Source organism: Pristis pectinata, chromosome 1 (assembly GCF_009764475.1).
Source record: "Pristis pectinata isolate sPriPec2 chromosome 1, sPriPec2.1.pri, whole genome shotgun sequence".
NCBI lineage: Eukaryota > Metazoa > Chordata > Chondrichthyes > Rhinopristiformes > Pristidae > Pristis > Pristis pectinata.
In genome coordinates, this window is record NC_067405.1 from 43043521 (window position 1) to 43301725 (window position 258205).

Consider the following 258205-nt stretch of genomic DNA (forward strand, 5'->3'; position numbering starts at 1 on the left):
ACAAAACATTCTTCTGGTCTACAGCCATATTGTAAATCGAGGAATACCCATATATTGAATTTCATCTGCCATTGTTCTACCCACTTGCAAACTTTGCACGTTTTTTTTGCTGTTCCTTAGCTGCTACATTAGAAGTAGCTACCTCCTTCAATGTGATATTGTATGGCACTGTTTACAAATCTGGATCACTTGAAAACATGAAACTTAAGGTGCATGAGTAGTGGGAGGATAGGATGTTAAAACATGTGAAATTGACAATGCATTGGAAAGCTGTCTCCAATCCATTGAGTTTACCATTTCACTTAGCACAGTGGGGTATCTATCATCTCAGGAGAGGCAGATTGCCTCCTAACTTTAACCACTCGTTTAAAGCTATCTTGACATGGCCTTTTACCTTTAACTTTGGGCCCACAGTTCTTTTGGTCTTCCTGGAATTTTCCAGTGAAAGCAATTGAGTGCACAGCATTAACGTGAAGTCATGTTAGGAAGAACTGCCAATAGGGATTCAGTAATGACAGCTGCTTTATTGCCAGCTTGTGAGAAAGGGTTTGTTCACAGTACTTCTGCCAAGAGATCATTTTACACATTTAAAGTGTCATCTACACCTTGGAGATTTCAAGGTCTGATTTCACATTGTAGCTCTGATCTGTTAGACAAATAACATGACACTTGGCTGTCTTAGGTTGGAGATAATGCTAAACCTGCATTGATAGGCCACAATTAGGTCACTGTGTCCAGTTTGGGCTCTCCTCTTTAAGGCAAATGTTATTGCCTGGAGAGGGGAGAAAAAAGAGATGCATTAAGGTAACATCAGGATAAAAAGGCTTTATTAGTGTAAAGGGACTAGAGTGTCACTTTATTATTATTTTCCATACGTCATGTAACAGGATAGGTACTGGATGGTAATTAGAAAAAATACTTCTGCTGAAAAGAATATTGTAGAGTTGTTAGGATGTGAATTCTCTAGCTGAAACAATGGTGGAAGCAAAATCGACAAGAAGTTTTAAAGGGAGTGGATAAATATTTGGAAAAAGAAAAATATGAGATACTCTAAGGAAATAACTGGGTAGCCTCAGAGAAAAGTGGCAGATATGATGATGAATAGTCTTCTGAACTGTAAAATGTTGTGTTAATTTTTACTTTGTATCTAGCTTTACCAAAATGTATAATAGACTGGCAATGCAGATTATTCTGTATGTTTGGAAACAAGAGCATTCATTTCTACCCAATATTTATCCATCCAATGAATTATGAGATTACATAGGATATTTGGCACAGAAAGAGACTGTACAGCCCAACCAGTGTATGCTGGCAATTGATTTATGCTTAAGCTTCATCCCATCTTTCTTCAGCTAAATTTATCAGTGTAACCTTCTATTTCCTTCTCCCTTATATGCCCTTAAATTGGTCAGTACCTTCACTTCAACTACTGTCTGTGATAGTGAGTTGCACGATCTTATCATTCTTTGGGTAAAAAAAGGTTCTCTTAAATTCCCTATTGGATCTTTTGGAGACTATCATATTGATGGCCTTTGATTATGTCCATCCCCACAGGTGAAAACATTCATTCTGTATCAAGTCTGTCAAAACCTTACACAATTTCATATATTCCTCTATTCTCACCCCTCAGCCTTCTTTTCTCAACCTTTCTATTCTTACTGTCCTGATTGTGCACATTCAGACTTTGGGTATCATACATGTAAATCCTTATTATTATAATATGGAGACAACTGTATGCAGTATTCTGTGTGATCTTCCTGTGATTCAATTTGGGTTTAAGATCCATACTTTTCAATTCTGTCCCTCTTAATTTGACTTTTGTATGGTCTTCCCAACCTGTGTTGCAACTTTGAGTGTAGGCACTCTTAGATCTTTGCATCAAGTCGTAAGGCACCTCCCTACTCCTCCTACCAAAATATATTACCTTGGTCAGTAAATGTGATAGTAAAAAATGTCAATGATCAAACACTATGAGCTTTGCAGTATATCAATAGTTGTCTTTCTAATTACTTAACCAGCTAAAAATAAGAGGCATAACAATTATAATGATGAAGTGTTATGCCTCAACCTTTTTATTAGATCCAATATTTAAGATGTTGTTGCAAATTAATTCATATTTTTCTGCACGATGGAATACATTCATAGGGATAAAACACTAATATTGTTGGTTTGCATTTGAACTATGCATAAGTTTCAGCTGCTCTTCCATATTTTAAATTCATTCCAACTTTATTATAACATTCATACTTTGTGATTATGAACCTTGAAAATTTCAACTAGCAAGAAGAGAACATATATTTTGTAATTTAAAATTGTTATTTGGAAACTCTCCAGTTTAGTACTCTTTTGATCTGTAGTAACTCTTGGCCGTTAAACCACGTTTAGTGCAGTGTCTCAGTATATAGTTCTGAAGTGTTATCGCTTTAGGTTGAATAGCTTCCCATTAGGTCTCCAGATTAGCTCCACTTCTGCTGGAAGATTGTTGGAAGTAAGGTGCAACATTCTAGCAAGAAAGATTCGGAAATGTATTGGGGCAATTATGCAGCTTTATTTGACACCATTCTTTACTGAGAATGGTTCTATTATAGATCCATTGGTTAATAGTAGATACTTGCATACGATCATGGAGCAAGCATAAGATGGAGATAAATTTGAGGACAGTACAAGTCCACAAAATACAGGAGCAGAATTAGGCCATTCAGCCCATTGAATCTGCTCTGCCATTGTCTGATTTTTTTCATCCCCATTCTTACACCTTCTCCCTGTAACCATTAACTCCCTTACCAATCAAGAATCTATCAATCTCTGCCTTAAATACACCCAGTGACTTGGCCTCCACAGCCTTCTGTGGCAACAAATTCCACAGATTCACCACCCTCTGGCTGAAGAAATTCCTTCTCATCTCAGTTTTAAAGGGTCGTCCCTTTATTCTGAGACTGTGCCCTCAGATCCTAGACTCTCCTACAAATGGAAACATACTCTCCACACCCACTCTATCCAGGCCTTTCAGTATCCTGTAGGTTTCAATGAGATCCCCTCTCATCTTTCTGAACTCCATCGAGTCCACAACCAGAGACATCAAATGTTCCTCATGTGTTAAGCCTTTCATTCCTGGGATCATTCTTGTGAGCCTCCTCTGGACCCTCTCCAGGGCTAGCACATCCTTCCTTAGATACAGGGCTCAAAGTTGTTCATGATATCCCAAATGTGGTCTGACCAATACCTTATAAAGCCTCAGCAGTACATCCTTACATTTATATTCTAGCCCTCTCTAAATGAATGCTAACATTGCATTTCTTTACTACTGACTCAGCCTGCACGCTACCCTTGAGGGAATCCTGAATTAGGACCCAAGTCCCTTTGCACCTCTGATTTCTGAATTTTCTCCCCATTTAGAAAATAGTCACCTTTATTCTTCCTACCTAAGTGCATAACCCCACACTTCCCTACACCATATTCCATCTGCCACTTCTTTGCCCACTCTCCCAACCTGTCCAAGTTCTTCTGCAGACTCCCTGCCTCTGTGACACTACTTGTTCCTCCACCTGTCTTGGTATCATCTGCAAACTTGGCGACAATGACATCAGTTCCTTCATCCAGATCATTAATTTATAAAGTGAAAAGTTGCAGTCCCAACACCGACCCCTGCAGAACTCCACTGGTCACCGGCAGCCATCCTGAACAGGACCCCTTTATCCCCAATGTCTGACTTCTGCCAGTCAGCCAATCTTCTATCCATGCTAGTTCCTTGCCTCTAACGTCATGGGCTCTTATCGTGTTTAGCAGCCTGGTGTGTGGCACAATGTCAAAGGCCTTCTGAAAATTCGAGTAAGTAACATCCACCAACTTTATTTTGTCTAACCTGCTTGTTGACTTCTCAAAGATTTCTAACAGATTTGACAGGCGAGATTTCCCCTTAACAAAACTGTGCTGACTGTCCTATTTTATCTTCCAAGTATTCCGAAGTTTCATCCTTAATAATGGACTCTAAAATATTATCAACCTCAGAGGTCAGGCTAACTGGCCAATAATTTCCTGTCTTTTGTCTCCCTCCCTTCTTAAACAGCGGTGTCATATTTGTGATTTTCCAGTCCTCTGAGACCCTCCCTGATTCCAGTGATTCTTGAAAGATCACTACTAATGCCTCCATAATCTCTTCAGCTACCTCTTTCAGAACTCTGGGTGTAGTCCATCTCGTCTGGGTGATTTATCCACCCTTAGACCTTTCAGCTTCCCCTAGCATCTTCTCCTTAGTAATGGCCACAACAGTCACCTCTGCCGCCTGACTCTCTTGAATTTCTGGCATGTTACTGGTGTCTTCCACTGTGAAGACTGATGCAAAGTATTTATTTAGATCCTCCGTCATTTGCCCGTTCACCATTACTACTTCTCCAGCATCATTTTGAAGCAGTCCAATGTCCACTCTTGCCTCTCCCTTACCCTTTATGTATCAAAAAACGTTGGGAATCTTCTTTTACATTATTGGATAGTTTACCCTCGTATTTCATCTTCTTCCCCCCCCCCCCCCCAACCCATAGATTTTTTAGTTGTCCTCTGTTGGCTTTTAAAGGCTTCCCAATCCTCTGGCTTCCCACTAATTTTTGTATGCCTTCTCTTTTGCTTTTATGCTGTTCTGGACTTCCCTTGTCAGCCGTGGTTGCCTCGTCTACCCCTTAGTGTGCTTCTTCCTCCTTGGGATGAAATTCTGCTGTGACTCCCAAATTACTCCCAGAAACTCCTGCCATTGCCGCTCTTCCCTGCTAGGGTCCCCTTCCAATCAACTCTGGCCATCTCCTCCCTCATGCCTCTTTCCACGGTATTCTACAGTCCCTCTTGATTGATGGAGTTAAAGTCTTTGGTTAAGTTGAGAAAAGCCATATACAGTATAGTCTCAGGTCCTGTTCTCTGCACTTTTTCTTGGATTTGGTCATGCAATGAAGATAATTACTCACTGTGCCTGTGCATAGAACAGAATTTACATCGTGATTAGGGTATGGCTCTTCAACCACTGGGAGCAAGTGGTTGAGGAGGACCCTTCTATGGTTGCCACAGTTAGACTTGTTTCCTTTCTTGAAGGTAGTCATGATTACAGCATCTCTGAGGTGCCCTGGAATATCCTCCTCTTCCCAGACACAGGCTGTGGATTTTTTACTGAAGCTCTTCACTGCTGAGTTTTAGGATATCTGTGAAGATACCCATGGTCTTGTTATTTTTCACATTTTTTTTTAAACACTACCTCAGTGGTCAAGCTGTAGTATGCAGACATCACTTCCATTATTGCAAGTTTAGATGCCAAGCTCTAAGCAAATATTCATGCTTTCCACTGAAGCATATGAGAGAAGGGACTGTATGCTCAACATCCACAAGACAAAGGTCCTCTCCCAACCTGCCCCTAGTGCCCTCTGATGACAAAGGTTCATGTTGAGACCCTGGAAACCTTGGACCACTTCCCATATCTTAGGATCCTCAGGAAAGGCAGATATCAGTGATGAAATTTGCCTCTACCTTCAATGTGCCAGCATGGCCTTTAGTCAATTGAGGAACAGATATTTAAGGATTAAGACCTTGGATCTGGGCAGCAGTATTCCTTGCCTTCCTATATGCTTCTGAGACCTGAACAACCTGCAGCAGGCATCTCAAGGCATTGGAAAAATAGCATTAATTTGCCTCTGTCGTATCCTCAGAAATCAATGTCAGTGTCCTTTCCCAGGCCAATGCCCAAAATATTGTGGCACAAGTTATTCTCAGTTGGCAACTTTGGGTAGGCTAAATTATTCACCTGCCTAACACCAGACTCCCGAAACAGACACTCTATTCTGAGCTCTATGATGGGAAGAGATTACCTGGTGGCAGAGGAAAAGAGTCAAGACGTGCTCAAAGCCTTCTTAAAAAAATCCAACATCTCCACTGACTCACAGAACATTAAACAACACAGCACAAGCTCACAATGTCTGTGCCAACCATGATGCCAATTTAAACTAATCCTATCTGCCTGCATGTGGTTCATGCCCCTCCATTCCCTGAGTGTTCATGTGCCTGTCTAGATGCCTCTTAAATGTTGCTATCATATCTGCTTCCATCACCTCGCCTGGCAGTGCATTCCAGGCACCTACCACCTTCTCTCTCAAATCTTCTTTAAACTTTCCCCCTCTCACCTTAAAGCTTTGCCCTCCAGTATTTGATATTTATCTGATGGGAAAAAGACTGGCTATCTATCTATCCCTCTCATAATTATATACACTTTCAGGTCACCCTCAGCCTCCAACGTACCAGAGAAAGCAATCCAAGTTTGTTCAACCTCTCCCTTTAGCTAATATCTCCAATGCAGGCAACATCTTGGTGAACCTCTTCTGCAACCTCTTCAGATCCTCCACATCCTTCCTGTAATGCGGCAAGCAGAATAGCAGGCAATATTCCAGATGTGGCCTAACCAAAGTTTTATGCAGCTGCAATATGACTTTGTGACTTTTATACTCGATACCCCCTCTTTACCACTCTACCTACTTGTGTTGCTATTTTTTGGGAGTTATGGACTTGCACCCCAAAATCACTCTGTACATCAATGCTCCTAAGGCAGTGGTTTTCGACCTTTTTCATGCTGCGGACCGCCAGAATGTGTCCTTGTTAGATGGCGGATCCCCAAAGCCTACAAAATCAAACAATCGATAATTCATGCACACAACACTTAAATTACTGCATGTAGCCCTATTGAAATAGTGACTATTTCAATCACCGATAATTACCAGCGGTGTCTTTCGGTGTTCAGTTCAATGTGAACGTTGTGCCTGTTTTGCACTGCAGAGTTTGTCCAAACGTGGTGCAACAAACATACACGTATGTCATCCTCAATATTCAGTCTTGATCTGTATTTGGTTTTCATGGCAGTGACTGCAGAAAATGCTATTCTGCATGAGTAAGTGGTTGCAAATGGTAACAGAACATTAACGGCTTTGCCAGACAGCAGTGGATACTCCTGGGAACCTGCTATCCAGAATGACAACAGTGACATTCGGTTGAACTGCAAGCACAAATGACAGTTCAGCCAATTCTTCTTGTTCACGTCCAGTTAAATCAGTAAGCATGCATTCAAACGGATTTCAAATCTAATCAAATATGCTTGTGTCATCGTCGCCGAAATACTCATGGAAATAATGTGACAGCTGTTGAATATGGTTCAAAACAGTGCTCGCAATGGCCTCTGTCTTAGTCTCGTTCACTGTCAGAACGTCAGCCAGCAACGGAAACATATCATAGACGCCTTGCTCGCATCTTCCCTTCCAGATACAGAGTTTTTTCTGGAAGGCATTGATTTTGTCATGTGTTTTCAGAACATTTGAGCCAGGTCCTTGCAATGATAGATTTAAGCTGTTCAAAATGTTGCAAATATCTGCAAGATGAACTAATCTGGCAACCCACGTCACATCTGTTAAGAACTGTGCCAATGATCCATTATGCTCATTTAGAAAAATGAGCAGTTCACCTCGCAATTCATATACACACTGCACAACGCGGCCTCGTGGCAGCCATCTGACTTCTGTATGTAGCAACAAATGCTTATGCTCGGCTTCCATTTCACGGCATATGTTTTCAAACAAACGATGATTGAGCGGCCTGGCTTTGATAAAGTTAATGATTTTAATGCACGTGGAAAACACATCTGCAAGATTTTCATCCATATCCTTTGCAGCCAAAGCCTCAAGGTGAATCATGCAGTGAGTTGCTGCTACATGTGGAGCTACTTCTTTCACTCGTGCGACTAGACCCAACTTCCTGTCCCGTCATTGCGGCAGCACCATCCGTGCATACTCCAATACACTGTGTCCACGCCAATGCCGATTGTACAAAAAAAAGTGTCAAGCACACAGAAAAGTTCTTCACTGGTTGTACACTCTGGGAGCGCCTTGCAAAACAAAAAGTCTTCCAAAGCCTCTCCTTCCCAGCAATATCGAACATAAACCAACAACTGCGCAGCACTGACAACACCAGTATTTTCATTGAGCTGAATCGCAAATTGACTTGCTGAAGACGTGCTATCAGCTGGCTCTGTATATCTTCCACCATATCACCAATTCTTCTGCTTACTGTGTTATCAGACAGTGGAATGGCTTTTAGTTTTTGACTGGATTCTTTTCCCAGTACAACTTCGCACATATCTACTGCTGCAGGCAGTATAAGCTCTTCTCCAATTGTGTGAGGCTTTCTGGAACATGCTATTCGTAATGCTACCAAATATGATGCGCGAAGAGCCTTCTCATTTACAGTGGCGCAGGCTGTCATTTTGCCTTTCTGCTTGAGGTACAGCTCCTTTTGCCGCTCAAAATATTCCTTCGGCTTACTGGCAATATCTGGATGCACTGTTGTTAAATGACGCTTCAATTTCGCTGGCTTCATTGCATCGTTGGACAGTGTTTGCAAACACACAACACAGAGAGGTTGGTCCGCATTTGTCCCCACTGCGATGAAGCCATATGAAATGTATTCTGGATCGTACTTGCGTTGTTTTCTCTTTCGGTCACCCTTATCCCCTTCGTCGTCAGAATCTTCTGGTTTCTGGTCAGCTTTTCTCTTCAGAAATGTCTCCATCCTCAGCAATACACGCTGGACAGTTTAATTACTATTACTGATAAACAAAGTTATCAAAACTAATCTAAAATTTACACGCTTGTGCATTTTTTGTTTAACAGTGACGTCACTGTGGTGTAAATGCACAGTAAGTAAGCAATATTATTAAGGCACACCAACAACGTCACTCAGTCTCGCTAACACTACAGTGCACAACAGAATAGTAGTGAGTAGTGAACACTACTGACTACTCTGACTACACAAATTGAATATTAAGCGGCAGCTTACCAGAAGGGAACACCGTCTAAGTCTCTAAGATTGTCGCCTATAATAGATAAAATAGATATGGCCGATTTTCTGAACAGTGGAAAACTGGAGCAAGCAAGTAAGCTACGTCTTTGTAACAGGTCGCTTTTCCATTTTTTTCTTGGCTTGCTCATGGACCCCCTGGCAACCCGCCGGTCCATGGACCACAGGTTGAAAACATCTGTCCTAAGGGTTCTGCTATTTACTGTTTATTTTCCTCTTTTATTCATTTAATTTTTCTTCATTCCTCATTTAACTTCCCAAAATGCAACCCTTCACATTTGTCCAGATCAAACACCATCTGCAGTTTCTCCCCCCACTGATCTATATCCTGCTGTATCCTTAAATAACCTTCCTCACTAAACACAACTCCACCAATTTTTGTGTTGACCACAGACTTATTAATTAGCTCACCTATATATTTGTCTAAATCATTTATGTTTATCACAAACAATAGAAGACCCAGCACTAATTCCTGGGGGAATTTCTGGCCCATGAACACTCAAAGTGGGGAAGGAGATTGCAGGATTGTATTGAAAACCTTGAGTCCATGCATGGGGAGTAAATGGAAGCCCTGGGTAAACAGTGCACCACCTCACAACTACTGACCTGAACGCCCCATTGGCCACCACCTGTCCCAGCTTTGGAAATGTCTGCAGTTCCCACATTGGACCCTTTTGCTACTTCAGACTCCACAAAACTGGAGTAGTTGTAGGTCGTCCTTGATCCCAATGGCCTGCCTAAGAAGGAGGAATCCCAGTATTTGTACAATTTCATATGTAAATGTATCGGGCAAGTTTTGAGCTCATTTTAATGCACAGACTTAGTTTATTCACATTAATACTCAGTTACATCTAAAATCCAGGCACAAACAAAATAATTCCCCTAAAATATAGTATTATGGGGATAAATGATGTATCCACATGGGCACTAAACATCCAAACTCTATCTTTATCTTGGTTCACCAAACCCTTCATACAAAGGAATATCCACCACCAAAACTTGCCACTTCATCAAAACCATCAAAGGTGCCTTCCGAGCCACCCCTCGCCCTCACTTTAGTAAATCAGACCACCAGACTGTGCTCCTTCTCTCTTCATACAAACAGAAACTGAAACAGGAGGATCCAGTATGGGAAGTTGTGTAATGCTGGTCTAAGGAAATAGATGAGTTTCTACGCGACTGCTTTGAGTCAGTGGACTGGTCCATGTTCAAAGACTCAGCTGCCAGGCTAGATGAGTATGTCACCACCATCAAGGACTTTATCAGCGAGTGTGTTGAGGGCTGTGTACCAAAGAAGACAATACAGGTGTTCCCAAACCGGAAACGATAGATGAACCAGGAGATCCACTCCCTACTGAAGTCGAGGACAGCAACATTCCAATCAGGTGACCCTGACCTTTACAAGAAATTGAGATAAGACCTCTGTAAAGCTATCAGAGATGCCAAGAGACAATACCAGTTCAAAATAGAGTCCCAGACCAGCTGTCAGTTGTGGCAGGGCTTACACACTATAACGAGCTACAAAACGAAGTTGGGCAACATAGTCAACAATAGCGCATCCCTTCCTGATGAGCTTAACACATTCTATGCATGTTTTGAACAGAAGGGGATTGGTTTGTCACCATCCACCTCGACAGCCTCCAATGCAACTGAACCCATGGTCACTGTTGAGGACATAAGATCAGTCTTCCAGAGAGTGAACCCAAGGAAAGCATCTGGCCCGGATGGTGTCCCTGGCCATGTGCTTAGATGTTGTGTTGATCAGCTGGCAGTGGTATTTGCAGACATATGTAACCTCTCCCTGCTTCAACCTGAGGTTCCCACCTGTTTTAAGAAGACCACTATCATCCTGGTACCAAAGAAAAACAAGATAACATGCCTTAATGACGACCGACCAGTGGCTCTGACATCCGCCACCATGAAGTGCTTTGAGAGGCTGGTCATGGCATGCATCAACTCCAGCCTACCAGAAAATCTCGACCCACTTCAATTCATCTGCTGCCAAAACAGGTCTACAGTGGACGCCATCTCCCTGCACTACACTCATCTCTGAAGCATCTGGACAATAAAGACACCTACGTTAGACTATGTTTATTGACTACCGCCCTGCCTTCAATACTATAATTCCAAGCAAACTCATCACCAAACTCCAAGAGTTGGGACTCAACACCTCCCTCTGTAACTGGATCCTTGACTTCCTGACCAACAGACCGCAATCAGTGGGGATAGGCAGCAACATCTCCAGCACAATTATTCTCAACACGTGCCCCACAAGGCTGTGTCCTCAGCCCTCTACTCCCTATACACTCATGACTGTGTGGCCAGATTCTGCTCTAACTTCATCTACAAGTTTGCAGATGGTACCACTGTTGTAGGCCATATCTCAAACAGCGATGAGTCAGAGTACAGGAAGGAGATAGAGAGCTTAGTGACATGGTGTCATGACAACAATCTTGCCCTCAATGTCTGCAAAACAAAAGAGCTGGTCATTGACATCAGGAAAGAGGGCAGTGTAATGCACCTGTCTACATCAATGGTGCTGAGGTCGAGAGGATTGAGAGCTTCAAGTTCCTAGGAGTGAACATCACCAACAGCCTGTCCAGGTCCAACCACGTAGATGCCATGACCAAGAAAGCTCACCAGCGCCTCTACTTCCTCAGGATGCTAAAGAAATTTGACATGCCCCTTTTGACACTCACCAACTTTTAAAGATGCACCATATCTGGATGCATCACGGCTTGGTATAGCAACTGCACTGCCTAGGACAGTAATAAAACTACAGACAGATGTGGACACAGCCCAGCACATCACGGAAACTAGCCTCCCCTCCATGGACTCTGTCTTTACCTCTCACTGCCTTGCTGAAGCAGCCAGCATAAAGTCACCACCCACCCGGGTCATTCTCTCTTCTCCCCTCTCCCATCAGGTAGAAGATACAGGAGCCTGAGGCTACATACCACCAGGCTCAAGGACAGCTTCTATCCCACTGTGATATTGAACGGTTCCCTTATATGATGAGATGGACTCTTGACCTCACAAACTACCTTATTATGACCTTACACCTTATTGTCTACTTGCACTGCTCTTCCTCTGTAGCTGTGACACTTTGTATGATGCATTTCAGTGTATGTTTCGATGTACATGTGACTAATAAAGTTATCTTACTAGCTCAATGCACTGTAATGAATTGATCTGTACGGACGGTATGCAAGACAAGTTTTTCACTGTACCTTGGTACAAGTGACAATAATAAACCAATGCCAATACCAATACCACTTTTCTTACATGGAAGTGATATTTGGATAGGTCTCTAAAATTATCACCATACGGCTTTTGACAGTGACATGGTGTTGAAGATGTTTTTAGGTCTACTTTTGGGATCATGCAGAGAAAACTCCAGGTAATTGTGGTTCAAAGAGGTTTTCAGCACAGTCAGAAGTTCATTTGTGTACTCGGTCTTGACCAGAGCAACTCAAAATATTGCCTTTCATTCTGAGTTTTCCTCCATTTCCTCCATTCAGTGTTCTCTTAAAATAAAATCTAATCATCGGCACTTATTTTTCATGTGACACTCCCTGAGGGCACCAAAATAGGAGAGTGGGCAATAGGGGTTTAGCATGTACATAGTGGATGTATGCAGAATAGGTAAAACATTATCTCTCAGCTTTTAGGGCACTTAATTTGTGGCTAGGTTACAAGCGTAACTATCTGCAATGAGCCTCCACAGTGAACTAAAAGGGCAATCCACATGATGTGGTTCATGGCTTCAAGTGGGCAATATCCATATGTCCCAAGAAGTCCCCAGGTTACAAAAGGGTTCTGTTCCTGAGAACTGTTCATAATCTGAACTGTTCATAAGTCAGAAATGAACACAGTGTGTGGGAGTGGTTCACAGAAACAGCTGTGATGGGAGAGCGAGCAGGCGCAGGAAGAGCAGCCACCAGCTGGCCTCACTGACTCAGTGAGTGAGCGAGTGAGTCTGATCAGTGCTCCAAATCGACCCAGCTGCCGATTGTTGCGTCTCAGGGGTTGGGGGGGGGTGGTGGTGTGGGGAGAGAAGGCACGCGGACGTGCCCCATTCCCACTTGGCAGAAGATGCCTGCAGCCCTGCAGCAACCAGCAAATGCATCCTGCCAGTCTCCCAAACACTCATTCATATATAGAGTGTGCAGGTGTTAATAACCTGGGGAGGACCTTAAGTCTGGCATTCATAACCTGAGGAGGATCTGTACCAAGAACTAAGTTGCCACATTAAATACGCTAGAGTTAGTTATAAAAACAAAGCTTCCAGTGCCCAGAATACTCTGGAAAAGCCCTGCTGAACTCAGCAGAACTCATGTTGGTCTGTGTGCTGATATTTCCATTTGGAGCTCATTGCTCCATCACCCTCTTTTAAGCACAGATGGCTGAACATACATTCAGCAGCAGTTGCCAGTCACCAAATGTCATCACATTAGCTCTATCCTATACCAGAACCAAAAAAGGTTCCACTCCCACACACACCCAGCTGGTGTATGACCAAAGATGATGAATCCTAACAGAATGGTGCTTTCATTCTGCACCAGCTCACTGTAACATTGGAATGCCCAAGAAGGACAAGGGTAGTAAATGCTAGGGAACACCATCACATCCAGCTTCTGCAAATTTCTCACCATCTTAATTTGGAGAACTTGCTGTTCATCATCATCCTGGAAACCCTTCCCCAACAGCATTAAAGGAGTACCTTCAATGGAAGGATGAAAACAATTTGAAAACATGTCTATTATACACCTTCCAAGATTAAATGAGGATGAATAATAATGCTAACCTTGCTAGTGATGCCAATTTCCAATAAAATGTTTTGTTCTGTTAACTGATAGAATATCTGGGTCCAAGTGTTTATTGCAGTTATAGATTTTGATTCTGTTGATGTCTGCAAGATGATGTGCTCATTTCAAGCATCCTTAAAACAAGTTGGTTCAAAAGCATAATTTCAAATAACCATTCTTATTAATATTTTGGCCATGAATCTGGCTAGGAGATTGATTATTGATTACATATTTAATCAAAAAATGCACACTTATTATGATCAGAGAAATCCCTCATGCAGATAGAAGGCATCTATTTTATTCAGAATGCAAGTATCAGCCTTCTTTAATTGATCAAGCTTTAACAAAATACCACTCCACCATACTTGAGCTGACTACACATTTACTTAAACTTTCACAATTGCTGCTTAAGATGAATATCTAAGAAAACATTCTATTGGAATACTATAGATGCGCTTGATGGTCGGCCTATTACTGATCAGGAAACAAAACTGAGCTGAGATAATATTAGGACCCAACTTCAACAACAAAAATATAAGATATAAACTAATTACAAAATTCTTAACTTTGATTAGATTTCATGACATTTGATGAAAAATTTGGTATGGTTTTTGCCTTGTTTGATGTCAACAGCATCTTCATATTTTTAGATCATGTGTTGATATTGAAATTGTTGCAGTTAAAGTAAATACTTCCTTCAAACATTCAAATTGAATGAAAAAATATTTTCTTGCAAAGCACTTGTGACTGAAATTAAACCTTAAGCAGAAACCAATTTCTAAACAGAAATTTGGGATCAAATTTAAGTGTTTAGTGCACTGCCACAGTTAATATTTGGAATTAAGAGATTTGTTGAGGAGACTATTACTGCAGACAATGCAACAATAAGATCATACCATAATACAGAAGTGCTAATAATTCATTGAGTGACATTTGCCCAGAAATGTATTTGTTAAATGAATGTAATTAAACAAGAGTATCTCTACTTGTCTGCTAAGACATAACTGTTTTATTACCTCAGAATATGTATACTATGGCAAAATAAACTTGAAGAAATTTTTCTACATTTTAGTGAATTCTGTCGTATGGACATTCTCTTTCGACATAGTTCCCATTGCCGATTGCTGTTGGTTATCAAAGATCCTTGGCATCCAGCAGTTTTTAAGTGGCTGAGCAGCAATCACATTTAAGGAGGAAGCACAATTTTTAATTAGTAAGTATTTTACAAAGTATTAAATGAACATTCACAATGATTATTAGGTTGAAAGTCATGTGTTTGAAACTTCTTATATTTTGAAAGAAATATATATGTGTGATGCGTTTGACTGTTGAATGAAATTTGTCTGTTGAATGAACTTCTTTCACTTGTGTGAATTCCTTGCTGACCAATTACAGAGGCTAAGTACATTTTTGCTGCATTAACAAGTTATTTTACAGTAAGACCAGTTCTTCAATACCTTAAATTCACATCAATTCAACTAATTTGCATTGATTCATTTGGAGAAAGCTGCAAACACAACTGACTGTGGAGGAGGGTTGAATCACTGACAGCAACTTCAGGATTTCCACCTTAAACTATGTCTGCATGGAAATTCCAAAGTTGCTGTCAGCTACGTGGTATAATAATAGTTATTTGCAGAATCCAGGCCATAATTATAGAAAACAAATTCAAACAAAGAAATTCCGTGGTTGTTAAGCGAACCTTCTAGTTTGCAGTCAGCTGAGTCAACCATTCTTATCAAATTCTATGTTGGCACATGACTAGGATATTTTGCTGAATCTGAAGTATTTCTTCAGCGGCAAGAGATATTAACACATCCTTTGTACTTCCTATATTTTCTTCCTCATGCTAATATTTCTGTGTCAAACTATAAGAGGAGTTAACCATATAGCCTAACACTGTCTAAATGCTCCTCTGTAATTGGTCAGCAAGGAATCTACGCAAGTGACAGATATTCATTCAACAGTCAAATTTCCCATCCATCAGCAAGGAGAATCTCAGAAAGCACTAAATGAATGTGTAATATTCAAGAAAATTTTAAGAAAAAAAGAGAACAGAAATAAAAATGCATTTTGGAATTAATTTTCAAACAATAAAATGACATGAAATTGTTGGATGTTGCTAAAAATATAGACTGGGAAATAATGGTGTTAATAGCAGAAAGGGGAAGCACTCGTGGTTTTGTATAAGGGAATTTAATCAGATGTTTCCAGCCCAACAAGAAAATGGACTTGATCTAGATTTGGTGAATGAAATGGGGAAAATAGTCAATGTTTCATGGAGAATTTCGGAAATAGCAATCACAATATCAATAGGTTTAAAATGGTTACAGAAAACTAATAGACTTAACTATTCAACTAGAGAAGTGTCCATTCCTGGGTTGAAAGGGAATCTCACCTAGGTGAATTTGAATCAAAAGATTAGTAGATGAAACGTTTAATGTGTAATGAGAAACCTTCTATTAGGTCCATAAAAGGGGAAAGGAAGAGTATCTAAAGATAGAGCTACCAGAATTATTAGAAGAAACAGAACTTCGTGAATTGTGCACATGATGGGTAGAATGGCTGCCTTTTGTAAATTTCAGTGATAAAGGAGTCAAGATCTGTTCCTTGCAGAACAATCTGTTCAGTCTCTGTTCCCCACCCTACCCTTTCCCTATTGCCTTCAAAATTACTTTTCTTTAGGGCCAATTCCCTTTTAAAGGCTGATTGAATCTGCTTCAATCATAAAACCTTCAAATCTCCTCTGTCTTCTTTTTCTCCGGGAAGAACAACCCCTGTTTCTACAAGTACAGATCAAAGGCTTTCCACCATCTACACAGCACAGGAGAGTGATGGAATACTCTATGCATGCTTGGACGAGTGCATCTTCAATATAAGAAACTCAACGTCTCCCAGGAAGAAGCAGTTCACTTGATTGAAACCCCATCAATCTCTCATAGTTATTCATTCCATCCACCAGAATTACAAGATTGCATTTACTTGCCAAGGCTACTCAGACGGCAGATTTGTGGCATCTACCATCAAGAAGGGCTAGGTCTAGGGGAGTACAACAGACGTGTCCATCTCCCCCGCTCCAAGTTATACACCGTCATAAATTGGAAATGTATCACCTTGCTTTCATTGTCACTATGTCTAATTCCTGGAATTCCTTATCTAACAACATTGTGCAAGCACTATTATCAGAAGGACTGTAGCATTTCAAGGTCGGAGCTTCTGTACTGCAGCATTCATTTGAACTATCTTGCATTTCGTCTGCAGATTGTGTCTGTAGAGACATGATGTATAGATCTCCAGAGAAAGGTGGGGAGAAGTGTGTCCAATCTGGCACTCATCCTGATGGATACCTTTATGTATGGCTGCACTAAGCTGTGCATAGACTCTCAGTACACAAATATCCAGTGTTACAATGTGTTGAACTTCTACCTGGCCCTGGTGTTGTGAAGGATGGTCTGGCCATGTTTCCACAGAATGTTCTGTTCAGATAGACAGTGCTGCACCTTGTTTATACAGAAGAACACCTTTCATCATATTCCATCAGGCATGGCATGTTTTGAGATTTTGCAAGAAAAGAAGATGGTTGGATGATTGCCTGAACAAATTGGTATTGGTATTATTGTCACTTGTACCAAGGTACAGTGAAAAACTTGTCATGCATACTGTTCATACAGAACTATTCACTACACAGTGCATTGAGGTAGTACAGGGTAAAAGCAATAACAGAATACAGAATAAAGTGTCACAGCTACAGAGGAAGTGCATTGTAGGTAGGCAATAAGATACAAGGTCATAACAAGGTAGATTGTGAGGTCAAGGGTCCATGGCATCGTATAAGGGAACTGTTCAATAGTCTTATCACAGTGGGATAGAAGCTGTCCTTGAGCCTGGTGGTATGTGCCCTCAGGATCCTGTATCTTCTGCCTGATTGGAGAGGGGAGAATGACCTGGGTGGGTAGGGTCCTTGAATTTGCTGGCTGCTTCACCAAGGCAGCGAGAGGTGTAGACACAGTCTGTGGAGGGGAGGCCGGTGTCCATGATGTGCTGAGCTGTGTCCACAACTCTCTTCAGTTTCTTGCGGTCCTGGGCAGAGCAGTTGCCATACCAAGCCATGATGCATCCAGATAGGATGCTTTCTATGGTGCATCGATAAAAGTTGGTGAGTGTCAAAGAGGACATGCCAAATTTCTTTAGCCTCCTGAGGAAGTAGAGGCACTGGTGAGCCCTCTTGGCTGTGGCGTCTACGTGGTTGGACCAGGACAGGCTACTGGTGATGTTCACTCCTAGGAACTTGAAGCTCTCAACCCTCTTGACCTCAGCATCATTGATGTAGACAGGTGCATGTACACCGCCCCCTTTCCTGAAGTCAATGACCATCTCTTTTGTTTTGGCTAAAGTCAATGACCAGGTCTTTTCTTTTATTGTAAAGCTGATTTGGTAAAACTGTAAATTGTAAAACTGATGTAAATTGTAAAATTGTAAAACTGATTTGGTAAAATGCCTTACAAATACAACTTTCAATCAAGCACCAAGACCTTGAGAAGAGGCCTCTTCATGCACAGCTAGAGCCCCATAGCCACCAAACTCTGATATTGGTGTGTTAGCAGTGGGAATGAACTAATAGTTTAGGACCCTGTTTCTACTGCCGGAGGGACTGGAATACATGTATAAACCTTTCAGACATAATGCTCATAGAATGCATATGAAAGAAAAATTGATGTAATGCTGATAATCTTGTAGGCAAGTGTAATGAAATATTATGCTATTAATAGCCCATTCGAATCTCCTCTATTATATATTTGCTAATTTTATGAATACCATTTATTTTGGGAGGAAACAGCATTTTTTTTATTAAATTCCATCACGTAGCACATAAAAGAAATTCTAGGCTGATGCTTTCTGCTCCTTTAAGGCACCAAGTGAACTGTCAAAAAAAAAGTTTTATTTTGAGTTGACAAATTCCCAGATGCCTCAAACATTAGCTGGATGTGGTCATACTTCATTTTGTGCAGTAAAATATACATTGAGGAGACACCATGGGGAGTTTGCATAGCTGGGAAATTTTAAATTTTCACACTTCACTTGGATTATTTTCTAATATATCTAGTAAATCAAGAGCCAAAAATGCATGTTTTTTTTGGGCCAGCAATCCACAGTTATACAATACATTAAAATTCTGTAATTACAATAAAATCACTATTGCATCAATACATGAGAATGTAAAATAAAGAAAATTATTTGATTGCATTCATCTATTCATCTGTTTACAATGATTTATTATTTTATTGAAATATGTTAATTTGAGCACTGGAATCAACATGTAAGCTCTTCAATGTGAGTGTGAAAATTGCTAATTCCAATCCTAAAATATTATTATTTCAAATATGCTAGACATCCCGAAAATATCTGCTGAAGGAGAATGGAGAAGGATAGTGGAAATTTAAAAATGTAAGTTATTTTGAGGTCTTTGTCACGAACCAGCAACAAAAGAAACACACTGAGCATGATTCAGTGTTAAAAACTATTTTATTAATCACTACTTATGATAATACGTAAAATAAAAGTAAAAATGTTAGTATGTTAGAATTCAAAAATGTTAAACCTTGAACGTTAACCCCAAAACTAAACTCTTCGTGTGTGTGTGTGACAAAGTCCAAAACTCCCAGTTCCTGAATGGTTCTTAAAGTTCAGTTCCGCAAGCCATAAGGTGAAACATGAGCAAGGGCTTCTTCAACAACCACCGTTGTCTGAAGATAAGATGTAGATGTAGAAAAACATAGAGAGAGTACATACGAAATCCAAATGTTCCACGATGGAACCCAAACGACACTTCAGTGTTTACTCGGTAGTGACTTCCTCACCCCGAAAAGCATCCGAACCGTGGTCGTCCACACACAAATACCTGTTTCCTTCTACAGGTCAGCAACAAAGTGAACTCCACCGGATTACTTCCAACTTCCATACATGGATTTCAGTGGCAAACACAGTTATTGTTTCTCATCCATCGATAGAGAAAACAAGCAGGCTGGTGTCTCTCTCCCTTCTCTCTCTCTCCTTCTTCTTCTTCTTCTTCAACAACGTCATTACGTCCTTTATCTTCTATTGACGTAAGCACGCCCCACACACACATACACACACACTCTCTATCTTAAAGGGACTTTCACTGAGTCCGTAACATCTTTAACTTTTAAGAATAAACATGATGTCATAACATTAAGCATGTTTATAAGTTTTCCCATCTCTGTTAATCATAGATTTTCACATTTTCTGGTTTAGCAGCATTGTTTCAGATTTACCAGCAGTAACATTTCTTTCAGCCATATTTTTATGCTTTGCATTGGACATTTATCTTAAATACTGTTCATTAGCTATTGGTTTTAGGGTAGCAATGCAGCAATAATAATTACTGTTTCAAATCCACATCTATTTTGTTCAACAAATTCATCTTTATCTTTTCTGTTTTGTGTATCTCCAAAATTACACCAGACTGGAACATATACACACACCATTTCTTTTATGCCAGCTTTTTACATTCATCATAAAATGGCTGCCCATATCCACATGACTGTGTCATTTGTTATCATGTGGCCTTTGGGACCAGGATTTAATGTATTTCCTTGGGTTGCATAAAGGGAATAAAAAGTCCTGAAGAAGGGTCTTGACCCGAAACATTGACCACCTGTTTTTCTCCACGGATGCTGCCTGGCCTGCTGAGTTCCTCCAGCATCACAGTGTTTTAATTTGAATAAAAAGCTCATTCAAATTAATAAATGTGTTTTCAAGTTTCTTAAAATATTATTTGTTATTCTGAAGCCTCTTTCACTTTCAGCTATATGCAAGATTTGGCATATGAGAATAAGTTTTATTTCTCTGGATTGTGTTCTCCACAATGTTCCTTTAACAATTGATGCCTGTAATACATCTAACCAGAAGCATTAACAAAGATTCTTTCTCAGCACAGAAGATTACTTATTGTGGTCCATTACATTTTGATCTGCTAGATTTGCATGATCAATACTAGAGACAGACTTTTGTTACCCTGTTATGTAAGACTTTTCACAAACAGTCCAGTTTGCATACTTTAATATTTAAATTGGTCTCAGAAAAACATTATTGAATTTACTGAATCTTTGGTGATGAAATGTCTTGAAATTTCGCCCCTGCTCTATCTTTGAAGCAGGCCAAAAATGTTAAGGTTATAAAAACAATTTGAAGTTTCTGCAACAGTTTCAATATGTGAAAGAAGCCAAGATCATTTGGGATATGTCAACTTGAAACAACTACTAATAGGTTATAATTCTCTTTCACAAGAACCCTACAGCTCATCATGGACAGAAATCTCAAAAGAGCATAAGTGGCTACCAGAGGATTCACAGACAGTTTATATATTCTGAAAATACCAGATGTCCAACACATGCTCAAGGTGCAGTCAATGAGGAGTTGCAACTCCAGCTCTACATCTGATCTGCTTGTTTATGATAGCCCTTACTGGAATGACTACAAATCCATTGATGCTTTCCATAAAGTACATGAAATGGTTAAAGATAGTAACTGAAATATTACAACACAACCTCAATATGTTGTAGACTGTAAATAAGTGGGGAGAGTTTCCAAAGCCAAAGTACCACACTCACTTTCCCTTGACATGACATTTGCTCCGGCATAGATGAATAATATTTATTTTTCCCTAGGACGGCTGACCCCAGAAAGATTGTGTCAGTATAAAAGAGCAGCTTTGTGCCTCAAATTCATTGAGGTCAAGGAATAGAAAGATGGAACCCTATTTTTCATGTAGCCTTAAAATGCACATTTAGCTTTGCCTTCTTATCAGTGGAAGTTCTGATGAAAATTCACAAAATTGTGAAAAAAAGATATTCCTTGTTTTGTTGCAATGCAGTTTATAATAAATATTACAGTATGTTGTGTATACAGAGTGATTTCCAAGTGATTATCACTCAACTGCTTTGATTGCTGAGATTTGTCAGGAAATATTTGAATGCATTGTACAAATTGGTAAGTATCTACCAAAAATTACCATTCTGACTGTACCTGTAGCTCCCTTGATTCACTATTCCTACAAAAAAAATCTTCCTTTACATCTTAATTTCATAATTTGGAATGCATTCTCTGGGTTAGAAGTGACCTGTTTCACTTTTCTGCTTGTTTCTAAACACCTTCTAGATGGTTAAGAAAGCAATGGTGCTCATTGTCCGGAAATTTCTCTTTCTCTTTCTCTTTCTCTTGTTCAATTTCTCTTGTTCAATTTCAAGGTGGCATTGGCTTGGATAATTACAGGGATGACTTACATAGGTCAATGGGTTGGAGGGACTAGGTTTGAACAGGACTCCATTAACTATGCAGCATGTTGTTATGTTCTATTATTGTATGTTATATTTCCCTCTAAGAACACAATGACAATTTCTTCTTTGTTTATAGTTCTGGACATATTTTAGTAACACACCAAGATACTGGGTAAGCAGTCATGTTTCCATCAAGCTCATCAATATGTCTATACAATCAGTCACAAATATATGGGCCAAAACCATTGGCATTTACACCAGCAGCAAAGATGAATGAACTGGAAATTAAAATACAATCAATCTGACAATTTTGTGCACATGAGTACCACCCAAAATAAACTTTGCTCTCAATTTATTTTTGATCTATTATTTGGGACCAATACAGAGGTCACTTTTCAACACTGAGTCAGTCAGCTGTTTAACCCTGAAGCTTCCGAGGAGCCAATAAATGTTCACATCTTAAATATTAAACTTAATCTGTGTCAAGCAATACTTAAGTAGAACTCTGCACATTCAATAGACCTATCCAAGATGAGCTTATGGTGGTGATGCTAATGGTCATGCCTATTCAACACATTTTATTCAACTGCATTCTTATCCATATATAAGGGTGAAGTGTTGTTCAATTCTGTTATTTTTATACTATGTTATTGCTTTTGCCTTTAAAGAATATTTTGTGCATTTCCTCTTTAACACTGGGTATAATTCTGAGCAGGTGCAGTATTTTGGGTGTGCAGGAAAATACATCAGTGTCTTAATCACAAATGTACGTATACATGCTAATGGTATCAGAGTTCACACATCTTTAAGCTCTATGCAGTTGTTATCTGATTGATAGGTTTGATTTCAAATTGAACAGGGAACACATTGGAGGTTGCCATTATCAGTGGGGGTGGGGGGGGGGGTCTAATTCTAGGGGGCAGATCTGATCTAACATCCAACATCCCAGCTGATCTGATCTCCAAATAGGGATGGGAAGGGTGCTGATGGGGAATCTTATGGTCTTTGAGAAAGCATTTCTTATCCTCATCCACAAATTTAAAGACTCTTACATTCTCCCTGAAGCTGTCATCACCTTGCTTCAGTGATCAGGCTCCATGAGACCTGGGAACAGCCCACTGTAAGGCCAGAAAATTAGGATAAATCAAATGCTTAGTCTCATTAAACTATTTTCAATGTCAACCACCAGTAGGGAACAGATTTCCTGCCTGCCCATTATCCCACCTCTTACTACCCTGCAGTCAGTGGATTGAAGCCATTTTCTTGATAGGTCTTGGAATTTTTCCCAATTTAATGGCCACCTGCATCCAATTGAATGTGCTCACTCATGTTAAAATTCCCTCTAATGTTTCAAGGCCTAGACGTGTGATTTTCAGCTTTTCACTTCTCAGCTTCGCATGCTTAATTTAGTATCAATTCCAGAAATCATTTGCAATAATGATTATTTCAGCTTTGTATTTAACGGCAACGATATTTCTGAAGGTCCAGTGCTTGTATGCTAAGATCTTTCAGCGAATGTTAGCAAAACATACTGACCAAATTATCAATGAGGTCTACAGTTGGGCCTCCCAGTCAGAAATGCTTTATGTTAAAAAGACATCTTGATGGTTAGTTTTTGGAACAAAACACAATTATAATGGCAATTGTACTTATAGAATCTTATGTATGTTCTAGATCATGTGGGCTTTACTCTTTGTCATGAGGCTTCTGGCAGGATACTTCCCATGTCTCAGGTAATATTTAAAATGCTTAATCCCTTGGGAGCAGATTTCCTGCTGCCCACTGTCTTGGCTCAGAAAAAAGAACAAAGGTGTGTTGCCAGTTCCCTGGTGTGCGGTCAGATGGGTGGTCAGTGTCAGCATTTATAAAATTGGACACAGGTGTTTGAGAAAATGTCATGGGAGTTCAGCTCATGATTAAATCATACTATCCCCACAATTCATTCATGGAATCATCACAGTTTGAAAGGGCGCTCATCAAATGTTGATAGTTTAGTGAAGACAATTTACCTCTAGTTTTGTTTTACAGAATCACAGATACTCAACTTGGATAGGTGTCCATTTTATGTTGGCCTGAACTACTGTTCAAAACATGAAAGGTTAAAATTATTTGCACACTTACTCGTCATTCAGAGAGTGTGACTAGGGCATTAATTGGTTGTAACGCAGCTCAAAGAAGCATACTTACATGTGATGATTCAACTCTGCCTTCAGGGGTGTCATCAATTCAATCTCATAGGTCAGAGCCAATCATTTGTCCTGGTAATAGTACTGTCGGCATTCAAATATGCCAATTAATTGTTCTAGCATATCTCAGGTACCATCAGCTTCACGTACACCTGCAGCTGATGGTCTGATGTAGGAAAGTGCCCTGCAGGATGTTCATTCATTTACTACAGCATTGTGCTTTATGATTACCACAACAACTTAATTCACTCACAACCTGAAGGTTTTATGGGCACTTCTATAAACTTCTCTTCAGAATGATTTTCATCCAATGAATTGGTTTACAGACTATGTACTCTTCCAAACACAAAGTTTCCATTATATCACAAATTAAATTTTGAAGGCTTTTCACATATACACAATTTGTGATTATCATCTCTTGTATTTTATAAAGATAGATAGAAAGAAAGAAAGAAAGAAAGAAAGAAAGACATTGCTTTAGGAGCACCATTTCAAGAAGTCAGAATAGGCCAACGAACTGTACACCCAATGAATTGCTTTTGAACTGTAATCATGGATATAATATTGAAACACAGCAGTCAATTTGCAGATAGGAAGATCCAGCAAACAATGATTAAACCTAATTTTAATGATTTTGATTGTGGGTTAAATATTGGCCAGAACATTAAAGAGAACCCCCCTGCTCCTAATTTGAAATAATGCTCTTTTATATCCATCTGAGGAATGGAGGGGGGCCTAGATCTAGTATATCATCCAGCCCTGACATTGTAACAGTCCCTCATCTGGAGCATCAGCCTAGTCAATAGTCAATGGAACTTAAAGCAAAATCTTCTAAGACAAGCAAAAGTGCTGCCAATTGAGCCACAGTTTATGTCCTAAAGAGTGAAGTAGGATATGTGTTGGTCCTCTGTTGCTTATGTCAAATGTGTATGTATAGAGGCAGCTGTTCATTGTACTCCATTTCAGAAATGTGCTTCCTTTTCCTAATTTGAGTTTCAGTTTTCCAAAACAAAATAGTAAATTAAATTTAATAGCGTATATGAATAAGTATAAAATTGTGATTACTATCAACTACATTTTATTGATTGTCAGAATTTGTAAATTAACTAATGACAATAATACATGAGAAAAAAGACAGATGAATTTTAACAGTATTCTTGTCTTGTTAAGCATAAGCACAAATAGACAGAACAGTCTTAAAGGGAAGCATATTTTAAATTTCACTTCAGACCAGAACCTGGGATATTGGCATGAACTTAATGGGGTGAGAGTTGTGGGGGAAGACTAAGGTAGAGGCCTGATAGTTAAGAATGGCAGAACAGAGTTATCAGATCACAATCTCACAGATAAGTCAACTTTACTGCTGCTGCAATATAATTTAGGAGATCTTTTTGTTTCTGAGTCACTGTCTTCCCAATACCCAGCAATGTGACCAGGCCAGTTTTTGGATCTATTCAGTGCTCCATCCTTTAGCATTCACCCTAGCGGTGCTACATTCTGCATCATCCTCATACTGACAGATTTCAGTGCTTTTCCCTTTGCTCCCATAACCCAAAATACTCTTCCTTCCAAAGTACTCTCACTTCCTGTGACACTCATGCTACCAAATCTTGAGGAGCCCCATGTGTAAGATGCCCAGGAGTTCCTGACAACCTGAAATACAACTAACATCCTGCTATGCTGCCAAAGTCTGTGCTCCCTCAATATAATGCAGCTACATAGAATGACCACTCCCTAATGTTAAAGAAGCCCAGCAACAAATGCACCTAATTGTGGTTAAGCAATCCAATCTCATCTTCACCACTGTTAATTACTCCACAGTTATACACAATCTGCTGATTATTTCCCTATCTATTGTAATGTTATAAATTCAGGTCTGCCAAGAGTATCTTTTGCAGTTTAGTAACTCTGTTAGGCAGATTGTTTTACTTTTTTTGGCAGTTGACGTCCACTACTCTATATTGACTTACATGATAACATGACCTGGGGATATAAAGTGGTATCCTTGTTTGGTTTGCACCAGATAATCATGTACTTTGCTCATGCATCTCAATGTCCTCAAAGGCAGACCTAGTACTAGATGAGGCAACACTGTTTTGTTCGACATTAAGATGAAATTTTCTGATGACATCCATGAACCTGAAACATTCTCTCTGCACTAATGCTGGCTGACTTACTGAGTGTTTCCAGCCTTTTGTGTTTTTGCCTTCAGATTTCCAGCATTTGTATTACTTTTCGAAATGCAAAGAATGGGTTCAATCAGTATCTTAGTTCAATAAATGAGACTTGTTTAGTGGCTATTAAAAAAAACCTGATACCCTACCTCAACGGGTTGTCTAATTTAATGTTCTTTCTTACCAATTGTTTCAGGGAAGAATCCACTCTCTTTACAGCCATTTACTGCCTAACCACCTGTGCAGAATTCTGAGTCCTAAAGTCAAACAAACTGTTTTCAATATCTGTTTTATTTTTTTAAGGTCATGACTGTAGGGTCAGGTTTTAGTCAAAACCAACCCCCCTCCTGTCAGAAGCAAAGTCCACCAACCTTATTTGGTAATGATATCTGCTGAGTTCAAGTTAATGGCATTATTACACCATCAGTGAGGGTGAATGGTCTCTAGAATCTTAAATCATTATTCATTGTCTTTGGGATTTTGGAAATCCAATACCAGAATTGTTGCCCCATGAAATTACTTCTGTCAAAACACATATTACTTGCAATGCATCTTTTTTAAAATAATTCTTTCTAAATCCCTAAAAAAAAAATTGAGAGCCTGAGGAAAAATTTAACTGATGGTCTGGGCAAGTCAGCTAGAGCTCCTGGCTATTTCAGGTGGACACAAACTTTAATGTGTATTTCAGGTTCTTGTGACATACTGTTCAGCTTAAAAGCTGATTCTTAAAGTCCACAGGAGTGTCAAAAAAGGCTCATAGAAATTGTTAACTCTTGTATTGAGGTAAGGGGGAACAGGTCAGATGTTTTTATGTAGGGACTTCTGATGAAAACATCAGCTCCAGAGTTCAGCACATATTCTAGGCTCACATTATCAGTGTTGTACTGAGGAAGTACAACACTGTCAAATATGGCACATTTTGGATGTGACATTGGAAAAAGGTCGTGTCTGCTCTCTCAGGTGAATTTAAAAGATCCTAAGGCACTATTTTGGAGCAAAGCAGGGTAATTATGTCTGATGTCTTGATCAATATTTACTTCTTACCAATGTTACCGAAACAGATTTCCTTTTTTTTCCCCAAGATTTGTTTTTTCAAAAAAAGAGAGACATAGAGGTTAGGAAATTGTGGGCATGCTATGTTGGCTCCAGAAGTGTGGCGACACTTGCGGGCTGCCACCAGAACATTCTCTGCAAAAAATGCATTTCACTGTGTGTTTCAATGTACATGTGACTAATAAAGATCATTTCTTATCTATCTTATCTACTGCTGGTTGTGGGACCTTGCAGTGGAAAAATTAGCTGCTGTGATTCCTATATCAAAAAAGTATCAACAATTCCAGAATACTTCAATATCTGGACACTGTCAGTTAGTGGAAACAAATCATTTTAAGGGATCCCTGGCGAAGGCAGTGTTTATGGTTTACATTAACTGAGCTGGTGACAGTGACCCACCTATTGAACTGCAATAATCTGTCTAGTGAAAGTGCTCCCACAATGATGTTGGGTTGGGAGATAGTATTTAGGCCTACTGTTGATGAATGAACAGCGACATATTCCAAGTCAAACTGGTATTTGACTTGGAGGGAAACCTGCAAGTGGCAGCATTCCTATACACCAGTTGCATTGATCTTTCTAGATGGCAGAAAGGGCAGGTTTGGTAGGTTCAAACAAAGAAGCCTTGGCAAGTTTGCTGAAGGTATCATCCTGCAATGTACAAATTTATTGATCGCTATCTACCAATTTTTGTATTATCTGCAGACATATTAATTAGGTCAACAAACAATTTGCTGGAGGATCTCAGCAGGTCAAGCAGCATCTGTAGGGGAAAGGAAATGCCGACATTTTGGGTCAAAACCCTGTATAGGACTTGAGAGTGGATAAGGGAGATGGAGAAATTGGGAAAAGGGGATGGCATCCTTACAAGAAACAGGGTGGGAAGAAGTGTAGTCTAGGTAGCTGTGACCTGTCTAGTGCAACTGTGCCCTCAGGATCATGGCCTCGATGCTGACCAGACAAGCCCTGTCCAGAAATTCCAACTCTGTCACCTTGTCCAGACCTATGATGCCCATGAGTGACTGCAGAGACCTCACGTGGAAACACTCGAGCTGTTTGATGTGTTTTCCATAAAGCATCCAGGTCTCACAGCCATACAAAAGGCTAGTAAGTACAACTGATTTGTACACATTGATCTTGGTTGACAGCTTGATGTTTCTGTTGGTCATCACACGGAAGGGCAGGGGACAATGCAACTGACTGGCCTTGCTGATTCAAGTAACTATTTCCATGTCGAGACAGGCGTCAGAAGGAATGATGCTTCCCAGGTACGTGAAGTGATCGACTGTCTTCAGCTCAGTGCCATCGATGCTTGTGCTGAAAGGATACACCACACAACCTGGAGCAGATTGGTGCAGGACCTCAGTCTTGTTGAAACTGATTGTAAGACCAAAGAATCGTGAAGCTTTGGCAAACTTGTCAACGATGACTTAAGGTGCCTCTGAGGTTAGTCTCTCAAGCGTCTTGGCCTTTGCCTTCAGTCTCTGGAGATCGAAGAATGAACTGTTCAGTCTGTATCTGAAGTATGCTCCTCTTTGAAGGTCGCGCAGGTCATGGTTCAGGGCACACATGAAAAACAGGTTGAATAGGACTGAAGCGAGTATACAGCCCTGTTTCACAGCATTGGAAATGTCAAATGGTGTTGAAGTGTCACTGCTGGAGAGGACAAGATCATGTCATTATGGAAGATGCAAATGATCTGGATGCATTTCCTGCAACAGCTGAACTTTAAGAGGATGAGCCAGAGTGCTTTGCTATTGACTGTGTTGAAGGCCTTCATCAGGTTGATGAAAATAGCGTAGAGGTCCGTGTGCTACTCAATTCATTTATCCTGGACTTGTCTCACTGCTGAGACCATGTCCACAGTGCTGTGGCCTGGTCTGAAGCCACACTGAGCCTCTGGCAGTGTTTCTTCTGAGGCAGAGCTAATCAGGAGGTTGAGGATGGCCCGTGCAAGAATCGTGCCAGCAACGGATGAGACAGAGAGACCTCGATAGTTGCCACAGTCTGCACTGCTGCCTTTATTTTTGAAGAGGGAGACAACTGTAGCATCTCGGAAGTCTTGTGGCATAGTGTCTTCCTCCCAAGTGCTGATTAGCATGTCTTGGAATACATCCAGAGTGTTGGGGCCAGCTGCTTTGAAGAGTTCAGCAGGAAGACCGTCTGTGCCTGATGCCTTGTTGGAGCTGGTCTAATTAATTTCTTTATTGACTTCATTCAGAGTTGGGTGTAAGTCAGGGTCATCCATATTCAGCTTCTGTGGGATCATGTTCAGAGCAGCAGGATCAACAGTAGATACCCTGCAGAGAAGATTGGAGAAATGCTCCCTCCAATGCTTGATGATGCTTCCTTTGTCTTTGAGCAAGGTGGTGTCATCAGAGGAGTGGAGTATTGCTGGGATTTGGGGGTCCGTAAACAGCTTTTAATGAACTGAAAAACTCCTTTGAGTTGTTCGAGACACCAAAGTGCTGGGACTCGTCCAACTTCTGGACACACCAATTGTCCTGCATTTTGCAGAGTTCTCTCTGGGCTTTGCTCTGCAGGTGTTTGAAGTGATTAAGATCCCCTATATTTAAGTCCAAATTGCAGCAATTGCAAGGAGGACACATTGAATTTGTGGTACCATACTAAAAGAGGCATCCTGTTGTGAAAACACCCAGTGACCATGACCTTTTGTTTTGTACCACAAAGCTGTGTTCACTTAATTCAACGTGCTTTTATTTTTCTGACAGTCCACCTAGTGGATCTTGTCTAAAGCTTTGTTTGTATCTATGCAGATCATACAGCGTCATTGATCCTTTTTGTTCCATTGTTAATCTGAGACAACTTTCCATTAACAAATTGACGTTGATTGTCATTGCATTTGCAATGTCATTGCCATAGCTTGTTTATTGCAAATAGAAGGAAAGGTATTTTATTGGAAACAAAACAATAGTCTGATTAACAGCTGCCAATTTACCACAGCCAATTTGGTTGAGGTGAATTTTGCACAGATTGTCTCCCTAAGCACCCCTTCATTCCTTGCGTGTACCCTGCGTTACGTCACACAGGAGTGACGTTGAGGTGTGGGCGGGGCCGCACCGCCACTTTAGTTTCATTTTTTCTTAGAATCTATGAAGGAATTTCGCGCGACATTGTCGCAAAATAGTTTTCCGGGCGAAAGCCGAAGCCCCTTTAATTGGAGCTTTAAAGCGGCGGATTCCCTGAGAGTCAGTAAACGTTTAGCGAGACAATGAAAGACAGGGTTGGCCGGAGAGCGGGAGGTTAGACATTTGCCCCTTGGCTGGAAGGAGGGGTTGTGTGGTGTTATTTGGTGTGCGGCTCGGAAAGTTTACAGCCAGGCCCGGCCGAGCACCGGCCGCACCAACACAGCTCCTGGCCTGAGCGCCGGGCTGCCGCCGCCGCACCACCACCGCCACCAACATTATTAATGGTACCGTGTGCCCTTATTTTTGTCTTGTTTGCACCCACCCTCTTGATTCCCATTATCACAGCTGAGGTGCACCAACCTCGCGATAGTCTTTGCACAGACGATGCGTGACGCTTAACTGATGCGAAGGTGACGGGGCTACTTGAAGACGCACCGCAGAGGTGTGTGATGGTTTGTCACAGGGGAGGGCGAGAGCTCCATGTTTGTAGAGAAGTGTGTGCCAGTGTCAAATCATCAGCGGCTCCGGGCTTTCTTTTCCTCTCTGTAAAGCACTTTGCTGTGTATTGTGGGGGGGACCCGTGGATCTGGTGCTGGCTGAGTATATTTTGGGGGGGGGGGTGGTGTGGGGGTTTGAGTTGGGGTGGGGGGAGGCGTTGTATCGATGCTGACACTTGTATGTGAGTGTGTGTGTTTTCTCTCCCTCTCTCTCTCAAAGTAGCTTGATGAGTGTCCAAAGTAACAGTGGAAGTGGTGGAAGTTTGGAGGGGACGCCATCTTGGTCCCAGTTCTCCACGTCCCCAACGCCGGGAGCTTTGCAGACTAACACGGCACCTGTAAAGGCTAAAGAAGGTAATTCATTGCACACGCTCACTCGGGCCGAACTCTCCACTGTTTTTAAATTTGTTTCGGACATCTTTTGAAATTGTTTTAATTTTTTTGTTGGGGGGGGGAGGGTGTGGGGTTCTCCATTTGCGAAGCGGTGGCACAGAAAGTGTTGCGGGTCCCAGGCGGGTTACTCCGAGGCCGTGGGTAGGAGGTACATTAGGTGTCTAATGGTTGATAGTGTGGTGCACACGCTATAAACCCACAGGCGCAGCCTTTTGCACTTATTCAGGGCCTGGTATCGCTTCAGATTAAGCCTTTTTATTTTGAAAAGAACCTCTGGCTTCAAAAACCTTTGGCAACGAAGTAACAAAAAGTGGACCGGAGGCTTTACAGAAGCTATAACATGTTATGTTTACTCCATTGTGTTGTGCCCTCCCCTAAGCTAGAGATGAAGAAGAGGGTCAGGACTTGATTTGGGAGTCCATGATATTATTTCACTGCGAGTTTTGGCGGTTGACATATTGATTTGTAACGTGATACAGAGAGGTTAAGTAAATTTTATTTCTGAAAACGTATCCAACGGGCTGAACTCCATTGCCATTTTTGGCTATACCAGTCACTGATGAGATTTTTTTTACAGTAAGTGGAAGGTATCAAACAGTGTAGAAAGCATAACGCAGCACAGCATGGGGAAATTTTGGATTGTCATATCAAAGAGAGACTGCCTTTTTGGCAACTGCAGCTATCCTTCTCATGACCTGAAGTAGGTTTCGAAACCTAATGGCTTCCGAATTTTAATAAAACTTGATCTGAAAATATGATGGAATCTCGCTATTATGAATGGACCCAACAATTAACATCTGAAAATTCAGAACAGTGTGCTCAATATCTTGTCGTGTTTGTTATAAACACCTCTGCAGGCACTTTGCTTTTCATATAGATATATTAAAATTAATTGATTCAAAGTAAAAAAAAATATAGCCACCAGAAGTGTCTGCATAATTTTTAAACTCTTAATTTGGAATTCTTAACCTTATCAGTAAATATTGCAATTTAAACCAGGTAACGTTTTTATCACTTAGAAAGTAATTATCAACTGTTGACTGGCTAGAATAATATTTTTGTAAAATTGTAATTACACATCTGACTACACTACAAACTTAGAAAATCTAGAAGCAAAATGTTGTGTTCTCATTCATAATCTAGTGGAAATGCTTCATTTGGCAATCTGTTTTTATATATTTGTACATCTATTCAACATTGACATATTCTGAATTGGTGATGTTTTGTCACTTTTAAAAGATTACTGTTTCTTAAAATTGCATGACTCTGGGGGAAAGTAGTTCAATAATTGTGAGAACCACAAATTGTGTATTCTATTTTTTTTGCATTGAAATTATTTTGTACACTTTAAGGATAATACCATGTGAGAAAGAATTGAAGAAAGCTTTCTTAGTTTTTATTTCAGGATGTCAGTGTTAAATTTTCCACTTTCAATTTGTTTGCCTATTTATTTCATGAGCAGTGTACATTTATAGTCATTGAGCAATTCAATGATTGTAATACAGCTTTTATGAATGTTAATTTATGGAAGATTCAAATGCAAAATCTCAGCATATTGACAGATCCAGCAGTTGCTGGTGGTCTCTACTTGAGGTCTCAATTTCTTGCTTAAAATGTTAAACCTTTTCAGTAGAACAAATGTTTGGAATTAAGTGAGTTTGCATTAATGTTCCAAATTAAAAGTTTCTTGTGTGTATGGTGAAGTACTTGGTTACAGTAAAGTACTTGGTTCCACCAAGGTCTGGGTAATGTGAAGTCTGTTGCATACAAATTATGGGTTTGAATGTAACATCAACTGTGCAATCCCCTCTACCACAGTAACTTTTTGCTCTCTTACTTAGCAATTGTCTATTTACTTCTGCCTTTGAAAATAGTCAAAAAACTCTACTTTCACTGCTATTTTGCAGAAGAGTGTTTGAAAGACTTATTGAGAGAATTCTTTGTCTTGTCTGTCGTAGATGATCCTTTTTATTTTTAAACAGCGACCATTAATTCTAGATTCTCTTACATGAGAACATGTCCTCTGTATGTCAGTCTTGTCAAGATCCCTCAAGATCTTGTATATTTCTTTCAAAACATCTCTCACTCTTAAACTTAAGTGGATACGAGCCTAAACTGTCCAACCTTTTCTGTTAAGACAACCTGGCCATTCCAATTATTAATCTGGTAAACATCTAAACTGCTAATGCATTAGCATCCTTCCTTAAATGAGACCAATATAGGACACATCGCTCCAGATGAATTCTCACCAATGCACTACCTAACAGAAACACAACCTCCTAGCTTTTATTGTTAGCTTTCTTGATTGTTTGCTTTGAACTTTAAAATATGTTTTCTTTTTCACTAAGAAAACAGCACCAGTCAGAGGGGACAAAATATGTGTCAGAGAAAAAGGTTCTTCACTTTGAGATACCTAATGAGATCTCCATCATTGGCAAAGTCCATATTAATTCCATCAGTTCACTCTGTGTGACATAAAGAAATAGTTGAGAGTACTCTTCACAACAAAGTACAAATGTGTTTCAGAACCAAGCTGTTAGTACTGTTACAGCCCTGACATCTCCCTTGTGTGTAAAATTGCTTCAATGTGTTCAGTGCACACAAAAAATGGATCAAATTCAACCTGTTCATTCAGTCTATTCTCAACAAAGTCATTCAGTGTCTTCAACATTGTTATAAATCAGCATTTACTCACAACTAACTTGATTGGTGCTCAGCTTCAGACCTCACTATAGCTTTGGTCCTAATGTGGATTGAAATAGCTGAATTCCAGAGGTGAGGAGTGAATGCTTGCTCTTGCATCAAGGCAATGTTTGACTGAGTATAGTATCATGGATTGGCGAAACTGAAGTCAGTGAACGTCAAATGGAAAAATTCCATTGGAATTGTCTCGAGCAAAGGAAGATGGTTGTTGGAAGTCAATTATCCCATCCCTAAGACATTTGTATAGGAGCTTAACAGGGCACTAGGGGGCTTAACAGGCCAAACTACAGCTGCTTTCTTCCATCAATATCAGAAAGGGATGTTTGCTGATAAAGTGTAAAATTTCATATACTGCTAGTTAAAAATGCCACTGCGTAGCAAGATCTAGATGAAATTTCTACATAAGCTGATAAATAGCAATTAAGATTTGTGACACACAAGTGCTGGACATCATTTCTAATGAGAGAGAGTGAATGAGAGTCCAGCCACTGATCCTTGACAGTTCAATTTCACTGCCCTGGCAGAATCTCCCACCATCATTGTCCTCGTTGTAGAGGACTATGTTGATCACTGTTGACCAGAAACTCAATCAGGCACAAAATACAACGCAAAGGGTAGGCTAGAGGCTGTGCATGCTGTGGTGAGTGACTCGTCCTCTGAAACCCCACATCCTTTTTGCCATATTCAAGGCATGTCAGGGTGATGCAGTGACTTGGATGAGTGTAGCTCCAATGAACTCAAACTCAACACTGTCCAAGACAAAGTAACCCACTTAATTAACGTCCTAACCACCACCTTATCATTCAGTCTTTCTATCACTGGTGCATCATGACTGCGAAATGTACTATGTTTGAATTGCATTGCTGTTCCTTGCTTGGGTTATCCTGATAGCAATTCCCAAACCTGCAACCTATACCACCAAGCAGATAAATGGAGCAGGTGCTTGGAAGCACCATGGCATGCAGGATTCTCTCCAGGTTGCACAAAATCCTGAATTGGGAATGGAACACTTTTTCATTATCTAAATCATGGAACTCCTGACCCAACACTCGGGCATGGTGATCATTACCAGAAGAGCTGCACAGATTAAGGAAGGCAGCTAAATTCCATTTTCTCATGGACACTTAGGAATAAACAATAAATGCTGGCCTTCCCACCAATGTTCACCTTCCACTATATGAATAAAAGAATTGCATGGGAAAATCACCCTTCACATGGAAAGTTAGTATGCATATATTTGTTGCATAGTAATTCAATTTTAGTTAACTACTGGGTAATTTAAAAACTCCATGCAAGTACTTCTAGAAAGAATCAAGTATAAGATTCGGGGCATCGGTGTGAGAAAAAAGACATTTAATAATATTTCTGCTGATTTTTTTTTGATCGTTTTATTGTATGATAGTAAACTTTTATTAGTTGGAATTTTCAGGATTAGTATATTCATTAAACTTTGTGAGGTATGTATTATAACTTATTTAAACAGTTTTAATTAGTGTTTGCATCCTTGGATGAAATTAGTAGTGTGTTTTGCTACAGACCTATTTTAGTGTTTTGTAACTATGACCCTTAGAAGTCATTGAAATATTTAATTTGTATTTATACTACTATTGTAGTTTTATTTTAAAATGGTTTTACTCTTCAGTGATCCAATTACAATGTGTTTGGCCTAACCTGAAATTGAAACAAAGTGGAGCAAGATTCCTGGGGAAGGTATCTGGCTGTGTCATTTTGTGTGGGCAAATCATTCAATTTAAGCTTCAGAAATGTCTTATCATATTAGTCTTTGACTTGCCACCAACAATGAATAGATGTAAGAGAATTTTGGAGATTCTGAAATGAATTAAAGCTGTTCGTGAAGCATGCAAAACAGTGATATGACAGGGATCGGTGCTGGGACCTTTGTTGTTTGTCGTATATAAAAATGATGGATGAGAATGTAGATTGCCTGCTCAGTAAGTTTGCTGATGACACAAAAATTGGTGGAGTAGTAGATAGTGAAAAACATAGTGTAAGGATACAGAGGGACATAGATGGGTGGAATGGTGGCAGATGGAATTTAATCCAGACAAGTGTGAGATAATACTTTTTGAGGCATCAAATACTAATGGGACATGTACTGTAAATGGCAGGGACGCCAACAGCATTGATATACAGGGTGACCTTGGGATGCAAGTTCATAGTTCCCTGAAAATGACCCACATAGGTGGGATAAGGCAGTGAAGAAAGCATTTGGCATTCTTGCCTTCGTAGGCTGAGGCATTGAGTATAGATTTGGAAAATAATGTTGCAGTTGTGCAAAACATTGGGTAGGCTACTTTAGGAGATTATGTACAGTTCAAGTTGCCACAGTACAGGAAGGATGTGGTAGCATTGGAAAGAGTGTAGAAGGGATTCACCAGGATGTTGCCTGGAATATAGGGCTTTACTTATAAGGAGATATTGGATAGGCTGGGTTTAGTTTCGCTGGAATGTAGGATGCTGAGGACCCACTTTAGAGGTTTATAAAATTATGAGGGGCATAGATACGGTAGTCTTTTTCCTGAGTCAGGCATTGGTTTAAGGTGAGCAGGGAGAAATTTAGGAGATCTGAGGGTGGGGGTTACATGGAATGAGCTGCCAGAGGAAGTCGTAGAGGCAGATACAATCACAGCATTTAAAAGGCATTTGGACAGGTACATGGATAGGAAAGGAAAAGAGGGATGCGAGCAAATGGGATTAGCATGGATAGGTATCATGGTTGGCATGGACAAGTTGGGCCGAAGGGCCCATTTCTGTGCTGTACTACTCCGACTCTAATTTGCTGACAAGCTAATTAATCCATGTGATTATTAACCTAAATTGTTAAATTATTTTGAAAAATCAAGCTTTATCAACTTGAACTTTTTAATGCAGAGGTCCATCGATATGCTATCATTTGTATACTTCCAGTCAAATATGGTCTTAAATATGAAAGCTCCCTTTAATAATAAATAATGTAGATATGTTGTTTGTCTTCTAATCATGTGCTAGTTCTTATCTTAGAAATTTTAACAACCATTGTAGATAACTAGTCCATCTTCTAATTCTCATTTTACCAAGTGAAATCTAACTTTAATTGCATTAGCTTGCTTTTTAAATCTAGCACTCATCTTTATTGTTGCATCCAAAGTTTATTTGCTAATACTGCTTCTCAGTGCAAGCTATTGATAAAACAATTCTGTGCTTTCTATTTAGTGCCATTTCCTACATGTGACATTTCTTGATTGTATGGCTTATCAATACTTCAGGTTCTGAAAAAAACTCTGACTAACTCTTAAACAGAATAAATTAAGCTGAAATAATTATAAAGGTATTTAATAATTAGAATACATATCTGGACATAATTTTACCATTTTCTTGGGGGTAACTTGGTTATCAAATAATTTAAAATTCTCTGCAATGGTAGCTTATAACATAATTTTCATAAAATGCAATCTGAAATTTGCTTTCTAGAGAAGTGAGATTCTGGTGAATTCTTTTCCAAACTGAAGCCACACTTGTTGCATTATCTGAGCTCGTGTCAGCACAATGGATTTGGGAAAGAATCATCAAACATGTTAATTTACTTGAAGGGAAATCAACGGCATAGTTAACTTCAGAATTGAGAAAGAATACTGTCCAGTGATCAAATCTGCCACAGATTTGGAAACCACCTTCTGGTTTTAATCCAACTTGGTACTGGCAGCCTTGGTCATTACAGTTACATTACTTTGTGCTTTTACTGAACTTGTTCAGATGTCTCGGGATACATTCCTGAGGTGGACAGATGAAATGAAATACATAGTTATTGAATACATAATCTGCTTTAGAATATTAATTTCCTTTAAATAGATCCTCCTCTACCTTGACATTTTGGCTTGCAAGATCATTTGGTGGTCTTGTTGGAATTTGATCCGTGCTTTGAAGAAGATATGCTTTGTTTTTCTATTTGTGCAATGTATGTTCTATTTGGAGTAGTGTAGGTGGTGAATGAAAGTGCAACGTGGCTTCCATTCATTTCTGTAAATTAGTAAATAGATAAAACTGCTTTGAAGTAAACCATTTCTTCAGGTGAATCTCATGTATGACATCTGTCTTCCACCCTTCCATTACAAACTGCAGCAGTTCCGAAAAAGAAAATAATTGTATGTCTGACACCTGTGTGACTTTCATAGTCCCTTTCACTTGAACCACTACAGAGTTGATGTATAATCATTTAGGAAAATAGCATCTCTTCCATGAATTTTCATCTGTTTTGGAGGGTATGATCAAGATTTTTTTTAATATATGCACACACATTGCTGGTGTTTTTGTTTCTTTTTTTTAAGAAACAAAGTGATTATTGCCTTATCCTCTAAACTTGTCAGATATAAGCACTAATTGAAGACTGCAGTCCAATGACAGAATAAAATTATTGGCAGGAAGGTGAGATTAATTTTCCAAAGTAGCATTCCAATATAGAGTATAAGAGTGCTGTGAGGGTCTCTTGTAATGAGATTGCTTTCCAATAACTACAACAATTTTCCTTTGTGCCAGTTATGCTATTCAATTACTGCAACAGTTTTTTATGCCAGGTAGAATTCTAACAATGAAAAGTTTTCTACTCTTTCCCCATTTTATTTTATTTGACCATGCCTTCAAGCAGCTTAAGTCCTGCCTTGGTGCCAAGGGCATTCATGCTTTTCTGACTTCTGGAATTAAGATCTTTGGGACAGGGTGAGATATGGAGCAGGTCAATCTTGTTAGAAGCCAGAATGAAAGTCAATATTTCTATTATGTGCCAATGATTGAAAGTTGGCTGATGTGGTCATGGGTGGGGGGGAGATATTGGCCAGATTGAATTTATTCCTTTTGTAGGTTCAACATGTTTGGACAACCAATTATTCAGATAGTTGTAGCTGTACCAAGGAGCTTAGAAGTGTGACTCTTTTGGTGACATGGTTGGGTACCATTGACTTTGCAGGTCTCATGAACTCGACTGCTGCTGGATATCGTGTGGGATGAATTGGATTGGTTGAAACTTGCTTTCTTGACCAAGTTTTGACCAAATGTACTTGACACTTCTAACTGAAGGTTACATGCACCAGCCTGAATTTTGATTCTCTAACATGCCAGACATTCCTCCCATTAAGACCATTAAGGGAATGTGCTTGTCTACCAGAAGCACAAGGCAGAACTTGTGGGGAGATGGTTTGCTCTTTTCTACGATGCAGTGATATTGGTAATGCACTCTTGGTGCAGTTAATGTAGCATTGACATGCTTTCTGCACAGACAGTAGCTTTCTTTGTTTTAATCTCAAGCCTGTAATGCTGAATGTCTTGGCTTCTGCTGCCCTTTATTGCATATCCACCTTGGCAATAGATAGTGGGAGTTTACAAAGGAAAATATTGTTGATGCATACAAAGGGACAACCCGGACACAAATGCTCACTATGAAGATGATGATGGTGGCAGAATCTCCTTTGGCTCTAAGCAAGATCCTTCAGAACTATTCTAACCCACTCCATCAAACCTATACTCCTATATGTCCTCTCACCCTGTCTCCTTTAAAGACACTATCTCTTTTTCTCAATTTCTCCATCTCTGCCACATCTGTTCTCAAGATGATACCTTCACTCTAGAGCTTCTGAAATGTCCTGCTCCTTCCGGAAGTATGTCTGCCCCTAATTGATGGAACCCTCAGATGTGCTTCCTCCATTTCTGCTCTGACACCCATTGCCCGCCCCCCACCCCCACCCAAGCAGAACAGCAGTGGAATTCTCTTGGTTCTAACCTTTTACCCCACCAAACACTGCATCCAATACATTATCCTCTGTCATTTCTGCCAACTACAAAATGATCCCACCACTAGTCACATCTTCCCCTCTTCCCCCCACTCCGACCAGCCGTCTTTTTCCTCCACCCTCCCCCTTGCTTTCTGCACTCTCTTCAGGGCTCCCTGGTCCATACATCCCTCCTCATCCCAATCGCACTTTCCCCTTCGCTGAAGGTGGTGTAACACCTGTCCCTATGTCTCACCACCATCCAGGAACCTAAACAGCCTTTCCAGATGAGGCACAGGTTTAGTTGCACCTCTTTCAACCTGGTCACTTACATTTGGTGCTCATGAAATGGTCTCCTCTACATTGGTGAAACCACTATTACGGCGCCAGCGATTGGGGTTTGATTCCTGTCGCTGTCTGTAAGGAGTTTGGACGTTCTCTTATGTCTGCATGGGTTTCCTCTGGGTGCTCCGGTTTCCTCTCACATTCTAAAGACGTATGGGTAGGTTAATTTGGGGTTTAAAATGGGCGGTGCGGACTCGTTGGGCCGAAAGAACCTGTTACCACGCTGTAAATAAAATTTTTTAAAAAATGTAGACTAGATGACTGCTCTCCAGAGAGTCTGCACTCTGTTTGCAACAGCCAAGCTTCCAGTTGCATGTCATTTTAACTCTCCTTCTCACTCCCACGCTGACCTGTTTGTCCTTGTCCACCTTCATTGCTGTGGAGAGGCCCAAAGCAAATTGGAGGAAAGATATGTCATATTCTGGTTGGGTAGCTTACAACTCAATGGTGTGAGTATTAAATTTTCCAATTTTGGGTAACCCACACTCCTTGTGCTTTCCTCCCAAACATGCTGCCTTCTGCCTTTGTTCATCCTTCCCATCCCCTTCCCTCACCTAGTTCCATCCACCTATTATCCTCTTCCTATCTTCCACCTATTACCTAACAGCCTCTATCCCACCCCACTTCATATTGCTATATACTGGCAATCTTTCCTGTTCTTTTTCAGTCTTGCCGCAGGGTGTCAACCCAAAATATCAACTTGCACCTTTTGCCTCCACAGATGCTGATTGACCCACCGAGTTCTTTCAGTGTTCTGTTTTTGATCAAACCTCCTTCAGCTGGTTCTTCAGTCGTGAGCTCTACTTGGGTACTTTCACCACTGGTCACTCAGTAGTTGTGGTGAGGATGTGGCACCAAATGATTTACAAGTGACTGGTTTGAAGGAGAAGGAAGCAATTGAAGATGTACTACTTTTTTTGTGAAGGTGGATGAGTGCCTATGTTGATTTGATATTGTAAAATTTCACTTGTTTGGCAACATCTGTTATGCTATGCCATGTTTACATAAAAATTGTACTCTGCCTGTAAACTAGTATTATTTCCAAGAATGGGGGTAATGGCTCTTAGTTAATCTGACAGTGGTAATATTAATCAGAAAACTGCTTGGAAATTAGCAGTATTTCATAGTGATTGCAAGTGAGTTTGTTCATTTTAATAGATCATTGTATATAGATTTACTTTTGCATCCTCTCTGTTACTGTCCTGTACCACCTTGGATATTTGCATAGATCAGGAAGTTACAAGATAGTTTGAAGAATTCTGCTGTACCACCCCAACTCCCATTTCTATCCTCAAACTCCAATAATACAGGCTAAATATTAGGTGATTTTTCTTCAAAGAAGAATTGGAAATGTTGGTAAAATCAGTGAACTGGGAGCTGGTAGCAATGTATAATGTATTGATAAGGTCATACTTAATTTCAGAAATGGCCTTGAGATCATTTGGTAGTGGGTAACATTTATTTTCCAAATGAATTATTCAATAAGTGTATTTTTCTTGATGAGGGATGCTTTGCGATGTACGTAGGAGGAATAACTTGAATTTCCTACATTGATATCAATAATACTAATGGAATGGAGTTAACACTCACAATTATTCACTCCAGTTTTTATTTATTTAGCAGTCACATAAGAATGACAATTAGATTTGTATCGTATCTATTGGTGAGTTTACCAAATTTTACTTAAAATGAGCAAAATACTGAAGACGCTGGAAATCTGTGGTGTATTTTCTGTGTTCATGTCCACTTTGGGTTTGAGCAGGGTTAGAACTTTTTTTTAATGTCAACTTTTACTTTACAAGTACATCTGCAGGTTGAAAATTGTGTTTGCATCTGTTGGGAAAAAAAATGTCGTGGGGAACAGGAAGACTTTATAGGACTATCACTGAGACAATGTCCATACCTTTGCGGAGATCAATACTGGCTCATCATTACTCTTTCACTGCTGAAGTTTCCAAGCCTTTCCCCAATATATGCTTACAACATCTTGCTTGTTATTAGCATGGGAGGTCAATATTTTCAGTAGCTTTTATTGTTCACACATTGTCCGTTTAGTTATTCATAAATAATAGAGAATTTCTTCTGTTTTAAAATTGGCAAATTTGAAGTCAAAGACTTTAGCAATTCATCAATTTAAAAATTATGTTTGTATTCAAATTCCTTTAGGCTCTTGCACAGTCTGTCTAACCTTAGACTCTGTATCCTAATTCAACAGTGTATCTTCTGAAAGTTTTCCATTCTTCTTGTGCATCTCCCATTTCCTTTATTCAAACTTTTGGCAGCCATTCCTTCAGTTGTCCAGACCCTAATTCTTTTATTTTTCACTGCTTCTCCACCTGCTGTTTAAAACCTAATTAAATGACAATGTGTTGGTCATCTGGCCTGTTGCTGTTCCTGATTGACTTGAATTTTAGTAAAAATGCATTGGTTGTGATCTTTTTTCGCCACTTCTTTAAAGATCCTATGATGCAGGCCATTAGATTCAAGGGACTTGTAAGGCATTTGTGCTGTTACTTTAGTGATAATTGTTCTTAGTTCCTCCCTTTTTTTGCTTGTTGATTTTTGTAATATTATTGTGAAAACCTCCACCATTTCCTTATTTTTCATTTTTAATTTCTCAGTTTCTTTCACTAAGTAACCAGCATTTCAGATGGTTACTCCACTCTCGGAATACTGGCAGGGACATTTTTGTTTAATCCTGTAAGATGTTCTTTCTTCAATTTTTGTAGGCATCCTTCATTGGTTTCTATAACTTTCCAATCCTTCTGATTTTCTGCTAATCTTCTCAAAATTGTATGCTGTTTAATCTGACACTTAACCATTTTAGTTAGCCACAGATGGCTTCTTGTAAAACTTTTCTTTCTCATTTGATTATATCTAGAAAATTCTGAAGTAGTTCCTTAAAGTCTAATGTTGTTTATGTACTGTCTCACTTTTAATTTATTATCCATTCTGCTTTAGCCAACTTTACCTTTGTAAGTCTGTCATCACCTTTATTTAAATTTAAGACAGGGTGGAGTTGAGATTCATCACTGAATTCAAGTCCATCGTTGTTGGTACCATGTGTGTGATGGGATTTGTGAGCGAAGCTGGGATTGTTCTCTTAACAGAAATTAAACAGATTGAATAGAAGCATTCCAAGCATATGGGATATAGTAAGATGTGAGGAAACCATTTTGTCTGAAAGGAGGATTTGAAACCAGAAGACGAAATTTAATCAGTTGGCAAAAAGTCAAAAGTGATGTCTGGAATATATTGGATGAAAGAGTGATGGAAGAAGATTCATGGGTAAATTTAAGAAGGAAATTGTATGTGTAGTTGAAAAGGAAATATTTAGTTGCTATAGGGAACAAGGAAGGGAGTTGGACTAATTTTCAATGAGCAATTGGTGGCATGACGGACCAAATGTCACCTCTGCTACTGGATCTTGTAAATTTCTAGGGTTATTCTGTTAGAGCTTATTGGACAGTGTGCATTGGTGTTGGAATGTAAAACATTTTGAATCTCCTTGTGTAGCTGATTGACATTGTTGAAACTAAGAAGGTGAGTGACAAACCTCCATTTTTAACAATACTGGAAGGAGGAAGCAATAGCCTCTTCTCATCACCCATATTTTGAAATAAGAACTATATGGAACTGGATTAAATGATGAAATTCATTTCACATAGGACCCTTTCTTTCGACACATAGTGATTTGATGCTGTCTGGTTCATTGCTTCTCCCATCGGTTGCATAAAGTTGGAGGAATTGTCGAAAATTGCAGGAATTTGCAATGTAATCTTGGTGTAAAATACAGTGGCATTGTTGCATTTCTGTAGGAGATGTAACTGACTTTATAACACCATCCTGAGCATACCACTCAGCAAAAACTTAATTTTGTGTCTGTGGACTGTGAGTTCTTCAGCTAAATATTTTAAAATACAATGGATTTTGATTATTTGGGAGCTTGGTCTTCCAATATTCTGCTTTGTATTCTATAGGTTTGTAGTTAATGTGCATATTCTCCTTCTGGATTTACTGTCTCAACATTCTTTATTGTGACTGACAGCTCAGCCTGCATGATGGTATCATGGTAAATTCCAGTCATCTCCTTGACCTAATGTCTGACAGCAAATGACATCAAAGTGAAAGCCCTCATCACGTAAATTATTTGAGGTCTATGGTAAATCCTATCACTTCACAACTGACCGCAAAATCTAGGCCAGTGTTTAATATAGTTATAGTTTTTGATTTTAACCAATAAGGTAAGAATTGTTCGACTGTAGTGCGCACAAACTATGCTGAGCATCAAAGTTTGTACCAAATGCGCGCTTGCGTTTTCTTGGTGTCGCCCTTGTGTATCATCTCTCATTAGATCCTTACCTCTTGCCTCAAGGTCCAGCAGCATGATTATCATCATTAGAGTAATTAGGGGGAACATTTACATAAACGTATATACCTTTTCTAGATTAAATCATTACAATTTGACAATGGTAAAATAATTTTAACTGTAACAAAGTTATAGGAATTATTAAAATACACTTTGATAAAACACAAAGCTATGTATTGCATTGAAAACTGGGATTGGCAATTCACTTAATTTGTTTTGTATCCATGTAATCACATCAAGCTGATTTTTTTTTTATATTGCGTGTGTGGAAAATGAAATTGCCAACTTTTTCAAACCATATCCTTCTCAGTTACCTATATCTTTAGATTCTTTTACTTTAATCTTATTACTCTTGTACCTTATATCTTGTAACCACTGACTTTTAATCTGCACTTATGTAACTGACTTCAGATGGGATATTTGGCATTAATTGAAAAAAATGCATTGCCTATTTTTACATAGACTACACACCAATAGATCATTAGAGAAGGAAAATACTGTGGAGACAGAAATCTGAAATAGAAATGGAAAATATTGGAAATACTTATTATTCATAGAGTACTACAGCACAGAAACAGGCCCTTTGTTGACCTGATCTGCCTAGTCCCATCTACCTGTACCCAGACCATATCCCTCCAAACCTCTCTTGAATGTTACAATTGAATCCGCATCTACTACTACTGCTGGCAGCTCGTTCCACACTCACACACCCTCTGAGTGAATCCTCCTCAGATTCCCCTTGTATATTTCACCTTTCACCCTAAACCTATGTCCTCTAGTTCTAGTCTCACCCAATCTTAGGGGAAAGAGCCTGTATGCATTCACCCTATCTATACCCCTCATAATTTTGTATACCTCTATAAGATCTCCCCTCATTCTCCCACACTCCAGGAGATGTACTGGATGCCAGAAAATATACTTGACTTTTTTTGAATAACCTACTTGCCTTTGGATTGGACAGTAAGATGCTAAGAAAAGTTAGCTTCTCATCTCGAACCCTTGCCTTTTGATCCACTTGCTAGTGTTTCATTGTTGCAGACCTAATTTGAATATAAAGGTCTTTTGGTACAATGGAAAGGATTATACCAGAAGTAATTTCTGGATATCAATGTGAATTGCAGTCATTTGGTTCCTATGGCCAAATGTGAATTCTAAGTAATGCAATGTAGCATTAAAAATATATGCCATCACCAAACATGACTTCCAGCATTCTGAAATAGTAATTCCCTCTAGGACATTCTGGAAAAATAGTCAAGATGCAACTTTAATGCACTTAATTCATCAAAGAAAAACATTCCTACTTTCCTTTTTAGTGATCTAATTAAGTGTGTAATAATGGGAAAAGGACACCTATTTCTGCATAAGAGAAGTTTGTCTGCTGCTTAAGCTTTCTTTTGCTAAGCGGGAGTAACTGTCCATCTTCCACTGTCACAGCTGGCTGGGCAACCACAAGCATAAATTTACATTTAGTGCTCTAGTCATCAATAAGTAAATTATTAAAGTATAAATTCATTGTGTTAGTATGTCATATGCATTTGAAGAAAAAGCTTGTATTTATAGAATACTTCATGTCCTTGAGTTGCTTAAAAGACCTTCACAGATAAATTGTTTTGGTAGTGCAGTTACGATTATTAAGATAAATGTGGCATTTATCTTTGTAGAGAACAAACTCCTTGAACAACATATGAAACTAATCACTTTTTTGTTGCTATTAAATGAGGGACAAATGTTGGCCTGAATACCAGGAGGATGTTCCTCATGTGGAAGTGTCTTGGGTTCTTAAACCAGATGGATTGGGCCTTGACCATAACCACTCATAGATGGGCTATTTAATAACTCTAATCAGAATCAGGTTTATTATCATTTGTGAAATTTGTTGTTTTGTGGCAGCAGGTCAGTGCGAAGACATACAATTACTATAAATTACGAAGTAAATAGTGCGAAAAAAAAGGAATAATGAAGTAGTGTTCATGGGTTTATGGACTGCATCACAAATGTTGAGAGTTCTATGTACGTTTATCAGCAACTCTCAGTGCAACTGTCACCAAGTTCTGGTGCAAACACATAATCTGAAGTTTGGTGGGTGAGCTTTGCTAGCAACTTGACCATGCTTAGATGTTACATTACTGTATAGGGGAAAAGAACAATTATATGGCAATACCCTTTAGTTTTGGATTCATTTTTTAAAATATGTGTTTTTTAAGTCTTCAATTTTTAAATGTCAGTAACATTCCAAGTGCTTAATAGATTTAACAGCTGACAAATTTTAGGGGTATGGCATAGCAATTTCATGGACAGGGTCTGTTTTAGTTGCTAGGTGATGGAATTGTATTACGTTGGACCTCACCATTTGGGTTGGGGTGACTTTGGTCAGCATTTGCAAATCTGGGAAAGATAAGTCTGTATTTGATATGTTTGTCAAGAGCGATTGCAAGTACCTTGTTTCTGGCAGGAAGTTCTGGCCTGTATGTCTGAGGAATCCTTAACAGATCCCAGCATTTCTCCTGCTAACATTATGCTTATTGATCTCCAGTTCTGTTTTGTCTCTCCCTCCTTTCTTAAATATTGGGGTTAGATTTACTACCTTCCCATTTGTGGGAATCATCCTCTAGTCAATGGCATTTTGGAAAATGACAACCAGTACATCCACTTTCTTCATCACATCTCCTCTTTAAAAACTGGAATTTATTGGTTTTCAGTCCCATTAATTTCTCAACTATGTCTTGTACTAATTTCATCTCTTCAGACTCTACACTTCCACTATTTCCAGGAGGTTTTCTATGTCATCTCCTGTGAAATTATTTGTTTTTTTTTATCTTTGCCATTTCCTTATCCCCCCCCCCAATATAATTCTGTCTCAGTTTGTAATGGAACCACATTAACTTTAGCTAATATTTTGCTTTTCTCAATATATGAATGCTTTAACATATGTTTATGCTCCTCACTGGATTACTCACATACTCACCCTTATCAATGTGCTGTTCCATCTTTGCTGAATTTTGAAATTTTCCCAATTCTCAGGCCTGCTGCCCTTTTGGCAACTAATACAAGGTTTTTTCTTTGATCTATTACTATGCTTAACTTGTTAGCCATAGTTGGACCACTTTTCCTGTTGGGTTTTGTGCCTTAAATGAATACTTGTTGTAAACTGTTATTAATTTTTATATGTTAACCATTGTTCCTACATGGTTTGGAGTAGGGTGATGGTTTGAGAGAAATCTGTGAAGGAAGATGCAAAGCAATAGCCAAAGGCTGTAGAAAAAGTACACCTCCAGTATTGCAGTATTCCAGTTAGAAGGAATATAAGTGAGACCAGTAAAGCATTGGGAATTAGTACTGCTATAATCAAAAGTTTTTTAACAAACACTTAACACTTAATAACTGCAATATTTAAATGAAACTTAATTTGGTAAATCATGTTCAAATTCTAACTGTTAACAGCATGAGGCCAGGTAGAGATATAGTGTTGGTTCAGTGGGTTATGGGTCATTGGTAAGGTCAGCAGTTGTTGCCCATCCATGCTTGCTGTAGAGAAGTCATGGTGTTGAACTGCTGTAATCCATGTACCAGGGGCAGGAAATTGCATCATTTACTCAAGTTGCAGTGCCCTATGCAACAGTTAATGTAGTGCTTTGCCATTATATAACACAGATTTTTCTAACTAAAAATATTAACCTCATTTTTAGTGTAAGTGTGGAGAAGATGTTCACAATTGAAATAAGTTTTTGTATTAAAGGAAAATACATAGAACATTACAGCACAGTACAGGCCCTTCGGCCCACGATGTCGTGCCAACATTTTATCCTGCTTTTAGACCTATGTAACCCTTCCCTCCCACATAGCCCTCCATTTTTCTGTCATTCATGTGGCTATCTAAGAGTCTCTTAAATGTCCCTAATGTATCTGTCCCCACAACCTCTACCAGCAGTGTGTTCCAAGCACCCACCACTCTGTGTGTAAAAAAAAAACAAAAAAAACTTGCCTCTGACATCCCCCTTATACCTTCCTTCAATCACCTTAAAATTATGCCCCCTCATGTTAGCCATTTTCACCCTGGGGAAAAGTTACTGACTGTCCACTCGATCTATGCCTCTTATCAACTTGTACACCTCTATCAAGTCACCTCTCATCCTCCTCCTCTCCAAAGAGAAAAGTCCTAGCTCACTCAACCTATCCTCATAAGACATGCTCTCCAATCCAGGCAGCATCCTGGCAAGTCTCCTCTGCACCCTCTCTAAAGCTTCTACATCCTTCCTATAATGACCAGAACTGAAAATACTCCAAGTGTGGTCTAACCAGAGTTCTATAGAGCTGTGGTTACTAGTAATCAATCTACTGGTTTCTAGTAATCAGAAATTCAAATGGAAAATGATAGACTACATCTATACAGAGATTTACAAAGTTGATATATCAGATTGCTGACCTTTCGTAGGAGATTTTTTTGGCCATGGGGTAAGAAAAATGAGGTTGAAGGAAGGAGGACAACCAGAGAAAGATGGGAGTTGAGGATCAGAACAAGGTTTGGGGATCCTCAGTCATCCAGCCTTAGAACTTTCCAATATATTAGCAGCTCAGTTCTTGAGTTCTGATCGCCCACTGTTTGCAACAAAGCCTTCAAGGCTTTAGGCTCTGAAATTTGCTTCCTGAATCTTGTTGACTCTCAATTTCCCTAACCTCTTCTGAAACATTGTTTAAAGCCTACCTCTCCTATCAAATGTATTTCAACTTATATCAATAAGTGTGAAGTGGTTCATTTTGGTAGGTCAAATATGTTGGCGGAATATAGTCTTAATGGTAGGACTCTTGGCAGTGTGGAGGATCAGAGGGATCTTGGGGTCTGAGTCCATAGGACGCTCAAAGTGGCGGCACAGGTTGACTCTGTGGTTAAGAAGGCATATGGTGTATTGTCCTTCATCAATGGGGGAATTGAATTTAGGAGCTGTGAGGTATTGTTGCAGCTATATAGGTCCCTGGTCAGACCCCACTTGGAATACTGTGCTCAGTTCTGGTCGCCTCACTACAGGAAAGATGTGGAAGCCATAGACAGGGTGCAGAGGAGATTTACAAGGATGCTGCCTGGAATGCGGAGCATGCCTTATGAAAGCAGGTTGAGGGAACTCGGCCTTTTCTCCTTGGAGAGACAGAGGATGAGGGGGGACCTGATAGAGGTGTATAAGATGATGAGAGATATTGATAGGGTAGATAGTCAGAGGCTTTTCCCCAGGGCTGAATTAGTGGCCACAAGAGGACGTAGGTTTAAGGTGCTGGGGAGTAGGTATAGGGGAGATGTCAGGGGTAAGTTTTTTTACTCAGAGTGGTGAGTGCGTGGAATGGGCTGCCGGAAACGGTGGTGGAGGTTGATACGATAGGGTCTTTCAAGAGACTGTTAGATCAGTATGTGGAGCTGAGGAAAATAGAGGGCTATGGGTAAGCCTAGTAATTTCTAGGGTAGGGACATGGTTGGCACAGCTTTGTGGGCCAAAGGGCCTGAATTGTGCTGTAATTGTTCTATGTATTTGACATGGTACCATACTTTGGTAATGTTCCCTCCTTTGAAGCACTGGGATGTGTTGTTGCCTTAAAGGTGCTCGATGACTGCAAGTTGTTTTTGTTGTTTGCCCTTGGATAAGGAAGGGAGACAGCTGAGCCAAGATTCGGACCATGAACTCTTTGCACTTGGAGGGGGAGATGTTTTTCAGAAGAGAAAAACCACCAAGGACAATCTTGGACTAATGAGCATGTTTGGCAGATTAGAGCAGGACTTGAATACAGTGTGAATGGTCTAGCCAGAGCTGTTGACACATGGTTAAACCAGTTGTCTGCCATGTCTCCTCAGTCTGACCTTGGACTTAATGGAGTAGAGGTGAGTTTTTGTTTTACTGGGTGAGCACTGAGGATAGGAAATGGTTTTAATGGAGGTAAAGGCATCAAAATCAAAATATGAATATGGTTGAGCAGATTGGGAGCACATAATTCTGGTGCTGCTACTTGATCTGGAGCTGCTGGGTCTGTTTTTAATCTCTGCTGGTTAGCAGACTATTCTGTGAAGATGGAAATTGGTCTTCACAAAACTAAAGTTAATCATAAATACTACAGAAGATGAATGCTAAGTGGATTTCTGAGCCAATTCGTATGTTCATAACAGAAAATGCTGGAAATACTTGCACAGCGAGTGAAGCAGGATTAATGTTTCAGGTTGTAGACCACCTTTCAGAATTGACTTTTCATCAATTCAAACTGGTTCACCACCATCTTCTCAAGTGGATTTTGGGATTATAAATGCTGGTCTTGCCAGTGATGTCTTGAATGGCAAAAAAACATTTTTAAAAATCCAAAAATATCTTAACTCTGTTTCTCTCTCCACAAATGCTGTATTACCTGCTGAGTATTTCCAGCATTTTGTTTCTATTTCAAATTTTCCTGACCTGCAGTTTTTTGCTTTTCAACTATTATTTCCTTGTTTTGATCCTCTCGCCTGCTCTTGTCCCTTCGTGGTACTGGAGACATAATCGATGCTGAACATTGTTTCCCCCACCAAGTGTGTATTCTCTTCTCTTGCTTCCTCTTGCCTTTTTTCAAATGATGTTCAACATGGAGCAGTACTGATCATTTGAGGGAGGGCAGATGAAGGGAATCAGCAGGAGCTTTCTTTGCTTTAGGTCAGACATGAACAATGTGACATTAAGGGGCCTAGCTCTTTGTCACCCTTTTCATCAGCTGACCAATGGAACAAGTTGTACACATTACTGGTGAAGGAGGAAACTGGGACGTAGGCTGTTTGGTTGATATCGTATGATCTATGCCATGTTGTTGGTCGACTAGTTTTGGAACAATACTTGTAACTTTACACTAGGCCCCGCCAGTTAGTGAGGTGTCTTTGCACGGTTAACTCCCTTGGATGTCTTCACTGTTTTGCAAGTAGTAACCAAATGGCATGTTGGGTTTCATTACTTTTTAATGCAGGTGATCAGTTCAGCTCTGGCTTGCTCGGCCATTTTAGTAGGCAGTCAAGGGCGAAGTTCATTGGTGGTACTAGAGTTGCACAACTAGAGAGCAATGACTAAGTTGATTTTTACTGACAATCTGAAAGCTTTATGGCACTAGTGCCAGCATTTTATTTCTGGTTACTAGCTTTTGAAATAGAATTTGAATTTTCACACTTTAGACTATTAATCCAGGCTGGTAGACTATTAAAATCACAGAAATGTAAGAAAATTTATGATACAAAAGGAAGCCAATTGGTCCATCGTGTCTGTGCTGGTTGTAAGAGGGTTACCAACTTATTACAGCTTTCCATTACTAGGTCTGTAACTTTGCAGCTCGTGGCTCCTTGAGTACACGTCCAACCACTATTTAAATGTTTAAAAGATTTCTGTTTTTCTGACAGTGAATTCCAGTTCCCAACACTCTTGGGTGAAAGAGTTTTTCTTCCCATGTGCTCTGATCCTCTTACCAGTTATTGAATATAAGAAAGCAGAATAGGAATAGGCCATCTGGCCCTCCAAGCCTGTTCCACCATTCATTAAGATTATAGTTGATCTTCTACCTCAGCACTGTTGAAGTATCCCTTGATTCCCTTAATGTCTTTAAATTTGTGCCCCAATTTTTTAGCCCTCTGTTAGGGTAAATCAGAAAATCACGTTTCCTTTATCTAGGCCTCTCATCATTTTATACATTTCCATTAAGTCTTCAACAGCCACCCCTGTTTCTGAGAAAACAATCCTTTTCCAAACCTTTCCAATGATGCTGTAATTTTCCAGTCATGACATCATCTTCGTTCATATCCTGTGCATCCACTCCAGAGCAAATATGCCTTTCCTCTTATGTGGTGACCAAAATGGTATACCATATGCATGTTGTATGCCTTTTTATCTACCTTATTACCCTATCCTATTGACATTAAAAATCTGTCGCATACACTCCAAGTTCCCTCTGTTCCTTCACACCACTCCATATCATCCCATTTATTGTATATTCCATTTGCCATTTTTCTGCCCAGCTGACTAAGCCATAGGTTTTTCTGCAGCCGAAAGACTTCCTCCTCATCATTGGCTATAAAGCCTTTTGTTTTTAATACTTGCAGTTGTCTTTATCATGCAGCTGACTTTTGTGACTAAAATATATATATGCATATATACAAAGAAAAGTAAGGTACTAGTACTGAGCTCTGAAACTCCACTGTTAGCAGTCTTCTGGTTTAAAAAAAAATTACACCTATCAGCTTTTGCTTTCTGTTCGTGAGAATTTTGTATCTTATTTGTCAATCTGCTTTAGATCCTTTGGGCATTTTCTTTTTTGTTTGACCAATCTGCCATGTGGGATCTTGTCAAGAGCCTTGCTAAAACCCATGCAAACCACACCAGATGCACTATCCTTGGGGGAACCACCCACCCGTTACCACCTTAAAGAAATCACCGGTAGTAAGACATAATCATAAATCCACGTTGACTGTTCTTGATTAATCTATGTCTTTCTAAATGCAGGTTTGTATTGTCCCTCAGACTGTATTCCTATAAGTTGCTCACCACCATAGTTCATTCATTGACATAGAGCCAGCAAGGCTGAGGAGGAAAATTCCAAGATGTTACTGGGGGAGAAAACCCGCAGCAGTGTGTTGGGGAGAACTAAGCTTGTTAGCCTGAGAGTGGGTCGGTGTCAGAGTGTTAGCTGAGAGCAGAGAACCGAGAAAGAAAATCAAAAAAGATCTGCAGATGCTCAAAATCTGAAATAAGTTGCAAGAAACACTTGAACAACAGGCAGCATCTGTAGGAAGATGAGTTAACTTTTCAGGCCTGAGATCCTTCAGAACTGGGACAGGGAAAATGAATGAGTTTTCAGAAGCAGAGAAGGTGGGGGAATATGGCTAGAAGAAAGAAAATATCTGTGATGAGACCAAATCCATTAATGTGGCAATTAGAAGTGCATTATGTTTCTTTGTATTATGTGTAACTAATAGCAGGACAATGGGACATGCGCAGCCGGTCAAAATATACAAAGAGAGAAAAGTAGAACCATAATCACAGATGGATAACTGGCAGAAATGGCCAGTCTAATATAGACAGAAGGGAAGAGTCATTTACCTAAATTGGTGAATTCAGTATTGGGTCTGAAATGCTCCGCCGTGCCCAGGTGAAATATGATGTGCCTCAAGCTTGCATTGGGCCTTATTGTAATAATGCAGGAGACCCCAACAGATAGGTCAGAGTGGGATGGAGAATTAAAGTGACTGGCATTGAGGAGCTTGGGGTTGCTCCTTTGGAGAGAATGTAGGCGTTCCACTTAACTGTCATCCAAGCTGTATATGGTTTCTCCAGTGTAGATGAGGCCATATCGTGAACACTAAAGGCATACACTAGATTGGAAGAAGTGCATGCAAATCATTGCTTCACTTGGAAAGACTGGTTGGGTCCCTGGAGGATGATAAGGGAATAGGTGAAAGGATGGGTTGCGTCTCCTGTGGTTGCATGGGAAAGTACCATAAAATGGGGAAGAGTTGGGGGAACCAAAACATTGACTGGGGAGTTGAAAAGCAAGTGATTATTTTGAAATGCTCTAAGTAGAGGGTAATTTTCTTGGAGCTGGCAAAAATTGCAAAGGGTGATCCAATGAATGTGGGTGCTAGTGGAATGGAAGGTGAGGACCAGGGGATCTTTGTTCTTCTTCTGTCCAGGAGGAGAGGAGGTGAGAGCAAAAGTGTGGGAAATGGATGAGATGCAGTCAAGGGCTCTGTCCACTAGTAAAGGGGAAGCCATGGTTCAGGAAGAAGGGATGACAGGATGCATGTATACAGAAAGTCTCATTGGAACAAATGCAACAGAGATGAAGGAACGGGCAGAATGGAATTGAATCTTTACAAGAGGAAGTGTAGTCAAAGTAGCTGTGGGAGTCTGTGGGCTAATAATGGATGTTTGGAGAAAGAAATTCTTGCTGTTAGGAGGTGGCTTAGTGACAAAAGGAAAGTGTTACTTTTATCAAATAAACTTCTTCACTTTTGTGTCTGATTCAAAATTGGTGGTTACCTTTCTTTCAGTTATTGTTCTTGCAATTTTAGCATCTATAATTTCTAGGTCCATTTCCAGAAGATTAGTCTTTTAGTTTTTATAGGTTAGTTTATCAATTTATTGCATGTTAGTGTCTTGAATCATTGTAAAGTATTTTCAATTATAAAGTTCTGTGATTTTTGACATCAGTGGATTGACTTTTATGGCTGACCAGGATTACACTTGCTTCACTCTAGGACTTTTTGCATCCTGGGTAATCTTAGTATTGAAGCTTTAGGAGCAATGGGACACTCTTGTGATTGGGGGAATCTTGGGAGTTTTTTAGATATACATTCCATGATTTAACTCCAGTTTATTGGAGGATGGAGAAGGTGAACGGGTAGTAAGTAGGAGCAAGATGCTGGTAGTGCAGAGCTATCTCATGTAGATGACCCTTGCTAATTGGTTTTCATTAAGGACTAGTGGAAGTTGAGGCAGTGACAACATGGAGGAACGTATTACGAATCAAATACTGTTGGTGATTTGACTGTACACAAGAAAAATGGAATGATGTAGTGTCATGGGGTGCGGATTCTGCTTTAACTCCATTTACAAGTTTGCAGGTGACACAACCGTCGTGGGCCAAATCTCAGATAACAATGAGGCAGAGTATACGGAGGAGATAGAGAACCTAGTGACATGGTGTCATGACAACAACCTTTCCCTCAATGTCAGCAGAGTAAAAGAGCTGGTCATTGACTTCAGGAAGGGGGGCAGTGCACATGCTTCTGTCTACGTCAATGGTGCTGAGGTCAAGAGAGTTGAGAGCTTCAAGTTCCTCGGAGTGAACATCACCAATAGCCTGTCTTGGTCCAACCATGTAAACGCCACAGCCAAGAAAGCTCACCAGTGCCTCTACTTCCTCAGGAGGCTAAAGAAATTTGGCATGTCCACTTTGATCCTCATCAATTTTTATTGATACACCATAGAAAGCATCCTATCTGGATACATTACGGCTTGGTATGGCAACTGCTCTGCCTGTGATAAACAAGAAACTGCAGAGAGTTGTGAACACAGCACGTCATGGAAACCAGCCTCCCCTCCGTGGACTCTGTCTACACTTCTTGCTGCCTCCGTAAAGCAGCCAACATAATCAAAGACCCCACCCACTCCGGATATTCTCTCTTCTCTCCCCTCCCATCGGGCAGAAGATAGAAAAGCCTGAAAGCACGTACCATAGGCTCAAGAACAGTTTCTACCCCACTGTTATAAGACTATGGAATGGTCTCCTAGTACAATAAGATGGACTCTTGACTTCACAATCCCCCTTATTATGGCCTTGTATCCTTGCATCTTGTGTTCTGCCTGCACTGCACTTTCTCTGTAACTGTAACACTTTATTCTGCATTCTGTTATTGTTTTCCCTTACTACCTTAATGCACTTCTGTAATGAAATGATCTGTATGGATGGCATGCAAGGCAAGTTTTTCCACTGTACCTTGGTACATATGGCAATAATATTCAATTCCAGTTGATGGGTAAGGTCAGAGATGGAAGTGCCAACCATAATTATGATTCTTGACTGGTATGAGGGTGAAGGATGTTTTGGTACAGGTCCAAAGCATCCTGTGACAGAAGAGGAATGGACTGAAGCTGTGCGCCTCGTGGGAACCAATTATGTAGGCTAAGGCCCTTCAAGTAGAGTTTCAAGAACTAGGATAAAGATGAATGAATGGGGCCTCGGAGGTAGTAATCTCTTGATAACTTCCATTGGCACATGCTAGTGATTATTGGAAATGTGCAGTTAATGCATTTTTGGGAATGGGCTACTTGCACAAGGTGGATTGATTCTGAACAGAAATAGGACCAGCATTTCTGGAAAATTACAGAACTAACACATCAACATTAATTTGTATTGGCCCATGTCTGTCGTGTAAATAATTTGTGCCTGCAGATCACCAACATTATCAGGTGGGTTATAGAGAGAGACATTGTGGGAATGGGTCTTTTGGCCCACCAAGTCCACATTGGTTATCAAGCTTCTATTTATAGATTCTACATTAATCCCATTTTTTAATCTCCCCACATTTTCATCAACTTCCCTCAGATTGTATCAGTATACAGTGGCTAATTAACCTATCAATTTAGACGTCTTTAGTTTGTGGTGGGAAACTGGAGGAAACCCAAGGGGCCACAGGAAGAATGTGCAAACTCCTCACAGACAGTACCCAAGGTCAGGATTGAACCTGGGTCTCTGGCAATGTGAGGCAGCTGCTCTACTAGCTGTGCCACTGTGCTGCCATAGGATTGTGATGTGGTCAGGAATGGGTTCTGATATTCTTGGTTATGGAGCATTCATATAAGTAAAGAAAGTGTATAGGAATATTAAGAATCATAAAGTTATAAATTGAAAAAATATACACAGTAATTCTAGGGTTGAATCAATTTGGCTTGATTCAAGGAGCAGAGTGGATGCTGCTATTTAGTTGGGAGCTTTTTTTTTAAAGAGGTGCAAACAAGATAGATGAAAAAATAGAATCAGAATCAGGTTATCACTGACGTATGTCATTAAATTTGTTGTTTTGTGGCAGCAGTACAGTGCAAGACATAAAAATTACTATAAGTTACAAAAATAAATAGTGCAAAAGAGGAATAATGAGGTAATGTTCATGAGTTCATGGACTGTTCAGAAATCTGATGATGGGGGGAAGAAGCTGTTCCTAAAATGTTGAGTCTGGGTCTTCAGGCTCTTGTACATCCTCCCCAATGGTAGTAACGTGAAGAAGGCATGTCCCGGGTGGTGAGGGTCCTTAGTGATGGATACCGCCTTCTTGAGACACCGCTTCTCGAAAATGTCCTCAATGCTGGGGAGGGTTGTGCCCGTGATGGAGCTGGCTAAGTATACAACCCTCTGCAACCTCTTTTGATCCTGTGCATTGGCGCCTCCATACCAGGCAGTGATACAACCAGTCAGAATGTTCTCTACTGTACATATGTAGAAGTTTGCAAGAGTCTTTGGTGAGGTACCAAATCGCCTCAAACTCCAAATGAAGTAGAGCTGCCGGCATGCCTTTGTGATTGCATCAATGTGTTGAGCCCAGGATAGATCCTCTGAGATGTTGACGCCCAGGAACTTGAAGCTGCTCACCCTTTCCACCGTTGGCCCCTCAATGAGGACCGGTGTGTGTTCTCCTGACTTCCCCATCCTGAAGTTCACAATCAATTCCTTGGTCTTGCTGAGGTTGAGTGCGAGGTTGTTGTTGCAACTCCATTCAACCAGCCGATCTATTTCACTCCTACGTGCCTCCTTGTTGCCATTTGAGACTCTGCGAACAACAGTGGTGTCATTGGCAAATTTATAGATGACGTTTGGGGTGTGCCTAGCCACACATTCATGAGTGTGGATAGAGTAGAGCACACATCCTTGAGGTGTGCCTGTGTTGATTGTCAGCGTGGAAGAGATGTTACTACCAATCAGCACTGACTGTGGTCTTCCGATAAGGAAGTAGAGGATCCAGTTGCAGAGGAGGTACAGAGACCCAGGTTCCGAAGCTTGTTGATTCGTATGGGGGGGGGGGGGGGTGATGGTGTTGAATGCCGAGCTGTAATCAGTAAACAGCAGCCTGATGTACGTTTTGCTCTTGTGTTGGTACTCCAAAGCAGAGTGGAAAGCCAGTGAGATTGCATCCACTGTAGACCTGTTGTGGCAGTAGACAAATTGTAGCAGGTCCAAGTCCTTGCTCAGGCAGGAGTTAATTCTAGCCATGACCAACCTCTCAAAGCACTTCATCACAGTAGATGTGAGTGTTACCAGGTGATAATCGCTGAGGCAGCTCACCCTGCTCTTCTTGGACACTGGTATGATTGATGCCCTTTTGAAGCAGGTGGGAACCTCCGACTGCAGCAGTGAGAGGTTGAAGATGTTCTTGAACACTCCAGCCAGTTGGTCGGCACAGATTTACCGTGGCCTAACGCCTCGCAAGGGTTCACGCTCTTGAAGGATGTTCTGACATCGGCCTCCAAGACAGATCACGGGGTTGCCAGATGCTGTGGGGATTCGCACATGTGCAGTGTTATTCTCCCTTTCAAAGTGTGCATAAAAGGCATTGAGCTCATCAGGGAGTGAAGTATCACTACCATTTATTCTGTTACGTTTTGCCTTTTAGGAAGTAATTGCATGCAAACCCTGCCACAGCTGCCGTGTGTCCGATTGTGTCTCTAACTTCACATGGAATTGCCTTTTTGCTCTCACGATGACCTTCTGTAGGTCGTACCTGGACTTCTTGTAGGTTTCTGGATCGCTGGTCTTGAATGGCACAGAGCTAGCCCTCAGCAGACTGAGAATCTCCCAGTTCATCCAGGGCTTCTGGTTTGGGAAGACTCGGTATGTTCTCAAAGGCACACACTCATTCACACAGGTCTTGATGTAGTCGGTGAAGGCCATGGCATATTCGGATCTGAAGATGAATCCTGAATATTGTCCAGTCCACCAATTCAAAGCAGTTCTGTAAACACTTCTCCGCCTCCCTTGACCATACCTTCGTGGTCCTCACCACTGGTGCTGAGGTCCTCAGTCTCTGCCTGTATGCTGGGAGTAGAAGTACAGCCAGGTGATTGGACTTGCCAAAGGGAGGGTGTGGGATGGCACATTAAGTGTTCTTGATGGTGGTGTAGTATAGTAATGTTGGGAGTTTTTAGTTGACCCTAATATTGGCTGAAATACACAGTGCTGATGGTAGAGGGGGATGTGTACACAGAAATGTCTTTACCCTGGTACTTTGCTTAGTGTTCAGGATGCTTTGGGATTATGACTTGGATGCATTTTAATTTGGCACCAGAAGTGGTCATTACAGTGTTATTTATGTGTGTTACTGGCAGCACTGCTGTGAACCCCTACTCTCAGCTGGTGTTCTCGCAGCATTGAAGGTTGGTGTTGGGAGTGTCGAGGCAGTTACTCTGTGCTCAGGTGCGGCCATTCCATACGGAGTCTCACAGCATTGTATGGCCCACAACTCATTGTGGTAAGGCCACCTGTGAGGGCTGGTGTTGGTGTGGCTGCTCAGAACTGAGACTAATGGCTGGCATGAGGTGCAGCCCATGCTGGAGACTAGAAACTCCATGGATTGACAGACTTCCTAGATCTCTTTCATCACCTATTGGATGTGTTAGAAGCCTTCCCCTCCCCCTCCGTCCCTCATATGGCTATAAAACTACCCTCATCCCAAAGTGTCTCCATGGTAACAAACTCAACTGAGAGGGCAGTTTTCATCACATTGAACAGGAGGTAACGAGAGAGACTGTAGGATCCAAGTGGAGCAACAGCTCTCAGCAATGGCCTGCACTCACCATGCCATCTTGGGTGCAACTCGGAGCCTGCACTTGAGCATGGAGTAGCTGCCTCGACACTCCCAACACCAGCCTTCACAGGCAGCCTCTCCATGACAAGTCTTGGGTGCTTCATTGCTGAAGGTGTGCCAGGTTCCTTGCCCCAAAATATACACCAACAGGAAGGGCAGGGTTTTGAGCCAGGTTCCCAGCACAGTGGCACACAGCCCAAACAGGTGAACATTTTAAACTATGGGAGGTTACAATGTTCAGACTTCAGGATCATAAACACTATCATCAATCAGTGCTCTGTGGGATAGTGCTAAACAGGATACCAGTATATCTTTAGTATTTCTGCCTTGTACTAATACATGCAGTATAAACTTGTAGTTACTTAACTACAAATTGTTGCAGAACAGTTTCATAAAACTTGTTTGACTCCAGACATTTAAAACTACATAGGGTGAGGAGGTGGAGCAACAGGAACCTCTGGTACTAATTCATGTATCAAATAAGGGTAGAGCTGAGTGAGTTTTTGCATCTCAAATTCTGAAACAAAAATAACATTTGAATGGCTAGATGAAAGTTTTGCCAAGGCCGCAGAGTTTATATTGAGCAGAATAGTATTTCAAGTCAGAGTACATTGAGCAGCAATTCAGACCTGCAGTTTAAATGCATGATAAAAGTTATTTAGCAATTTAAAGTACATTCAAGTCATAATCCCACATTTGTACTGAGATGATAGTTAAAATCTGTGCAAAAGATCAAAAATATAACAAAAGCAAAATCAAATTGATTTAACATTATCCTTAATAAAATATCAGACAGGTTTATTTTGTGAACCAAGTTATCTTTGGTTGCAACATGTTTTCTTAGTAATTTCTAAAAGTTGGTAGATCAGGTTAACCTTGGAATGGTGTTTGATGTTCAAACTGTGGCAGGTACAATTTGAATTGGAACAGGAAGCTATGATATTCTGTGAGGAACCAATTTAAAAATATTCATTGGTTTAAGTTTAAACATCATCTAATAAACTTTGGTCAGCATTTTCCCCTTTGATGTCAGACTATTTGGTCCAGTGAAGCAAATGCAGAGTGGTGAAGTAAAAAATAAATCTAAAATATTTAAACAGAACAGCTGAAGGGAAAGAAAGTGCTTCATTCTTGGTAGGACTATTAATGGCTATTGCACCCAAATACTATTTCTGATATTTTCGACAATGCAGATGTTTGAAAGCTCAAAGTACAAGATCCCTTACAGCTGGGCTGCCCAAATATTTTATTATTTGGACAATTTTGGTTTAAGGCAAACTGGCTCCTTCAGAGAAAGTTCAAATCAATATTTCTATTAGTTTGCATACATTTCAAGCTGCTGTTGCCAAATTGTCTAAAGGTTTTCATTTGGAATTTGTATGCCAATGAATCAATATTGGTAGGAAAGCCTTTTCTAACTTGTGAGGAACATGACAAGGAAGTAGCATCAAGACAAGTGGGGCATTCAACCTGTTCCACAAGGGCAATCAATTTGATTTGTGCCTTGGCTCTTTAAAGCTGCCCTTTCTCCCTCAATACCTTACCATAATGAAGATTGATTCACCTTAAATTTCAGCCTAGACCCTTGGAATTTTGGGGCATAGGGTTTAAGATATTCTTTTTTTTGTGTGTGAGGAATGTGTTTTTTGATTTCTCTAAATTGTCCAGCTGACCTTGATTATTTTCTCTTGCTCTTCATTCTACCACCAGAAGAGAGTAAAAGTTCTATGAACCTACTTTTATCACATTTCTTTAAAGCACCGGAACAGGCTGATACTGTGAACGACACTATGAAATGCAAGTCGTCTTATTCTGTTATAATTCAGAGCAGCTTCTTGGCTGAATTAAGCAAGTGAAAAATTATTGCTAAAGATTCATTTGCTAAATTGCATAAAAATGCTTCCAATTAAGAGGGTAGGTTACACTGTGCAGCCCACTTAGGTGTGTTAATTTAACTTAAAATATTCCTTAAAGATTATCTGCATTTAACAATCTGTTACTATTTTGAATTTAACCAATTAATTTCTGAAATCCATAGGTGTTGCTTTGGTGAATGGATACCTATATTAGTAAATGAGAAAGTGAAATGTTGGATTAACAAATATCACAGACAAATTGGAGAAAGCAACGATAATAAGGAATGCAACATTGTCAGTTTTGCCTACATTATATTTTCTAAATCAGATTTGGATGATTGGTGTCATTCAACTTGCATGATCCTTCTCAGTAAAGCAGATTCCACAATTGCCATCTCTTTTGTCTCTTTCCTATAACTTGTTCCTGCTCTTGCAGGAACTTTTCTGTAACATTTGGTACTGAGATTCATGGCAGTAATATGTTCTCAAATGGTTCTCGGTACCACAAAGTAACTTTGGTTATTATTTTTTGACTTCTACAGTACAAGCATTTAAAACTGATTCAGCAGTCAGGATGAAAAACTGTACTTTTCACCTGCTTTCCTGCAACTGTACATTAGTTTCTTTACTAATCTTTGTGGCTTATCTGAAGACGGTCAAAACTTTCTATGTTGTCTAGTGAATTGAGGCAACTATAAAACATTTTGCACAAATTAAGAGAAGTGGGAGACTTGGGTCTGGCTTAGTGTTTAGCTTAGTTTGTGAAGACTTTCAGTCCCATGCAATGGTTGTATTTCACTAATCAAAACAGAGTATCGTATCACTTGACAGTATACAAAGTTATAAAGAAATTGAGTACATTCAGCTGTTTATCTTTAGAAAACTGATACAATACATTTGTTTCGCAGAATAAGCACCCTTAGTTTTAGATTTAAGTGGTGAAAAACTTAGATGCCTATTTGCTTTTTGATCAGAAAAGAATCTGATTGCACCTTCTATGATCTTGGGATGTCCTAAAGCGCTTCACAGCCAGTAGAGTATTTTTGAAGTACAGTCATATGCTGGCAGCTATATCGCAAGCTCCCACGAGTGGTTAAACAAATGATATTTAGGGAGTGTGGTGGAGGCCGGTTAAAGATGTTCATATGTTATACATGCATCTGAAAGAATTTAATTTACAATGTTCTCACTACTGCAAGATGTTTGAAATGGATTCAGTGAAGATAAAGATCTAAGAAGCTGCTAATTGTAAAAGTGGTAATTTAGTTTCAAATCCAAAGTATTTGTCTATCAGAAATGTTTTAATTGTATGGAAACAAGCACAAATGGAGAACACTTGACTTATGTGTGTTCATTGTTAAAACCATATTTAAAATAACATCAATTATTCATACCCAGATGGGAAGTCCTCATACTTTCATGGAAATGAAAAGAAGCCAGTACTTAATTACACATGTCTTATACTAAATAGTCTGTTAAACAATGACTCTTATATTTATGTGCATAAAGATGCACCTGTGTATAATTTCTATCTTAGTGTCCAAATTTACATTGTTTAATATTCACTTGCATCTTAATGAAACTGGTTAACAATAAATTACTATAATAATGAAATGGCTTTAGACAGTTGTATTTTACCATGAGTGACGTTTTAGTTTAATCCTCAACTGATTGAGTGGGACCGGGTATAATTAAAGCCTTCAGGATAAATGGCCAAAAGCCACCAACAACATTGGCAATGTACAACGTCTCTGAGGACTTACACAGGTACATATTCAAGCAATGGTTGACACTGAACAATATGAGACAACTTTTGTCAAAGAGAAGGTTTTCATATTTTGGGAGGTGATTCATGTACATAAGGTTTGGACAGCCAAGAACAATGCAGTGATCAGAATTGGGGTGTTGTGAAGATGACTGCATAACAGACAAGGATTCACAATGCACAGACATCAACGGGTAGTTTCAGAAATGTGAATGTGAGACATATCCTGGAGGAAAAATATTAGTTCAGGCAAACTAGCACGGCTTTGTTAAGGCAAATTGTGTTTAATGTGTTTAAATTTTTTTTGCGGCAGTGGTTTGAGTTAATGATGTTAATGCTTATGATGAGATGTGTATATCGGGCTTATCAGCAAAGTTAATTGCATGGCATAAAAGGGATGTTGATGGCTTGGGTACAAAATTGGATAAGTAACAGATGGCAGAGGATCATGGTGATTGATTTTCTTTTCACTGGATCAGGACGAATAGCAGTGTTCCCCAGAGATCAGTGTTAGGGCCCAGACTTGGAGGCACAAGCCATAATTTTTGCATTTGTGGATGATACAAATTTGGCAGTATTGTAAACTATCAAGAAGATAAGTGATAGATTGCACAGGATGTAAATGGGCTGATGGAATGTTTGCTTTAAAGAAAATCTCTGTTCAGTCATTAAGGGTGATTCTGAGCTTCCAATTGTTTACCACGTTCATCCCACTCCCATTCTAACCTCTGCCTTTGGCTTCCCAAACTATTCCAGACTGCATCATAAGCTTGAACAATGCCTTATCTATCTAAGCACCTTGCAATCCTTGTGACAAGAATTTCAGATAACCAGCTTTTTGTGTTTGTCAGAAGTGGTCAGTTGTGATGCACGGTCATCTACCAGTAACATTAATGGAATTTTTCCTGTATCCACAGATGTCTAATGATCTGAGTATTACCAGCATTTTCTTTTGTTTCAGATTTTCATCAGCTACCTGTTTTCTGCAATTCATAATTTTGGCATGAGTTTTTTTCCACTCTAACTCTACTGACTCATCCGTTAACTAGATGATACCAGAAGTATTATCACCTGGATAACCTTGTCACAACTCTTTCACAGATATTCCATTTATTTTCTCCACTTCTCCTCCTCCCTAGAACTTAAAATGCACATTCTTTCCCCCCAGCTCTTTTGAAGGGTCATTGACCTTAAATGTTAACACAATTTCTCTCTCCAAGATGCTGCCTGACCTGCTGAATCAGTAAAGCTCCTTTAATAAGGCCTGCTCTGGTGCAAGACTAGAAGATTTTCAAGACTATTGGATATTCTTGAATATCACACTTGAATATCCCAGCACACTTTTAATTCACTTTTTTTTTAGCAAATTACGCAGAATAATACATTTTCTGGTGAACCCAGAAAATCTCAAGGGAGCATGGTTGATGAGGCCAGGTTCATGATGCATCAATGGCTGTGGTGTATTTGTACTTCCAGAAGGCCTTTGATAAGATGCCACATGAGGCAAGGTTAAGCATAAACCCTACACTTCCAAGAGTTGGGAAGAATTGAAAAGTGATTTCATTGTTATGGAGCTTGACTATAGATTGTAGATACAAGGATGTTGCTTCCCGTAACTCTGGTATCGAGATCTTGGGATCATACTCTCTAAATTGGGAATTGGCCATTCAGAGCTAAGATGAAAAAACATTTCATCTAGAGTAGTGAATCCTTGGTGCTTACCCAGGAGAAGTTGTGGAGGCTCAGTTGCTGAGGGTGCTTGCATTGCAGAATTTACTGCATCTTGGAAAATGACAATCATGGTATCTGCTGACAGCATTTAATTTAAAAAAAAGTATGTAACAATTTGCTAGATAATCTAGAGTAAAGAGAAGTCATATTTGTATAAATACATGATTTCAGTTTAGAGCATATTTTCAATACTCTATTTAATTTTGGTTGTCTCTGGTGAACAATACTGAGGCTTTAGAAAAGAAGAGTTATAAGATTCATTAACATCTTTCTTATTTGTATGTAGTAGATTATTAAATTCCTGGAACCTCGAAGTTATAATACAGGAGACATTTAGTCCATCGTGGCTTTACTGGCTTTTTGAAACAGCAATTGTGTTTTGTCCAATGCGGCTGGTTTCTGTCTGCAACTCGTATTCCATATCTTCGAGTATGTGTTCAACTCCAGCGACTGACAGTTGTGTGGAGGGGGGGATGAAAATCATCTCTCCATTTTTACCGGTAATTCTAAATCTAACCTTTTTATTGAAAACGCCACCAGATGGAATAGAGAGGAAAAAATGTGAGAGGCTCAGATACCTTGGTCATTTCTTGCTCTTCTCTGTTCCAGCGAAAACTGTCCCAACTTTTCCACCTTCATAAGTCCCTCATCCCTAGCATTCTCCTGTTAAATGCATACATCTTATGTTCCAGTGCTCAGAATTATTCATAATGTAGGTGAGACAAGCCAGTGATTTATAAAATTCTTCCATGACCTCTGCTTTTAAGATTCTGTCATTAAACCTGAGGAATTTGTGTGCCTTTTTAACCACCCTATCAATGTGCCCACTGATCTATTCAGAATTTGTGGATATGCTCATCTTGTCAAAATTGTTTCAGTTATGTTTATCAATATTAGTCTTTTTAAAGTACATTAACATGTTAAGCCTCTGCCCATGTAGCAGCATCATTCTGATGTCTACAGCTATCCTAATCTCCATTACATTGCCAAGTATTAGCACCTGCAAAGTTTAAATAGTTCAGAAAAGTTGAGTCCTGAACCTACATTGATGCTTGGGGCAATACCACTACAAACTCATCCTTATTTTGGGAAAATATTCATCTGCCACCACCTTGAAAGCATTAAAGGAAGACTTGAAAATATCCTGAAACATAGGATAGCAATTATGATCACTACCTTTAAAAGTCGTAATAGGATTAGGCCATTCAAACGTCACTTTGTCTCTGTTGCTCTTTGAGGTCAAGGCTGATTTGTTTGTTAACTCCAGTGGCCATCTTAAGTCTTTGTCTACAAAAAAAATCTGATTTAAAATTATTCATTTACTTTTTTATTTTGCAGAGTACCATGCCTATTTTTACCTTTTCCACTTAGCAATCTTTTCTAATTCCCTCCTGAAGAGCCTGGCTCTGATTTTACGCCCCCTTCTATCTGTTACTTTCAAAAATCCTGAAAGCCTATTAGATCACCCTTTAATCCTCCAAATTGCAGGGATTTGGAGTCTAGTTTGTGTAATCTCTCCTCATAAACTAATCCTTGGAGTCCTGGTAATATTCTGGTAAATCTGTGCCGCATTTCTTCCAAGGTCAATATATTCTTTCTGAGATAGAATGCCAGGGACTATACACAGTACTTCATATATGCTCCAACTCGTGCTTTGCATAACTAGAACACTTCCACACCTTTGTCTCCTATACCACATGCTATGAAAGTTAAAGTTCCATTAGTTTTTCTTTGCTTTGCCTTTTGTACCCATTATGTTCAGTTTGGGAGTTGATCTGAAGCTAGTGTTAATGTAAAGGCAGTTGTATCGTTATGTTGGCATATGTGAATAGGGAAATAGATTAAAAGATAAATTGATGGAATAAGCTGTGGACATTTTAAGGAAATGTTTCACAATTATCAATAAAGATATTTCAATAAGAAATAAAGATGCAGAAGAAGGATAATTCATCCAAAGCTAATGAAGGAAGTGGAAAATGCTCATTGTTTTGGTTTGGAGGTTAAAGTCTGTAAGTGGGATGGACGGCAGTATTGACCTGCTGTTTCTCAAAGATTAGTTCTACGCTGCTCCAGTAATTTAAATTTAAGTTTTCTCTTCATATCTTTTGAACATTATCAAGATAATCTCATTGTTTGAAGCTCAGTAGTGAAATGAGAATGTTAAAAAGTAAAAGGACAAAAACAAAATCCAAAAACAATTATTCTAATGACCCCCCCCGATTATTTTCTGATTTATGGCCTGGCAGCAAAGTTTTACTTTAGTTGTAATTTATTTGTTTTATGTCATTTCTGCTGTTGGGTTGTGTTTCTTAGAATTTTTGCTACATTGTGCAGCAAACAATTTGTGAATGATATTCACTCTCAAATTTCTGTTGGTAGCTATATGAGCTATATGGGCAATATGAGCTAAAGGTGCAATTTGAAGCAGCCTTCAAGTAGACTGGGCTGGGGAGAGAGGGTGGATAAATGAGTGTGTGCTGGCAGGGCTGAGAGTGAGTTAGTCATTAAATAGCCTAGGTATCATTGTATGATTCATTTAGATAATTTATTAGAGAATTTACAACTTCTGTTCAACTATTCAAACCATGCAACTAATAAATTTCAAGATTTTGACTTAATTGGGTCAGCTCAATAAGTATTGAAGAAAATACAATAGCTGTTAAATGCCAATACAATATTTTATGCATTTAATAATTTTACTGTGCATTAAAGTAAGAAACTGCAGTCACTTGCATGTTAAATTGATCTTTTAAAAAAGATTTGAATGTAGGTATTGGAGATAGGCACAAGAGTCTTAATTTAGATACAGGTAGAACTAAGATCATGGGTTTATGATATGATCCTGATGGTCACTAGTATCAAGGTACGACTTGACATTGTACCAGGGTGTTATCAGACAGACAGTTTCCTTGCTGGCTATTGCATATTCAACAACTTTCATCAAGTTAATGATTTATAACTGCTTTTGAGTTTTATACTTCATATTTAAAGAACAGATTTTTTGGGGTTTGGCACAGCCAGGAGAAATGGAATGACATGCTTCGTGGACTTTTGTGTGCAATCTTTGTATTGGTACAGAATGAATATCCTAAACATAAATATAGACCTTTAACTTGAGTGCTATTTTTAACATACACTTGCATCATTGGGATATATTTACTGAGCAGGGGTTACTTACTGACAGTGATTTCTGGCTGTCAGCTTTTCTGCCAGGTTATGTGCCATCTTTATCCCTTGAGTTTGAAAGCAGTTGCCTGGATAGATAAACAAGGAAGATGCTGAAAGAAGCTTGGTAATCTTACAGAGGCAATAGTTAGATATCACCACAGCCATACTTTTAGCCTCAGGCACATCCCTTACTTTTATTGCCTTGTCATTAGTATCTACATCTTCAGCTCTCCAAGCTCCGAGTATCCCTTCTGAAACGTCTTTCCCCTCTCTTGCTCTCTCTTTAAGGTGCCTCCTTGAAATTTTAGGAAGTTAAAATAAAAAAAAAGAAATGCTGAGCAGAATTGAGCAGTATCTGTGGCAAGGGAAACAGTTAACATTTCAAGTTGATGATCTTTCATCAGATGACCTTTGTTTTTTTTGCATTCTTTTATAGAGCATTTGTCACTTATCCAAATACTTCATTTTGCTTAGAATGAAATTTTCTTTAAATGTATACTGTAATACATTTAGTTGATTTGCATGTAGGATTTTTTAATATACCTTTTTTGTAATATTTGAGAAGGAAGGAAATATTACCAGGGATAAGTTTTCAAAAGTATGGATATTCATATTGTCTGACGTTATTGCTTTTTTTATCACATTGGTTGAGACATTTTTAGTTTAAGAATTATTCATTTCTTGCCATCAGTTTGGATATGACAGAGGAATTGCTGAATGTTCAGATGCATACTTAACTCCAGACAATATTGAGAAAATCATTAATATTCTTTAGCATGCATTAATTGTTTCCAGTCTTTCCATTGAATGTTGAAATGCACATGATTAATCAAGAGGTTCAATTAATGAGTTTGGAATATCCAGGGAAGCACTCAGAAGGTGGTTTGTGGCACTTGTAACCATAAGTAGAGAAGACAGATCAAAATGTGTTGGGGATGATAAATTTATCATGCATTCAGGATTAAATACAGAACTTGATTGGATTCTACCTGGAACTGGCCTGTCGAAAGGCTTGTTTGCAGACTTTGAAGGAATGTTACTGTTTATGGTAACATTGTGATCACTACTGCATCAACATACAGACAATCTCTTGTGTCTCTGATCACTATTTCATGTTTGTTTTTGAACTCTAACTAAAGGGGTACTTCCCTTGACAAAATGGTGGTACCTTATTACTTGTAATCCTACCAAAATTCATGAAAGTAAGAAATGGGTGATACAGTTAGTTCACAGTTCATTGTAATCTGTTTGCTGCTTTGGCTTTGATAGAAATTAATTTTGAAGATAGTGAGTAAATTTTTTCTGGAAAGTTGTATAATACAGTTGTGTTATGAAGCGAAAGATAAATGATAAACTGGATAATGGACCAAATAGAGGTGACTTATATTCAGGGTTTTTTTTTTACCCAGCCTAAGACTGGGGCAAGTTGAGTGACACATGCTGCCACAAGTGTTACTGCTATTTTGCTGGATTCTACATAAATTGTACAGGAATTTGCAGCCATGCTGGGGAATCTGCCTCTGCAACCCTATGCCAGCCAGACTTGATGAGGATCAGATTCCCCACCTGGAGATTGGGAGGGAAGAGGTACATTTGATCAGTTATTTTTTTAACTTTTGATTTTGTTGTATTTAATTGTTAGTTACGTGTTAATGTGTTTTTTGTAGGCCTTTTTTAAAAAGGCTTATATTCAGCCCTTTTTGACAACTAAGATATTTTATTCGGTAAATTAATTTGGTAGTCCTCTGCTTCCTTTTGGAAAAACTCTATCAGCCATTAAATGAAGAGAGCAAAACTGGACACAGTGGCCAAGATTTTAATGGATTTTGGCTGGAGTTCCACACACAATTGCTGGCATTTCTCATCATGTCATTAAGTTTTGGGATTCAAGTAAATGAGGAAATCCTGAGTTTAATGACCATTCTCCAGTGATTTAGTGATAAGAATCCTTTGGCACAGCAGGAGCTTACTTATAGGCCCTCAAAGAAGTGCAGATTTTACCTTCTCCATAGATTCATACATTATGTGTTATTTCTTCAATGCAGAATGCAAATGCAAAGTCTCTTTCATCTCAACAACACCCAGTAGGTTAATCAGTTTAGCTATTCCATAGAGTCTCTTGCATTCAGTAGGGTGAGAGTAGGTTCCCTTAGAGATCAGCAGGGCTGCCTATGTCTTGAGCCACAGGAGATGGGTGGGATTTTTAACAAATATTTCTCCTTGGTGTTTACTGAGGAGAAAATCATGGTTGAGATAAGGGAAACAAGTGGTGACGTTTTGGAGTTCATGTTACCAGGGAGGAGGTATTTGCAGCCTTGTGGTGCATTCAGGTGGATAAGTCCCCAGGACCTGACTGAGTGCATCCTCGGACTTTGTGGAAGGCTAGAGAAGAAATTGCAGAGGCCCTTGCGGAGATATTTGCTTCATCGTTAGCCACTGGTGAAGTTCCCGAAGATTAGAAGGTGGCCAATGCCATTCCATTGTTTAAGAAAGGTAGCAAGGACAAACCAGGGAACTACAGGCTGGCCAACCTGACATCAGTGGTAGGGAAGTTACTGAAGGGAATTCTGAGGGGCAGGACCTACTAGCATTTGGATAGACAGTCTGATTAGGAGGAGTCAGCATGGCTTTGTGCGTGGAAAATCATGCTTAATGAATCTTTGAGTTTTTTTTGAAAAGGTAACCAAAGGGTAGATGAGGGTAGGGCAGTGGATATTGTCTGTTTGAACTTTAGCAAGGGCTTCGATGAGGTCCCACTTGGTAGGCTGGTCTGGAGGGTTAAGTCCCATAGAATCTAGGGAGAGTTAGATAGGTGGATTCAAAATTGGCTTGGAGACAGGAAGCAGAGGCCGTTGGTTGAAGGTTGTTTCTCAGTCTGGAGATTGATGACTAGTGGTGTGTTGCTTGGTTTTGGTGTTGGGACCCTTGTTATTTATTATTTAAATGATTTGGATGCAAATGAATAAGGCTTGATCAGTAAGTTTGTGGATGACATGAAATTAGGTCTTGTTGATAGTGAAGAAGGTTATCGTATATTATGGGAGAATCTTGATCATTTGGGGAAGTGGGCTGAGGAGTGGCAAATAGATTTCAATACAGTTAAGTGTGAGGTGATACATTTTGGAAAGTGAAACCAATGTAGGACATACTATGAATGGTAGGACACAAGGGAGTGTTATGGGACAGAGGGACTAGGAGTACAAGTGCATAGTTCATTGAAAGCAGTGTCACAAGTAGAAAGGATGGTGAAAAAGGCATTTAATACGCTGGCCTTCATCACTCAGTGCATTGAGAATAGGAGTTGGGACATTGTGTTGCAGTTCTATAAGTCATTGGTGAGGCTGCATGATGTACAGTTTTGGTCACCTTATTATAGAAAAGACATGGTTAAACTGCAAAGGGTGCAGAAAAGATTTATGAGGACATTGCCAGGACAAGAAGGCCTGAGTTATGGGGGGAGGTTAGCCAGGCTAGGTCTTTATTCCTTGGAATGTTGGAGAATGAGGGCGACCTTATAGAGGTGTTTAAAGTTATGAGAGGCATAGATAAAGTGGATGGTGACAGTATTTTCCCCAGGGTAGGAGAGTCCAAAACTAGGGGGCATAGGTTTAGGGTGAGAGGAGAAAGATTTAAAAGGGACCTGAGGGGCAGCTTTTTCTCGCAGAGGGTCATGACTATATGGAATGAGCTGCCAGAGGAAGTGGTTGAGGCATGTACAAGAGTATCATTTAAGAAGCACTTGGATGCGTACATGGAGGGAGGGAGCTTGGAGGGATATGGGCTGAACGCAGGAAACTGGGACTAGTTGGGTGGGCACTGTGGTCAGCATGGACTGGTTGGGCTGAAGGGCCTGTATCCATGCTGTATTGCTCTGACTCTACTTAATTAGCCCTGCATGGTAGAAGATTTCAAAGATACATCAATCTGTCTGAAGAAATTTCTCAGTCCTAAGCCGCCTACCCCTTATTTTGAGACTGAGCTTTGGTTCTAGACTGCTCAGCCAGGGTATCTATCACTCTATTGAACCCTGTAAGAATTACCCTGGCTTCTTCTAAAATCTAGGGAATAGTCGATCTCTCTTCAAACAGTAAACTATTTCTGGAGCCAGTCTAGTGAATCTTAGCTGTACTTCCTCTATAATGTACATCTTTTATCAGGTAGGGAGAACAAAAACTGTACACAGTATTCCGGTTGCAGTCTCACTGGGCCTCATTTATTTGCCGTAATGAAGAAGTTGTGCCAATTTTGTGAGTAGAATTTTTCTGACAAAAGAAGTTATAGAAGTGTAGAGATGAACTGGAGCAACTTGATCTTCCTTTAATTTGTTCAAACAATATTGCAGGTTCTTGTGGCAATACCTTGGGTAGCAAAATGGATAAAAACCAGAATCAGGAATGGACATATCCTGATATTAAAGATTAGTGGAGGCGAAGGAAATTAGCTCCAACCTAAAACTAAAATTGGTTTTGTGGAGCCAGGAACCAACAAAGAGGCAGAAAGCATTCATGTATGTTGAACCCTAAATACTGGTGATGCGGGACATAGTAGAAATCAGGAAGATAGAGGTGTCTTTAACAATGGTAATATTATAATCATTGGGGATAATTTACAAATAGATTAGGCAAACCAAATTGGCATTGTGTACAGGATGAATTCATGAAATGTTTAAGAGATGGTTTTATAGTTCTGTATATTGAGGAGCCTATGATACAACAGACTAATTTAGATCTAATTTTGTGTAATTAGAGTCAGTAGATGATTAGGAGCCTCTGAGAAGCAGTGAACATAACATGATAGAATTTTATGTAAGAATTGAAAGTGATTTTGTTCAGACTATAACAAGGGTCTGAAAATAGAAATCTTGACAAATTCTGGACACGAGGCCAGAATTGACTCTGTTACATTGGGGAACCAGAGTAAGAGGTATGACAAGTATGACTAATATTTGAAGAACTAATACATAATTTACAACAAGCATCTATCTTCAAAGTAAAAAAAACAGGTAAAATCCTGCTGTGACTACAAAGAGAATTTAGAGGGGAATCAGTTGTAAGGGATATGCTGGAATCTATTATTAAGGAAGTAATGGCACTGGAAAAAATTCAATCGCATGAATCATAATGGATTTATGAGTGGAAGTTGTGTTTGACAAATCTGGTAGAGCCTTATTGAGGTTGTAACCAGTAGAATAGATGGGGAAACTAGATGTGTTTTTGGACTTTGTGGGCCTCTAAAATGCTGCATGAGATTATTAAACAAAATTAGAGTGTAAAGCATTGGGGGTAATACACTGGCATGAAGTGAGGTTTGCTTAATAGATTAAAAAAACAGTTGGAATAAACAAACTATTTACAATTTGGAAGGCTGTGTCTAATTGTGTTTGCAGTGATTAGTGCAGCGGCTCCAACTGTTCACAATCCATATCAATGATTTGGGTGAGGTGATCAAGGGTAATTTTATCCAGGTTTGATGACACAAGGGTGGATGGCAGTGTGGGTAATGAGGATGCTGTGAGATTTTGGAGGATATAGGCAGGTTATGTAAATGGACAAGGACATGATAAATGGAATATAATGTAGGGAAAACATGAGGGCATCCACTTGGATAGGAAAGTAGAATATTTTAAATGGTAAGAATTTTGGTATTGGTGTTCTAAAGGTCTTGGTTGTCCTTGTGCATGATTCACTATAAGTTAACATGCAAGTACACCCAATTAGGACATTATAGGATATGTTGTCCATTATTGCAAGGAGATTAGAGTACAGTAATAGAGAGCGCTGTAATTATATAGGGCCTAGCAAGGTTACATATGGGATACTTTGTACAGGTCTGGCCTTCCTACCTAAGAGAGGATAATCTTGAGATAAACAGAGGGCAGTGAAGGTTCACCAGATTGATTCCTGGGATTGGAAATATGTTTTACAATGAGAGAGAATGCAAACTGGATCTGTGTGCATTTGTGTTTGCAAGAACAATGGGTGATCTCATTAAAACGTACAAAATTCTTGCAGTGTAAGACAAGTGACAATAATAAACCAATCCCAATACAGCAAGCAAGGCATGTTTCAATTCAATAAGGAGTTGGCCATTGAGAGTAGAGATGAAGAAATCTCTTCACCACGAGGGGAATGATTCTTTGAAATTCTCTGCCCAAGGAGTTGTTGATGCTGTGGCGCTGAGTTTATTCAAGTCAGAGTTTGATAGTTGGTGTTCAAGGGAATGAAGGCGAATGGAGTGAGTGAATGCAAGTGGTATTGAGGTACAAGATTAGTTGTGATCTTACTGAATGACAAACTGGGTATGAGGAGCCTAAGAGCTTACTCCAATTTCAAATTGTTTTCCTCTGTTTAAAAATAAGGTACTTTACTTTTAAGTGATGTCTGTTTGTACTTTAATTCATTTAAAAGGTCTGTTGTACATAACTGCTAACTACTTTTCATCACCATCCCTTCTCTCACTAGTTTGACCTTCCATGGGCTTAGAACACACTTCCATTAGGCAATTCGAAATACGAACTATGTGAGATGAATTGCTCCTTCAGTGGCATAGCTAACAATTATAATGTTTAGTATTGATAGCATTGTGAACCTTGATGAAATATTCTATAATTTTTTTAGAAAATACACTATGGGCATCACTAGCAAGGCTAACATTAATTGATCTTCTCAATTATGCGTGTGAAGGTGGTAGTGAGCCACTGCTGTCTGATTGGTGGTGATATTCTTGCAGTGCCATTGGGTAGGAAGTTATATGATTTGGACTGAGTGAAGATGAAGGAATAGTGATATATTTCTAAGGTAGGATATTGTGCAACTTGGCAAACTTGCAGGTGGTAGCATTTGCACTGGCCTGCTGTCTTTGTCCTTCTTGGTGATAGAGGTTTAGGAAATGCTTTTGAACAAGACGTTTTGAGCTGTAGAGTCGTAGAGTTACGCATCATGGAAGCGGGCCCTTCGGCCCAACTTGTTCCTGCTGACCGAGTTGCCTAACTGAGCTAATCCCATTTGACTCTGGCCCATTGTCCAAGTGCCTTTTTAAATGTCGTAATTGTACCCTGACAGCTTGTTCCATTTATTCACCACCCTGCGTGTGGAAAAAGTTGCCCTTCAGTTCCCTTTTTAAATCTTTACCCTCTCATTTTAAGTCTATGCCCTCTAGTTTTGGACTCCCCTACCCTGGGGAAAAGACTTTGACTTATTCACCTTATTTTTGCCCCATGATTTTATAAAGCTCGTCACTCCTCAACCTCCTATGCTCCAGGGAAAGAACCCCTAGCTTATCCAGCCTCTCCATATTACCCAAGACCTCCAGTAATGCCGTAATGTTATTTGTAGATTTTGCGTACTGCAGCCACAGTATGTCGTTGAAAGTCACTGTGAATAATTAAGGGAGTGAATAAGGTATCAGGCAAGTACATTGCTTTGTACTGGATAGTGATGGGCTCCTTAAGAGTTGTTGGAACTGTATTTGTCCAGTCAGCTTTATAGTGTTTCATTTCACTTTTGATGGAAAGGTTTTGGGTGCTTCAAAGGTGAGTCACAGGTACCAGCTCTTGTACCTAAGTATTTATCTGACATTCCAGTTAAAATTCTGGTCTTTGGTGACCCCAAGAATGCTGATAGTTTGATAATTGATCTTGGGAATACCTTTTGAATATCATGTTTGCTTGGTTAGACTGCCCTTTGTTGGAGATGAGCACTGCCTGCCATTTATGGTGAGGATGTTACTTGCTATTTATCATCCTGTGCTTGCATATTGTCTTGGCCTTTCTGTGTGCCAACAGCTTAATTTCCTGAGGAGCTTTGAACATAAGTGAATGTTGTGGTGTTATAGGTGACACCTCCACTACTGACCAAATGATGGAAGGAAGCAGCTGAAAACTGTTGTGTGTAAGATACTGCTCTAGCAGTGAAAGAAAATATTTAAACTGAAATTTGAGAAGATATTGTACTGATTTCTCTGTATACTTTTGTTATTTTTGTCCAAGTCGTAAAACATGGTTTAAAGGGAAAATTTATGCATCCTTAATGGAAAAACTTAATGGTAGGTTTTAAGGATCTGTTGTCAATGTAGGATTCCTAGAAGTTTTGGCCCAACAACTAACCCATAATATTAAATTTCCATTGATGTGAGACTTCTCTGGTTAGAAAGAAATTGTGAACCTGTATATAATTGATGTGAAGCAAAAGTCTGACACTTTGACTTCCCTTATTGATGGTTTGCAGTCTCAAGCAAGACTTCCCTAATTTCAATTGTCAAGTGTATTTTCTAAATTTAGATGCTTATCATAATTGAAATCAAAACAAACTGTTGCAACACTTGGTCTGTTACCCAAAATGCCAATTTTGCCTTTGTCACTATAGATGGTGTGTGGCATGCCAAGTGTTTCCAGCATTTTGTTTTTTATTTCAGATTTCTCACACCTGCAGCACTTTTCTCTTTTCACCATTAACAACATATTTTCAGTTCCATCATTGTCATGTTTGAGTTTATTTTTCTTGCATTCAGTGGTATATTCCCAAAGTAGAATTTGTAGTAGATTTGTCGTGTAGTGCTACAGTAGAGCTTTAATGGCAAACAAATTTCAGCAAACAAAATGTTAGAGACTAAGTGGCACAAGGTACAGCTTTCAGTGGAGAATGAATTAAAAAATGGGGAGCTGCAAGACATTTGATTTGGAGCATACAGATTTCAGGCTGAAGGAACACAAAGAAACACTAGGGCAATGACGGTGGCACTGGGTTAGGATAAGAAAACAAGGATGACAGAATTAAGTTTGAGGTATTGCTCAACCAGGAGATAAATATGGCGCCAGAGCGTGGTGACTTGTTGCAAAATGCCCTTTGCAGATCTACTCGATTATAAAGTAGGATTTTGATTATGGGCAAAAAGTGAACCAAATATTGTGATTTATGTTACAGACAGCAACTTTCAATGAGTTCGGATTTGTAGTGTGGCCAGGGAATAGTCATGTTTTTCATCCAGTTGTTAACTTTGTTCATCCCACTATTTAATAGGACAGTCTGCTCATCCAGTGCTGCTTGTTGGACGATGCCAGTGAGGTTTTATTCATTTATTCCTTTAACATTTTTTGTCACAAGTTTTGATCAGTCATATTATTTGTATGTTAAGGAGTAATAATAGTGTAATAGGAAGTCTTGGAGAGAGAAACTGGAATGTAGGAAATTAACTTCATTGTTTACAATTGCACCCATTTTTGTTTAGTATTATAACCTTAATATAAAGATATTTTAATGCAAATTTATTTGACGAAATTATTGTGCTATCAGCATTTTTATTAAATGAAGTAACTTATCCCTAATGTGATTTCTTTGAAGGTGCTGCAATGGAAGAGCTTCATAGCCTTGATCCTCGACGGCAGGAGTTGCTGGAAGCAAGGTTTACAGGTGGTGTGAGTACTGGGAGTGGAAGTGGAAGCACGGGAGCTAAAGTAAGTCCTGAAGTAGGTCATTAGGTATTGAGGTAAAGGAACAATCTGCCTGTTTAACCTGGCAATAACTATTTTTTATCACCACAGTTTATCTTTGTATTTAACTAAATGAACCATTTTTCTGAAAGATACAACAAGAATAAAGCATGGTATTGTAAAAAAAAATTATAAATTTTAAAAAAGCAAAAATTAATAACAGTCCAGATTTTTTGCACAAATAACAACGGAATTGACAGGATTCTCCATCATTATCCCATGAAACTGAGAGCAATTTTGTGAATTGAGAAGAGGTTCACATCAGTTATTAATTGTGAACCAACATACTGGTCTTTGATGCTGGCCACTTCGTAAGAGTTCAGTGAGGGAGGAAAGCTTGGAATATAACTGCTGCAGAAGGTTGTGAGACTGATCAGATAAGATAGAGGCTAATGGCATGTTGACGTTAATGAAGGGAAATGGGAGTTTAGAAATTTAAACTTAGGATAAGTTATTAGCTTGAACTGCTCTTTAAATCTTCCCCAAAAATTATTTAGAATCTCAAAAAATTGTTAATTATTTTTAAAAAATAGTGTTTAAAGATGTTTAGATTTTTAAAAGTTTGGCTTGGGTGCACAATGGGACAGCAGTTGGTGGTGGCCCCTCACAGCTGCAACTCCTGGCTACAGACGCTGTCTGTGCAGATTCTGTGACAATGTGGGTTTCCTCCCAAAGATGCAGTTAGTTGGTGACTGTAACTCGTATCTCAGTGCAGGTTATTGACAAAAAGGATGAAATCAAAGTTGGTGCCAGAGCTGAGAGAATAAATTGCAGGATTACAAGGAAGTAAGGAGAGGGCGAATGGGACTCGTGGGATTTCTGCCCTAGGAACCTGCATGGACCTGATAGGCTGGATAGTTTCCTCTTGCATCATTATAAGTATGCAATAATATAAGACTTTGGAAGTTTTGATTTATTAAAGACTTTTTTTGAAAATTTTATATGTCTTAAACTTCTGGAAACCAGTGTTTTTTAAAAGATTAAATATTTGATAGTTCCATCTAGGGCTTGTGATGTTGCTTAGGTGATGGTAATTTTTTTCCTTATTTTGTGGATGAGACTAGTTTTTGCCACCCCATGTGATGTTCCTTTTACATAATCAGCCCCTAACAGAGCAGAAGGTATTGAGACACAGAAACTTTCATGTTTTATGCAGGGAGGATAGCTGAAAATAGCATGGTTTTGTTTGTAATGTCAGATCAGTGGCTGCAAAACCTGTCTAGTTTTTGGTTCAAGTAAAACAGGTTTAATAATAATTTTTAGTAAAGGCTCTTATTTTTTTAAAATGTATAGCCCTGTGGAAGATAATTGTGGACTAATTGCTTAATGAGAGATTTTTTTTTAATACTAATGCAATAGCAAAATACTGTGAATACTGGAATTATGAAATAAAAACAGCAATTGCTAGAAGTACCCAGCAGATCAGGCATCTGTGTTGATAGAAGCAGTGGTAATGTTTCACATCAAGGTACTTTTATGAAGACTGAGAGGAATAAAAAAGTCTTTGAAATTCTCAGTTTAATCCTGGTTTCCATTCATTTTTGTTATTTGCTTTTCAAAACAGGTTTTAACAAATAATGAATGTTCTAACCATAGTTTTGGAAGTCTTGGATCATTAAGTGACAAAGAGTCAGAGGTATGTATGGTTTAATTTTAGCTGTACTTTTTGTAGTATACTTGTGGGTTGTTGAATAGAATTAACATTTGGGTTTGGAAGGTGACTTTGAAGTGTGTTTATTTATTTAAGATAATGTTATAATATCAAACAGCAGTACAATTGAAAATAACATCTTTCAACCTAGAGTGAAACACTTTGGCTAGATTTCTTTACGGGTTTAAATATCAAATTAAAGCTTATTCATGTGTTTTTCTTATTCATTGTCACTGTGATGCGATGCAAACCTACAAAGATTTTTTTAAAAGGCTTGGTTGGGTTTTGTGATGTTAGATTTACTTTTCTGCTTTCTTCTGTACCTAGCTCTTTGACTTGTCATTGTTCTGTTTGGTCTTCCTGACTTAATGTTTGTCATCTTCGGTTCTCTATTTAAGACTTATGATCATAGAAAATCTGAGAGTATTTACAGAATTGAGAAGTACCTGTATGTAAATCAGGTCTTCATAGAAACTCAATGACTTGATTTTAAGGGCTTCTGCATAGTCAATTTCGTTCCTCTTATTTGTTACTCCCAGTGTTTTTATATTGTAGGCAAAAGACTTAGTTTCCTATGATCTTTTCTTTAATTCATCTACTCCTCCCAAAAATGTGTGGTTCCCCTTTATGTCTGTGGAATAAAAGCAGGGAAAAGGCTTGGCAACTAAGAGTGAATAGCGGAACTTATTTCTTTGTACTGAAAATAGATTATTTGTGCACAGAAGATGGTCATTCTCTTTCTGCCCTTGTGAATATTCCCTACCATTGACTTTGTGTTGCTAACCTGACATGGTCGCTACCTTGTTACTTTAGTACTAATCACTGCTCCCATCACTTCTTGCTTGCACAGTCTTTAGGATTTTTGTTAGTTTAGTAGCTAGTGCCTTTCAGGACTTCGCTCAGATGGTGTTATTCAAGAACCCAATTTGGCAATGATTGGTGAAAATGGAGCTAGATTTTTTTGTTTTCCAAGTAGTAACTAATGTAACTTTTTTTTAGGAGTGATATTTAGTGGCAGTGGTGCTGATGACCTTAGCCAAGGTGATAGTAAAATTGCAGCTGTTATTTAGCAGCAAAGGGTGAATCACAGAGCTACCTTATCTGGTAGCGCGATCGAGCTCTCAGATACTATTCTGGATAAGCCAGCACTACTGATGATACTTCAGCTTTTCTTTGCATTTGGGCAATCATGCCAACTGGCTGATATTTTTCGGTAAGTTCCAGAGATGTAGCTGATTGTAGAACTCTGGGGCTTAATACCAGTAAGTTTCAGAGATGTAGCTGATTGTAGAACTCTGGGGCTTACTGAGTGACAGTTTATGGCATATCTATTGTTATGCTTCATAGTTGGTTTTTGAATGGATGGATGAATCCCCTTTGGGGATTCCTGGTCTAGAGATTAAAAGGAAAAAGGTAAGTTGTTTAAAAAAAATATTTTAATGTTTTAAGTTCCTGTGTTAATGTTTTGGTTCTTTCATCTTCAAATTTTTAATGTTTTCATCCAATAATCCATTTATAATAGTCTTTAAATATCTTTTGACCATGAAATTGCAGTCTCAGCTTTAAAAGGGAGTGAAACATTGCGCCTGGCCTTGCATCCAGTCAAAGGCTGACAGGGCATTCTTGTGACAGGATCTCAGCCACTTGAGGCCATCTTACCTATAAGTCCTTACTATGCTTCTGTTGACTTCTGGGTGCAGAGGGGTCAGCAATATTGGTCCTCTGCATCCTGACTAGATGAGTGCATGTGGCAGTGATATCATGCCATGGGCCAAACACAGCCCACTATCTTAATAAATCATTTTGGTATTGATAAGCATAATGTGACCTCTTTAGCCCCAAGTATGATTTATCATTTGTATAGGCATATTTTTCTTGGGTCAAATTGTGGACCTGAATAGGTACAGTAAGCTTCAGTTGGCACTGGATTCCTGTGAGTTGCTTTGTGTAGAAAGGCTGGTCCTTGTTCAGGACTACAGTATTTTGTGCTTGTTGCATTTGTGCTTGCTTGTATGTAAATTACATAGTAGATAGAGCTAATCCACCTCGCTATCGATCAGCTCAAAGCTCTGCAATCCTATCTTATCTATTTGTGAATGGTGGTCGACAATTAAACAGAAAAGGGGAGATGCTCCAAAATTGTTCACATCCTTCACAATGGTGAAGCCCAAAGACTAGGTAGAAGTGCTTGCACCATGTTCAGCCAGAAGGGCTAAATAGATGATGCATCTCCATTTTCATCTCAGAAGCCAATCTCGAACCAATTCAATTCACTCCATGTGATATTAAGAAATGACTGAGAGCGCTGGATACAGCGATGCCTTTTTGGACCACCCAACCACCCAATTGCAGAACTGATGACCTGAAATTGATCTGGAATTGGCCGTACCTCTAAGCAAGCTGATGCAGTACAGTTTTAAAACTGGTATCTATCCCACAATTGGAAAAATATCCAGCTGTGTCCTATTCACCAAAAGTAGACAAATCCAACATTACTCATTGTTGCCAGATCAGTCTATTCTCAGTCAGTAGCAAAATGATGGAAATTGCCATCGACAGTGTTGTTAAGCAGCACTTGCACTCCTGCCCGCTGATGCCTAGATGGATGTTGCCAGGACTACTCTCTACTATTCATGTCTCAAATCCTTGGCCTAAACATTGGTCAAAGATCTCCATTTCTGGGGCTAGGAGAGAGTGATTGCCTTTGAATGAATGTTGCATCAAAGAGTCCCAGTAAAACTTACATCAACAGGCATCAAGAAAAAAAAGATCCAGAATTTGGATGTTCCTCACACAAAGGATGCTGATTTTGGTTGTGGTTGTTGGGGTTCGATCATCACAACCCCAGTCAGCTGCTGCATGAATTTCTTAGAGCATTGTCCTAGGCTCAGCCATCTGCTTCGTCAATGACCTTCCTTCCATCATAGTCAGAAATGATGATTCAATTCCATTCCATTCGCAGCTCCTCAGCAAATGAAGCTGTCCATTCCTACATTCAGCAAGACCTAGACAGCATTCAGGTTTGAGCAGATAAGTGGCAAGTACTATTCGCACCACAAATGTCCCAGGTAATGATCATCTCGTCAAAGTCAAACCACCTACCCTTGCCACCATCCTGATGTGAAAATAATATCCTATATCCTATACACTGATCCTATATTATTGCTTAATCTAAATATTAGAATTCCTGAACCAACAGCACTGTGAGAGTACCATTACCAAAAGGATTGCAGTGGCTCATAAAGACAGCTTACCACCGCATTCTCGAGATGGATAATAAATGCTTTACTTGCCACTAGTTTCCAGATCCTGAAAAGTGAATAAACTTTTGTAGCCATTTGGCTTTTACAAAGATACTATGTTCCACAGTTCCCCATCATTACATGGAAGAGCTTTTACTACATTCTTGTCTTCAAAGTTCCAACTTGGAATTTTGCTGTTGTCATCGACCACTGTATCGGCTATGCTTCCTTTGGAGCAACACACAAAAAGCTGGGGAAACTCGGCAGGTTAGGCAGCATCTATGGAGGGAAATGGACAGTCCACGTCTTGGGTTGAGATCCTTCATCTGGACTGAAAGATAGAGGGGAGATAGCCAGTATAAAAAGGTGGAGGGAATGGGTGGAGCAGGAGCTAACAAGCTTGTATTTCCTTACTTCCTTTGGACATGTGCTAAGGCCTTTGCAAACCTCAGTGGCTCAACTACATTTAACATAATTACAAAGATACTTAACTGAATCTTGGTGTAAAATGTTTAAGTACTATTAATAAATTTAATTCTAGGCCTGCATGTTTGGGAATTGTGAATTAGTATTAGGATCTTTGAACCAGCGGCAGATGATGAATTTGAGCTAGGACATTTAAACGTTTGTGCGCATTAGTTGAGTGAAACTGTTGTCTGTTATTTAGGGTGGTATTGAACAATTTTCATTTTGTGCTATTATATGAAACATTGTACGATATGTTATTAATACCTTCCACAATTGCTACTTCTGATCAGTTATGTTCTTTAGAATCTATCTTTATTTGTCATAAGATTTCTTATCATGCAAGCAGAACATTTTGGTTAGAAGGTGTTATGGTAAATATATGGAAATAAGTTTGGAGTTAAAACTGTTTAAGTGGGCAAAGTTACATATTAGGTGATAGATGATATACAATGTTCCTTGGCACCAAGTTGTAAAAGACGAGGGATTCACTTGAAGGAAGGCTGATGTTGTTTGAACATTGACAGTTTCAGTAGCAGAGCTGAATTTGTAATAATAACATTCAAGCTAAAACTGAGCATGAGTTTTATTTACCAAAAATGTTCATTCGAGATTTGCATTATGTTCTGACCCAAGACAGCCTGTGTTATCCATTAAAGTTTGTGTAAACTAAATGGTAAATTACAATTTTTACTTACATTTTTTTTGCATCAGGACATTGCATTTGAGACCAGCATTTATTGCCCATCCCTAACTACCCTTGAGAAGGTGTGTTGAGCCACAGTCTTGAACTACTGCACCTCTTTTGGTGAAACTACAACCTCAGTAATGATGGGTAGATATTTCTGAGAATTGGGCCCAGAGATAGATGAATGGCAACACATTTCCAAGTCAGGATGGTGTGCAACTTGGAGGGGTACATACAAGTGCTGGTGTTTCCATGCACTTGAAGTTCTTGTCCTCAGTGATTTGAAATCGTGGGTTTGTCTGATTGTAGATGGTACTCATTAGAGCCACTGTGCACTGGTGGTGAAGGAGTGAAGGCTTAGGGTGGTGTATGGGATAACAATTAAACTGGCAGTTTGGTTACAGATGTCATCAAATTTAAATATTATTGGATCTGCACTGACCCATACAAGTGGAGAATATTCCATTATGTTTATGGCTTGTGCTTTGTAGATGGTGGAAAGGTTTTAGAACATTGGCTGGTGAGTCACTCTCTACCAGCTAGCCAGCATCTTACCTGCTCTTTTAGCCACAGTGTTCATACAACTAGTACAGCTGAGTTTTTGGTCAGTGGTGACATTCAGAATGTTGATGGTGGGGAATGCAGTGATGTAGCATCATTATTAAGGGTAGTTGCATTCTCTTTTTTTGGATGTGGTCATTGTTAGATGCTTTTGAAGCACAAAAGTTAATTGTCAGTTATCAGTCCATACCCTGAATGTTGTCTAGGTTTTGCTGTATCCAGGCATCGACTGCTTCATTAGCTGAGGAATTGCAAATGGAATTGAACATTGTACTACCATCAGTGAACATTCTCACTTCAGTTATTTTGATGGAAATAAGGTCATTGATGAAGAAGCTGAAGATGATTATAATGAAGACAGTGCCGTGAGGAACTCCCTGCAATAATGTTATGGGATGGAATGATTGACCTTTGATAACCTCAGCCATCTCGCTTTGAGAGGTATTACCCAAGCTATTGGAATGTTTCCCTCTTAAAGCCCATTGAACAGTTTTACCAGAGTTTCTGACACCACAGTCTAATGCTGCCCTGCTGTCAAAGACTGTTGCTCTCATTTTACTTCTGGAATTCCACTCTTTGGTCCATGTTTGGATTAAGGCTGTGATGAGGTCTAGAGCTGAGAGATCATTATGAAAACTAACTTGGATATCAGTGAGCAGATTATTGGATGTAATTGCTGCTTGATAGCATTGTGATCGACAGCCTTCATCATTTTGTTGATTAGCCACACTGGATTTGTCCTGCTTTTACTGAACAAGGCATAACTGAGCAATCCTGTGCATTATCAGCTAGATCTAGAGTGCAGGTACAATTCTGGGATATTGGCTGGTCCTCTCATCTGTACTAGATAGCATTAAAACTAGTATTAGTCCATAAATTTTTTTTTGGTGAGTCGCTATATTTTTTAAATCAGTCAATACATTTCCCATGGTTGACTAGAATCCTAGCATGCCAGTGGGGCTTCTCCTTCTGTGGCTACTATATTAGCAGTGTTGCAAACTGTAGTCCGTGGCTGATACATTGGCAATGTTTATGCTAAGGATATGCAAATTTGCAGAATGAGTAGATGCCATTGACCTTTGGACATTTTCCATTCGGGGCCCATGTTTGATTATTTTATTATGAACGTGATAAATGTTGTTTCATGAAAGCAGGTCCTTTACAAGCTGCAACTTGCTAGTTTCTGAACTTTGTCTGGTATCTTTTTTCTTATGACCTTGAGCTGCAATATTGTTATTGAAGGACAGCTAAGAACCAAGCACTTTGATAGAATACTGTATGTTGTTTTCAGTATTTTTACTTCATTTTATTTTGTGCCTTCTTACTGATTACAGTCATGCCATTAAAGGCAATCACCAAATAAAAGGTGGTTAAATCCAGTAAACAGAAGATTTCGGCTAGTTAAGTATCAGAAGACCTGAATGAACTTTTACGAAGGATTGGAGCTAAATGTGCAAACATTTGAGACACGTGCGGCTGATAAACAAAACACTTCCTAAATGAAATTTAAATCTATTACTAGTACTGATTTTGTGTGGAACAGAAAGAAAATAAGTGTTTTAATGATGTTGCTCTATGCACTTTAGAAAATGCTTTTCATAATCTAAACATTTTTTACTTATGAATTGAAAAGCAGTGTCAGTTATAGTTATTCATTTAAGGCACTATTTGTTTATAGTGATTGAAAAATTATTTGTTTTTCAAACCAGTTTAATTTGGATGGTAGTGCAGATTCATTTGAACAATACACTTATCACTTATTTAAATGTTTAAATTGAGTGATTAAAAGATGCTACCTACCAGGTCTCAAGTTACAACTTTTGTGCTGCATATTGTCACTGATTCTCTGGCCCATCTGATGTCATTTCCAATTAATACACAGCACATTTTTAAGTCACCTTTTAATATGTTACCCAGTATTATAATTTTTGCAGTGAACCCATTAAGTTTAAAGGAAGCACAGCACACTGTACCATGGTCAGTTTAAGGAGAGAGTACAAACCAGAGCCCCTACAGGTTGCAAGAGAATATGGGAACGGGATCTTGGCAAGTCAGAAGGAGTGCAGCAAGCAACACCTGGTAATCCACATACTGAACAATAGCGGATTATCAAAGTTTTACTGTGCTTTCTTTGCTAACCCTGCTCTTCACTCCAACCCGTCCAGTTGCTTCAGTGTAAATGTGAAACACACTTCAGCATTAATATTTCAGCCTTTTGTTGATGAAGGAAAAGGAGTATGTGGGGTGATACTGAGAATCTCATACCTGTGCATCAGCTGTACACATAGGCCCCACGTAAGCAATGGAACAAGCGCACCACTTCAGAAACTACTTGTCTATCAGTCACTACCTGCCCCATCTGTGGAAAAGCTTTGTTAGCCACCTAAGAACCCACAATACTGTCTTGAATGCTCCTTTTCCACTTTGGTCATGATGGTCCAGAGGCTCCTGGAAGTTGATGGGGATGTTACAATTCTTCAAGGAAACTTTGAGCATATCCTTAAATCTTTTTTCTTTATCTGCCTGGTAACCTCCTCCATGAAAGAGCTCAGATAGGCTATTATGGTGTAATATATAATGATGATGTTCTTTAGCTGTGGTTCTGGAGGTGGAAGATCAAATGCAGTGTTGGTATCTGAGAAGCACAGTCTTTTTAATCTAAAATTTAATTTGCATTGCAAAATATAAAGTCATTTGTCAGTGACCTTTCAGAAAAAAATACAAGGAAAAATTAACACTTCTTCAAATATGTTAAACCTTGAAGTTTGGATTGGAAAGAAGATAATGGAATTGCATCACAGTTGCATTAAAGGTTATACAGAAAAAAGGGTTAGGTTTCCATTAAAATACATTTTTAATAAATACTGATGAACAAACTGTTCACATCCATATTTTTTATTTAAATAGAAATGCAAGGTCAGGTGTCTTCTCACCTTTATATTCTGACCAACTTGGAAGGTCCATTTCGGGACCCAATCAATGTATCTGTCATAATGTAACCAGCCATCAGGAGCCATTTAATTTAGTTTCTTGCAAAATGAATGATAACCAATCTAAATTACTAGTTCCTAACTAATTTGTCCATGAAGATTTATTCCAGTCTGTTGAAACCTATTGTGCAAAGGTACCCACAAGCTAAATGGAAAGCAGTTTGTGCAATTCATAAGAATTAACGCAATTTATAACAACAATGGGCATTTATGTTGTTTTTCCTGCATTGGTTATTCCTGCTACCTCAATTAGTTGTAAAGGTTCCAATCAAGATATTTTAGTTTGTTAGTTGACTACCTTTTTGAGAATCAAAGTGCAGATTTTCTCCCACTTCCCAGTTTTAAAATTTGAAAAGCAGCACATGAAGATCCACTTGTTTTTCTCTATAGGTAACTGTCTTGAAATAGCTGATACCTGTTTTGAACAGATCTGGAAGCAGTTTAATAAGCTGGTTTTCTCTTAGCTGGAGAATGGTCATTTTTAATCTGGTAAACACTAAAAGGTGGAAAATGTTTAAAAACAGGTAGAGAAGTTTAACACATTGTGGGGTGGTATGATATGTTTGATTATTCTTCCTGCATTTTTAAATTGTTTTTTATTCCGAACAATCATATGAACAGTAATTCTATCCTGGGTGTCTAATGGGGATAAAGATACACAAATGTCAAGATAAAAAGGCCGTAACATTGAAGTTGTTTATTTTTTAAAGTTGTATTGTTTGGGATGTGGGTGCTGCTATCTAGGCCAGCGTTTAACATCAATCCCTTTGAGGAATTGGTGAGCCACCTTCTTGAATCACTGTAGTCTTAGTGATGAATATACTCCCACAGTGCTGTTGGATATGGAGTTCCAGGATTTAAATCCAGCAACAGTGAGGAAACTCTGATATATTTTCAAACCAGAATAATGTGCAAGTTGATGGAAACCTGAGGTTACTTGCTCCCTTTAAACATGCAGAGATATTAATCTCAACACTATAACCTCGGCCACTGAGGAGGATGGAGGATCGACTAGCAAAAAAACAGTAAAAGCAGATTTGATCCATGCTAACCATGATATTAATGTATTAGAGTTATATTGGTATGTACATTGCATTCTACTCCATTCATTATTTCTCGTGCTTTTCCTGAATTGATATCCGGCAATGTTATATCACTCAACATTTTACTGAAATGATGCAGTCGATGCAAGTATTTCTAATATGCTTTTCATCTCTGCATTTATTGCTACCTTGCTTGCTTTTGTGTAATGAATACTTCACCTTTTGAATTTTGAATCTCAACATTACCATCTGGTCTAAGGATCTCCCCCATTACCCATAATCTGCTTTGCTTGTTGACTGCAGTCTAATTTTAGATTTAATTTTAATTTTAAATTTTGAGATTTGGCTTTGCAGCAGGAAGAAATAACCTGATGTGTATAAAGCTGTATAAACTGTTTGAAAAAGATGTTAAACATGTCAAAATATTTCTCTAGCAATGTAACTCTGGAAGAATAGATTGGCAGAAAAATTATATATAAACATGAGGTAACTGAAGAAGATGATAACAATGAAGTTAATTCCTAAAGGCCTTTATTAAGGGGATAATTCTAATTCATTCTTCATTACTGTGTTTTCTAGAAACTTGTAAAATCCCTGTAAAAGATAATTTTATAAACTCATACATGTATAACTGGGTTTAAAAACTAGTGAAACCTCTTGGCAATTATAGCTCAAGAAACCAGTGGACACTGAAGAAATGCTGACAGATTGGAAACAAGTATAATACCCTAGTTGAAAATGGAGAAAATATTGATACACACATCTGTTAATCCATGGTCCTCTTTCAATGGGATTGATCTTGGCATATTCTAGAAAAGAACATGTTATAACTGCAGCTTAATGTGAATGATGTTGCTGAGAAAACAATAGATGAGTTAAATTGTAGCTACCTCATAAAGCTCCAATATAAAATGCTAAGCTAGACTAAATACATTTGAAACTGCAAGATATGTATGGAAATGGATGGGATGTTGCATTTAAAAAATCATGGGAAAAGAAGCAAGTACTCTTGAGCCACTTAGTCAGACTAGGATGGCAAATGTTGAATACAACAAGATTAATGGTGGTCCCTTTGCCTTGTCTCTTTCTAATGATGAAAACAGTTACAAATTTGCAGTAAGAATTTAGAGCAGTTGTTTCTGCTCTATGGAAGAAAAGAAATTTAAACTTTTGAATAACGGATGAAAATATTTGCACACCTTTTAAGAACTCTGGCAGCTCTGCCTGTGGTGTTAAAAGCCACTGTTCCCTTGATCTTGTGTCTAACTCCTTTCCTGTGTCTGAGTTGATATCTGTTCAATCATACTGTATCACTGCATAATTACTTCATTGGTCTGCTGAAGGGAGGGGCACAAAGAGGAAAGCAAGCATTAATAGTAGTTTTTCCAGGTAGCCATATTACCAAGTGTGCAGGTTCTCATTAAGTGTCAAATGGACTTGTTTCATTATATTATTTACTAGATTCTCTTATTATGTGCATGTGCCCACTGCTTTGCACAAGACCAGGTGGGCTGGAAAGTTACAGTTCCACCATTATTTAAATAGGTGTTAGTGTTAGAGTGAATGATTTTATCACAGATTAGGATATTGCAGAGTAATTTACGGTCAAATAAGTACCATTTCATGGATAGCCAGGGATTAGATGTCATAGATTAAATAATCTGCTTCGGTAATGTCACTTAAAGAATAAGTGTTGACCACGGTACTGCTTTACTCTTTGAATAATAACATGATACCTTTAACATCAATTTAATTAATATGGGTTTCAGTTTAGAAAACACTCTATCTTAAATTATATGTTCAATTCCTGAGTTTAAGAACCAGCAGCAGGAGTCTGCCCTGTGTATGGAAACTGACTAGTTAACATCAGTAGTTCTGTCACATTGCATGTTTCTGCATTGTTTTACTAACATTACAACATGATAAATCTAGATGGGATAGATTCACAGACATTAAAGCTCAAACAAATCTGTGGCATCAATTGGTTTATTCCTGAGAGCATACTTTGGACTCGTTAAGGTGGGGGTGTTGGTGATGAGATTGTTATGGATCTTTTTCTGCTGCTGTGAAATATATAAGTTGTGTTTTGGTTCCTTGAAGCAGTTAAGCACCACTACACAGAATAGGAAGAGCTGCTCCTTCACATTAGCAAGTTGACACGCTTTACAAAGGGACATTTTATGTCAACTTTAATTCTGAAATTCTAACTGGGATTAACTGTGAGCTTGTTATTTAGGTTGCTGCTGCCATCTGAACTGTTCCATCTTTGTGCCCCTTGTTTAATTCAATAGTTCCTGCCAACATTTTAATCAGACCCCTCTTTGGTATTTATTTTAGTGCTGTGAACAAGTGAAGTGAATGCCACTGTGAGGCAGTAGGCTGTACTTTAACCTGTCTTGCAGAAACCATTTTGTTTGTTGAAAGCAGCTAAGGAAATTTTAGTATGAAGTCTTTTTATTGCAAAAGCAACCGAGCTTTTGCAGCAACTCTGCTTACCAAGACGTTCTGTAGTATAGTGATGTGGTACACACTTGTGATTGAAAAGGTGTCTGAGCACGTGAATATCAAGGGAGAAAGATGACACTGCTGATTGGGGTTTGTCTTCTGCATGACCCTCAACAGGAGGACCACTAATTTTAGCCAGTAAATTATAAGGTGTATTTTTTCCAAAGTGGATTTGTGCAAGTAGAATAGGTCCCGCTATCTGATTCTGATTTTTCAGTTTTTAAAAATAACTTGGTTAAATGATGAATGTTTGCTTAGTTTTGAAATAAAATCTTAAAAAAAACCCCTCTGTCAGATAACACTTGTGGAAAGAGAAACAAAGCTAACATTTTACAGTGGTGACCTTTCATCGGTTTTGACATTGCAAATCTGCTCAAACCATGAGTGATGAGAATGCAAATTTAAGTAGCTTTAATTTGTTACATTCTTCCATTGAAAGGTACACTTTTTCAGGTTTAAAGTAAACTAATAACTACAGTCTTGGGGTGGGGTGGGGGGGTGCGGGAAGCTAAACTGTTGCCAGTGATCATTAAGCGTCCAAATTTGTGAACTGTTGGCTGAGGTTAAACAATTGAAATCGCTCTTAAAGTATTTGCATTCACACTTATTTTGGCAGCTCTCCCTGTGTTGAGCTTCTGTGCAATTGCAAATTTCTCTAAAATGATTACCTGGTCGGTAGCTATTTTGCAGCCAATGTGGACAGCAAAGTTCTTAAAAGAATGTATCTTTGCTGTAAAGATGAAAACCTGTTGATGCATGCCCCTCAGTAAAACTACTTAGGGCAATTTTTTTCTCTCCTTTGCACTACCCTCAGCCATCTCCATTAGTGCAATTAATATAAACGCTGATTATGGTTAACTTGCTGCCCTTAAAGTTGCTATCTGGCAGAGTATGGGCATGAACAACATATGAGTATATTCTACTCTGGTAGCAACAATTATTTGTTTAAATAAAGACAGTTCATGTTATTGTATTATGCATGTCCGACAGAATGTGTTTTTGCATGTTCAGTAGTACTGCAGCTGCTCCTGATAATGTCAAATCTTGTAAGTGTGCAGAGATTTATAATTTGTTGGCTGTGGTTGATCAGTGTTTTGGTTATTTTACTTCACGAGGTGTGTCCACATGGGAAATGGTAGACATGGGTAATGAAAGTGAAAATAAATACAAAGAAAATGAACTATGAGGAAAAATTGAAAAACATAGGCTCTGAATTTGAGGGATGATATTATTCTGTGCTGGAAATAGTCTGGAGTTGCTGTTCTCTTCATGTAAGAACATTAAAAGATGAGAGAGGAAGGACAGTACTTCCTCAATGTCTCTGAAGCATTAAAGGCGATTGAGAATGAGGATGCAGTGTTGTTTCAAGATAAATCAGACAAGTTTTAATGGAAGGCATGATTCGAGTTTGCTTTTCCCTAATTTAGCTATGGTGGAGGGGAGAAAAATCTTATGGTAATCAACATGGCAATAATTACAAATTAACTAGAATGGGTGCTGCAATGTGGGAAATCTGAGATATTAGTGTAATGAGTTTTCAGACCAAATTATTTCTGATTTAACACAGGGCTCTACCTGTGATCCAGATCAGCAGTTCCAAGATCTAGCTTTACACCTTGCCCAAATATTATCCTCATATTCTGATTCTTATCAGCCTCTGTTTTGGAGTCCGCAATCTTCAGTTGGACAATCAAGAACTATTTTTCATTTTTGTAACATCTCACTAGTGGTGTGAATCCAGTATATCCTTACTATTTGGGAGTAATCACATAATTATATCATAAAAAAAAACAAAAATGAAGTTTGCTTAGTTCATTAAAATCTAGAGAAGTGGCTTTTTATCTAAAATATAACTAATATTCTTTCTACAGTTAACATGCTCCTATTTAAGCAAGGATCATTGGATATTGGTTAGGGGTATAAATACAGGTTACTTTTTTCTTCCTTTATAGTGCTGAGGTGCTGTGCCCAAATATGGTGCAATCAGCAGGAATGAATAGAATGCAAGGGTAAATCCCTCTTGTTTGGTTCAGTAGTACAAGTTATTAGAATTGCAAACAGCTGTGCTAAATTCCAGACATAGACCAAATTAAAGAACTAGATGATGTAACCTTGTATAATTTGTCTTAGTAATTCCAGTTATCATTGTTTTGGATCCTAGTTGTAAAGTCTACTTAAATACCAGGTAGAATTTTCTAGAGGATGTGCCTATACATATGAGTGTAGTAGTTCAATTGTGACTACTGTTTCTTCAGACCCCAGAAAAAAAGCAATCAGATTCTGCAAGAGGAAGGAAGCGGAAGGCTGATACCCAGAGCGATAATAGTCAAGGTAAGAGATATGGGGGAGGGATCAGATTATAAATGTGGAGATGATGTACTCATTTCAATATTTTCATGAAAGTTCCAAGTGCTTCTGTGCAGATTTCAACAGTTTAAATTAGAAGGAATATTCCCTTCTCCTCCTCTATATCATCCATCAGACAAATTCATCTGTAGCTTTCATTTCATGTAAAATGAGAATCTTAAATAATAATGTATGCTGCTCTTCCATTTCCACCAGCACCCACTGCCCTTCTCATGGCAACTTATTATGTAAATACAGGAGGTGCATCAGCTGCCTCCTTTACCTTCTCCCTTTGTTATTTAAGGATCTGAACACTCCTTCTAGATGAAGTAGTGAATTTATTACACTACTTACAATTTAGTACATTGTACTTAATGCTCATAATATGGTAATCTCTATATTGGAAAAATCAAACACAGATTGGGTGGCCACTCTGGTACGCCTCTGTTCAGTCTATATAGGTGACAGAGCTTAAGTTATCTGTTGCTTCAATTCTCCACCCCGCTCAGTTGTCTCTATTTTTGGCATCGTGCACTGTTCCATAAAGCCATATGCTCAATTTAACACATTATAGCCTTTTAGGACTCTGTTCTCACTCAACTTCACATTTCTCCCTTGTATCTCATCCAGTATTGTTTTTTTTAACCCCTCTTGGGGTATTTTAGAATTATTATCTCCTCTAAACATACTTTTATCACTCCCTTCCACATGGATCTAGAGCTTTCTGTATCATTCAATCCTTCCTGGTCTCCATCCTATCTTAGATCTTCCCTTTTGTTTTCTTTGTGTCCCTCCTTTTCGTTGCGATGTAAAACTTGTTTTATTTCTAACTTTTTCCAGTGTTGATAAGATTATTGACCTGAAACTTCAACTATCCACAGTATTTCTCTCCACAGATGCTACCTGACCTACTGAGTATTTCCAGGATTTTCTATTTCAAACTTTTAGCTTCTGCCTTATTGTTTTTGGTATATTTTAATTGTTCCACAGGATGTAGACATTGCTGGCAATGCTAGCATTTATTGTCCATCCCTAATTGTCTCTGAACTGCAGAGGTGGTGGTAGTTCTGAAGTCATGTGTAGGCCAGGGAAGGACATGTAAGGATGGCATATTTCTTTTCCTGAAGGGCATTAGTGAACCAAGTGGATTTTTACAGCATTCTTGCTTTTATGATCTTGGTTACTGAGATTAGCTTTTTATTAATTTCCATATTGACTTGCTTGAATTTAAATTTTCCAAATTGTCATGAATGGATTACGATTCTTGTTTCTCGATCAATGCTACAAAACTCTGGCTACTAAACCAGTAACGTCACTGTGATACTCTGCCCAATCTTATACATAGGAGGCTGGAATAATAAAGGCTAGCCAAATTGGCATGATCCACAAATTATTTGTTACATTGTAACCAGTATAATGGAAAAATTGTGCTGTGTTAAACACACAAGAAGCAGAAAAGCACAGAACACTGAACTAATGACCTGGATTTTGCTGGTAAACATTGAGAGTTCTGAGCAGAGCCACCAACATTTACCAGCTCAACACTTGGGATTTCCAGGCACTCAAAAGCAGAATCGTTAACATATCATTAGTTGGTGCTGTATGTTTCAGTGTGCTCTGCAGCAGGATTCTACATTTAACATTTTTAAGTATATTTATCTGATTTTTTTTCAAACTGTTTGTTTAAAAATAATTCATTTTTAATTGTTTATAAGTGTCTAAAAAAAAACCTGACAGCTTTGACAGCCAGTGAAGCTGGGCAGGATTTTGGTTTTCAAAGGCTTTCAGGGAAGCTATGGAAGCTCAGGGTAGCACTGAGTCCCAGATGCTTCAGGCCAATTTCTTAAGCATTCAGGGTGAGGAACTTTTAGTGTGTCTGGCCCAAACCAGCAAAATCCTGGTTGATATCTACCAGAGTAAAAGTTCTATTCCTAAATCCCACACTTGCTACATTCCATTCATTTATTCGGTCACACAAATTATTTTACAATCTGTTCTTCTAAGGGATTTATTGGTTGAAAGTGTGTTGGATTTAAAGCAGAGCAAAAAGGCATCTGATTAGGAATGTAGAGCAATGGTTGATATTGGAGGATTTCTCAAGTAAAGCATATTAATGTACAACAAATAAATACTGGTCTTGATTTCAATGCCCAGATACTTAAGCAATTGTGACGTATGGCATTAGCTGAGAAGTAGCATTGAGGTAGAAGTTTTACTTGCACGGTAAATGCATTGTATGGCAATTTTCTTTTAAGATGCGTACATTTCTGAAATAGTGAAGTGTGGGGTTTGGAATTATTCATTTGTATTATAAAATCCATGTAGAAAGGACAATGCTTAGGTAATCAAATAGAGACGGGTTCACATTCTTCTCTTACTCCAATCCACAAAACTATTCCTTATCCATGCAGTAAAGCATTACCATCACCAAGCCAGAGTTTTAGTTCATGGTCGTGTCTTGTAATCTTAATGAGATTTCTGAAAGTTTGTAGTGCTTTCCTACAAGTAAAATATGTGTATATATGTATGTATGTGTGTGTGTATGTGTTGTTTTTCTTCCCCTCAGTGCTTGAAAGCAGCAGGCTAAATTGTAGGTAGATTTGGATGATTTCATAGTGACCATATTATAAACTCTGCATCTCTAAGGGTGATCTATTCAGCTAGTAATGCAGTCTAAAGAATTATTATTGAAACTGTCAATTGCCTTGAATCCTAAAAATATATAAAAGATAACTACTCAATTCTGCAGGTAATTAATTAAGTATAAAGAGTGAATGTTGGCACATTGAACTCCATTGTGCAGATTTACATTGACTAACTTCAACTTGTCATCTTAACAAAGGATATTGTATTAGCTTTCCATGCATCTATTTTGTTTTTTGTGATGGAACATGTGCCCTGTTAATTGTATTCCTGTAGAACTTGGTAATTTGTAAAGGATAGAAGAAATAACTCAAGATAATTTCACTCAGCAATATATAATCTGACTTCCTTTTGTTTCTTTCAGGTAAAACCGGTACAAGAGGACATAAAATCAGTGACTATTTTGATGTAAGATGATTTATAGATCATAACTTAGTCAAAGATTTGCAATTTTGATTTCCTTAATAAATTATAAACTTATCCCTCTGGAAAATTCATTGTTACTGATGTATAGTTTAATTATCAATGGGATTTTGTTTTGCTGGTCACGGTAAATGTCTTGACAGACATGATTAACAAATTGCATTGTTTCATTTTAAGCAGGATTAATTTGCTGAAGAAATTCCTATAGTGATTGTTCTATATTTTGATTCTGTCATTTAAAAAATGCTGCAATTTTATCAAGATTTTCCTTCAATCTTCTCAGTATACAGGTGGTAATGGTACCAGTCCAGTAAGGGGTGTACCACCTTCAATTAGATCTCCTCAGAATTCCTTCTCTCACTCTGCCACCTCATCTGTAAGTTTACAAGTTCATCATTCTTAAGCTGTCAGCAAGGCTGGACATCCTTGTAGTGATCTGTATATGTTTTCATAGTTTTTGGGTGGAGGAAGAGTAACTACTTTGATTCTTGGTGAATTTTGGATATTAACTAGAATATTTGGGGACTCTATCCTGAAGAGTAAAAGAAGGAAGAGAAAAATAATTTTAAATATATTCCTTTGTACTTGAGTAGTATTGGCCAAGGAACCAATGTATGCTTCGTTCTGTTAAGCAAGGCTGGGAACAAAAACTGTGAAGGAGGTGCATTGTTTGGATTGCTGTCTGAATTATCTTTATATTTTTTAAATAATGAATTATTAGTGATAAGAAATGCTTCAAGTAGCAATATGCAAGACACCATAACTAATAACATGCACCACAAAATGATTATTTTGTTCACTATTCTCCCAAGTCCCTGACACATGCTGTTAAAATGGGCGCCATCCTGTTATCCCATCTGATTTTTGACAAAATCATACTAATAAGGGCAGCATGTATGGTGATCAGAGTTAGCCATTGTTTTCCCATATTATTGACGCTGCAGTATTTTCATTGCTACTAATTTAGTCGCGGTTCATTGTAGAAACTCAAATATGCAATTTTATCCACAGTGATAATCAGAAAATGGCTCATACTGAACCAAAATTAAAAAGTAAATAGTTTGTGTCCTTCAAATATATATTCACGTCAAATAGATTTCTGACTATTGAAAGAACCTTGTGTTCTATAACCTGTTAACTTTACTGAAGGTGGAATGGAGTTAATGCAGCATTTAAAAATGCATAAAACTCTTAAGACACTTCAAGGTTAAAGTGAAAATTGGATGCTGAACATTTAGAGGAATTTAAGAGGTGATTGAAATTCAATGAAATGAAAAGGAGAACCTTAAGTGTTTAACAAAAAAGGGACGTTGAGCTGTTTAAGTTTTTCTAGGCAACAGGGTTGAGGTGGCTGAAGGGAGCAGGTGTGGAAGAATTGGAAAACTGAGGATTAAGGAGGGTATGCATTAATTCTTGATGAAGTTGCAGAAGGGAGTAAGGTGAGGCCATTGGTGGCACTTGCAGATTGGTTTGAAGATTTTAAGTTTAATATTTTGGGGGAGCAGACGTACAGCTCACCAAGATCAAGAATGAGAATCAGAAGTCTGGACATATTGGAATTTGTGGACATCAGAAATATTAGGAAAAGTCAAAAGGTGACTGAAGCATTGAAGACATTTTCATTTGTAGTTCAGGTGAAGTAGGAGAGAAGACAGCTATGTTGCAGAGGATGCCCTTGAAATTATCTTGTTCAGCTTGATTTTTGCAATAGTGAATAGAGTTGGATTCTGATAAGGATCTGGAAAAAAATTGTAATTTAGATGTGATGCCCTACATGCAGACTGAAAGTGTTCCATCAGATAGTGAGCTGGTTGTCAGCTGCACAAATGAAAGCTGATTGGAATTTACCAGAGATGTTGATTTTTTTTTAAAAAGGAAAGTAAAGATCTGGGGGAAAAGATAATGTTGGAGACATTGAACAGATCAGCATCACTGGAAAGCAAAGCATTATTAACATTTCAGGCCTAGGAACCTTCATCAGAATTGAATTAAAAAAAACACATTAGTTCTGCAGGGCAGGTGCCCTGAGGGGGTGGAGAGAGTGGACAGGACCATCTGATAGGATGAGGCCAGATTTGTCATGGTGATGTGCTCTTTACAAAGTACCCCAGTTGATAGATCAATGCAGGGAATTAGAAAACAAAGGTGTATGTAGGTTAGGGAATTAAATGTAATATCGCCAAGCTTGCAACGAAACAAAGCTGGGTGGTGGTGTGACCTGTGAGGAAGATACAGAGAAGTTTTTCTGCGATTTGGATAGGTTGAGTGGGCAGATACAGAATAATTTGGATAAATATGAGGTTATCAATGTTGGTGGCAAACAGAGAAGTGGATTATTAATATAACGGCGAGAGATTAGGACAGGAGACAGATAACGAAAGTAAGCACACAGGTGCAGCAAATGGTATGTTGACTTTCATAGTGAGAGGAATTAGGTACGGTTATCATAGTGCAATTGTACAAAACGGTGAGACCACACCCTGTGTGTCGTGTGCCTGTTTGATCTCCGTATCTAGGTAAGGATATTGTTTATGGAGAGAGTGCAACAAAGGTTAACCAGACTGATTCTTGAGATGGCATTATTGGCATATCCAGAAAGATTGGGATGATTGAGCTTGTATTTGCTAGAGTTGAGAAGAATAACAGGATACCTCATTGAAACTCGTAAAATCCTGACAGGATAGACTAGATGTAGGACAGATGCTCCTAGTGGTGAGGAACTCCAGGCCCAGGGGTCACAACCTATGGGGTAGGCCATTTAGGACTGAGGTAAGGAGACATTTCTTCACCTAAAGACTGGTGAATTTGTGGAATACTGCACCACAAGACTGTTGAGGCTAATTGATTAACTGTATTCAAGAAAGAGTTAGACATTGTTTTATGGCTAAAGAGGTCAGGGGAAATGGGAAGAAAACGGGAATAGGGTACTGAAATGGATGATCAGCCACTATCATATTGAATGGTGAAGCAAGTTCATAGGCTCAAATGATACTCTTCTGTTTTCTATGATTCTCTTCTGTTTTCTATGATTCTAGATAATAGCTGTAAAATGCAGGTCAGACCTGCCACAGCAAACTAAGACTGAAAATAGAATATAGAAAATGCCAAGCAGAGAAGGCAGTATCTGTGGAGAGAGAAAAGCAGAATTAACATTACAGATGAATAACCTTGCAGCAGAACTGGCTTTGCAATGGGAATGGTTTCTATGGAATGCTGAAATGGGAATTGAGGGGAAGGTGCATCTGGTAGTGGAATCTCTTCGAAGGTGGTGAAAATTATGAAAGATGATCCTTTGAATGTGGAAGCTGGTGGGATGGAATGCAAGCACCGGGCAATTTCCATCCTTTGGTCATGAAGAGAGGGGTGAGAGCAAAAGCGTAGGAATAGATTGGCCATAGGCTTTATCAGCTGTGGTATAGGGGAAGCTGTGCTTAAAGAAAAGGGAAGTCATCTCGAGCACCTGTGTGGAAATTCTTTGCATCAGGGAAGATCTGATGGACACGGAGGAACAAGGAGAAGAGAAGAGGGTCCTTGTAGGAGGCAGGGTTGGATGAAGTATTGTTGATATTTCAGGGTGTCTGTGGGCTGGCTTTGGATGTTTGTCTAATTGGTTAGAGAGCAATGAGCAGGAGAGAGAGGAGCAGGTTGTCATTTGATGGAACTCCGAAGTTCAGAGTTGTTTGATAATACTAGCTTTTCATTACAGGTATCCATAATTGCTACCTGACACAGCATTAGCATCCTCAAGAATAAAGGAATGGCAACCGTAAAGTGTAAACTTCGTTCTGAAAATCAGGGAAAGCACAACTAAATAACTCTTTTAAGTAGACGTGGTCGATAATTTAAATCCAAATCTACACAGAAATCCTGAAATTGCAACTTTGCTTTCATTGAAACATTCAAACACTCACAGGTGGTGACCCTTAAAATTGATGGCCAAAGTCGTGTTTTTCTCAACTTCATTTAACTTGAAATATTCTTGAATATATGGTTCACATTTGTTTAAAATCTGTGTGCATTTTACCTGCCCCTTGGCAATTATAAGCATAGCAACCAGTGCAACACTGTAAAAATCCAATCTTATTTTGTTGTAGATTCGGCAGAATAGTCCATCTCCTACTGCATTAGCATTTGCGGACCTCTCTGCTTTACAGCCAAAATTAATTTCTGTCTCCTGCAAGACCACTCAGGTATATGTTAACTGAGCTGTTTTGGACTATGATAGGAAATCCAGTTTGCTTCTCATCAGAAGCATGTTAAGGGATGGGAAATCTGCTGGGACAGTGGGGTATAATGTAGTAGAGGATGTAGTGTCCTTTTGCTATCTACTTCAACCAACCATAGCAAATTTTAGTTTTCCAAGTCTGAGGGAAACATGGTTACTCCTGCAGAATTGGTTAGGGTTAGGGAGTCATGGTATGTCAGAAAGAGTGGAACTGGATTTTTCCTCTATTAGCTGCAATATTTAGAACATAACACTACAGCACAGGATCCCTATCCCTCTATTCACTGCATATTCATTTGCCTATCTAAGAGCCTCTTCTGCCTCCACCACCACCCCTGGCAACACATTCTAGGCACCCACCACTCTCTGTGTAAAACAAAGTAAAAACTTGCCCTGCACATCTCCTTTGAACTTTCCCCCTCTTACCTTAAATGCATGCCCTCTAGTATTAGACATTTTGACCCTGTCTATCTCTCTAATTTTTATTATTTCATTCTTTCCTTGTTGGGTTTTTCTTTTTTTCTCACTTTAACTCAGCTGGTTACCTTTTCAGACCTACTTTGAGGATTTATTTGTTTGTGTTTTGCTTCATTGTATCATATTTGTCATGAATTGGCATTGTCAAATTTGTTCCTCATGGAATTTTAAGATTACTCTCCAATTTTAATATATCTTAGGTTAATTACAATTAATAGATTAAATAATGTGGGGGGGGGGGGGTGGTGGTGGTGGCCTATACTGAAGAATTTTTTCTGCAGTGTATGTGCTTTGGGCATAATCTGTTGTTCTTAATGCTTTAATTTTATGAAGACTGAACTTACCATGGGAAAACTGGCTGCACTGGAAAGCAATAAGAATCTAGATCTTGAGAAGAAGGAAGGTAGAATAGATGACTTGCTACGGGTAAGTACTCTCGTTAGCAATTCAATCTGCCAATCTGTGTTAAATGCAAAAAGCTGTAAGAGCCAATTGTATTCAAATAATAAGCAAATGTAAACTAATAAATCCAGATAGGTGGTGAATCTAAATCTTGATGCACATGATATAGCTGTTATATTTTGCACCGATATCAGTAATGCTTATATAATTAGCTTTATTTCCAAAATCTCAACAGATTTTGATTGTTACAACATTCTATCGTGTTGAGGACTCATTTACAATTTTTTTTAATGTTCTAATGTTTCAAGAATAAAAGATGGGTATTTTAAATTTTGTAAAAAAAAGTCAAATGATTTGGACTTCAAGGAAAAAATAGTAATTTAGACCTTGCCTTTTGCACAGTATTAATGCAAATTATAAAGCTGTCAACATATGTACAGTCAGAATATTGACAAATTGAATGCTGTATTTAAAAAAAAAAGCTGCTGTGCTATTTGGTGGTACAAGCATGAATGTCAGAAATTATGTTCAAAAATAAATATTTTAAGTTAATTTTGGTTTTAAAAAGTGAAATATTTTAGCTCCTTTCAAATTAATTGATTGAAAATTGCCCATCAACATTATCTGTAAATATTCTGTACTTTGCAAACTTGACATGGGATTAACTTGAAAGATTGGGTTAAATTGATATTTTCAGAAGTGTGTAATAAATTCCTCAATTTCTTGCGAAACTGTAGTAGTATCCACATTTCAATGATAGTAATCCATTTTTGTTTTAAGTTTGGCAGATGGTAGATAATTGCCATTTACTAAATTTTCTTAAATTTATAATTTGCCATTTTTGTGCAGATTATAAATATGATTCTAGTTGTAAAGATATTCACTATATATTGACTTGGCATAATGTGAAATTTTAATAATATTGGCTATGTTGACAGGCCAATTGTGATCTCAGGAGGCAGATTGATGAACAGCAAAAACTCCTTGAAAAATACAAAGAACGGTTAAACAAGTGTATGACAATGAGCAAAAAGTTACTGATTGAAAAGGTAAGAATCATAACTTTACAGTTTGTTTCAGAAGCACTGGAACAGAAGAAAGCCATTCATTGTAGCAAAGGTGTTCTACTGTTTCATTAATTCATGATTGATTTGTGTCCTAACTATTTCTACTGGCCTTGGTTCCTTTCCCTGTAAAACCCTAGACAAAAGTCTGTCATTTTCAGTTTTGAATTTTTCATTTGACCTTGGTCAGGGAGAGCGTTCCAGATTTCCACAATACCTTTTATGAAGAAGCAATACATGATCATCCTTAAATGATATAGGACTAATTTCAGGGCTTTTGGGACCTTGTTCTGGACACCCCTCCAGAGCAAATCGTTTCTTTATTATTAGATCCTTGATTCATCTGAAGTAGTTCAATTAAGGTCTCATCTTAATTTTCAGTACTCAAGAGTACAAGAGTCTATGTAACTTGTATGCTCTTAGTTTAGCCATTTTAGTCCCAATTTCATTTTAGTGAATTTGAATTGCATCTATCCAGGGCTAATATAGCCTTCCTGGGTACACTACCCAGAATAGAAGGGGTCTAATAAGAGAGATGTTCAAGTATAATTTCCACTCTGTTGCATTTAGTCCCTTTCTTTGAAATGTAGATTTGCATTCCAGTCACTTTTTCTTTTAGCATGTGCGCCAATTTTTAGTGATTTCTGTACATGGTCCCTAAACTGACATACCCTTTCACAGTTCTTGGCTTCTTACCTGGGCCTAAATAAGTAACCTCAAATCTCTGTACTGCACATCTATCACAATTTTGCCCAAGTCTATGCATTTAAAGAAAGAACATCACTTTTTTTTTTACTGTTATTATAAGCAAAAATTAATCTTTTGAAGCACCCTGCCTGATTTACCATCTCTTACTTTTGAATTTTCCTTTGTTTATTCTAAACTTTACATAAAATACCAAGCTCCCAGGCGGCATCTAACTTTGAAATAAATTACCGCCATGCTTCAGAGTATTGTTTCTATAAGTATATTTTTGTTTTTGTATGTGACTATTCCTCATTACGTAGAACATAGCTTGATTTGCCTGATTTCTTTAAATAGTGCATGGAATATCTTATATTCTAAGTAATCCTATCCCAGAATACGGTTCTTGATTGCAGCACATGTTATTCACATTGAGCATTTACTGTGAGTGTGCAAATGTTGTTTGGTATAAGTGATCAAATGTTATTTGTTTTACGTGTAACTGTGACATTGCATATCTTTTCAAGTCAGTTTATCAGCAGTCAATTTTATAACATGCTTTAAATAAGGAAGCAGTGAAATGTTTAAAAATACAGTTTATTGAAGATAGGTTTTGTATTTTAGAGTAAACAAGAAAAGCAATCCAGCAGGGAGAAAAGTATGCAAGACAGACTACGTCTGGGGCATTTCACTACAGTCCGACATGGTGCTTCATTCACTGAGCAGTGGACTGATGGCTATGCATTTCAGAATCTTGTAAAGTATGTACATTTTCATTATAATACTTTATCATATTTCTGCTTTCATCAATCACCTAATTACATGTTCTGTCTCCTACCCATTAACATGTGCTTGCTCTTTGAATTCTTTCCTTTTGGTTCCCAATGACATCCCCCTCTTGATGGCATGTCAAGCACACCAGTATTTTCTACCTAAATTTCTAGTTGCTTCCCCCTCTTGTATGTCGATGACTTTTAAATCCACACTGAAATTCTCTATCTTGCTATTGCTTATTATTAGTTATTAATACTATAAGAGCAGGACAAAAGAAAATTGGAGCAGGAGTAGGCCATTTGGCCTCTCAAGCCTGCCCTACCATTCAATGTGATCATGGCTATTCTGCTACAGGCTTAATCTTCTCTTCTGTGCTAGTTCTGTCCTCAATTCCCTGAATTTAAAAAAAAATTAATCTACCATTTTTAAAAGCCTCCAAGGATATAGCTTTCACAGCCCTGCAGGGTGGAGAATTACAGAGATTCACCACCCTCTTCAAGAAGTGGTTCCTATGCAATTCAGTTTTAAACAACCACCACCTGATCTTGTAACCATGTCCCTTTGTTCAAGATTTTCCCACTGGAGGAAATGTCTTTATCTTCCCTGTTAAGCTCCCTTAAGATCTTGTATGTTTCAATAAAATCACCTCTCACTCTTCTAAACTCCAAATAATATAGATCTGACTTCCTTAGCCAATCATGATGTGAAAACCCTCTAATCCCAGGAATTAGCCAAATGGAGACTGCAGATGTTAGAATCCGGAGCAACAAACAATCTGCTGGAGGAACTCAGTGGGTCAAACAGCATTGGGCGGGGGTGAGGAATTATTGACGGTTTGGGTCGACAATTAGCCTCCAATGCTAGAATGTATCTTAAGTAAGGAAACTGTACACAGTACTCAAGATGTAGCCTCACCAGTATCAGGAACAATATTTCACTATTTCTGAACCCCAACAAATTAAGGATAATATGTAATCTACTTTTCTAGCCACTTGCTGCGCCAGCCTACTAATATTTTTGTGATTTGTGCACGTACACCTAGATCCCTCTGTAATTATTTGCAGTCTTTTCCATTAAGATAACAGTCTTCCTTTAGATTCAACTTGTCAAAGTGTATGACCTCACACTTCTCCACATTAAACCTCCATTTGCCAAGTTTCCACCACTCATTCAACCCATTTATGTTTTGTTGCAGAGTCCAGTCTCTTTGCAACATGATCTCTGTTATCTTCAAGTGGTCAGCTAGCTAGGATACTTTGCACCCTGCCCCCTTCTCCCAGTTATTAATATAAATAGTAAATAATTGAGGGTGAGGAACTGATCCTTGGGGCAGTCAACTAGTTAAATTCTTCCAGCCTGAATTCTTCCCCTTTATTCCAACTCCACCTTCTATGTGATTAAACCATCTGGTGACTTCAGTGCCTTTAGACCGATTAGTTTTTCCAATACCATGTCTCTTGTGATAGTTTTTCCAATATTTTGTCTCCTGTGATGGTGATTGTTGCAAGTTCTTCCATATATTTGAAACTAGCTCATCAGATATCTTTGGGATATTTGCATCATGAAGGACTTAAGCTTTTGAATTAACTTGTCTGCCATTTCCTTGTTTCCCATTTGCTGATATTACTTGCCACTTTTCTCTCATAATCAATTTTCTACCTCATTATTATTGTCTTTTGCTACAGGTTCATGTAAAGTTCCAAATTCTCCAGTCTGTCACTAGTGCCTGCCATTTTGTATGCTGTAGTCTTTGATTTAATATTTTCCTTAACCTCCTTTGCTAAATATGGATGGTTCATTTTTTTTCATGGAATCCCTCTTTCTAATTGGGCTAAATTTCTGTTGAGCATTATGAACTAGCTGTTTCAATATCTGCCACTACTCATCCACTGACCTATCCCTTGACCTATTGACCCAGTGCACATGAAGCAAATGTAAATAACCTGTAATTGCTCTTACTTAAGTTGAGGACTTGGTTATGGATGCTGGATGCTTGCCCTTCAACTGTATCTGAAATTACCATGTTATAATCACTACTCCATATCTGTTCCAGGGTAAGTTCATAGAGTAATACAGCACGGAAATGGGCCCTTCGGCCAACATTCATGTCGACTAAGATGTCAATTCCTTACACACTCCACAAATTTCTCTGCTGTGGTACCTTTGCCAGTCTGATTAGTCTAATTTATATACAGATTAAATCACCAATGATAAATGAAGTTCCTTTCTTTCATGCCTTTTGATATTTCATTGTTTTTGCTACTCCATAGGACAAAGCAGCATCTTGGGGGTTTATGTGTCTTCTTTCCCCTGCTATTCATTAATACCACCTAAACTGATTCCAAGTCACAGTCCAAAGCATCTATATCTCTAATTGGCACTAAGCTTCTGTTTTCCTTGATTAATAAAGCTACCTTACCTCTTTTTTTGCCTATTCTTTTGGAATCTTAAATTACCTGGAATATTGAGTTCCTGGACCTGAACATCTTGCAGTCACATCTGTGCTATTAGATTGAATTCCTTTGTTACTATTTGTGCCTTCAACTCGTCAATCTTGTAACAAATATTATGCTCATTAGATAAAGAGCCATAAGCTTAGACTTTTCATAATTTTGGTTCCTTCAGGTTTACTTCCTGCCTCTCATCTTTGCTTGTATATTATGTCCCTTCCTGTCACCCTTTTCATTTTCCCCTTCGCTATCTCCTACCACTAGTATCATTTTTTGATTTTTCCTTTTGCATTTCCCATCATTAGTACCCTGCTCTTACCCCCCCCCCCCCCCCCAAAATTGGATTAATGCCCTTTTAACATCCCTCTATACCTACCCAAACTATTTTCATACTATCACACTTTCTGCACCCCTTCCCTTCCAACTATTAATAATTTGATGAAAAACTGCAGATGCTGAAAATCTAAAATAAAAACAGAAAATGCTGGAAATACTCAGCAAGTCAGGCTGCAGCTTTGAGAGGAACAGTGTTAATGTTTCAGGTCCAGCATTTTCTGTTTTTTATACTAACTGCAGTTGAAGTCTTCCCACACAATAGTGTTACTGCCAAGAAGAAAGCTTTTAAATAAAAATATATATTCTTTGACTTGTTTTGAGCAGCATTGAAGGTGAATCACTATGGCTCTTAGTGTGCTCACAGACTATCTTAATGTCTTCCTTTTGTAGACAACAAGAGTGGATAAATCAACAAAGAGAAGAAATAGAAAGACAAAGGAAGTTGTTGGCAAAGAGAAAGCCTCCACCAACTCAAAATTTGCAGGCTCCATCAGCGAATTCTGAGATAAAACAACGCAAAGCAAAAGCTGTCAATGGAGCAGAAAATGATCCATTTGTTCGACCAAACCTTCCACAGTTGTAAGTTTCTTTTTTTAACATTTTTAATTGTCTTACTGTATTTTACAAACTATTTTATATAGTGGGCAATGCCACACAACAAAATAAGTAATTGATTTCTCACGTATTCATAATGCTGATTGTAATTTGGAAAATTTGTTTACAACAGTCTTCTCTACATAGCTGAGTAAGTCAGTCATATGTAATGTACATTTTATGATATAAAGAGATTAGTCTTAAACTCCTCTCATTGGTCTGAGAATCCTTTTTTTCTGATATATATGTTAATTCAGTAAACACAGAGCTTCAGCTCGTATTGTAATGTTTAAACATCTAATCAGGTCATTAGAGTCATAGAATTGCACAACATAGAAACAGGCCCTTTGGGCCACCACGTCTATGCCAACAATCATACCTACCTGTACAAATCCCAGTTATCTGCATTAATTACATATCCCTCTATTCCTTGCTCATGAAGTACCTGTCCAGGTGCCTCTTAAGTGTTATTACTGTTCCTGCCTCTGCCACCTCCTTTGACAGCTCATTCCAGATGCCACCCACTCTTTGTGTGAATAATTTACCCCTCAGATACACTTTAAACCTCCTCCCTTTCACCTTAAACCAATGTGTTGTAGTTTTAGACACATCCACCATGGGAAGCAGGCATTAGCTATCTACCCTATCTATGCCTCTCATAATTTTATGTATCTCTATCATGTCACCTCTCACCATCCTTTGCTCCACGGAAAACAGACATAGCCTATCCAATTTCTCCTGATGACTCAAGCCCTCAGTTCCAGGCAACATCCTTGTGAATCTTATCTGCACTTTCTCTAGTTTAGTCAAACCTTTCCTGTGGTTTAGTGACCAGAACTGGACATAATACTCCAAGTGCATCCTAAGCAACATTTTGTACAACTGTAACATGACAACCTAACTCTTGTACTCAATGCCTTGATCAATGAAGGCAGGGAAGCCATACTCTTGTCCATTCTGTCAGTCTGTCCATGTTTCTTTGAAACCTCTTGATATTCTCCTCCCTGCTCACAACCCTATTGAGCTTCGGTTCTGTTAGTCTGTTGAGCTGGGTTTTGAATAACCTAGGTGACTGAGCCGCCACACTCCCAGAGCAGACAATTCCAAATAGTCAGTACACTCTTGGTGAGGAAATTTCTCACCTCAGTCCAAAGTGCCTGCCCCTAATTTTGTGTCCCTTGGTTCTAGATTCTTCACCCAGGAGGAAACATCCTCCCTCCATCAAAACTGGAGTAAACTTGAATGTGCTGCTCATTTCATGTAATTATATATTAACTGCTCCTTTATTTTCTCTCCTTTGTGTTGATCCCAACTTAAGTCATATATTCATTTGCAATCAGGTTCACCTAGTTGATTGCCAAAATTGGTTTAGATGAGGCTGTGTTGCTCTTGCATTGGAACACACTTAAATGAACAGAAAGCAACAAGAACTTGTTCTCAATTTGTTTTGGAGTCCGATGGCATCACCAATACTAGCCAGATACAACCTAGAATTTGGAGTCAAAAGTACTGTTTGCCAAGACTTTGTTGAGCAAGTTTTAAAGTCTGCATCACAAAGTCAAAGGGTTACACTTGAAATCCTCTATAAATTTACCTAATTTCCACCGCCATTTCTGATGTTCTTGCCATTTCAAGTTTAACGTTGGCTGCTATGTTTCCTCACTGGAATATCAGATGGATGGATATATCATAGTTGAGTTTGGGAGGTTGAGGAAAGCAACATGCTTTGTAGAGCAATTGCATTTTATTCCAGTTGAGCATGAGCATGAATAAGTTGGCAAAAATTCCAGGGTTGAGAGGCTGCACACCTTGAACGTTGTTGCTAGTGCTTCTGCTGCTAGTCTCAGTATACTTCCTGTTCTTGCAGTATAATCCTTATGAACTATAGAATGTATTCTGCAACTAATAGCAATGCTGCAAAAACCCAAGGAATAATCTCCAAGTCTTGAGAATTGACACACATATGAAGCTTTTGCAATTGTCATGATCTACATATATCTGGATTATTTTGGACATGGAGTAAACTTTGAATATGAAAATGGTGCTTCCTGTAACTTCTAATTATTTTTGTAGTCTATGTTATTCTTTCATTGAACTGATATTTTTGGTTTTCTTATTTAGGTTGACAGTAGCAGAGTACCATGAACAGGAAGAGATCTTCAAACTTAGGTTGGGACATCTTAAGAAGGTTTGTCGATTTTGATGTTTAGTTTTATGTGGAATAGGAGAGGTTAGAAGGGACCTTAGATCTTCTTGACAGGGCAGTTTACAAGAGGGGAAGATTAAGCTTATTAATGATACCTACACAAAATTGAAAGCAAAGAGGAAAACCATAATAATAGGCTCTTTGTAATATCATTTTTTTATGAATGATCAACTGTTTTAATTTCCTCTCTAAAATATTTATGCACATTTCCTTAATAGTGCTTTGTGACAGAAAATTCCAGAAGTATTTTTCTAATCTTTTGAGAATTTGAGAGTTTTTAAAATGCATCTACTACCATCTCTCGTATTATATTTCATCATCTTGATGACATCTATTCGATCTTCGTAGTCCCGGTACAACATGAATGAACTTTTCAAGTTTAATCACTTATTCCTGGGAATATCAGAGTGAATCAGTGCTGCAACTTTACATTGCTTTTATCCTAAAGAATTTTCATGCTACACGAGCCATGGTTTAAGTAACATGTTATATAAATTCATTCACCTCCTTACCCTCTACATTCAATGATAAAGATGGTATTCACTCTTTTTTGGCCGTTTCTATTTGGAATAATTCCATTTGTTTCTTTTTCCCTGCTTAATTTTAAATACCTCAATTTAAAATATTCCATGTAAAGTGTATTTATCTTATCCAGTCCTAACATCAAAAATTTATTCCCTTATTTTTCAACTTGAAGCATATCTACTGCTGCAGCTGCCTGTCCGTTTTGTCAGTCTATAATCCTCCAATTTAGTTACATCAGCAGAACTAAGTATTTTCCCCTTAATTTGTATCACTGATCTGCTTAACAAATAATAACAACCCTGACTTGTATTGTTGTGGACTACCATTTGCCCTATCTTTATGGTTCTAGCAGTTTGTTTATTTCCATTCTTTGTTTTCTCTCCCCAATTATCTTTGTTCTTATGACCATATTCCTCTTTATAAAAAAAATTGTCAATGAAATAATGTTAATGTTAAAATTCCTTCAAAAACCTTTAAGGCTACAGGTTGGTATCAGTTATGCCGCTGTTTCATTTCTGAAGATGGGCAATTGTTCCTGAGTTTAAATTCTCTGCTGTAGTTGGTACATAAAGTGGATTAGCTGGACTATTTAAAATCCTGAAAGAAAGATGAGTTATTGGAATGGATGATTAAATTTGACTGTAGTTCAGATATTTTTCTTTGTTGTAAACAGGAAGAAGCTGAGATTCAAGCAGAGCTTGAAAGACTGGAGAGAGTCAGAAATTTGCACATACGTGAACTTAAAAGAATAAATAATGAAGACAGTTCACAGTAGGTTAATTAATGTTAAACTTTTTAAGATTTAATGTGCTTTTCAAAATCTGTCTCAAAGCATTTCACAGACACAGTGAAGAATATTTTGGAAAACAATCACAGCCATTAGTAAAGTAACTGAAAATCATAATGTTAAAATTTGAAATAAAACCAAAAAATAATGGAAATTTTTGGCTGGTCCCACATCTGTGGAAAGAGAAACAAAGTTGATGCTTCAAGCCATAGACCCTTCAGCAAAACTGGGAATGAGAGAAAACAAGTTAGTTTTTAGTTGCAGAGAGGGTGGGGAGGGTTGGATAGGGTGCAGGGAATATCTTCAAGAGGTTTCTCTGGTGATGAGCTATTCATGAAGCCATCTGCTTGATAGATTAATGAAGAGAACTAGAGAGGAGAAAGAGATAAAAACAAAGGAAGAGTAAAAGCAATGAAATGCAGGTCAGCGCTGTAGGAAATCCCCAGCAGATTGTGCAGTATCAGTGTTGAGAGAAAAACTGAGTTAAGGTTATGGACAGATAACCTTACAGCAGAATTGTCCAGTTATGATACAGATTGTGAGAATGAGTTACCTGAAGTTGCAATTTATGATATTGAGTCCAGAATGCTGCAACATGCCTGTTTCTTGTTCTATTGTGCCTCATTGGAATAGTGCAGGAGGCCATAGGCAGGTCAGAGAAGAATGGAGAATTAGGGACAGGTAATAGGAAGCTCAGGGTCAGCCTTGCGAACTGAATGCAGATGCTCCACAAAGTGGTCATCCAATTCGTGTTTAATTCTCAAATACAGAGGAGACCTGATCTTGAACACTGAATGCAAAATGCTAGAATGGAAGAAGTACATGTAAATTGCTACTTCACCTGAAAAGATGGTTTGAGAGCAGGAAAAGAAAAAAAAATTGTTGCATCACCAATGGTCACATGGGAAAGTTCCATGATAGAATAGTAGGTAGAGATGGAAAAGTGGATCAAGTGGTTGCGATGGAAAAAGTATCTGTGGATTGCTGAAAGTGGAGGGGATTTGAAGATGTCTGGTGGTATCATTTTGTTGGAGTTGATCGAAATTGCAAAGGATGATCTGTTGAATATGAAGGCCATTGGAGTGGAAAGGAAGGACAAGGGGAACTCTATTCTTATGTTTGGGAGGGGTTGAGAGTAGAATTTTGGGAAATAGGTGGGGTGGGGTGTGGAATATGGCTCGGAACCAAATAGCTTCATCAACAGCTTGCCACAGAAACCCTGGCCTCACCCTATTCGAGATTTTCTTTGTCCTGTTCATCCCTCCAGTGTCCACTGCAACTTAAAGCAAACTAGTTTTCTTTATTTTCTTTTTTGTTGTTTTTTATTTTCTCTTTCCACAGATAAATAGATAACTAACTACTTAATGATACAAGCTGAAAATGCTGGATATATTCAGCAGGTCAGGATATGTGTGGAGAAAAAAAAGTTAAAATTTTTGGTCAATTCAGGTTCAACCTGAAATATTAACTCTATCTTTCTCCACAGAAACTAACTGATGTGCTGAATATATGCATAATTTGTTTTTATTTACTTATATAGTTGAGAAACTATTGATCTGTTTTTTAGATTGACATTTATGCTTTCTAATTGTGATAAATTTGTACAAATTTTGTATATTGTAGATTAACTTCATTGTACTTTTGTAAAACAAAATGTTTTTTTGGTTTTTCCAAAGCATCCTCTTCCACTACACTTTTGCTAGGAATTTTTGTTGATTGAAATTTCTTCCTTGGGTTTAAATTTTCTGGTATAAATATTTCGAATCTTTAAAATGGTAGATTGCATATCAGATCAAGTCGGTCAGATAATTCAAGATCGAATTTGTAAGTTCTCCATCAGGTAGAACAATTACTTTAAGCTTGATTTTTAACTGCTGGCTTAGAAGCAAAGAATGAAAATCCATTGCATTAATTCTCTCTCAATTCAGATTGCTCTTCTGACTTCAATCCATTAGTTCATTTCCACATTTTTTTCCCCATTATGACAGAAGTGGCCACGTCATAACTGTATAATCGTCAGAGGCATTGATCTCCATTTGTGATACTCTGGGATCATTTTCAAATTACCATCCCTATACATGGTATCAGAACATCCAGACTTTATCTCATTACCTCCTTCAAACACCATCCTTATGTCCTAAGCCTACTACTTTTGGCCTTTGCTTTTTGGCAAAAATTACAGCAACTCCTAAATGGAATGCTCTTGATTACCATTTGTGTCTGTTTCTGCTCGCAAAGATATCAAAACCTCTATTAGTTCTTCAATTTCAGGCAGTAAATTGTTTTCATGCTTTCCTTTTACATCGGTCAGCCATGTCTTTACATTGTGAGGTGTTACCTGAACTGTAGCTAGTGCTTATTTGATCTCAAATTTAACAACTGAATAGGGCTTTAAAATATAAACACTTACGGTTTTTTCTTCTTGGCTAAATCTAGATCAAGTTACAAAATCTTGAATGGAAGCAATTCCATTCTCTATCTTTTCTTGATGTTTCCTATTCACTCTCATAGATTAAACACGAAAGTTGTTCAAATGCCTTTGCCTCCAAAATAGACTTGGTCCCCAGTTGTGCCTTTGCATTTCTGGCTACAATCCCTAGCTGTTGCAGGTCCAAAATTGTTCTGATAAAGATGTTACAAATAATTTTCTCCTTTGTCTTCCAATCATTCAACCCCACTTATTAATTCCTTTTCAGCTGCTTGCATGTTGACATCATTAATTTTATTGCTAATTCTCCAATATTGTACCTTTTCTCCTTCACAGTAGCAAAACCTTCCCAACTGATAAGTGTTAAAATTTTTGAAACTGAATAACTAGTTAACTCATCTCAGGCTCTCCAAGTGATATACATCTCAATATTCAGTATCAAGTTTTAAAGATAAATATTTTCATCATGTTCACATAATTTAGCACTGTACAAAAAAAGTTAATTATAGAAAACTTGGCTGATTTCACAATGTTTATGTAGACTAATCATGTTTTTTAGATTCAAAGACCACCCCACGTTGAATGATAGATATTTATTGCTACACCTACTTGGACGAGGTGGCTTCAGTGAAGTATATAAGGTATGCTTTGAGTTGCAAAATCACGTGACTCGTGTTTCAGTTGTTTAGAAAGATACTTGGTTCTCACTGTTGTTGAAGGGGCTACTAACTGTTGTCAGGCTGAGCAAACTGTTCTATTATGTGACCTGGTGAAATTTGTAACGTACATTTACTATACTAATTAACTTAAGGATCTTCAACAGTCTCATGGCTCAAACTTCACCATTCTTTGTTGAATGACTTTTGCAAATAGTTTGATTTAGAAATCATTTTACTTTTGTTTTTACTTGTACTTTTTGGGTGTTGCAAAATTTGAATCTTCATATTTTGAAGCATTTTCTTGGCATTTTGTTCACAACATCAATAGAAGGTAAATTACTATGGGTGAGTGACTGTATAGATAACAGTAGAAAATGATTATGGGCACCGCTTTTAAATTGAACCCATTTTACCCTGTGCAGACTGTGAAGTACGTAAAATTGGTGCTTCAGTTTCAATGACGTGAATTCAGTAACCGACCAGTGCTAACTATGCTGTTGCTGCTGGGCATAGTTTTGCAACTGGTTGGCAACAGTTCAAGCTCACTCATGATGATTATTGCTATGGCTGCACCTCTTAAAAGTTGACTTATGGCAGCAACTAGTGGTGGATGATGCCATAACTGTTTGGAACTTGAATCAAAATGTGGCTGATCTTCAACAAAAGAGGGTTCACTGATTTATCCAAAGTGGGATTTGATAAATGATTTAGAGAGAAGGAGGGAGATCCAGTTCCCACAGGAACTCGTCTTTACAGGTGGTCTAATGGCAGTTTGAGGCAGTGGCACAACAGGTTACCTCCAAGGACCCAAGTGACGTGTAGCAAGAGATTTAATGACCCTGCATGCTCGTTCAAGGTTAGCAAATACATATTTCATTTTCATCATCTGTATCACCTGCTTTGCCATCAACGTCAGTAAACTTCCATAACCCAGCAATCGTGCAACTTGATATGCAAGTCTCGCGTACTTTGAATAGCTCCAAGTCTCTCGTGCACATCTTGCAGCTCGTTTACACTGGCAGCTATTCGATCATAGCACAACATTCAAACACATTTCAAGACGTACACCAACCAAATTTCCTTCCTTGCAGGAGAAAATGCCATGCAATCAACACAATTAGCTTAAACCACCAGGCAACAAGTATGTCTGTATTGGTTCTCCACTGGAAGATGCACTTCGGGCCATTATTTTTCTTTTTAAGACCATGGCTGGTGACAACACACTGACCGTATGCTCATAAGTAAAACCCCTTGCATCCTGCTTCCCTCACAATATACAAAAATCTTCATATCTACAATCTGTATATAGTGCAAGCCTGCACTTGTATTGTTCTCTCACTTCTCTACCATTACCGAACCCACCTACCCACCCTGTCTCCCCAAACTTATCATAACCCTACCCTCATGACTTTCTCCTTTCAGATGGCTAGAGGCAGCTGGCCAGCAAGAGAATAAAGGAGGTACCTTCTCACTTGATCTGTCACTCAAAGTTTTGAACTCAAATAAGGGCACATTACATTCTAAAGAGGTCAACTTGAAGGTGGGATTCGCACATTACTCACTAGCATGAGTTGACTGTGTCCAAGCAAAGGAAAGGTCAGTGCAGATGACTTCATCACAAAGCCTGAGATGGCACAAGAGTTTCAGATGAGGATTTCAATGGAGTATTCTACAGTGGATGCCTTGAGGGAATTCATGATTACATTTTTAATGCATTGACAGGCCTGCCAGAAAGTCTGTGAAATGTCATCAGTAGGAAGCACAGCTCCAAACTGGCATAGAACCTTGCACGGAGCCCATTCTTTTGGAATTAATGTGGTGGCCATTTCAGTGTTTGAAAGGCCAATCACCATGCAGCAGTTTTCACTGATATTCCAGCTTACGTGCACAGAATTGAACCAGTGACGGGGTGGAAGTCTGTGATGGTGGCTCTGAGTACATTGTTCAAAAGGAGCTTTGAGTAAGTCATTAACTCTGCAGCAATCTTTCTTCCATCTATTAGATGTGGAAGTGGCTGTGGGACATAGGAATGTGGAAAATACTCTCAGGACCGCAACATTCCTATTATTGCTAGTTTCCTTGCCTGTTGCCTGCCATCCAGCCCAGTTTGTTGTGGCTTGTGAAGTGATGATGATGTGAGCCAAAGCCAGGTGTCTTGGCCCATAGCTTATTGAGATCCTCCAGGAGCATCTGCAGCTTCCTCCACTCCAAAGTCAGCAGCCTTCCACCAGCTATGCTGCAGCACAGGGAGACCAGAATAACCATTAGGAAATGCACTTCAGTGATCAATTGATCTATATATGGATCATTTCCTGATAGGATGTATAAATACCTTGGATTGTTGGCAGTGTGAACTTTTGTTCATCAATTGTGATCAACTGGACACATCAGCATTATCCAAGATAAGATGGCTACTGCAGTGGAATGGTGAACAATTTGAGGGCAGGCACGGTAGTGTAGCAGTTAACGTAATGGTATTACAGTGTCAGCAACCCGGGTTCAATTCCAGCCACTGTCTGTAAGGAGTTTGTACGTTCTCCCCGTGTCTGCATGGGTTTCCTCCGGGTGCTCCGGTTTCCTCCCACATTCCAAAGACGTACAGGTTAGGAAGTTGTGGGCATGCTATGTTGGCACTGGAAGCGTGGTGACACTTGTGGGCCGCCCCCAGAACACTATGCAAAAGATGCATTACACTGTGCGTTTCGATGTACATGTGACTAATAAAGATATCTTAATGTATTTTCAAGTGGTGGTGATATGTGACTTTCAGGTGAATCTTCAAGACGTGGCAGCTTCATTAGCCTTTGATAAGTGGCAAAGAAACTGGATTTGGCAAGTGCTGTCATAGAATTTGCTGCAGTGCATCTTGTAGATTGTTTAGGCTATAACCATAGTCTGCTACTGTTGAAAGGAAATGTTTAAGATGGAGGATGAGAAGCCAATCAAGTGGGTTATTTTGTCCAGTTTGATGTTTTGTTGGAACTGTACTTATCCAGAGAGGTGTGAGAATCCCTTCATTCTTGACTTGTGGATAATATAAAAGGTGTGGGGATCTGGTGAGTCAGTTGCCTCAGTTTTGAAAATTTGAAAGTGATGTGGTCCAATCTGAAACTAGAATTTTTATTCTAAGCAAAGGAAACTATGAATGCCTGTATGAGTGCAACATGTATTAGACCTCTGTAAAGACCTGCATAAAGAAGCAGAGACCTTTAAATGCTAGAGACTTTTAATCTGCTAAAATGAATGCAGGAGAACTGCAGAAAGCTGCCTGTAGAAATGAAGCTCGTGTGAAACACCAAGAGTTTAATACAGCAGAAAACCTAGAGCATCAAAATTGTAGAATAAAAGGTAAAGGAGGGTATGAAAAATTATTGGCAATAAAATTAAAGAATATCTTAAGATATTTTGTAAATTCTTAGAGTAAGGGGATAACTAAGGAAAGTGTAAAGTCTTTTAGGAAATAAAAACAGAACTTGTGCATGGAGGAAAAGGATATAAGTAAGGTTTTAATGAATACTTTCCAGCTACCTTCACAAGTGAGGGGTATGATGCCATGTACTAAGGAGGAAGAGTATGAAATAATAGACATGATAAGCATAGTAAAAGAGGAAGCATCAAACAAGTTAGCATCTTTGAAAATTGATACATCACCAGGCTCAGATTAAATATATCCCAAGCTGTCAAAAGAAGCATTGCAGAGACTCTGACCACAAGTTGTCAGTACACTCTGGTATAGGAGTGGTACCAGAGGACTGCAAACATTTTGTGGTTGTTTAAAAGAAGGGATAAACTAAGTAATTACAGTGCAGTTGGTTTAACATTAATGATGAGGAAATTATTGAAGTTTCCTCTGAGAGACAATTAGAGTGAATTTATATGGGAAAGGGCTTTTGATTTTAATTTCTTGAGATCATGGTGAATGGTTTTTAACTAGAGGAAGGTAAATAATGGCATTCTTCAGGGATTCATTGTGGAGCTTTGCCTTTTTAATTAATATTAATGAACTAGACTTGGGGTTACAAGCCACAATTTTTAAATTTGCAGATGCCCCAAGATTTGGTAGTGATGTTAACTGCAAAGAGGATAGTGATAGATCATCGTAGGAATTAAAACAGGCTGGTAGAATAGACAGATCTATCAAATGAAGTTTAATGCAGAGCTTTATCAATGTAGGCATTGAGTATAAAAGCTGAAAAGACGTGGTCAACCCTTACAAAACACAGGTCTGGCCTCTACTGGTATAAATTCTGGTTGCCACATCATTGGAAAAATTAGAAGGCATTAGAGAGGATCCAGAAAATGTATATGTTTGCTTTTTTTTTAATGCCTTTACATTAGTTTTCTCTTGAGTGCCATTGCCCCGCCAAAGAGACTTGGTTGGGACTTTGTTCAGTCCATGAGTTAAACGTGGAATATAGAACGGTACTGCACAGCAACAGGCCCTTTGGCCCACAATGTCTATGCTGATTATGATGCCAATTTAAACTAATCCCGTCTGCTTGCACATGGTCTATTTCCCTCCATTCCTTGTCTGTTTGTATGCCTGTCTAAATGCCTCTTAAATATATAGTGTCACCTTGAGGCATGTACTTACCAGGGATGTATCAGTAGCATTAAATCAGCTGTACTGCTGTAGTTTTTCAAAATCTGAAGAAATGCCTAATGATGAATATAAAATAGTTTAAAACACTAAATTTTTATTTGAATAAACAGCATATGAGGAACAATTTCAGAATTAATTGATTACCTGTGTAATTTTTGTTTCGTAAGTGTAGGAATGAGTATTAACTATGGGGAGAGGAAGTAGGAATTTATCTAAATTGTACAATTTTAAAAAACTTGTAGATTTTAAAATCCACTGCATAGAAACATAGAAGGGAGGAGAGAGAAGGTGGTCTTTTATAGGGTTGAAACCAGGAAAGATTAAATGACAAAAAACTGATATTGCAAGGTGAAAGGAAGGGTAATCAAGTCAAATATCTGGGTTAAGAATAAACACAGAATAATATGAAAGACTCCAACTTCCTTGTATCATAGAACCATAGAAGAACTATAGAACAATACAGCACAATACAGGCCCTTCGGCCCACCATGTTGTGCCGACCTTCAAACCACTCCTAAGACTGACTAACCCCTTCCTCCCACATATCCCTCTATCTTAAATTCAGTCATATGCTTATCTAACAATCTCTTGAACTTGACTAACGTATCAGCCTCCACCACCACCCAAGGCAGCGCATTCCATGCACCAACCACTCTCTGGGTAAAAAACCTCCCTCTGACGTCTCCCTTGAACTCCACCCCCCCCTCCCCAAAATTACCTTAAAGCCATGCCCTCTTGTATTGAGCATTGGTTCCCTGGGAAAGAGGCGCTGGCTGTCCACTCTATCTATTCCTCTTAATATTTTGTATACCTCTATCATGTCTCCCCTCATCCTCCTCCTCTCCAATGAGTAAAGCCCTAGCTCCTTTAGTCTCTCCTCATAATCCATACTCCCTAATCCAAGCAGCATACTGGTAAATCTCCTCTGCACCCTCTCCAATGCCTCCATATCCTTCCTATAATGAGGCGACCAGAACTGATCCCAAGCTCAATCCCAAGATTTAAGAAGGCTTATGGGGTGCTAGCTTTCATAACTACCCTATCCACCTGTGTGGCAACTTTCAGTGATATTTGGATATGAACCCCCGATCCCTCTGCTCCTCTACACTGCCCAGAATCCTGCCATTTACCTTGTATTCCGTCTTGGAGTTTGTCCTTCTAAAGTGTACCACTTCACACTTCTCCGGATTGAATTCCATCTGCCACTTGTCAGCCCAGCTCTGCATCGTATCAATATCCTTCTGTAAGCTTCGACAGCCCTCCACACTATCCACAACACCACCGATCTTTGTGTCATCTGCAAACTTGCTAACCCACCCTTCCACCCCCTCAGCTAAATCATTAATAAATACCACAGAAGTAGAGGTCCCAGAACCAATCCTTGTGGGACACCACTAGTCATAGCCCTCCAATCCGAATGCACTCCCTCCACCACAACCCTCTGCTTTCTACAGGCAAGCCAATTCTGAATCCACATCGCCAAGCCTCCCTGGATCCCTTGGCCTCTGACCTTCTGAAGAAGCCTACCATGCGGAATCTTGTCAAACGCCTTACTAAAATCCATGTAGACCATATCTACTGCACTACCCTCATCAATCTTCCTGGTCACCTCCTCAAAGAACCCTATCAGGCTTGTGAGGCAAGATCTTCCCTTCACAAAACCATGCTGGTTGTCCCTAATCAGTCCATGATTCTCTAAATGATCATAGATCCTATCTCTTAGAATCCTTTCTAACAGCTTACCCACCACAGACATAAGGCTCACTGGTCTGTAATTCCCTGGACTATCCCTACTACCTTTTTTTGAATAAGGGGACAATATTTGCCACCCTCCAATCCTCCGGTACCATCCCTGTGGACAACGAGGACTCAAAGATCCTAGCCAACGGTTCAGCAATCTCCTCCCTCACCTCACGAAGCAGCCTGGGGAATATTCCGTCAGGCCCTGGAGACTTATCTGTCCTAATATTTTCTAACAGCTCCAACGCATCCTCTCTCTTGATATCTACATACTCTAGAACATTACCCTTACCGACACTGTCCTCAGCGTCATCAAGACCCCTCTCCTTGGTGAATACTGAAGCGAAGTATTCATTGAGAACTTCACCCACTTCCACAGCTTCCAGGCACAGCTTCCCACCTTTAATCGGACCTACCTTTACTCTAGCCATCCTTCTGTTCTTCACGTACGAGTAAGAAGCCTTGGGAGTCTCCTTAACCCTACTCGCCAAAGCCTTTTCATGTCCCCTTCTTGCTCTCCTCAGCCCCTTCTTAAGTTCCCTCCTTGCTACTCTATATTCCTCACGAGCCCTGTATGATCCTTGCTGCTTACACCTTATGTATGCTGCCGCCTTCTTCCTAACTAGTTTTTCCACCTCTCTTGTCACCCATGGTTCCTTCACCCTGCCATTCCTTTTCTGCCTCACCGGGACAAATTTATCCCTAACATCCTGCAAGAGATCCCTGAACATCGACCACATCTCTATAGTACATTTTCCTTCAAAAATGTCATCCTAATTCACACTCGCAAGTTCTCGCCTTATAGCCTCATAATTCGCCTTTCCCCAATTAAATTTCTTCCCGTCCTCTTTGCTCCTATCCCTATCCATTGACAATTCTAAAGGTTATGGAGCAGTGGTCGCTGTCCCCCAAATGCTCACCCACTGATAGATCTGTCACCAGACCCGGTTTATTACCTAAAACTAGATCTAATATGGCATCCCCTCTAGTGGGCCTGTCAACTTACTGTGACAGGAATCCGTCCTGGACACACTTAACAAACTCCGCCCTGTCTAAACCTTTGGCACTAAGCAGGTGCCAATCAATATTTGGGATGTTGAAATCTCCCACTATAATAACCCTATTATTTTCACATCTTTCCAAAATCTGCCTCCCAGTCTGCTCCTCAGTATCCCTACAGCTACTGGGGGGGGCCTATAGAGTACTCCCAGTGGAGTAACTGCTCCTTTCTTGTTCCTAACTTTCACCCATATTGACTCTAGAGAGGATCCTTCTATATTATCCACCCTTTCTGCAGCTGTAATAGTGTCCCTGACCAGTATCACCACCCCTCCTCCTCTTCTTCCCCCCTCCCTATCCCTTTTAAAACACTGAAAACCAGGAATACTCAATATCCATTCCTGCCCTGGTGTCAGCCATGTCCCTGTGATAGCCACAATATCGTAGTCCCATGTACTTATTCCAAGCCCTCACTTCATCTCCCTTATTCCTGATGCTTCTTGCATTTAAGTAAATGTACTTTAGCCTATCTGCCTTACTACTTTTATAGCCTGTACTCTGCTTCTCCTTCCTCAAAGCCTCTCTACCTGTTAGATCTGACCTTTCCCCATCCCCTTCTTCCTCTGACCTACTCCTCCGGTTCCCATCCCTTTCGCAAACTAGTTTAAACCCTCCCAAACCACCCTAGCAAACCTGGCTGCAGGGATATTGCCCCCCCCCCCCCCCCCTCAGGTTCGGGTGTAACCTGTCCTCTCTGTACAGGTCCCACCTTCCCCTGAAGAGATCCCAATGATCCAAAAATCAAACCTTCCCTCCTGTACCAACTTCTGAGCCATGCATTTATTTGCCATCTCCTTCTATTCCTACCTTCACTATCATGTGGCACTGGCAGCAATCCCGAGATTGCTACCTTTGAGGTCCTGTTCTTCAGCCTTCTGCCTAGCTCCCTGAACTCACTTTTCAGGACTGCATCTCTCTTCCTGCATATGTTGTTGGTACCAACATGAACCATGACTTCTGGCTGTTCTCCCTCCCTCTCAAGAATCCTGTGGACCCGATCAGAGACATCCCGGACCCTGGCACCTGGGAGGCAACATACCATCTGGGATTCATGCTCACTGCCACAGAACCTCCTATCTGTTTCCCTGACTATTGAGTCCCCTATCACTGCTGCCTTCCTCTTCTCCTCCCTTCCCTTCTGAGCAGCAGGACCGGTCCCAGTGCCAGAGACCTGGCTACTGCTGCCAGGCTCCTGCAGGTCATCCCCCTCAACAGCTTCCAAAGTGGAAAACCTGTCATTGAGGGGAACCGCCTCTGGGGTCCTCTGCACTATCTGCCTGTTCGTTTTCTTTTTCGTTTTCTCTCCCCTGACAGTCACCCTTCTATCTACTTCCTGGACTCCAGAAGTACCTGCTCTTTGGGGGGGGGGGGGGGGGGGGGGGGTGGTGACTGTCTCCTGATGTACAGTATCTACATAACTCTCTCCCTCCCTGATGCTTTGCAGTGTTTGAAGGTGCAACTCCAGCTCATCAATTTTGAGCTGAAGTTCCTCCAGCCTCAAGCACTTACTGCAGATGTGGCCATCGTGGACCTTGCTGCGGTCCATGATGTCCCACAGCAAGCAGCTGCAGCACACCACCATGTCCTTCATCTGAACTAATTCTTTTTTTCCCCCTACCTAGTTTTTTCCTACTTAAAAATTTATAACAGATAACAGAGAAAACTTACCTTTACTTACCAGCTACTCACCTGCCTCACCCCTTTACGCCAAAGCCCCTTGAGCCAAAGCCCAAATCACTCTGCTCCCTCTCACTCAGCTGCCCGCTCCAACACTGCCCGCTGGATATGGCGGTTTGCTTTTTAAACTGCCCGCGCTTTACCTGCTGACATCATGCGCCTGTGCATTCCTGCCCCCACTATTCCCAATGAGAACTTATATTAAAAAAACTTATTTTAAAAAAAAAGAACCTTATAAACAAAACCTTATAATCAAAACCTTATATTAGAAAAAAAGAAAAACTTATCTACTCTGAAGTCCCAACGCCTGCTAAAGCGAAACCCACGAAACCCCCAAAGTTTTTTTTTAACCTGCTTTTTAAACTGTCCGGCACTTTACCTGCTGACGTCATGCGCCTGCGCAGTCCTGCCCCCACTATTCCCGATGAGAACTTATATTAAAAAAACGTACTTATTAAAAAAAAAAGAACCTTATAAACAAAACCTTATAATTAAAACCTTACATAAGCAAAAAAAAAGAAAAACTTATTTGCTCTGAAGTCCCAATGACCGTCGAAGCAAAACCCCCGAATTTTTGTATCGCCAAAACAAAAATTCTAAGCTGGTGATTTTCTATATGTCCCCCATCAATGTGCCCATCAGTTTAAGGATTGCATCTCTTTGCATATTTGGCACTTTGTCATCACCTGTTCTCAAATTAGGCTAAGATTAATCAAATTCTTTTGAATTACATTCTTCCACATTAGAATTGTACACCAATCCAGAATCATCCTGTAGAAGGAAGATAATCAGCTATATTATTTTCTATATTAGCAGTAATCTCTTTACAAGCCCACTCCTCCTTTCTCCACTTCCACCTCCAAAGTGCAAGGGAGCTATGGACTCGTTTTATCACCAAGATTATGACACTCTTCATTTCCTTCCTGTGAATTAACATCTTTCCATATATTTCCGTCCCATCTTTCCTCATGACAGGTCCAAGCACTTTTTTCCTCCCAAATATGTCCTTTGGCCCCATTCTCACAAAATTCTGATTACATAAATTTCCTCCCAAGTGTCCATACTGTTGACCTCTGGCTGTTATTTGCTATCGAGCCTCAAACCCTCTCTTCAACGCTTCATAATCCTCATCACCCGTTAAAGAAAAACCCTGTGACATTGCAAACTTTACCACATCTTGAACCCCAATTCCTCTCAAGGTCTTAAAGTTGTCAACTGAAATCCATGCCCACTTGTTTAATTTCCTCATCAAATTTTCATTCCTTTCTTAGCACTGAAATAGTGCTAACCAAAATAAATATATTACTTTTGATGATTAGATAATTGCTGTGAGATGTCTGCTGTGGGTAGTCCACAGCTCAGAAGCATGCAAGAGGACAGGGATCACTGCTATCATAGAGGATGAGTTTTCTGCCAGGCTTGGGGTCTCTATCTTTTGAACACTTTTCAACGGATAGCCCAAAGCTGTGCTGGCACCCTGAAGGCAGTGGCATATTTCACCACCAATGCTAGTCTTCAATGACAGGCGGCTCATAAGATATGGCAAGGGATCCAAGTTTTCTTTGGTCTTGGCAAGGACTTTTTTGATAGGAGAGAGAGTTGATAAGTGCTGAGGCCATTCTCTCTCATGTTTCAGTGAATGAGGCGAAGATGACTTGTAGCTCTGCCTCCAAAAGTGCAGGTACGCAAACATTATCTCTGTTTAGCAGTTTGATAACAATGGTTCTGGGGTGGTGATGGTTCTGGAGTGGAGTGGTGTTGGTTGAACAGATTCCTTTTTTTTAAACTCCACTCCAGTGACAAGATTCAGATTAGTTTACTTTCATATACACCAGGGTCAATGAAATTCCTTGCTTACGTGAAACTCATAAACAGTATACACGATAATAATAAATATAACAATAAATACAGGGAGTGCAAGACAATGGAATGGTGCAAAGATAGTAGTGCAATATGAAGTAGTGCAAAAAGAAATGCTAAAATGATAACAATGGAATAATTAGGACAGGTAGAATTAAGTGTCTAAGAATGTGGCAGCACCACCAGGAAGCAGATGTGAAAGAGGTGATTGATTCAGAAGTCAGATAGCAGTGGGGAAGAAGCTGTTCTTGAGTCCAGTTGTCCAGGCTCATGAGCTCCTGTATCTTCTCCCAGAACGGAGATAAGATACAGCATTGAGAAGTGCATCAGAGCAGTGGTACACTTGCTTCATCCCATTATGCAATGAGATTGGATCTGTTGTGGACCCTTTGCTTAAAATCACAGTTTGAGTGTTGCCATGTAGCAAACATGACTTCCTCAGCTAAATTTGTGAAGGATAGTTCAAAATATCTGTCGATTGCTGTTAACAGAGGCTTTTTGTGAAGGTAATATGCCACATATTGTGATTGATGCAGTTACCTGCATTGTGTTTGCTTTCTCTCTAGGAATTACTCTTGGAATACTCTGTAAATTCCATCTAAGTGGATATAACATTCACCATGCAACATACTGCATAATTCCTCATCTTTTGATTTTGACCTTGCTTATATATATGAGTATAAAAGAAGTAGGCACTTCAGAATCAGATTTATCATCACTGACATGTAACATGAAATTTGTTGTTTTTGTGGTAGCAGTGCAGTGCAAAGCCATTAAAATCTAAATTACAAAGATAAATAGTGCAAAAAAAGGAATAATGTAGTAGCGTTCATGGATCGTACAGAAATCTGATGGTGGAGGGGAAGAAGCTGTTCCTGAATCATTGAATTTGGGTCTTCAGGCTCCTGTATCTCCTCCCTGATGGTAGTAATGCGAAGAGGACATGTCCTGGATGGTGGGGGTCCTTAAAGATAGATGTTGCCTTATAGAGGCACCATCTATGTGCCTGCTCTGCCATTAAATAAGATTGAGGTTAACCTTTTTACCTCGGCACTACTTTCTTGCACTAACCACATATTTCTTTATTCCTTTACTATTTTAAGAATCAACCTCTTTCTTGAATGTGGTCTATTGAGGAATCCCGAATTTAATGTGACACTACTGGCAGTCGTGCCTTTAGTTATTAAGATCCTAAGTTTTGTTTGATGATGCTCCTTCAAAGTGCTTTGGAACATTTTGCTACATTAAAGATCCCATATAACTAAGTTATTTTTGTTCTTGGATATTTAGGGTTGAACACTAATTAATACATATTTGTTTTATTGTTTAATGCTATTTAAATGCAAATATTTATATAGATGGGAGAGAAGCTACAGTGTGATGCTATTTCAGAAAAACATTTTTACATATACTTTTTAAAGATGTACGCAGAAATTCCTTCCATTTCTAATGGGGGAATTTGACTTGGTTAATAAAATAGCTGCTTAGTGAGACTGCAAGAATGATTTACAAACTTTACTATCTGGCATGGTTTTGAGGCCAGTATACCCACACGTCTCAATATGGTAGAGCTAAAAGTCAAGGTGGCTAAAAGATAAAGGTATTTGGGTTACAGACAGGCACAAATGATCTCTGCTAGTGAGCCAGAGTATTGTGGACAGTTCTATGCACCACAACTCAAGGATGCAAAGACCTTAGAAAGGATGTAGAGAATTGGAGTAATGAATACAGGTTGATAAATTAGGGCTGATCCTTTCGAAACGTATTTGGCCACAGTTTAGCTTGAGATTTCCATGATGAGAGGTTTGTGTAGATTAAATGAAGTAAAACTATTTATATTAAGTTGGTCAGTAACCACACACAATAAATTTTAAATTGCCAGCAAAAAATCTACATAAGAAAAGGTTGTCAAGATCTGCCTAAAAATAAGATTTCTTTATTAGTCACATGTACATCGAAACACACAGTGAAATGCATCTTCTGTGTAGAATGTTCTGGGGGCAGTCCGCAAGTGTTGCCGTGCTTCCGGCACCAATAAAGCATGCCCACAACTCCTAACCCGTACATCTTTGGAATGTGGGAGGAAACTGGAGCACCCGGAGGAAACCCATGCAGACACAGGAAGAACGTACAAACTCCTTACAGACTGCAGCCGGAATTGAACCTGGGTCACTGGCGTTGTAATAGCGCTACGCTAACCGTTACGCTGTAGTCAGAGCTGATCCCACAGACATTTTAATAAGGTACAGGATTATATATGAAATCGCAATTTACAGATTACAAAAAGTGGGGGACCAGCACAGTTACCAGGGGCAAAATGACATTCTTCCCCCCCCCCCCATTGTAGGTTTCTCTGATTTCAATGGTAATTTTTTTTTTAATAGATCTTACCCTGTGCTTACTGATTTGTCCAGTTGATCTCAGTTGTCTCCAGACATCTTGTGGTCAAAATGAGAAAATTAGTTCCCCTTACCCAAGATGTCATTCAGGTTTATAAACTTATCTGTGACATATATGATATCTTTGTGTTAAAAGGCATAGGTTTTGGATCATTGATAAATTATTCAAGATAATCTGTTACATTATGATATCAAGGGATATGGTGTAACAATTAGGGAAATTGAACTGAGCTATCGTGATCCAGTTGAATGCCAGAATAGACTTGAAATGTTCAATAGCTCACTCCTATTACTTGATTCTTTTATAAAGTATTCTGCTGGGAACAGTCTTTGGCTTAAGGCAGAACGTGTGCATTTACTGAATAGCTATCAAAGGTTGAGATTGGGTAAGGGCTAAAGAAGTTAGAGATTCTGTGCATGTATTTAGGATACCCATAATAGAGCCACAATAATCTAACATAGAATTAATGACAAAATAATCATGTCTGAAAGTGCTTATTTGATGTGTGGTATTTTTTGTTCTTGATATTTCTGTTCAGTACTAATGTAAACACATTTTATCAAAGCTTATTGATACCACACTTGTTCAAATCCAGTCACTAAAACCTTATCTCTGGAATTCAGCACTTTAATTCAGCTTTGTGCCAAGGCTATAACAAAGTCTGGAACCTGGCAAAATGGAAACTGAGTAAGTTATTGGTCAGTAAGCACTCTCATTGATTGATTGTTTTCATCACTTTACTGATGATTGAGAGCAAACTGATTGGGCAGTAGTTAGTCTGAACAGATTTGGTCAGCTATTTGTTGGACAGGACCTACCCAGGTAATTATATATGTCATTGGGTAGAGGCCAGTGTTGTAATTGTACTGGGACTGTTTAATCAGTGGCCTGGCTAGTTCTGGAGAGCAAGTAGCAGGACAGCAGTCACGATGTTGTCTGGTCTAACAACTTTGACCGTGTCCTGTTCTCTCAGTCATTTCTTGTATTGTGTCGATAGAACACATTGGCTAAATTGTGGTTTCTGGGACGATGGGCATCTCGGGAGGAAGCGAAGATGGATTAGCCACTTGGGCATATAACTGAAGATGGTTACAAGAGCTTCATTTTTTTGACATTCACGTGCTGAGCTCCACCATTACTAAATATGTGAACATTATTAGAGATTCTCTTCCCTTGGCAAATTAATCTTGTAGCTGTGTAGAATTTTGACCTGATCATTTGGTTGTGGATTGTTTAGCTCTGTCCATTGCATTTTCCATTTGCTGTCTAGTCTGCATGTTGCTCTGTCATAGATTTTTATAGATTGGCACTTTTTTTAGCACCCTCCTATACATTTAACTAGGCTTTGTTCCCTGGCTTGATATGGTAGGGTGAGAGTTATACAAAGTCGCAAGGTTACAGATGGTATTCGAGTACAACTCAGTTACTGTCAGTGTCAAGTTTTAAGCTGCTGGATATGTTAAGTCTTTTCCATATTTCCATACCACACAATAGGAGGCGTTTGCCACGTGACAGTTGGACTTTGACATCACAAGGACTGTGCAAAGCTGTCATGGATAAATAGATCTGCAATGGACAGATTGAGAATGAGGACAAGTAGGTTTATACCTCGGTTCAATCCCCATCAGCCGCAGACCCATTCTGGGCCCTTTGACCTTTAGGACTTGGCCTGCTTGGTTGGTGGTATAGACCCAGTCTTGAAAATAGACTTTGAAATTCCCTAGTTTCTGTGCTATTGCTACTCAAAGTGCTGCTTCCAGATGTATGTGGTACTGAATCATTAGCTGAGAAGGAATTTAGATGATAAGTAGCAGGAGGCAGAAATTTTGGGGGTTGGGAATCCGAGGACTCCCATGGCCACTCTCTCCTGTTTGTATTCTATATTGGCATCTTTGTGTCTGTCTGACCAGTGGGACAGGATTTACCCAGACATTCTGTTATAAAAGCCAGGTATATTGATGTGGGCATGATTTAATTTTTGTGGTTTGGCTTTCCCAAGACATTTGAGAAGGATTTTGGAAATGTAACTGGGCTGGGAGAGACGTTGTCATATCTGAAATCTGTGCTGGGGTCAACAATGTCATGTAGTTCAATTTTACTTCTTTTGTGCTCCACATAGTGGTTTTGGTATAACTGTCCATTTCAAACTATAAATTGCTATGTGTCAAAAATGTTTTGTTCTGAAGGACATGAGGCAACTAGATGTGATCTTTATGACAATTCAGTACTTTCTTGGTCATCAATGCCGCAATCAGCTTTTAAATTCTAGGTCAATTAACTAAATTCAAACTTCCATTTTCAATGGTGAGATTCAAAAACAAGTCTTTGGATTGTTCATCCAAGGTTCTGAGCTATTTCTCCAGTGATTTAACTACTACATCACCATTCCCAGGATTTCAGACTTAAAATAAGGCAACCAAGGGGGGTAACCTGCTGGAGAACAAGGGATTATAAATGTTATGGGAGAATATAAATTTGGAAGACGACTGCAAATTGAACAGTAGGATAATAGATATTAGGTTCTTGGTAGATGAGCTGGGATTGATAAAATAGCCTTGTCAAATGCATCTTATGACCATGTGACAGAGAGACAATTTCCTTTAGCTTTAGTATTATAATAGATAGCAGTGGCTTTGTTATTATTGTTGTAGACCCATCTTCTGCCTCTTAAGGGAAAAATATAGAAAAGACTCAACATATCCAGCAGCTTAAAACTTGACACTGACAGTAACAGTTGTACTAGAATACCATCTGTAATCTTGCGACTTTGTATGACTCTCACCTTACCATATCAAGCCAGGGAACCAAGCCTAGTTAAATGTATAGGAGGGTGCTAAAAAAGAGTGCCAATCTATAAAAATCTATGACAGAGCAACATGCAGACTAAACAGCAAATGGAAAATGCAATGGACAGAGCTAAACAATCCACAAGCAAGTGATCAGGTCAAAATTCTACACAACTACAAGATTAATTTGCCAAGGGAAGAGGATCTCCAATAATGCTCACATATTTAGTAATGGTGGAGCTCAGCACGTGAATGTCAAAAAATGAAGCGCTTGTAACCATCTTCATTGATGCTCCTTGTGCTCTAAGCTTCAATTTGCAACCTACTTAACTCCGTCTTAATGTTATTTTGTCAATTTTAATGACAGGTCATTGACCTAAAATATTAACTTTCTCTCGCCACAGTTGCTGCCTGACCACCTGAGAATTTCCAATATTTTCTGTTTTATTTCAGGTTTCTGGCATCTTTAGCTTTTTCAACTTTTTTAAACTTTTCCTAATGCAGTGGAATGTTGCTTAAAGTTGGCTCTATTCTTCATTAATTTAAAATGAAAGTTGTGTAATTGCAGTTAAGCTGTGTAATTGCAGTAGAACTATTTTTTTCTGTTTTAATGTGTAAGTACTTCCATTTATAAACTGGGCGCAGTGATATGCTGTTAAGTCTCTGGAGCAGGTTCAGATCCCATATTTTTCTGCAAATATCCAGGAGTAATCCTGAGAATGGCCCTTAAGATGGCAGGAACAATGGCTTTTGCTGTTGGCAAGTAGCACTAATGGGCAGTAATTCTTGATCTTTCAGCCTATACCTTTTGAGACACACTGAACAGTTGACAAAGCTCTTTGTACTCCTGAAGATGCTGCATTTGAAATTTAAGTTGTATCTGAATCCATGAAAAAAAAGTGTATTTACAAGTTTGTATGAAATTGTGTTCAGAGGCTTATTGTAGTTTTTTTTATCTATATTAGGCCTTTGATTTGATTGAACAGAGGTATGCAGCAGTGAAGATCCATCAACTGAACAAAAACTGGAGGGAAGAAAAGAAAGAGAACTATCACAAGTATGTCTTTATCCTTAAAGCTACAAATAGAACTTTCTGTAGTTTCTGAACAAAGTAGAATTATATCCATTTTAATTGTTGGTTTTAGGCATGCATGTAGAGAATACAGAATACACAAAGAACTGGATCATCCCAGGATAGTTAAATTGTATGACTATTTCTCCCTGGATACAGATACGTAAGTATGCTGCTTTGTATTTCAGAATGAGTATGTTGCTTTGCATTTGTCTCTTGCTGAGTAGCAACAAAGGGATATAAAACAGTCAATTGGCCTGGAATGTGTAGTCAAACTAAAGGAGAAATAACATATTAGATGCTAGTCTTCAAGGTCATATTTTTGACCAGCAATAGGATGATAAATTTAATAATTTTAAAGATGTTTAAGATGTTTTTGGATACAAAAAAAGAGTTAAGTTCTGTTTTGGTATTGCTATAGTATGTCCCATTCAAACATATGGTATCAGCTGATTTCCTTTGTGAAATGCTGTAATGGAATTAAATTTTAAAAATACGATTCTTTTAATATTTTGGCAATAGAAGATACTAGTATGCAAATGTCTCCAAGTTTAAAAAGGAACACCTTAAGTATCAAAAGATACTTCCATTGAAATATACTGAACAGAATTTCATAAGCTTAGGTTTTGACCCTGATGGAATCATTAGTAGTCATTTTTCCACATCCATTTATTTATGTTTTAGCAATTCAGTTAAACTTAACAAATCTCAGTAGAAATGTACATTATTTATAAAAGTATAAAATTGATCAAAAATATCCTGCTCATTTGTACTGGGGAGGAGGCTTTGTGATGCAATGCACCAAATATCAGTATAACCGATTCAAAAACACATGGAATTATACGTGGTGATATGTTCAACACAGCTTATGTGTCTGAATCTTTTGCACTGGTCTAGAAAAATTGTGCTAATCAGTGTTGAGGGTTTCTGCTACTTCGGCTCAGAAAAGCAACTCTGAAAATTCAGTTGGTTCTTTTGAGCATAGAAGCAAGTTTTAATTTGTTAAGAAACCAACAACTAAATATAGCCCAGCAATATTAGAATGTTTTTAAGTGTATTAGTACACTTAAAGTTATTTAGTATCAAGATACTCAAAGCTAGTGGAATGACTGTGATTAAACATGTTCTTTTTTATAAATCTCTTTTTCAATTGAATTAATCGAGTAATGTTGACTACTTCTCAGATGTGCTACAGAAAATTTTTGAAGCCAAATAAAAATAAATTGATTAATATAATGCTCATTGCTGCTATCTTGTAGCAAAGTTTGTGTATGATGATTTACAAATGAGGTTTGAGTTACAACCTGTGGGGGTGGGGGGAGGGGTGGAATGCACTATGGAGCCGTAGCAATAAACAGCATGGGACATCCTTTGGCCCACTGAACATGTGCTTACCACTACCACTTTTACATTAATCCTACCCTAACCCAGCATTAGGGGAGAGCTTCTCTAAATTGACACACTTTTGAGCACAATTTGTGCCTGTTTGGTGTACTAAATAAAGAAAAACTGCATATTGATGTAAAGTTTTGGGGGCTAATTTTTTTCTCTCTCAAAGCAATTTTGTTGTCATATGCATTATCTGGCTTTGGAAAATAAGGAAGCCATGTTGAAATGTTTCAATGGTACCAAATGAAAGAATGGTAAATCTTGAAATAATGCAGCATGCATTTCAAATGGGTGTGACTCTTAGGATGGGAAAAGGATATGGATCTTGCTTGATATGATTTTAAATGTCTTAGAGCCTGATGTACTAAGAAAAAGGCTAGAGGTAACAGGTGGATAAAGCCATGAAAAGGCGCACATGATTTATTTCAAGTCCAGGAATATAGAATGACAAAATTCTCAAGTTTTGCAAATACTATACCTGCATTACCCTGTGTTGATACAGGGTACTAATAAAATGTGTTTTGGTGCACTATGTACACAAGTCTCAACACTTAGCTATTTCTTTTGTAAAATAGCTCAACAGGCTTAGGTGGTAACGAGGCAAGGCAAGGTAGGGGCTAATTGAGGAAAGGAAGGAGTATGAGTGCGGTTTCCTGTGTTCTGTGTCAGATGTGGGAGTTCCCGAAGTCTCCCAGCCTCCAGGATGGCTACATCTGCACCTGGTGTGTTGAGCTGCAGCACCTAAAGGACCGTGTTACGGAACTGGAGAGGTGGCTCGATGACCTTCGTCTGGTCAGGGAGAATGAGGAGGTGATAGAAAGGAGTTATAGGCAGGTGGTCACACCGGGGCCACAGGAGGCAGGCAACTGGATCACAGAGAGGAAGGGGAAGAGTCAGGTACTAGAGAGTACCCCTGTGGCTTAACAAGAAGTGTTCCTGCTTGAGTACTGTTGGGGGAGACAGCCTACCTGGGGGAAAGCAACAGTGGCACTGCCTCTGGCACAGAGTCCAGCCCTGTGGCTCAGAAGGGTAGGGAAAGAGAGAGGAGGGCAGTAGTGATAGGGGACTATAGTTAGGGGGTCAGACAGACGATTCTGTGGACGTGAGTGAGAATCCTGGATTGTGTGTTGCCTCCCAGGTGCCAGGGTCCGGGATGTCTTTGATCGGGTCCACAGCATTGTTGAGCGGGAGGGAAAGCAGCCAGGAGTCGTGGTGCATGTTGGTACCAACAACATAGGTAGGAAGGGGGATGAGGTCCTGAAAAGTGAGTTTAGCGAGCTAGGCAGAAGGCTGAAGAACAGGACCTCCAAGGGTAGCAATCTCGGGATTGTTGCCAGTGCCAGGTGATAGTGAAGGTAAGAATAGGAGGAGATGGCAGATGGATGTGTGGCTGAGGAGTTGGTGCAGGGAGCAAGGTTTTAGATTTTTGGATCATTGGGATCTCTGATGGGGAACGTGGGATATGTACAGAGGGGGACCAATATCCTTGCAGGCAGGTTTGCTAGTGTGATTTGGGAGAGTTTAAATTAGTTTGCAAGGGGGATGGGAACCGGAGGGATAGGTCAGTGGAAGAAGGGCATGAAGTAAAGTCAGATCTAACATATAGAGAGGCTTTGAGGAAGGAGAAGCAGGGTATAGCATATAAAAGTAGTAGGGTGGATGGGCTAAAGTGCATTTACTTAAATGCAAAAAGTATCAGGAATAAGGGTGATGAACTGAGAGCTTGGATAAATACATGGAACTATGATATTGTGGCTCTTGCAGAGACGTGGCTGTCACCAGGGCAGGAATGGATACTGAATATTCCCGGATTTCAGTGCTTCAAAAGGGATAGGGAAGTGGGGGGAGAAGAGGAGAAGGGGTGGCATTACTGGTCAGGGATACTATTACAGCTGCAGAAAGGGTGGATAATGTAGCAGGATCCCCTCTAGAGTCAGTATGGGTGGAGGTTAGGAATAAGAAAGGAGCAGTTACTCTGCTGGGCTTATTCTGTAGGCCCCCTGGTAGCAGCAAGGATACTGAGGAGCAGATTGGGAGGCAGATTTTGGAAAGGTGCAAAAATAACAGGGTTGTTATCATGGGAGACTTCAACTTCCCAAATATTGATTGGCACCGGCTTAGTACCACAGGTTTAGACGAGGCAGAGTTTAATCATGTCCAGGACAGATTCCTGTCACAGTATGTTGACAGGCCGACTAGAGGGAATGCCATATTTGATCTAGTTTTAAGTAATGAACCAGGTCAGGTGACAGATCTCTCAGTGGGTGAGCATTTGGGGGACAGTGATCACCGCTCCCTAACCTTTAGCATTGTCATGGACAAGGACAGGAGCAAAGAGGACAGGAAGATATTTAATTGGGGAGGGGCAAATTGTGAGGCTATAAGGCTAGAACTTGCGAGTGTAAATTGGGATGACATTTTTGAAGGGAAATGTACTATGGAGATCTGGTCATTGTTCAGGGATCTCTTGCAGGATGTTAGGGATAAATTTGTCCTGGTGAGGCAGAGAAAGAATGGCAGGGTGAAGGAACCATGGGTGACAAGAGTGGAACATCCAGTTAGGAGGAAGAAGGCAGCATACATAAGGTGTAGGCAGCAAGGATCAGATAGGACTCTTGAGGAATATAGGGTAGCAAGGAGGGAACTTAAGAAGGGGCTGAGGAGAGCAAGAAGGGGACATGAAAAGGCTTTGGCGAGTAGGGTTAAGGAAAATCCCAAGGCATTTTTCACTTATGTGAAGAGCAGAAGGATGATGAGAGTAAAGGTAGGACCGATAAGAGACAAAGGTGGGAAGAAGTGCCTGGAAGCTGTGGAAGTGGGTGAGGTCCTTAATGAATACTTCTCTTCAGTATTCACCAAGGAGAGGGGCCTCAATGACGCTGAGGACAGTGTTGGTAAGGTTAATGTTCTAGAGCATGTGGATATCAAGAGAGAGGATGTGTTGGAGCTGTTAGAAAATATTAGGACAGGTAAGTCCCCGGGGCCTGACAGAATATTCCCCAGGCTGCTCCAAGAGGCAAGGGAGGAGATTGCTGAACCATTGGCTAGGATCTTTGAGTCCTCGTTGTCCACGTGAATGGTACTGGAGGAATGGAGGGTGGCAAATGTCGTCCCCTTATTCAAAAAAGGTAGTAGGGATAGTCCAGGGAATTATAGACCAGTGAGCCTTATGTCTGTGGTGGGCAAGCTGTTGGAAAGGATTCTTAGAGATAGGATCTGTGATCATTTAGAGAATCATGGTCTGATCAGGGACAGCCAGCATGGCTTTGTGAAGGGCAGATCATGTCTCAGAAGCCTGATAGTGTTCTTTGAGGAGGTGACCAGGTGGATTGATGAGGGTAGTGCAGTAGATGTGGTCTACATGGATTTTAGTAAGGCATTTGACAAGGTTCCATATGGTAGGCTTCTTCAGAAGGTCAGAGGGCATGGGATCCAGGGAAGCTTGGCCATGTGGATTCAGAATTGGCTTGCCTGTAGAAAGCAGAGGGTTGTGGTGGATGAAGTGTATTCAGATTGGAGGGCTGTGACTGGTGGTGTCCCACAAGGATTGGCTCTGGGACTTCTGCTTTCCGTGTTTTTTATTAATGACTTGGATGAGGGGGTAGGAGGGTGGGTTGGCAAGTTTGCAGATGACACAAAGGTTGGTAGTGTTGTGGATAGTGTGGAGGATTGTGGAAGATTGCAGAGGGACATTGAAAGGATGCAGAGCTGGGCTGACAAGTGGCAGATGGAGTTCAATCTGGAGAAGTGTGAGGTGGTACACTTTGGAAGGACAAACTCCAAGGTGGAGTACAAAGTTAATGGCAGGATTCTGGGTAGTATGGAGGAGCAGAGGGATCTGGAGGTCCATATCTACGGATCCCTGAAAGTTGCCTCACAGGTGGATAGGGTAGTTAAGAAAGCTTATGGGATGTTAGTATTCATAAGTCGAGGGATCAAGTTTAAGAGCCGCGAGGTAATAATGCAGCTCCTACAAAACTCTGGTTAGACCACACTTAGAGTACTGTGTCCAGTTCTGGTCACCTCATTATAGGAAGGATGTGGAAGCGTTGGAAAGGGTGCAGAGGAGATTTACCAGGATGCTGCCTGGTTTGGAGAATGTGCAGTGTGAGGAGTGACTGAGTGAGCTGGAGCTTTACTCTTTGTAGAGAAGGAGGATGAGAGGAGACATGATAGAGGTGTACAAAATATTAAGAGGAATAGATAGACAGCCAGCGCCTCTTTCCCAGGGCACTAATGCTCAATACAAGAATGCATGGCTTTAAAGTAATAGGTGGGAAGTTCGAGGGAGATATCAGAGGGAGATTTTTTACCTAGAGAATGGTTGGCGCATGGAATGCGCTGCCTGGGGTGGTGGTGGAGGCAGGTACATTGGTCAAATTCAGGAGATTGCTGGATAAGCATATGGAAGAATTTAAAATAGAGGGATATGTGGTAGGAAGGGGATAGATAGTCTTAGGTGCGGTTTAAAGGTCGGCACAACATTGTGGGCCGAAGGGCCTGTATTGTGCTGTACTGTTCTATGATTCTATGAAAATGCAGCCAATTGGCCTGTAAATGAGATAAGTAAGAGGGTACTGAGATTCTTTGTTTGCAAAGACTGATTTGAAATGTGGATAGGGTATGTTCTTAAGATACTATGTCATAATATCATTTGAAAATGAGGAAGAGATTGTTGATGGTGATAACTTGGAGGTCGGCACTGAAACACTTGCCCTAATGTTGGAGGTAGCATATTGTTTATTACTAGGCTAGTAACTCTGAGATCCGAACTGGAAATGGCAAAACACCAGGTTGTCCTAAAAGTTTAACTAGTTCATTAATGCAATTGAGGGAAGGAAATCTTCACACCCAGTGGTTAACTCTTGACTGTCCCCTGTGTCTCAAGGAGGGACTCACCACTTGCTCAGGGTAATTAAGAATAGACAATAAAAACTGGCCATGCCAGTACATCCCTTGCCTGGATTTGGGGGAAAAGAAATAGAATTGATGGAAGTACAAAAATGGATTGCTATCTTCATTGAAAAAATGTGGCACTTACATTGATGTAACTGTCAGCTGTGGGAGATTTGCACTATTGATGCCAGCTGGCAAAGACAGTTTAAAAGTGATAGAGTTAAAATAGATCAAACAAGTCATACAAAAATGAGCAGAATTTTAATTAAGCTGACATGCTGGTGAAGTTGTGTAAGAAAATTTCATTGTTTTCTTTTAGATTTTGTACAGTTTTAGAATATTGTGAAGGAAATGACCTAGACTTCTATCTGAAGCAACACAAACTTATGTCTGAGAAGGAAGCGAGATCTATTGTAATGCAGATAGCAAATGCTTTGCGATACCTAAATGAGATCAAGCCTCCCATTATACACTATGATCTAAAGCCTGGTAAGTTTTCATCAGACTGAGTGATGTGACATGTTCAGGGATATTATGACTTCTAATTAGATAATTTATTATTGGATGTTTGGTTTCGGAATTGCTCTCAATTAATTAGGAAATGCATACAATTTGTAACAGAAACTGATGCTGACCTTTATGTAAAAAAATAGATTATGTGGTCATTATCACATTGTGAGAGCTTATTATCCAAACTGCTGGATTTCTTATATTATAATTGGCTACCATTGATGGGGTGTCATTGGTTGCAAAGCACTTTGGGATAAGGATATGAAGTGCAAAATATAAATGCAAGTTTTAGTATATTGCAAAAATTACAAAGCTATATTTCATAAAGGGAAAGAAAATGATAATGGATTGGGTATTGGAATTGTTTTGAACCTCTACAGCCTTCAAATAGTAATAATTTTATTGTCCATGTGGTCATTCTGCATTCAACCAATACATAAGGGTCAGCTAGCTAAAGAACAGGGACTTAATGATTGTACTTTCCAACACCTGACAATCTGATGTTGTCCCCTACCATCTAAAGTTTTTGTTCCTTGTCTTCAAAGTCCCACAAGGTGTTTCCCTGTAATATCAATGCAAGATGCTGTTTCCCTTATTGGGTTGCTGGAGTCTGTTTCAGGATTTTTTTTATTGCTTTTCTGCCGATCATCAGCCAACTGCATGTACCAGTAATCAAACCTGTGACCTTGCAAAAGTAATTACAGCTGTATTTAAATTGTGAATGATTGGGATAAATTTGTAACAACTTGAACTCATTTGTATTGCAGCCAGGATATTGGAAGAGTGGGTTAATGGGTTGTTCTTTTTATTATGCCTGTTGTTTCATATTGTATTTTGAGCAAACCACTGGATGGTATGTCATTTTGCCAAGAGTATTTGCTTGAAGGAATGACACCATGATATTACAAAAGCAAAATGACTTAAAATACAATTAGCAATTATATCAAAAATCTGTCATTGGAACAACAAATTAACTGACTCTTAAGAAGATATTAAAAACAGGGAAACACATTAAGAAAACATAATGCAAGTTTTAAAAGGAAGACTGTTTTAATGCAACTGCTATTTATATAAGGCTCTCTATAGGACATTGTAACCAAAAGCAAATATTAAAAGCATATTTACTTTGTTTAAAAAAAATACTATTAAAATAGTTACAATGATTTTTTTCATATAGGTAATATCCTCCTGGTTGATGGAACTGCATGTGGAGAAATAAAAATAACTGATTTTGGTTTATCAAAGATTATGGATGATGACAATTATAATGCTGTAGATGGAATGGATCTGACATCTCAAGGAGCAGGAACTTACTGGTAAATTCAACAAATTATTTTGGGGCAAGTTCATTATTTTATTCACAGAGTGAGATTCCTATTATTTTATGGGACCTGGTAATAAAATGATACTTGAAATGTTTTCATCAAGTACTTTGTGCTGTTTAAATTTGAAGTTGTTAAACCTTCAAATGTTGAGGTTTTGATTTCTTAATGTTATAGAAACTACATTATTTTTAAATCTGAATTTTCATTCCTAGTTAATATTCAAATTTTCATAATAAGACTGAAGTGGTAAAATTATTTGAGTAAGGATATTAATAGTTTTTTTCCATTGGTATTACACCATCCAGGGTTAATTCAAAATTGTTGTATAAACATTGCATCTGAATTGATGAGGTGTTGAGATCTACCAACCTGCATTGCATTTTAACATTTAACTGAAAAATAATTTTAAAGGTAATTTCTTTTATTATATATACCCAAGTCATGTAGGGGCTGTCACTGTAGATTTGTTAAAAAAATGAATAGTTTTGTGGAGATAATTTTAGTAACTACATGTGTTTATATAGTGCCTTTAATATTGCCCCCACAATAGAGATTTGATAATCTAGGTTGGTACTGTTGCAAGTACTTTAATAAGCTAAGCTCCCATTTATAATCTCAAGTGAATGTGGGAGCACTGAGTTTCCAAAATGTCCCAAAAAAGGGGAACTGAGGGGCAACTTTTTCAGAGGGTGGTGGGTATGTGGAAGAGGAAATCCACATACTCACCACCCAATGGGTAAAAGACATTTGGACAGATACAAAGGTTTAAAGGGTATGGGCCAAATGCCTGGAAAGGGGACTAGCTCAGATAGGCAACTTGGTCAGCATGGGCCAAAGGGCCTGTTTCCATGCTAAATAACTATCACTCATCCCCAGAAGGTGGCCATGTTTCCTTGCTTCAGAGAAGTGACGAAACTTCCTAGGTACTTCATTGACAGTGAAGAGCTTAGCGACATTCTATGGTAATTAAAGATACCATACAAATATTCTTGCCTGCCCTTCACTTAGGTGTCATATCTGCAAATGCCAGATAATTTGTAAATGTTATTGGAGCCATCTCTTTAGTTTCTAGGACTTAATTAATTTTTTCACAAGCTTTCTGAAAACCAAAACTGAATAGTTTAGGGGCATTAATAGACTAATAGTGTCAGATAAATATAATACAGATTCCTTGTTAAATTTTTGCCTGGTTACTAAAGATGAGCAGCTGCTCACCTTAGTGACTCTTCAACATTTTAACAGGCAACCCTATTTTCCAGTCATGTGATGAAAGAAAATGGCTTAGGTGTATTTGGAGGAAATGAGTGCAGAAATTTGATCACTTATTGTTGGTTGAATGCAAGTTCCTGAATTTTTTCTTTGGAGTTTGTGTTGGGCATCATATTAATGGTCCACAATGTGTGTAAATAACTTGGAATTCCAGAAAGGCTTTACATTGAAAAGAAGCCATTTGGTGTGTCAAATTCATACTGGCTATATAATAAGAACAATTAAGCTTGTCCTCCTCCACACAGCCTTGCAAATTCCTTCCTTCCAGATACTTTATCAAACTCCCCTTTGAATACAACAGTTGAATATTCTTTCACTACCAACCCTTGCAGTGCTTTCCTAACCAATCGCTATGTGAAAATATTTTTCCGTCACTTTTTGATTCTTTTGCCAATTATCTTCATTTTGTGTCTCCTAGACAGCATCCTGTCCAATGCCTTCACATCTTTCCTCAAGTACATTGCCTAAAACTGCACACAGCATTCCAGTTGTGGTTAAACCAATGTTGTATTGAAGTTCATCATAACTTCTTGCTGTTGTACTCTCTACCTCTATTTATAAAGCTGGTGATCCTGTTGGTTCGTTTAACCACTTCCTGGTTTTAAAAAGGCTTTTAAGCAGGAAAGGGGGGCAATATTTTTGAAAAGCAGAAAAATTTGCATGTGCTAGAAATCTGAAATAAAGACAGAAAATGTTAGAAACACTCAGCAAGTCAAGTAGCATCTGTGGAAAGAGGAAGAGTTGATATTTAATTTATTAGGTGATGTAGGGATCAGTAGAAGTCTGAGGATAAATGTTAGAGAGTAAACCAAGTTGGGTGCAGATGATTTGCTAATGGTAGAGTAAGGATGAATACAAGAGATCGCTGGTTGGCTTACGTAGTGGATGGGCATGTAATGTTGAAAGAACTTTTGAAAATAGAATAAGATGAATTCTTGAGTTTTGAAAACAAATTTAATACCTTGGGGACGAGATTAGTGACTGGATTTTGGAAATGGAAGGCTATAATTAGCTGGATTCTAAGTCTTTCTGATAATTACAGGAGTCATTGGGTGAAATGAGAAAAAGCATGAACATTATTTTTTTGCTGTTTATTGGACCTTGTGTTGAGATTGGCTGCTACATTTCTCGCATTTCAATAGTGATTGTACTATATATACAAAAAAAAATCATGCTTGACAACCTTGAAGGGTCATGCATGAATTCACATCTTCCTGAGTCCAGGTGAATCTGCCCCAGGTCTTCAAAGTCTAGCAAGGAGAAGATACTTACCATCCAGTCTAGGGGAATCCACTCCAGGTCTTACAGGTCTGACCCTAAACAATAACTTAACTGGTGGTTCCATTTCAAGAACGAAGAGTCGCCGCCGCGTAGCTCGGAAACATGGCAAGAGGGCTGGGCTGCAGGAGAGGCTGAAGCAATGTGGTTACAAGACCCCCTCCCCCCCAGCATACTACTAGTTAACGTCCAGTCCATTGAGAACAAAGTTGATGAACCAAGGGCAGGACTGACCTACCAAAGAGAACTGAGGGACTGTTGTGTACTATGTCCCACTGAAACATTGCTCACACCTGCCTCACCTGATTTGTTGTTCAACCTGAGGGCTTCTCAATTCATCAAATGGACCGTACAGCGTCCTCAGGCAAAGTTAAAGGCGGAGGAGTCCGCTTCTTAATAACTTATGGTGCTCGAACGTGACGGTCCTGGCGAGCTCCTGCTCACCCAGCCTGGCATATCTAACGGTGAAGTGTTGACCATTCTATCTGCCAAGGGAGTTCGCTTCAGCTATCCTGATGGCAGTCTACATCCTACCACAGACGGACATGAAGTCTGCACTCAATGAGCTATACTCCATGGTCAACGACCTTGAGACAGGATACCTGAGGCCCTCTTCATCATCGCAGGGGACTTCAAACAGGCCAACCTCAAGCGTGTGTTACCAAAATACTATCAGCACATCTCCTGCTCCACCAGGGGCGCCAACACCCCTGACCATTGCTATACAACCATCAAAGATGCCTTCCGAGCCACCCCTCATCCTCACTTTGGGAAATCAGACCACCAGGCTGTGCTCCTTCTCCCTGCATACAAACAGAAACTGAAACGGGAGGATCCGGTACGGAGAGTCGTGCAGTGCTGGTCTGAGGAAGCAGATGATCTCCTACGTGACTGCTTTGAGACAGTGGACTGGTCCATGTTCAAAGACTTAGCTGCCAGCCTTGATGAGTATGCCACCACCATCACAGACTTTATCAGCAAGTGTGTGGAAGACTGTGTACCAAAGAAGAAAATACAGGTGTTCCCTAACAGGAAACCATGGCTGAACCAGGAGATCCACTCCCTACTGAAGGAGAGGACTGCTGCACACAAATCTGGTTATCCTGATCTGTACAAGAAATTGAGATATGACCTTTGGAACGCTATCAGGGATGCCAAGAGGCAATATTGACTCAAAGTAGAGTCCCTGACCAGCCATCAATTATGGTAGGGCTTACATGCCATAACAGGCTACAAGACGAAGTCGGGCTGCATAGCTAATAACAGCACATCCCTTCCTGATGAACTTAATGCATTCTATGCGCGCTTTGAACAGAAAGGAAGTGGATTGTCACCGTCCACCCTGACAGCCACCAGTGCAGCTGAACCTGTGATCATAGTGGAGGACGTAAGATCAGCCTTCTGGAGAGTGAACACGAGGAAAGCACCTGGCCCAGATGGTGTACCGGGCCGCGTGCTCAGATCTTGTGCTGATCAGCTGGCAGAGGTATTTGCGGACATATTCAACCTCTCCCTGCTTCAATTTCAGGTTCCCGCCTGTTTTAAGAAGACCACTATTGTCCCGGTACCAAAGAAAAGCAAGGTAACGTGCCTCAATGACTACCGACCAGTGGCTCTGACATCCACCACCATGAAGTGCTTTGAGAGGTTGGTCATGGCACGCATCAACTCCAGCCTCCCAGACAACCTGGACCCATTGCAATTCGCCTATCGCCGAAACAGGTCTACATCGGATGCCATCTCCGTGGCCCTACACTCAGCTCTGGAGCATCTGGACAGTAAAGACACCTACGTTAGACTATTGTTTATTGACTACAGCTCTGCCTTCAATACAATAATCCCAAGCAAGCGTGTCACCAAACTCCGAGACCTAGGACTCAACACCTCCCTCTGTAACTGGATCCTTGACTTTCTAACAAACAGACAGCAATCAGTGGGGATAGGCAGCAATACCTCTGGCACAATTATTCTCAACACTGGTGCCCCACAAGGCTGCATCCTCAGCCCTCTACTCCCTATACACTCATGACTGTGTGGCCACATTCTGCTCTAACTCCATCTACAAGTTTGCAGATGATACCACCGTTGTAGGCCATATCTCAAACAGCGATGAGTCGGAGTACAGGAAGGAGATAGAGAGCTTAGTGGAATGGTGTCATGACAACAACCTTTCCCTCAATGTCAACAAAACAAAAGAGCTGGTCATTGACTTCAGGAAAGGGGGCGGTGTACATGCACCTGTCTACATCAATGGTGTTGAGGTCAAGAGGGTTGAGAGCTTCAAGTTCCTGGGAGTGAACATCACCAACAGCCTGTCGTGGTCAAATCACGTAGAAGCCATGGCCAAGAAAGCTCACCAGTGCCTCTGCTTCCTCAGGAGGCTAAAGAAATTTGGTTTGTCCCCTTTGACTCTCACCAACTTTTACCGATGCACCCTTGAAAGCATCCTATCTGGATGTATCATGGCTTGGTACAGCAACTGCTCTGCCCAGGACCGCAAGAAACTGCGGAGAGTTGTGGACACAGCCCAGCGCGTCACGGACACCAGCCTCCCCTCCTTGTCTTTACCTCTCGTCATCTTGGTGAAGCAGCCAGCATAATCAAAGACCCCACCCATCCAGGACATTCTCTCTTCTCTCCTCTTCCATTCGGGTAGAAGATACAGGAGCCTGAGGGCACGTACAACCAGACTTAAGGACAGCTTCTACCCCACTGTGATAAGACTATTGAACGGTTCCCTTATATAATGAGATGGACTATGACCTCACGATCTACCTTGTGACCTTGCACCTTATTGCACTGCACTTTCTCTGTAGCTGTGACACTTTACTCTGTACTGTTATTGTTTTTACCTGTACTACATCAATGCAATCTACTAACTCAATGTAACTGCACTGTGTAATGAATTGACCTGTTCAATTGGTTTGTAAGACAAGCTTTTCACTGTACCTCGGTACAAGTGACAATAATAAATCGATACCAATATGTCTGCATGCATATGGATCATATGTAACACTTTATTCTGCATTCTGTTATTGTTTTTCCCTTTTACTACCTCAGTGCACTGATATGATGAAATGATCTGTATTGATGATATTGCAAAACAAAAGTTTTTCACTGAACCTCAGTACATATGATGATAATAGACCAATTATAGACATATTGCTGAAGGGCAGCACAGCTGTCCAAGGATGCAGCCTTGAGGCACAGTAGCAATGTTTTGGGGAATGAGTGGCCCTTTTCAAAATTGGAATGTTTGAAGGGTATTCATGTGGCAAGACAAAAGTTAGTGGAGAGAATGTTTTGGTTTGCTGTATTAAATGCTGTTCAAAGAGGGACAACAGATCAAAGATATGATGATAGAGGATGTCATTTGTGAATCTTGGGGCCATTTCAGTGCTATGAGAAACCAGACTGAAAGGAGTCAGATGTGAAAGAAATGGAGACAAATTTGAGCAATGATAATCTAAACAAGAACCTTGAAGAAGAAATTGATGTTTTTAAAGAAAAAGTTGATGGGTGGGTTTAGAATATTAAGATCAATACTATACATCTTGACTCATGAAATCTAAACAAAAGGACAATTTTATGTTACTGGAATGTGGCCACAGATGTACTTGGAGGCATATTGCAAAATAAATGGTTTCTTGAGAGTTCAAGCTAGAATATTTTTGCTGCTGACCTTTTTAAAATTAATATGTACAATTATCAAATGTTCCAAAAATTAGAGCTACTGTTTCTCCAGCAATGATTGCTAACACTGTATCGTTTTTTTTAATCATTGAATGGAAGTGCAGTGCATCAACTGGATACGACAGGTTTTTTTTATATGTTTTTTTGGAGGAACTGCATTAGCTTTATGGAATTCATAAACAAAGTTATTTAGATTTATCTTTACATTTAAGGCCTTGAACTTTGAAAATATGAGCATTGAAAAGAGGTGAAATTTGTGTTTTTCAGAACCACCACTCTAGTGGATTCAGTGCAAATTATTTCAGGGGAAAACTTCTGTGTCAAGTTCATTATCTATTCTTCTAATTTAATTTCATTCACTGAATTTATTTTTCAAGCTATCTACACTTAGTGCATCATTTCTGTCTTGCCAAAATGCCCATTTGTTAGTTGTGACCCACGGTGTTTTGTTAGCTGGGTTCAGTTGGCAACACTCTTATTTCTATTTAATTATATATCCAAGACTTTGTGAGTGGCACCACAGTGCATTAAAGAATGAGTAATTCTTCAATGGCATCTTTAAGATAATATGTAACATACCAGTGCCTCGTCTAATGGTATGATTCAACAGAAAAGATTTTGTAATACTTTTTGAGATGCAGAGTTATGGTCACCTGGTTGAAGTTTCTCTTAGCCAAACCCAAAGTGCAAATTAATCACTAATTTGTTGCATCTTGCTGTATTCACCAAAACACTACAATGACTTCATTTCAAAATGGTTGGTCATGAAGCATTTTAGGATGCCTCAGATATATATAATTTCTCTAAATATCTATGTTCAAAAGGATGCTGGAAGTAGTGAAAGTAGAAGGAAATGGTAGGGATATTAGGTATTTGGCATTGTTGTATCACAGTAGAGGATGATTTAAGAAAAGAGCACAAAATTATTGGGAGCTAAGGATCCAAGAGAGTGAGATACTTGATGTAATTAGTAAGAGTAAAGGATAAAACACTGGAAACTTACAAGAGCAAAAACTGATAAATCTTTTGGACCTGATGCAGAACCTCCTAGAGTTTCAGAACCATAGAATCTTTAGCCCAGATGGCCTTGTTTTACACCAATTCGCTCATGCTGGTTAATTGTGGGAGAATCCACAATCTCTTGGCCCTACAATTTTCTCTTATTTCTCTTGTTTTCCCTTTTTATGAAAGTCAAGTTTAGTATACAACCATGGATCTTAACTTTTTCTCATTGTCCAACACCTGATCTTTTGCACAAATGGGAAGTTTCTTCTCACATTGTCTAGACTTGTAATGATTTTGAATACTTTTATTGAACCTTCCCTGCTCTAAAGATTGATTCTGCCCATTTCACAGAAACCCCTCATTTTTGCAAAAGTTTATTGCATCTTCTCAAAGACTTCATTCCAAGCCCTCCTTGAACTCTCTCTTCAAAATTGTTCCCTGCATACCTGTGTCAATTCATGAACATAGACCACAAAAAGTAATGATCTTAGTAGCAAATCACTGAGAACTCCTATATGTTTCCCTCTATTACTACTCACTGCATCTGTTAATTTTATATCTATGCTCCTTTGCCCCTTATGGACATCAATTTTGCAAGTGTATAACAGTGTATTACCTTAATCACTCCCCTTTTGTTTTAAATCAGTTAAACACAGTTTGCAATTAGAAAGTCATACAGGTTTTTTATTTAATTTTGACTTGTCCAGGTAATTATAGATTTTGCTGTGAATTATTGTATCTAGTAGCTTCGTTTTTATGTTTTGTTATTTTTATCTGGACTTCACTGCAAACTAAAAAAAACAGCTGTTTTGTTTTAAATCTTTTCCTAGGTACTTGCCTCCTGAGTGTTTTGTTGTAGGAAAAGAACCACCCAAAATTTCTAACAAAGTGGATGTCTGGTCTGTTGGAGTTATCTTCTTCCAGTGTCTCTATGGTCGTAAGGTGATATTTAATTTCATTTTTATTTAATTCCTGAAAGTTTTGTTTGTGAAAATTGCCTAATGTGAAGTATTTTTTTCAGCCCTTTGGCCACAACCAGTCACAGCAGGACATCTTGCAAGAGAATACAATATTAAAAGCAACTGAAGTCCAATTTCCTGTTAAACCAGTTGTTAGCAATGAAGCAAAGGTAACTGGACTCAATGTTATTGGCATGTTTACTTCATGTGAGAAAAAAATTGCCAGTTTTGTTCATTTGATTTAAAATCTAATGTCTGTTGTTTCAGGCTTTTATTAGACGTTGTCTAGCATATCGCAAAGAAGATCGCTTTGATGTGCATTTGCTGGCTAATGATACTTACCTTCTCCCTCATATGCGACGGTCAAATTCTTCAGGAAATCTACACATGCCTGGGCCAGCCACAATACCAGTTTCACCAATGTCAAACATAGTTTCTTATTAAGACTAGTAGTTAGACTGACAAAACTTGTAAAACTTTCCAGATTAATTTGCAGCTGGAGATGGGATAACTTGAAGTTATTTTTTCCTGCCTGGGAGGGAAGATTGGAAGGAGAAAGCAGAGGCTGTGAAAGGATTAGGGTGTACCAATTTTTGAACTCTTTGCTTTTGATTTATTTCAAATAGAATTGAACCATGGATAACAATAAGCTGCAGATGTTGGTCAAAGCACTGCACACTGTAAAACTTGGTACACATCAAGCAGCTTATGTATTTAGGAGTTTAAAACTGTTCATCCACATTTTTGGGAACATTGTACATAGTCTAATGAGTCACTTTGGGACTTTGTTTAAAATAAGGCCAGAACAAATGATTTTAGCACACAGAAATACAGCAGCCCATCGAAGTAAAATTATGTGTAAAGAGATTAGAGTAGCTCTTGTAAACCTGGAAATGCACAAAAACATTTACATATTGAAGCTACGGTAAGCAGCTGATGTATTTATAGGTCAAACTGTAGAATGTACTGTGCAAGATAATAGTAAAATAGCATTGTTTTATATTGTTGTAAATGATTTCATTATATTTACCTTGTTCTTAAGTTACAGCAGTTTGATTTTGTACAGGCTGTATAAAAATTTGGCTTTTGTTTTGCTTTCTTAATTGGATCCTGAATTCCAATAATAGAGCTGCCCATTGCTACAACGTAGCATTGGCGTTTTATTATAACATGGCCTTCATACATTATCTACAAAACTCAGATCTGTAAAGGCTTAATTTTGTATTAAATGAGATTGTCTTAAACAAATTTTGTAATATTGAGGGATAGGCCATTTTATTGGTAAGCCTTGATTGCTTGGCATCATTTGAGTAGTATATTCCACTATTGGAGAGAAAAAAAATTAAATGCAGGACAGATTGACATGTTTGCAGGATTATTGGTTTCTTCTCTATAGGCATAAATGGTGTGAAACATTAAATTCTGAACAATTACCCGTGCTGTACAAATTACAACCATTTTCAGAAATGCAAAATCTTTGTTAGTACAGTTTACTGCTTGTTTTTACATCCATAGAATGCCTGTGTGTAATTTATACACAAACTGAAAATTGGTTTATCTGGGCTTGTTAATGTTGTATAATTAAGCTGTTGCCTGTGTTCCTGGTGTCAAAAGCTACATTGTTTTCACTGTAAATAAAATGTTTAACTGTTAAAAGGTGCTGCTGATACTGTAGAGAATGCAGCTAAACCAAGTAATAAAACTACAAAATTCTATTTCATTCATGTTTTGTCTTAAATTCATTGAGCCAGCAGTGAGCTACTGCCCATGAATTCTGACTTCAAGGCTTGGAGGAGGGGAAAGAGGAAGCTCCACACACAAGGTGAAAACAACTTTGATTAGACCATGCCCCAACCTGTGCAGAATCTATTTCAGACATATTGGTTATCTACACATTTTAAAAAATTAACTTACTAGGGGAGATTCTCTCTTGCTTAAAGTTGCCAGGATGCTGATTTGGTCCCAGCCCAATTCAAGTGAAGTTGTTCCATCAAGTGGAACGGAACACCTCTCCCTTTCCTCAATACTGAATCAGCATTGTATCCTATGCCTCAGGATTTCATTCTGTCCATTTGGATAACCTACTGCAGAAAGAAAACACTTCTCTTACCTCACAGCCTCCTTTGATTCACACAATTGGATACCTTACTGAAGTAATAACAACATAGTTAACAGCAAGATTAGGATGCAGGCACTGAGCAGAGAGCATAATGGTTTGCTACCACCACTGGACACAGATGTATCCAATTTAATGATAAACCTTTTCCATTATCATGGCTGTTCCCAGAACCCAGCATATGTAGTTCACAACTCATTACAGTGGAATTACTTTTTACATTATAAAGTTGTACAGCCACCTAGGGAATTCAACTTAATTGTCCAACATTTATAGCAGAAATAGTGTACTTCAACCTGCCATAAACATGGACTGCATGAAAAACTGGTCAATGGTGCAAAATAGAAATATTGCAATTAGTCTCAGTAACATACACTTATCTTCTGCCAGCAAGACTGACACAACTGCTTCCCATCACATCCAGTTCAAAACAGTTTGCAAAAAAAATCACCTTCATTCTTTAACTAACCATGATAAATTCCTCCTGGAATCAATGTTACAGGTCCTCCCCAGGACACTCAGCCCCTCAAGCCAAGCCCTCATTCATGGCTGATCACAGGTATCATTTGTATTGGGATAAATTTCTATTTAAAACTAGGCCTTATTGTAACTTTCAAAATCAGATTCACAAATAAGTGAAATGCACCCTGAGTGAAGATCGTATTACACTGGCCTCTTCCCCATTTTCTCGGTCATCTCAGATACTCGTATGTCTCACATTTGTACACTGCTCTCTCGCACTAGTGTCTGATTCTGTGTGAGGCAATATGGTGCACAATTTGTAAAATAAAAACTAAAAGAAAATGCTAGAAACAGGCAGCATCTGTGGGGGACAGAAGAGGATCAGTTAATGTTTCAGGTCCCTTCCCTTCATCAGAAGTGGGATTAAGAAACAAATCAATAGAGATATGGGAGGGGATTGGAGGATGGGGACGAAATCAGATACAATATTGTGATGATGATCAGATTAAGCATTTTTGTGGTGTTAATGGTAAAGCTGTGGGATGTGCCCAGCAGGCAAGACAATACAAATACATAGGGAAAAGCTGAGACAAAGTGATGACAGGAAAAATTGGCTGGTTCTAAATGCAAAGACAAGGAAAAGAGAGTCATCTAAAGTTGGAGAATTCAATATTGGTTCCTGCAGGCCGCAACAAACTCAGATGGTAGGTAAGGTGCTCCTGAAGCTTGCTTTGTGTCACAAACAGAAAGATCAGAATGGGAGTGGAATGGTGAAAAGTGAGATGAAATAAGAAGCTCAGGGCCACACTATGGACCCGGTGAAGGTGCTTCTCAAATCAATGACCCAATCTGTGTCTGGTTTCTCTAATGTAGAGGAAACCACATTGTGAACACCAAATGAAATATATTAGATTGGAAGAAGCCAACAGATCTTTAGTTACCCACTTTTTTCTTCCTCCCTTCTTAAACAATAAAATCACACTTACTTACCATTTTCCAAACAGGTTGCACCTTGAAAAAAAATTGACTTATGTACGAATCCACTGAAATTTTAATCTCTTGGGGGCAATCAGCTAAAATATATCATTCAAATTTTCCACAACAATTGAAATTGAAGCAATAGTGGTAGCAGTTTGAAATGTTTTTAATACTTTGGCATAATCCTCTACATTGAAAACTAGGTTTTTAAAATCAGAAGATTCATGAATACATGGTACTCTATAAAATATATATATGCACACACACACACACATTTATATATACACACTTGAGAAAAGCTTAATAATTCAATAATAAAATTGTTTCAAGTAATTGTTCGATTACTCACATTTCCATCATATAAATTGTACTCCCAGCTCTGCCATTCCACTTAACATCTGGAGATTTTAGGAGATTGCAGAACATATAATTGAATAGCTAGTGCGTGATTCATTTCCTAACTCCTGCAGGTGCTGGAAATCTTAAAAAAAAAAGCAATTTCTGTTTTTATTTTAATTTGATTTGCAATTATAGATATTGTACTGCACAAAGGATAATATACTAGAAAAAGTGCCCAGCATCAGTTCCCCAAGCTTTCAATATATACTACAAAACTTTTTATTTGCATAAAGGTGACTAGCAAGAGGACATCTTGTTGGTATCTTTAAAGAATATGGATGAGCTGCTTCCAGAAAACAATGGGTAATCCTCAGAAGATCAAGGATGAATAGAGAGATTAGATATGATTTATTTCAGTGTGGCTGGTGAATGTTTGGATTGGGTTGCTAAGGCAAACAATCAAGGCTGATAACATCAGTAACTTCAGGATGAAACTAAGCAGGCTTTCAGTGGGGAAAATCAATTAAGGTATATGTATAGTGAAGCAAGAATTCTGTTTCTGAAATGAGTTCATACAGTCCTTTCATAGCCATGCACGTTAAGGAGTGCTGAAAGGAGCAACAAATTAGTGTTTCAGTCTCTGATGTTGATAAGGGACAGGGAGTCCCACAGCCTTTCAATTCTCTGCATAAAGAAATTCCTGCTGCTCTATGCTCCCTGATATGGAAATCTCCAATACAGGAAGTAATTTACTTCTACCCAACCTGCTCTATTCTTCCATAATGTTAAACATATATAGCAACACACAAAATGCTGGAGGAATTCAGTGGGTCAGGCAGCATCTATGGAGGGAAGCAGACAGTGGACGTTTCGGGTTGAGACCCTTCATCAGGACTGGAAAGAAAGAGGGGAGATAGCCAGTATAAAAAGGTGGGGCAAGGGGTGGAGCAAGACTTGATGGGTGATAGGTGGATCCAGGTGAGACTGGGAGAGTGGGAATGAAGAAAGAGCCCGTGAGGTGATAGGCGGAAGTGGCAAAGGGCTGAACAAGGTGGAATCTGATCGTACAGTGGACCATGGAATAAAGGGAAGATGAGGAGGGGAACCAGAGTGTGTGGGTGATGGGCAGATCAAGAGGGCAGGGAAGAAGAAAGAGAAGGGGTGATGGGGCTGGTAGAATAACAAGGAAAAGGTGGGGGGAAGGGGGAACAGAGGGGAGCGGATACCAGAAGTTAGAGAAATAGATGTTCATGCCATCAGGTTGGAGACTACCAAGGCCGAATATGAGGTGCTGTTCCTCTAATCTGCGTCTAGCCTCAACTTGGCAGTAGAGGAGGCCATGGACAGACACGTTGGTGTGGGAATGGGAAGTGGAATTAAAATGACTGGCCATCGAGAGATCCTGACTGTTGTGGAAGACAGAGCAAAGGTGTTCTCCCAATCTGCGTCGGGTCTCACCGATGTTGAGGACACCGCACCAGGAGCACCGGATGCAATAAATGACAACGATGGATTCACATGTAAAGTACTGCCTCACCTGGACTGTTTAGGGCCCTCAATGGTGATGAGGGAGGTGGTGTAGGGGCAAATGTAACACTTAGCTTGGATGCAGGGATATGTGCCTGCAGGGGGATCAGTGAGGAGGGACAAGCAGACAAGGGAGTCACGGAGAGCGCAATCTCTGCAGAAAGGGGAGGGGAGAGGAAGATGTGCCTGGTGGTGGAATCCCATTGGAGATGGCGGAAGTTGCGGAGAATGATACCTCTCCTTGTGTCATCAACAAACTTAGTAATCATACCTTCATCTGGATCATTTATAGAAATTGTAAACAATTAAGGCCTCAGCATAAATTTATATGGCTCACCGCTCATTGCTTTTTACCAACCAGGAAAGATTCATTTAGGCTTATTCTGTTTCTTGTTAGCCAGCCAATCTTCTATCCATGCCATTGTTACTTTCTACACCATGAGTTTTCACCTTCTATAATAATCTTTGCTGTGGCCTTATTGAGGCTCTGCCACAGGTGGATCAAGAGACATTTGAGGGGGCATGCAGGTAGCATTTTCACTGGACTTGTCAGTACTTCCAAAGGGATTTGATGATCTCAGTGCCAAGCCATATATTCCTCCTCCAATTTGAGCAATCATGGGCCAGGGATTCCCATGAATCATACAGCACAGAAACGATATCTTCAGCCTACCGCATCTATGCCAAACATCCTAAACCAATCTATCCTATTTACAAGCACTTGGTCCATAGCCTTCTATACCTTGCTGATTCAAGTGCTTGTCTAGTTTCTTATTGAGTTCTGAGAGTACCTTCCCCTACCACCCACTCAGGCTGTGTTCCAGATTCCAACCACCAACTCCTCCTCAGGTCCTCTCTGAACCACTCATCCCCTACCCCAAACCTATGCCCTCTAGTTTGAGATTTCTGGGCATTAAGGGAATCAAGGGATATGAGGACAGTGGTGGAAAATGACTGAGATAGATCAGCCATGATTATGATGTATGGTGGAGCAGGCTTGAAGGACGAGATAGCTTACTCCTGCTCCCAGTTATTATATGGTGGCTCAACCACCACTTGTGGTCATTTAATTTCCCAGATATCCACCCTGTTTTAGACCTTTTTTGTTCCCTTTACCTCTCTCCTTTTTTTTCTAACTTTTGCTTGTTGTTGAAAGGTCATCACTTCCAAAATGTAAAGTGAATGCTGCAATGTGCTTGACAGAACAAGAGATGCTGTTCCTCATCTTCTGTCAAAGCACACTGCAGCTTTCAGGACTCAAAATCAAGTTAAACAATTTCAGATAACTGGCTTTTTCTGTTTGTAACTTTGCTGTAAGGTTACTCATCTAAATCAACTCTTTATTTCTCCTCACAACACTGCCTGATCTGCATGGCATTTCCAGCATTCTCCTTTCAGTTTCATCAACAGTGCAGGCCGACATCTCACACCTTTAACATGTCCCTTTGCTCTCTCTCTCCAGTTTCCCTCATTAACTTACCTACCACACAGCTCTGCAAACACCACCCAGAGAAACAAACTCAGTCCTGGGCAGGTGGAAGGACCTTGATTTAATACAGAGGTGTACAGAGGTAATCCCTTTGTCCTAACCAAATCTCACCCATCCTCTCTGCAACTTAAAGGAAGTTAATTTTCTCTCTTTCCCAGTTCTGATGAAGGGTCTTTGACCTGACATGTTAACTCCTTATCTTTCCATTAATGCTGACACAGACTTGATGGGCTGAAAGGCAGTTAGTCTCCAGTGTTTTAATCTTTGTGTTTTCTTCCTAAGCCACAGCCCTTCCACCTGCCCAGGAAGGTTTCTCTGGATGGGGCTTGAGACCTATAAAGGTTTCTCCATCTGCTATGACTCCACTGCACCACCACCACCCGCACCCCCCCCCCCCCCACCACATTGGTAGAGTTTCTGCTAATTGTGCAGTTTGTGGGAAGCCTCTGTAATCTGGTGACTACAAAATCAAGGATATTTATTTCCTGGCTCATCACAAGATCTTTGTAGTTGGGTGACAGCGTCAGGAAAATTATCAGGAAACAGGGTATTTCTTATTGATTTCATACCAGGACATCTCATTTTCCTTTGAAATGTGCAGTGCTTTATAATCAGAGACTGCCAGCAACTACCATGACCCTACTAGAATTAAAATGATTTTATAGTATTTATGGTATGTGATGGGCTGGAACTTCTGAACCACGTTCCACTTATTCCTATAACTGCTATCTCTTATAGTCCTTCCTTTTCAGAATATAGGAGAGCAGACATAAGAATATAAGAAACAGGATCAGTAGATGCCCATTTGACCCCAGAGCATCTCCACCATTCAAGATAATGACTAATACAATCTTGGGCTCAAAACCACTTTACTGTTCTTTCTCTCTCTGAAGTATTTCGTAGTTTAAATATCTGCCAATCTCTGTTCTGAATATGTCCAATGTCTTCACCTCCACAGTTCTCTGCAGCATAGAATTCCAAAGATTCATGATCCTTAAGGAAGGATACTCCTCCTCACCAGCCTTATTCAGGAACCAATTATTCTGCCCCCAAGTTTTAAATAGCTCCTCTAGGGGAAACATCCTTTGAGCATCCAACCCTCTCAGGTGATCTTAGTGAATCACATAAGAATAGGTTGACTTGGCAGATGAATGCGTAGCTGAGGAGTTGGTGCAGGGGGCAGGGTTTCAGATTTGTTGACCACTGGGATCTTTTCTGGGGAAGGTACGACCTGTACAAAAGGGACGGGTTACACCTGAGCTGGAGGGTGACCAATATCCTTGTGGGCAGGTTTGCTAGAACTGTTGGAGAGGGTTTAAACTAGTTTGGCGGGGGATGGGAACCAGAGTGATAGGTCAGAGGTCAGTGCATTTAGTGTACAAGTAGATGCAGCATGTAGAAAGACTGTGAGGAAGGATAGGCAGTTGAAAGGGCAAAATTGCAGTCAGTTGGATGGGCTGAACCATGCCTACTTTAATGCGAGAAGTATCAGGAACAAGGGTGATGAACTTAGAGCATGGGTAAGTACATGGAACGACGATGTGGTGGCCATTACAGAGACTTGGCTGTCACAAGGGCAGGAATGGCTGCTGGATATTCCAGGGTTTAGATGTTTCAAAAGGGAGAGGGTCAGAGGTAAAAGAGGTGGGGGAGTGGCTTTGCTGATCACGGACAGTGTCACAGCTGTAGAAAGGGAGAACGTCCTGGAGGGATCGTCTTCTGAGTCAGTGCGGGTACAAGTCAGAAACAGGAAGGGAGCGATCACTCTATTGGGAGTATTCTACAGACCCCCCCAATAGCAGCAGAGATACTGAGGAGCAGATCAGGAGGCAGATTTTGGAGAGGTGCAAAAATAACAGGGTTGTTGTCAAGGGCGATTTCAACTTCCCTAATATTGATTGGCACCTCCTTAGTGTAAAGGGGATAGATGGGGCAGAGTTTGTTAGATGTGTCCAGGAAGGATTCCTGACACAGTATGTGGACAGGCCGACTAGAGGAGAGGACAATCTGGATCTGGCACTAGGCAATGAACCTGATCAGGTTTCAGATCTCTCAGTGAGAGAGCATCTTGGAGGTAGTGACCATAACTCCTTGACCTTTACCATCGCCTTGGAGAGGGATAGGAGCAGACGATATGGGAAAGTATTTAATTGAGGGAGGAGGAATTATAATGCTATTAGGCAGGAATTTGGGAGCTTAAATTGGGATCAGACATTCTTGGGTAAGTGCACAGCAGAAATGTGGAGGTTGTATAGGGAGTACTTGCCTGGGCTTCTGGATAGGTTTGTCCCATTGAGGCAGGGTAAGGACAGTAGAGTGAAGGAACTGTAGTTGACAAGAGACATAGAATATCTTCTCAAGAGAAAGAAAGAAGCTTACCTAAGGTTTAGAAAGCATAGTTCAGATAGGGCTCTGGTGAGTTACAAGGTGGCCAGGAGGGAGCTTAAGAATGAAATTAGGAGAGCTAGAAGGGGGCATGAGAAGGCCTTGGAGAGTAGGATTAAAGAAAACCCCAAGGCGTTCTACACATATGTGAAAAATAGGAGAATGACTAGAGTGAGGTAGGATCGATCAGAGATAAAAGAGGAAACTTGTGCCTGGAGTCGGAAGAGGCAGGGGAGGTCCTTAATGAATACTTTGCTTCAGTATTCAGCAGTGAGAGAGACCTTGACGTTTGTGAGGATGGCGTACAACAGGCTGATACGCTAGGGCATGTCGATGTGAGGAAAGACGACGCACTGGAACTTTTGAAAAACATTAGGATAGATAAGTCACCGGGGCTGGACGGGATATATCCAAGGTTATTATGGGAAGCGAGGGAAGAGATTGCTGCGCCTTTGGCAACGATCTTTGCGTCCTCACTGGTCACAAGAATAGTGCCAGATGATTGGAGGGTGGCAAATGTTGTTCCTTTGTTTACGAAAGGGAGTAGGGATAACCTTGGGAATTACAGACCAGTGAGTCTTACTTCAGTAGTGGGCAAATTACTGGAGAACATTCTTAGAGACAGGATTAATGGCCATTTGGAGAAGCATAGGCTGATTAGGCACAGTCAGCATGGCTTTGTGAGGGGCAGGTCGTGCTTCATGAGCCTGACTGAATTCTTTGAGGATGTGACAAAGCACATTAATGAAGGTAGAGCAGTGGATGTGGTGTACATGGATTTTAGTAAGGCATTTGATAAGGTTCCTCATGGAAGGCTCATGCAGAAAGTCAGGAGACATGGGATCCAGGGAAACTTGGCTGTGTGGATTCAGAATTGGCTCGCCCATAGAAGACAGAGGGTGGTGGTAGATGGAGCGTATTTTGCCTGGAGGTCAGTGACCAGTGGTGTTCCGCAGGGATCTGTTCTGGGACCCCTGCTCTTTGTGATTTTTATAAATGACTTTGATGAGGATGTGGAAGGGTGGGTTAGTAAGTTTGCTGATGACACGAAGGTTGGTGTTCTGGATAGTGTAGAAGGTTGCTGTAGATTACAACAGAACATTGATAGGATGCAGAGTTGAGCTGCGAAGTGGCAGATGGAGTTCAACCCGGAAAAGTGTGAAGTGATACACTTTTGAAGATCGAATTTAAAGGCAGAATACAAGATTAATGGCAGGACTCTTAACAGTGTGGAGGAACAGAGAAATCTTGGGGTACACGTCCACAGATCCCTCAAGGTTGCCACACAGGTCGATAGGGTTGTTAAGAAGGCGTATGGTGTGTTGGCCTTCATTAGTTGGGGTATTGAGTTCAAGAGCTTCAAGGTAACGTTGCTGCTCTGTAGAACTCTGGTTAGACCACACCTGGAGTATTGTGTTCAGTTCTAGTCGCCTCATGAAAGGAAGGATGTGGAAGCTTTAGAGAGGGTGCAGAGGAGATTTACCAGGATGCTGCCTGGATTGGAGAGCATGTCTTATGAGGATAGGTTGAATGAGTTAGTGCTTTTCTCTTTGGAGAGGAGGAGGATGAGAGGTGACTTGATAGAGGTCTACATGATGATAAGAAGCATGGGTCGAGTGGACAGTCAGAGACATTTTCCCAGGGCGAAAATGGCTAACACGAGGGGGGCATAGTTTTAAGGTGATTGAAGGAAGGTATAAGGAGGATGTCAGAGGTAGGTTTTTCAAACAGAGAGTGGTGGGTGCGTGGAACACACTGCCGGCAGAGGTTGTGGAGACAGATACACTGGGGACATTTAAGAGACTCTTAGATAGCTACATGAATGATAGAGAAATGGAAGGGAAGGGTTAACATTTGGGAGGGCAGATATTAGAGCGGGATAAAATATCGGCACAACATTGTGGGCCGAAGGGCCTGTACTATGCCGTAGTGTTCTATGTTCTATATTCTATGATTCTCTTATTCTTCTAAACCCCAATGAGTACAGGTCCAAAGTGCTCAACCTTTCTACCTTTCTTCATACATCAACGCCCTCATTGCAGGAGTTAACCTAACCTCTTCTGCAATGCCTCCAATACAAGTATATTCTTCCCTAAATATGACAATCAAAACTGTACACAATACTGCTTGTGCAGTCTCACCAGCACCCTCTAAAGTTGCTTCTAAACTTCTCTATTTTATTGTCTTATTTTTATTCCCTATTTTAAGTCATTTAATCTGTACTTTTCCCTTACAGGATTTCTGTGGTCTCCTCACAACTTGCAATAAAAATCTATGTCCTATTAAACTTCCTAGTTACTTCAAGCATCAGTATGCTAATATTTTATGTTTCTCATTTTTGCTTATGACTACAGAAGGCGGCTATTTGGCCCACTGAGTCTACGCCAGCTCTCACATCAATCTCTTTAATCCTATTCCTCCACTTGTTTCCCTGTAACCTATTCTCTCACACATGCATCAACTCTCCCCATTTCTCCTGCCACAATCCTACACTAGGGTAGCTTGAAAGCAGCCAATTAACCTACCAACCAGCACATCTTTGCAAAGTGTGAGGAAACTAGAGTACCCAATAGAAACTCACATTGTCACAGGGAGAATGTACAAACTCCACACACACACACACACACACACACGAGATCAGGATCAAGCCTGGGTTGTTAGAACTGTACTGCCCTACGGCAGGACCCCCAGATTGTACATTTTAGTCGCACTCCATTAAATAATAATTTGCTTTTCGTTCTTCCTTCCCAAGTGGACACCTCACATTTTCCCACATTATACACCATTTGCCAGCTTCTTGCCTGCTCACTTAATCTTTATACTTCCCTTGCAGGCTCTCTGTGGTCTCCTCACAACTTGCTAACCCAAATGTTTTTGTGTAATCAATAAATTTGACAGAACACTTGGTTCCTACTATAAAGTCATCAATACACATTTGTAAATAGTTAAGGTCTCTGCATTGATCCCTGTGCATCCCACTAGTTACTGATTGCCAATCCAAATATGAACCATCTACCCTCACCATCTTTTGTTACTTAACCAATCCCTTATTTATACCAATACATTTATACCTTGAACCTCACTTATCTTATTTTGCAGCATCTTATCAAATGCCTTGTAAAGCCCCACCCAAATACACTGTTCCCTTTTATACAGCCTTTTTGCTAAATCTTCAAAGAACTCTAGCAAATTTCATAATGCTATGTTGTCCTGCTATTACCTCTTTAATAATGTACTCCAGCATTTTCCCCACTGATAGACGCAAGGCTAATTGTCCCACAGTTCCCCACTTTGTCTTCCTCCTCTTTTGAATAGTAGCATTATATTTGCAGTTTCCAATCCTCTGGGATCTCTCCAGACAAGGATAACAAGGATGGTTGATTGAGGCTGTTCATTTGATGTAGTCATGTGGATTTAGGCAAAGCTTTTGACAGGCTGGTCAAAAAAGCAAGACTGCACTATATCCAAGGGAGAGCAGAAAATTAGATCCTCAATTAGCTCAGTGGTTAGAACCCAAAGGTAATGACTGGCAGGTGTTTGTGCCACAGGATGTTATTACCACGTGGGCTCCACAAAGCTCAGTATTCAATCCCTTGCTTTTAGTAATATTTATCAATGACTTAGCATTAAATGTAATGGGCATGATAAAGTCAGTAGATGGAACAAAAGTTGGACATGTGAATCATAGGGAGGAAAGCTTTCAACTTCAGGTAGTAGTAGTGTTGGTCAGTCGGATCAGATGGTTAAAAAAGCAAATGAAATGCTTTTCCTTATTAGCTGAGGCAAAGAATATAAAAGCAGGGAAGTAAAAATTTTTAGACTATATTGCAACTTTATGAAACACTGGTTCGGTCACACTTGGACTTTGATTGCCACATATAGGAAGGATGTGGTTGCACTGGACAGAGTATAGAGGTGACTCACCAGGATGTTGCCTGGATTGGATGACTTCAGATAAGGGGATAGATTGGACAATCTGTATTTGTTTTCCCTGGAGCAAAGGAGGCCAAGGGGTGACCTGATGGAAGTACTGTAGATAGGATTATGAGAGGCACGGGTAGGATAGATAGTCAAAATCTTTTTTGAATGGAAGGGGTATCAAAAACAAGAGGATATAGGTTTAAGGTGAGAAGGAATTTTAAAGGGGATTTGAGGGAAAGATTTTTTTTCCATTTTTACACAGAGAGTGGTTGATATCAAGAAACCACTGCCACGGGAGGTGGTGGAATCATTACAATCTTTAAAGAGATGTTTAGATAAGCATTTAAAAAGGCAAGGCATAAAAGGACACAGATCCAGTGCAGGAAAATGGGAGAAGTGTAGAAGGGCATAAAGATCAGCATGGACATGGTGGACTGAAGGCCCCATTTCTCGGCTGTACACTCTATGATTCTATTATTTTGTGCAGTTGTGATCACTGCATTACAGGAAAGATGTGTTTACACTGGAGAGGGTATGAAGGAGACTTACAAGGATGCCAGGACTGGACGATTTTAACCATCAAAAAGGATTGGATAGGTTAGAGTTGTTTTCTTTGAAACAAGAGAGACTTAACTGAGGTGTAGAAATATACGAAGAGCCCAACAGTACAACCGACCACATTTCTCTCAGTTGAGGGGCTATAAGAACAAAAAATATCAGAGCAAGAGTAGATCATCCAGTCCTTCCAATCCGATCTGCAATCAAGATCATAGCTGGTTTACTAACTCATTGCCATTTTTGTGAAATAGCCACATAACCCTTGATTCTTTTAATGTCCAGAAATTAATCATTCTCTGCTTTAAACTACATTAATGACTGACCCTCAACAGCTATCTAGGGTAGAGAATTCATAAGATTCGCTACCTTCTGCCCAAAAAAACTCATCTCAGTCCGAAACAGCTTATACCTCATTGAGACTCTGATCCCCAGTTCCAAACTCTTTGGCTAGGGGAAGTATCTGCCCCGTTGAGCCTTGTAAGTATTTTGTGTATTTCGTGTATTTCAGTGTAACCTCTCACAAACTCTGTAAAATGCAGGTTTAGTCTACTCATAAGGCAAATCTGCCTTCCCTGGAACCAGTGGACTGAATCTTCGCTGCACTTCCTCTATGACAAGCAGGTTCTTTCTTAGGTAAGACTAAAACTATAACAATACTCCAGGTACAGTCCAAGGGCCTCTACAACTGCAGTAACACTTCCCTACTCCTGTAGTCAAATCCTCTTGTCATAAATGCTAATGTAATGTTTGACTTGCTAATTGTCTGCTGCCCCTGCATAAACATCTGGGCCCCTTTGAACATCAACACCACCCAATCTCTCACCATTTAACAAATACTCTGCTCCCCTCTTCAGTGCAAAGTGCAACACCTCACATGGTTTTATATTATATTCCACTCAATAGCACAGCTTGTCCATATCCTCTGAAGCCACTTTACATTCTATTCCTTACTCACAATCCCACTTAAGTAAAATCTAGCAGGCATAAATTTTAAACAATTGGTAGAAGTATTAGTGTAGAAATTAAGAAAAGTTCATTCACCCAGAATTTCACCGTCTTGAGAGGATGGTGGAAGCAGGAACTATTGATAATTTTTTTTTAAAAAAGTGCCTGGACATGCCCTCTTCACATTACCACCATCGGGGAGGAGGTACAGGAGCCTGAAGGACCCACACTCAATGTTTCAGGATCAGCTTCTTCCCCTCCGCCATCAGATTTCTGAACAGTCCATGAACACTACCTTGCACTATTTATTTTTGTAACTGAAAGTAATTTTTATGTCCTTGCCTTGCACTGACTGTGCTGCTGCCACAAAACAATAGATTTCACAACATTTGTCAGTGATAATAAACCTGATTCTGAATACCTACCTGAAGAGCCATAACCTGCCAGGTCACAGATCTGGACAGTTGAATTTGGTTGGGTATTTCTTTTACAACCAGCCCAGACGTGATAGACTGAATGGACTCCTGTGATGTTACTTTTCTATGATTCCATTGTCAATCCAAGCAACGACAACTTGAGTCAGTGGAATCACGACAAGCACACGCTTACCCAATGCAAGTACAATCCTCATATGGGCAACAGTCTACACCATTTGGAAAAGACCATGCTCAGAGCCCTCAAGGCAGCAAGTGAGAGTGGTGTTAGCACTAAGCACTGCTGGTAAAAGTACTGCTGGTTGTCAAATGGGAGAGTGACTGGATCAATGGGACATTGAGTCCATGGGCTAAATTCCAAACAGCCAAGGTTCAGATACCTCCGCCAACCTCAGTTCTTTCTGTTAGATAAATCTCAAACTGTCTGTAGTACTCCCTATCCCAAGTCTACCCAGCCTCTTCCACTGACTTCAGTGAAATTTTCCTGGAGTTCAGGAGTGGGTGTGGCCTGGTCACCCACAGTTGGGAAGGTCCTGCATTGCACACAGCCTCGCTGTTCAAGATGAATGGGCCAGAGGGTACACCAGTAAAAACAGAAAGTGCTCTGATGGATGTGCATTGAACTTGGGTTAACATTTCATCATTACGCGCTCGTCATTCCCTCCTTCAATTTAAAGTGGTCCATAGAGCTCACTTGTCCAAAGACAAGTTATCTCATTTTTATCTGGATATATCTCCCTATTGTGATAAATGCAACAATGGAGAGGCTTCTCTAATCCATATGTTTTGGATATGTCCGAGTCTTAAAAAAAATACTGGACAGAATTATTTCAAACCTTTTCTGTGCTTTTTAAAATAAATTTTAAGCCTAATCCTTTGACTGCATTATTTGGGATTGTTGGTGAAAAAGAAATAACTTTGGAGACTTCTGATCTACATATATTGGCCTTTATTTCTTTTATAGCCAGGAGGGCTGTGTTGCTTAAATCTGCCTACTCATGTTCAATGGTTACGTGATGTTATGTCATACCTGAATCGAGAGAAGATCCGTTGTTCAATTTCTGATTCTAACTTAGACTTTCAAAGATTGTGGGGACCTTTTTTGAACTATTTTCAAAACCTTTGATTTGGTGATTAAAGTACAGATGTTGGCGAGTATCATTATATGATAAGGGTTTCCCTTTGTCTTTCTTTCTTTATCAAACAGCTTCGGTCTTGGTAGTGGGTTTAGATTTTTTTTTACAATAAAATTATTGCAATTTAATCATTATCATTTTTGATTACTATATGGGGTATTGTGATTTTAAGTGTGATTCAAGACAATGTATTCAGTACTATTCTATTTTTTTTCTGATTCATGTACTCTGTATTCTCTATGTGGATTAATAAAAATATTGTAAAAAGAAAAAGAACTTGGGTAACTCGCCATTCATCTACTTCGATGACTGACCGACCCTCAAATGCAATGACTGCATTTCACAAGGTCCCGCATGGTAGGCTCATTCAGAAGATTAAGATGCATAGGATCCATGGTAACTAGGCCATTTGGATTCAGAGTTGGCTTGTCCGTAGAGGGTAGTGGTTGATGGGACTTATTCTGGTTGGAGGTCCGTGACTAGTGGTGTTCTGCAGGGATCTATACTGGGTCCTCTGTTGTTTGTGATATATATAAATGACCTGGATGAAAATGTAGATGGGGGGGGGGGGGGAGTGTTGATAAGTTTGCAGACAATATGAAGATTGGTTCTGTTGTGGATAGTGTAGAAGATTGCCAAAGGTTACAGCCGGATATAGATCAGTTACAAATATGGGTGGAGAAATGGCAGATGACGTTTAATCCAGCCAAGTTTGAGGTGTTGCACTTTGGGAGATCAAATGTAAAGGGACAGTACACTGTTAAAGGCAGGACCCTTAACAGTGTTGATGTACAGAGGGATCTTGGGGTCCAAGTCCATAGCTCCCTGAATGTGACTGCACAGGTTGATAGGGTGGTAAAGATGATGTATGCTTGCCTTTATTAGTCAAGGCACTGGGTTCAAGAGACGGGAAGTTATGTTGCAGCTTTATGAAAGTCTGGTTGGGCCACATCTGGAGTATTGCATTCAATTCTGGTCACCCCATTATAGGAAGGATGCAGAGGCTTTGGGGAGGGTGCAGAAGCGGTTTATCAGGCTGCTGCCTGGATTAGAGGTTGGACAAACTTGGGTTGTTTTCTCTGGAGCAGCAGAGGCTCAGGGGAGACCTGATAGAAGTTTATAAGATGATGAGGGGCACAGCTGGTAACTTTTTCCTCAGGGTCAAAATGTCTAATACTAAAGGGCATGCATTTAAGATGGGAGGGGGGTGCAGAATGTTCAAAGGAGATGTGCGGGGCAAGTTTTATTTTACACAGAGTGGTGGGTGCCTGGAATGTGCTGCCAGGGGTGGTAGTGGAGGCAAATTCAATAGAGGTGTTTAAGAGGCTCTTAGACAGGCACATGAATGTGCAGAGAATGAGGGGATATGGACATTGTGTGGGCATAAGGGATTACTTTAGTTAGGCATTTAATTACTGGTTTAATTAGTTCGACACAACATCGTGGGCTGAAGGACCTGATCTTGTGCTGTGCTGCTCTACGTTCTATCAGAACACCCAGTTCTACCGAACAGGTGGTGACAGAGAGGAATGGACGTTAGGAAACGTCTTCACAGTGGTGAAGGTCAGCTTTTTTTTATGTTGCTTAGACAGTAGTTTGTGAAGCGAGCCCGGTAATGTATTTCGATACTTTGCACAGAAACTTCATGTATTTTCTTCGAAAAGTAATACAAAGGTTTCAAAATAATCAACGTTGCGCGAAATGTCAAAATATGTTTCTTCGCCGCCTTCTCTCCCCAACAGATATGAAGTTTATTTGTTAGCACTTTTAATATTACACACTTCCCGCAGAGCTCTGGGCCCGGAGAGTTCAATACAAAATAAAGTCGTCATCACTTACCAGCTCCACAGTTAACCAGCCCACGTAGTCGGATCAAGTCGCTTAACTCAACACAACCAACTTCTTCAGGTTCGCTCGGCCAATGAGAACACACCATGTTTTTGGCGCTAAGCCAAAGAGAAGGCAGATACCCCGCCAATAAGAGTCCAAGATTGGCTCGGCCAAATTCAATGGTATTTGCTGTGACGCGTTGACATAGTCCAGCGAGAAGAGGAGGGAGAAGATGTTTTACCTTTCAGAGAGCACTTCACCACACTTGTCATTAGTTTCGGTCTGCACAATTAAATCATGTCAAGCACAGTACGAATTAAATAGAAACTTACTTGCAAAATTATCAGCATTGACCAAAGTGATGAATTCAGAGCTGAGAGAAGGATGGGAAGATTGAAAGACAGTAAATTCTGCAAAGAATTTGTAGAGAATTCTGCAAAGAATTTACTTAAGCTTAAAAGATCTGAGGAAGGTGGGGTGAAGCGAGGATAACCAAGACAGCCAAAAATTCAACGCAAAGAAACCCCAAGCTGAGAATGCAGTAACGTATTTTTGTTGTGTTTACCAGTAGTTCACGTGCTGCAGTACCTCTAGATTTGTGAAAGGACCGCTGGTAGCCGACTGCAAGGTATCCAAGTTTGCTGATGACATGAAAATTGGTGGGAGAGCATGCTGCGATGAGGATACTTGGGAATCCACAACCTGGTACAGAGTGAGCCAAAACTTGGCAAGTGGAGGTTAGTAGAGACATAGTTTAAAGAACTGAAGCAGGCCCTTCAGTTCTTTAAACTGATTTTTCCTTGTAGCACAGCCCTTTCTGAAGACCGGGTTTGCTTGACCAGGATCTGGAATGAAATAGTTGGTTCTTCCCCACAACATGGAATTGATCAACACAATTGAACCCAGTTCACATGTTGGCCTGAGTTTCAAAGTGTTTCTTGCATACTCTCCTCTTCACCTGAACAAAATCAATCTTAATGACTCAATTTCTCCTGCACAACCTTGAAAAATATATATCATAAATGTCATTGTTGCATCGTTTGGTTCCCAGGAGTTTCCTCCCATACTATACATTACAGGAAATCAGTATAATTAACTGATATAGTTAATTGAGCCAATTAGAAAAGTGCAGACTTCATCCTTTTAATGTGCTTCTGCTACAGCAAAAGTAAAATCAACTTGTATTTCCACAATCTCATGTGAAATCAGGACATAGCAAAGTTGAATAATGTAGTCGTTGCTGTAATGTAGAAAATGCACCAGTTTGCACATCACAAGATCCCACAAATAGAAATAATGTATTGAACAGTTAAATTAGCATTTTTAGTAATGATCCTGGTTTAGTATCTCATCTAAATTTCAGCACTTAACTACTGTACACTATTCGCATTGCAATCAATAACCAGCCTCATTGCTCCATTCACACTTATCTTAGTTCAATGGCAGAACAATCTTTACCTAAATATTTTTTTTATGCTGCAAACTTGATGTAGTTTCCAAAGCTGAACAGCTCTGTTACAAGCATGCACAGAAAATGTAAAACCATTATTCTCACAAAACAAATTATTTGATAATTGCTTAAATACATAAAATGGTAAGTTGTTATTGGAATGTGATAAGAAATCAGAGCAACATGTTTTTGGTATGACCACCACTAAAACAGGAACTTAGGTATTTCAAATACAACTGACACCTTAAGTCCTGCAGATCTCATTTTTCTGCTGCGAATGTAAGACCACAGTTGCTGTTACAATTTCTATTCACATCAACCTGCTTAATTTATTATGACACAGGTCAGTGACCAAACACAGTAATTTGAACAGAAAGCACTGCACATTTTGGCAGTTAAGATTTATGACCAATGTTTCAAGCTTTGGACATTATGGTGCAATACATGAACACTCATTCTAATGTTAAAGCAAAATCACAGAATATTGTTACTCTTGGCAAGCTCAGAATTTTCCTGAAAATCAGAAAGATCGTGAACCCAAAACTAAATCTGTTTCTCTCACTACACAGATGCTGCCTGACTGGCTGAGTATTTCTAGCACTTTTTTTAAATTTTGGATTCACGGTGTCTGCAATGTTTCATTCTGCAAAATGTTTGTTGGGGGGAGGGCAGGGCTGATTTGAAAGTACAACTTCACAAATATCCCTCCAATCTATTCCTAATATGGATTCCAATATTGTACATATTATTGATTCAAGATTAATAGGCAGATATTTGCTTTGATCAGTCAAAGATTCATAGGAATTCATAGCACAGGAAGCCACTAAGCCTCTTGTGAATATGTCAATCAAAACTAACCACTTAAATAAATCCTGTTTCTCAGCTCTTGGTCCACAGATGAGGGCACAGATTAGCAAGTGTTCATCCAGGTACTAAAAAAATGTGGCAAGGCTTTCTACCTCCAACTTTTCAAGCATTGAATTTCAGATTCCCAACACACAAAGACAACTTTTTTCTCTTCAATTAATATAACAGTGTATGCTAAGTGTATTTGCCTCTCAATTTAATATACCTATTAAATGACCCCTCTATCTCCTTTGCTCTAGACACAATAACCCCAGTGTAGCTGCTCTCACTAGTTAACTTCAGTTCTCCAGCCCTGTCAACATCAAATTTTCTCTGCACCTTTTCTAGTGCTCTTATATCATTCCTACAGTGTGGTGCAAAGGACTCTATCTGTGGCTTTATACAGTCTTAGTAATAACATCCCTGTTCTTGTATTTGATGTCTCTGGCAATGAAGGAAATATCCCCTCTGACCTCTTAGCATTTCAAAAAAAATCGGTACTGTGTTTGATTGCTTTCCATCCCATCTTGTGTATCCCGGAGTATTTCATGACCAAAACCACTGATCCACAAACAAAGTTTGTCATAACTGTGAAGTTTCTTTCTCTAGGATGATAAATATGCACAGTAAGGTTATTATTATAACAGAAAATAATCCAACTACCTGTTGGATACCAGCCATAATTTTGCTTTGCAAGGTCAATGCAAGTACATTCTTAACAACATTTAAAAAGTCTTTGATAAAGGCAAAACAAATGGCATTTATATATCGGAATGCCTCTACTATCTTATTTCTTTAGATACCTAAAAGCATCAAAATCCTCAGCAGTCAAAAGGCCGAGGCCAGCAGCAAGGAGGGCAATACAATAACTGCATTCAAATATCTACTCCACTGCATCTAGCAACCCTGTGTAAAATACTGCTGGGACTGAACCTATGATATCCTGGGTTTTCAAATGTACAATGCACCAACATGGAGCTTGGCACAGTAGTGGAACTGGGGAGAGGACATTTTATCTCTGCTGTGTCCAGTTAGGCATACAACCTCGCCATTCGCTCCCAAGGATTTTAACGTACCACAAGTATTTACCAAGATAACAAGTATAGAAGCATTTAGTTATAAGCAGAAAATGGAAAAAAAAAATGACCTCTTTTGTCTGGAACGTATGAAGTTAAATAGTTCGGACAGGATGTGTTTAAAACGTTATGTATGTTTTATTCACTAAATAAATGAAAATTATTTAATAGATGGAGTCAGTGAAGAGAGAGAGGGAGCATAAATTTGATTGAATTACTGGATGAATGGGAAAAGTGGGAGTTTTGGGGTTTTTTTTGAAAAAAAGATTTCTAGCAAATGGAATGACCTGCCAGCAAGTGCATAATAGAATCCTTCTTAAGTTTTCAAGTTAAATATTGTAGGTGTACATTTTAAATTGAAATAGGACTCTGTTTTTCCACAGTGTCTGCATAAAATGATATACCAGATACTGCTATATTGTAACGTTTATGATTCAATTTAAGATTAAATTAAAATTTTGTTTGAATTCATACTCAATGACTGATTTTATACACTTTTACAGAAATGTGGAGCAGAAGAGAAGTGATTTTTTTTCGTAAACTGAGAAGAGCAGCACCAAATGTGGCATCCTAGTCTTCCTTATGCCATAGATATAATTTAGCAATATATTTGAAGTGTAAAATGTTTCTAGAACAGAAATACCACACATTATTTTGAGCTATGAAATTTTGAGTGGCTACAATGCTAAAATCTTTACAAATCTACCCTATGAATTATTTCCTTTTTAATGACACGTGCTCGTTTTTGAGATCTGTAAACTCACTTGAGTCGTTGGCTCATGATCTTTGGTTTAAAGACAACAGCTGAGCCAGAATACTGAAAAATAATACCCTCAACCCTGTCATCCTCTATCTTTACTTTTAATTTTATATGTTGTAGCAGAATTCATGTGCTATGTCATGTCATTTCAGTGAACGTTACTTGAGTATTTGTTTAATAAACGTGTAAATTATTTAAAAGAAAATCTTCATATTCTCTAACTAGGGCCTGCTTTTATTACAGGCTTTAAAGGCCTTTAGGTACGAACCCATTAGCTCATGAAATTTCATCCCATAAAAACAATGTTAAGTTGTCAATAGAAATCAGGTAACTAACATCAATGAATTCATTTAATGTTGTGGATTTTGTGGCTGTGTGTAATCTACCCATCACCAACAGGTGGAGCCCACGTTACAGAATTCACATCTGTGTTGTGCTATTCTCTTGAGATGCAACCTTAATTTAGGTTCCAAAATCGTTACTCAAGCACAGAAAATAGATCTGATGTTTCTCTATACGCTGTTAATTTCAACAGACATAAATAATCACTTAAAGGTAAATTTCACAATTTATATTGTAAATTGTAATAGCATTCACAAATGGAGAGCACACAAAGACACAATGCATCCATTTCAACAAGCTAAGTTCAAATGTTTGTAAAGAGCATCCATTTACTTCTATTAGATATTCAAGGGCGACTATCAACCATGATGGATGCACAGTCAGGGTGTCATTGCTACATCTATGCGTATGTTGACAGAATACCTTTATTAGTTGTCTGTTGGGTTCCACAGCCTCACTGATGGTCACATTTTACAACCAAAGACATTAAATATTTAAAATAACCATACTATATAAAGAATGAAAAATGCTGTCTACACTCATTTCCATATTTCATGTGAAATAGCATGAAAAGATGGAACAACCATTTTCAGCCAGATGGAATACAGATAGTATTTTAAATATAAATGTCAGAGATATGAACTCTGTTTCTTCATTTACTAGCTTTTATATGGAGTATTCTAATTAAGATTCATGCATTAATAAAACATTAAGAAATAAAAGCAAGTAACTTAATGTTGTTTAAGGAAGATGCAATATTTTCTGTAGAGCAATCATAATCAAATCCCAGGCTCTGGTTGGGCAATTTCAATTCCAGATTTCTTTAATAAACTTAGATAATAAAGTAGAGATGATTTTTACTGGGCTGTGGGTAGTAAAAGAGAAAGGAGCAGAAGAGTACCATTCTTCTCTGCAACTTTGTGCTCCTTCATGGATTTTGAATATCATGATATTTCCTGTCATTTTTAGGTGAAACCTAAACTATTAACTATTTCTATTCAATAACAGACCCAGCTATTTAAAATTTGATGGTGATTGGCAGAGCATTTTTTCCCAACAATAAAATTTCTCACCCTCTTTAAGATTGGGGTTAGGCTTGTGCTTAACTCTATACCTCATCTTATCCTTAATTTATCCATAAATGTGCATTTAACTGTAATACAAAACAAAAAGTATTGCACTTGTTGCCTATTATATGCCCGACCCAATATTCAGATCTATTAACCCAATATAAATGCAATTCTCCTGTGGTTATCCTTGGATTGCAATACATATAACCATGAAAAAAAAGTCCCTACTGGGGTGAGTAGCATTATCCTGTTGACCGAAGATATTTGTTAGCTTGGCATGTTGAAACTTCCATAATTTGTTGGCCTATTTGTACTTAGTAAGGTTCTTCCATCTGATCCTTATCAAAAGGGCATCAGTTATGTGATTTATTGACTACAGAGTCCCTTGTAATAGTGGGTTTCTTCGTTGACAGTTTCATAGTTATTCTATAACTGGTTCCCTGAGCAGACTGAAAAATTTCTCTCAGGCTGCAAAAATATATGAAGCTTCCAACAGCTATCATCTTTAAGTCACCTTGAGTAAGTGAGGAGACTCTTATGAAAGGTTCGCTATGTCTTATGAGAGAAGTTCATTACCTTAAATCTCCTCTAATCACTACCACCTCTATTGAGGAAAGTATATCCTTCCCAGCTACTCTGAGACATCACATCACTTTCTGCACCTCAGTTAAGTCTCACTGCAGCCCCTCTCTGTTTCACAGCAATGAACCCAGCCTTCCAGTCCTGGTAACACTCCCATTAACCTCGTTTCTCTATCGTCTCTTTCCTGTAATGTGGAGGACACTGTCATCTATTGCATCTTTCCCGTAGAGGACACAGCTTTACACAATAAGTCAGCTGAACCTAACGTGTTTTATGCAGTTCCAGCATCACTCCCTTGTCATTTTATTCTTTGACTTAACTAATAGAGAGTATGCCATGTGTCTTAATAAGATTGTGGCTTATCTAACTGTAATCTCAATTTCATATTCCCATCTACCTTGTAACCCTTTGCTTATCAAAGATTTATATACTTCTGCCTTAAAAATATTCAAAACATCTGCATATTCAAGACATTCTCTGATTCAGACACATCAAATTCTTGCAGACTTCACCTGGCCACTTTTCTACATTTGGGTGAGAGCTTCTTGGAAACTTCCACTGGGCTGGATTGTTCTGGACCTGGAATTCAGCACCTGGAATTCCCGTCCATGTGTCCTGCACACCCCATGGTGGATGCAGCGGCCTTATCTGGCTGGCCTTCGTGCCCTCAAATTGGGTGTTGAACTCTAAATGTTGATTAGGGAGGGGGGTCAAGGGGGCAGACCTATTCCATTAAAGCTGTCATTGAGTTTACTGTTTTTAATAACTCTGGCATTAAGGACCATATGAAACCTGTTAAAATTGAAGTAATTAAAATATGATTTTAAAATTAAAAATGTTAGTTCAAAATACAATACAAAATAATAACGAACATTTAATTAAAACAGAATAAAAATGAATTAGCTTCCTCATAGCCACTAATCTGCAGACCCTGACTCCTCACTGAATTATAATGGATTTTCAGGTTTAGAATAAGATCTGATCAAAAGATAATTCACTGACTTTGCTCCACTGCTGGATTCCATTGGACTCATAGTACTAACTGCCTGAATGCTGGCTATTTTATTTGGAACCACCTGCTGTACCAGCAGGATTTGGCCCTCAGCATATTTACCTCCAAAACTGCAACCCAGTTCAGACTACCCATTTAGGCTCCAGCTTGCCTACAATAATGAAATGAACAACACTTACACTTAGGTACCAAAAGACCAGCAAATTAAAGCCTTCACCACTCTGGACTTGAGATGTGAATTGTCACACCATCTGACTTTCAATTGCAGGACCTTATTCTGCTCTACTCCTTACCTCAGCCCATCCTTTGTTCATTAATTCTCCTAATGTGGGCATTACTCACAAATACCTGAAAGGATGATGAGGAAGGAGGAGGAGAGTTGGATAGCTCTTTCAGAGAACCACACAGGCAAGAAAAGCTGAATGGCTTCCTTCTCTGCTGCAATATTTTGTGAATCTATAACCTTCAGCTGACTCTAAACTCTACTGCCAGTATCCCATCCGACAGTAAATCCCCCTTGTCCACCACCCTTTCCTTACTGACACACGTTGACTCAGTCTGGAAAACCTCATGATGAAATCCCTCCCTGGGTTTACCCATCCATTTCTCTGTAATTCTCTCCTATAATCCTCCTCTGCACTCAAGCATTCACCAGTCCTTTGACCCTTGCTGCTCAAGTTTCCCAGGCCCCACATGCAATAAAAAGATCCCTAAACCTTTCAGAATTTTCACCTCCATCTTGTCCTTTAAGACCTTCCTAAAATCAGGCACCTTTGACAAATCCTCTCTTACACTAATCTCCATTTCTGTGTATCAGCATCCATTATTCTAATTACACCTTTGTGAACTACTTTGCAATATTTTTCTATGTTTATGGCACCACATAAATACAAGTTGTTCACATTGTCACTGAAGGTGGATTGACCTTTAGATGGCATGTTCAATTTATCTCTGTGGGCCAACAAGTCTTTTTTTTGTAGTATGGGAGAGTGGGATGTACTAAAGACCAGAATGAAAGAAGTATGGTCTGGGATGAGGTCTGCAGGAAATTGCAAGGCCAGGGATGATATTTTGATTATAGCATCAGAGGTCATTTGCAACTGCAGATCAATTAGTTCCACTTCCTGCTTTCTCCTCAGAGCTCTACAAGTTCTTTCCTTTCAGACACATACCCAGCTCTCTTTTGAATGCCATAATTGAAAATGCCACCATGACCTCATCCAGTGTGGGCATCTGAAACCTAACCAACTGCTATGTAAAAACAAAAGTCCTCAAGTGACTATTGATTCTTCTGTCAAATCAATCCATTTCTCCTAGTTCTTGACCCAACCACCTCTGGGAACGGTTTCTCCCCATCTACTCTGCCAGTACCCTTTATAGTTTTATGCACTCAGATGTTCTCATGATTTCCTTGTTCCAAGGAGAACTGCTGCTTCACCACTCTATCCACATGACTGAATTCTCTCATCCTTGAGGAATCATCTTGTAATTCTCTCCAAAGTTGGTGCCCATTACTGGACAGAATATTCCAGTTATGGCCAAACTAGTGTTTTATAAAGGTTCATCATGACTTCCTTGTTCTTGTACTCCAAGCCCCTATTTATAAAGCCTAGGATCCTGCATGCTTTCTTAACCAATTTTTTCAGCCCACCTTGCCACTTCCAATGAACCATGCACATTACCCCAGATCCCTGTATTTTTGAACCCCTATTTATATTACTGTTTCTCATTTATCATACCAAAATGTAATATCTCACATTTGTCAGTATTAAATTTCATCTGCAGTGATATCCATCTATTCCACTACCCTGTCCATTTATCAGACATGTCTGTTACTATCCTCCCCACAGTTCAATATGCCTCCAAGTTTTGAATCGACTGCAGATTTGGAAATTGTTCCCTGTACACCCAAACTGAAGTCATTAATACATTAAGAAAAGCTGTGGATCTGGTACTAATCTCTGGGGAATTCCACACTACAATTCCCTCCAGTCTAAAAGACAACTTTTTGACACTTGAAAAGCAAAAAAAATGGCAGATTTTTCAATTTGATGAAAAGCCTATTATGTGGCACCTTAACAATTTTAAAATCCATTGACACCACCTCAATTATATTTCCCTTATTCACCCTTTGTCTTACTTCATCAAGATACTCTCTCATTAGTTGAGCAAATTTGACTTTAACAAATCCATGCTGACTTTCTATAATCAATCCATACATGTCCAAATGACTGCTAATTCTGTCCCCAATTATTGATTTTGGCACTTTTCCCACTACTATAATTCACTTCAACAGTATCTTTTAAACAAAAAGTGCAACGCTTACCATTTTTCAATTCTCGGGCACCACCTTTGAATCAATAGATGCTTGGATTGGAAGATTATGGCCATTGCCTCTAATTTCCTCCCATACTTCCTTTAGCAACTAGCAGGCATCCCATCTCAACCCATTTCTATAAAGCTTTTCCCTATCCAGAATCTCAACTACATCTTCTGTTGCTGAGACATCAGCAGCATCTTCTTCAAAGACTGATTTAAAATATTCACGTTATCTTAACCATGGTCTGCCTCCACAAGTAGATTGCTTTTTTGGTCTCTTTTTGCTCCACTTCTCCTCTTAAAACCCTCTTTACGTTCATATGCCTAAGGAATATATTTAGATTCCCTTCTATATTTGCTGCCAGTCTTTTCTCATGAACTTTCTCATCTTCTCTTATTCCCCTTTTTTACTTCTCCCCTGAACTTCCTATAATCAGCCTGGCTCTCACTTGCATTACAACCAGGCATCAGTCAGATGTGGTTTTTTTTGCTCTATTTTCCCCTCTATCTGATCACAAAGGGAGCTATGGCTGTAATTTCTTTACTCCTCACCCTTAAGGGAATTCTACAATTCCAACTTAACCAGGCCAGGTCAGTTCTCAACCCATTGAAAATGACCTTTCATCAGTTGACTATTTTTATCTTCAAAGTGGTCTATATACTTTTCTGTGGCTATTCTAAATCTTATGATTGCTGTTTTCTAGATGTTCCCCTTGGCTTGATTTATTTCTCAGAATCAAGTCCAGCAATTCACATTGATCCATAAATCTACAGATTGAGAAAGTTCTCCTGAACACACTTCAGAATATCCTCTATCCATTCCAGTATTGGTAAGCAAGACTATTGCAAGATACTCAGTTCCATTCACAACCCGTCCAGGGCTCCTTACAGAAAGACCTAAACAACATTGAGACATGGGCTCAAGTGATAATTAACATTTATGTTACACATGACATCTTCCAACGGCAGAATCCAACTATCTACCTGAGATTCAACTGAATTACCATCACCAAGTACTCCACCGTCAACGTCCTGGGAGTCATCACTGACCAGAAACCTAACTTGAACAGCCACATAAATTGTGACTAAGGGAGCATGATAGTGACTGCGCATCCTGCAGCAAATGATACCTCAGAAAACTCCCCAACTATAACACATCACCATCAAAAAAGCACAAGTCAGGACTGTTTGATTAAGTCCAACTCCACTCAATGAGCTTGAAACCATCAAGAACAAAGCAGCCCACTTGATTGCCACCCATTCACCACCACAAACATTCACACAGCCCACCAGCATTCCACCATGATTGCAGCATACATTGTCTACAAAATGCACAATTGCTTGCAAGTTCCCCTCAAAGCTACACAATGTATTAGCTTGGCAACATATTGTTGTTTTGTTGCTGCAATATATTGATGCTGAGTCTAAATTCAGAGACATCCTACCCATTTTGGAGTACCTTCACCACCAGGGTTGAGGGAAATTCAAGGTGGGGGTGCCTCATTATCTTTTCAAAGGCAAATAGGGAAGGACAACAAATGCCGGCCACGCCTGCGATAATCCTGCTGCATTCCATTTCTTTATCCTGCAACCTGAGTTGGGCGATGGACATATTTCCTACCAATAACTGCTTTTTATTTTTCACAACATAGTAAAAATACAACTAGCCTTGCAGGGAATTAGAAATGCAAATGAAATATTTATCATAATAAAGGAAGTCCTTCATTCGACTCATTAGCTTCTTAAAATAATCGTTAGTAATTTTTATGCATAATGAAAATTTGTAAATTGACAACTTTATATTCAGCCACTGAATATAACTGAATAATGTATTGGCATATTTTTGGAAATATATTTAAATCCACCATGATTTTCTCCCATCTTATTTTTGAAATGAGCTACAATGTTTATCTTCAGCTCTAAATTAATCTTGTCAAAATGTCTCTATACTTTAACTCTAAAGGTTATGATAAGGAGATGGATTATTTTCTCGCAGGCACCTACTGTATAGCAATAAGAATCTCGAAAAAGTGGCCAAGATCAATCACCTCATGTTATCAGGGAGAAATCACCAACCATTTCACATTTTCAAGCACAGAGAGAGATTGTATTTGAGGAAGGCTGATCTTTTACTACTCATACAAGCTTTCTTTTGCCACAGATGCCTGGGAGAAAATTACCTATCTCCCCACCACAAAGTTATGTTTCAAAAGTTTTAGAACTTTACAAAAATAGTGTTCTATTACATCTAGTGCAAATTAAGTTTAATTACTGATCTGCTGATGAGTAACATTTGATATATGACCATTCTCTGTGTAGCGATTGACCAAGCTCATTGTGTGGAGCACTATAAGAGAGTTCCTGATTTCAGGCTCAGAAAAAATGGAAATTCAGACAGCACAAGCTACTGTTTCTAGCTTCCTGTTGCAACAGGTGCCTTACCCATCTCCTAACTCTATCAGAAAATAGCATGAGCTGCAGATCTCAGGGGGAGGAGAATTTACTATGCAATTTCTGATTTTTTTTTGCAACTGTAAGTAGCACATTCTTCATAGGCTCAGAAATCTGGAAAGACTAAAGATATAATGCTGTTTTCTGAGGTCCACAAGTGCTCAGTCATCAGTATATTTAATATCAGTAAACCTTTGGACAGTATCAAAGGTGGTGGTGATGGGCTAGAGATGGCACTTAAGAGAGATCACACATAATTTTACTGAACGCCGAAGGGGACTCAAGAGACCTTATGATCTACTTCTTGTCCTCTTTTTGTGCAACAATCCAAAATTATTTTCTCCTAACAGAAATAAGTAGTTCAAGACACAGAGAAACATTGAGTTAGGATAATATTCCCATAGATGTAGACCCAGCCCCAAAGGCAAAGTCTTGAGGCTAAACTGTAAATGTTGGTATATGGAGGATAAAAGCATGAGAATCTCATTGCATTCGATGAATTCAATTACTACCATCGGGTGAACGCTGCAAGTGTTTAGCCAATCAATTAGTTTTAACATTTGAGCTTGGTTTTCTCACCATTGAGGCTAAATAGCCCTAATTTTTTACAGTTAATTATATTGATTTAGGAGGCTATTATGGGATGGAAAATTTCTGCGGACTATTAAAATCAGGTGATGTAAGGCTATTGTGATCAATGAGGGCACAGCAGCAAAATAGGTAAATTATCAGACTCGCAATTTAGAGTCATGAATATGAAGCTGACCAAAGCAATAGGAAAATTGACTTTAATGTAATAAATTTGGAATGAAAAAGCACAATTAGAAATGGGAATCACAATTACTGTAACAATGCATTCAGTTTACTAATGTTGTTTAGAGAAGGAAATTTGCTATCCTCACCTGGCCTGGTGATCTCTGATCCACCAGTGTGGTTGACTCTTATTTGCCTAATAAAATGGCTTAGCAAGCAATGATCAGAAATGGATAACAAATGGTAGGCTTGCCTGGGATATCTGGATCCAATAAATGAAAATAAACTAGCAGACCTTAAATGTTCTTCTTGCCAACATCATCAAACCATTTTCAAGATTAGGTGCTTAGAACTATAGGTTTCAAAGGGAAACAAGTAGGCACAAACTTGTGCAAAATTAAATTAAAATCAATTACAAAGGATCAACAAATTCCTTGGACATAAATAAATAGATCATCTTTCTATGTATGTATTTTGCCTGGACCCAAATTAATCAGTTTTTGCCTGATAAACTTCGAAGCTATTACAGTTAGTAAGATGTTTTTTTAAATCCAATTATAAGGATAAACATATGTCACAATGTTACACTGTCATTTTTCAGGGAAGGGTCATCTAAATCTAAATGACTAAGCCCCCTACCCCATACAAATTCATGGTAAAATGTGCACATCTGAAATTAGTCACTGAAATTGACTATAAGCTGAAAATAAAACCAAAGAGAGATAGCCAATAGACATCCTAAAGTGGAAAAGGTCTTGAAACCAGAAACTGATATTGATGACCCATACAATTCAGAAATGCTAAAAAAAATTGTAAATGCCAAAGTCTGAGAGAGAGAAAAAATAATAAAAAAAAAGAGCACAGCGGAAAGTTGCTCAGTTGATTTATTTTGAACAAAAGAAAACTTATTGAAAGATCAGATCATGAATAAATCAACTGAGAAAATACAATTTAAAAAAATCCAACCACAAGGCATGACCGTTCCCACTTGCTCACCAAGACTGTAATAATCCACCTTGTTAAACTGCTGAAATCCACGCAGTGTAGGATCACCCACAATGTGCATTAATTTGATCTAACTGAGTGATCACATTAGAAAGTGATTAATAGCAAACCAGAATGTGTCCAGAGTAACATACCAGCTGAAAGGACAAGGGTGCAGATTAGCTTTCCTATATGCCATTAGTGAACAAGATGGGTTTTAACGACAATCCAACAATTTCACATGAGCCTTATTTTGGTTCCTTTCAATGAACTAGTAAACTAACTGCTGTAGAGGGATTTGAACTCATGTTTCTGTATCATTAATCTAGAATTCGAGATTACTGATCCAGGAACATCAAAAATAGATGCCATGAAATAAGTGTACTGCTATTAGTTGCCTAGTTCTCATTTTGGTAAATAGCCATTTCATTTTTTTTTTTGCAGAGGTTGCAAATAAGAGTCATAGTCATACAGCTGTACAGTATGAAAACAGGCCCTTTGGCTAACTTGTCCATGCTGACCAAGTTGCCTGATCAAGCTAGTCCCATTTGCCTGCTCTTGGCCCATAATATTTCTAAACCTTTCCTAACCGTGTACCTGTCCAAGTTTCTTTTAAATGTCATTGTTGTACTTGCCTCTACCACTTTCTCTGGCATCTTGATCTATATACGATTCCACATATTCCAAATGTGAAGGGGTATAGGTCTTCTTTGAGAACACATTAACATCCTTGGCTTTCATCTTTTCAACACAAATGAAATTCAGAATCTATACTGAGTTTCAATCCAATGTAAGAATGCAATTAGCATTTCAGTTGCATTTTAAATGGACATAATTGCATATCATAGATGATTACCGCAATGTATTTTTCTTAAAATAGGATTTATTAACAAATGTGGTTTCTAATTATTATAAATGCAATTGTTTCAGTAACATTGAGTTGCTGAAATTCCTAATCAGTATTTTTGTACGATGCCATTCACCATATGTCATATGGTGCACACTTTTCATTCTGTTGGGTAGATTTCAAAGGAGACAGGAGACCACATTGTGAGCCTCAAATGCAGTTTACTACATTGGAAGTACAAGAGAATCCCTGTTACACCTGGAAGGAACATTAGGGTCCCTGGATGGTGGAAAGGGAAGAGATAAAAATACAGGTATCACATTTTCGTTGCTTGCATAGCAAAATGAGAGAATGAGTGTTGATGGAGTTGGTAGGTGTAACTAGAGATCTGATGAAAGAATTTGGCTTTAGGTGTTGGCCTGTAGCACAAAAAAGATGCCAATTCAGTCTGCAAGGATTACCCTGAGCTTCCAGTTGCCTGTCAGTTGAATTCACCATCTCACTCTGATCTCTATATTTAGCCTCTGAAAATGTTCCAACAAAGCTTAACAGAAGCTTGAGAATCAGCATCTCATATTCCATCTATACACAGTACAGACTCAGGACCCAGCACCAAGTTCAGATTACTAGCTTTTCCTGTTTGTGTTTCAACTAACCAGTTCTGATGCAGAGTCGTCAACCTGTAAAAGTAACTATTTTTCTCTCCACAAATGCTGGCTGACCTGCTGAGCATTTCCAGTATTTTATTTCAGATTTCCAGCCAAGGTTGCAATTTTCCTCTTCCATTTCATCTCCTACTATTTACAGTTCCTCCATTCAGTTCACCCTCTAACTGCCAAAAACAACAATCTTTCAAGTTTCTTTTGGCCTCCACTCCGTCTGACATTCCCTTCACCCCTCCTCCTCCACAACTTTAAACATGCTTTTTTTCTCACTTCCAATTCTGATGAAAGGTCATGTTCACTGTTTCCCTCTCCAGATACCATCTGATCTGCTATTTCCAGCATTTTCTGATTTTATTTCAAACTTAAGCATCTGCAATATTTTTGATTAAAGCTAGCTTCTGAAATTTCCCCAACAATCTACATCACATGCCTCAAAACAATGTATCCTTCCACTAAATACTACCATTAAATATCCACTTGATCCATTAGAAGCAATGAACGCTGGTAAACGGGCTTAGTACTTGATGTGTGTGTGCAGCTCTCATCGCCATGCTACAGGAAGTAAAGCCATTTCACTTCTCCTCCTTCCCCACCCCCCCAACAATATAATGTTCACCACTGGGTAAAAATCACATGACTAAATATACCTTCAAATTTCCAGAACATTGCATTGCATGTTCAATTAGCAAATTGAACAATGTTGGACAAGTGTGGATTGTGTTTATACTTTATCATTGGCTGAGTTCTCCATGAATTAGTGCAGCTGTTTCAACTGTGCCATTACCAAAGACAATAGGGTAACATGTGACAAAGTGTTGTCTTTATTTGATTTTTCTCCTTTAGGGAGCTCAATGGATTCCCTAATCTTTTTGTACATGGTTCATACCTTCATTGAGAACTAGATGAACTCATTGAACAGGGAGACAGAATAGAGTAGCATAGTTCCAAGTCCTTGGCAGCAAAGAACAAATTTGAAGGACTCTCACCTCCTGAATATTTCAGGGGACAAGTATGGAGATGGAGATATCCATGCATTGAGTGCGAACGTATCCATAGCTAAATGGATTAGCACATCATCTTTAATCTGGAAGATGTGCACCGTCTCTGAAATCTTTACGGGTTGGGCGTGGGAACCAGTATTCCAGGCACTCTAGCATCAAGGCAACTTTGACAACCAGGGTGAGGATGATTTGAAGACCACTCAGGAATAAACAGATCAGCCTATTTTTATCTTTACTTTCAGTGACATGAAATAAATGGATGTTTCCCCAACCATAATGAGTAGGCAAGAAAATATTAAAAGTTAATACTGTGATTATTTTACAACCATGAGGTTCTAGTTTACCAGCATGCTGTTTTATGCTTCTGCAATGCAACACTCACCTCTATATTCTTAATGGCAATCATGTTTACTTTCTGAATTATTTTTCCAGTTTCCCTTGTGACATTTCAAACAAATCTGAAGTTACAAAGAATATTACATACTAATCAAAAATTAAATGCTAAACATTAAAGTGTTTAGGTTGTCACCAAGTTGTATTGAATTCTGGATTTAATTTTTTTTGAAAGGTTCTATTTTCAAGTAAATTAATGTACATCTCACTTGAATAAACATCTAAATTCAATCTCCATCCAGTTGATCCATTGGGGATGTTCATTTTCAACAGATCTTATGAACGTATTGAGATGAAGATAGTCAGCTGCATCTCCTCATTACTCTAAACATCTGTGCAACTAAATGTATCTAATGAGCTTCCAGTGCTTCCTTCATTGTCAGCCTTATAAGGAAGCTTCAAGTACTTTATAGAAAGTAAGACTCCACTGTTTCAGTGCATCCTTACAAAATACTTAAGGTTTCAGACATTATGGACTTTCTATAAATTATAAAATTTAGAAACACAGGAAAGTTTTCATATTTTACAACTTTAAAATATCCATGGTTGTAAAGTAGAATATTTTTTGACATTAAGAACTGTTTAAACAGCAGATTTTGTTGGTTTTCTGTCATTTTGAAAAGAACTACCAACGTTTCTCAATATTAAGTGCAAGTATGCAAATCCTGAGATTACTGGTTGAGCTCTGGTGGTGATTCCTGGCTGTGCTCAGTCAATTGGACTCTGCATGGAGTTCAACTGTACAGCAGTAATTTCCCAGCATAAAATTTGCTCTTTAATCCAGTGCAAGATTAGACAGCACAGAATATTCATTTGAATAGAGTTTTTATAGTTAGAAAGCAAAGGAGAAATTACATTTTTAAAATTTGTGATTGCAGTAATATTTTAAATGTTGTTAATGATACAAAAGGTATAATTGGCCCTTTAATTGAAAGTCCCTAATATCTTAAGTTTTTTTTGTTAAGAAACACTGGAGGTATGTGGCTCAAGATGGTCTGGAGCTTTGTCACTTAGATCCAGGACCATCCCAGGTAGAAAGATTACCTTTCTCTGGTGGAACAAAGTAAGCATGTGATAGCAGCACATTTCAGGGGTGGTTGTAGGCAGTGAGCCCCACTGAACAAAATCAAGGCCAATGTTCTGATATGTTGCAATAATCTCTTTACACCTCCAGATACTTCAGAGGAACGTTAGGCACAGTGATGGTGCAGTTAGTGCTACTACCTTTACAGCTCCAGCAACCTGGGTTTGATACTTACCTCAGGTTCTATGTGTTGTCTGCATGTTCTCCCTTTGACTCTGGTTTCCTACCACATCCCCAAAACATGCTGGTAAGATTAAGGGATATTTTACAGTAGCCAGTTAATATAGGTAAATAGCTGAAGGGGGTGTTGATGAGTAACTGGGTGAGAATAAGTTGCAAAATAAGAGGGGGAAATGGGACTGATGCAATTTTTCTGCTTGGAGCCGGCCTCGACTCAACAGGCTGAACTAGTGTAAGTGTCATAATAGTCAGTACAGGTGAACCACATAAGGCAGTATCAGGGCAGACAAAAAATTGGCCATAAGGATGTTTTGATGTGAATTTAAAAATAGAAACTTGTGTATCTTGACTACACATTACCCCAAGTAAATTCTGAGAACTGACTGCATTCCCAGTGACCCAATACATGCAAATTGGTAGCTAATTTTCCCCCTTATAAAAATACAAACACATAGATTTCCAAGATTATCCTATTTTCTGTCAGTTTACAGGTTACAAAGAAAATGGGTCAGATACCGGGGAAAAGACACAGCTAGACACTGTATTGAGCAGTAAAAGGTTGGAGAGGATTAAAGAAAAAACTAAAGGAGGAACAATGTCTTCTGTGGGCTGGATATGTTATGTTAGCAGGCTTGTTTTAAGCAAAACTTCTTCTTACCAAGTGAGAGTAATTGCACTGGAGAACTATTTGCCTTTCAGCCAAGTTCAGCTGTGGCTCAGTTGATAGTACTCCTACCTTTCATGTACCACTCTAAAGAGGAACACAACAGTTATGCAGTATTGACAGAATGTTGCACCAATAGAAACTGTCATTTTCAGACGAAATGTTGAACTGTATGTTTTCTAACATGAAGCAAAAAAAGTCAAAAGCATTATATCAAAGAATGTCAGGGGAGGTACCTCTTAAATCCACCTTTCAAACAGACCACCAAACTGAGGCTCCACCTGTACGTTTCTGATGACTTAACTGAACTTCCACAATAAAAGAGTTTTCTCATGTTCTCTGCTGATATTATTTCAACCATTAAAATTGGTTTAGCCATTTAACTTGAGAATCTTTGTCCTGTACAAAATGGCTATTGTGTTCACTAATAAAGTAATATAACACAAAATAGTTTTTAAAAAATTAAACAAAATCTATTCTTCATTTTTGACAAGTCAATTACATTAAAAACTAGGTGTGTGTGTTTATGTGTATGTGGATGCTGGAGAATGGCACACTTTTTATAAATATATAAAACAACAGGGTTTTATATTAATCTATCTAATACAATTGAAGAAATTAGATAGTTATTGATTGTACTTGAGATTGAGATGTCCAGGGATATACTTAATTGGAAGAGGTTTCAATTTCCAGACTGAGAAGAGTTCTGTTACCTTGAGGATATTACCGAATCCAAAAGCTGTAACATCAAAGCTTAAATTTGTAACAGCCACAGTTTTCACATTTCTTTCCTCAGCTGACTTAAATGGATTCCTCCCTTGAATTAAACCTTCTAGTCTTGAAAAAGATCAATTACACACACCTCCTAAGCTGTAGGATTCTGGATCATAAATTACATGACAGAAACTCTAGTCATATTAAAGGAATGGGGCATTTTTCACAAAACGAGATTATAAAATTTAGCTAAAAAATTAGACAGCTCAGGTATCTCGCCTGGAAATCTACAGCACATTTGAAAAGAAAGAGACAGGGCAGTGTATCTTCTGACTTTTAACTGAACTCAGAATCAGCCCAGGGGAGAAATCTAGCATAACTGTCAACGTTTTGGGTCAAAACCCTGAATCAGGGTTTCTACCCAAAACATTCAATTGCTTTCCTCTCACAGATGCTGCTCAACCCACTGAGTTCCTCCAGCAGATTGTTTGTTGCTGTGATAGATAGGTTTGCTGGGAAAGACCACAGGAAACAAAGACCAAGGCAGATAAATAAAAAAGGAAATTCTGGTCAGCTAAAATCTAATTAACGGACTGAATGGCATACTTCTGTTCCTGAAAGACCTGGGCTACACATTATCGCCAGCTATATGGTTGGCTACATGCATCCAGAATCAGGAGCAACCCAGATCTTAATCCAGCCTGGCAGAAATAGGCAAGTTAAGATCAATGCCAGATTTTCACTTTAACCCACTTTATTCTCCAATAAGTTCTACGAGTGGATTAGGTTAACAACAAGCCTACATGCATTGATTTACAACCAAAATCCACTCTATACCTGCCAGTCAAGTAAGATCCAAATTAGAAATAGTCAACTTGATCGTCAGCATACATGCAGCCATCCATATTAGCTCGAAAACCAATTTCGGTAATGCCAACAATTTACTTCATCTCCAACAATATTTTGCAGGAGGCAGTCAATGAAACTCATCTGTACAGCACCTACAAAACAGAAAAATAAACCAAGGAACTCCACAAGTGGGCATAATCACATAAGAACAGAGATACAAATAAAAACATAACACAAATAATAAGGTAGATGACCAAAACCCAGTTTTTAAAAGGGGTCTCAAAAAGGGAAAGAGCTTCTGTCCCTCTGTCGACATTGGTACTAGGTTCAATGCATTACCTTAGCAGAAATCCTTTCTCAAAGAGGATTTATACCACAGGTGATAATAATCTAGGCCAAATATTTCACAGCAAAAATTACTAAAACAGAAATACTATGGTGATGTAAAGGACACTTCATGCAAGCCCAAATGAACACCACACAATTTTCAAACGCTGGAGCTGCAGGAGAAACAAATAAACAACAAATTCTTAATTGTAAAGTGTCCCTATAGGACAATGCAATTAAAGTATCTATCCTGGATTAACATTTTATACAAGATATCAACTTTATCCATATGCACTGTGCACGCTGTTAAATTTAGAGCTATAATTTAAAATTCTCAATATAAATTGTATATAAGTACATTGCCTACAAACAGCAGAACTAGTATCCTCTCTCTCTCTCTACTTTTATTAATTGTTCTTTCTCATCAGTCTTGTATTTTTGATGCAAGTACGTTCAAAAAATTTAAATTACTTTTGAGTTGTCTGCAAAAATGTTGAAAACTTTTCTCAGCTCAAGATCAATTTTCAAATAAGTTTGGTTATTACTGAACTGGCACACACTTATGCTGTACAAAGATTAGATTAAGTTAGAAACAACCCGAAACGTCGACTGTTTATTTCTCTCCATAGATGCTGCCTGACCTGCTGAGTTCCTCCAGCATTTTGTGTGTGTTGCTATAAATTCAAATTTGATATTTTCAATCTTGTTAATTCCACATCTATTTCCTTTGCACACAAGGTATTTTAAATGTCTAAAGTTAAAAATTTATGTAGACAGATGAATCGCCCGGACCATAATATTTCAGATTGTGAACTAATATGATAAATTAAGATTAAGTAGAAAAGGAATAAAGTTTTTGCAGTTCAATTTTAGACAATTCCAAATCAAGTCTCAAAAAATCAAGGCTTAGGTATTTCTCTAGCATTCAGACTCCTTTAGCTTCTTGATTATTGCCCTACATGAAAAACCCCTCAATGATTTGTTCTTTCCTCATTTTTTCTGAACTCTAATACATGATTTTTTTTATTTAAAAAAAGGTGACTTGGCTATTCAGCAGCATTTTAAATGGCATCACAATTATACACAAAATACTTCACATGATTATATTCATACTCAATGCATTTTAGAATAATGGTTATGCTCCATGTACCCACGTGCAGAAGTTGGCTTTTTATGAGTTTGAGTAGGCTCTTATTTAACACACCAAAGCAGGTTTTGCAGCACACGCCATCGCCAAAACTTGTTACTGTGTGCATTCCATTACAAATAATTGTTTGTTTTTTTAATATCTTTACAAGGTCGTCCGAGGATAACAGAAGGGTTCCATTTTTAGACTTCCTTCAGTCGATTTTGTCTACAAGTCAGAAAATATACCTAAAATCACTCGATATGGTAACAATACCTCCACAGTGTTGTAATGAATGGCATCAAAAAATACAAGACTGATGAGAAAGAACAATTACTAAAAGTGGAGAGAAAGAGTTCTGCTGTTTGTAGGAATAAGCATATGTACATGAGTCGGATTTTTAAATTTAATACTAGGGGAGCTCTTTCGTATGTAAGTCAGGCATTTGTAACCTGGCGAGAGCCTGGATATGTGGGCAGATAATAAAAGACCACACTCAGAAATTATTTCACAGGTTTCATTTTGTGACTTTAAAGATTCTTATTCTTCAATTCACATTTTAATCGAGAACTTGAATCAAGGATCCAGCTAAATGGAGCAATTTAAAAACTGAACACTAAGGCTAATTTGGAATGGGAAACTAATGAAATAAATAAATAAATACAATTGTTCCTTAAATCGGTAACTCAATTTTTATTTCATTTAACATAACTCACATTTTTATATCCACATTCTGTTCTTGACCATACTAAAAATACCTACCGTTCTACTCATATGCATAATAGCCTTAAGTTGTTCCCCCTTCTTGTCTATTATCTACTCTCTATCACCCAAAAACAGTCAAACTATTAATAACTGAACTTTACTCTGCCTCCCATGATATTAGCATAATTGAATTTAGCTCCTGGCCTTAGTTGCTGTCCAAACATCTGTTCCACAAGTCAGGGCAGATAGTAGACACCAACAAAGATCCATATTCCAAAAGTTAACTTTGTTCCATTTTCTTCCTGTGATGCAACTAGTTTAACCTCCCTTCCCTCCAAAAAAATATTCTCAATTTTCATTGTACCCACAGGTTTGTTACAGTTTAGCCAAAACAAGCAGTTTGAGATGAAGCAGAAACACTTGGCTGGAAAACCACTTAAAATCAGAGGTGGTGACAACTTCTCTTTTATTACACAGTACTACCAGTCCAGTATCTTCCTTCCACAGTATTTTCATTGAGCTTCTTGAATATTGCCCTACACAAAAAGTCCTTCAATAATTTGTTCCTGCCTCATTCTTTCAAAATTTTAATATGTGACTATTTTTAAAAAAAGTAACTCAGCAATTCAGCAGCATTTTAAATGGCATCACAACTGTGCATAAAATACTTAACATGATTACATATATATTAAGTGCTGAACCTGTTAGTACTTTTCACAAGAACTTCAACACATTTTCTTTCACGTTGTATCACTCACTTCAGAACCCGACAATGTCATAGGAATTCCAGGTTATAAACACAAAAGCAAAATTGTATTTTGGCACACTAGAGTTGACAAGATAATTTTTGTTTAAAAATAGATTTTTCATTCTATTCTGAAAAATACCAGTGCCTTTTCAGTGGAATTTATTGCTCGATCATCCCTTTCAAATGTATTCTCTGTTAAGCTTATGGTGACGCCTACTGGATTTCAGCTGCATGTATGTTTTCTCTCACATTACTTCCTTTCAATTGTCATTAAAAACAGTAGGGTGCTTTAATGATACAGCAAGTATTTACCTGTTGATCTGAAAATCAAAGGCTGGAAAATTACAGACAAGATGGTGGCTAAAGATGTAACAAGTAATTGGACAGCACAGCAGCTCTACCAGAGGACGACAGGGAGAAGAGAGGGAATTAAATCTGTACTTGATAAAATAATTTATTTTCCATTTACATCAAAAATACCACATTGCTGAACAATGTAGTAAACCATCCAATTGTATTAAAGGTTATGTATTTGCCTCAGCCTTATAATTATGTACAAAGGTTTAAAGCTCAGATATGCAATCATGCCAGTCTACTCTTTATGTTTTAATTTCAGAACAAGTTTTCTGCAGCTGAATAAATACATTAATCAGCTTCTGCTTTTGATAAGATTTGCATTTAAGACGACTCAGAAGAAGCTTGTGCGTCTGTGGAAATGGAAGATGGCTCTTCATTATTTGCATTAGGTGATGCAGTTGCCTGGATGTCAGCAGTTGTCATGGAAACAGTTGTAGTATCTAAAATGAGGGCAGGGGTCTGTTCAGTAGGCGGTGCAGAGGCAGAAACATGAAAACCACCTACTATTGGAGAGATGGCTGAAACCGTTTCAGTTAAACCAGCCTTTACTCCTGTAATCATGGGTGATTGCGATGGATACATGGCAGGCATTGTTAGAGGGGGCAGTCCAGAGAGATTTATTGGTGGCAACTGAGTGGCTGATGGATAACCTAGGAGAGAAAAAACATCACAATAAAAATGCACTGTAATTACTGTGCATTTTACTTCATCCTTAATTTGGATGAGGTTTCATGTGCACTACAGCGTTAATGCCATTGATTTTATGATATTCAGAGAATGGAATTTATTACATACATTTCTAATGGCAAAATTTAGAAGTACGAAAATAAGCTGATACAGAAAATATTTTCTACTAGCGATAGCACAGTGCTGCAGCAGGTTGGGCGTAAAGATAGAATGCAACAAACTAGAAAGATCATTTTCTGTCTTAAGAATTTCAGATTATTTGACAATGGAGGGGGGGAAGGAAGAAAACTTGAATTCCATTAAATGTCCCACTGATTAGCATAAGAACAGCATCAAAGTTTTCACATGCATGGAATGGCAAGTGACAAAAGATTTAAAATAAGACGTGGATTATTCTAATAACACTTGCCACTTAAAATTATCCAGAATTATTTAACAATAAACATAGGGTGACTTCAAGTGATTATATTGATTGGGTAAAAGGATATTTACAAACTTACCAGTGAGTGAAGGTACCACACCAATTCCTGGTAAGGTCACTGGAGCAAGGTTCTGTAGAGTGAGATCCACATTAGGTAGGTTGGGGATATTAGGCAGTCCACTTGGTAATGGCATTAGACCTGTAAATATTGAAAAATATATGCAATATACTCATGAACTCATGGGATACTGCTTAATACCAATGCTATGTCCGAAGAATGCTGAAGGCTAAAGTTTGAAAGTGGGTGCAGGAGTCCAGCTCCTGGCGGATGGGAAGGATATGGGGGAGTGGGAGCCCAGCGGGCAGGAAGGGGGATGGGGGTGTGGGGGCACGTGTGCACGACAAACATTAACTTGCAAGGCAGATGTCAAACCATCAGGATTTCCAAATGGTTGGATAGCGGATTATTGGGGTTTGTCTGAACCTCCCCCAGCCCTGTAATTCCAAGATACTGCATTCCATTTCTTGATCATCCCCATTTTTAAATCAGGCTGCATCGGCAGCCTTGCCTTCAACTGTATTATGTCCTTTTGTTTTTAAAAGTTGAAAAAGACAAATTGACATGCAGGCGAAAGAAAGGTTCCCCACAGTAATCTATCAAATTATGATTCTTATCATGATTGTAGACTTACTAGTTAGAGTAGTATCAACATTTATACTTGTTGGAACTGTGCTTGAGGATGAATTTGCAGATGAAGGTAACAACGGAACTGTTGGAACACCTTTAACAGTTTAAAAGAAATGGCAGTTTAAAAATTGAAATATTTTGAACTCAGGTTCAAACTCTCCTTAAAACCACAATGATGATAAATATACAGTGTTACTCTTGCACTGAAGTAACTCAATCTTTTCACAAAAGTAAATGCGGATGGAAAAGAGCAAAATATATCTGTGTTCTAAAACAATGTTTTTTTAAAGAAAGAATGAGCAAGAAACCATGAATAATTCCATTGAACAAAATATGTTAGAGGAAGCTTTACACTATGCAACGTATACTATGCAGTCTATTCTTTACGATAAAAACAGAAAATGCTGGAAATACTCAGCTGGTCAGGCCACATCTGTGGGAAGAGAAACAGTCAATGTTTCAGGTCAGAGACCCCCATCAGAACAGTTCTGACAAATGTTGACTCTGGTTCGCAGATGCTGCCTAACCTGCTGAGTATTTCCAGCACTTTCTGATCTTGTTTCAGATTTTCAGCACCTGCAGTTTTTAAGGATTTTCACTATCCTTTATAATGTTTATTTCAAGTGATCTGGAAGACAAAGGACAAGCCAAAATAGTGTTGCTACTTCTATTACATTGAAGTTGTCTATTTTTTTTGTATAGTACCTTTTCAAACTAAAAATTACATGCCACAACAGATCCAGAATTGTGCTTTCAACATAGTTTCATTGTAAGAGACTATTTTTAGCTCCAGAGCACGTGGACAACACTATTTTTAGCACTGTAGCATGTGGTTGAAGTTCTGTTGGTTCTGGTCATCAAGGAAGTAATATAAAGTAATAAATTGGATGCATGCAACTTTATGCTTTTTTGTTGTGTACCTTTCCCCCTCAAAAGGATAACACACCAAATAAACCTGTTGACTGCATTATGAAATAATTGCTTTGAGAAATTCTGCCTTTTTATGCTTTTACATTATTTGTAAGTATCAAGATATCCTTCTAATTCATAACCAAATGCAATTGAGAAAATCTTGAGTCTCAAATAATGAATAAAACCTCCAAATGAAGCTTTCAAACCACTCTCTTATTGGGCCAGAAAAGAGCATACAGAAATTTCACCTCAAGTGCATGAATTAGATTTATCTGATCAAACTAGGGTAAATTATAATGCAGGCAATTTTTTAAAAATCATTTTACCTTATTAGACAAATTGTTTTAGAGAAATTGCCCAAAAATTCCCAATAAAAAGCTGGCAATTCTGTGCAGAACTACTGAAATATACTTCTGTCACATCTTTGCTTCATCCTGAGAGTCCTGCCATCTGCCTGCTGCACTCATGCTAAATCAGATCAGGAAAAGGCTCAGTAACTCCAGTTATTTTTGTGGAGAATGGCCAAGGGGTGACAAGTTTTAGGCAATGTATATTTTTGTGACTTAATTGGGTTAACTTGAATTGCTTTTAAATGTATTTGTTTCAAAGTTTAATAGTTCTTGAATTTTTTTTTGGATGCTTGTGAATATCAGAGATATTTGATACATTTGCCTTTGACACCCAGTTCAACCTCTGTGGCATAACACGGTGTCAAAGCATTTCATTAGGATTTATGATTGGAAGGCCCTGCCCTATGCAGTGTCTCACCAGTGAGGTCAAAGGAGCTTTGTTTAGTATATTCTTGCTGTTAGCTCTACTCACAAGAAGTGTGGTTAGAGGGTAGGTCGACAGTGAGCACAAGCTTTTGCAATTCATGCTATTCATTAATTTCAATGAAACAGTTAAGAACTAAATGAACCACATGCATCTACAGTTAGGATCAATTCCACTAATGGAAAACATACCTGGGGGAAAAGCAAATACTACAATTCTCCCCCATAAAGATCTCTCAATAATTAATGCTCCTATTGTCTATTTTCAGAAGGCTTTTAATAAGATTTCACAAAGGAGGGCAGTAAACAAGGTTAGAGTATATGGAGTTGAGGGTAATATACTGGCATGGATTGAGAGTTGGTCAACAGAAAGTTTTGAGTAGGAATAAAAGGGCTCTCTCCAGGTGGCAGGCTGTATAGTGAGGTATTGCAAGGATCATTGTTTGGAAGCTAGCTAACTATTCACACTTGATTAATGATTTGGCTGAGGGAACCAAATGCAATATCTCTAAGTTTGCCGATGAAATTAAGTGAGAATACGAGTAGAAATGAGGGTGCAAAGAGGCTTCAAGGGAACACTTATACTTCATATAATGTCATCAATGAACTAAGAAATGTTAGGCTTGGTCCTCTCAGCCAAATTGTTGATGTAAATTGTGAATACTTGAAACCCAAGGACTTATCCCTGTAGTAACCCACTACTCACAGCCTGGCAGTCTGAGGAAGAACTGTCTATTCCTACTAAGTACTAACCAGCCTTCGATCTGAGTTTATTACCCATAACTCCATGTGCTCCAACTGTTCAGCAACCTTCTGCATGGGACCTCAAAAGCCTCTAGAAAAATCCAAGTGCACCATTTCTACTTGTTTCCCCTCATTTACTCAACTAGGTACATCCTCAAAGAGCAAGAAAAGGCTGAATTAATCTTTGGAATTCTCTACCCCAAAGGGCTGTGCAGGCTCAGTCATTGACACTTTTTCACAACAGATTGATTTCTGTGTATTAAAGACATGGATGGATACAAGATTAGGGCAGGAAAAATTCTATTTGAGGTAGAAGAGCAGCCATGGCAGGGTAGGCTCAAGAGGCTGGATGGTCTACTCCTGTGCCCATGTTGTCTTTTTTTGTTGTTCTGACAATCCAAATGCTTATATACCAGTAGAAAGCATATTTAAAGATCACTTTACAATTTTCCCCCAAATCTTTCAAGTGAAAAAGATTATTTTAAACATAATTCTTTAGAAAAGGGGTAATGACAAAGAAAGAAAAAGATCAAGATGATCAATGATCAAGATGCTCAAAAGAGATCTCAGCTGTTTCCTCAGACTATAAATAATAAGTAATCTGTTTATCTTGATCATTTGTAAGTGGATCACATCCATTGAGTTGGGAGTTGCTGAACTTGGATGCTTGGGTATATTGTTGTAGTATGCCTTTCTTCTCAAACTATTAAGTGAAGTTAAAAACACACACAGGCAAGCAGGCAGCAAGAGGGTACAGAGTAAAACAGATATGTTAGCTTGTCAATGGCGTAGTATTGCACGTAGTGACAATTATATTATTTTAGCAAAGGTATATGAATTGAATTAAATGAATCTGATTTTGACTATTATTTAATGCTGCATGAGTTACGAAATAAAGAAGCTACATACACATTGAACTTCATCTTATCAAGTGTTTGTCTGGTTTGGAGAAATTGAAATGGCACATTTGGAGAATATACAACATTGACTTCAGGGCATAACCAGATGTGCTAAAGTAAGCCCTCCTCCCACTGCTTGACTGACTAAAGATTACTCTTATCAGGCAAACAGATACAAGAAAGCAAGTTAATTCCATAAAAATAAAATAATCAGAAGTGACAGCACTCAGTTATAGAATGCATCTAAAGTAGATATGACATTTTAAAAACAAATCAAAGAATCATGATTGACAGTTTAACTCTAAATGCTTCTAACCTGTAGTTAAGTAAATCATCCTTTCACATGAAAGAATGGGAATCATGCTAAGAATATATGAATGGCTGCAAGGGAGAAGGTTGAGTAATCTAAGAGGATCTTTGCTGATTAAAGAAGTCAAAGTGATGCTCAAATTATTTTGAAGTAGGTACACACAAAACAATGACTCTTGTATTTTAGTTCGGAGGAGAGATTTTAAAATAAAGGTATCAGAAATTCTTCTTTTGTAAATGCAAGAACTCACCTAAGTGCTGTTCATACCTACCAGTATTAAGAACACTGTTAACAGGAGGAGGAGTTGTACCAAGTGATAGTCCAGATAGACCCTGCTGCAAGTTGGTGTTTGTAGCAGTTGCTGAGGAAACAGCAGATAGCTGAACCTACAAAGATAACAGTACTTATCTAACCATGAGATAAATTAACAGATATTATAAGATTACAGCAAATTATACAATATAAACTGTAAATACATGCTGCTACATTTATGACAAGAAGAAACAAATTCGAACAATTAAATCATTTAGCCCTCAAAAACAGATAAAGTACAAAAGAAACCTATCAAATTTATTAGCATAGAGTAAACTAACTTAAATATAACAAGTTTCCAGGTTAAACAACTGAATTTTATGGAATAGCAATCCTGACCACAGGAAGGAATTTTCAGCAATGCTGTGCAGAATTACTGATGTAGATTCCAATCTTAAAGGCACACTTAATACCAACACATTAATTTTAAGATAACATTGCAAAGCCAGAGAGGATAATCACAACGCCAGAAATGCAATACCAACTGAAACAGCATGTATGTCAATAAATCTCTTAAGAGTTCTATTTAATTATTCTTTAAGATATTCTGCAGGTGTTTCAATAATTATTTTTAATAATAATTTTGAATAAAAATGTTTTCACCCAAGATGTAAAGGCTTTGTGAAGGGCAGATCATGTCTCACAAGCCTGATAGTGTTCTTTGAGGAGGTGACCAGACAGATTGATGAGGGTAGTGCAGTAGATGTGGTCTGCATGGATTTTAGTAAGGCACAGTAGCGTAGCGATTAGCGCGACGCTATTACAGCACCAGTGATCGGGGTTCGATTCCCGTCACTGTCTGTAAGGAGTTTGTACGTTCTCCCATGTCTGCATGGGTTTCCTCCGGGTGCTCCGGTTTCCTCCCACATTGCAAAGACGTACAGGTAGGAGGGCCTGTTACCACGCTGTAAATAAAATTTTTTTTAAAAATTTAAAAATTTGACAAGGTTCCACGTGGTAGGCTTCTTCAGAAGGTCAGAAGGCATGGCATCCAGGGAAGCTTGGCCGTATGGATTCAGAATTGGCTTGCCTGTAGAAAGCAGAGAGGGGACCTCTACTTTTTGTGATTTTTATTAATGACTTGGATGAGAGGGTAGAAGGGTGGGTTGGCAAGTTTGCAGACGACACAAAGGTTGGTGGTGGTGTGGATAGTGGGGAGGACTGTCGAAGATTGCAAAGGGACATTGATAGGATGCAGAGCTGGGCTGAGAAGTGGCAGATGGAGTTCAATCCAGAGAAAAGTGAGGTGGTACACTTTGGAAGGACAAACTCCAAGGCAGAGTACAAAGTTAATGGCAGGATTCTGGGTAGTGTGGAGGAGCAGAGGGATCTGGGGGTCCATATCCACAGATCCCTGAAAGTTGCCTCACAGGTGGATAGGGTAGTTAAGAAAGCTTGGGGATGTTGGCTTTCATAAGTCGTGGGATCGAGTTTAAGAGCCGCGAGGTAATGATGCAGCTCTACAAAACTCTGGTTAGACCACACTTAGAGTACTGTGTCCAGTTCCGGTCGCCTCATTATAGGAAAGATGTGGAAGCGTTGGAAAGGGTGCAGAGGAGATTTACCAGGATGCTGCCTGGTTTAGAGAGTATACATTATGAGGAGAGACTAAGGCAGCTAGGGCTTTACTCTTTCGAGAGAAGTACGATGAGAGTAGACATGATAGAGGTGTACAAAATATTAAGAGGAATGGATAGAGTAGACAGCCAGTGCCTCTTCCCCAGGGCACCAATGGTCAATACTAAAAGGGCATGGCTTTAAAGTAATGGGTGGGAAGTTCAAAGGAGATATCAGAGGCATGTTTTTTACCCAGAGATTCGTTGGTGCATGGAATGCACTGCCTGGGGTGGTGGTGGAGACAGATACTTTGGTCAAATTCAAGAGATTACATGATAAGCACATGGAGGAATTTAAAATAGAGAGATATGTGGGAGGAAGGGGTTAGATAGTCTTAGGTGAGGTTTAAAGGATGGCACAACATTGTGGGCCAAAGGGCCTGTATTGTGCTGTACTGTTCTATGATTCTATGTACCTCTTCACCAACTGAAATAACCAACAGCTTCAAAATGCTTGTAAACTTATTCAACTATTTTTTTAAACATGGAAGTGTAAAAAGAAAAATAGAATTGCTAATCACATTGTTTATTAAATTCTTTAGAGTAAGCCATCAAATTTTTCAACAGTACACAAAGCAAATAAATGTCCTCTAAATGATTTAGCAAGTTAAAATAAATCAAGCATTACCTCTGTGAAGCCATCTTTTAATGGACTGACTGATGCACCTGGTCCTGGAAGACTTATTTTTTTACCCTCTGCAAATGGACGGGTTGGAATTCGATGCAAGTAGCCATATCCAATCCCACACCCTAAGCTTAAAATAATTTATTTACATTATTTACAAACTCAAGGAGGAAAATATTAAACTATGAACAAATGAACAGTTAGATCAGTCAACATTTGAAAATACAATATGCTGGGTACCTTTGGGCTACTTTCAAGATAAAGTAACTATACCAAAATATTAAATCATTTTTTCCTTCCAGATGCTAATGAATAGTATAATTGTACCAGCATTTCCAAATTGCACTGTTACTATCAACAAAGTATCTTCACCTTACCTGCCTTCTCCACCCCAGGTGGTATTAGGTGTGATAACAACTTCCCGGCAGTTATCTGTGTCTGTATTGTAGACATATAGTTTCAAAGCTTTCCCTTCATGGGTCTCTATCAGAGAGAAGAGATCTTCGGACTACGAAAATAAAATTTTCATACGTTTCAGTCATGCTATTTTCTGGGTCCATTCCATGCATGGACATGATCATAAAATCAAAGGTCTTAAATTAATGCACTGTAATATTTTCTGCACAGATCTAGCATCCAAGTTCTATGCAAGGTATCTGCAACTTAGAACATTACCATAAGAATGGAGTCCAACATAACTTTAAGTGAATTGTTCAATACAATAAACACAGACACCCTGATTGAAGTCAGATGCATCAGAGTCATAGAGTAATACAGCATGGAAACATGCCCTTCTGCCCAACTTGTCCATGCCGACCAAGGTGCCCATCTAAGCTAGTCCCACTTGCCCACATTTGGCCCGTATCCCTCTAAACCTTTCCCATGCATGTACCTGAAGTGTCTTTTAAATGCAATGCACTGCATGACCATTACATCAAACTAAACAAAGAAATATTCCATACTTTATTCAGAAAGTGTAGATTTTCCCTGGCGACTTCCAGTAAAGCCTTATATCTGGCACATAACAGGTTAAAAGCATCAAAAGTCCAAGAATATTTAATGATAAAAAACATTTGCAGCTTCAATTATTTAACCTCAAAAGCAAAAGTCATTATGGATTTAAATAAGATAAGCCGTTAAATAAATTCTGCCCTAACATTTAATGCAAGTTTCACTGAGGTTCAAAAACAGCTTCTTCCCCTCCACCATCAGATTTCTGAACAGTCCATGATTCCATGAATACTACCTTGTTATTCTTTTTTTGAACTAATTACTTCGGTAATTTATAATAATTTTATGTCTTTGCACTGTACTGCTGCCGCAAAACAACGAATTTCACTTCATCTAAGTCGGTGATAATAAATCTGATTCTGATTCTCTTGATTCTGAGGTTACAGCAGAAGACTGATGAGGATGTACTGGTTTAATAAATCGTACCTACAATTTAGACTCTCATTAAAAGTAAAGTAAGATTGTTTGGGGGGAAAAACTTAGATTCCCATCACCTTCACAAGTTAAAGGCACAGATGCGAAACCTTTAATACCTTACACATAACATCTGCACAAAAATAAATGTTCAGCCTTGATGCCAACAGAAAACAACGTACCTTCAATTCCTCAAAACATCTTCGTAGCTTTGTATGGTTCCAGAAAACTAATTAATTACTAGAATATTCATTCAGGAGACCCGTTTCATAGCCATTTGGGTTATGAAAAAAAAATCACCTTTACAGAATTCACAAATCACTACTCAAGAATTTAAGTTACACTTCCACAGAATTTATGTGGAAAACAAGTAAATAAATAAACATTTTTTTAAACTCTCATTTCTTGATGCATTTGCATATGGAAAATCGTGATGCAGGCCATTTTCTAGGAACACAACCATCCCTAACATGGGGGTTGCCTGTATATTGATGTTTGGAAGCAACTCAAATGACACATCTTTGCACAAGTAGTTTATAGTTTACTAGAAACTATATAATATGATCCATTTACCTCATTCATGACTGTGTCTGCTCCAATTATATAGTCTGTATGAGGTCGAAGACCAGCTAGTGCAGCTGGAGAATTTGGCTCCACTTCCTTTTAAGAAAGAGGAAAAAGAATAATAAGAGGGTTACAAAACTAAGATTTTAACATTATGACTTCATTTTAAATTACCCCTTAGTGGTTGAGCTTAAAAATCAATCACTCAAAAATCTGTTCATCCTTTCGCTGATAGTTCACTGAGGTCCATTAAGAATTAGTCCACCGAAACAGGAATTTGCAAATGCCCATTAACGTAGTACAATCTACAGTAAGGTTTTCATTGTCATAACAGGAAGCCTGAATAATCTGGTTCCATTAATCATAACTAATATGCCAAACTAATATTGTTCTATGCAAAATACAAACCCAGTTTCAGTGGCCTGCCCCTCACATTAAACATCTTCTCACTTAAACTAATAAATGTAACAAGTGCCAGCAAAGAAATTTAAAGATGCTCAAAATTATCTAGACAAATTTTGAGAAAAATCAGTGCTCTATCTGAAACCAATTCTGATATCAGAAAGACTATAAATCTAAGTGGGCTACAATAAAGACCTCGGAGGGAGCCAATTATTAGGACTATGAATTTGCTGTGTTGTAAACAAGAAACCAAATAGGCCAACAAGAACTTGTTTGAAGGGCAAGAAAAAGATGGCAATAACATAGATATGTACAGTACTGAAATTTTCTGCAAGTGAGAGTAAGTAACTGGTGTGGGGTAGAGATTCATCCACAGTCATGTGCTAAACACCTGATATGTTGCATGTGCACACTGTACTCTGCTTCCAAAATTCCCATGAAATCAACGCAAGTAAATTTCCAAAGCAGATCACGGCAGATTACTGTTGTACTACCTGTTTATCTCTTGTGATTAAGGAACAGTTTCCACTTCATAGCATCTAGGCTTAATTTAAAGTAAAACTGGTCACAACAATTGCTCAAATTCTGAGTTGTACAAGCAGTGATTCTAACACTATTCAGTGTCATTATAAAAGTGATAGCAACACCAGGAGTGCAGACAGGTGAAGTCCACAAATTTTGTTTAGAGATTCTCTATTGATCCATATGGTGCAAAATGCTGAATGTATTTTGTTTTCAAAAGGGTCAATCTCAGCACTTTTGAAGTGGAGAAGGATATTGCTCCCTTGCAGATGACAGTTGATGATGACAGCTAGCATGTGGTTCAGAGACTATATTGGAAGGTTAGAAATCAAAGTAGAATGGGTATGAAAGAACCTGAGCTGGCATGTTGGGAAAGATGGGATAGTAAATAGGATGCTCTGCTCTTATCTGCTCACAATGTGATTAGGCAGTATAAGAACAGTTTTACAAAAGTAAAATAGTGCTTGACAAATTTGAGTTATTTGAGGATATAATTAACAGGGTAGACACAGAAAACCAGTAGCGTACTTAAATTTCCAAATGGTCACTACACAAAATAAGGGGTAATATATTGGCACAAGTGGACATCGGCTAACTGACAGAATGTAAAAATAAATAGGTCATTTTTAGACTGTCAATCCAAAACTGAAGGGTCACAGAGGCAGCACAGGGGTCCTAGCTATTTATAATTTATATTTATCATTTATATTTATCACTCAGATGAGGGGACCAAATGTATTATATTCAAGTTTGCTAACAATACAAGGCTAGGTGGGAAAGTAAGTCCTATAATTTAAGAAATCAGCTATTCCAACATTCAGTTTTTTATTCCCCTCCCTCCTCTTCAAATGTCATTCACCTCCTCCTAGTTACAATCCTGAAACCCTTCCCTAGACACAAGTTTGTTATTCATGAGCCTTTAACACTTCACTTCCAGACTACACTATTAGCACATTTCATTCTGCAGTATTTTTCACAATAATATCCCAATGTGGGCAAATTATTCATGATCATATTTAATTTGATATTCTACAATTAACTTTAAATGGATAATAGGACTTGCTGTACATAAAAACAATTGTTTGTGATCACCTCCATACAATTAAGTAATTAGGAACATGTTAATTTTTTTTCATCAGCTGCTTTCTCAATCCATCATCCAAAATTTTAGGTACATAGGCACCAGAACTTTAAAAGCTGTTGCTCAATATTAATATCAGTTGTGTTGAGAGAACCTTACTTAAATTGACAAAGTATTAGTTTGGAAGAAATAAAATTAGTTAAGTGCCATCAAAAACACAAATAGCCTTAAAAATAAATTGGAAAAAAAGAGACAATTCTGACAAGTGTTTTTGACACCCAAATAGAAAACTCAACAGCAAAGGATCTTAATCTAATACTGCATTGTTTTCATTCTGGGCTTAAATGAAAATAAATTACCCTTCTCCAAACTACCACATTTCCCTTCTGCCCACACAGCAATGTACTTACCAACACATGCCAGACATTTTCATTAGCTCCCTCGAAACTGCAGAAACGAATGCTGACTCCAAGCAAGCCTTGACCTCCCCACATGTTGCTAGGAGTAACTGTAGTTTCTCTCAATTTGAGTGTCTTACTGCTGTAGACAACCATTTTAATTGGTTTCTCCACATTGGCCTTCAAAAGATCTTTGAGGGTATCATTATCTTGATTCTAAAATCAAAATACAATATTTTTTTAAAAATTGGATAGTGATTTTTAATGCTTGTAAAATGCTTCACAAATTAGCCCTTGCTCATTACTCCTAAATATCATACAGAGTAAATCTTTCATCAGGGAATAGGCCTGATTGCCAGTAAACCATCTGGATACATGGCAGCCCACCCACTTGTCTTCACATACAAAAATAGCTAATCAACACTGCACACTACCTGGACATTATCTGAATTAAAGGAATCCAATTCATATCATTTAGGGGTTGTCATTTAGCTCTTCAAGTGGCAACTGCATTTAATGAACTGCTTCTTGCACCTGTGGGAACCTGCCAGTTTGTGGAACGGTCTCTCCTTTTTGTCAGGATCCATTTGGAAACATGCAAATTGGGTTAACAGTCCCAAAACATCATCAGTGACCTTCTTGATGATGAGCAGCTGCCTGGCTAATATTAAAAAGAACATCTGCTGCTGACTACCAGACATAAAGCAAATTCAAGATAATAGTGATCTTAACTGCAAAAGATTTCCTTGAGGAAGTGGATTATGGATCTTCAATCAATAGCTGACATTTCGCAAATTGGTAAAGTAGTGGAAATGCAGTCTTGTGAGGCACTGATGGATATGAAGGCCTAAAAGAGAACATCTTGGTTCATATACCTGTTCTGAGTGTATGAAAGAATATAGGGAAGATTAGTCACCTGTAAAGACCATCTTCTCAGAGTCTCCAATTTAACCCCTTCCAGATCCTTTAGTGCTTCCTCTTCATAGAAAGAAACGATCAAGGTTTTGGAGGTAAACTTTGGCAGTTAGCCATGTAACTGATTGCAGCATTGGGATTTCTGGATGAAATCCTTATGTTTTGGTCCAATGCTCATAATAGTTTAGCTGATTATATACTGACACTGGACTTTTCAGGGGGGCACAGACCTGCAGCACTTCCCCATCAGTTACGCTGGGAAATCTGCCTAAACAACCTGCACAGGGGAGGGGTGCAGGGAAGGTGACTCCACTGATTTTCATGGAGGGGAATGGCTGTGTGGAAATAATTTAGGCAATTTCTATTTTAATTTTAGTTTAAATTATGTGTTTAATTTTAGTTTAAATTTAAAAGAAAGTAACAGTTTGAATTTGTTTTTGGATAGGAACAAGGTGGCCCCTTCCATACAGGGGCAAGGGTGGTTCCTCAGCCCTCACTCGTCCCCACCCTCGCCACCTAAATACATTTCAAAATGCATCATTTTTGAAAATCAAAGACTACTTGGGATAAAGAGATGCATCAAAACACATAAAATATCTACAGTTCTATTACTTCGTTGATATATATTAAAATATATTAACTATTTGGATTAATGATTTCCAGATACAATGTAAAAAATTAACTTGTTTAGACACTTGAAGCCTAATAATTTAAATGTGTTTAAGTTTCTAAACCTATTGGTTTGGTAGTAAAATAAAGCAGAATGTCTAAAATAAAACTTTCTTGTATACAAAATGTATCAGTTTATACAAGCTAATGCCCAGACAATGCTCTGCATTTGGGTATGGGCTGATAAGTGGCAAGCACCAAGTAATTACTACAAGGGAGAATCTCCTCTTTATATTTAATGGAATTACTTTTGCCAAGTCCCTCATCATCTGTAACCTCAGGGTTACCGGTGACCAGAAACTCAATTAGATCAGTCACATGAATACTGTGGTTACAAGAGCAAGTGCCTGTGACAAGTGACTCACCTAACACTCCACAAGTTTTATTTCTACCACTTGCAAGGCACAGATCTGGAACATGATGGAATTCTTTCCACTTGCCTGAAGGAGTTCTGCTCAAACAATTAAGATCAACACTATCCAGGGCAAAGCAGCATGTTTGACTGGCAACCTATCTTGAACATTCATTCTTTCTTCCATCAATTTCATGGGGTTGCAGAGTACCACGTAAAAAATGTATCGCAGATATTTGCCAAGGCTTCTTTGACCACTGCTCCCAAACCTGCAACCTCTACCGCCAATGATAAGGGCAGCAAACACCTAGGAACATTACCTCTCCGAGTCTCTCATCCCTGCTGTGAAAATATAATTGCTACTCCTTCAATTTGCTGGATCTATATCTTGGAATTCTCTAATTAATATGTAGGATTACGTTTGGAAAGACAGCAGCAATTCATAAAGGTGGGGCAAAATCATATTCTCAAGCACAATTAGCAAATGCCAGTAACACCCAGATTCCAAAAGAATGATTTTAAAAATATGCAGAAAAACTATTTTTTAACATGGCACGATTAGAACTACAATTGAATCATCATTTATCTTATACATAGGGCCCATAATTCAACTAATATTTGATCCAATTAATTTACCATAGTTCCTTCAACAACTCTCAGCAAAATACATTGGTTTAAAAAAATGAGAGTAGCAATTTAAGTTCAGTGGCACAATTTTAACTCTGTCTTTAAAAAGGAATTCTTACCAATCGAGTATTGCCAATGGAAACAACAAAATCAAAGAAAGGCTCCAATCCAGCTCTGTGGCCTGGGGAATTTTCTTGAACCTGAAAATACAACAAAATAGCTTTCAAACAAAAACATACAGATTATTCTGGTTTCAAGTTCCCATGTATGAAACTTATTAGGACACAATACTTCAATATCAAGGATGGAGAATCACAAGAGCCGGCAGATGAATACAAAGGACACTTTCACAAATTGATTTTTGTTCATAGGAGAATGCTTAGATGAGCTGGACAAGAGCCAAAACAGTAGCTCATCAGTTGATCCCAGTGCACCTTGCAGTTAAACACTAGTAGATTTGAACAACTATAGGATACAATTATCCTTCATGTTGCTATAGTCTCAGGTGAACAGAGGTTTGCATGGTGTCATGATCAACAGAAGTCCTTAGGAAATCAGCTATTAAAAAAAAAGGTGCTTCAGCCCCTTGCTCAGCACGACTCCAAAGTAGGAGGTCGTCATACTTCAGCTATACAAAACTCTGGTCAGGTCACATCTAGATCACTATTGGTCCTGATCATCATCAGGAGGGGGCATAGATTTTAAGGGAAGATTAGGAAATCATTTTTCATTCAAGCAGGTGGTACGAGTCTGGATCTCACTGCCTAAAAGGGTAATAGAGACAGAAAACCCCATCTTATTCAAAAAAGAATTTGGATGGGTATTTGAAGAACCTTGATGTGAAAGAAACCAATCCAGAGCTGGAATAGGCTGTGTAGCTCTTTCACAACTACCACTGACACAGTGGGTTGAATGGCCTCCTTGTGTATCATAAATTTCCCAAGGATTATATCACCTGGATCAGGGGCTGCAGCCAGACTTAACCTTGCCACTAAGGTGAACTTGAAATGGGCATGCAGGAAAGCATTTCCCACTCCCAGACAACTTTCCCTTTTTCCTCCCTTGCTGAGCATCATACCCTGCTACTGATGCACTGTTAAATTTGAAATTGACACCAAAAATAACCTTCCCATTCCAGATCAAGTTCCTTGTCTGATCCCTGGCTGTATCTACATAACTGCCATCCGCATTAGCAAGTCACACTGACCTGGATAAAATACCATGCTGAGCTGTTATGGTGTGAATTGGCCTGACATGAACCTAAGTACATTGTTCAATATAGACTCAACCTGACCCTGACACATGAAGTCTAATTGGGCTTAGTTTGAATAGCCAGGCTCTACATGTCAGACCATAAAAATGCTTAACGGTTCAATGCACAAACTTCAAACAATTGGCAATACAACTCAAGGGTTTACCTTTCCATTTGAAGGATGCCTGGTAAACAGTTGTAAAATTACCCAGTCCACATAAGCAATGGTCAAAGGCTGTATTTAACAATTGTCGATCACTCCATGAGGTCATTGTGCTGTCAATTATCAATAAGATGATTCAAATACAAACATTCTCAAAACTAGGAGGCTTGAGAAATATTGAAATAAAAAGACAGAAAAACTCAGCAGATCAGGCAGCATTCATGGAGAGAGATAAACAGTTTACATTTTAGATTGACGAACTCTCATCAGAACTAGGAAAAGTTGTAAGTCAAGCATATTTTAAATTACCAAAAAGGGGACAAGGTAGAAAGAACAAAGGCAAATATTGGCAAATATTAATGATAGGACGGCAACCAAGAGAGACTGAATGATATAAGTGATGGTACTGCCAGCTCAGAGAAGGTGATGAAGGTCTGTTAATCACAGCAGATCTGTCTGGAAGAGATACAAACAGGAGATGAATAAGAATGAGGAGAGAATGAAGAAAGGTTGCTGGAACTGTGAGATGCAAAACACTGAATTACTGGAAACGAAAGAAAATACTGAAAATACTAGTTCAGCCAGCATCTATGAAGAAAGAAAAAGTTGTAGGCGACAATCTTTGATCAGAACTTGTCAGCTCAGATGTAAACTGGAAAGGCTGGTTATCTGAAATTGATAAACTTAAGGTGAGGTCTTCAACAAGGAAGCAGTGCTGGAGAGTGAGCAGCAAGGATGTAACAAAGGAATATCTGAGGCAGCAAGAAGAAAAAGCCCACAAGGGTAAAATGAACATGGAAGACGCCAAGGCCCTGGGTATATAAAAAGGAGTGCAGCAGAGAGGAATGTGCTAGAGAAAAAGTGAAAAATTAATAGCAATGAAGTTCCAGGAAGTTTGGAAAATAAAACTGTTTTGTTGAAGGCAAAGGATTTAATGGATGTTCTACATTTTTAATGAAAAAGTTGCAGCGTCAAAAGAAACTCAACCTGAAGAACTATAACACTAAAACATTTTAGATGTAGGCGACAGTTCTCTTCCCAATAATATCTTCCTTATGGTGCAAAAGATCAGAAATCACCAACTGAAGTTACAAAATTGCTTCATTACTTGCCAAAACATCTTGGCCTTTCATCAGTAGAGATTTGTCAAAGATTTAATATGTGAGAAGCATGTGAAAAGTTGCTTCTTATTTAAGCACCCAACTTTTCAGTTTGAATTGTAGAAGTACTCAGCACCATGTTTAAATCTAGGAATTCATGTATTATAATCAGCTGAAAGATGTTCATAAAAAAAATTTATATACTTCTCTCTGGCAGTTGAAATGACTGGCTACTCAGATGCCAATAACTGACATGGTATATACACAGAAAAACGTAATTTATTTGCTGACCCAAAAGCAACAGAATTGAGTACTCAATCAGTATCAACCTCCAACACAGTGACTTGCTTCACAGCAAATATTGCAAAATAAATCTTCATGCCTATTGTTTGGTTGATTGGGCAGTTTCAAAAGCTGCAGAGTCAAAAAAAAGTTACCTGATATTTGGTTGTACATTAATTTGTAAGCATGCTTTTGCCTGCTGAACCTCAGCAAAACCAACAGTACAATCTCACAAATAATCCTGAAACAGTAATGCATCTGTTAATGTCAAATAGAAAGCTATGCATTCTGAAAATGTTCTCCCAGGTGAAAACACCAATAAAATCCTGAGAATGCATCCACAAGAAAAGATGCATTATTTTAATAATTGAATTTCATTTTAAACTTGTGAAGCAGTAAACATATTAAATTTGAAAACAAAGAGATCAAAACCCCAGACCATCAATAACCGATAATAGCCATAAAAATTATTTCAAGCAAATTGGGCTGTCAAACCTTATAAAAAGTCACGATTCACTGCAAGTGAAAAATGGAAACTATTGTTGGCTTGCTGTTTTGCATAATTACACCATACAGTGAAAAAAGAAAAACAAAAGACTGCAAATGCAAAACCTTAGTGCAAAAAAAAAGACACAATCAAAGACAAGTCCACAGTAGTGCAAAGAGATAGTCCATAGTGTTCCGTTGCTGAGGTTGGATTAGGGTTGTGCAGGTTGGTTCAAGAACCTGATGGTTGTTGGAAAGTAGTTGCTTCTAAACCTGCTGGTGTAGGGCTTCAGGCCTCTGTACCTCCTGCCTGATGGCAGTAGCGAGGACATGACCCAGATGGCAGGGATCCTTGATGATAGATGCAGCGCCTCCTGTAGATGCTAATAATGAGGGCTGTGCCCGTAACAGACTGGGTTGTGTCCACAACTCTCTGCAGCCTCTTGGATTCCTGCGTGTTTGAATTGCTGTACCAGGCTGTGATGCAACCAGTCAGGATACTTTCATCAGTGCATCTCGAGAAGTTAAAATATTTGGTGCCAAATCTCCTGAAGCTTCTAAGAAAATAGGGGTGCTGGCATGCCTTTTTCATGATTGCATCAATGTGCAGGGCCCAAGACAGATCATCTGAGATGTTAACACCTAGGAATTTGAAGCTGCTTACTCTCCACCTCTGATCCACCAAAGAGAATTGGTAAGTGGTCTCCCGACTTCCCCTTTCTGAAGTCAACGATTAGCTCCTTGGTGAGGGGGAAACTTTAAAGGTGTTCAGGGCAAATCTTTTACACAGAGAGTGCTAAGTGCCTAGAATCGGCAGCCAGGGTTAGTGGTGGAAGCAGATATGATACTGGTGTTTAATAGGTTTAGACAGACTCATGAATATGCAGGGATGTTGGGATATGGATCATGTGCAGGCAGAAGAGATTTAGTTTAATTTAGCATCATGTTTGGCGCTGACATCATAGGCTGAAAGGCCTGTTCCCGTCTTGTACTATTCTCTGTGCTATACTGTTCTATGTTCCTCCAATAAATAATGATGCACCACTGTGATAAAGCCCAACTATAATGTAATTAGACTGGTGGTTTCCACCTATAATATAGTGCCACCTTGCCAATAACAACTTCCAACTTTGCAAATAATAACAAAACATTTAACAAGCACTCTTGAAAGATCCATATTGCTTCAGTGAAACTGAGGTTCAAAGCATGCCAAGGTTTTGGGCTGAAGCTTTGGTGAATTAGATAACATAGAATCATTCAATGTGTCAAAACATCCTGAAAGGCTGTTACATTTTGGCAATTTACCAGGCATTTATTTCATGCTACATGTGAAAGCAATCCTCAACATTCAAAAGCAAACTTATAAACTAGAGCAAGACTTACAGTATATGCACAACATCTGGTCACATTGCTTTGCCCAAGACATAACAGAAATCCTTACTATACCAAACTCCCTCAAGTTCTTCTAGACTTTGGAAGAATTTTTAATTAAAAGAAAAATTAGACAATGGTATAAAACCAATCTCACATTATACTCAGAGACAACAAATAATGTAGTTAAGCATTCAATGAGGATTAAGGAAGAAGTCCTCTCACAGTGTATAACCAAACAAATGGATAGCGTAAAGACTGCTCATGAAAACAGATCTCACCCAGAAACCAACAAAAGAAAAATCCAGTGTAAGATGTTTCTCCTTGACAATGCAAGGTAAAGGAGGATAAAAAAACTGTAGGAGATCTCACTGAACACAAAAGTTTTAATCTACAACTCAAGGACATTAAATTATGAGATAAAGCTGCTTTTTAAATTTTAAGACCAAATCTGGGCCAGTGCTTATAACACAAACATATATCCAAAATGTATCATAGAATCTTCATTTATTTCTATTGTGACAAAGCTAGAGCAATGTTGAACTTGGACCAAATCAAACATTACTTGAGAAATTCAGCATCCGTTGGCTCAGTAGACAAACCAAACACAGCTTTGCTGCAATAATTAACGTCATGAAAAAGTCATGATTTTATGTTGTGGAAGAAACAAATGGGCAAATTCAAAAATTCTCACTTGAATAATCAGGAACAAAGCAAAACTATTATACATGAGGCCCTATCTAAATTGCGAGAAAAAATGTACCCAAATTGTGGACAAAATAAAAATTACAGAAAAGTAATATTTACTTTGGAGGTAATTTGCAAGTCAGTAGGTAGATTTGTTTCTTGAGGGGAAAAGAAACATTAACCAATTTTTATCCTTTTTTTTAAATGTTAAATGTCTGTGGAGTGTTTCTTTTAAATCTCAATTCACCCACAGCTCATTAAACCAATCCAGGAACTTGATTGGCTTGATTCAGAGTCCACTGCAGGATCAAGCTAGTCTGAGGACTAGGATTAGACGTCCCTAAAAGTGGCCAAGATAGAGGGCAGAGATCCAGCAAGCAATCAAGAGAGAGGCCAGAGACCCAAAGAGTGGGAACAAGTCAGACTCCCCTGCCCACAGGATACGTTAGACTATTGTTTATTGACTACAGCTCTGCCTTCAATACAATAATTCCAAGCAAGCTTGTCACCAAACTCCAAGACCTCCCTCTGTAACTGGATCCTTGACTTTCTAACAAACAGACCGCAATCAGTGAGGATAGGCAGCAATACCTCCGGCACAATTATTCTCAACACTGGTGCCCCATAAGGCTGCGTCCTCAGCCCCCTACTCTACTCCCTATACACTCATGACTGTGTGGCCAGATTCTGCTCTAACTCCATCTACAAGTTTGCAGATGATACCACCATTGTAGGCTGTATCTCAAACAGCGATAATTCAGAGTACAGGAAGGAGATAGAGAGTTTAGTGGAATGGTGTCATGACAACAACCGTGCCCTCAACCTCAACAAAAGAGCTGGTCATTGACTTCAGGAAAGGGGGCGGTGTACATGCACCTGTCTCCATCAATGGTGCTGAGGTCGAGAGGGTTGAGAGCTTCAAGTTCCTGGGAATGAACATCACCAACAGCCTGTCCTGGTCAAATCACGTAGATGCCACGGCCAAGAAAGCTCACCAGCACCTCTACTTTCTCAGGAGGCTAAAGAAATTTGGTTTGTCCCCTTTGACTCTCACCAACTTTTACAGATGCACCATAGAAAGCATCCTATCTGAATGTATCACGGCTTGCTACGGCAACTGCTCTGCCCAGGACTGCAAGAAGCTGCAGAGAGTTGTGGACACAGCCCAGCGCATCACGGACACCAGCCTCCCCTCCTTGGACTCTGTCTTTACCTCTCGTTGTCTTGGTGAAGCAGCCAGCATAATCAAAGACCCCACCCACCCGGGACATTCTCTCTTCTCTCCTGTTCCATCGGGTTGAAGATACAGGAGCCTGAGGGCACGTACCACCAGACTTAAGGACAGCTTCTACCCCACTGTGATAAGACTATTGAACGGTTCCCTTATATAATGAGATGGACTATGACCTCACGATCTACCTTGTTGTGACCTTGCACCTTATTGCACTGCACTTTTGCTGTAGCTGTGATACTTTATACTCTGTACTGTTATTGTTTTACCTGTACTACATCAATGCACTCTGTACTAACCCAATATAATGTGCACTGTGTAATGAATTGACCTGTACGATTGGTTTGTAAGACAAGCTTTTCACTGTACCTCAGTACAAGTGACAATAATAAACCAATACCAATATTCAGGACTATCAGGATCCATAGTCTCCTAGAAGATGTAATTAAATGACTTGCTAAATGGTAGTTAAAATGGAAGATTCTAACAAAACAGGTGAAAACCCTGAAACTGGAAGTCACTAGGCCAGTACTTAGTCTGCATTCAGACAGGTATCATTGAACACTAACAGTCAAAGATTTTTTTAAAAAATTCCAGAGGTCAAGTTCCTATTTATAAAAAACAATCCAAACAGGACAGTTCTTCCTCCCCAATGTATACTACAAATTGTACACCCTCAAGTACACATAGTGCTTTATCCATATCCAGAGAGCTTAGGTGCAGACTACCATACTGAAGATTTAGTGAGAGTGAAATGTGAAGACAAATGTCTTTAAAGTTCAGCCAGATAAAAATGGTAAATCTTACCTGCACATCTGAACCACAGTGATAAATGAAACAACTTACAGAAAGTAGACATGCTTGGCCTAAACAGATGAAGTTGTTACAACATAGAGAGCATGCTGGATTGTGACAAGTTACATATTCCATTTGACAATTTTGATGACTTGGAATTCTCAACTGTTTAGCAATAGTTTTCTAATTTACTTTATACAGTTCATAGTTAAATTGACCATTAATGTATTGCAATTTAACCAAGGTTGGTTAAATTATCACATATCCAGTCTATAGCTTTCATTGCAGATAGCAATGATTGCAGGTAGCTTTCATTGTTGTGTATCATCTGCTCATTTAAATATATGTGCATTTCTCCCTTCGTTTGAATTCATGGAAATATTCTTCACCTCAACTACAAATTTAACCTTGTGCTACCAGCTTTTGAATTTGTTAAATATATTATATAAATGCAAATTGTTATCATCTCAAGACGTTTCATATATTTGAGGGAAATGAACATTCAAATAAGGGATAATCGAAATATTCTGTGCTAGAGGCAAGTATTAGTGTAAGTCTTAAGTGAGAACAGCAGCAGAAGGGTGACAGAATGGGACTTAGACACTGAAAATGCAGCTAGAGGGGATGTGGTAGTGGGACGGAACATGAATCAGAAAGGATGGAAGTTACAGTACTGAAGAAGCTGTATATAGGTTAATACCATGAAAGATTTAAACACAAAGATGAATTTGAATGTATATTGAATTGAAATGTATATAATGTGGCCTGGATTTCATGATGAAATATGGTGAAACCATCAGCACCCACCATCATTGAAGTACTAAACTGACAGCAGCTTCCAGAACCATATGCCCAAATACTTCTTTGCACGTTCCTTATCAGGGGCGAGGGGAGGGGGCAGAACTGATGTTTAGATTGGGGAGCCACATTCTTTGTCTTTGTGGAAAATTATTTGCTCCAAATTCCCACTTTCTCCTCCTTGAATGCCTCTCACAGAAACCTCTTCTCAACCTACTACCTCCAAATCTATCAACATGTCTTTCTGTTCCCTTATGTAATTTCCCTGGTCTCCCACTGACTACTGTATATCAATGCTATTTTCCTCAATTACTTCATGTGGTACTGGGTAAAGAGGTGTTGCTTGGATTTCTTATTGCTTTTATTAGATACCACCTTATATTTATGACTTTTGGTTTTAGAATCCTCCATGTGAAAATATCCAAAGTCCACATGCACAGATTATACATACAGCCTTCTGAGCAAGAAGTGAGGATACTGCAACAAATAATAAATGATAGCAGGAAGAACACAATTTGTTCCAATGTATCACTGCGACATGTTATTACTGTACCCAATTTCTGTAGCATGGAAGACTGATATTTCTCCAAATAAATGTACATTTATTCTAAGAAACAGACAATTTTCTCCAATATTTCCCATTTCTCTGATGTTGGAGAATCCTCCCACTGGAGTACACTTCCAAAGAAAGCAGTAGGACTAACATTGTCTTCGTGAAAATTTCTCTCAAGTGCCTATCCATAATCACTACAATCAGGTGGGGGAATCTCTGCCTAATCATTTTATCATTCTGCTTAAGATTGATTTAACCAACTACAGAATATCCCCCTCCACCATCATCCTATGAAAATGTAAATGTCTCCCCTGCAAAAGTTTTACTAGAAAACCATGCATTTTCTATAACAAAGTCATTCAAAATGTTTGCATCCCTGAAGTACTTTCCTCCCATTCTCTTGGTGTTAGTTTTGTTGGGATGCAGACATGCCACAAATTGCTCCTGTAAGCTGAAATACAGCACTCATGATCCCAAACAAAACCATCAATAGGATTTCATAAGCATTTATTAATAAAGTATTTGCATTTAATTCAGCATCTTAATGTGTCAAAATATTTAAGTGTATAATCACTATAAACTATTTTTGAAGTATACATACGCAGACCACCAATGATGTTTAATTAACTTCAATTAATTGATCTGGCAGTCAAGATGAAGATGACCATTTTAATACAAATATATCCATCTTGTTTTAAATGTTAAAATTCATATTCCCAATCATCCACTGCTTTGATGCTGGATGCATAATTAGTGTTACCACTGATCTTTTATTTTTCCAGACACATACAGACTCAGTTGCATCTCCTGCAGGCTTATTGTAATTTCATAAGCTTAAACATTCTTTTCAAAACCCATTTTCAAAAGTTGGAAGTTGGAAGGTTTTAATGAAAGTAGGGTCAGGACAGCTATCAGTGTACTAATGGTGGACCAAATGAAGCGCATGAGCAAGTAGACTCAGTAGAGTATGTGGGAGGGAATATTGTGTGGAAGAGATAGTAGAGATAGGGTGGAATATATAAATGAGGGCAACAATTTTAAATGCAATGCTTTGGAGAGTTTATATAGTTCAATGAGAGTGGGGTGGGGGTGGGGGCCCACAGTTTAACACAGGACAGAAATGTTGGACAGGTTAGAGCTTTTGAACCATGGAAGGAGGATGGACCATGGCATGGTAATTACAACAATGCTCTTTTTAATAGTTAAGTCTTGAGTATAGGGCTCCAGCAGCAGGTGGGAAAGGGCAGTGGCACTGCAAGTCTTGTTGTTGAAAAGGACATGGGATTATGAACTCAGCATCAAACAGAATGATAATGAACTATCTGGTTCAGTATGTACAGTTCATCAGGACTTCAGAAGTCATTAGCAAAGAGCAGTAAGTGTCTGATGACGATGGCACTGATTTACCCCAAAATGCCAAGGGTCACCTGAAACCTGATACTAGACATGTTAACATGTAACATGTTAAATACAGTTAAGAAAGTAGTAGAAAAGTAAAGCTGGATATCACTGTAAATAAATGTGCTGTGGGAAGCACTGCCAAGGAGTACATAGAGATAGAAGGAAGGGGAACAGTAAATTGGTGAAGGCGAAATATGTAATTGCTGAAGCAGCTACATACGTAGGTGTGAATGCAATCTTGCAAGAGCCGTGGCGTTAATCATGTCAACACAATCTTGCAAGAGTAGTGGTGTTAATCATATCAACATTAAAGAGTGATGGAGGGTGACAAGGAAGAATAAGACACTATGGAAAAGTTCATAGACACAGGGGAAAGCATTTTTCAATCTTACTAACAGCTGCCATAAGGTGAAAATGCCAAAATAGGATTAAGATGAACAGGAAACTTTGGAAGAAATGGTGGAAAATTTGAGAGACAACACCACATTCAAGACCTTGGAGATCTAGTTTTGCAAAACTGTAGACAAATCAAAACAACAAATTATTTCAGTGAGTCAATGAGGAGACAGCAAAACAATTTTTATATTTACAGTGCCAAAGATCCAAGGAAGGAAAGTACTTCACAAATGAAGCCGGATATTTTTCACAGTATGACATCTCTGACAATATCAATCGCCTTTATAACTTCAAAATATGAATTAATTTGACACAAATGTGTGATTCTTATTTTTTAAAAAAGCTGACAAAATACTAAGTTTAAAATAAAAGAACAGAAGATGTACAATTTTTACAATACAGTATCACAACTAATGATAAGTTCATATTTCTGATTTTCTGAAAACACCATGTTGATAGGAGCATGGTTCATTTTGCTAGCATTCTACAGGAGTTGGCGCACATTTCAAAAGAATCAGTTGTTCTATGATTTTTTAATACATCTCCTGCAGTAAGTCCCTGGCTTTAATTTTAAGGCATCATACAAAAGACATGTTGCTATATGAATCCTTTCAAAGAAGGTTAGATAGAGAAGTGTTTTGTGGTCATTTACATGAGGGATGTCAATGCTCCCGAAATGGAACACTTTTACATTCAGGCATTAATCATCATCAGTAAGGTTGAGCAGTTGGATGCAACTCTATTTATCCTTCTGTATTTCTCAATCCTCTCAAAAATATTTTTTCTCTTGACAACTTACAGAATCTCTTAAGGTGCACTATTGGAGAAAATGTTGAATTAATCACAGAAAAAATTCAGAGCAACTTTTTCAGCACTTTTTATTTCCTCTGCATCTCAATTAAACAATGACTATCATTCTTTTCCATGTAGTTAAAATATCTTCATGGACTCAGTGCTCCTCATCAGTGTAAACTCTTCCAGCCTTAGCGCACCATCACAACACCCCCAGTTATTACTAAGTCACTTTACTTTGCTTGCATTTGAGGCCAAGCACCCAGAATCCATAATCAAGAATTCCCTCCCAAAATCACCACCACTGATCCCTTTAAAAGGTCTTCCTTCAAACTTAACTATGTAAGCAGCTACTTAAACTTTCCTTCTTTGAATTGTCTATATTTTAACTTCCATGCAACTCTGAACATATTTCAATATTAAATCCATAAAATAGGTGTAATTAAATATTCAATAAGAGTTGACCATGCTGCTATCAACATGGTATTTTCAGATAATCAGCAATAAGTGTAGGGGACTTGTCAATTAAGGATAAGTAAACAAGTCCATTTTCTCACTATAATACTAGTTCTTGCCACCAAAGCTGCACTGAAACTGAACCAATAAACAAGTTCAAGGAACTGCTCAATTCATCCCTTGTAAGTGGTGCTCAGCAACAGGTCAGTGTTAAGATGATGGACTGAAGCGTAAAATTTCCCCATGGCCACAAAAGTAGATGGACATGATAGGTGAATGATACACTAATACAGTATAGAATATATTACAAGAATCTGAATTGGTCATTAACCAATGCCACTTCTGGCTGTCAGCTGACATTATTTCAGTTTCTTTAAACTATTACATGGTGTAACTTCTCCACGACAAGTCTCGAATTTGCATCATCTGTGATTTAAACTCTTCCATGAAACAAAACATAAATGGATAAATAGAAAACAAAGTTTTGTTTCCTAAATGGAAGTAATGAGAGTTTTTTTTAATTGTAAAACACTAGCAACATTACTAATGCAAGCTTTAGGATCTGGAGAATGGCTATGTAAACTGTTAATCTGGCCTGTACTGTTAAAACCAGAGATTAAACACATCTTGAAAAATCTAGGCAGTAATAGTCATTGGTAAATTTCTAGACTTTAAAATGCAAGGTGCACATTGCAAAACTAGACAGAAGTAGCCAGCATTTTTGAAAAAGCTTGATACATTAAGATAAACAAACTGTGCACCTGCGATTAGAAGATATCCAATAAACTATCAAAACACTACACAGATACACTGTACACATGAAACTTATATTTATACATTTGCACTCCCTAACATTGATACACAGGAATGGCCAACAAAATCATATTGCTATGCTCATGAATATTACAAATGTACAGTAAAATAAGTGCAAATTATATTAGCATGTCAACAACTTAGAAATATATTATCCTGTCTTAAAAGGATAAAATTAAATCAAACAAAATGCTGGAGATACTCAGCAGGTCAGGCAGCATCTATGGAAAAAGAAACATTACTTCTGAAACCTATGAAACGTCATCAATCTAATACATTAACTCTGTGTAACTCTCCACAGATGCTGACTGGCCTACTCAGTATCTCAAGCATTTCCTGTTTTTATTTCAGATTACCAGTTTCTGCTGTTTGTGCAATTAAATTAAATCAGAAGATTTACGAAGAGTCAGTCGCGTCATCAACCTGTCGTTTCTCTCCACAGAAGCTAAATGAGCTGTGTATTTTAGCATGATCTGCTTCTGGTACGTGTCAGAAAGGGACAGCAATAATCATGAAGAATTTTAATCCATGTGCACACCGTAAAAATCAGATGGGGAAAGGAAAGCTGGGTGAGGACTTCAGAGTATTTTCAGAATATGTTCTTAGAACAGCACATTCTGGAGCCAACCTGACAGTGGGTTATACAAAATCTGGCATTGAATCAGAAAGGATTAATTAATGATTTCAGAGTTAAGTCCCCACGTAGGGAGCAGCGATCACGATAGGTTTCAATTTTACATTAAGTTTGAGCGAGTAGGGGTGCAAGAGTAGTATTTTAAACATAAATAAGGGTAGTTCTAAGAACATGAAAGCAAAGCCAGCTAAAGTAAGCTGGTAAATTAGGTTAAGGTATCTGTCATTCCAGATGCAGTAGTAGACATTTAAGAGCATATTTCATGATACACAGAATCTATATAATCAAGGAGGAATTGTCAAAATTTTGGGTCAAAACTCTGCATCAGAACTAACAGTGGGAGGGAATCAAGAGGGGGAGCAGTGACATAGGGGTCAGAGGGGATTGGTGAACCGGTGGGGCGGGGGGGGGGGGAAGGATGCTGGGCAGATCGAGCCTGGGGAGGGAGGAGGGGGAGGTGGGGTCAGTCGGTTAAATTTGTGGGTAGTAAGTGGGTGGAACCAGGAGGGAGAGGGGGATGAAAATGGGTGATGGGGGCTGGAGGGAAGGTATGGGAAAGGCAACAAAAGTGGGAGGATTGGAGGAGGATCAGGGGGGTGAGGGGGGTGAGGGGGGTGAGGGGGGTGAGGGGGGTGGGGCAGGGAAAACAGAGATGCAGGTTACCTGACATTGGAAAATTCAGTATTCATAGCATTGAGCTGCAAACTACACAGGTAGAATATGATGTATTGTTCCTCTAGTTTGTGTTGGGCCTCACCCTGACAGTGGGGAAGGCCAAGTCGATGTGGGAATGGGAAGGGGAATTGAAATGGCATACAACAGGGAGCTCAGAATGGATATTGCAGACAGAGCACAGGTACTCTGCAAATCAGTCACCTTGTCTGCGCTTGCGTTGCCATTGTAGAGGCCACATCGAGAGCACCGAATGTAGTGGACAAGGTTGCCGGAGATGCATGCAAATCTTTGCCTCACCTATTTAGGTCCTATAGAAAATGAGCCTGGGGAACTTGTAATAGAAAATAAAAAATTGGTGAATGAGTTTAACAGGTATTTTTCACCAGACTTCACTACAGAGGATGTAAATAACATCATAGAAAGAGCTGTAAATAGCAAACATCACATAAACGGTAGGGCATATTGTTGAATCTCAAGGCTAATGAGACTCCATATCCTGGTGAACTTCATCTTAGGATCTTAAGTGGCTAGAGTGATAGCTGTGCATTGGCTTTAATTTTTTAGATTTGGGGAAGGCTCCATCATATTTGAAAATGGTAAATGTCCATTTTTGAATGAAAGAGTTACAAGAAGACAAAGCAGGAAACCAGAGGCCAGTTAACTTAAAAATCTGTCATTGAGATAACATTAGAAACTATTAAAGATGTTATAACAGGTCACTTAGAAAAGTTCAAGGTAATCAGGCAAAGTTAACTTGGTTCATTAAAGGAAAACATGCATGACTGATTTATTGGAATTCTTTGAAGTGCTAACACGTACTGTGAATAAAGACATACAGGTAGTTGTAATATACTCAGATGGTTTTAAGGTACCACACCAAAAGTTAATGCAAAAAATAAAGGTTCATGGTGTGGGAACTAACATACTGGCATGGATAGAAGACTGACTGGCTAAAAGGAAAGAAAATTGGCATAAATGATTCTTTTTCAAGCTGGCAAGAAGTAACAAGATTTGCCTTTCATAAAACCTTGATGACTAAGTTTGATTATATTCAGCTTTCCTAAGTAATTAGTAATTTCCTTTTTGATTATTGACTCTAGCTTCTTCCTAACAATAGACGTTTCCCACCTTGTCTTCCTTTTTGAACAAGGGAGCCACATTGCCTGTTTTCCAATCTTCTGGTACCCTCCTGGAATTTAGCGAGTTTTGAAAAATTTCAACCAATGGGTCCACCAACTCTGCAGCTACCTTGTTTAAAATCCTTGGGCCAGTTTTAGCCTCATGAGTTCCTTTAATTCTTTATCCTGTGATCGGGAGTTTTACAAGTTCCTTCATGTTATCTGAAATTAGTCCATCTGTTATCTTGGGGATATTTGCAGTATCCTCCACATAGAAGATTGATGCAAAAAAAAAACTGATTTCTTTGTTTCCTGTTCACTGAAAGTCCCACACCTACCTTCACCACCTTCTTCCTATTAATATACCCACAGAAACTCTTTTATGTTTGTTTTGATATTACATGCAAGTTTTCTCTCAAAATTTAATAAAAGGTATGGTTGCTAAATTTGCTGATCACAGAGTTAGGTAGAAAAGCAAGTTGTGAAGAGGACTCGAGGTTAGAAAGGAATACAGATAGATCTTTGCTCATTTGTTTAATCGAACAAATGTGGGAAATTAAGAAATTGTTCATTTTGGCAGAAAAATTAAAAAGCATATCATCTAAATGGTGAGAGATCACAGAGCTCTGAGATACAGAGAGATTCGTGTGTCCTTGTGCATGATTTGCAAAAGGCTAGTATGCAGATGTAGCATGTAATAAAGAAAGCTTATAGAATTGTATTGTGTACTATGAGAGGACAGGAGGTTATGCTTCTGTTATAGAGGCATGGTGATAACACATCTGGAGCAGTATGTACAATACTGGTCTCCATTTAAAGAAAGGTGTAAATATGTTAGATGCAATTCAGAGGTTTACTATGCAGATACTGGAAAGGGCTGCTTGTGTTAATGTGGAAAGATTGGAGCAGCTAGGTTTGTATCTTTTGGGAATTTAAAACAATAAGAGTGAAGTTTATTGAAGAGGATAAGATCCTAAGGAGCACTGAAGCAGAGAGGATTCTCCCCTTGTAGGAGAATCTAGAATTAGGTGTCTCTGTTTAAAGATAAGCAGTTGCCCATTTAAGACAGATCAGGTTTTTGTTTTCCTGAGGGTCATGAGTCTTTGGAATTCTTCCTCAAAGGGTGGTGGAAGCAGACTTCAAAATGTTTTGAAGACAAGAGTTAGATAATTTCTTAGTAGGCATGAGGGTGAAAGGTTACCAAGAGCAGACAGGAATGTTAGATCAGCCATCATCTTATTGAATGTCAGAGCAAGTCTGAAGAACCAAGCTGCCAAAACCTGCTTGTTTAATGTTCAAATGCATGTTTCCCAATCAAATCAGGCATGAATTTAGAGGCTGCCCTAGAAAAGAACAACATCAAATCCCTAATTTGTTTTTTTTAAGTCGAAACTTAAAAGCAAATAAACTTCAGTTGAGAAAGAATAGAGTTCATCTTCAAACCTAAACACATTATTGCAAGTACTGTATTAAGGAAAGTCCTGCAATTGCTATTTTATGGGAAAAGGGGAGGCTCGAACTTGTAATGATCTGTGTGAAGCTACGTGGAGAAACGTGTCACAGGCGGGCCGGGACTGCACTCATTGTCAAGTCTGTTTTCCCTGAAGCTTCCAATCCGTCACCCAACAGCTCAGACACAATCCTCTCCGACCTCTCGGCGGGACCCACTGAATCAGCCCGAGTGCGTGAAGGTGGGAGCAGGCCGCAGCCGGGGCCCGGACCTTGCGTACGGACTGAAAACAGCGACTCAGCACTGCGGGTGAGTATGAAGGCGCCGAGTGAAAGTACTTTTATTAAATGCAGCTACGTACTCGGAGGACATGGTATCCCTCGCTGCCTCCGCCGGGTATTTCCACGCTCTGCGAGCCACCCATTGCCACCCGCGCTCCGTTTGCAGCGTCTCCCCAGGAAGCGGCTCCAGCTACTCGCTCTTACGTGGCAGCCGGGGCATTCTGGGAACAGACACGTCAATACACCCGAAGCGCCCGTAGAGAGCATGCGCTGTCCTGGTCCCTCTACACCTGGCTCCTTCTGTTCCTCCTCCTCAGTCGTTACAATGGTGTCCTGATAGTCCTGCTTAAGATTTGCAAGGTCTTGGAGTAGGAGTTAAACAGTCAGTCACCATTCATCACCTAGCGAGCTTCCTACTCTTATGATCACTTTACCAGATCTCCATGCAATAGGAATAATTTTTATTATTTAACTATTAAAAAGAGTTCCTTATTTATCAATTCAAGATATAATGCCACAGGCAAGGTCTTTCTTTTCCCTTTGGGAAGACTTTCTCAAACGTCTAATATAAAAATAGAAAATGCTGGAAATACCCGAGAGCTCAAGCAGTATTTGCAGAGTGAGAAACAGAGTTAATATTTCAAATCAATAAACTTTTGTAAGAACTGAGAAGATTTAGGTAACAGGCTCGTTTTAAGTTGCAGTGAAAGGAGACTGTGGGATGTGGCAGAAACCAAGAGGAAATGGGTGACAAGAAGGGATGGTTAATGGCAACAACGCTTCTGGTAAAGGTATAAATAAATTGAAATAGAGGAGAAAGGAAAATAATTGGTGGAAAAGTGAGAAACTAAAAAGAGCATTTGCCAGAAATTTGAAATAAAACAAAATGCTTAGAGAGGCTAGCAGGGCAGACAGCACCTGTGGAGAGAGAAAAGCAGTAACATGTAAAATGGCCAGGAACTGGAAAGCAAAAAAAAACTGCAGATGCTGGAAATCTGAGAAGGTGCTCACGCAGTGTGGCTGGATTGGAAGTTACAGAATTTTGAAACAATGGGTTGGATGCTCTGACCATGAAATGGCACTCACAGGAGTAACTCCATGACACTCAGTTCAATTTGCATGCCAAAGGGATCTCAATCTCACCATTTAGAGTGTATGCTTTTTTTTAAATTTTCCTGCCAAAATAGTCAAATCCCACATTTTTTGACATTAAACTTCATTTTACCAGCTCTTTACCCATTCACTATTGTAACCTCACATCTGTACAACTCACTCCTACCTAAATTGTGTCAACAACAAATTCAGCAACTGGACCTTTGCTCCCTGCATCCAAGTCATTTATATAAATTGTAAAAATAGTTAAGGCCCCAGCACCCACCTCTGTAGCACACCACTCGTTATATCTTGCTAGCCAAGAAAATAACCATCTATGCTGACCCTATGTTGCTTTTTAGCCAATCTTCTATCCACATCAGTACGTTATCTTCTATACCTGAAGTTTTTTTTTATTTTCTGTGATAACCTTGAAATACATTCAAGAAAACTAAGTGTAGTAAAACTCCAATAATTTGGCATGCTTGAAACTTTGGTAGTGCCAGGCCAGTCAATTTTTTTGGACTATTGAATGTGTTATTTCTATTAATACTCCAACACACTTTTAATTCAAAATTTTTAAGATGTTATACAATATTATAAAAACATTTCCGGTGAAAGCAGGTAAACTGAAAGGGAATATGGGAACTGGGGCCCCTATGAGTTGAAAGGGATTGTGGGAATCTGGGTTTTCGTGAGTGGGATGCGAGGCGGGAACCAGGGTTGAGCTGGAAGTGAGTGCAGGAATTGGTGTCGTGATAACTGGGAAAGTAATGCAGGAACTGGTATTCTTGAGTTGGAAGGAAGTGCAGAAACCAAGGCCCCAGTGAGTGGAAAGGTAGCACAGCAAACATAATTTGGAGAGCCAGGTGCCAAATCATTGGGATTTCTGAATCAGCAGTAGATAACTGAAGTTTTACTATACAGTACATCCACTGTATAGTAAAAAGGTTCCTCTTTATCCACAGCACATATTACATCTTCAAAAAACTCCAGTAAATTGGTCAACCATATTTATTTCTCTTTCACAAAACTATTTTGATTTTGGCTGATTACGCTGTTTTCCTAAGTACCTTGCTATAATGCCTTTAATTTTAGTTTCTAACAATTTCCTAATGACAGTTATTAAGCTAGTTGTTCCTGTAGATTTTCTACTTTTATGTCTCACTCCTTTTTTGAATGAAAGAGGGACATTTACTATTTTCTAGTATGATAGAATCATTCCCAAATCTAGTGAATTTTAGAAAACTAAAACCAACACTAGCCACTTCTTTTAAGATTATGGAACAAAATCCATCAGACCCAGGGATTTGTCATCCTGATACTCCAAGTTTGTTGAATACCATTTTTATGGTGATTTTAATTTTCCTGAGTTCCCCCCTTTCTTCCAATTCCTAATTGCAGCTACTTCTGGGATGTATCTTGTATTGGGAAATGCACCTGGCCAGATGATTAGAGTTTCAGTGGGAGAGTATTTTGGGAAGAGTGGTCATAACTCTGTAAGTTTTCAGGTAGTTATGGATAAGGATAAGACTGGACCTCGGGAAAGTGCTAAATTGGGGAAAGGCAAATTACAATAGTATTAGGCAGGAGCTGGGGAGAGTAGATTGGGACTAGCTGTTATCAGGTAAGTCTACATCTGAGATGTGGGAGTTGCTTAAAGGGCAGCTAGTCAGAATTCAGGACCAACACATTCCTGTAGGGAAGAAAGACAAGGATAGCAAGGTTCAGCAACCTTGGATGATGAGAGATGCTGCAAATTTAGTCAAAAATAGAAAGGAAGCATACATAAGGTGTAGGAAGCTGAAACTGGACAGGGCTTTTTGAATGAGGAGGGCTAAAAGGGGCTATGAAATGCCCTTGGCGAGATGGATTAATCCCAAGACATTTTATGCATATATTAAAAAGAAGAAGATAGCTAGGGAGAGGGTAGAACAACTCAAGGACACAGGAGGGAGTTTATGCCTGGAGCCAGAGGAAGTGGATGAGGTACTTCACAAGTACTTCACATGTATCCACCAGGAGAAGGACAAGGAGGTTGCAAGATCATGAGGGGTATGCTGATATTCTAGGGCATGTTGATATCAAGAAGGAGGATATGTTTTGGGAATGTTGAAAAACATTAAGGTGGATAACTCCTCAGGGTCTGATAGGATCTATCCCAGGTTATTGAGAGAAGCAAGTGAGGAGATTGCTGGGGCCTTGACTGAGACATTAGTATCATCTTTAGTCACAGGTAAGGTCCTACAGGACTGGAGAACAGCCAATGTTGTTCCTCTGTTTAAGAAGGGCAATAGAGACAAACCAGGAAATTATAGGCCAGTGAGCCTCACATCAGAAGTAGGAGAAGATTCTTAGGAATAGGATCTACTCTCATCTGAAAAAGCATAGACTTATTAGGGATAGTCAACATGGTAGTGTGTAGGGCAGGTCATGTCTTACAAACTTGATTGAGATTTTTCAGTTGGTGACGAAGATGATTGTTGAGGGTAGAGCAGTGGATGTTGTATACATGGACTTTAGTAAAGCTTTTGACAATGTCCCTCATGGGAGGCTGTTCCAGAAGATTAAGGCAGATGGGATCCATAGAGACTTGGTCAATTGAATTCAAAATTGGCTTGGCTATAGAAGAGAGAGGGTAGTGATGGAGGAGTGTTATTCTAACTGGAGATCTGTGACCAGTGATGTTCTGCAAGGATCAGTGCTGGGGCCTCTGTTGTTTGTGATATATATGTAAATAATTTGGACGAAAATGTCGGTGGGCTGATTAGTAAATCTTCAGATGACACAAAAATTGGTGGAGATGTGGATAGTGAGGAAGGCTGTCAAAGGATTCAGCAGGACAAAGATAATTTGGAAATATGGGCAGAGAAATGGAAGATGGAGTTTAATCTGGATAAGTGTGAGGTGTTGCCTTTTGGGAATTCGAATGTAAGGGGAAAGTATATTATAAATGGCAGGACCCATAGGTGCATTGATATACAGAGGGATCTTAGGGTTTAAGTCCATAGCTCCCTGAAAGTGGCAACTCAAGTCAATGGGGTGGTAAAGAAGGTACATGACATACTGGTTTTCATTGGTTGGGGTGTTGAGTATACAACTCAGGAAGTCATGTTGCAGCTATATAAAACTTTAGGCCGCATTTGGAGTATTGTGTGCAGTTCTGGTCACCGCATTACAGGAAGGACGTGGAGACTTTGGAGAGGGTGCAGAAAAAGTTCACTAGAATGTTGTCTGGATCAGAGTATGAGCTATGAAGACGAATTGTTTTCTCTGGAGCGTCAGAGGCTAAGGGACGACTTGATTGATGTATATAAAATTATGAGAGACATGGATAGGGTAGATAATCAGAGTCTTTTTCCCAGGGTGGAAATGTCAAATACCAGAGGCACGGCTTTATGACGAGAGGGGGAAAGTGTAAAGGAAATTTACGAGCCAAGTTTTATACGCAGAGAGCGACAGGTGCCTGGAACATGCTACCAGGGGAAGTGGTGGAAGTAGATATATAATGTTTAAGAGACACTTAGACAACACATGAACAGGCAGAGAATGGAGAGATATAGGCTGTGTACAGGCAGATGGGATTAGTTTAAATTGACAAAATGGTCAACACAGACATTGAGGGCCAAGGGGCAGTCTCTGCGTTGTACTGTTCTATGTAAGATAAGATATCTTTATTAGTCACATGTACATCAAAACACACAGTGAAATGCATCTTTTGCGTAGAGTGTTCTGGGGCAGCCCGCAAGTGTCGCCACACTTCCGGCACCAACACAGCATGCCCACAACTTCCCAACCTGTACGTCTTTGGAATGTGGAAGGAAACAGGAGAACCCGGAGGAAACCCATGTAGACACGGGGAGAACGTACAAACTCCTTACAGACAGCAGCTGGAATTGAACCTGGGTCACTGGCACTGTAATAGCATTATGCTAACCGCTACACACTACCATGCCTGCCCTGTGTTCTAGCTATGTTCTAGCTGGCTTGGTCTCATTCTCTAATTTTTCATTTCTTTTAATCTTTCCATCATTATTATACATTCTGTCCAATCTACTAACCTGCCACCCATTTTTGCACAATTACATGCTTTTTCCTTTATTTTAACATTGTGGGTCCTCCCCTTGGAAGTTTTCTTTCTTGTTGGAATGTATCTACTTTGTGTATTCTAAAAGATATCCTTAAAAGTCTGCCACTCTACTTTCATTGATTGATCACTTAACTTAATTCACTTTGGCTCGTTCAGTCTTTGTGTCTTCAAAATTGCCCTCATCTAAGCTTAAAACATTATTCTTATCTCTGTTAATGTAAAATTCAATCATCTGTGATAGCTGCTATCTAGTCTGCATTTGTTGTGACGTCATTAATTAATCTTGTTGCACACACCAAGTCTGGTATATCCTGCCATCTGTTGGCTCTTGAGCATGCTGTTCTGAAAATCTATCCCAAATAACATTACTGGTCAGGCAGCATCTTTGGAGGGAGAAACCATTCCATGAACCTTTCAGCTTGATGACCTTTAATCAAAGCTAGCAGCACTTATCTGGTTGGTTCAGTAGTGATCCCAAAAGTTGTTGATGGCAGTGGACTCAGCAATACTGTTTCTTTCGAACGTCAAAGGGAGAGGATTAGATGATCTTTTGTTGCAGATATTCGCTGCCTGGCACTTGTGTAGCACAAATTAAATTTGCGACTTATTAACAATGCCTGAATGTCGTCCAGGTCTTGCAGCAAAAAAGGGAAACACCTTCATTATTTGAGGAATTGCAAATGAAATTGAACATCGTGCAAACTTCATTGGTTATATCATGGTCATTGGTCATGGTGGCACTGGAATAGTTTAATTTTAACCTGAGAAAAAAAGCAAAACAAAAGGGATCAAATAAAATTGAGAGAGAAAAACAATGATTGAAAAATTAAAAGAAATTAAAAAGAAAAAAGAGTGCATGAATGTAGCCAGAAAAGGATATAATCAAGTAAAGGAGATAGGAAAAGAAAAGGTTAAGTGATAAATACATGGGATAATAAGAATCATCACATCTCTGTGACATTTTTAATATATTTCTTGATTAGGAGAAATAGCAAAACACACTACATTGTGATAAGAGAAAATATTTCCAATAAAAATGTCAATCACATTGTTTCTTACTCTGAGCCAAGACTTCAGCTGCTTCATCTCTCAAGGCTGATCCTTTCTTTCGACTTGGTCTGCCCTTAGGCCTTTCTTATTGAGAATATCCACCAAAATATGGCATGCTGTGGGAATCAAAATATGGTGAGATCTTGTTCACAATCTACAACGGAAAGAATTTATATTTTTTGGAGGATTAAAAACAAATCACATTTTACAGTATATAAATAACACTGAAGTAATCATGGAGGAAGATATAAATAAATAACTGATTTAAAACACTCAACACACACAATCCTTTTATTTTGTCATAATGGAAACAAAAGTAATCTTTTTAATCAATGTTAATAAAACATTAACAAAATAACAGAATATAACATGTTCATATGTTCTGTGAGAAATGAAGGGAATTTTAACACCCATAATGTTACACACTAGATAGAGCTGAGAGTGAGGGGAGGGATGGTTGGGAGGAGCAGGTCCTGACAGCAGCACACCAGGAACTCACAAAATTTAACCTGTTTTTCTGAAAGGTGATGATGACACCTGTCCAAAGCATAGACTCTAGGAGAATTGGACCAGTAATGGTTATAGCTAGTTTTTCCATTCAAACACACTAGTGATTAGGTTGAGACTATCTCAAACTCATTCCAGCTTAGACCTTCACATCTAACTGAGAGAGAAGAGAAATTCCACAGATGCTGGAATCTAGACGAAAAACACGATGATGTTGGAGGAACTCAGCAGGCCAGGCAGCATCCGTGGAGAAAAGCAGGCGGTCAACGTTTCGGGTCAGGACCCTTCTTCAGGACTATAGTGTTTTTCATTTAACTGAGAGAGGATACTTCCATCCTTTCATTTCAACATAATTCAAATTCAGATCCCAGAGATAATTACAAAATATCTACACATACATATGAAAAACCAAATATTTGTAAACAGGTCATTTGGAATTCCTTTTCAGATATTTATTCATAATGCTTACCATCTTAAATATAATTTGTATTGCACCAAATTTCTTCAGTTCTGGTTGCCTTCCATTAATCATTTGTAGAAGAGTACAGGTAGCAGTCCAGACCTTAGCTCTCCAAAAATGGTCATTGCTCTGAGCTACATGAGGAACAGTGTATCTGTGTTCCAAATGGTATTTTTCCTGAAGAACTGAACATAAATTCTATTTAAAATTAAAAACTCAAAAATTTTAACACTTCCAATTATGGATTTTACTAGATGTCAAACAAATGCATTTAAGGACATAATATTTTTCATTGGAATTAAAAATAGTAGTAGGATTCTGTGCTGTTCATTGAAATCTCAGATTTTTCTTAATCAGCATTTGGGACCAAATCAGCCACTTACTGAAATTAACCTGATGAATGAAGAATCTATCATCAATTATCATCAGCTGTTTGCAGACAGTTTGATTCAAAATATTGACTTTCCATGTCACTAAAGATGAGAAGGTAATTTTTTGATCTGCTTTTGAAGAGAGGATCTTAAAAAATGCATAGATTAAACTGGACAGTGCAGTTAAACGGGTGCTGGGAATATAATTTGCAATTAACAAAACCCACATGTCCCAAAATTAATGCTGCAGCTTCAATATTATGATATCAGTGACAAGTCACTGCTAACCAAACTGCTTACTGCCTTAGTTCATAACTACAGAGACCATTTATGTAAGTAGTTGGCACCAGTTCCAGCAGGCTGGCATTGATTAGAGACATAGTTGCACTTCTTAAAGGGAGCTGCTCTGTGGCTATAACTGAGGTGGAAGTCTGGAGTTCACTGTTGGAGGAAATGGCAGAACACAGGCACTCAGACTCTGGATGCCTTGGAGGACAAGGTGAAGAAGAGAGAGACCCTCTTTCCACAGGAGCACAAAAAGGCCTCTGAGTACATAGTTAAGCAATAATAGGAGGAGACAGTTACCACAAGAATTCAAGTCCCAAAACCTAGATTCGGTCTTGCAGGAAGTTTAATGATGGCATGTATGTCATCTATCACATTTTCCACCAATTTCCTCACATGCCCCAGAATACTTACACAATACATACAATCTTTCAATCAGGGCTGGGACCTAACATTCAAATGCTCCACCCCACACTCAATCATCTACCACTGCTCCAGGCCCCACAGCTAATATCACAGATTGTACATGCAGCATGTTAGTCAACCATGGCAAGCACTTCAGTCAAACACATAGCAAGATACTTATTGACATGCATAATTCTCCTGTAAGTGAAGACAGCACATGTTCAGTGTCAGCAGCATTAAATGGCAGGACACATTCTGAAAAGCCTCACCACCCTTGCCAGCCTAGGGGAAAGACTGCTGAATATTATTGGAGTAGCTGCTGGTGACCATATAAAGGCCTCTGAAGATAGCAGCTTACATGTAACTCAACCACCTTCTCACATCCTACCCTTCCCTCGTCTATAATTCTCTGATCTACATGTCAAATGGTGCACACATACAATTCTTGCTATCTAACTGCATTGTACCTTATTCCTGCCTCAAACTCCTACCAATATAGGTGACACCAGCTTAGCAATAAGAGAGCAATAATGAAGACTCTCCATTACTTGATCAGACACTTGCCATCACCTGCTTAGATATTGATACTTCATGCACTGTAGACAGTAGCTTAATGACATGATCTATAATTGACAAAGTAGCAGGTATAAATGGCCTGCAGTTAGTTCAGGGGAAAGAGCAGCCTGATACCAACTCTTGAAGGCAAGATTACATGTGCGTTCTGCTGCAGAGAACTCAAATCAGCCTGCAGAAGATTGATGGGAATGTAGAATAAAATACTGGTGTCTGAACAATATGTTAAGAAACATGGGGAGTAACAGGGTTGTGGTTCATTGAGCAGTGCCTGAGGCTGATAGTACATTTGGTAGGATATGACATTTGAAGATTCATTTTCAGACATTGACCATATGTTCAGTAACTGAACTTCCTACAATACTGTATCCAGTGCCTAGTAGCTTGATAGTTGGCATTGATCCGCACCTATCTTGTCTTTGCTTACATCATGATGTTGGTTTGCAGCTGTAATGGAAGCAATTGTCCCTCGATAATTGTGCATCACAATCCCCAGACCTGTTTTTGTGTTGGGGGTTGGGATGTGCAGGGGGCAATCATAAACCCAGGCCAATGTAGTGAGAAATTTTGGGGTTGAAATTCTATCATGTAGCTGTTTTTATGCACTAGGAGATAAATATGAAGAGAAAATACAATTATTTAATTTTTTTCCTCAATGCAAAGCAAATTTGCAGAAACTAAGATTTGTGTGAGGGCAGTAGACAATGCTCATCCTTGCAGATAGATCCTAATACACTGGGGGATTGAAATTGTGATTAGCAAATGATTAATCTGGAAAATTGCAGTGTGCCTTTTTTTTGGCATTGAAGTAGTTTTGTGGGTCACCTTAACACTGTTTATGAAAGTCACATGAAGAATGAATACTTCAGTCTTGAAGCTTCCCTTAGTAAAGGCGTGGTGAAACTCAGTTTCAATATGGTATTTCCTAGTAATGTGTTCCAAAATCTCAGCATGTAGCACAGCAAGTGCAACCATTCCAAAGGGACATAAGGGACCCTTGAGGTAAAACACAGATTAAGAAACACTCACCATATTTATTCACAGCAATCCAGATTATTGTCCCATTATGTATTATTGACTACAAGAAGCTCTCAGTATTGTTCAGAATAAATAGCTCAATGCCCAGTGATCATATCCTTGATTGCTTCAAAACAAATGTTTATAAAGTCAGAGACATGGTTCTAATAATTTACAATGTGGAATGAGTTTTAGTTTTAGATCATTACTTTTCTCTCCCTATCTTCCCTTCATCTTCCAGTGTGCCATGATGCAAAAAGATTTCCTTCTCATTGACTTTTCTCAGAATCACCACAGGTGGGGCAATGAAAGTGAATGTGTGTTCTGAGGGGATCGGCGGGCATATGGTGATTGGGTAATAAAATGGGATTAGAGCACAGGATTAGCTATAACCATGCTATATGACCTAGCAGACTCAAAGCAGCACATGGCTTACTCCTGCTTCCCTGTCCTGAGGGAAAAAAAATCAAAGGATGGCACTTGAACCAGCTTGAATCATGTACCCCCTGATGGCTTGTCAAAGCTTGTGCTGGGGGAGGTGGGTAACCAGCCAAAATTTTTCAGCAGACACAAGAATATAAAACAGCAAATTATTTATTTTTAGAGATTTTATCATGTATCCTAGCAAAAACAGAAATAAATTTCATGCAGAATTCTAGCATAGTTTGGTAGATGGAAAACAGTCTAAAATAGACACAAATTCACATTCTACCCTGATTTCCATAGTACAAATGTTCTCCTTTGGTTTGGCAATAATATATAATACATTTTCCAGTTAACCTGGTGAGTTTAAAGGGAGTGGGAAAAATACAAGCACTCCAGTCCCAGCTTCGGCCACAAACCTAAACACGTTCCTTACCCTTGGTGTTCCTAACTCCATCCCAGCCCCAGCTCTAGCCGCACACCTGGCTCCCAGTGTATATCCCAGCCCATGCCACACTCCAGACTCCAGCTGACAAACACATGAGACCACAAGACATACATCAGACTGCTGTTTATTGATTACAGTTCGGTGTTTAACACCATCATCCCCTCAGTACTAATCACCAAGTTTCAAAACCTGGGCCTCTACCATCCTCTGCAACTGGGTCCTTGACTTCCTAACAGGGAGACCACAGTCACTGCACATTGGCAATAACATCTCCACCTCGCTGACAGTCAACACAGGTGCACCTCAAGGATGCGTGCTTAGTCCACTGCTCTACTCTCTCTACACTCATGACTGTGTGGCTAGGTGCAGCTCAAACGCCATCTATAAATTCACTGATGACACCACTGTTGGCAGAATCTCAGATGGCGATAAGGAGATGTACAGGAGTGAGATAGATCAGCTGGTTGTGGTGTCACAACAACAACCTTGCACTCAACCTCAGCAAGACCAAGGAATTGATTGAGGATTTCAGGAGGGGAAGTTGGGAGAACACACACCAGTCCTCATTGAGGAGTCAGCGGTAGAAAGGACAAGCAGCTTCAAGTTCCTGGGTTACAATATTTCAGAGGATCTATCCTGGGCCCAACACATTGATGCAATCACGAAGGCACGCCAGCGGCTCTACTTCATTGGGAGTTTGAGGAGATTCGGTATGTCACCAAAGACTCTTACAAATTTCTATAGATGTACGGTGGACAGCATTTTGACTGGTTGCATCACCACCTGATATGGAGCCTCCAATGCACAGGATCAGAGAGCCTGCAGTGGGTTATTGATTCAGCCAGCTCAATCACGGACACAGCCCTCCCTACTATCGAGGACATCCTCAAGAGGCGGTGCCTCAAGAAGACGGCATCTATCATTAAGGACTCTCACCATCCGGGACATGCCTCTTCTCATTACTACCATCAGGGAGGAGGTACATTAGCCTGAAGACCCAAACTCAATGATTCAGGAATAGCTTCTTCCCCTCTGCCAGCAGATTTCTGAACAATCCATGAACCCATGAACACTACCTCATTATTCCTTTTATTGCACTCTATTTATTTTTGTAATTTATAGATTTTTATGACTTTGCACTGTATTGCTGCTGCAAAACAACAAAGTTCACGTTATATGTCAGTGATAATAAATCTGATTCTGATTATGATTCTGAGCTCTGGCCACATACCCTGTTTTCACTCTAGATCACCAGCTCACATTCCAGACTAACGAGTGAGCTAGATGCCAGACCATCAGGATTTCCAAAGAATCAGATGCTGAATTATCAGAGTTTTATTGTGATTTGTTTTGATCCAAGTAGCCCAAATTACAGGTCAACCTGCTGGCAGAGCTTTTCACCGGGAAAGTTGGGTGAAATGCAGCCACTGGCCAGGGGGAGTGTATCAGTAATAACAGATACTGGCATTGGGGCTTTCTATCGAAGCCAAACACAGTAGCCACAAGGCCCCAGAAGCCTGTCTCTCACCCAACCCATAATGGAAAAAAGAATTTCTTTTTGAACCAGTGATAGGCGAGACTGGGCACAGAAGCACAAGTTACTAGTACTGTCCTCCACTAGGTGATCCAAGAAGGAGGAAAGTGCCCCTCCTTTCCTCAGCCTGCTGATAAAGAAAGAAAAGCATTCCAGAGGGAAGTATGGAGATTCTGGAGAAATACAAAGCAAGTGGGATCCCAATGTGTTCTTCCCCTTTTCTTTTCCTGTTTTCTTCAGAATTAAGAATTCCACATTTGCATTTGAGAAGAAAATGTCCTTACCAGGCTGTCTGTCAAACTCAGAATACTTGTAAATTGTAATATTAGAACCATAGAACAATACAGCACAATATAGGCCCTTCGGCCCACCATGTTGTGCCGACCTTCAGACCACACCTAAGACTATCTAACATCTTCCTCCCACATATCGCTCTATCTTAAATTCCTCCATATGCTTATCTAACAATCTCTTGAACTTGACCAACGTATCAGCCTCCACCACCACCCCAGGCAGCGCATTCCATGCACCAACCACTCTCTGGGTGAAAAACCTCCCTCTGACATCTCCCTTGAACTTCACACCCATTACCTTAAAGCCATGCCCTCTTGTATTGAGCATTGGTGCCCTGGGAAAGAGGCGCTGGCTGTCCACTCTATCTATTCCTCTTAATATTTTGTAAACCTCTATCATGTCTCTCCTCATCCTCCTTCTCTCCAATGAGTAAAGCCCTAGCTCCTTTAGTCTCTCCTCATAACCCATACTCTCTAATCCAGGCAGCATCCTGGTAAATCTCCTCTGCACCCTTTCCAACACCTCCATATCCTTCCCATAATGAGGCGACCAGAACTGGACACAGTACTCTAAGTGTGGTCTAACCAGAGTTTTGTAAAGCTGCATCATTACTTCGTGGCTCTTAAACTCGATCCCACGACTTATGAAAGCTAACATCCCATAAGCTTTCTTAACTACCCTATCTACCTGTGAGGCAACTTTCAGTGATCTGTGGATATGAACCTCCAGATCCCTCTGCTCCTCCACACTGCCCAGAATCCTGCCATTTACCTTGTACTCAGCCTTGGAGTTTGTCCTTCCAAAGTGTACCACCTCACACTTCTCTGGATTGAACTCCATCTGCCACTTGTCAGCCCAGCTCTGCATCCTATCAATATCCCTCCGTAAGCTTCGACAACCCTCCACACTATCCACAACACCACTGATCTTTGTGTCATCTGCAAACTTGCTAACCCACCCTTCCACCCCTTCATCCAAGTCATTAATAAATATCACAAAAAGTAGAGGTCCCAGAACCAATCCCTGTGGGACACCACCAGTCACAGCCCTCCAATCCGAATGCACTCCCTCCACCACAACCCTCTGCTTTCTACAGGCAAGCCAATTCTGAATCCACAAGGCCAAGCCTCCCTGGATCCCTTGGCCTCTGACCTTCTGAAGAAGCTTACCATACGGAACCTTGTCAAACGCCTTACTAATATCCATGTAAACCATACCTACTGTACTACCCTCGTCAATCTTCCTGGTCACCTCCTCAAAGAACCCTATCAGGCTTGTGAGGCAAGATCTTCCCTTCACAAAGCCATGCTGGCTGTCCCTAATCAGTCCATGATTCTCTAAATGATCATAGATCCTATCTCTTAGAATCCTTTCTAACAGCTTACTCACCACAGACATAAGGCTCACTGGTCTGTAATTCCCTGGACTATCCCTACTACCTTTTTTTGAATAAGGGGACAACATTTGCCACCCTCCAATCCTCCGGTACCATCCCTGTGGACAACAAGGACTCAAAGATCCTAGCCAACGGTTCAGCAATCTCCTCCCTCGTCTCACGAAGCAGCCTGGGGAATATTCCGTCAGGCCCCGGGGACTTATCCGTCCTAATATTTTCTAACAGCTCCAACATATCCTCTCTCTTGATATCTACATACTCTAGAACATTACCCTTACCAACACTGTCCTCAGCGTGATCAAGACCTGTCTCCTCGGTGAATACTGAAGAGAAGTATTCATTGAGAACCTCACCCACTTCCACAGCTTCCAGGCTCATCTTCCCACCTTTGTCTTTAATTGGACCTACCTTTGCTCTAGCCATCCTTCTGCTCTTCACGTACAAGAAAAAAGGTTGGGACATTGTCTTTTCTCTCCTCTTCCATTGGGTAGAAGATACAGGAGCCTGAGGGCACGTACCACCAGACTTAAGGACAGCTTCTACCCCACTGTGATAAGACTATTGAACGGTTCCCTTATACAATGAGATGGACTATGACCTCACAATCTATCTTGTTGTGACCTTGCACCTTATTGCACTGCACTTTCTCTGTAGCTGTGACACTTTACTCTGTATTGTTATTGTTTTTACCTGTACTACATCAATGCACTTTGTACTAACTCAATGTAACTGCACTGTGTAATAAATTGACCTGTACGATCGGTTTGTAAGACAAGCTTTTCACTGTACCTCGGTACAAGTGACAATAATAAACCAATACCAATACCAATAACCCTACTCGCCAAAGCCTTTTCATGTCCCCTTCTCGCTCTCCTCAGCCCCTTCTTAAGTTCCTTCCTTGCTACTCTATATTCCTCATGAGCCCTATCTGATCCTTGCTGCTTACACCTTATGTATGCTGCCTTCTTTATCCCTAACATCCTGCAAGAGATGCCTGATCATTGATCAAATCTCCACAGTATATTTCCCTTCAAAAATGTCATCCCAACTTACACTCTCAAGCCTTATAATTCGCCTTTCCCCAATTAAATATCTTCCCATCCTCTTTGCTCCTATCCCTGTCCATAACAATGCTAAAAGTTATTGAGCAGTGATCGCTGTCCCCCAAATGCTCACCCACTGATAGATCTGTCATCAGACCCGGTTCATTACCTAAAACTAGCTCTAATATGGAATTCCCTCTAGACGGCCTGTCAACATATTGTGACAGGAATCCGTCCTGGACAGAACAAACTCTGCCCCGTCTAAACCTTTGGCACTAAGCAGGTGCCAATCAATATTTGGGAAGTTGAAGTCTCCCACGACAAGAACCCTGTTATTTTTGCATCTTTCCAAATTCTGCCTCCCAATCTGCTCCTCAGTATCCCTACTGCTACCGGGGGACCTATAGAGTACTCCCAGTAGTGTAACTGCTCCTTTCTGTTTCCTAACTTCCACCCATATTGACTCTAGAGAGGATCCTTCTACATTATCCACCCTTTCTGCAGCTGTAGTAGTGTCCCTGACCAGTATCGCCACCCCTCCTTCTCCTCCCCTCCCTATCCCTTATAAAACACTGAAAACCAGGAATATTCAATATCCATTCCTGCCCTGGTGTCAGCCATGTCTCTGTAATAGCCACAATATCGTAGTCCCATGTACTTATCCAAGCTCTCAGTTCATCTCCCTTATTTCTGATGCTTCTTGCGTTTAAGTAAATGCACTTTAGCCCATCCACCTTACTACTTTTATAGCCTGTACTCTGCTTCTCCTTCCTCAAATCCTCTCTACCCGTTAGATCTGACTTTTTCCCATCCTGTTCTTCCTCTGACCTACTCCTCCGGTTCCCATCCCCCTCGCAAACTAGCTTAAACCCTCCCGAACCACCCTAGCAAACCTGGCTGCAAGGATATTGGCCCCCCTCAGGTTCGGGTGTAACCTGTCCTCTCTGTACAGGTCCCACCTTCCCCAGAAGAGATCCCAATGATCCAATAATCTAAAACCTTCCGTCCTGAACCAACTTCTCAGCCACACATTTATTTGCCATCTCCTCCTATTCCTACCTTCACTATCGCTATATCGCAAAATTATATTATGACCAGCAAAAACACTATATTGTTTTTGCTGGTCATAATACAATTTTGCCTAACGTGTTTACATATTCAATGGCTTTTAGCTTGAATGACAAAACTTAATTGTCCCAAGTTTATAAATACACATTTTCCATAGTTTGGTCTATGCAGCATTATACTGTATTTTCAGCATAAAACAAACAAAATATGTTTTAACTCATCATGCTGTTATTTCGATCTTCAGTTCCCAAATCAGGAATGAGTTAAACATCAGAAGCAAATAAAGTTAATTAAATCATAATATTGTCATTTTCTGTACATAGTTGTTCACCTCAAGTAAATTACGTGAAAGCTAAATCATAAATTTTAGCAAAGAGAATTTGCTATTGCATTCTAAAATTCATTCCTATAATAGGGGAGCAATAGCTTCTCTATTATAGCCCAAGCATTACACCAAGCATAATTTTTATTATATCTGGAGTTAAATTAATTTACAAACCTGAAGATCATTTTTACACATATGAGCAGACTATTGGAAGTCAAAAAGTGAAATTTATTGTCTACTGAAATCAACTGATAAGGAGCGATGAAAATCATCATCTTGCATAAATGACTTCTGGTTACTGACACTAAATATTTCAGTATTATGGTATAATAAATTTATTTACTGTAAATTGTTTCATAGTTAATCATTATTTCCATAATAATAATTAAGTTACTGAGATGTTATATCTCTAAGAATCACTAACTAATACATTAACGGAAATTCTGAAGTTAAGTCTATATTAGTAATATACATCTCACTGATTTACTGGGTTAGAAAATATAATGCCAAAAAAAAACATTCTAAAGTGGCATTGCATGTAGAATTCATAATGATTTCCTCATTAGCATTGGTGCACAACTTTTATATCCACATCTCATACAAGGGTGTGTTGACATTTGAATCACATCTATTTAAGTGAGTTATTTTGTGAGCACCAAGCACCTGTAAAAATCATTCAGCACTCCAGCTCTTAGAGGGTGCTGACCACAGAATCCAAAATGTGGGAAGTCATTGCACAGTATCTCAATTACTCTGGAGAGTTCTAATTGCATATTACCAGGCATTTGAACAAAAGCAAGAGGCAGTTTCACTGGTGCTGACCTTGATGGACAGCCTCAAGGTGTTCCTTAATGCCAGGGAGTCTAAAAAGCCCCTACGCTCATTCACGCAGTGACAAAGCAACAATGGAAGGAGGTAGCAAGAGAGATCAATGCTGGAAGTGAGGTCCCACAGACTTGGTCATAATGTCAAATGATGTTTCATGATCTCACCTACCTGGTCCGGTCCATGGAGAAAGACACCAATTCCATCTTATAACAGAAGCAGCACAAAAGCATCTGCAGTTTTTTGGTCTTGAATGACTAATGAATAATATCTGTCATTTACTTTATCCTCTAATAATAGTTCTTCATTTTCCAGGTATTTTTCCATTGAAAATATCCTCTGGGAGGTTCATCTATCCATGTTATAGCAGTTTTGAAATTTAAAAAAAGAAAACGCTGGAAACTACTGAAGGGGCTTTGACCTGTAGCATTAACTCTATTTCTCTTTCCAGAGATGCTACCTAACTGATGAGTGCTTCCAGCATTCTCCACTTTATTTTCAGATTTCCAACATCTACATTTCTTTTACTTGTAAGAATATTGCTCCTCCCTTAATTACATTTTTAATGGAGGCAAAATTATAACATGGACGATTTATTGAATTGTGCTCCAGGGAAAAAAGTATTTCTCTGTCACGCTCTCAAAAGCTTTGTTAACAATACTCTTTTTAGAAAAAGCATTTGAAATGTAGTTTCAGTTTTATCATAGAAAAGGGTGGCAAGAGTACTTACTCTGGAGAATTATTTACATCTGAGGATGGCCAGGGGATAATAAATGTTGAGTAACAGTCTGGTGTGAACAGGCCAAAAGGTGATTCCTCTCTTATTTAATAAACTATTTGAAAAAGTGGGCACTTGTTGAAGAGTGAGGTTCTCACATTGACCTTATCAGACACCTAAGAACCTACAGTATCTAAATGGAAGCAATTCATTCTCATTCTGAAAAAAAGTTTAAGGTCTTACATTCAGCAGATCTGTAGATCAAAGATCTGTAAACCATAAGGGTATAAGAAGGATGTCATTTTTTTATAGAAAGAAGGAGAGGAAGCTGCTTTTGAGTTTGGAGAAGACATAGGATTTGAGAAGACATATTCACTATTTGTTTTTAGAATAACATACAGTGGCCCCTTAAGTACTCCTGCACTTAAAAAGGCACATTTAAGTGGCAATACATGGAGACCCTCGCCACTTTAGTGCCAGCTGCCCAATAGCTAAACTTTATCATGCCCAGCATCCAAGGTGATAGAATAAGTCTTGCATTTAGTGGATGCACACAGAGGTCTTCCCTCAATGGAGCTAGTGCATGGTATATCATGGATTTGGGGTTGGTTCTCCATGCTGGGGTTAGGGACAATTAGGACTGGAATAAGGGTGGGGAGACAGGGCATGAGGGGAAGGTGCACGATGGAGTGAAGCAGCATACGAGATAAACATGTGATTACCTGTTGAAGAAGGGTTTCCATCACTGTTCATGTTTGTAGAAATCTTCTGAAAGGATACAGAAGGAATCTCTCAAAATATCCATTGAAGTAAAGTGAGTTACCTACTTGGACTGAGCAATTAAAATGTCAAGTATCCAACATCACAAGGTCATGTGAAGTGCATCCTCCTTCAAACTGGTTCTTATTAAAACATTTTGACCTGGATATTAATATTTATCCCAGCTGCATCCAGATTGGGGGATGTCAGGAACAGAACCTGAATAAAACCTTAACAGATCAGAATGTTCCATTTCGACATGTCTTGGATCCATTATGGTTCTCCGTGGTGATGTACATGGAATATTTAACTCACCTAAATATTTCCAGATTCTGATTTCACACCAGTCAGCCAATGATCAGGCTCAGCAAATGACAAACTGACTCGATAGAATTCTAAAATGAATGGAATTATTTCAGTCATCACTTTTCTATCCATAACAAGAACAAGAGACAATAATTTTGTAATAATTCAAAAGTCCATGCTATATTTTCAACCTATGGCTTTTAAAATACTTTTGATTTCACAAGGTTATAATAGAGCATGTTTCTCCCATTCTGTGCCATTCCTGTCAAACATACGATCACTCATCATCAAGGCCAGCAGTTTTGATGTGAGGAGATGGAATTATCCATATATTGCAGTAGAACACCTTGTGGTACAACATCTTTCACATGGAAGATTAAGGAGTAGAAACTGCACTCATCCCATAGCCAAACAGCTGGTGAAATAAATCTCACACATTTTTGGTTTAGGTGCTCTAGAGGCATATTAGGTGTGAGCAAAAATCAGGTTTAGAATATTTGCAAATGCAGTTCTGGGGCCCGACATACACTTAAAGGTCCATTACTGAAAGTCAGCTGTTCCATATTTTTAAAAAAATGGTACTTACATTTTGTCCACATCAGTCAGTTTCAACCCCATACTTGTATTCAGAAGATGACAAACACCAACATTTTTTTTCTAGAGCAAACACTTACAGTATATTTTCAACTGGACGTTCAGATGCAGCAGGATATGGTTCTTTAGTTTGCCTTAATTACAGGATTCCTATCATTGACCACTTATTTTGTCATGTTGGCAAATTTAAATAAACATTGCCATCAAGAATCATCAGGAACTGAACTGTAATCATCAAATGAGTAGTGAATTATTCAAGCTTTTCAATCAGGTGCCCTTTTTTAACATATGCTAATCCTTTACCCTGCACTCTATGACCCCACACAGCAAGTGAGAGGTTGCATGCTTGCAGATCCATTCACTTGGCTCAGATCCAAGGATGAACAAAAACCTTCATAGAGCAGACCAATGCAGTCCTCTAGTAATGATTCAACTGTTAGAATGGATATGGTGGCAAACCATATTACAGCCTAGAAAAACTATTCTGAAGTATGATTCATAATTTTATTCTGAATTAGGGATACTTGAACCCAGTGTTAGAATCAATCCTTCAGCATGACGATGAAATTGATTCTGCTGATGTAGAGAATAGAGAGAAAATGAGAAGCTCCTTGTGTTGTCAAGAGCTAAACCTCTTCGGCAGCTGCTCGGTGAAAAGGGCCTCGGTTGAGCAATCACATATCCTTCAATAAAACCATGGCAACATCTGTTCATGTCCTTCTACTGTCAAATAAGCAGGATGCATCCAAAGACCAGCATTGTTATTCATGCATGTTCATTGCATGATTCATAACAACCAGAAAAGGATAATTTTACAGGCTTGTATAAATATCTAATATTAACTAATACCCTAGTTCAGAATTAGATATATTTCTTTAATATTTGATCCAGATGAAGATATTAAACAAATGACCTTTTTGGGTAGAAAATGGCAAATAGAAAACAACCTGGAGAGGTGTGATGGAATACTTTTTGGAAGAGTGGACAAGACAAAGGAATACAAAATAAATGGTGGGATATCAGGAAACCTAGAAGAGCAGTAGACCTTAGAGTGCATGTCGATTTGCATATCCCTGAAAGGTATCGTATGAGTACAGAGTGGGTGTGTGGGCTATTTCCCGGTTTGGAGGACTTTACGTATGAGGAAAGGCTTTTTTTAAAATTCTTTTAAACATAAGACAGCAAAGGGCTATATAAATTAATTAATGACTGAGAATGGACAGGGATCTATTATCCTTACCAAAGGAGTGAATAACCAGAGGGACATTAGTTTGGCACAGCAAGTGTACAGCATACCCTTCTGGTCACCTTGCAACAAGAGAGGATGCAGATCTCTGCACTAGGGGTAACAAGAGAGGATGCAGACCTCTGCACTAGGGATAATATAGTGGTGCAGCTAGTGGCGCTGCTGCCTCACAACTCCAGTGACCCGGGTTCAATCCTTACCTCTGGTGCTGTATATGTGGAGTTTGCACCTTCTCCCTGTGGCTATGCAGGTTTGCAGGTAAATTGGACACTGTAAATTGTCCCAAGTGTGTAGGTGAGTGGTAGAATCTGGGTGGAGTTGATAGGAATATGGGAAGTATAAACATGGGATTATTGTAAGATTACTGGAAGGAGGTGCTTGATGGTCAGTGCAGGTTTGGCAGGTTGGAGGGCCTGTTTCTGTGCTGTATGATTCTATGATATTGATTTAAAGGAGTTGGTAGAGATTGGATGAGAATAGAGGATTTCTTTTCATCTTGAAGGTGCTGCTGGTCACTGTTTGAAAGGGTAGTAGAGTGGATGAACTCCCAAAGTGAAAGTGTGCAAAGTGGGATTAAGCTGGATCTTTTTGGCTAGCATGTATATGATGGGCCAAAAGGCCTTCTTATGCCATTTTTATGTGATTCTGTGATTCTTTCCTCTGAGAGTTATTCATTGATTACAATATGCTGGGGCAGGTTAGCTACCTGTTGCCACCATTGAAAGCCAATTATCTTGTTAAAATTGTATATGTACTCTTTAAAGGTTCGTCACAGCATTCACATTTAATGAAATCAAAATCTAAAGTAAACTCATATGGCTTAAGTGTGTATCCCAAACCTCTGCATTGATGCTTACTGACATTAAAAGTAAGGTACAGCAGAATTATAAAACTTCAGTCCTATAATATACAAGAGAGAATTTTAAATAAATACATTAATCAGCACTAAATTAGGATTTGGCCTGTGAGAATTAGGTTATTAGTAGATGAAAATAACATTATGATTGCTGCCTGAGTGAATTAAATTGCATTGTTCCTCTACCCTCAAATCATTGATCAAATTTCTGTTTAACCACCAGTGTTATAATATTCTTGCTCTGTTAAAACAAAGCTGTAAAATACAATTATCATTACCATGTTAATTTGACTTTTATGTCTAAATGGACATTACCAGCAGGGTGTAAACTGGGTCTCAGAATTGCCCACAGGCATGTTATCAACTCAGTACTCTTTCAGCTGGGGACTGTTAAATCTATTTTGAACACTAATATACCTTTCAGGAGCTGATTAGGATCTTCATTTCTCTAAGGTTGCCACAAATGAGTTAGAACTGAATGGAAGTCCTTTACTTCTCTGTGGTACAGTTGCTGCTCTGCTTTTATAGTTGTATCCTCATTTTCAATATTGGTATGAAAAGGCTTGGAATAATACACATCTTTTCTGTGACATTCTTTATTTTTCCCTACAGACATTGTAGCTTCTCAGATGTTTGAACCACAATTTGCAGGGTTTATACTTCATTAATTTTATTCCTACATTCTGGAGAGTGATCAGATCCTGGAACTGGGTCAGTTAAATTTTCTAGAATGGAGGACAGCACAAGACTGGAGATAGAAGCAAACTGTAATACCTCAGATATCTTCTTATTGTATGGTGCAAAGGTTAGCATACTGCTATAACATATTGCTCCCCAAATATAAACTGAAGAGTTAAAATTGACTGGAACAAGACAAATAATCATCCTTAAACCTCATTATCTAACTCAGATTCAGACTAGTTTATTGTCATATACACCAGGATGCAATGAAATTTCTTGCTTGCATGAAACTAACAGAGTAAACAGTGCACATGTAAGAATATACTGCACCTGGTAACTCAGAGGTTCCCAAATATTTTTTGTGTGTGTCATTACAGGGATGTGTTTTTTCTGTCCCACGATTTTCCATTCCAGTTATAAAGTGAATAAATTATACTAGTTTTTATAATTGTGACCCATTCCAACTTTACTGCTCTCCTCTTCCTGACCCTGCCCTCCACCAGTCCCCATCCCCACCCCACTTTTCCTGCAATTTAAAAAACTGGAATTAACTGGGAAGATTTGCAAATAAAACAGGATTGAAATTTGATAAAATAAATTAAATCATTTAAAAATACTTAAAAATATATTAAAGCAAATTTATTTTTAAAAATTGTAGCCATTCCTCAATATAAAAGTGAATGGTTTTGCTCCCCCAGTTTAACCTGGTACAAATTCAACAGGCAAATTCCTGGTAGAACTATCAGGAAATTCACAAGGCTGTGTTCTATGTCTGGCCTCTACACGAAATCCAGTGTTGAAGCACAAAAGGGAAATTGAGGACTGTAAGCTCAAGACTTACACATTCATGCAGGTATCCTGAGGTCCCTGTCACTTGGAGGCATTTTCCAGCAATTTATGGCCTTAGTATATTTAGTTGGTTTAATTGGAATACTTAATAAGTTGCCTGGAAAGCCACTTGAGATAAATTACTTGACCTGTTCGATTCAAGAAAGTAAGAGAAGAAGACCTGTGATAAACCACTACCATACATTAAAAAATGGAACAATAGCATTCAATCTAGGTGATCCAAATTCTGGGGAAAATTAATATGAACTTGTAGCGGTTGCTACCGCGGAATAAAACAAGACACTAGTCGGAGGATTGCCAAACAAGAACTGGTTTATTTTCCAGCCTTGCGTGGGCCCTTTAAGGGAGAATGTTCCCGCCCAAAACAACCGGCAATGACGTAAGTACTACGTCATCAAGACTTTCCCGCGCGCGGGTTCTCCCCGTCGCTCGGAAAGACGAGGCCCGCCGCCATCTTGGGCCTCGTCGCTCCGACGCCACGCGACCCGACTGCTGAGCCAGTTCGCCCGACTAAACGGTGAGTCGCCACAAACTGGACAACAAAAATAAGTCATGAAATATTAGTTCCTGATTAAGATAAAGACAAATAATGGAAATAACATAAAGATGAGAAAATATATGCACCTGGAAGATTTTCGCTACAAATGTCTCAGAAGAACAAGAGGTCGTAAAAGCCAAGATATGGAAAGGCTGATAAACAGCTTCAGAAGCACTGACAACTTCAGAGCTAAATAAAAAGGTAAAGGAGTCTGAATAAATCCCTGTGAATAAGGCTACTATTTTGAGCTAATTGATATGTTAAGCTCCTTTTTGTTACTTTGGATTTCAAGAAATTTAAACAAATTTTAACATTCCAAGACAATTCAATATTCTGCATTATTCAGACTTGAGTAGCGTTTTTGGTGCAGGTGCACTGAAGGTGTAATACATGCAAATCATTTTTATTTGTTTAGATACACTTCAACCCTCCTCTCTGTTTTTAATTACTGCAGATAGCTCTTCACTATTCTGATATTGAAATACCATAGAGTCATACTGCATAGAAGAAGGCCCTTCAGCCCATCATGTCCATGCTGACCATCAAGAACCTATCTAAACTAATCCCATTTACCAGCACTTGCTCTATAGTCTTCTATGCCTCAGCGATTCAAGAGTTCATCTCAATACTGCTTAAATGTCGAGAATACCTGCCTTCACCACCCATCAGACAATGCATACTGGTTCCAACTGGATAAAAAATTCTTCCTCCAAAACTCTTACTCTTTACCCTACACCTATGTTCTTTAGTTTTAGATACCGCTATTATGGGGAAAAGTTTACTACTATCTACCCTATCTATGCCCCTTGTAATTTTTATATCTCCATCAGGTACCTCCTCAACTTGAAGGAAAACAAACCCAGCCTGTCTACTCACTCCTCATAATTGAAACATTCCATCCCAGGCAAATTCCCGGTGAATCTCCTCTGAACCCTCTCCAGCGCATCATGTCCATCCTATTGTGTGGTGACTAGTACTGTACCATAACCTCCTTGTTCTTATATTTTATGCTCTGGCTAATAAAGGCAAGTATCTTATATACCTACTTCACCACCTTATATACCTGTGTGGCACCTTTAGGGATCCTTGGACTTGTATACCAAAGGTCCCTGTGTTCCCTCAGGCAAAACCATGCATTGTGTATGTTCTGCCTTCATAAACCCTCCAAAAGTACATCACATTGAATCAGGACTAAATCCTATCTGTCATTCTTCTGCCCATTTTACCAACTGTTAAATATTTTTCTGTAGCCTATGATCATTCTCCTCAATATCAACAATACCACCAATTTTCAAGTCATCTGCAAACATATTAATCATACAACCTATGCTCATATCCATATCAGTAATGTATATAACAAACAGGAAGTGTTTCTGCACTGACCCCTGTGGTACACCACTGGTCACAGGCTTCCAATCACAGAAATAACCCTCCACCATTAACCTCTGCCTCCTATAACCAAGGTAATTTGCCAATTTCCCTGGATCCCATGGACTCTAACCTTTTGGATCAGTCTCCCATGTTGCACCTTGTCAAAGATCTTGGTGAGGTCCACATATACAACATCAAACACACTACACTCATCAATAACTTCTTCTCAATTTTAACCATATCTAATATCTTTAGTAACACTTCACCTTGCTTCTATTTCCTATGTTCTTAATTTCATTAAGTTGCACATTGAAGACTCTTTCAACCTCAGAAAATGTACATCAGCAAAGCTAGGAATTTCAGAGAATGCACAGGACAAACACTATCAATGCAGTGCAAGCTCAGCATCGATGGAATTGATTTCAGAGAATGCACACTGGTAGCATTGATTTCAAAGCATACACAGCAACAATACTATCAATATCAGAGAACATGCTAATAATATTGATTTCTGAGAACACATGTTGGATTTAACAAACACAACACCAACACCTTGCTGTACAACAATGGTACCACTTTCAGAAAATACATAGTGCTGATCTTATCAAGTTCAAAGAACACAAATACTAGTGCTGCCAATATTGGAGAACACACAACACCAATGACTTCTGAGCTCACAATGCTATTAATTTAGAGAACATACAGGGACCCTATCAATTTTGTGTTATTTACATTTTTAGCAATCCATTTGCTCTTAGAGCATCACAAGAAGTGGTTGCTCTTTTCACTTCTGGAACTTAACATTTAATGTCTGCCACGGATCAATCTTTGGCTCCACCTATTTTTCATCTACATGTTCCGCCTCAGTGACATCATCTGGAAACATATGGTCATCAGGAAGAGTTGTTTATTGTCGGCATACAAGTGAAACATGACAAACTCTCTTGACCCTACCATTATGTCCAAGTTGTCAAACTGTTTGTCCCCAGCAACAGATGAGCAGATCCCTCAGCTAAATATTAGGAATGCTAATGCCTTTGTCTTCAGACCCCACCAAAAACTCAGTTCCACTACCTCTATCTTTCTCAACTGCCTAAGGTTGAATCAGACTGTGTTGTACTTTATCTCATAAGTTCCTAACAATGTATCTATGGCATCACTGAGAGCACCTATTTCTATTTCAGTGACAGCTCCCTGTTCCGCCAGCTTCAGCTCATCTGTTCAACTGCATTGTGCCTCTGAATGAAAGTGCAGGAAACAAGCTGGAGGTCAAACACCTACCCATTGGACCCCTAACTTTGCCACTTGTCTCACCACTTAAGTGCACTCAGCCCCTTGGTTTTATATCTAGGATGGCTGGTGTGAGAAGCATCGGTATGGATAATATTGATGATCCTGAGTTAAAAGGCAAGCCCAGGTAAATTTTTATTTTTATTTATTTTAATGTTTTCAATTAATTTCATTTTAATAATGTTTTATTTTTAATTATTTAAGTCAACTGCAATAGTTTTTAAATGTCTGTCAAAGAGTTGTCAACATTGTTTTAACCAGCAATATAACCCCATTTTCTGTTATTTACCTTTAAGTACCACATATGTAGAAGGCCCTTTTTTATGGATAGCTGGTACAATGAGTTGCTACATTGAAGTAGATATTGAGAGTTGGTAATTATGATGCAGAGTGTTTATCAACAAGAGGGCAGAACAGACATTCACAATTTCACTGAATAATAGAATTTGGAAAAGAAAAGGTACCTGACCTACTTACCATTTTTATCCTTTGGCAGTATGTTGAAATGATTTCCCAAAGAATCAAGTGTCTTTCCAGAACTTCTTCCCAAACTGCAGAAACAAATAACTATCAGATCTTTTGGGCAAATACAGTTAAACACCTGATCATTAATTTTACATCACCATGTCATGTTACGGTTAAAACAGAGCTCTAGTTAATTTCAGCTTTATTTTATGTCCCAATACCCATCCTTATCTGCTAAAATAACTGAGCCTGGAGATTTTAAATGTAGTTTATGATGCAAAGTCACTGCCATGAAGGTCAGATTCTCAAGAGTCTTCTGACTTCAAGGCTATTTTGAGAACTTATGTTCTACATAAATTTCCATTGCAAGGATGACATCATTATAACCTATTTGTGGCACGTTAGGTTTTAGCTGGATTTTCCTGTGGAGCGTTGAATAAATTTGCATAAACTGCAGAGGTTCAAGAAACATGTTTGTTTATTGTGGTTACTTCTCAACAGATTCTGCATACAATGTTGCAAGAATACAATACTTAAGAATTAGCAACCTTAAAGTAAAGTTTACCTTCTCACTACTGCTATCACTAATGCCACACTATTCACTTACTTTTTTCTAAGAAAATATGATTTACATATGTGCACTACAAGAACATATGCACCCATGTAAATGGTCATTGTGTCCACTAAAACCTCCTCAATGGAACAGCTGCACCTGAAAGAACTCTTGTACTCTCCTGGGGTTCTGAGGAATCAAGATTTTCTTCAATTGTTTTGTGATCCATCTCCATAGGAGGGAAATTTTCCCAATGATTCAAACTTTCTTTATGTACCACCAATATTTTTGTTCTTTTCAAAGGTGCTGCTAAGGAAAACTGTAATCATACAACTTTGAGCTTCCCTGCAGGTTCTTGCGCTTCCCATTCCATAATTAGCCCTTCCTTTACCTTAAGCACTCTCCATTGTGTCGCCATTATCATATACACATTGGAGACCTCTTAACTTGTTCCCAGTCAAGGTTAATGGATTCCCCAATGTGGTTCAACCTGTGCTGTTCAATTTCTCATTTGGGTATTGCTATATCCTTTGTTCCTGGTATAGTATTACCTTCACTAGTGTCTTAATCAATGATGCTCAATCATAACCAAATTTAATGACTGCATCCATGTCAGAATATATCACCTCAACTGCAATAAGTACCTTCAAACCTTGTTGTGTTTCCCTGTCTTTCACCTTGAGTATATTTTCGTTGTCCACATAACGCACAATCGTGGACTAACCTACTTGACTCAATTTTAATGCTGATTCCACAGTCAATTCCTTCTCAAATTCAACAAACCTGACACCTCAAGATCCCAAGACACCTTGAGAGGCATGAATTCTAAAGTCTGGAGCATCCTCAAAGATTTATCTGAGGTCAGCCAAAATCATCTGTTGTGCAAAGTTCCTGACAACAATGTTCTGAATCCTTTTCATGGGCTGTCTTCCCTGCTGCATACTTTCTTAAGATTTCATTAGTTAGTAGTGCAGCTTGAATCTTCTTCTTGAGCAGGTCCCTCTCCTTCACTGCATTTCTCAGCTGTGGGGACTTCTTTTTAACTTCTTGCTCGAAGACATTGACTTGCTCGAACCACATTTTTGGAAAATGTTGGAAAAACAATTTCAGTTCAGTTGATGATTATTCCAGCATTTCACAGAGATCAGCCACTTGTCGTTGTAAACTCTTCAGCTCCAAATATTGACTTACCTTAGTTTGCCTGAACACATTATGGATTGAAAGCTTTTCTTCTCTAAAGGCACTGGGCTGGATTATGCTTGACCAGACCAGAAGTCATACTGGCCTCTCATGGCATCCTCAAGCCACAAAAGACAATTGGGAAAAAAAGGCAGAATGTAAAATAGGCAGCCGTTTCCCTATTGCCTATTTTACTGAATTGTCCAAGATCAATTTCATCCCCAGGGCAATAACTAAAGTCAGTACTGCACCAGAAAACAAAATGGTCACTGAGTAAGTCCAACAGACAGGAAAAAAATGATAGACAGTTGGTTGTGGTGTGAATTGTTGCTGGAAGAAACACTCATTTCACATTTGTATACAAACCACACAGAGAGTATCAGGTGATGCCAGGTATGTATCAGGAGGGTTTGGTGCCTGAACTGTAATCCCTTCAAATGTAATCTTAGGTGCAGACCTTGGTATTTTATTATGGTGAGCTATAATTTGTACTTCAACAAAAATAACTTGAATAAAAGGATTAATATTTTTGTGCTATTTCATTAGTTTACAGAATCAGTGGTGAGATTCTAGATGTGAGACTGACTTAAGTATAATCAAGCTTGCTTTGTCAAAGAGTGAATGAGCAATGTTTTCAGTCATTTTTTTTACTGGGCTAAGAATCTAAAATCCAAGATTTTTCACAAACCCCACCCCTTCTCCCAAGAGAAAACAGCTCCCCACCACTGAGTTGCTGAACAATATCTTCCCATCCAATGACTAATCCATTCAACAGCACTCCCTGATCGCATTATTGCTACAAACCCACCACTCCCCCACTTATATATCTGCCACTCAACCGTCCCAACCAATTTCCCAGCATATACCTTGCAATGATCCTCAGCCTTTTTATCAACCTTCCAGTCTGACCCTTGCCTAATCCCATTACTAATCCTCAGTAACTGCCACTTGTGCAATGCTCCCCCCCAATGACTAGTGCCCTGAACACCCTGCCTGCAGCCCCATAACATTCCTGACCATGACTCTAGCCAATTCCCCTACCCATCTTTCCATGTCCCACTTCCCCAACTGTTGTCTTGACTCTATCTCCCAATCCCCTACACCTGTCCTTTGCAGTTCTCTTAGATCTAGCCTTTTCCGCTTACCTTTGTGTGCTTTTCCATTTATTTGAATGAAGTGTCTTTTAGAATGTGCAGTCTATTCAGTATTACACATCTCAGTTCTTGTATGCTACTGAATTTTGCAGTGGTGGCCCTCAAATAAAATTTGTTCTATTTGTATATTGTTCCATTGAACAGGCATGTTTCAATTTCTGGGCCGAGGAACGTAATAATTTTGTTACATAACCAGTTTGGTACATGAAGCCTTGTATCTTCTCTCCATATCAATGAATAGCTCAACATTCAGCACCAGTTCATTCACTTGCAATACACACTCACACTCACAGACACTGCACAAAGCTTCACAGAGGGCAAAGGCATTGCTAATGCAACTGATGAAGCAGATCAAATCTGTATAGTATTATTATGGCCTTGAATTAATGGTTTGTGAATTGACTATTTTAATATGTCCTTCCAAACTAGTTTTTCCATGACAGGAAATGTGTCCTTCATTAACTGTTTTATTTATATCAAATAAAAGTAAATTCTCCATCTAATTTTTTGACTCAAATTCAAGAAAAAAGTAAAAAAAATGCTTAGCCTAATTATGATTGATGTGAGAAGAAAACTACAACCCAGGAACAATTTTGAAAATCAATCAACAATAACTGGAAGACTAATTGCTCTATTTTGCAGTGTAATAGAAGCAGGAATATATTTCACACCATCCAATTTGCAAGGATCTATCGTACAGAATAAAAATAGACCAAAATATCTACAGAATCTTGTTTTAGTTATATTGTCACCTACCCTGTATGCCATGCTGAATATAGATGGCATCATATTATTACCGCAGATGGTTTGTATGAGGACCACAGCCTGCTGATGAAAGCTTTATTGTATTTCAATTATTCCCAATGTCTGAAACACCTGCTTACAAATTAGTTATACAGTCATGCAGAAATTCAGTCCACTGAATAACCTTTCTATTCTGGCAATGTGAAACATTTTAGAAATGCATACACACACAGAATAAAAAGTTATCATGTAATTGGACAAACAATTAAGTTCTCAAAATGAGACTGTAAAATCTGAAGAGCTAAACCTGAATGGTTTGTGATTAAACCATTAAGTTATGTCAGACTAATTCTTGAAATAATTGATTGTGCTTTTCAAACTAGTCGGCAATATTGTGCATACTTCTCATCATAATTGTTCAAGTGATTAGATATCATACCAGTTAGGAAAGGTGACATTAATAGGGCACTTTTAACTTTATCCACCCTTGGAAATTGAATGGTTAAATAGTTTAAATTGCTCAGGTTACTTACTTGTCCTGGAGTAATAGAGTTTTGTTTTGTACCTGTTCTCAAGGACACCTGGCCAAAGCCAGCAGAGTACTGTATAAGTCATGTCTGCCAGGATCCAATGATATCAATGTGTAATTTTAACTCAATGTCCTGAGGAGGAAGCAACAGTGAATGGGAGACAGATGAAGCCTAAAAAGCCTCATTTTGTTTTCTTTTAAAGTGTTCTATGAGGGTTCATAAGGAAAGCTTAAGTTTACCTTCCATGGATTCATCCTGTTCCTTCTTGATCAAGGAAATCACATGGCATGGTCATGACACCCATACCAAACTTACAATAACAGCAACTTGTATTTTGCAAGCACAGCACAGTGGCACAGCTAGTAGAGCTACTGCCTCACAGCTCTAGGGCCTGGGTTCAATCCTGACCTTTGGTGCTGTTGGTGTGGAGTTTTCATGTTCTCCAAGTGATCGCATGGGGTTCCCCTGAGTTCTGGTTTTCTCCCACATTCCAAAGACATGCAGGTTGGAAGTGTAATGGTAAATTGATCCTATTATAAGTGAGTGGTAGAATCTGGAGTGAATTGATGGGACTATGGAGAGAATAGTTTACAGAGAAAGCCAGTGAAGGAATGGGATTGCTCTGTCAGTCTGCATGGAATCGATGGGCCAAAGAGGCTTCCTTCTGTGGCCTCCTTCTATGTCATATAGAAACACGCATATTTAAGTAAATTTTAAGAAGAAACACATTGAGACCACAAGTTTTATGGAAAGAATTCCACACCCCAGGTGCTTGATGGGTGAAAGCACAGTGCAGCTATCTCAGCAAGTTGTAGGGCTTGGGATGTTTCAGAGTAATTTGAAATTGATCTCCAGAAATTAAAAATTGCAGCATTGCTTAAACAGGAGCTAATATGTGTCAGTAAGCACACGGGTGATAATTGAATGGGATAATGTGGGTTAGGCCAAGGGTGACAAAATTCTCTGTCACTGAAATTGATGGAGGGTAGAAAATGGAAGGCCAGTGAATGAGTAGATAATTCAAGAGGCAAGGAAATCATGATGAGGCTTTGAGTTGAGTTCGGCAGAGATGGAAATAGTTGACCTTAGTGATGCTGTGGATATGCAGTCACAAGCTCATCCTAGTCAAATACAACACCAAGATGTGGAAAATCTGATTTAGCCTCAGATGCCAGAAAGAGGGAGGCAATTGGTGTCTAGGCAACTGAGAACGTAGTGGGAATAGATCTTGCTAATATTTAGTTGTGAGTTTCTAATTCCACCAAAACGATTAAGTCAGGCTTTGTCTTTAGTTTGTTATATGTTTAAGCAACCAGCTTTAAAACTGAGATCTTTAGAATTAAATGCAAACAATGGATTGGTAACATCATCAGGTACCCTTTTCATAATAATCCTTCTCCTTTATTGGTTGGGATGAACTTGTTCATCTATGAAGATGAGATGGAGCGATACGATAGAGTTGGACAAAGATAAGCAATTAGGGAAGCTGTGGGGAGACAAGATCTGCATTGGGGCAAGGAAAGAAAAGATTTGAAATATTTAATCTGTGTGAACCAGGTCTACATGAACTTGCAGATAATGAAAGCTTTCTTGATGGCTGGGCCAACATGTTTGAAATACTAATGAAAGTAGTGTTTGTCAGGAAGAAATGTAATTTCTAGTTACTGTAAGTTGTCAAAAATCAAGATATGGTGGTAGTGAAGCCTGCAGTGACAAGCCATTATCTTTTTTCTCTGCCAAGATAATAAAGAAGGCTGTTAACATGCTTGCTTGACTACACCAAACAAAATAGGTTTACATCAAAGGAGTTCTGCAGGATAAATACCCTGCTTCTGCTGAAAGACCAAGCATGTTTTGTGACATGTAACATTTCATCTCAAAAAAACTTGATGACTGAATTCCATGGAGGAAGAAAACTAGTTTTTTTAAACAAAGGAACTTTATACTTTAACAAGTTAAAAATAAAGTTTTTTGTAAAGGATAAATTGATTCCAGTTCATTCATGTAAGTACTGTTCTGTTCGGTATTTTGCATTACATAAAATCTGTAACTGGAGTTTTGCTTGTTTAAAGAATCTAATATTTGAAATACTTTAAAAATCTCCAGAAGATATGAAATACATAAGCATGCAATAGGTAATTAGGTTAATTGTTAGATGTGCCATCCAAACATAGGTTTGGTTCAGAAGAAATTTGAACTTATCTGGAAACTGTCATTAAGCCATAGGCGCAAGGGAAAGAAAATAAGAAAATCTTCAAGCTAAGCACACCTTGAACAGCTGTTCTCAGATAACTTTAAAAAAAAGGAAAAGCCTGCAGTTATGTAATGCTATTTATGCCCTCAGGTTATCCCCAAAGTGCCAATGAAGTATTTATGAAGTGTAAAGTAGGAACAATCCTTATGCTGCTTCACTGCTGGAGTGAGATATAGCTGCTATAGCTACATACTGTATGTTAAAAATAATGTATTTAGATAATGTTTTCAGAATTCCAAAGGCACAACACCAGCAGGTTACATGACAGCAAACGGTTCCCCCTTTTAAAACCCATCTAATCCTTCCCCAAAGCAATGGCCATTTTTTATATCTAATACTGCATCAGTATAATCAAATAATACCCTTACTTATCTTGAGAAAGACAGAACTAATTCATAGGGGAAAGGACTGTAAATAGTAAAATGTTTGAAATCTGAAACATACCACAAACAAAATTAAGAAAATCATTGGAATGATTTTCCTGTTATTGTTTGCGAGTCAACACATATTTGGGAATACCCCATCTGACCAATTTTTGATTCCCTTGGTTTATTTAATTCAGACACAGGATGAAACCTTTCTTCAGCAAGGCTAGCAGTTATTCCCTTTCCTCAAATTAATGATGAGCTGTTCTCTTGAACTGATGCAATCATGCTGTTGGGTAAGAAATTCCAGGATTTTGATCTAGCAATGAAGAAGGAATTGTTATATATTTTCTTTCAAGATGCAGTGTGACTTGAAGGGAGACCTGGAAATGGTGGTGTTTCCATCTCCTTAGAGGTGGTAGAGATTGTGGGTTCCAATGATGCCTGAGTATTGCTGCTGTGTGTTTTGTAGATAGCACACACAGCCAGGTTATGTAAAGAATGGTCGGTCTGATCTTTTCTTTAAAAAGGCAATTTAAAAATCCAGCAGTGGAATGCAAACTCCTGCAAATTTCCTGCCACTTTTGCTGGGAAATCTGTCATGAAACAGTGTCTGTGTAACCTGGTGTAACTCAACAAGCCTATGGATTGCAATTGGAAGAAACAGCTATCAGCTGTGGAGAGAAGCCCAAGTACAAGGTAATTTGCTAAGTTTATTTAGATGACTTTATTTAAATGTTTTTAATTATTTCTTAAAATAGAAACAGGAAATGCTGGAAATACACAGAAGTTCAGATAGCATCTATGGAGAGAGAAACAGAGTTAACATTTCAGGTCAATGGCTTCAATTGTTTCTGGTCAATGGCCTGGTGTTTTAATGATACTTTATGAACAATGATAATAAATTTAATAATTTTTCATATTATTTTCATTAGTTTTTAAATGTTTGCAAATTTCCTTAACAGTTTTGACAGCAGGGATTGGGCATGGCAGAAGGGCGGTGGTAGAGAGCAAGTGCCCTAATCGGCTCGCAAAGCAATTCAGGAGGTGGGGATTGTCACCTACACAGATAAAGGGCCTACCAATCAGCCGGCAGCCTGCTTCTTGGACTAAGATTGTGCCAGGGACTTACTCTGGCCAAGAATGAACTTTGAGAACGAGTGACAAGCAAGCTCCACCGACTCACAGAAGATCCAGTCCAATATTTAAAATGATGGAGAAGTTGCAAATCATTGGACTGTTTTGTCCTGCAAGGGGTTGAATGTCTTAAGTGTTGTTGGAGGTGTACTTAGCCGAGTAATATAGATTATTTAATAACAGTCTGGAGCTGCCTAGTAGGTGATTGAAAATTGTGAGCAAACGGGAATTGAATTCCACACGATGGAAAACACAGCCTCTGACCTGCTCTTACAGCCACAGTATTAAAGTGATTGGTCCAGTCTTTGTCAATTCCCAGGATGTTAAAGATGGGAGATTAAACAATGGTAATTGCTCTTGAATGTCAAGTTTAGACTTTTCTTAGACAATCTCAGAATTACAAGGTAGTCAAGGAGTATGGAGAGAGAAAAGGAAAGTAATGTTCAAGCCAAGACTGGATCAGCCATGATCTTTTTGAATGGTGGAACAGGCTTGAGGGGCCCATTGGCCCACTCTGGCACCCATTTCTTAGGTTTTCTTATTAGCATTTATCACTGCCCAGCATTTCTGTGGCATAAATGTCACTTGCCTATCAGCTCCAACCTGGATGTTGTCCTGGTATTGCAGTGTGTCCATTTTTGTAGTTGTTTGATAACTATATTCCTGGCCCTTGGAGTCAGCTGAAAAGCCTTTTGGTCACCTTGGTTTGTAGCCTAGCTCCTTCCCTTACACTGAAGAAGATTTTGGGCCTCACTGCCTGCTGGATTACCTTGCTGCACTTGTTCTTAGATCAAACACCCTGCAAAGCAGGTCCTTGACAATGCCCCTAGAAAAACACTTCCATAGTGTTATGTTGAGCTCCTGCGCTGGAGTGTTAGTCCATCCCAACTACCACATCTCAGTCCCCTCATATCTTGCATCCTGCCCCTACTCCTCCTCCATATTAATATCTTTGTTTCAATCTCTCTCTCCTTCTGAATCTGTCTGGTCTTCTGTCCTTCCCACTCCTTCATCCTCCTTTCCTTCTTTCTTCTGCCACCTGTCTAGCCATGTTCTTCAAAATATCTTCCCATTCGCTTCCTTCTCTTTCTTCCTTCCTCCTCCATTCACCTTCCTTCTCTCTCCTTTTCCAGCATTTTCTTCCCTCTTAGCAATTCCCATATTTACTCTCTCCTTCATTTCCTGCATCTCCCCTGCTATTCTCATCTCACCAAGTTTCCTCACACCCCGGTTCACTTTTTACCACATCATTGCCACCCAGAGACCTCTTTTATCTTCTTATTTCCATCCCTACTATGCTTCCTTCTGCCTTATGGCCTACAGCCACCTACTGATACCCAGGTTAGCACATAGATGGACACCTATCGGTCTCAATGAACATGCTTCTTAAATGCTTAATATTGCCAAGATGGCACAGAATCCAAAGGTTCATTATGGCTCATCTTTCTGATAGGCCTAGCAGTTCTGACAAAGTTTATAAACCTGCAAATGTTGACAATGATCCCTTTGCAACTTCTCATTCTCAAGTGCCTACAGGGTGAGAAATTCCCCCAGGACTATCACTTAAGCAATCTATGGGCACTTAAATGAGATTGAAATGTCCTCAAATTACTATAAATGTATTCTATAAAGTAAAAGCAAGGCGAAAATACAACTTAATGAAAAACAAATGAACCTAACAAGAGTGAAAAACCTCCAAAAAGTGAAAAAAAAACAAAATTCTGAAACAGCATATTACATCTTTAACAAAGGAATATAGAAAGGACAATGTAGTTTTTTTCTTATTATCATATTTTTGGAGTATACAATGCCACTTTCACATCTCCCAAGAAAACTAAGAGTTATCATGGATCAGCTGATTTTAAAGAAATTTTGAAGTGTTAATTTGATGTTCTTATATTTAACGGCTGATGACTCCAATGATTTGGTGTAATGCAGCTGTAGAAAAGAATATGTTGCCTGATTATGGCAAAGGATTGACAGAAGATTCACTCCTTGGATTTTCTGATTTCTGCACACAGATTAGCCTAATACAAAACTGCTGCACCCAACCCATTAACTGTCCTTTTTTTTAGTACTTTCCAAATAATTGCTTGATCAAAGTGTGCTAAAAATAATTAACTTTTATATAATGCATTTTTAAACAGAATAGCAATATTTTGCAAACTATCAGTGTTATTCTGTCATCAATTAGTTTTGTGTGAGTTATTTGAGAAGCTTTTAAAGTGAAATAGAATGCCAAAAATGAGGTTGGTGGAAGATAACCAGGAAATAGTACATTTATATTCCTATTGACAATTTTCTCAAGTCACTCCTCAATATTTCCAAATTTCCTTTCCCATTCACATTTGAGGAAAACAAAATGATGGAAATACTCGGCAGGTCAGGCAGCATCCATGGAGAGAGAAAAGGGGAGTTAATGCTTCAGGCTGATAACCTTTCATTGGAATTCAAAGGACATTGATTTGAAACATTAACTCTGGTTCTCTCTCTCCCACAGATGCTGTCCGACCGGTTAGGTGTTTATAGTATTTTGTATTTTTTTATTATTTCAGATTTCCACATCTGCATGTTTCTTGCTTTACATTTAGATTAAAGACTATTCCTTGAAATATGAATCTTGCTGTATTTGCTAATTAAAATCATTTCATATGAATAAGCAATCAAATGCA

The 258205-nt window shown here is 39.0% G+C and overlaps 2 protein-coding genes across 9 annotated transcripts; one reads left to right on the forward strand and one right to left on the reverse strand.

The window, feature by feature from the left end:
- The first annotated feature begins 30475 nt into the window (after positions 1 to 30475).
- Positions 30476 to 149357, forward strand: LOC127574263 (serine/threonine-protein kinase tousled-like 1). 8 transcript variants are annotated; one of them, XM_052023144.1, is made up of 22 exons: positions 30476 to 30980; positions 31259 to 31389; positions 77800 to 77912; positions 79513 to 79584; positions 93349 to 93424; positions 96447 to 96490; positions 96789 to 96881; positions 100600 to 100695; positions 101541 to 101633; positions 102548 to 102658; positions 103982 to 104118; positions 107308 to 107496; positions 109633 to 109699; positions 110916 to 111013; positions 114017 to 114098; positions 131207 to 131298; positions 131387 to 131476; positions 137918 to 138087; positions 139286 to 139424; positions 147509 to 147620; positions 147700 to 147807; positions 147905 to 149357. In XM_052023144.1, exons 2-22 carry the CDS (start codon positions 31263 to 31265, stop codon positions 148079 to 148081), a joined length of 2286 nt encoding a protein of 761 aa, XP_051879104.1. In that variant the 5' UTR covers positions 30476 to 30980; positions 31259 to 31262; the 3' UTR covers positions 148082 to 149357. The 8 variants fall into 8 exon arrangements, with proteins under 8 accessions (XP_051879104.1, XP_051879121.1, XP_051879113.1 ...); XM_052023161.1 differs by having other exon boundaries at positions 30476 to 30822; positions 31256 to 31389; XM_052023153.1 differs by having other exon boundaries at positions 30476 to 30822.
- Positions 149358 to 187923: 38566 nt separating this feature from the next.
- On the reverse strand, positions 187924 to 220951 carry gorasp2 (golgi reassembly stacking protein 2). The gene is made up of 10 exons (XM_052028116.1): positions 220819 to 220951; positions 204124 to 204204; positions 201454 to 201657; positions 199048 to 199134; positions 197427 to 197557; positions 197053 to 197179; positions 194768 to 194882; positions 190863 to 190952; positions 190250 to 190369; positions 187924 to 189712 (listed from the first exon to the last, which is right to left on the reverse strand). The coding sequence occupies exons 1-10, from the start codon at positions 220879 to 220881 to the stop codon at positions 189384 to 189386; spliced, it is 1347 nt and encodes a 448-aa protein (XP_051884076.1). The 5' UTR covers positions 220882 to 220951; the 3' UTR covers positions 187924 to 189383.
- Positions 220952 to 258205: the final 37254 nt, after the last annotated feature.

Bases quoted from the DNA above. Each gene is read 5' to 3' on its own strand.
- LOC127574263 (XM_052023117.1), top strand. From the start codon at position 31,019: ATGTTTGTAGAGAAGTGTGTGCCAGTGTCAAATCATCAGCGGCTCCGG. The intron at 109,700-110,915 runs GTTTGTCGATTT...TGTTGTAAACAG, and splicing joins GGTTGGGACATCTTAAGAAG to GAAGAAGCTGAGATTCAAGC. The intron at 131,299-131,386 runs GTATGTCTTTAT...TGTTGGTTTTAG, and splicing joins AAGAAAGAGAACTATCACAA to GCATGCATGTAGAGAATACA.
- gorasp2 (XM_052028116.1), bottom strand. From the start codon at position 220,881: ATGGGTGGCTCGCAGAGCGTGGAAATACCCGGCGGAGGCAGCGAGGGA. The intron at 204,205-220,818 runs GTACGTAGCTGC...TTGTATTTTCAG, and splicing joins AGGGATACCATGTCCTCCGA to GTTCAAGAAAATTCCCCAGG. The intron at 197,180-197,426 runs GTAAGGTGAAGA...AATTATTTTAAG, and splicing joins ACCTGGGGTGGAGAAGGCAG to CTTAGGGTGTGGGATTGGAT.